The sequence below is a fragment of the Oryzias latipes genome, chromosome 6 (assembly GCF_002234675.1).
Source record: "Oryzias latipes chromosome 6, ASM223467v1".
Lineage (NCBI taxonomy): Eukaryota > Metazoa > Chordata > Actinopteri > Beloniformes > Adrianichthyidae > Oryzias > Oryzias latipes.
Window position 1 is genome coordinate 6,693,685 of NC_019864.2, and position 286,591 is coordinate 6,980,275.

Consider the following 286,591-nt stretch of genomic DNA (forward strand, 5'->3'; position numbering starts at 1 on the left):
ACAGACAGAGTATTTATGCAGCCTCTTAAGAGCTACCTCCCACCATCCCCGTCATCCAGATGAGCCGTCCCCCAACTCCATCTGGATGAAGTCCATCTTAGGGACTATTTAAACATGTAGTTGTAGAGTTAGATAAACTAATTCTTCTCTATGAGTTCTGGTACATCACGTGTCCGTCCTGGGGGAGGATCCCTCCTTCAAGTGGACACCCCTGAGGTTTCTTCTTTTTTTTCAAAGCAGAAGTGACTATCGCTATCCTTCAGGCTTTCATTGAAAAGTGAATGAGCTGTTCGACTAAGAATAGTGTCTGTGCATAACCTGTAAGTCATTCTCAATGTGATTGTCTGATGGACCAGAGGAGAGCTGCCACTGAAGCCTTACTTTAGTTTATCTCAACCTTTAACTCAGGGGTGTCAAACTCATTTTCACTAGGGGCCACATCAGCATAGCGGTTGTCCTCAAAGGCCCAGATATGACTTATACATGTAAATAAATGTAATGAAAAATAAATGTACCTACTCCTTAATGTTAAATAACTCATTATTATAACATTTTAAAGTGACAATTACAGTTGCATAGAAAACATGTTTGCTTCCTACTTTAGCATAAATCATGTTAAATTTTGTCTGCTGATTAAAACCCACATAACTCCATTAATGAAGGATCAAACTGTCCAAGTGAATAAAGACAAATAACATCAAACTGAACTAGAAACAACATGTATTATAGTGTAACATTTAACAAAAAAGGCTGCACACAGGCTTGCATCCAACTAATGGTTTGATGACAACAATTTGTCTGGATACACACATAAGACCTGCAAACATTGAATAATTACAACAAGCAGCTACACATAAATGTAATCAACTAAAAAAACTTTTTATTTTAAGAAATTAAAATGTTGAATGCTCTTGCGGGCCACATAAAATAATATGGCGGGCCACTTTTGGCCCACGGGTCTTGAATTTGACACATGTGCTTTAACTGGATAAATAAACTCAGTCCAAGGTTTGTCCGTTTTTAGCCTCAGACAGATTCATGATGCTAGTTTGTTGTATGTTGCTCCTGTTTGTTCCGTGCTCAGACTTGGGTCAACACCAGAGCTCATTAGATGCCTGTGCTTATCTGTTTTCATGTCAAAGATGGAAATTATACATTTTTTTCTTCATACATGCTTCCTTATCTCCGGAGACAAAGGAGGTTGCTTGTTCTTTGTGGTCATTTTGCAAACCTGAGCGGGTCCGAGGGGTTTTGTGGAGTCAGATGAACCAGCTGCTCTGTCAGCTGATGCCCCAGAGGAGCAGCCCCTGCAGGAGCTCAGACTCCAGCACCCACCTCATTGTCTGCCTGCAGCCTCATCCTAAAAGGAAACAAGGAGCCACATTTCAGCTGAACTGCTTTGGAGCATAGTTTAACCCTTGTGCTATTCTAGATGACCCCACCCTTACATTGACGTGTTCTCCCTACCATGACAAAGGTGGATAAAGGTGGAAAGATTTCATGTAATCAATGGACACCAGTGAATATCACAAATCATTGAAGAAAAAAGGTTCAGAGCACTGTCTAGTGGGTCTACATCAGTGTTTTGCAACCTTTTTTAAGCCACGGCACACTTTAACCTTGACAAAAATCCCGCGGCACACCAGCATCCCCAAAAAAAAAAAAAAAAAAAAAAAAGCAGAAACTCATAGTCTGTTTTGAACTACACCCCCCCCCCCCCCCCCCCCCCGGCAATCTGACGTGCATTTTTGTGATAATTGTGGCAGAAAAAGCAGGAAGTTGCAATAAAAGTTAAGTTACATACAAACTGTATGTTCGTTGTGGTTTCAAGACGTGTAAGGACGACTTATTGTACGCTGAGGCGCTGTCCCTTTAAGCCAATGCATCATGGGAGATGTATGTTTTCAGAAAACAGTTATAGCTGCAGCTAAATCGCGTTACCGTCATTCCTATAAAAATGTCTTTAATAGAATCAAATAAACACAAAGAAAAAAGTATTTTATGATCTTTCATATTCCTAACTACTCAGTGTTTTATCAGGACCTGTTTGGATGAACAAAGAGCTGATTTCCTGGAGATGGTACATGTTTTTACATCAGTGAATGAGGGCAATTTTCCACGGCACACTTGACCATCTCCCACGGCACACTAGTGTGCCGCGGCACACTGGTTGAAAAAAAATCTGGTCTAGATGACCCAACTCCCAATGTAAAAGTGCCTAAGATAGCACAAGGGTTACAGACATTGTAACTCATACATATGGTACTGTGAAGCAGTCAGTCTGCTAAATCAGGCAGTACCCCCAAAAATTCACACTGATACCTTCAGAAGTCCTAATCTCTATGATTCATGTTTATGATAAGCAAACAGAACGAATGAAGACAATTATAGAAAAGAAATAAAAGCAGCAGATGGCAATATTTGATGCAGGATGTTTGCTTAAAGGCTGCATGGAGAGCTGCAGCTTCTGGCTGCTGAAATCATTCACCGGACTGAGCTTTGACGCTTACAGAGGAACAGACCTGAGCTGTTAAGCATCCCCACAGTGGAGGAGCAGGGTGACCTACAGGTAAGCCTTCCTTCAGACCCACAACACAACCAAAAGAAAAGCTTTGAATGAATAATAAACCAAGTGTTTGGGATTAAACTCATTTCTTATAAGAGAAAACAGTTTGGATTTCATGTTAAAGACACAGAGCAGAGCTGCAGAAAAGCGACGTGAGTAAGATGAATTCAGCCTCAGCGTGTTAAGACACCTCAAAAGAAGAGGAAAACACGTGTGCACAAAATGTGTGATGAGAGACTGCTGATGGAAACAGAGTAAATCAGTCAGATAACACATATATTCACATCCATAGAGCAACCAGCTCAAACACGTGTGTAGCATGTTTATCATCGGAGCTTTTGTCAAGCATGCAGCACAAACCTTGAACACATCTTTGTATATTTCAGGGGTGGATTTTGGAGTTTGGCTGTAGTCCAGGTGTGCACAGGTTTGTCGGTCATGTCCACTGCGGAGGTCAGCCCTCTCACCACACAAGTTCTGAATTCCAGTGATGGGGTCCCAGGGGCCAGGATGGCCCTGAGCCTGCACCGCCTAGACTCTGAGCTGGTGATCTGGACCATGCTGAGTGTCGGGTAGAGTTTCCTGTCTGTCTCATTCCATTTGTAATGGATTATTGAACTAAAACAAAGGGAACTACATGCTATAGTTGTAATGCAATCTCTTGCTCAGAACCACAGATGAAGCTGGCCGCTGCCCTGGACTGATCAGACGAGAAGCTTTCACCCCCGGCATGTACAAGCTGCGCTTTGAGACAGCTTCCTACTGGGAGAGCCGCACTCAGACATCCTTCTACCCCTATGTGGAGGTGGCGCAGTCATCGTCTTTTTTCTTCTGCATAATCCCAAAATGTCTTGAAAGATTTTTGTTCTGCTGCAACATTCCCTAATCATGTTTTGGCATTTTTGACAGTTTCCTTCATTAACAGATGCGTGTTCAGACTAAAGATTGAAGGTGAAATATTTTAAAGTAACTCAGGAAGGAGAGGAACATCTGCATCAAATACAGATTACAGGAAAGTCCAGCTGCTTGAAGTAAAATGAGAGGAAACCTGCCCCCTATCAAGAAAATAATGTGCTTTTAAAAAGGAGCTGCGTTTCCAGAAGAAAATACAGGGTGGAATGTTATATTGCTGAATGAAACTTAAAGGGTAATAATTGGCCAAAAAAAAAAAAATAAAGCAAAAAAAGGACAAAGTAAAATGAATTTAAAACAGCACAATAACAAAAAAGATATGTTTGTTGAAAAATGCCAGCACCGGGTATCGAACCAGCAAGCTTCTGCACCAAGGATTCCCCATGTGTTTCAATGGAGGCAAAAATCCTGGAACGTCTTGAAAAGTTCAAGGATTTGAAGGACCAAATGTCAAAGCTGGAATAAGCTGAAAGAGCTGAACATTTGAATAGTTGAATGGTTAAAATAGCTGAAAATGTAGGAGGAGTTAAGCAGCAAAGAAATGACTGAAAATACCATAATAACGAAAGAGAAACAGGAAAACATTGGATTGAAGGCTCTACAGCGTTCAATGCTATATACAATATTGAATGCTTCTGGCATTCAACTGACAGTTCATATAAAAATTACACTACACCCATCAACATTGTTTTTTGCGGGTAGTTTGAAAGACTTTTCTGTGAATTTTTCCCTTCAGAAAATGTTTTCACACGGATCTGATAACCTTGAAAAAAGCAAACAGGCTCAGTGATGGACTGACTGATGAATAATCATGCATGCTCCTGTTTGCAGGTAGTGTTCAGCATCAGCGAGCCGGAGCAGAGCTGGCACCTGGCCCTGCTGGTCACTCCCTTTTCCTACAGCACCCACAGGAGCAACTAAGCGCTCTGACACCACCTGCTGTGCCTCACCTCATCCAGCACCTCCTGCTGCCCTTGTTGGCTTGGAGAAAGGAGTCACAGTCCATCTGCATTTCCATCATGCATGTGGGCCTGCTTTACTCACACTCCTGCTTGGGCGCGGGAACATCTCATAGTCCTGGTCTTTCCTGGCAGCATAGCTTCATACTTGTTCTGGGATCTTTGACTTTTCTCCTTGATTTCTGCATGAAACATTAGATCCTATTTTTAGGTTTATGCAACCCTGATGCAGTCAGCTCTGAGCTTCTTCTAACAGGACTACCAACCTGCGAGCTGAAGCCGAAATGCATCAGCGGGTCTCATTTTTATTAAAGAAGGAAGCATTTCAAACCGCATGTCATCTTTCTGAGCTGATGTCCTGAGGCTGCTTGCCCACATGACTGAACACAAGGTTTCTGTTGATGATTATTGATGTCAACAGTATTATTATGTTAGTTGTGTTGACACAATTGCTTTTTCTTCTGCTGTATTTTTATTTGTATTCCCCAAAGTTAATGGTCAATGCACATCTGAGAAAATCACAGAAGCCTAACAATATGATCCATCCCTTTGCTGACTCTCAGTCTTTTTGCGCCTCTGCTCTTTTCTGGTTTTGAAAGCTTGAAACAACTATTTGTTTCATTTCTTCATTTTTATTAGTTAAAATGTCTTAGTCAAACACATTTATACATTATTACATGTATATGTAGCCTTTACATTCCTATATAAAATTTTAGAAAACTTTTCTGACATGAATGAAAGAACGTCTCCCAGAAAGTGTAATGTTTGTTTTTAGAACTTGCCTATTTACTTCATTTTTTTAAAACTATATTGTACTTTATTTGCAATTTCTTGTGTTTCTGTCGAAAAGAGCCGTAGTTTCTTTTTCTTTTATGGAAACACCTGGAACTATATGGAGCCTCAAATTGTTCATAATTAAAAAAATAAATATGACCTTGTGCAATCACACAATAAACCAATAAATCTCTCGTCAATATATAACTAGATCATAAAATTGTGAAAAACCTGGACACAGATTATAAATGAGCCATTATATTATTAAATATGTTTCATTTTGCTTTAAAAACCTGTTCATTGTTTTAAAACAGGATTTTAAAATATTCCTTTTAATCATGTTGAATTTTATTATAATTCTATGGCTTCTTTCAGGAACTTGGATTTCAAAATCAATATTTTCCAAAGTAGCTTTGTTTTTATTTCACATTGCTGTTTTTCAGAATGACTTATTTATTCCATGATGAGCTTTTCCAGCAGAATGAGTCTGTCTGTCAATCAGTACATTGGCTGATCCTTAGAAATCGAGTCGCACCAGGTTTTAAGGCGCTGGCGCGTTTAAGCATACCGGTAAAACAAACACGCTAGTGAGTTTTAAAAGGGCAGCAGGAGCAAAACTGAGTTGGTAGTGATTTATTTTTTATTTTTTCAGTCATCAATCAGCATCCAAAAATCCATCAAAGTCCTCATCTTCTGTATCTGAAATCAACAGCTGGGCTAAATTTCTATCAAACACGCCATGTTCTCTTTCATCATCGTCAGAGTCCGACTCGTTTTTGTGCGGCTCCTCATGAATGATGCCGTTCGCAATCTTACTTTGGTTGCCCTGTTCACAATCTTTTCACTGCAGTAGGAACAGCTTTTCATTGTAATCAGCTGGAAGTCACTGCGTCCCCGTAGTCATTCCCTGGATGAAAAAGGACGGCGTTTCATTAAACCAAAGCACCAAGACGGACCTCCTTGAAAATGTTCCATTTTCATTTCCCCTGCAAGCCTTCCTGCCTTCAGTGGAAAGGTGACTGTAGAGACACTTTTCCCAGCTGTTCTCCCATCGTGAATCCATCGCTCCAGTCGGTCTCGGGCCACCTCGCCTTGTTTCCACGGAAACTCAGCTGTGTCTTCTTGACTTGTCTGAGTTCGTTTTCCAGCTTCCTCTGCTTTCAGTTTAACTGTTCTTCATAATCGTGTCTTTTTGCAGCATTTTCAGGGTTGCCAAAATGATGTTGTTCTGCAAAATTCACTTACCTGGACATTTGTAGTATTCGGGGGAGGGGGGTGTCTTCTTTCACATCCTCACTTCCCTCCTTACCATTCTAATGCTGTCCTCTCTTATGTCCTCTTTACAGAAGTCATTCAACATATATGATTTTGGAGAAAATGTAAGACTTTTCCGTGCGCCTTATGGTCGTGAAAATACGGTATATATAAAATAACGGGAACAAGAGAATCAAAAATACACAACTGTTTTTTTCCTCTACTGGACGAATTATACACCCAGGTCTGTTCATTTTTCAAAAATAAAATATTAGTTCAAACTCAGAATCTCTGAATAATCTCATGAACTCAAACATGGAGACATGATTAGAACCATTTAAAATAAATAAACCTGATCTCTGTGGATAATGGGTCAAAAACTTAGAATATATAATCATTCTAGTTTTATTTTTCCAAAATACAATTTCTTTTTAAACTTCACACTTGGCAAAGATCAGATTATTAGTCTATATTGATGTTTTCTGCTCATATTTAGTCAATGAATTTGATTGTTTTCCTAAAATAGACGTTATTCGCACAGCAGTGCTTCCTTTACTCTCAAGACCATAATGTGAATCCCTGTTCTCAAAACAGGACTTGTGTTTTTTTTACCAAAAAATCTTTGTTGAAAATATACAGAATCATAATACAAAAATAAGTCAACTTTAAAATACACCGATAGAAAAATGAGTAACAAAATGTGCCAGAGGAACATAAAGAACAAAAGAAAAAAACAAAACATTTTTTGTATAAACAAGAGCATTAAAAGCATTAAGTTGCTATTCTGTACATTTAAAAAAAATTCCAAGGTTTCAAAAGTTCTTATATCTTTGGGGTTAGAAGAAAATTTTATTGTGTTGGTATATTGGTTTAACTCAATCATAAAAAGTTTGAATAATGTGATGATGAAAAATGTGCACTTATGAATATGAAATTTGGCTAGTATTATTAAAAGATTAATTCAGTAGTATTCCCTTATTAGTGAATTTTTAACATTATAAAAACCAAATAATATATATTTGTATACCAGATCAATTTTTTTTTTCGATTTTACATTGTACAAAGGAGTTGAAGTCTTTCCAAAAAGCTGCTGTTTGGGGGCATTTCCAGAACAGAAGTATAATTGTTTCAGTGTCTAATTTACAAAAGGAGCCGTTTCTATCATTACTTTGTGTTGAGAGGATTTGGCTGGGTGGCGTCAAACAGGACTTGTGTTGGAAAGAAGTTTTTTTTTATTTAAGCTTTATTGAACATAGCGTTAATAAACAAAATCCAACATCAGGGAATCAGACAGTAACAATCAGCAGCAGCAGTCAATCCCATCATTCCAAACCTATCAAATCACCAGGAATAATCGTATCGGAAATATATCAAAAATAGAACTTGCTGATAAGAAAATAAAGTATCTTAAAATATGTTAAAAAAAAATGTTTACAATCAAAGTTTTCTTAGAGGAGAGGATTACCTATCAACCAAAAAAGTTGTCAAGAAGTTGTTGTTTTTTTAAGTTGTAAAGAAGTTTTTCTTTTTTCATACTTTATTGACAAACAACACAATAAAATAACAATGTGAATGTCTCAGGCGAAATTGCAATGTGTACATATTACAGAAAATACAAGAAATAAAACAAAAAGTATATAAGTATATATACATACATATACAACATAAGACAAAAAGAATCATTACTTCAAAAATCTTTGGGGCTTAATAAATTTTAAATTTATCAAAAATTAAATTAGTTAGAATTGCTTTTTGGTTTTGCAGATGTTTGACAATAGTACAGTATTGATTGATTTCACTCAAAAACTGCTGGAATTTAGGTTTGGAGGTTGACCATTTGGCTTTATGGATATGAAATTTTGCCAATAATAAAAACAATTGTGTAAGTTATAAAGAAGTTTTTTTTTTTTTTACTTTATCATTCAACACAAATAGAAAAAATATGTATGACATGAACAGTAGTCATAAAAACCTCATTGTCAGGGGATGGTACATGTATTACAAAAAGATTACAGATGCTGTGCATTGAAAATATTCAGAGACAGACAGTTTTCATAAATATGTATGGCCTTTTTGTTTAAACTATTAGAAATAGTATGTAAATAAGATTCTAATTCTTTAATTATTAAAGGGAAAAAAGTTGTGATGAAGAAAACTCACTGATTTGTGAATATGAAATTTACCAAATATTATAATTAGATCAATTGCCAATTTTACGTTTGATCTTATATTTTTTTCCTGTAGGCCAAATATGATATGTTCAAATTTCATCTGATATTGTGAATCTAATTTATAATTTATAAAACGTGCACAATCTTTCCAAAGTTTTTTAGTAGTATTACAGTTCCAAAATAGGTGACTGATTGTTTCTGGGTGTTCTTTACAAAAGGCACAGTTGGGGTCAATAGTCTTCTTATATCTGACCATGTATTGATTAGTGGGATAGATTCTATGTAGGAGACGTCTCTCATCTTGTTATTAATTAATAATTTCTGATGCAGGGTCCAAACATTTTTCCAGGGCAAGTCAGGAATAAATTTTCTCCAATAAAAACAGCAGAAGGAACAGAGATAACATTTTGCTGAAACAGGGCACGTATGATCTTGTTATGTTTTCGAGCACAGTTGAAACAAGATTTTCCAATAGTGGTGTCACTTAGAGATATGAAGGGAATATTTGCATCAAGTACAGTATTTTTAAAGAGTTCACAGATTTCATTAGTGACAGCATCAAAGACAATGGCATACTCTTTAGGAGGAACAGCAAGGTTGTATTTAAGGTTAAATTCTTCATATCTAAGTAATTGACCATTGTGGTTAAAGAGCTGACCCACCAGTAGGGTATTATTGTCAAACCAATTATTGTATAATAAAGATTTGTTCTTGTAAAGGATATATCTGTTATTCCAAATAAAAAACTTATGAGGGGAAAAATTGTGTTTATAGATAAGTGCCCATGAAAGAAGAGTTTGTCTGTGAAAAGCAGAAAGTTTCACTGGGATTTTGTCGATATTATAATGACAAAGCAGAAGAAAATGGAGACCACCTACTTTAGCAAAGATGTGATGAGGGAAAATATTCCAAATGGAGAGTGGATTTTTTTAAATATGACTCAATCCAGTTTATTTTAAAAGTATTATTTAAAGTAGTAAAATCAAGAAAATTTCATAGGAGTTCATTAATGCAGATTTTTTTTAAATAATGAATACGGTTTTTCCAGATGAAGTTTAGCAGCATTTGATCAATGGATTTAAGAGTCTGGTTCTCCAGGTGCAGAGACAGAGCGGAATAAATTAGTCTAGAAATCCCCTCTGCTTTGGAGAGTAAAATCCTTCCTCTCAGACTCAGGTCTCTCTGAAGCCATTGGTTAAAACGTTTCTTGGCTTTATCAATGAGGGGAGTGAAATTTAATGAGCATCTTCCTAAAAGTTGTAAAGAAGTAAAGATGCCGAGTCACATCGAAAACCGTCACGTTCCAAGTACAGCTTTGTCAGCCAATCAGAACGAAGGTTGACTGTGAAGCCCTATTTGCTGGTCTTTATGATGCCTGAACAAATTCAAAATATTTTAACCAGATTTGGTGGTTTTAAATGGGACCAAAGCAAGACTATACTCCCAACTTGTTTATAATAAATAAAATCATCATAAAACTGTTTTATAATACAACTGATGGAAAACTCGAAATCATTTCTCAACAGGCGTTTAAAGAAAACTTATTTGGGTCTTTACATCATCCTCGTGTTGACATTTTAGTTGGTTATCCAACATACAGGACGGAGCTGGTTCTGTTCTGACCCAGCCTTTGCGGGTTCCAAACTGGTAACAGACATCTGTTGTGGGACCGAGAGGGGGGCGCCGGGAGGATGTCTCAGCTGATGAGGCTTCTCTCTTCGGCCTGCTTGCCCAGAGGAGCCCGAACTATCCTCACAGCCACTGCCAGGAGGGCAGGACAGTTGCTCACAGTCGGCAGCAAAAGCTCCACTGGCCCGGTAAGAGAGCCGAGCCGTCCGTGGTTGAGAAAATTAAAAGAGCAGTTTGAAAACTCCAGTCAATTGTAAATTCACTCGACACTCAGCCGAGCGTAACCAGCCGAAGCTCCAACGACCGTTTATTTAAAAGCTTCCCTGGACAATAAATAAACAGGCGGGTCAGTTTTACTTAATCAAACAAACTTTCTTTGATTCACTTTAGAGCAAGAATTCAAAAAGAAGATGTATTTTCGTTCGGTTCTTAGAGTGGCGGTGGAAAAAGTGAAAGCCTCGTCGGGTCATTGATTCTTATGATCAGGTTTGGTTCCAGAGGCAAACGCTGTTATCACCACAGTGAAACACGTCAGACAACAGAACACACACAGCAGCGCGGGTCATCTTTATTTTTCAACAAAACTCGTTTACGTGGATTTACAGTGGATTATGTGATATTTTTTTTAATAACTTTATTGCACATTATGCCATTTTACAAGAAAGTACTTTTAGGTATGCAATAAAAAAAAAAACACAACAGCATATATCAAATACACATCTGTAATATACAGAGGAACAAGAATAGAAATAGAAATAAGCCAGGGGGTTAAACTCTATGAAAAGATACTGAATCTATCACATACAGACAATGTTCTGACTGCTTTTTGCTTCTCTGAATTTCGAATACTGTTGATATATTGACCTAAATCAGAAAGGAATACAGTGAAACAGGGTTTTCTACCATGGATTATGTGATATTATGTGCTCCTCAGATTTAGAGGTGACGTTCGCTGCTGGTGAGGTACTGACGTCATCAGTCAGATTTACATAAATGAACCCCACAGAGCAGCTTCTTCACCATTTGATTGGCAGCAGTTGAAGAAGTGTGTTGTTTAAAATGTCATTTCAACAATTTTCTTCCGTTTGTTATAAGAATCTAAAATGCAAGAATACTGTCCGCTTTCATTGAAGATAATGATAATAAATTTTATTTGTATGGCGCCTTTCTAGACACCCAAGGTCGCCTTACAGATACAAAACAATAAAATAAGGAGTTATATGAAAACCGCTAGTGTTGTTTCATCTTGTATCATTTGTATTTGATTTGTGTGGGATTGTTTTTAACTGTTCATCTTATTTTTGTGTTGACTTATTTTAAAATTGGATTTTTAAAAAATCTTTATTTCTTTCTGTTCTGGGTGTAATTATGTAATTATTATTACGGTTCTGGGTGTAATTATGTAGTGTAATAATTATGAAGTTGTAATTTAAACAAAAGCTGCAGCTCAATTGGTGTGTGTGTGTGCGGGCGGCACAGTCTGGGTGCAGGAGAGGCACAGGCTGCCGCTGCCTCTCCTGCCGCCTTCTCAAGTATTTAAACAGGAAATTTGTAAATTTCAATACTTTTTTTTCTTTTTTTTCTTTACCCAAAGAAACATTGAAAAACCCTCACAGAAAAAAAGTAATCAGATTTGTAATAAAAAAAGGTATATTCACGTTATTTATTTCTGTATTTTTTGAGCTAAACTTGCCTCCCCTGACTGCACGTCACTTACCAAGAAAGAGTTATTGTCTAATTAATATTCTAGCATTTCTTATGTTTGTGCTGGTTATTTAAAACAGTGGCACCAGTGGCCTTTACAACCAATTCTGTTGGTTTCACAAACTTTTCTCCGCTCCATCTATAATTCTGTAACTTCTGTAATTTCATGTTTTAATGACCCCTCAATGATGTCAAAAGTTAGGCCTAGCACGAAATTTGGGGAAATGAAATGTCTGAATTACAAAACATTTGACATTTTTGTCTTTATTTGTGTGCTTTTACTAATTCCAGCATATTTAAAGATAACAATAGGAATAAAAAGACAGGAAAGTCTTTTCAGTCTTCCATAATGTCCTACCATACTCAATACGGTACATTTTATTCTCTATGAAGCCAACAATTGCAGAGATTTTGCCCTTTTTATAGAAGCATTTCCTTCTTTCGTGTAGGTCGTTTTTGTGAAAGAAATCAATGAAAAAGATGAATGGCTGGTGAACTGCTGGAGTCTAACTGAGCCTCACCAGAGGGAAGTGGTTTTGTGAAGCCGGCGTTAAATTCCTAAATATCTCTGTAAATTCAAAGTGACAAATGTGGGACAGAAAGATAGATTTACAAAGTGAATTTAAAGAAAAGTTGCTTTCTAGATTTTAGACTGCCATCAGTTCAGCTTGAGTACGGTAAGCATCTTTGTTGTCTTTTCCAGAAACGCGGACTGTTTGGTCAGGGGCCGACAGACGTCCTGTCCTGCTTCAGACTGCGGTCCGGTCAGCGGAGACTTTTCTCCAGCGAACCCAAAGGTGAGAACCTCCAGATCTTCTCATGTCTTCAAATGATCATGTGCTCACCTGAAGGATCCTCAACTGCTGCAGACTTCAACAGTAAAAATTAAATTCAAGTCAGGTCACTAGTCATAAAAACAAAATCCAGGTAAGTCCAGGTCCTTCCACTAAGGCCAGACTGTCTTAACTGGACAATAATGGCCTAAATGAGAGCCTCTGATGATTCCGTGTAATCCTCATCCAGAGCGAGCAAAAGGCAACAAAGGAGAAGAAAAATCCATTTAAACAGAGGGTCAGGAAGAATCCCTTAGCGGAGGAAGACTGAGTCAGGGCGTCCGTCTGCTGTATGCGACTGGGGGGGTTTAGCTCCTGGCTCTTGTTTACCCCCTCTCCGGACGTCCTCTCAGCAGTGGCCCAGGGTTTCATTTCAGACAAAGAAGAAAACAGAGGCCGAAAACATTAATTCAACTCCCATGGAAGTCAGACTCCAAAGAACTCATGATGCCGGCTCAGCGGCTGTGGATCAGTGGCAAAGTCTTTGATCAGACAGAAGAGTTTAACTGAGTTGAGCTCTCCAAGATACCGACAAAAGTCTCCAACAACGGGGTTTTTCTTCCCAGAAAGTAAGGTTAAACTACCCTGACTTTAACCCTGAACTCTCGCTTAAGTCATCCTAAACTTGCTTACTCTCAACTCAACTCAACTTTATTTATAAAGCACTTTAAACAGAACAAGGTTCACCAAAGTGCTGAACAAAACAAAAATTAATAAAAGCACATGACAATATAAAGCATACTCTGGGTATGTCGGTTCCAAAACAGCGGTTATGAGTTTGGATGATTAACCTCCTCTTGGTAACCCTGGGTTACCAAGAGGAATTTTCAATGGATCGCCGATTTCCGGAGTCACCGTGGAAACACGTGGAGAAAAAACGAGAGCGCTATACTTCAGTGAGACTGAGTCAGAAGTTTTTTTATTTTATCTTTATTTTATTTTTATTTTTAAACTTGTCCCGTGCAACAGCTGAGCAAACAGATGAGAGCTGAAGGCTTCTGGTGTCGGACATATTTTACTGTTACAGCAGGGGTTATGAATCTTCTGACACAGCAGAGGTCTGTCTGAATAAACCCCTTTTGTAATTTAGGCTAAACTTTATTCATCTTAATCATATTTGTAACATTTTTTGGTTGGACCGGACGGAAAAGAAAAGGAGGGATGAAGAGAGAGGGATGTTAGAGAGGGGGGGCAGGAGGGTGATTATAGAAGAGGGGGAGGACAAACCCTTCCAAAAACATACCTCCGTTTTTGGAACAGAGAGCTGCGGTTATCCACTTCCTTGCCCTCAAACTTATCGAGGTAGTTCACATATTCTGCTTTCTGGAACAGGGTACAGATGGATGAGTGTTGTTTCAGATCAAAAGCCGTAATATACATGTGATCATCTGATCTGCAGATGGAAAAGGAGGACCGGCAGGAGGAGGAAGACCGGGTGGAGGGAAGAGAGGAGGAGAAAAAGACTGGTGGAGTCGGATACAGAAGGTTCTTGTTCCTAAACACATCCAGCAAAACAATTCAGAAATCCAAACTCTGGGTTACAGTAGAACTTAGACATGCACAGACACCTGGGATTTGAACCCCTGACCAACTGATTGGCAGATGGCTGCTGAACCCACTGATGCACAGTCACCCTCATGAGGTTTTAGAGAAAGAGAGACTTCCTCTGGGAAAAGGCAGCAGCTGCAGCGAGTTTGGAGTCTCTCGGCGTCTTTCATTCTTCCCGCTCACACTGACATGGTCTCAGTCCCGACAGGGAAGCTGCTTCATGCTTGACAGCACCTGCTTGAAGAGGCTGATTCAAGGTGACGCTGCTCCTGCTGAAGCTGAGCAGGACCATGGGTGGAGTGGCTGACACCACCTTTGTTTTAATGCTTCTGCATCCCTGTTGGTCTTCAGGGAGACTTTCCCTGGGATGAAAAGGATTTCCGGTACCTGATGGTCACTGCAGCCGGTGTCGGCTCAGCCTTGCTCTATTTCTACTTCAGAGACGGCGGCCAGGAGATTACCTGGAAGGACTTTGTCCACCGCTACCTGGGCAGAGGCACGGTGAGACGCTGGTCACCGCCGCCAAACCTTTACACGGATCTCTGTTAAAGGGAGCTAGCTGCTGTGTGCTTGGAAATCAGCTGTTTCTGTCTTCCAGGTGGATCGGCTGGAGGTGGTCAACAAGCAGTTTGTGCGGGTCATCCTGGTGCCGGGAGCTGAAGCTGAAGCGGTGAGGAAAATCCTGAAGTCAAACCGCTTCCTCTTCTCCACATGCAGTCATGTGAAAGAGTTTGTCTCAATCCTAACTTATTTGTTTCCGAGATTATCTCTAAAATGGTTCAGATGATCAAAAGAATTTAAATATTAGATATAAGTAAGACAAATGAAAACAAAAAGCACCTTTGAAGTCAACAGAGCGACATGGAAGCTGCAGTGGAGTTCACAACTTTAGCACGAGAAAAATGCTAGTTCTGCAGGGCAGAGTCCAAGACCAAACCACAACAGAGCAGCTTTAAGGACAATCCTATGTGGACCGATGAGACAAAGCCGGAGGTTTTCGTGAGGTTGTGTGGAAAATAGTTCAGAAAAAGAACATCATACCAACAGCCAAACAGGGTGGTGGTAGTATGATGGTCTGAGGCTGTTTTCCTGACTGGAACCAGGAACCAAGTCCTCTGCTTGTTAGTGAAGCTGTCTTGGGTTCTGCTCCAGGACATTGATCTAAACCTTCATGTCAAGCTGCTTCTGTCTTTGCTCGTGTTCTGGTTTTCTGCTGATTTGTTTGGCCGTTGGAAACATTTTAAGTGGACGATGCACAGACAAGTTGGTGAAACAGTTCAGGGACAAACACCGTTTGCCGCTCCGTTAAGAAACAACGCCTTACAAGTTCTGTCACTGCCTCGTCCAGTGCCGTGAGTTGTTGTGTTCCCTGTGAAGTGCAGAGTTACGTCTGGTTCAACATCGGCAGCGTCGACACGTTTGAGAGGAACCTGGAGGCCGCACACGTGGAGCTGGGTCTGGAGCCGTCCCACAGAGCCGCTGTGGTCTACAACTCCGAGAGCGACGGGTGTGTTTCCTCCCTACCTTCAGGGCTTTTCCTGCACTTCACTACAAAGCTTTAGGACCAATGAGGCTCACACTGCAGAAGCCGTGGTCCTTCTCTAAGGAGTTTGCTTAGCCGTCTTCGTTTTCACCACAGCAGATTTTATAAAAAGCTTTTAGAAAAGAGCTCAGTCATTTGAATAAAAAAAACTCTTACGATGTTTTTCTCTGATCTGTCCAGCTCTTTTCTGATGAGCATGATCCCCACCCTGCTGCTCATCGGCTTCCTGCTTTTCACGCTGAGACGAGGGCCGATGGGCGGAGGTGCTGGGGGTGGAAGGAGCCCCTTCAGCATGAGCGAGTCCACAGCCAAAATGATGAAGGACAACATAGACGTGAAGTTCAAGGACGTGGCGGGCTGTGAGGAAGCCAAACTGGAAATCATGGAGTTTGTTAACTTCCTGAAGAACCCACAGCAGTACCTGGACCTCGGAGCAAAGATACCCAAGGTGTGAGGGTCCCCTTCAGCCTCCGTGGTGTGGGGGGGGTGATGATTTTCACTCCATGCTGTGTGTCCCGCGCAGGGAGCGGTGCTGTCCGGACCTCCCGGGACAGGGAAGACTCTGCTGGCCAAAGCCACAGCCGGAGAGGCCAACGTCCCCTTCATCACGGTCAACGGCTCAGAGTTCCTGGAAATGTTTGTGGGCGTGGGCCCAGCCCGGGTGAGCAAGGAAGAACCCCTCCCCTAAATGGGGTGCCGCTGCTTAACATTGAGTGATGGACTGAACTTTGTTCCTGTGAAGGTGAGGGACATGTTTGCTTTGGCGAGGAAGAACGCCCCCTGCATCCTCTTCATCGATGAGATTGATGCTGTGGGAAGGAAGAGGGGTGGAGGGAACTTTGGGGGTCAGAGTGAGCAGGAGAACACCCTGAACCAGCTGCTGGTGGAGATGGACGGTGGGCCGCACGCCAGCACACCCAACCTGTCAGGAATGTGGGGGTTCCCGTGTGGACTGATGCTTTTCTGCCATCTTCAGGTTTCAACACAGCCACTAACGTGGTGGTCCTGGCCGGAACCAACAGGCCCGACATCCTGGACCCTGCTCTGATGAGACCAGGCCGCTTTGACAGGCAGATTTACATCGGTAACCTCTCTATCATGTTCACTGTGACCTTTAAAATCCATCCATCCATCTTTAGAACCTTTTGGGGTCATGGAGTTGCTGGAGCCATTCCAGCTACTGTTGGGCAAAGCTGGGGTACAGGGGGCCGGGCACAAACACTCTCACATGTGCAGCCAATTAAGAATCACTAAGGATCATATGAAGCATGTTTTTGGTCGGTGGGAGGAAGCTGTAGTCCCCGGAGAAAACCCACGCATGAGAACATGGGAGAGACGGGGAGAACATGAAAACCACACAGAAAGGTCCCCATCGGTTTTCTGATGGGGCTAACCACTGCGCCACTGTGCAGCCTTTAAAACTGCAATTCTAAAAGCACATTCTTTATTCTTGGATTTCTTTTTCTCATTTTGTCTGTAATACTTCAGGTTTACCTTTGATGAAAATTACAGACCTCTCTCCTCTTTTCAAGTGGGAGAACTTCCACAAATGGTGGCTGAATAAATATTTTTTTTGCTCAACTGTACAGATCAGAACAAGGTCAAAAATGCAGGAGAGCACTCAACCTTTTCCCCCAAATCTTCTCAACAAGTGGTTTTAAGTCTTGGAAAGTTAAGTTTGATTTATGGAAAGTTTTGATCTCCTTCAGACCTGCTGCCAAACATCTCAGCTCCTTCTGGACCATGTCTGATCCTCAGGTCTTTGAAGGAGATTCAAGTGTGACCTTTAGGATGACACTCAGAAGAAACAAAATTATTTTTCCTTTTTATCTCAACTCCTAAAGGAGCTTCATGACTAGAAATCAGTTATCATTATGTTTAATTATACCATTGTCTGGGTGAAAACTCGATTCTGACTGGCTGCTGGTTGTGAACTAAAAAGTGATAATGAACAGTGATAATGTAAACCTAAAAAAGAAGTTCCAGTCACATAGCTTAAATGTTCTATATCACTGCGCTGGCTTCCGTTATTAAAGAAACTTTAGCTTCAGCAAAAACGAGCGGTGAGAGGTGAACTTTCTCTCTGAACTGATGCTTTATTTAACACATCGTGATCATCAGCATATATATATATCGCTTTCCTTTACTGCTGCAGTCGAGGTCGGCTAAGCAGGGCGTTTTTATGTTACCATGACAACACGCTGCACCATGTAACAAATAATCCGCTTTTTGGGGGAAAAAGCTATATAAACACAAAAAAATCAGAATTTACTAAAAACCGATTGAATATTTATTTTGTAGGTGGCCGTGGTATAAGCGGGAAAATGGGCTCTGAAGTGTGCATTTTCAGAATGAACGCATTAAGCAACCGCTGGACAGTTCCGGCTTCCACGGCATGCGTTCATTTCTTTTGGAAAGTAACTTTTGGATTATCCAAAATACTTTTTTCAAATGTGACTGTTGTAAAAGAATGAACCTCAAACATCTGGTTCATGTAAACAGGTTACACTTTTTAAAGATTTTATACTTTCCTGTGCATTCTTGAAACTTGTTTTGGGTCTTCTTTCCTTCAGGACCTCCAGACATCAAAGGCAGAGCGTCCATCTTCAAAGTCCACCTGCGGCCAATCAAAGTGGAGCCCAGCCTGGACAAAGACGCTCTCGCCAGGAGGATGGCAGCTGCTACTCCAGGATTCACCGGTTTGTACCCGTGTCATTGATTGAAGAGCTTTGAACAGGACTTCTGCTTAGTCCTGACTGCAGCCGGACTCTGACCAAAGCTGCACCTAAAAACTTTCATGTAAAGCAGCTCCATTGCCCAAAGTCCAGCAGAAATCACAGTCAGGATTCCAGCTTTGACTGAGCTTTTCCGGCAGTGCTCATAGATTTGGGTTGACGGTGTGATTTCTCCTGTGTTTATCAGGCGCTGACATCGCCAATGTCTGCAACGAGGCGGCTCTGATCGCCTCCAGATACCTGGAGCCATCTGTCAACGGGAAGCACTTTGAGCAGGCCATCGACCGGGTCATCGGAGGTCACTTCTGCTTCCTCACCAACATGTCCTCCTCTGAATGTTTTTGACAGTCACAGAGCCACAAACCGGCTCCTGACAGCATCAGAACAGTGACTGCTCCCATGACCGCTGTGCTCTGGTGTCCAGGTCTGGAGAAGAAGACTCAGGTCCTGCAGCCCTCAGAGAAGAAGACCGTGGCGTACCACGAGGCCGGACACGCCGTCACGGGCTGGTTTCTTCAGCACGCCGACCCCCTGCTCAAGGTACACACCAGCGGCGCAGAATCCCTCATGACGAAACGTTAGAAAGCTCAGGCTGATTTTCAAGAGTAGGAATTAATTCATGCAAGCAAAGCAACGTGTCAGGAGAGCAACTGGAGCTGAAAGTGAACCAGCTTAAGGGAAAAGATTCATTTATGATCCAAATACTAAGAAAAAGGTTCCCGCTGATGTGCAGCAGACTGCACTGAAGGACAACAGTTGTCTTGTGATAAAGATCAGAGACTCGGCATACAGCCACACCTGCAAACATGTTTTTAATCACGCATCACTGTTTCCAGCTGTCAGATAAATGCATCTAGACATTAAAGAAAAACACTTATAAATAACAGCCCTCAACATGAATCAAGTTTCTCATGCACAAGGGAGAAGAAGCATGTGTGGCAGAAGACGTCCACCACGCTTCTCTCCTCAAAGGATCTGCTTCTCCCAGTGCTGCTTTTATTAAGAACACAAGTAGGAGGTGACAATTTCAAGAGAAAAGTTCATTAGGGGGTGTCGTATAATGACCCATTTTGGTGGATTCTAACTTCAAACAGTATTCTTTATCAGCTCAGGACAGTGTGTCGTTAAATCCCCTCTTCCTAGCTGGGATGAGAAGCAGATGAACAAACACACGACTGTTTTCAGAAAATGTAAAAAGGTCAATCTGAGTTAACATTTAAACAAATTCATTTAAACAATGATGATAATAAAATAATTTCCTTCACACCAGCCGGCCCTTATTACCTAAACTGATTACGATCCTCCCACTGTTCTCATTAGTCCATAAACGGGTGCAGGAGTTCTACTCAGTCAGGAAGCGAGTCCTGACTCGAAGCTCTGAGAGCCTAAGGGAGGTGCAGCGACTGATCACGCTTTGCTTGTGGAGCAGGTGTCCATCATCCCGCGGGGTAAGGGTCTGGGGTACGCTCAGTACCTGCCCCGAGAGCAGTACCTGTACAGCAAGGAGCAGCTGTTCGACCGCATGTGCATGATGCTGGGGGGCCGTGTGGCGGAGCAGGTCTTCTTTGGCCGCATCACCACGGGAGCGCAGGACGACCTGAAGAAAGTCACGCAGTCTGCCTATGCTCAGGTACGTTTGGGTGCTGCAAGTCCCACTGCTGTCTGAGAAGAGGGCTACCGTGACACCCCGCCTTGCTTCCTGATGCTTAGGTGGTGCAGTTTGGGATGAGTGACAAGGTGGGCCAGGTGTCCTTCGATCTTCCTCGGCAGGGCGAGACGGTTCTGGAGAAGCCGTACAGCGAGGCTACAGCCGAGCTCATCGACCAGGAGGTGCGGGGGCTGGTGGACCGCGCGTACGAGCACACCCTGCAGCTCATCCAGCACAAGAGGGACCTGGTGGAGATGGTGAGGCTCTGGCCCGGTTCAGTTCTGTTTATCCTGAAGTCCCAATGTGTTCCTGTAAAAGTGCTACTCTAGTTTAAAATCTGCTGGACCATCTGAAGGGGTTTTTGTAGCCTGGATGAAGGTCAAGCTGACCTGTCTCCTGACTGCAGTCCAGAGGAGTTTCTGCAGCCGTGACCGCCACTTCAGCTGCAGGGGGGCTTTTATAAAAAAACAGGTTTCCTGGTAACGCCTCACGTCTGATCCTCAGGTGGGAAAGCGGTTGCTGGAGAAGGAGGTGCTGGTAAAGGCAGACATGCTGGAGCTGCTTGGCCCACGGCCGTTTGAGGAGAAGTCAACGTACGAGGAGTTTGTGGAGGGAACGGGGAGCTTCGAGGAGGACACCAGCCTGCCAAAGGGCCTCGAAGGCTGGAACCAGGAGAAGGGAGAAGAAGCTGAGGAGCCCAAAGCGAGCCTGGACAAACAGCAGGCCGTGTAGGCCGATCCGTGCTGATGTTCGTCCACATGAGAGGCTGCCTCCATGCTCCACCTGGATCCCATCACCCTTTTAGGTTGAAGCTCTGAACTTTGGTTTGATTCATCCACACTTGTTACATTTCTAGTCGTTCAAACCACATGACCAAAACGTTCCATCAAGAACAGGGACCTGCAGTTTTTAACCACTCCCAGCGCGAATGACCCCTGACCCCTGTCTGTTAGAGCCACAGCAGCTGTAAACATGAAATCCCCTCCAGAGCAGAGGAGTGGAAGCTTTTCTGATTGCAGCTTTGATTATCAGCTGCTGATCCAGAGAAGCGTCAGTGATGCTGCAGCCTTTGTTCAAGAGCGCCTTAAGGAAACCACACACTCTAGCGTGAGTGTGAAACATGGCACTTCTGTTCACTCAGGACTATTTTGTATTTATTTGAATGGAGATCTTTGCTGCTGTCCTCCTGGAAAAAAGGTTCCGAGTTTGAACTGAGATTTTATTGATTTAAATGCAATAAAAGATGAACATATAAATTCTGTTTGATGACTGGATAAGGGTGGCTGTGTCCCCGCACAATAACCAGAACACCAAAGCTGGAAACTGGCTGTTGCTCTGGAAGCAGGTTGTTGGTTAAAACGCCTCAAAGGTCTTCTCACTGGTGTTTCCTGACGAGGATCCACGTGCAGACAGCAGACTCAGATCTAAACCTCATGCTCTGGAGGAACAAACGGCCGTTCCTCTGCATCTGAAATGCCATTTTTCATATTTATTAACCCTTGTGCTATCTTAGATGACCCCACCCCTACTTTGACGTGTTCTTCCTACCATGACAAAGGTGGATAAAGGTGGAAAGATTTCATGTAATCCATGGACACCAGTGAAGATCACAAATCATTGAAGAAAAACGGTTCAGAGCACTGTCTAGTGCAGAGGTGGGCACTGAGGGCCGCATTCCTGCATGTTTTCCAGCATACCATGCTCTGGCATGTTCTAATTGGCTGGACACACCTGAACCAGGTAATCAGCCATGAGTAGGGAAAGGCTCTTGAAATCATGCAGACACACCGGCCCTCGAGGCCTGGAATTGCCCACCCCTGGTCTAGTGGGTCTAGATGACCCAACTCCCAACATTAACCCTTGTGCTATCCCAGGCACTATAATATTGGGAGTTGGGTCATCTAGACCCACTAGACAGTGCTCTGAACCTTTTTTCTTCAATGATTTGTGATCTTCACTGGTGTCCATTGATTACATATATCCTCTTCACCTTTATCCACCTTTGTCATTGTAGGGAGAACACGTCAATGGAAGGGTGGGGTCATCTAAGATAGCACAAGGGTTAAGCGACAAACCCTAAGTTTATGTGAGCAGAGCAAAGTGACATGGGAACAGAAGCCCCTGCACGGCGCATTCAGATGACCCCACTCCCAAGGTTAATGTTGGGCGTGGGGTCATCTGGACCCCACAACATAGCACAAAGGATACATTACCTCCCTACCCTAAAAACCCGTGAGATGAAACAAACTTTGTTTATGACATCCATGGAGTTTTCCACTGTATTCCTGACTAATTGTGAGTGGTGGTTAAGTTACACATGTCAGAGGAAATGATCATTTCAAATGAATTTATTGAACAACAACATAAAGTCTTGATTTTTGTATCTATTCTCTGTAAATGAGCAGCAGTTCTGCTGGTTTGGAATGGAGCAGAACAACAGAACCCAACGACATGATGCGGTCAGCTGTGCTTCAGCAGGTGATTGAGGACGCTGCTCTGTTTTAGTGCTCTGAGGTCAGAAATGTCTTCTGCAATCACTGGGACGTCTTCACCGCAGTCTGTCTGCTCCCCCCTCTCATCTTCGTCACTTTCAGACAGTGTGCACAGCAGAGCATCGTTCTCATAGGTGGGGAAGTAGTACCTGCAGACATGAGGATGTGAGACGTTAACTTTAAGGCTCAGCTGGCTCCACTCACCAAACAAAAACACTCTGAGATGTAATTCATTCAGAATGGCTGATTTAAAACATTTACAGTCCCACAGTTTTCATAAATGGAAATGATGGCAATAACCTTTTACAGCCGAATGCACATAGGTTTACTTTAGGAGGCAAGTTGGAATTTTTGAACATAGGGGTCTATCTGACACCAGCCTCCAATCGTGTTTGGTAAAGTGCTTTGTGTGCAAACCTCACATTCATGCAGGTGGGCCTCCTACTTACTGTGGCTGGTCCCAGGCGGACGTGTCGGGCAGCTTCATGACGTGGGCCTCCCTGTCAAGGTGCTGCATCAGATCTGCTTTGGAGTCAAAATTCTGCTGGCAGCTGTAGCAGCGGCTTTGGTGGATCTGCCGCCGGATGAAGTTCACCAGCTTGACCTGCTGATAGAACCTGAGGTCTAAGAGAGGACACAGCAGCACCGATGAAGAGCGCTCAAATGACGTGCGTGGACTTCAAATCCCACTGACCTACATTCCTTCACTCACCCAGTTCTGTCTTGAGTTGATGGAGGTCAAAGGTGTGTGCGTCCTGAAAAACAGGGATCACACGACACAGTCCTGAATGTGGATTTGAGCCCCGCTGCTCAGAACCGGACATTTACCCCATCTACGGCCAGAACTGGCCAAACTCGGCTCACTTCAATACAACGGTCTTTGTGACAGAAGGGCGCTAAAAACCCAGTTACCATCCCCATACAGACTATAAGCTCCTCCCACATCCCTGCCAGCAACCTCCTTTTTTAAGAGATTGCCTGTTTTAAAGGTTTGCCGTGAACTAAAGTGGGTTGGCTAAGGTGGCAGGTCTTCTTGCTGTTCCAGCAAACATCCTGTAAATTTTGCTTTTCTTCCCAGAATCCCTTCTGCTTCTGCTGCAGGTGAAACACTCTGCTGCAGCTCTTTGCGGCTGACAGGATCGGACACGCAGAAACCACGGCAAACTCTGCTCACCTTCATATGCGAGTAGAGCTCATCCATGGTCTCCGACTGATGATCACAGAACAGACAGACAGCAGAGACTGGGTTCGCCTGCCAGTCCGACCAGTCACTGCGAACACACAACAGCAGGGGGGTGTGAGGAAACTCTGAACTCGTTTTCTTCTTTCTTGTCCCTGGAACATGTTTGGGTTTGTAAGGCCTTCTTCAGAGCACCGGTCCGCATCCTCCTGTCAGGAGATCCGGCAGAACCATCGCTGTGTGGAGCACACCTTCCTCCTGACACGTCCGCTTTGACAGACTGGCCTTCAAAGAACGCCATGTCCATAATCAAGGAGGAACTCCCTCTCTCTCTCTGGAGTACCGTATGGATCCATTTCAGGCCCATATTGTTTCTCGCTCTACAGCAGCATGTCAAACTGTGACAGGAATACATCATCCTATCTGGTCAAGGCCGGCTGCTTGATTGTAGGAAGGTCCAACGGGTTCAGGATGCTGCTGGTTCCCAGGCCTGATGGACATAAACCCATCGCTCCTTGGCTGAGTTCTCTCCAAAGGGTTCTATTTAAACTTCTTTAACATTTTTGGGACGTCTCAATGGTAAAGCTTAGCACTTTCACAAACATTATTTACTATATGCTAGCGCAGAGCAGGCAACCCTGGTCCTCAAGAGCCACAATCCGGCCCGTTTCCAGCTCTCCTTGGCCATATTTCTGCTGATTGGCTGACTCCAGTGATTCCACATCCTGGTTGACTGAACACACCTGGTTCAGGTTCTCAGCATCAAGCAGTCCAGGGAGGGCTGGAAAGCAGGCAGGGTTAAGGCTCCTGAAGCTCCTGAGGACCAGGGATGGCCTTCCTCCTACAGATGGAAGAGGTACATATAGATGTGCTTACTATATGCTCGCTTTTTGTAAATACTGTAGAAAGACTTAGTGCTGTTATTTCTAGGGGAGCAAGTGAATCCTGTATATCTGGTATGTAAAATTGTCAGTTTTTTTCAGATGTTTAATTCTTTCCTTACCCTTTTCTGCTACTAATCTGTGTCTGTGTGTGATTGTTTGCTCTCAAACTAACCCTCGTCTTCGTTTATGGCATTTCTTCCTATTCCTACCATCTTAATTTATGGATTAGGTCTGCATGCCGTTCATTTGAATATTCAAAGCTTACACCCCAAAACTGACCTAGAGCTTGGCTTGCGTATACAAATATAATCACCTTTTCTGAAATTATTACTGACTCCTCTATTCATGTTCCATCTAATATGACGTCAAAATCAATTCCTCCTAAAGTGAAGCTATTTGAAGGCATCTTTATTGGAGTTAGTAAAAAAGGATTCATTGGTAACATTTATCAACCTCTTTCTGCAACATCATCTCATCAATTTTAAAGACTCCTTCCTCAATTTAGGACGAGTTAGTCCAACACATTTCAATACTCCCATAGGTGGCGCTACAATCTTTTCCAATTTGTTCCCCATTATATCTCCAAAAGGGACTGACTTGCATGAACAAAACTTGACCTGCAGGTCTTTCATAGCAAAAGCTTTAAAATGGTTCAAATCTAGAGTTAGGTATCAGCAATAGCTTCCGGAATTGATTGATTCACGATTCTTAAGACTTTTCACGGTTTACACACGCAGACACATTTGTATAGAATATGTGTTTTGAAGATATTCCTACTGCTGTTATGCTGATCTCTACTTTATGGATCAATGATCTATTTATTAAGCTTGGATTGATTCAGATCGATGAATCGATTTTATCAACGCAGTCCTAATTAAAAACAGCATTGCTTTCAGCAGTCAGATGAAGGAGCTGCACATCCAGTCATTATTATCATTAATTTCCCCCCAAAATGATAACTTATTTTGCTTTATTTAATTTTTGCTTTAAGCTTTGAATGGTATTTATTCAGTGCAGTGCATTGAAGGCAGAGGTGAATTTGGACTGGTGTGTTTGTGAGTCTGTGCATTCTGCAAACTAGATTGGACAGTTTATTTTCTCATTTTCCCCTTTTTTCTTTTGTTTCTACTTTTGTAAACGCCTGATACAGAGGACCCTCTTGCAAAAGAGTTTTTAACATCTGAAAGGGCTTATACTCGTGTTTAAATGTTTCAATAAATAAATACAAATAAAGGAATCTCAAAGTGGGGCAAATGTTGTGAATCTGGCTCCAGGTTTTTTCTCTCAGCTCCATTCCGATGTATGAAAGAATTCCGCCCAGAAACAAACTGCAACTATTCATTTCTCCTTCATGATCACTTTGGCACCTCTATGAATTAAACAGGACGTTACCCAAACGTCACCGCCCAATCAGAGGCCCTGATTGGTCAAAGCACAACTGGTTGAACTTTCAGAAACTTGCATAGCAACGCGTGAACGTGAGAGTTTTGACCCTGGAAACCTGATAGGCACATTTTTATAGACTTTTCATCGGAAGTGGCCGCTTGAACGCGCCTGGCCGAGGGTGGTGTGAATGTAGCATTACTGTAGCACCACCAGAGCTTGGCGCTCTATTGCCCAACATCTGCTGAACATGCTCCTCATCTGGGTAGATGCTTCTAAATAATGTAAATAAATGTAAATGGTGTTTTTTAACATTGTGTTCTGGTGTTTGTTATGTTTTACATGTTTAGGTCAGGCTAAAGTGCTCGGTTGACTTGACTGACTTCATTTGCGACCACTACAAAATATTGACATTTGAAATGATCTGCAGATAGCCTTTTGGATCGAAACCCTCAGAGGTCTCTCAGAAAACCTTGACAGCAGCTGATCATTCTGGTTCTGTGTGCATCAAAGACACGTACTCCTCCTCATCATCTTCCACCAGCTCCCGGTCATCCTCACTCTGAACCTCCTCCCAGGTTTTTCCCAGTTCCTGAAAGAAGAGCAGACAAATTCAGGACACTTTATTCTGTCTCTACCATACTTTTATAACAGAAACATATGATAATTATCCCAAAACATTTACACTAAAACCATTCCGGATCAAATTCAAGCGGTAACAGGAAGGAGGAAGCTTCAGCAAAACCAGACTCTGCTGTGAAAGACAGACGACTGAAAACACTAACATGACATGAAGATGAGCACAAAGTTACCAAATGTCTGTCGTTGGTGAAAGTTCTCCTTCATCCAGGTGATGTCTTACAGTTGAGTCATAGCAACTGGACTTGAAATCTTCTCTCCTGAAACATTTTGCGAGGAAGAAAGTTTTACAGCGGAGCAAAAAGTATTCAGTCAGTCACCAATTGTTCAAGTTTTACCCCTTAAAAGATGAGAGAGGCCTGTAATTTTCATCATAGAAAACTTCAACTATGAGAGACAAGATGAGGAAAAAAATCCAGAAAGTCACCTTCTCAGATTTTTAAAGAATTTCTTTATAAATTATGGTGGAAAATAAGTATTTGGTCAATGACAAAAATTCACCTCAATCCTTTGTTTTATACTCTTTGTTCACAATGACAGCAGTCAAACATTTTCTGTAAATCTTCACAAGGTTTTCACAAACTGTCGCTGCTATTTTGCCCCATTCCTCCATGCAGATCTCCTCTAGAGCAGTGATGTTTTGGGGCTGTTTCTGGGCAACACAGACTTTCAACTCCCTCTAAAGATTTTCTATGTGATTGAGATCTGGAGACTGACTAGGCCACTCCAGGACCTTGAAATGCTTCTTATGAAGCCACTCCTTCGTTACCCGGGCAACGTGTTTGGGATGGTTGTCATGTTGAAAGACCCAGCCATGTTTCATCTTCAGTGCTGACAGAAGGAGGTTTTCACTCAAAATCTGACCATACATGGCCCCATTCATTCTTTCCTTTACACAGATCATTCATCCTGGTACCGTTGCTGTAAAACAGCCCCAAAGCATGATGTTTACACTCCCTTGCTTTACAGTAGGTCTCGTGTTCTTTGGATGCAGCTCAGCATTCTTTCTCCTCCAAACACGACGAGTAGAGTTCTTACTAAAAGTTCTATTTTGGTTTCATCTGACCATAGGACATTCTCCCAATCCTCTTCTGAATCCTCCAAATGCTCTCTAGCAGACTTTAGACGGTTCTGCACATGTACTGGCTTTAGCAGGGGGACACGTCCAGCCCTGCAGGGTTTGAGTCCCTGGTGGTGTAGTGTGTTACTGATGGTACCTTTGTTACTTTGGTCCCAGCTCTCTGCAGGTCATTCACTAGGTCCTCCGTGGGGTTCTGGGATTTTTGCTCACTGTTCTTGTGATCATTCTGACCCCACGGGGTGAGATCTTGGGGGGAGCCCCCGATGGAGGGAGATTCTCAGTGGTCTTGTGTGTCTTCCATTTCCTAATAATTGCCCCCACAGTTGATTTCTTCACACCAAGCTGCTTACCTGTTGCAGATTCAGTCTTCCAGCCTGCTGCAGGTCAACAATTTGGTTTCTGGTGTCCTTAGACAGCTCTTTGGTCTCCATAGTGGAGTTTGGAGTGTGACTGTTTGAGGTTGTGGACAGGTGTCTTTCTATAGATAACCAGTTCAAACAGGAGCCGTTAATACAGGAAACCTTAAGTTACAGGTCTGGGAGAGACAGATACAAATACAAATACTTATTTCACTAATAAATTCATTCAAAATCAGACAATGTGATTTCCCTGGATTTCTTTTCCTCATTTTGTCTCTCATAGTTGAGGTTTACCCTTGATGAAAATTACAGGCCTCCCTCATCTTTTTTAGCGGGAGAACTGTCATTGATGGCTGGCTTAATTCTTTTTTGCCCCTCTGTAAATCCAGTTGCTATGACTCAACTTCAAGACATCTTTTGTAGAAAGGAAATACAAATACAAGAAAGCAGGAAAGAGGTAGATGGACAAAAAAACGGAAGTATTCACAAGAAAAGTGAAACGTAAACGTCTGTAACTTAAAAAACTAAGTTCAGATGATCCTTTCTAAAACTTTTTCTACTGTAGCTTTGATGAAAAGGGAAGCAGCAGTTTTTAAACACAGAAATCCTTGACCGTAAATCCTATAAAGGTCTGTTTCTGTTCACATGAGCACAGCAATGCTGCAAACTGTTTCATTAAAAACAAACTCTTAGACAGATGGTTCAAATGTGTTGTGCAACCATCAGGTGAGAGAAAACAGGAAACCGCATCCTTCAGTTAAGAGCCCTGCGCGGGACTATTTTCTTCATCCTGCTCCCGGTGGGACCCAATCCCAATGCAGCCCTCTACTTCAGTTCATTCCCATGTACTGTCTCCTCATGTTTGGTGTGCATTGTGTGGGGGGGTCATGGGGTATATGTTTCAATAGGGGAATTATAGGGCATGTAGGTTTATATTTTAATTTTTTCTGGTCTGTTTTTAAACTGTGAAGCCCATTAACTTCTTTGCATAAAAAGCGTTTTTATAAATAAAGCTTGAGTGATTGAAGCTTTGTTTTATGTTAGTATGAATAACTAGTTTGTCAGATTTTCATTCTTAAACTCAATTGATTTGATTATAAAATACTTTGTAATGGAACCCTGTTCTACTAGAAATTGCTCTTTCCTTACCAGGTAGTTGATGACATAGAAGCGGTCGTACTGGTGGTTGTTGGCGTTGATGCGGCGATGGGCTTTTTTCCTCATGTGATCCTTCAGCGTAGTTTTATCCCGAAATTCTTTCTCACAGTATAAACACTGCAGACTGACGGTAGGAAGAAACAAAACAGCCGGCTGTGATCGGCCTCAACATTTTCTCAAAAACATTTCAGCTTTTTTTTGGTCTTTGTTCATTTTGAAATTGGTTTTACGTCTTGGTTTTACATTTTCAACAGCTTTCACAATGTTTTGTTGTTGAGTTTCAGTTTCCCATTCTCTGAATCCCCTTGACTTTAATGTTTAGAACAGTTCCTACTTGTCCAGCTTGTTCTGCAGCGTGTCCAGGAACTCGCTGCAGAACACGATGTTGTCCGGAAGTCCGATACTGAAGGAATGTTCTCGAGCCATGTGGTTCAGCAGAGAAGACCTGACAAAAACACGGAAACAGACAACTGCAGAGCTGCTCTTCATCTTTTCTTCTCGTTTGTGTTCTTTGCTCTAACATGTTGCTGCTGCTGAAGTAAGTAAGGGATAACGCCCGATCAAGCGTGAATTATCAGAAAGAAATTCAAGCAGAAACTCCCAGAAAACTCCAAAAAGTTCAATGGATGCAAGGAAGCTGCTCCAAAATATGGGCTCCTATGTTCAAATGGAACTTGACCTATTGAGATGTTTCTGATTGGAATAGCTTTAGATTTCTGTCAATATGACTTCCTAATGCAGCAAATTCAACAAAGACTATTTTCAGTTCTTTAGAATCTGTCAAATGTTGTGGAACTCTGTTGTAATAATGTGGAACAGTGACTTTGAAGGTTTTTATTTAAATAAAAATACTGTTATCTTTAGGAGGTTTGTTCAATAGTATTTTATATTTACTCTAATGGTTAGTAACTTGAAAATGATGCTGACATGCTTGCAAAGTAAATGCATGAGAGCAACAAGAGTTCACAGAAGGTCTGGGATGAATGAAGTCTACCTGTTTCCAGAGAACTCCTCACTGCAGAACATGCAGACACGATGGAAGCTGCAGTCATTTCTCTCCTTCTGCTGCTGTTCCAGCACCTCCTCCTGCACAAGAAACACAAAAGTCACCATTCAAAAGAGCTCAGCCTTCACTGCAGCCTCAAATACAAAAGGGGTTTATTCAAATATACATCTTATGTGTCAAAAGATTCTTAACCCGCATTTGTAGTCTGTGTATGTCTCTGGTCCCTAACCCCTTTGAATGTGTGTGGGGGGGGTAACTGTACCGGCTGGCCATGAAGCCAGAGTCCCATAGACGTCTACAGAGAAATGAACAGCTGTTACTCAGTCTATTGGTCAGAACAACCATTCTTGACATGTTACTTTATATCAGTCCTTCTCAAATAGTGAGGCGCTTGATGCGATGCCAGGGGGTGCGTTCCAGTAGTAGCGGTTTTAGGCACAGGTAATACGGGCAAATGTCCAGGATGCAAATTTAACGGTCGGTGGTGACAGCGGCTCAGCTGTGTCCATCTCTATATACAGTCACTGTTTGGAACATGTATGTGTGTGTGTGGGGGGGGGGGGGGTAAATGGTCTGTCCCACACTCACAGCAGCTGTCCTCAGCCTAAAGCATGTGAAGCAGATGGATGGAGGTTTGTTTGCGTGGTACATGCGGGCCACGGTGGAGCTACGTGGCACAACTTAGCTTTTTACACCAAACCCTCTGCTGCTTCGCCCTTCAGCTGCCAAACGGCAGAGCCCATTTAGAAGCATGTTAGGAAAAACACTGGGTGTTTTACTCCTCCAGAAGCAGCAGGAAAAAAATAGATCTATACATGTTTCTTAAATTTGTCTTTGATGGATAGTTTAAAGATTAACTGGGATTTTTCTCAGATTGTATTTAACTTTGTTTTATTTACTTGATAAAACTTCAGGTGGCTATTTCCCTCTTTATATACATTTCTTTTGACCCTATAAGACACGCTACAGTTCAATGGAACATCCTGCAGTTATTTTGTTTTAAACTTATTTAATTTATGTTGAAGTGTCACTTTATTTACTCCGAAAACTTTCAAGGAACTGTTTATGTAACTTTAAAAAAAACAAACAATAAAAGATGCTGCTGAGCCTGATTCCTCCAGGAGCCACGTTGTTTGGAAATAAAGTTCATTGTTGGACGTTAGTTTCATTCTAAACGATGATGCCGATATTTTCACTTTCACTGCAAATGAATATCAGCTCCAAATATCAGTCATCAGCCTTCTGGACCACCAATCATCTCTATAGGCCTGTTGGTCTATCTCTAATCCTGATTGGACCAGCATCATCCTCATGCTGAACATTGATCGTTGAGCAGCTGGAGGACTTTCAGATCCTCACCAGACGCTTCTGCTGCAGCTTCTCTCTGAGGGTTCGGTCCTCCGGAAGCACGTCGCACAGCAGGAAGTACTCTTCCTGTTTGTCTGTGGGGTCAAAATCGTCTCATTAGAAGATGTGAGGTTGCTTCACAGCGAGCTCATCCCGGGACCGACTCACCAGCCGGCCCTGCCGAGTTGGTTTTGATGACGCTGCAGAAATCTGCAACGGGCTGCTCCAGAAATCGCCCCTTCCAGTACAGCATGTACCTGACAGGGGGCGTGAAGCGAATCAGAACAGCAGCAAGGCACCATGGGCCACAAACTGATGCTCTTAACACATGCATACATTTTATAAATGTATAAATCTATTAGATTTGAGAAATCGCTGACGTCATCTCTGCTGTTTAAATAAATAAATAACTAAATAGTGAGCGTTGTGTCCGAATTGCCTCTAAATAGGGGTTGGGGTGGGAATTGGGACACAGCCAGGATCTGTAGAATGATCTGGATCCTTTGGTCTCATGTGAAGCACACAGGGGGACACCATACTTTGGGAGGTTTGCGATGAGGCGGACGTCAGCGATGACCAGCTTGTGCTCCAGCAGCAGATGTTTGAGGAGCGAGTCTTTCTGCGGCAGGGGGGCCGACTCTGAGCAGAACAGACACACCAGCAGCTCCGGACCGGGACTCTGCACACCGAGACCCCCGTCAGCCTGCTGCTCCGGAAAAGACAGCGCCTCCAGGATGGTGCCGTCGCCTGCAGGAAGAGACGGCGGATTTCAAAATGATGGAGCAGGATTTTATCTCCAAGCTTCTTGGTAAAACACAACAGTCATCCTCGTCTGGCGTCAGAAACCTCGAAGTTAGGGCATCGACGTAAACAGAGACAGATCTGGGATCTTCAACTGAGGGCAGTGCGACACATTCCTCAGCAGGGATCAGGTCTGTGTGGAGGCGTTGCTCGCCTCCATCACTCGTGGTGGCGTCACCAGTATTCTGTACTTCTGATGTTCATCGTCAGGCAGACTGACTAAAAGGCCGTCAGAATCAATCAATCTTCACTCCCGGAAGGATGAACCCTACCTTTTGTTTTAATCAACTCTCACAGCTGCACAGCAGCATTCTGTCCTCTTATCCAGAGTGCTCTTTAATGGCGTTAGTGCAGAATCGTTAGCAATGATCAGATTTTAGCAATCAGACATCCTCACCGCCGTTCGCTTAATGCAAACCAAACGTCTGGCGTTGCAAGTAAACCTCATCCAGTTTTTTGGAGATGTTATAAATGTATTTAGGTATTTTTGAATATGTGGTAGTTCACATGTTATAGATTAAAAGCAGCTAATTTGGCACACTGGTTGTAATGAAATAGGTTCAGAGAACACCCAGACTTTGATGATCCAGTTGTGACATTGTTATCCTCTGACAAGTCAAGCTGCTGCTTCATAGATGTCAGTTTTCATTTGGGATCCCGTTCCAGCAGAGAGAGACATGGAAAGCTGGGCTAAAAAGAAACTAAGAGTTTCTGCCGCCGTGAGCTGCATCCTAGTTTCTGCAGAGCGGCTGTTGTCGCCAAGCAACCTCGTCCCCACTTCCCATCATCCCACCAGCTAACATTAACTGTGCAACAAAAGTGGTGAGCAATATCAGAGCTATCCAACTGTATGGTTTGAAACCAGATGTCAATTCACTGCCGTCAAGCCAGCCGTCATTCAGATCTGCGGTGTCAAATGAGCCGCTCCTGAAATTCTCAGCTTTACGGGAACTGAGCGAACACGGCTAAAATCCATTTCCGGTTTTTAAATTAAATTCAAAACACTGAAAAGTCAAATGAATGCTTGAAGGAAAACAATTAGTATTCTTATATTAATCAAATGAAAAATTATTATGAAAAAGGCTGAGATAAGATTGGGTGTATATACACATACTGCCAACCATATAGCCCCTTCATTTATGTTACTGTCATTTCCATTTCAAACATGAATACAGGGATCCCTCGTTATATCATGTTTCGTCTTTCATGGCTTCACTGATTTTTTTTACAGCGCAGTTTCTCACTAAAAAACTACTGGCACGGATACACCAGTGCATCGCGTCTCCAAAATATTCAGAGGGCCATTCGGGAGATGAAGATTGAAACTTTGAATGCCTGCTGGAAAAAACGATGGCAGTGCAAAACGCAACCAGAGTCTCTCCTGACGAGCTCCATCACGCTGCAGTGGATACGGCTGTCAATCTAGCCAAACGGCTTGGAGGTGACGGCTTTCATGACACGACTGCTGATGAAATTAATGCCCTGATCGATGCACACACACATCAACTGACAGACGAAGACCTGGCAGAGATGACAAAGCCACCAAGCCAGGACGAGGGAGAAGAGGAAGAAGAAGACACACGGGTTGATAAAGAGGAGGAGGACGGACTAACACTTGGTCGCTTAGCAACCATGGTGAGAATGGCCACTGAACTTCAGCGCACGGCACAAGAATGGGACCCTTTGATGAGTCGTTCCTTGCAGTTCTCAAATATAAATCGAAGGTGGTATATCAGTTTATAAAAATCTTCTTGCTCAGAAAAAGAAAGAGCGCCAACAACTACCCATAACAATGTTCTTCTTTCGGAGAAAGACTCCTGCGCCTTCAGTAGAAACAGACGCTACAGCGGAGCGGAGTCAGGACGAAGAGGCACAGCTGGGACTGTGAAATACGTGAGTGACAATGTTTCCAACCTTGTATTACTATATCAAAATTATTGTTTTAAACAAATTTTGGGCTTTAAAACGGGTTTTGATTTTTGGTTTCATTCTATAGTTTGGTATTGCATTGTAAAATAATAAAATAAATAAAGCTGACTACTTCACGGATTTCACTTTTCGCGTGTTATTTTTGGAACGCAACTCCCGTGATAAACCAGGGATCACTGTAACTCAAATGTGAAACACAGTGATACACACAGTGAAAGTGTCTGGAAATGACAGTCTGAGTAGCCAACATAGTCCTGAAGGGAATTGAAGAAGCTGCTGACCTAGATTATGGCAAAAACTTAAACTACAGTGTCTCAGACATTGCATCTCTCAGATGTTGTGACAAATACCAAACAGTATTGGACATTAGATCAAATCTACACAACTATATTTCATCATGAAGTGTTTGTAGTAATTCTCAAAAATCATACTTCATAACATGTCCACATGTGAAACATTAAATTACATTTACAATTAACCTCGTGAGAGAAAACAAAGACGTGACTGACAGAAGCATCAGAATGGAGCGGCGCAGAGAGTGTGTACGTCACAAATACCATCTTTTTCCATTTTTGTTTGCTGTCTATTCACAAAGAGAAACGCAGTTTCAATGTGGATTCTCCTTACATTTCCTCCATCACAAAATGCAACATGACTAACATGTTAAACACTTTTCATCGGGGTGGGATTTGAGTTGAGTGTATGTGGGACCTGTGTTTGTGTCGTGCGTGGGAGATGCGCGTGTTGACTGTATGTGAGTCAATGGTTGACAGCGTGGCTGACAGGTAGTAATCGGGGTACAGGTGGGGTCGTGTGGTGGATGGATGGATCCCCACCAGAGCCGCGGCTCCCGTTTCTGGACCTAAAACCCAGTATGACGGGGCTGTAACCAAACGGACAGTCCTGCCGCTGCTGCTCGTTCCTCCGGAGGCGGAGGTCTCTGCGTCCGGTGCAGGAGAACAGCCTGCATGGGTTAATGTTCTGAAGGGTCTACACTCACCCCCGGGTTCCTGTCCGCCACTGCCGGCCATGCTGCCGGTGAGCACCTTCGTCGGCGGTGGAGGCCGCTTTTCCTTTGTGTGCGAACTACTGTGTGATGCAGCAGCGCCGCCTGCTGGTCTGGAGGTCTGAGAAGATCAAAACGAACCCTAATCAACAGAACCCTGATCAAACTAAAGGAGTCTACCTTTGTTTTTATTTTTAAAATTTAAACAGCTTTTCTTTAATAAACATACTAACTTATATCAGTAAATGTAACAACTGGATGCCCTATTAATTACACCCTCTCCATGTTTTCTTATGCTGTATGTAGCCCTACTGCTATCTGAAGAAAACAGTTGATTCATACGGAAAAGTACACTCTGCTACAATTCAAATACTGGACATTTTGAAAAGCTACATTTTATAAATGAATGGCTTAATTTCCACAAAAACCTAACTATAGAGCTTTAGTATAAAGTAGAGTATTAAAGTGGGACTTTGTGGCTCTCACTGGGTTTTAGTCAGTTAGTAACTGGAACTAATGGCTGTTTTAGTTTTAATGGCTGCAAACCCCTGAGTTAGAACTGATGAACTGGTGAGTAAGGATTGATAAAAAATAAAATAAAAACAGTCTTAAATACCATCAGGCGAGGTGCAGATGGGTGTCAAGAGTCCCCACCAGCAATCCAGCACACCTGTGGAGACAAAACAGAGAAAACAGCAAAAAATAGAAATTACCAGAAGAGGACAGACCACCAGCCTAAAGGGTCTATGTCATGCATAACCACTTTTTGACATTTTAAGTTTCTTATAATGTTCATTCTTGACAAAAACAGCACTTAAATCCATTCACACACTAAGAATTCCTCTAAAAACCTGCTCTCTGAGCCCCTCCCCTCTACAAAAACCAGTGGGCACTCACATTGTGATGTCACAAAGTGGGGAACAGCCCCTTCCAGGAAGGGTCTGCGCTGCTAGCCCCCCCCCCCCCCAGACTAACAGACACACCCACTTTCTCAGTGGGGCTGAATGTTTTCGTGGCCGACACAGACACACTGATGAGGCCGACTCTAGGATGAGGTCATGAAATGGGTGGAACCCACATGGAGAGAAAGGCGGAGCCTCAAGACGCTGATGTTGGATTCCTATTCATAGCTTCTGAACATTCCTCTGCATTATTCACAATAAGACCACCCAGGACAAGGTCCTGTTCAAAAACCACAGGACCCGGACTGATCAAACCAGGATTAGATTATGCATTAGATAGTAAAGAATACATTAAACACAGTTTCTGATTTGTGAAACCTTTATTTGATGTCTCAAAATGAGGAAGGGGGAGATACGAACAACTGGAGAGAAGGAAAGATACAGATGACAGAGGGTGAAACTGAAAAAGGAAGACAGAAACATCAAAATGTCAGGGTCCAGAAAGAGAAAGGTAGTCAAGTTTACTTGATATGTTTATGTTTTGGTGAACCCTTACAATGGTGCATAAAAATGATGTTATTTCACATTTTCACTAATCAGAAGATGTTTTTAATGTACTCTTTACTATCTAAATCCTAATTTATTCCAGGTTTGATCAGACCGGGTCTTGTGGTTTTTGAACAGGACCCGGTCCTAGGTGGTCTAAGAGTGAAAAATGTAGAGGAATTTTCCTTTAGTGCCCTCGCCAACCGCAAGCTGTGAATAGAATGCCAACTTTTTAATTTTTTTTGTGTTATTTTAGGACACAGGTGACATACAGCAAAAAAACAAAACAAAGAACAATAAACTGTACATCAATTGTTCAAAGTAAACGCCAGGGGGGATACAAATACAAAATAAACTTATATTAAATTATGAAGCTGAGCAAAATGACACATTTTAATTGCATTTTTGTTTACTGGGGGAAATGAACTGTAAGTAAAATCTAATTTGGGCTTGCAAATAAACAAAATTGGTAGCTTAGTTGCAAAAATTATTTTTGTTAATGTAATACTTGGTTAATAAAATCAGGGGATTTATTAAATAAAATTGAGATGAAAATGTATTATCATAATTAACGAAACCAAATAAGATATTTTTCCATGTTAAAGTAAAATGTGCATACATTTTAGTCTTTATCAGGTTTGTTAATAAAAAGTCAACTTCTTATGGGGCTAACATTCACTCTGACCTGAGGGCCTCAGGCTTTGTGTTTACTTTATCAGATGCAATTCTGTAATCTAACTTGAAAATTAAAACGCCACAACTGCGAGTTAATCTAAAAGGACGATATAGGCCATGTCTATGGTGTGAGTGGATAAGTTTCATTCCAGGAGCTCAGCCAAAAAGTTAAATGTTGTTGTCTACAAGAAACTCATTCTAATATTTAGTGTTATAAGACAATCCCTAGTCTTGTAAACTACAATTTTAATGTTTTTTTTAATTTATTTTTATTTTGTATTTATTCGTTTTATTTGCATTTTATTCTTTTTTATTTCTTTTTGTTGTAGCTATGTGTATATGTTTGTTTGAAGTTCAATAAAAAAATTTTTTTCAGGAGCTCAGTCAAGCGCCAGCACGTTTGATAACTATGGGAACTCAGCAGGGTCAAACGTAGACAACAGGAAGTCGGCGCTCACGCGGGTAAGTGCGATAGCTCAATGTCAGCGACTACAGACGTGTTTACAGCCCGTTTTTGCGGCTTTACGTGACGGATGAGTGAGGACAGGAAGCGCTAATTGAGAGCTTCACCGAGAACGACAGTAGCTTTCTGTCGGAGCTCTAGGGTCCGGGCAGCTTCGAGAGCATGATGGGTAATCAGTCCCCGACTAGGACTCCGCCCCATGTCGCCCTCGTTGCCCCATCGGGCCCAAACCTCAGTGCTTTGACTGCATTCAGTCTTTCTTTATCCTAGTCAGCGGCTCAGTGCAAAGAATATGCCGCCCAGAAATGGAAGTTGTTTTTATAGCGAGTAAACTTTGGTATTCTGTTGATGTCACTCCTCCATAACCCATACAAACACGTTTATTGACTCTGTTGAAATCAGTCAAAGACACACAACTTTAATCATAATGCTATTATAGTTTAATGATGGGGCAGCAGGTACGCTATAGTGGAAAGATCTAAAGTGAGGGAAAAGCTGCTTAGTTACACCACTTTTAGGAACTTTAGGGGAAAAAGTTCTTCTCAGAGTAGTTTTACCATAGCATGCGTTTTACTATAGTAAAATAGTGGTAGACTGGTGCTCTGACATGTGGACAGTTTCTGTATTTATTCATCAGCTTCCAACTCGTTTTCAATGGCTTCAGATGAGATTCCCGTCCACACGAGTTACTGAGTTGATGTTGTGACCCGCTCTCCCCTTGGGGATTATTTGTGTTTACTTGAATGGGATTCCACGACTGCGATCTTTGCTGATGACCTCTTGCTGTTGCTTTCTCCTGCCAGCGTATGCTCGGCTCTGCAGATGAAGGCGGGCCGTCGATACCTGCGAGCCTTCGTCAGTGGATTCCTTGTTGCAGTTCCAGTCACCGTGACTGCACTCGATCGACTGGCTTATGTGGCTCGAGTGGAAGGGGCGTCCATGCAGGTGAAGTAGGTCCATGAAGGTCATGTGACCTTTGACAAACTCAAATTTGATATATAAATATGGTCATTTGCAGCATGGTGGCAGATCATGAGAATTGGTCAAAATCAAGAAACCTCAAAATCCAAAATAGAAACATTTTTAGTCTTCGCTAAACAATCCCCATAAGAGTTACCAAATCATATTTGGAGATTTTTAAAATGAGAAATAGCATCTTTGGGCCTCTTCTCAGCTGCACGGTGGCACAGTGGTTAGCGCTCTTGCCTCAGTGCCGGCTTGGGACCTGAACCAGAACACCAATGGGGGACCTTTCTGTGGAGGGTTTGCATGTTCTCCCAGTGCGTGTGGGGGGTTTTTCTCAGTCTTCTTCCCACTGTCCAAAAGAAGGCTTCATAGGTTAATTGGTTACTCTAAATTGTCCCTAGGTGTGAATGTGAGTGTGATTGTGGCCCTGTGTCTGATGTCCCCTGCCTTCACCAACAAGTGGCCGGGATAGGCTCCAGCAGCCCTGTGACCCCAAAAGGGACAAAATAGGATTAGAAGATGAATGAATGAATGAATGAATGGATGGATGGATGGATGGATGAATGAATGAATGAATGGATGGATGGATGGCATCTTCTCCATCAGTGCCTCAAGCTGCTGTTGGGTGAACTTGTTCCCCTGCTGAAGCAAAACATCCAGCAGGTCAGTTTTGTCAGATGTGGGGCATCTATCTTCTTCATTAAAGGTTCGAGCCCGGGACGGCCCTTGTCTAGTGACCCTTCATTTAAACCGTGTCTGACTAAACTGGTGGTACGGAGCACCAAAATTGCCAGAATTGGAGACGGAACCAAACATGACCCAGTGCCAGCCATGCTTACATCTCACCCATCCCACATTGTCACAGTGGCTCCGACTCATTTCACTGTGGGTGTAAGGCACTGTTACCTTCAGACTTCTCCTGTGGGATCAGGGATCGGTCAGGCTACCAAGGACTCGTGAGAGCAGATGATAAATATTGTGATCTTTTGTGCTGAAACATCTCACACTTTCATTTGGTTTATTCTATTTTTTACACAGGATCAACCCTAAGGTTGAATCAGAGCAAACCAGCTGGTAAAATCAGGCATTTTAACAGCAAAATTTGTTTTTTTCAGCTTGAATTGTTTGGTGCATTGGAAACAGGGTCACACACGAACAGGCTACAGCAATATTTCACTCAGAGAAAAGACATCAAGTTTAGGTTTTCTTCTCCATTCCAGATGCCTACATGTCACATACTGTTGATCATTTACAGACTGTATTTATTTTGCTGCTTCTCTTCAGCCGTTCTTCAACCCAGAAGGAGGATCTGAGTGTGATGTGGTGCTGCTGGACCGATGGAGTGTGAGAAACTACCAAGTTCAACGAGGTGACATCGTCTCAGTTGTGTGCGTCAACGCCACAAACATTCGGTTTGCATTTTTAAGCTTTGGCACAGATCACTGTGGAGTAGAACCGCAGAGCCTTTGGCTTTGAACGCCTCCACATTGCTCGTTGTTCTGACACCCGTCTCCTAGTCATTGTTGGGACTAAATGCAGCTGATCCACGTCATCAGCAGTAGGTAGAGCACATATTACATCACAAACGTCAAGTCTGAGGTCCTCAGTCAGCACAGTAAGTTACTGAACAAAGAGCTGGAGTTCCTGTTTTTGGACCATAATAGATTGACCCATATTCATTTGTTGGGGCCCAACCCCATCAGCGCTGTTACCAGCTCAAATATGAAATAACAGATGGCTGTTCTGCAGCTGCATTCCGTTGTGCACGCTGAACATATAGGAGACATAACTGCATCTTACACACATGGATGTGCCCCCTGTAAAATGCTGCCAGTCGATTTTCCACACATTCATATCAGAGATTTCCCATTACTTTGTGTTCTGCATTTAAATATCCAGAAAAGGTTCATGTTATTTCTGCTTGCACTTCAAAATATTTGAATTTAGTTTCCTGTTTAAAACTTTGACATCAAGAAGAGTAAAACGGAAGAAAAATGCTTCAGATTTAACACTAAAAGCTGTTTTTTTATTACTTACATTAAATGCTTTTTGTTTAGGATGTTTTGCGTTTTCTTATAGTTATGAGAAATATGTGGGTTTTTTTCCAGATCTCCCAAAAATCCCAAACAGAAGATCATCAAGCGTGTTATTGGCCTGGAGGGAGACTTCATCAGGTGAGAAATCAGCGAACACAAACCTCAAAACATGCTTATCGGTTGTGTTGTAAGTCGGGCTGTAACGATTCATTTTAACAACAATTCAATATTTGAGGTTGTTTATTCAATTCACTTTCGATTTTGCTTCATTCTGAATGATCCGGTTCTCTGGCCTTAAGTGGATCCAGATCATCTTTCTCCAAAACTTCCAGCAGTGAGAATCAGACAGAAATTCCTGCTCCTGAACAGTGAAGTTTTCCAGATTCTTGGATTTCTTCCAGATCATCAAATGTTATTGAAATATGTGTCCAAACAAACAAGTAAACTAGAATGAATGTCAAATCCATTCACATGTTAGTTTCCTAAAGTTCAGTCCACGTTTTTCCACCTCCAAAGAATTCAAAGTGAACATTATCAGAACATTCTAGACACTGGATGGTCACATGACTTTATTCAAAGTCTGTCCACACATTAGACTGGAATGATGGACTGATCTGTTCTTGATGATGTCATCATGAGTGTTGGCCGCTGTGATGCATTTAGTCGTTTTTACCTTATAGTCAAATAAACTCACCGTGACTGAATCAGAATGGTATTTTTCAAAATCCATTATAATTGAATGATTTCACTTTGAAACCGTTTTTTAATAGTATGGGTCGATTGGATTTGATTGTGTCTCAGCCACATGGATCTGGTTGGATGGTAGGAATAGAAATCGCTTCATGGATCACTCGTTACAGCCTGTTTTCCCCTTCATGAAATATGTGTCAGTATTTGGATCCTGCTAGATACAAACCCGTCTAAAAACAGGCAGTTGAGTGGTTTGTGCTACATTTTGATGCTTTTATATGCCAAAAGGTGAACAATAACCATAACTTTACATTTTTAGAGCATATTTTTGAAATGTAGAACTCTTTTCTGAACTTGTTGGAGAAAGTCCCAAAAACTAACCAGTGATCTTTCCAAAATAAAATGTTCTATTCTACCATTGAAAAATGAAACCTGAACTTTCATTTATAACAGCTTTTGTGAGAATTGTCTTAAATTTGTTCAAGAGATTCCCTAAGAAAAGCCGGAGTAGGCCCAAGTTCTTCCACAGCAGAAGAGTTGGAGGCGTTGATGGTGGGATTCCTAAAGTCAGACTCGACTTCTTTGAAACTTAATAATAATAATCCATTTTATTTAAAGCGCCTTTCATGAAACCCAAGGACACTTTACAAAACAAAGGTTAAAATAGACATTAAAAGCACAATAAATATAAAAGACAAAAATCAAAAGTGAATCAGGATGGGAAAACAGAAATAAACAGATGAGTTTTGAGTTTAGATCTGAAAGTTGGAAGAGAGTCTATGTTACGGAGATCAGGAGGAAGGGAATTCCAGAGTTTGGGAGCCGAGCAGCTGAAGGCTCGGGTTCCCATGGTGACAAGTCGGGCCAGAGGGACAGAGAGCTGAACAGAGGATTTGATATGAAGGAGGTCGGAGAGATAAGGAGGGGCCAGGTTATGGAGGGCCTTAAAGGTGAAAGGGAAGGGGTTTGAATCTGGAGGTTATGGGAAGCCAGTGCAGCTGGTGGAGAACCGGGGTGATATGACTGAAGGAGGGGGTTCTGGGGATGATGCCGGCAGCTGAGTTCTGGACCAGTTGAAGCTTATTGAGGGTTTTTTGGGGGGAGACCAAAGAGGAGGGAATGACAGTAGTCTAGACAGGAAGTGACCAGACTGTGGACCAGGATAGAAGCAGAGGGGACAGTGAGGTAGGGGCATAGACGATTAATGTTACGTAGATGGAAATGTGCTACAGAGTTATATTATTGATGTGGGACTGAAAAGACAAGGAGCTATCTAGGATAACACCCAGACTCTTCACCTGAGGGGAGGGGGAGACAGAAGATGAATCGATGGAAAGAGTATGACTTGTGGCTTTGGAGAGGGTGGAATTGGAACCGACGAGAAGTAGCTTGGTTTTATCACTCTTGAGTTTGAGAAGGTTTAAGGTGAAGCAGTTTTTGATTTCAGATAGACAGGAGGGTGGAAGAGAGGAGTCACATTTGCTTGATACATAGAGCTGGGTGTCATCCGCAAAACAATGAAAGTTAACACGGAAGATATTGCCAAGGGGTAGAAGATAAGTAATGAAAAGAAGAGGACCAAGGACAGAACCTTGGGGGACACCAGAAGAGACGGAGGAGGGCTGAGATTTAAATGATTTAAGCTGAATGAATTGGGTGCGGTCAGAGGTAGGATTGAAACCAATGGAGGGGGGTGGAGGTGATGCCAAGGGAGGAGAGCCTTTAGAGGAGGATGGAGTGAGAAATGGTATCAAAGGCTGCACTCAGGCACTCAGGTCAAGGAGGATGAGGATGGTGAGGAGGCCAGAGTCAGCTGCAATGAGGAGGTCAATAGTGATCTTGAGCAGAGCAGTTTCAGTGCTGTGTGAGGGACGGAAACCGGACTGAAAAGGTTCCAGGAGATTATTGTTTTAGGTAATCATAAAGTTTGGAGGCGATCAGGTTTTTCCAAACTGTCATCAGATAAGCTTTAGAACAAATCCATTGACTGCCATATATGGGCGTGTGTCTGCCCCTCAAGCTGATGGGGGATCAGATGTTGAGCAGGATTTATCCTCCACGAACCTGCAAAGCCAGCAGGAGCAGCAGGGGGTACCGGTTTCAAACCCAGTCTCTTTGTTTTAAGAGAAACGAAGGGGGCCGCTCTGATCCTCAGAGGCACTGAGAGTGTCCCCCTCTCCAAAAAGTCACATAGTGAGTTCTTTCTCTTCAGGACTCTCAGCTACAAGAACAGATACGTTCGAGTCCCTGACGGTCACTTCTGGCTGGAGGGGGATCACCATGGACACAGTCTGGACAGCAACAGTTTTGGACCGGTATGCACTGCAGCGTCCGGACTGACCGGGCTCTGCGTAGGAAGCGTTTGTGAGACTGGTTTTTAAATCTAGAAAAAGGCTATGTTTTTTTATTATTACAAATTCCATTTTTCATTTAGATTTTTATTTAAATTAAATGACAAATCCTAAACAGAGATTTAAACCAGTTTTATCTGTATTCCAGTAAAAAGGATCCAGCTTTGGCGAGTAACCCTGTCCCCACAAAACCCCTATGAGCCGTCCTACCCTCCAGAACAAGCACATGCAGAGGCCGCTTTGCATTGTTATTACTATGACTTTGAGTCAAAGTTTTACTCGTAAAGTTGGGACAGGGCCTTTTTCATTACTGTGAGAAACACATTTTCTGTGTGGGCGTCTCAACAGCAACGTGCTGTCAACGTTTAGAGGAAGTGTTTAAAATGCAAATAATCTTAATTCTGTTCCTTTAACCATGATACTTTTTGAATAAAAGGTTTGAAAAAAAACTTTGGAGAAGCTGAAATGTAATGGTTTTCCTTAGATGATTAAACGATTAAAAATAGCTGGTTCCTTGATTTTCAGCCAAAAAAGTCCTTTGTATTTGCATAACTGTCCCTGGCTCCATTCTTCTGTTAATGTTGGGATCAGCAGACTGCTGGAAGATCTTTGTGGTTCCTTTTTAGTGAGTTGAGTTTGTCTGTGTTGACCTTTACACCCATAAAGCATGAGGTGGTAGTGATGCATTTTAACAGCCGCGCTCTGAGGCTTTGCTTCTGTTCCTGCCACCCCAGGTGTCCGTGGGGCTCCTTCACGGTCGGGCCTCTCACATCATCTGGCCGCCAAACCGCTGGCAGCGGATCTCGCCGTCCCTCCCTCCTCATCGAGGCCCACTGGAAACCGAAGAGGAGGAAGACGGATGAAGAGACGTGTCAAATGAGTTTAGATCGTGTCCTAGTGCCAGGTCGCTTTACAGAAACTCTGGACGGTGCAGGTTTGTTCACGCTGCAGCCAGGAGGAAGGCAGACGTTCAGTTCCCGGATGATTTCACATGGAAAAATATACATTTGTTTCACAGGGTGAATCTGACTGTATCTTTTTAATATGAATTACATTAAAACAGTGGAAAACCATTACTCACTTGTTTTATTTCATGACAAAATATTTAATAGTCCGATTTACAGAAGTAGGCATGGTAGGTGGGCAGGTATTAGGGGAGTTTGCTTATCAACAACGGTTTGGGAAGTAACAGACCATTTGAGGCTTTAGGTCACGTTGCTGTGAAGCCAGATCCACAGATGTGTTGAGAAGATCTCCAAAGACTGTTTTTACGGCTGTAGCCGTTCTGAGCTGTAAAATGCTGTCCTTATTAGTGAACTCACAGTTCTTCCTTAATTTCTCATAGTTTAAACCCTTGTGCTATTCTACGGGGTCAAGGTGACCATTGACGTGTTCTCCCTACCATGACAAAGGTGGATAAAGTTGGAAAGATTTCATGTAATCCATGGATACCAATGAAGATCACAAATCATTGAAGAAAAAAGGTTCAGAGCACTGTCTAGTGGGTCCAGATGACCCAACTTCCAGTGGTTAAATGTGGTTAGGCCCTCAGAGGACTCACAGATAGGGGAGTGTCAGAGACTTTACTAAATGATTCACAAACAGTTGATTCCTTCCTGATGTCTGCAGATGCAAATTAAAGGTTTAGCATATTAAATTGTATCCTTTAAACTTTTTTTCCTTTTGCCAACAGTTCCAGCCTTTTGTGTGCTGGTGCCATTGTAGCCAGGAAATTCTGAGGCCAAAAAGCATCTGCAGACATGTAAACATCATAAACTAATTCAGATGAAGTATTCTAACTTCCTGTTACTCATTTTAGTCTCCATCTTTTTCTACAGTCATTAAAAGAGAGAAATCTTATATGACCTAATTATGGTTGACCTCTTCTGAGATGCAGGTTTTTACGGTTACTGGTGTTGAGGAAGCTTATTAAATTGTCAATAAGATTTTCTTTACTTTCAATCGTTCACATTTGTGAAAAAATGTCAACTATAAACCTTTGTAAAAGAATTTAAACGTATCTAAGGCTCGTGGTCTATAACGTTTGTGTTTGTATCTAGTTTTTACAGTCGATGGTTTATCCTCGGAACTATTTGTGTGAGGACCGAGTGATGAGTCGAACGTTTGTTGACAACGGACCTCACCGCTGAATTCTACTTCCGGTCATAGAGTGCGCGGGTGTTATGGCCTCGCTTGTTGAGCCGGTTCCGCTACTCGGTCTGTGTGACGGAGAACTTGACCCGAAACGGTACCGCTCCTCATTCCGGACCAACAAGGTCGGAGGTCTGCCGGACTGGCTGCCGCTTATCGCGAGGCCGCGGCCGCGCTGCGGACTCTGCGGCACGCCGTCCGCGCTCGTCGCGCAGGTCTACTGCCCCCTGCAGGCGGCTACGTACCACCGGAACCTCCACCTGTTCGCGTGCAGCCGCGGAACGTGCAGCGGTCGCCCGGAGAGCTGGACGGCGCTCCGCTCTCAAAGCCTGGAGGCGGAGATGGCCGCAGCTCGTGGCCCGCGCCCGGTGCGGGGAGCTCCTCCTGCGGCCACGGACTGGTGCGAGCAGGCGGACGACTGGGGGGTGGAGGAGGCTCAGGAGGAGACAGAGTCCCGTCAGACTCAGAGCGAAGGTAGAAGCAGCGACAGGCGCTGGTGGATGAGGATGTCTGTGACCGTCCAGACAGCCGTTTCTCCAAATAGTTGCGGCCTTTCAAAGAGCTGATGGACGCATTAATTTTACACAACAATAACCAACATGAAGGTCATGTTAAGCAGACATTTTATCAGAAAGAAAAAAGTTGTCACGCTGAGATTTGAATCGTTTTTCTTGTATAAATTAAAAATGTTGCTTAAATTGTTTTATTTTCAAATCCACTAATTTCCGATGAGCTGTTGACTGATGCTCCACTGAAGCTGTTGTTTGACGGACATGAGGCAGAGTTTCTTCTGCATGAAAGCTGAAAGCTTCCAGATTTTTCAGTGTCTGGAGTGAAACCGTGTCCAGATGTTGATCCTGCATCTGGGCAGCGTGAGGAGCTCCCGCTCTGTTGAAGCTGCTGCTGCCGCATGAACTGAGGACGTCTCTTCTTCCATCAGATGGCGAGATGCTCTTCAGCAGCCACATGCAGACCCTCAGTCTGGAGGAAGAGACCGACGCCCACGTCTTCCGGCCTATGTTCATCAGCGTGGTGGAGGAGTCTGAACTTTATGAGGATGAGGAGGACCTGGAGCACGCCAAGGAGCTGCTGAGAGAGTACGAGAGGAAGCAGGGGGCGGTGACGGAGGAGGGGAGCGACGGCGGCGGGGCAGAGAATTACGAAAAGACCAGAGCCAAGCATGGGGACGCCGTCTTCTCCAGATTCATGAAAAGCATCTCCTGGTGCCCACAGCAGGTCCTGCGCTACTGCCGCGGGGGGAGGCCTCTGTTCATCTCCTCCGCCCCCTCCAGCATGGCTCAGGCGCTCCCCCGCTGCGGCTCCTGTGGGGGGAGCAGGACGTTCGAGCTGCAGCTGATGCCCGCTCTGGTCAGCCTCCTGCAGAGGACAGAGCGCGCCGCGGGGGCGGAGCTGGAGTTCGGGACGGTGCTGGTTTACACGTGCACTAGCAGCTGCTGGACGCCCGGATCGGAGCTGGCTGTGGAGGAGTTCTGCTTCGTCCAAGCGGACCCAGACCAGCAGCTCTTCCAGTGATTCCTGGGTCAAAAATAAAAGTCCTGTGGTTAAAGCTGCTGGTCAGGAGTCGCCGTCTCTTCTGGGATCCTCTGTTTTTCTGTAGATTGAGCTTTGAGAGATTCCAGACCCTACAGATGTAGCCCTGATGGAGCAGGTCAGCGCCACAGGAGTGGGGGTTAAAAGAACCGCCAGAATCAAAGCTTCAAATGTTTTATTTGAACTTAGAACTGAAATCTTTTAGCTTCACGTCACAGCAGATCTGCCTCAGCAGCAAACATGAAAAGATGAGCCTGAACAGCTTTACTTTCACAGGACCAGAACCAGTGTATCAAAAATAGTTTTTTAAAATCACATGACCAAAAAATAAAGGTCTTTTCTCATTTTTATGCAACTTTGGTGCCTGGTAGAAGGCTGCGTTTGCGTCCAATCCCAGTCCAACTTCACGGCGGGACGACTCTTTGGTTGAAGTTCCTGAGACGGGCGAGGGAAGAGGGGCGGGGCGTGGCGTCACCAGCGCTGGGGGCGGGGACAGCAGGCACTTGTAGATCCGCTCCGTGCCAACAAACCATCTGAGGAAGCTACGGCCTTCAGCGGGATCGGGAGGTGGTGCGACTCCGCCCCTTCTGGTCACAGGTGGGGCTCCACACAGCCGCTCAGGGCGCCAAAGTCTCTGTCGATGATCTCGTTCACTACAGGAAGCAGCACAGACCACGTTTGTTATGGACTCACCGCGCTCTGCCACCCACGTTCAAGCAGCCACCTTCAATGTGAACACCCACAATGCACCTGCTGCTGGCAGGCCTCTTCTATGCTAGAAAACGCTTCCACCTCCAAACGTGAACCCTTTAACGCCACAGAATTATGGAATCATTGCAACTCTTTGATCATTTACGCAAATAACATCATTCCAGTGCTGAAAAACAACCACTTTAACCAGATCGGTGGCCTTGTGGTAGAGCGTCCACCCTGAGACTGGAAAGTCGGGAGTTCACAACGGAGTCATACCAAAGACTCCAAAGAAGGGACCCAATGCCTCCCTGTTGGACACTCGACACTAAGGCTACGTTCACACTGCAGGCTGAAACGACCCAATTCCGATTTCTTTGCCCCTATGCGACCTGTATCTGATCTTTTCATGACAGTCTGAACGACACAGATCCCATCTTTTCAAATGTGACCCAGACCACTTGGGTATGTGGTCCTGAATCCGATACGTAAAGAGTCAATAACATTTATTCTGGGGGAAACCTTCTTTTATTACCGTTCTCCTTCCTCCCTAACACAAACATGAATACGCCCCCCACTGCCCCCCTCATTCTCTACCTCCCTGCCTGCGCTCTTCTCTTCTTTGTGAAAATAAATGTAATAATGCAAAAAAGGCTCAGCTGTTGTTGTTGACATCCATTGCTAACGTTAGCTACTTCCACAAACAACAGTGACGTCGTTCCCCGTTGAGTACTATTCTGCGCCATGCGGGTCACTTCTGGGTCATTTCACGTCACACAGGAGATCACAAAAGTTCACATTTAATTGGAAATGTGACCAGCCTTGCAAAAAAATCAGGAATTGAGCATTAAGCCCTGCAGTGGGAACGTAGCCTAAGATGATGGATTGGAGGTGAACCCACCGAAAGGTTCCTGCTGTGTCTGCAGCCCCCCCCCAGAGGAGGGGGTCAACAAACGGCTAACGGGACTTTGGCTTGACTTTAAAGCTGGGAATTGGCTGGAATTACATTATTTGCCCACCCCTGGCCTAAAGGGTGAAAGAGTTACATCAGTTCAGAGTGTTAAGGCCCGTACACACCGGGACTAATATTCGCCAGGCGTTATTCGCCAGCGTTTTTCGCCACGTTTTTTGTGTTCACACCCAGGCGATTTTCGCTGACGATGAGTGGAGTGAACATGCAATTTCATTCCCTGACATTAGATGGCGCTTAATGTAAACAGAAATACTCCTGTACACAAGGTGGCGCTGCGCAACTTTAGGCTTCTTAAAGTCGCTTTTCATTCAGAAGAAGAGAGCAAGTATTTAGGCGCTTGTCAGAATCAAACAAAGAAAACATGAATATTTCAAGCACCAGTAGCTCCAACTGGTGCTTGGTTCGGGGATATTTTAGAATGTCCGTCATTATTTCTTCGCGGCAGTGTAGACGCTACTTGGCGTCTATCTTCTTCGCTGGTATATGTGGTCAGAAAGGCAGTTTTGTGTTTGAGCGCCCCCAAGTTGTGTTTTACTGTAACTTCAGAAGCTCCAGACACGTGTGCAAAAGCGCCATTCTCATTGGTCGAATAGATTTCGACGCGACGCGTCGAAAAAAGAAATCGAACCTGAGGCGTTGTTTTTTTTTGACGCGTGGCGTTTTTTCGCGTCGGTGTGCACACTCACATTGGTGCCCTTTGTTTAGTCACGAGGCGTTAAACGTCGGCGAAATTCGTCCCGGTGTGAACGGGCCTTAAAGCTGTGTTCTCCCTGAAGCTCTGCTGACTCTGTTGACACAACAACAGATGGAGCGGAGTCTATTCATAGGTCAGTAGTGAAACGTGAAGCTCAGACGACAGCGCCACTGAACTCTCTGCTTTCTTCATGCCTGCGTCACACTACACCACGGAGACAGTCCTCTTCCCTGACAGGAAAGCTGAACACGTCTGCATCTGATGGAAGTAAAAGCCGCTTCAGACTCACCATCATCCAGCGTGATTTCCTGCAGACCCAGGGGTTTGGGGTTCGCCCGCTCCTCAGGCTCCTTCTTGATGCACGGCACATCTGCAGAGGCGGGAAGCGGGGGGGTCTTCTGGCAGCCAGCGGGAGGTTTGAAGGTGCCTCCTACACTGGTAAATGTAGGGTGGTAAGACTCCCCAGGGGAGGGGGGGGGGGGACAGGTTGCAGGGGGCCAGAGGAGGCCTCGGCGGAAAGCGAGGTGATCGGAGGAGGGATAGGGAGGAGCGGAGGAGGCATGGCTGAGGTCTGAAAAGGAGCAGACGTCTGAGGAGGGGCTGACGGAGGAAACAGAAAAGACTCCAGCGGATGGGAAGTGGGAGGAAGATGATGGAGACGAGGGGAGGAAGACAGGCGACACTGCATCAGGAGGTCGTGAGGAGCAAAACATCCCAGATCCGGCAGAAGATCTGGATTCTGGCTGGACGTCTGAATGCAGGCGGCGTGCAGAGCAGCCGGATCGTAGGGGGACTCCTCTTTGACCCCAGCATGCTGACGTCTGACTGCAGCCACGTATGTGAAGCTCTGCATGAGGCTCCTCCTCCGTTTCCCATTGGAGACATAAAACTGAACATGGAAGGGACAGGCCGCCCTCTTGCTGTAGGGAGGGATCTCCACCGCAATGCCGGACTGAAACACAAACACCGAAAACGGAGTCTTATTCGTTGTCTTCCACCAAAAGGAATCTTAAAGTTTTCTTTTTCTTCCAATAGGAATTCTTGGGAAGACCAATTTTCTTTCCCCAGTGGCAGAACTCCCAGAGAATCTACCGATGGGGTTCAAACCTTTGACTTCTTTCTAAGAGGCTTTTCTACAGCAATGGAAAAACAAAGACATTTCCGATAGAACAGCTTTTAGTGACGACCGGAAAACTCACAGGTCAGCATCAAACCAGCATCCACTGTCACAGATGCTCAAACGCAAATGAGTAGCTCAGGAGGATCCCTTGATCCTCTGTGCTCCCTAAAGACAGGGGGGTGGGCATGTACAGGGATGGGGCAGACATACTGGGGGTGAGCCTGTGGGTACAGCAGGCTCTGGTTTCACTTACTTCACTGCACTTTTCAGGCAGGAGTCGAGCCTCCACCTCCCACAGGGATCTTCCATCTGACGGAGAACAGACAGAAACGTCAGGGAGAGCCCACAGACTGCAGAGGAGTTCCTGAACAGGAGCGGGTCTCACCAGGCCCCCTTTCGGTGAAAAACACTCTGGACTGAGCGGAGAAGTTGGCTCCAGCGATGAGCAGCTCCTCTCCACCGTCCACAGAGCCGCTGGCAGGACTGAAGCTGTCCACCTGAGGAAGCTCCTGGCCTGACCGCTGGGCTGCAAAGCCACGGTTTTTTCAATCACACGGTGTTCTCACACGTTTACTCACAAGTTCAGAGGTTTGGGTTAAACTGCAGGAGAGGGGATATCCAGAATGTTCCTGCCTCAGCAGAAAGGGACAGAGCTGAACTCACAGCACTCCACGGGGTTGGACGCCGTCTGCAGCCACAGCGTCCGGTCGTCCTGCTGCGGCAGGGCGGCCCTGAACACCACACGCACCCGCGTGTTCTTCCGCCCGACGTCCGTCTCTCCTTTCTTCAACTCGATGTCAGCGTTACGCAGCTTGAGGATCCCAGCGCAGTCGATGCTTTGAAAAAGAAGCGGACGCCGCCAAAATGTTGAATTCTTCACCACCACCTGACACCCTTTAGAGTTGTCCTCAAATGTTAACACACAAGTGTTGAGACACAATGACCACAACATGCAACTCATTCACCAACCTACTACATGAACAGTTCCTGCTTTACACTCAAATTACCGTTCTAAAACACACCTTTTTTAAATCCATTCCCGGCTTTTGACACAATTTTCATGCAGAAAGTATCTTATTTTACAAGGAACACACTGCCATTCAAATATGACTCATCAAACAGCTGTCACAGTTTCAGGATTGGCACTCAGAGCGTTAGCATGAAAGGGCAACAGGTGTGCGGTTCCGTTTTGGACCAATGGAAGCCAACATTGGGAACGGAGGCAGAGCCAGACGAGTGAGAGGAGGAGGAGGAGGAGCAGGACGAGGAAGGCCAAGGACCCTGATCTCTGATGAGATCTGACACACTTTGGTTGATCATGTGGTCAACCGTGGTCTAACAATGAGGGGGGCTGGGCAAAGAGTACAGCCACATTAGAGCAGGGACACTGTAGCATCCATCATCCGGACTATCCGGAATGAGAAAAAGTAAGAAATCTACTCTCACTATAGAAAATTGGAGTACAGCCTATTACTACAGTACCCCGTATTTTGAATACAAGGATGTAGATGGAGATTGATGATCCACTGCTGTTATTATTATTATTAAAAGATTTGTTTTTTTGTGATGATCAGAGTTTTTATTTCTTTTTAAAATCGGACCAAAATGAAGCATCCCTGGCATCCCCCACCCCTTCCCACCGGGCCGCGGTAAAATCCCCAGGGGTTGACCGTCCCGCAGCCACATTAAGGTTGGGGAACACTGCTGTATATCACTACAGTACCTCGTATTTTGAATATACAGGCATACGCGCGACACTACATTAAATGATACATATTTCAATATGGAAATCAATGACTGTGCTTCACAATAGTGACCACTCTGTGTCTATTTCTGAAACTGTTTCAGAAAGGTGGCTGCAGAGGAGCACCGGTTCATCCTCATTGATGAGGTTGGGTTCAGCGTCACAAAAAGACGAAAGAGGGGAAGGAATGTCATCGGCCCGTGTTCAGCTGGTTCTTCTAAATGTCTGTTCATATAACTTAAACAACTAAACTTTTTCTTTTATATATAAATGATATTTGTGATATTTCTAAGTTGTTACAGTTTGTTTTATTTGCTGATGATACTAACTTTTTAATATTCTGGGGATAATCTGAAAACCTTAACTAAAAGTATTGAAATGGAAATGATAAAACTCAAAATGTGGTTTGACTACAATAAACTGTCTTTGAATCTAACAAAAACAAAGTTTATGGTATTTGGTAATAAAAACAAAACAGAAGTCACTTTGTCCATTGACAACGTAAACATAGAACAGGTGTCTGAATTTAAATTTTTAGGGGTTATGTTGGACGACAAATTAACATGGAAATCTCATATATTTTATGTAAAAAATAAAGTAGCCAAGAGCCTTTTTGTTCTGAACAAATCTAAATATGTTTTACCATGTCATATTATGCACATGTTATATTGCTCTTTGGTTTTACCTTATTTTACATATTGTATTGAATTGTGGGGAAATACATATGAAACTAATATAATGCCCTTAATTCTACTACAGAAGAGAGCTATTCGAATTATTCACAAAGCTAATTTTAGAGATCAAACAAATGAACTTTTTATTAAGTCAGGCTTATTAAAACTTAAAAATTTAATTGAATTGCAGACCTTATTAGTTATGTTTAAAGCCAGAAACAGAGATTTGCCAGAAGACCTACAAAAGCTTTTTATTTTTACCACAGGAGAAGAAAATCATAGGAGAAAATTTGATTTCAAACAACAGATTGCTCGAACAACATTAAAGCAAAAGTGTTTGTCTATAGCAGGGGTAAAAATGTGGAATTCCCAGGAGAATCAGTTAAAAAGTTGTCAAAATATGATTTAATTTAAACGGATGTATAAAGCCAAACAAATTAGTTTGTACAAACTTGACTGTTGAATGGAATGTTTGGAATGTATGTATTAAATGAATGGAATGTATTTACTGTGTATTTGAACTGTATATGGTGAAATCTGAGCACAGCTGATGGTGTGAGAAATGTAAATAGGATGCAATGTTTAAAAGGGAGCAGACAATTATAAGAATTGTGTTCTTCAATTCTGCTCCCTTCTAATCATGAAAATGTTCAATATGTAAGAGAAACATGTAAACATTTGAACATCAATTTTCATGAAAGGAACAAATAAATAAATGAAATGAAAATGAAAAATATGATGGTGTGTGTCATTTGAAAACCCAATCCCACTGGGACAGGAAATAACGTTGGTTTGAATGTAAAGTTTCATTTTGCAGGAGAATTGAGGGGTTTTGCCCATTGGATTTGTGTGTAGGAGGCATGCTTTCAGAAAATGTGTGTAAAGAATTGAGAAAAGCTGTAAATGAACCCAGACAGGATTTGGTTGGATGACAGGAGGTTCCAGGAGTGACATGAGTTTTCTTTAATCATTTATGTACTTAAGGTGGAAATGTTTAGAGTTGAGTAGATGTGAAATATAAAACTCTCTGCTGCTTCGTCAAAAGCTGTCCTGATCTTTCTAATGGAAGTTTGGTACGTTTTTAGCTGTAAAGGTTTTCCTGACTGTGCAGCACAGAGCTGGACTTGTGCTCGAGCGGCTGCGGTTCTGCTCTCAGAACCAAAGCCGAGGCTGTTCCCGGTGTCATCCTACCTGGCAGACATGCTTTTCTCAGGAAGCAGAGGGATCTCCAGGACCTTGGTTCCACCCAGGACTTTCTCCTGACAGACGGTGGAGACGGTTTTCCCCGTGACTCGGTGGACCTGGTAGAAGGAATGGGGACGAAGGTGGCGGTCGTCCGCGGTGCCGATGAACAGCAGCAGGCTGACGGGATGCTCCTGGTATCCACTTAACTGCACACACACACACAAACACACACATCTGAACAACAGGGACCTGTCCTCACACTGTCCAACAAGGCTGGAAACCCTGCAGCTTCTGTCTGATGAAACAGAGACCATTTGACAGCAGAGAGCAAAGCAGCACATTCAATTCTGGACTTCAGAAAAGACTGAACGTTTCAGCTCTTTGTCCATCAATCAGAGTTGTCACATGTCTGAGCTCATTGCATTTCTGTGATCTGATGATTGCTGGACTTTTTTGAAACCAGTCGAGGCGGGTAGGATGTAATTTAGCATCTCTGATGGCTTAGCATCTCTGTAGTCTCATTCATCCTCAGTCTTACTTCCCCTTTACGGTTTTCTGGACCCGTTGTGCATGTTTGATGTTTGTCACATAAATGATTCACATCATTTTACAAACTTCAGCTTAACGCACAAACTGAACAAAACACAGTGCAGTGACTCCCCCTGAACCACAGAACCTCAAAGAGTTTTTTTCTCTTGCTTGCTTTTTGAATCTACATCTGGGGTTTCCTGTTTCAGACACTTTGTGGGCGGAGTCTGTTCCCTGACTTCTGGCTTGCTTGTGGGTTTCAAAGTCTCCAGACGGAGGAGCGGTGAAGCGGTCGGGCCTGAACGTCCTGAACGTGTGTCCGAACAGGGATACCTTCCTGCTTTAATGACCGTCCTTCAAAAAAAATTTGTATTCTGTTAGACCCTTTCAGTTACGGTTCTTGTCAAATGAACCCACTGGATCCAGAACCAGGGCTTCAGGCGAATGCTCACATTCACAAACCAAATCTGTCCCAACTCCAAAACCTGGATTTTGGCATTTCAAAAAACCAACTGTATATGTTTTTGAGACTTGAACGCTGAGAGCCGGGACTTACGGTGACGACAGGGTGCCCCCCCGTAGCTGCTTTAATGGATCCTCTGCTGCCCTCCGTCTCATAATGCGCTCGGTGGTAAGACCTGGGCTGGACCTCCAACTTCAGCTCCATCTGCTCATAGTGACTGGGCAGTGGGAAGTCCAGAGGAGGGGGGGACCTGGTCCTGAGAAGACACAGAAGAGCCGTCAGCCTCTGATGGAGACAAACTGGACAGACACCAGAGTCCTTCCTGGGGGGCTCTGTCAATGCAATGCAATGCGCAGGTCTTCACTGCAAACCCCAAAACACACACTTTCATTTCAGCTCAAACGTATCGTACATGACATTAGACGCAATGACATTTGAAGCAGAAAAACGTCTTTGACGGTTTAGAAAAGTATATGTAGATTATAGTAAACCTTTACCTGCAATAACAAGAGAAAGATTGACTTGATTTAGGATTGACGTTCATTCTGCTTCTGTCCAATGTCACCAGTTAACATGTGTTGTCTTAAGCTACATTTGATCAAAAAAAAAGAAAGACAAGATTCCGTTTTTGCCACGTTTGCATCACCATCATCATCATCAGATGTTGAGCTTTATCGTCTCATCTCTCAGAGGAAGTGGTGGTCTCTGACTGTTTGGGATCATCGTTCTCACACCGCCTGCCTGCATGGTTTTGACTGAAGCCTGCTGCTGAGTCCTGCCCTTCCAAAGAGCTCGGGACCTGAAGACTCGGCCAGGTAAAGTGCCCCCCCCCCACGGACAGAGATGGAAATGGCAGAGCGAAGACTCATTTAGAGGACTTGATGAGCTGAAGTCGTGGACTCCATCCCCTGAAGGAGTTTAGGGCTGAACGCTGCATCCATCCATGACCGATAAACAGGAAGCTGATTATCTCGTGCGTTTCCTCTGGTTTCCCACAGTCAAAATGATCAGAGGTTGGAATTTTGGCCATATTCATGTGTATCATGGCTGCTGTGGGGGTAAATGTCGGGCCGCTGGGCCCCCACCTCACTACCACCAAATAAGAAAACTGGCACGCAACAGAGAGGAACATGACCGTCATGTGAGGACAGCAGCTTCACGCGTGTCACTCAATAACTGTCCTCATGTTGCCACAGCAACCACGTTCCTTTTCCCACACCAACGCCGTTCTCTGGCCTTTTCAGAGCCGGGATGTCACAGGGTTCCTCATGGCTCAACCAGCAAAATCCTCTTCTAGTCCGTAGAAGAGTAAAACTGGGGGGGGGGTTCAGCTGCATGGTTTCACAGCAGATGATCTTCCTGGCGGGTTTACAGTTGATGCTCGCACAGAGGTGTGTGGTCATGGGGCAGCAGTCCCTCCTCAGATGCTCCTCTGGAAGGATTTGACCCGTCGAGCCTGTCAGGCATCACAACCTGCTGCTGCCTCTGCTTTGGCTCCCAGTTTTCTGTTTAAACCAATTATCTAAACATTTAACCCTTGTGCTTTCTTGTGGGGTCCAGATGACCCCACTGCCAACATTAGTATGCCTTGGGAGTGGGGTCATCTGGACCCCACAAGAAAGCACAAGGGCTAAAGCCGGGGTGTCAGAATCCAGGTGTCGAGGGCCAGCGTCCTACATGTTTTAAAACCAACGTGCCATAGAAGCTCCTTATTGGCCAAACACACCTGATTCAGGTAACCAGCAGCAGAGATAGCAGGATTTCTGGAAAACCAGCAGGAGGCCTGGAGTCTGACACCCCAGCTGTAGATCCTTCAGGATCCATGGAAAAAACTTCCAAAAACCTCCGGCTAGGAAGAACATTCAGTAGACCTGCAGCCTTTTCACCTGTACAGTATCCCCCTCGTGTTCGCAGGGCTTACGGAGCCAGAGAGACCCGCGGATACAGAGACCCGGCCCCCACCCCCCGCGGCTGAAGATTGTCAGCGATCCTTCCTCATCAAAAAGCCTTCAGAAAGATTTCTGATGCTTTGTTAACATTGATTACAGCACATTGGAATATTGCTTTGCTTCATGATCATTATTCTCCATGGTTTTCTTCTGCAGAGTATCAGGAGATTTTCCGTCTGTTTCCGGGTCAACTGATGTCATTTCTTCATGCAGGGACACAAACTTCGGTTATAGCGATTCAGGAACCAGCTGTGAAATATTCTTTAGCAAAGACGACGAGCCGGCGTGCTGTTCACCCCCCCCCCCCCCCCCCCCCATCACCTCCTTTAGACGCATAAGTTTCATTCAAGCGTCTTGAGTTGAATCTAGGGAAATCTACGGAATAAGCGGGGAACACTGTACTCACTTTCCTGTGGCTTGCAGTCATTTGTACTTTAGGGCAGTGATTAGAAATCATAAGCTTTGGTTCCTTCTCTAGTTCCTTGTTGTTTTGTCTTTTAGGTTTAAATCATCTTTTGTGTCCGGCTCGTCTTTAATCCTTGGATATCATTTTCCACTCTGGAGTTTCCTCTAGCAGCTTTCGGGCTCTGGTCATCTGGTTGCTTTGGTTGACCCTCAGCCTGTTCAGCGGCTTTCCCGTGTTTCTTGGCCCGATCTTCTCATCCTGACGCTTCTGTTCATCTTTCAGGGTTTTCTGTTGTTGTGTCCATGTTTCTGTGGAGCAGTGTCCTCTTTCCTGACCCTCCTGACCTGGCAGGAATCAAATTGCAATTGAACTTCTGCCGATCCCTGTAAAGTGCATTGAGTGACATTCCATCAGTTTCAAGCCTTCCTGAGACCCAAACACCAGGCAACACTGAAGCCTGGACAGTAGGCACCAGCACACGTCTGCATACAAAGAGGTCCAGTCAAGCATGAGGGACAATGCTTTTGCTGAGCAGCAGCTGCACAGAACAACACCCATAGAGCTGTGAGGGAGGGTCGTCACACAAAAGACTCCTGCAGGATCTTTACAGGAGACTTTCCGGACTTCTGCCTGTCATTTTCATTAAACAAAATTCATAACAGACTTCAATGCAGACCTGAACAGTGGAGGGTTTCCAGGTTTGGGTTTGTTCCAGCTGAAGTGGGACGGCACCTTCAGAAAGAGCTCAGCGAGGCCCTGCTGCTCCCGGACGTCCTCTCCAGGAGAGTCTTGGTACGACTCAGCAGCTGCGTCTTCTGGACTGTTCAGGAGGACAAACTGGCTTCCTGTTTTCCTCCTGGTCTTTGAAGGCACATCAAGCTCCTGATAGCCGTACGTCAATGGGGGCCCAAGGGCAGGGGGCCTTCCCAACCAGATGTCATCTGTCACACTGCCCCGTGGAGAGGTGCCTGGGGTGGGGCTGGCTGAGTGATGAGGGGAGGGGGAGCGAGTGTGGGGGTCTGCGCTGGAGTGGCGTCTCTTCCCGCACGGGGAGGAGGGTCTGGATGACGGCCTGAATGAGAAAGGAGAAGCGTTAGAGTTCAGTGGGTGAAGTTCTTCTGACTGTCTCACATTTTCTTCTTGTCACTTGCAGCTGTTTATCCCTAAGCAAACATCTAACCCGGGGATTTTTTTGGAGTCAAAAACCCAGCTAAGCACAGCTGTTAATAAAGCCCATTTTAAAAGTGCAGATTTCAGAGGAAAACTGCAGATGACCCGTTCGTTGGCATACATGTCATCTCCTGTAAAAGAGGCACGCTTGGTTGTGAGCGGCTCCTCAGAGGAACGGAAGGATTTAGCTTGAATGCTGCCGCCGTCTCTCTACAGCAGCAGCACGTTTTAACAGTTTCTCTATTGATCCTCAAGAACTTTGACACTTCTCCTCCTCACCTTGGTTCACACACAAGCCGACATGAGGACAACCGAACTACCCTCAAGCTACAGCCGCCAAAGAATCCATCCATCCACAACAACGCCCCATCTAAGGTTATTGAGGTTTCTGGGGCCAAGCTCAGCTCTCACAGGATGGAGGCAGGGTACACCGACCGGGTCAGTGTATCACAAGGCCACACACACCAAGACTAATGCTTCTCCTCATTCAGTGTTAGTGTCCTCAGTCAGACACCAACTCGGATTACAGATCTCTTCCACAGAGGGTGGAGTGTGTGAAAAAAAGGAAAGCTTACCTGGAGCCGGGCCTGCAGTTCAGCCAGCTGTCCTCTGTGATGCTGGCGCGAGGCGAGTGGCTCGGCGACTGCTGGGGCGACAGTGATGGGCTGAAGGCTGAAGGATACTGGTACTGCTGCTGCCACAGCTCCACCCCGAACGCCCCTCCCCCACAGCCCGGCGACCCCAGAGGTGACCCGGCTGGAGAGCCAATAGCCAGAAGAGCAGCATCCCTCAGGTCCCCCTCCCCGTCGTCGGAAATGTGCGAGAAGGACTCACAGGAGGACAAGTCTGACATCCAGCTCTTGGAGGAGAGGCTGCTGCAGGGACTTGGGCAGAGCGTTGTGTCGCGATAGCAGGGGTCCAGAGGCAGGTACAGCTGACCTCTTGACCAGGATGGCTCAGTGTACCCCCCATCTGCTCCTCCCATTGTAAAAAGCTCTTGGCTAGGGGCAGATTCCACAGGATTGCTATGAGTAATGGAGGTGATCTGTATGCTGGGGCAGTCGAAGGCTCTGGGGGTCCCCTGAAGGCCATGACATGGGTCCTGGGCTTGATAGCCAGCATAATGGTAGCCTGCTCCTGCAGGTAAACATGGGGGGTAGCCCTGCAGCTGCTCAGCCAGACCCTGTGTAGACGCTGGAGGAGTTTTCCCGCTCAGATCTGGAGCTGTGAGGAGAAGCAGATCGCTGTATGTACTGTTAACAGAACTTTACCTTTCAATGATTTTACAGTCCTTGTTTTTTCTTTTTTATTTAACTTGTCCTGTCCAACAGCTGAGCAAACAGATGAGAGCTGAAGACCTCTAGTGTTGGACATATCCTACTGTTACAGCAGGGGTTATGAATCTCCTGACACAGCAGAAGCATGTCTGAATAAACCCCTTTTGTAATCTAGGCCAAACTTTATGTAAGAGTTAATGGGCGACGCGGTGTGCATTATCACTTTTTAACGCACGCCGTGGAAGCCTGAACAGACGGTTGCTTCCGCGAAGTGCATTAAAAAGTGATAATACACACTTCGAAGGCCATCAACCTGCTTATACCATGGTCACTTACAAAAGAAATAAATAGTAACCAGTTTTTATTGCGTAATTCTTGTTTTTTTTTCCAATTACGTGGTGCGGCAAATGTTACGTGGTGCGGCAAATGTTACATGGTGCGGCAAATAAAGCATGTTGTCACGGTAATGTGACAAGGCTCTGCACCACCGCTGCAGTCAAGATTCGGCCATATAAAGCAATAAATCTATGCTGATGATCACGATGTGTTACATAAAGCATCAGTTCAGAGAAAGTTCTCCTCTTACCGCTTGTTTTTGTCCAGATGATGAAGATAAAGGTTGTTTTAAAGAAGCCGGCGCATTGATACAGAAGATTTCAGATAGGTGACCGGAACTTCTTTTTGGGGCGTGCGGTTATCACTTTTTAACGCACACCCAGTAGCCAATCAGATTCGAGTATTCACCCGGACCATGGTATAATCATCTTTAACATATTTGTAACCGTTTTTTTGTTGTTGGACCGGACAGAAAAGAAAAGGAGGGAAGAACAGAGAGGGATGTTAGAGAGGGGGGGTGGGGGGTGATTATAGAAGGGGGGTAAAACCATGAAGCAGCATAAAGCAGCAAGTTGCAGGATGGTTATAATCATTACGATTAGGTTCAGATGTAATACAAATCTAGAAGGGGTGGGGCCTGTCCACACACACACTGATTTGATCTTGAGCTTGAGTCATGGCATCTGGACTTAAAATCCAATTTCTTGAGACGATTCACCACTCATCCCAGTGGCTTTAGTGTACTGATAGATGTGAACCTCCACTAACAGGAATCATGGTGTCAGTGCATTGAAATGTATTGTAACAAACGTCACATGATCTTATAAGAAGACATCATCTGACCAGCAACACTGACCTACAGGAACTCTACAATGCATGTGCTGAAAAAGCCCTTCTCTTCTGATAACGCGATTTGCAGCTGATTCTTGTCACAGAGAGCGTAGGGAAATGCCTGCATTATACTGGAGTCTCTGGGCTTCTATCAGAGCAGCAAAGATTCTTCGTCAAAATGGATAATACCAACTATTTGAATGTGCTTTTATGATGGGTGAGTCTTTATTAAAGAAACTTGTTTAGCAAACGGCAGATAACCATCAGAGCAAACTAAAAGCTAAAGTTAGGCATGGCTTCCTCTCAGCCTGTTCTCTGTCTGATAACATGAAGCTGTCTACTCAAGAAAAGAGACCTACAGTAACTTTTACTGATGATGCTTTGAGGCTGTTTATGGTAAAACAGCTGCTGGCATGAGCGTGACATTGTTAATACTAAAACTGAAAAACACAATCATTGTATAAGAAGTGAAGAAGCTTCATTTATAATGTGAGGACAAATCGAATGGATGTGGTTGAACCTGAGGAGAAACGGATGCTTTCTCCACCATTGCTTTTTGATAAAACTATGTTCTCACCACCCAGTCGTGTTGAACAGAACACTTCACCATTTTCACACCTCTGCTTTCCTGTAGTTTTGGTTCTGTCCCTTTGGGCAAAGGGGGGTAAGGATGAGGAGACTCTGTAACTATAGCAACTGGACCATTTCACAAAGAATGTTTACTTAGAGATTGAAAAACTAGCATTGATGCTGAAGATGAACGGCTGATCTACGGCTCCAGGCTGATCCAGTTTGACCACGTGAGAGGACTTTCATGTAAAGTGTCGATATGCCCTTTATCCATTTCATGTCTTCTAACTAAACAGAATGTCACTGCACTCCTGCCAGCTGTTATCCTTGGGAGCCCTGCAGCTGTAACTGCAACAGCGACGGACGGTGTGAAGCGTTTTTAAAGGATATAGCATAATGGAACAATGAATGGCAAAGGTGGAAAAGAATGGCTGACTAGTACTGAAGGAAAGTCAGACTTCAGCCATGAATTGTGACACATGCAGCATAACATGAGATCAATGCACAGTCATGCATGCCTGCAGAAAGCTGCACAGCTGCTGGAATTTATCACAGGCTGGGCCTAAAACTGGGCAGCTCTGACCCAGAAGTAAAGCGACCTCTGATCGCAGGTTCCAGACCATGCGTGCTGAAGTTCCAATGAGCAAGACACGGAACCCCACATTACCCCAGGTAGCCAATACTGTTGTTGTGAATGTGTGTGTTCATGGATGACACATGCAAAGTGCATGCAGGAAGGTGAAAACCCAACCCAAGCACACACCGAAAAGCTTTCTTTCCGTCCTCAGACTGCTGTGAACCCTTCATAACCCCCCGGGGGTATGTTCACACTGTGGACCTCAAATGCATTCACTGCAGCGGGTTCTCCCACACTTAGGAGGTCAAGCATCTCTGCTGTGTGAGTAACAGCAGCAGCTGCACACTCCAAAGCTCCAGAGTAAATTTGGAGGCAGATCACCTCCAGCCGTTCAGTCCTTCACACAGGTGCAGGCAGTACTTGCCGCCACTTTTAATGCCGTTCCGTCTGTCTCACACGTGCGGCTTGTATGCAAACATGTCCGAGCGCCAACTGCGATGTGCTTCAGCGCTCACAGCTTTCTTCATAAATAACACTAAGTGCAGCAGAGGGGTGAGGTGTTGCATAACTGTCACCCTTCAATGGGGGAGGGGGGGGGAGCAGCGACACCCTGCAACAGCTGGGTGTCACACAGCAGCACGAGAAAGCAGGAAGTCAAACCAGCCAACAGATAAGCAGGGTGTCATGTCTGTCAGGCCGGAGCACAAACAGCAGCAGCAGCGGCCTGGTCTGCTGTACCTGTTTGTTCGTGCACCGCCCACCCCCGGATCAAACGCTGCATTTCCTTCCTCAAAACACACATTCATGGCCAAACGTTTGGAGCAGAGAGATCCTTACCAGTCTCAGAAACTTAAGGACGCACAAAGGACGTGATGGCCGATGTTTTAAAATAGTACCCGACATTTAAACCTTTATTGTCAGTAAATAAATAACAATAGACGTACCAAAGCCAAATCAGCACTAATTAGAACAATAAGGCGCTTCCAAAACATACATCTACTCCACTTAAAGCTCAGTCAACAGAACGAAAAGGCAAATAAAACACATGAGAGCGAGCAGCCAATACAGCCCCCAATTTTGGGGGCTGTATTCGCTGAGAACTGTAGCGCAATAATCTTTCAGTCTCTATATTCCCTAAGAATTTTTTTAAAGTTCTTAGAACACCACCTTTAGTCCACATTTGAGTTTGTTTCCTTGAATAGTTAGTTGTTTTAGCAGGCGTGAAAAAAATGCAAATGTGAGTTTTTGTCCTCTACAGCAGGACAAAAACGTGTTTGTCAGTCATCTGAGAGAGGTCTACAGTGTTCACCATAAATACACTTCAACTATGAGAGACAGGGGTGGGGCTGGCTGAGTGATGTAAAAAAGAGGAAACCACATACTACAACTTTTAAAGAACTCGTTTATATAATGGAGCAGAAAATAACAACTTAGTCAATAACTAAGTTCAACTCTATACTTTGTAATGAAACCCTGGTATCAATGACAGATGAAGGTTTCCTGCAGGTCTTCACCAGGTTTGCACACATTGCAGCTGCTATGTTAATCCATTCTTCCATGCTGATCTATAAAGCTGGGATGTTTTAGGGCTGTTGCTGGAAAACACAGACTTTCAACTCCCTCCACAGATTCTCCATTGTATGGCGGTCTAGAGACTGGCTAGAACTCTGCTGAACCTTGAAACGCTTTTTCCGTGGGCACTCCTTTGTTTACCTGATGATGTGTTTGGCTTCATCGTCATGCTGTAAAATCCAGACATGTTTCATCTGTCATCAGGCATGACCCATTCATCCTTTCCTTAATATGGATCAGTCATCCTGGGCCCTTTGTAGCCCCAAACCATGATATTTCCACCTCCATGCTTCACAGTGGGTTTGACGAGTGGCGTTCATACCAAAGAGTTTCATTTTGGTCTCGTCCGATCACATGACCTTCTCCCAATTCTTCTTGATCATCCAGATGGTCTCTGGAGAACTTTAGATGGCTCTTAACCTGTTCTGGTTCAAGCAGGGGAACCTCTGGACAATGTTGTGTGTTACTATAGTAAACTTTGTGACTATAGTAACACAATTCCTTCCTAAATTTTTCCATAGTAGTTCAGAAACACAATGACTCTTTTTCTGAATCACGCCCCTACAGGTGCTGCTGTTGTTGCCCACAAGGGGCATTGAAGCCCCCCAAGAAGATAATGGAGTCCCCCATTGGGGCACTTTCTAGTACCCCTTCGAGAGACACCAAGAAGGCTGGGTACTTCAAACTGATGTTCGGCCCAAAAGCCGACACCACCTGTCCCCCACTCGTAGGCAAAAGGACATGACCCTATCGTCCTCTGGGGTGAACTCCAACACCTTTTAAGCCTTGGGGCTCACAAGTAAGCCCACACCAGCCCACCGCCTCTCACCATGAGCAACTCCAGAATAGTAGTGCAACCCCTCTCAAGGGACTGAATTTTCAGAGCCCTGGCTGTGCGTAGAGGTGAGCCCAACTACAGTATATCTAGCTGGTATCTCTCAACCTCTTGCACAAGCTCAGGCTCCTACCCTGACAGAGAGGTGACATTCCATGTCCCAAAAGCCAAGTTCCATAAACAAGATTTGGGCAGTCAAGGCACCCCCGGCGACTGCCACCCAAACCGCATACTTACAGGCTGTAAGAGAGGAGCCCCAGGCACTCGCCTGTAAGCCCTAACCCCGGGCCTGGTTCCAGGGTGGGGACCTGGTAACACCAATCCCGGCAACGTTACAAAATATTTGGTTTTATTCTCATCAAGGGGTTCTGAACCCCTCTTTGTCTGGCTCCTCACCACATCATTTTGGCAGGTGTAGAAAAAAAATGCAAACTGCGGCTCTCTTCAGGTCATTGAGCAGTTACCCTGTGAAATTCTGGACTGTTTTTTCATGGTTCTCCTGATCATTTGTTCTCCACCAGGTAAGATCTTTCATGGAGCCTCAGGTGGAGGGGGATTGTCAGTGATCTTGTATTTCTTCCATTTCCTAAAAGTTGCTCCAACAGTTGATCTTTTCTCTCCAAACTGCTTGTTTATGATAGATTAGTTTATCCCAGTCTTGTTCAGGTATATATATTTCTCCCAGCTGTCCTTTGACAGCTCTTTAGTCTTGGTCACTGTGGAGAGGTTCCAGTTGTTTAAATTTGTAAATGATACATACTTATAAAGCACTTTACTACATTCATGGGCAGGCAGAGCAGGAACCGAACCTGTGATCTTCCAATTCAGGGTCAACAGCCCAACTTCTGCACAGCGGCCTCACTAAGGGTGTGGACAGGTGTCTTTTATACCCAGTTCAAACTGGTTACATTAATAAAGATAATAAGCGGAGGATAAAAGAGCTTCTTACAGAAGTAGCAACAGGTCTAAAATGGACAGAATTCTTCTTTTATTGTAGGAGCTAAATGATTATTTTCTAAACAAATATACAAATAAATTATTTATAAAAATCATCTAATGTGATTTCCTGGACTTTTTCTTCACGTTCTGTCTCACAGAGTGTCTCTGTTATGACCGTAACAGACCTCCCATCTTTTAGTGGAACAAGTTACACAATCTGTGACTAATCAACTTTTAGCTTGACTGTACATACAGTTGAGAAAAAAAAAAACATTTGATCCTTTGCTGATTTAGTAGGTTTGTCCACTTAAAAAGAAAATGACAATCATCCTAATGGTAGATTCATTTCAACAATGAGAGAAAGAAAATCACAAGGACAATCAAGAAACCGAATTTACAGATTTCATATAATTTTTTTGCCTTTCAATGAGGGAAATAAGTATTTGATTTAGTACTTTGTCGCAAAACTATTGTTAATAAGTTCAAGTTCAAGTGAATTAATTAATGACGCCTTAAAAAGATCGCAGTCAAACAAGGCGCCAATGTGTGGAAAGACTTGAATTTCGCAAAGTCATGTGACCATCCAGTGTCTAGAATGTTCTAAGAATGTTCCCTTTGGATTCTTTGGATGTGGAAAAAACAACAGTGGTGAACTTTAGGAAACTAACATGTGAATGGATTTGACATTCATTCTAGTTTACTTGTTTGTTTGGACACAGATTTCATTTACACTTCATGATCTGGAAGAAATCCGAGAATCTGGAAAACTTCACCGTTCTGTCCCAGGTATTTCTGTGCGAGTCTCACTGGTGGAAGTTTGGATAAAGATGATCTGGATCCATTTTAGGTTGAATGAATGAATCGAAACGTTCTGAATGAGCCAATATCGATGATGAGTTGTATCTTCAACCACAAATCATGATATGAATCGAATTGTTAAAACAAATTGTCACACCCCTACTATTAAATCCTTCAGATCTGGTGGCTGTTGCTTAGCAACTCTGAGCTTCAGCTCTCTCCATAGGTTTCCTATAGGGTTGAGGTCCGGAGACTCAATGACCTGGATATGCTTCTTCTTCAGCCATTCCTTGGTTGCCTTGGTGGCATGTTTTTGGTAGTGATGGGAAGATTGATTTCGTGTTCCGGAGCGTTTCCAAACTCTAGTGGAACTTCTGTCTTGTTCCGAGCTCTGACCAAACTGTTGAGGTCATGTGACCATTTCATTTCGCGTTCCATCGTGTCAAAAGCTGTTCCTAATCATCTTGGTTGGTAATTCAAACTCCACAGAAATAAAATTCAATGAAAGAATGTGGCAATCTTGTTGATTTAAAAATGTCATGCACAATTTTACAAATAAAAATATCGCAGTGGTTTTCTTCTTTCCTCTCTGTTTTTTAAGACGAACTTTTGTCTCTTTTCTAATTGGTGGTCAATGATCACCGTATATTGGCAAAGCATTTTAAGAGCTTCTCCAAACGATGTTTACAATGGTCTTTTACGCAGTTTACCTTTTGCTGTTTCATGGAAAATCTTGTGCAATTTTGAAAACAATTTTTCTTTTTTTACTTTTTTCTGCGAAGGTTTGAAATTGAACAAGTGTATTATAGCTCTCTTAAAAGAGCTATAATAATTGTAAAATATAACGCTTATAAAAGTTCCTGGATTTCACCAATTGCGGGTCATTTTTAAGAATGTAACTCCGGCAAGAAACGAGTGACCACCGTCTTTGTGACATCTTGCCTCTTGTAATTGTTAAATATCAAGCATTTGAAGAAAGATATGGAAGCAAGTAGAAAGAGTCCCAGATCAGCTGTTGGGGGTCACCGAGCTTCTGACTCAGCACTTCTTCATCTCCATTTGAACACAGTTTGGTTAGAATAAAATGTATTTTCATAAAAAGAAAAACAAGAAAAATAACTTTTGATAGCTACAACAATCTTTGAAGTTTAAAAAAGAAGAAACACATGAAATATTCTATTTTATTTTGTTCCAGATTTTTTTAAATATTTTTTTGCCACTGTGGTGAGGTGTTTAGAATGTTCTACAAGACTGAATCATTTGGAACATTTGTTCTCCCAATCGTTCTATTTCTGCCATCACTAATTTTGGGCCATTATACTGTTGGAATCCACGACCAGTTTGAAGCCTCCTGGCTTAAGGACGGAATGAGGTTCTGACGGTACACGGCTCCACCCATCCCTCCATCCACACGGTGAAGAAGACCTGTGCAGAAAACACCCCAAAGCATGATGTCTCCACCTCCATGCTTGACAGTGGGGATGGCGTTCTTGGGGTTATTGGCAGCATTTCTCTTCCTCCAAAAACGACGTTTTGAGTTGATGAGCAAAGAGCTTCCTGTTGGTCTTATCTGACCTCAGCATCTTCTCCCAGTCACTCTTGCGTTGTAAAGTCGTACCAATTGCTTTTTTTGGTGACTGAAGTTCCAGCTGTTGTGAGATCATCAACTAACTCCTGCCGTGTTGTTTTAGGCCTGTTATTACTCTGTTCTCATGGAAACTACACCAGGTCAGATCTTGTTTGGAGCCTCAGACCAAAAGGTGGATTGATGGTCACGTTGCAGCAACAGTTGTCATCTTAACCCTTAGCTTTGTTGTCCTTTCTGGTCTGGTGCAGGTGTAAAATCTTCCACCTTAAATCCACTGAACATCTTTGTTGGAGAGTTTGGAGTCTGACTGATGGACTGATGCTGTGGACAGGTGTCTTTCTACAGGTGATTAGTTAAACAGGCGTCTTCAGTTCAGGTGACAGGTTGATCAGGAGAGTCTAACTGGTTTGTGTGAACCAGAACTCTTAATGGTCACTAGGGGATCCAATACGGATTTCCCTCAATGAAATGCAAATATAATTTATATAAATTCTTTAAAAGAAATGTCTTGATTTTCTGTCATTGTTCTAATCAATTCAAGATTAAGATGGCAGACTGTCAATTTCTTTTTAAGGGGGGGGAACTCACAAAATCAGCATCAAATACTCATTGCCTCCACTGTACTGTTATCAGAATATCACTTTATTACAGGACTTTTTTGTGCTCATGTGAAATTGCCCTGAATTGGTTCATATTCAAACCTAAATCAATCCCAGTTCCTCCTGAAATCAGATATATGAGTTTTATTCTCGGCTCTTTAAAATCTATTCTGAACCTCGTAACTATAATATTAAATGTTGTATGCCTGTTTTGGAGTTGATTTTTGTTTTTCTTTCTTTCCTTTTCTTGGTAGTGAGCCGGGACAGACCGTCAGAGGGAAAACTTATTTCTAAACCGTGACCTAAACATAGACATCTTTTGAATAAAATAGGAGGAAACGTCATTAACAAACGGCTCCACCTGTCTTAGTTCAGTGGTGTTCTGCGATATGACAACAATGGGACCTTGTTATGTTGTCATCTAGATTCTCTCACGAGTGAGAGAAACTAAAGTTTTTTGGTTTTTCTCCTCCAAAAGTCATTTAAGAGCAGCAGCGACTGTAAAACAGGCCAGTGGGTGTGTTTGCGCGGAGTCTGACGTGCTTTTATTTTTGCATCTGCGTGACCTTTATTCTGAAGATTAGTCATGACAACTGTCCGTGATGGGCTGCTTGCTAGCTCCGTTTAGCTCCGTCTCCTTGTTTGTACCCGCGGCTGAAAGCGACACGTACCTGCTGCCTGCCTGCCGTCTTCCTCAAACATCAGCCTGAAGTCCAGCTCCTCGCAGCAGTTTAGGGCCGACATTGGCGTGAAGAAGGAACCGCCAAAACGAGCGGTCCTAATAATAAAACTAAGCTTTCTTACACACTTCCAATTCCATTCGAATAAGCAGAACTCTGACGGAGCCGAGACCGCTCTACGGCATATTTATGACAAAAGTGGCTGACTACCAACTACACGTCTCCTCAACACATTTGCGCGCATCGCAGTAGTTCACAGAAGAGCAAACAAACTTGTTGATTGCGGTGTTTCTTTTCGGTTGCTGCGAGTTTTACTCTTCTCAAGCTTGATCCTTGTGTTGCTTTCAAGTCCCCTCGTAAACTTGAACACTCCGATGTGATGAAAAGTTATTTAAAATAGGTTATTGCTGTACTCGTCTTTAATCTATTTTTTTTTTACATTGAGCCTTTGTGTTAAATTTGTTGAAGGCTGTGTATTGAATTACGCGTTTCCTTCGCAGTTTGAATAAAATAACGCAAAGTAGCAGCACAGCTTCCTGAAAACTAGCGGAATAACAATCCCATCGTCCTTGAAGCTGTCATTGGCCCGCCCCACGGTGACGTCACTTGGCATTTTGTGTATGAGAGGCCATGTCTGAAGTTCGATGACAGACTCAGAGACTTCAGTTTCAGAAGTTTGGATTTCTTCTTCTTGTGATAAGACTAATAAGAGAAGACTATTTAAATGCTCCCTGAAACCGCATAGGCTGCAGCAGCTGATTTTAGAAGATGGAGGAAACTAGAACAACACAAAGTGACAGGACTGTCCAGAATTTCCATCTAAATATTAACAACCTACTTCATGTCCTTATTATTGGACAATGCTAAAAATGCTCTGAAACTCTTCAAAATTCTGCAGCCAGAGTCCTGAGGATCATGTGCTGCCTTTGTGAAGTAGAATTTAAAATGTTTTTACAAACATTTACACTTTTAAATAGTGAGGCAACAAGCTTTCAGATGTTTCCCACAGCTCTAGCATTCTGCAGAATTACTCACTCCAAGAATCTCTCAAACTAGGATGAGGGAAAGTCTTCAGGGATCAGGCTCTTCTAGTGGTCTTTGGACTTTACAGTATTTCTTGAAAAAAAACAACAAATATTTGCCACAGTAGCCAGACTCAAAGAGAAGATGAACAAGGAAATAAACAATAAGGAGGAAAGTATGAGCAATCAGTCAAAACATGTAAAAATAAAAAAACTAACAGTCCAGAGCTTCATTATACTTGTGTGAGGAAATATTATTAAAGATATCCAACTTAGAAGAGCAGGCAGCTTGGGTACAAACGAACAAATAAAACTCAAACTCGTAAAATGAAAGAAAAAACAGAAGCTCATGTGGAGATCTCTGATGGTAGTTTTACTGAAACTATATCAACATAAAATCCTCATCTACTAGCTCCAGTTCCTCCATGAAGCTTCTTGCCTCCCATTCAGACAGCCCAGTGTCTGCATGACGTGATGGGACAGAAAGAGTCTGAATCATGCAGAGGTTTCAGTCTGCACTCCTTTCTGATGTCTCACTTCCAGTCTTCATCACCACCCTTTGCTCTGAAGTTTCCAGCTCCTGCAGGACATCATCTGCCACATGCAGCTTCTTCCTCCTCTCTTCTTCTGCTCTACCATTTTTCCTGCTTTCCCTCTTCCTCTTGCAGACAAGATCAGAGTCTTTGTCACCAACGCGACCCTCTGGGACCCCCAAAACCCGCATGCAGACGATGGCAGCTGCTTGCTCTGCAAACTTCTTTGACTTTTCCCTGAAAGAAAAAAGAAAAAACACATTTCACACTGGAATGCAGTGGAAATGGGGTGCAGAGAGACAAATGAGGAAAGTCACGACAAAAGAAGAGATTAGCAGCTGAAAGGTGTGCCGATTATGATCTGATCTTCTGACGAGAGCGTAGCTTCCCACACGGTGAAGCCCAGTTGGACCGTGCTCCTGCAGCGGGACCTTCATGGGGTTTACACCTCTGTCATGGAGACATCAAGTCCACTCAATAACTTGATAAGGGAAATGTCACTCCCTAGTTTCCTGTTTTGCATCCGTCTCTGCAGCAAACACCTGGTTCCAGTGAAGCGAGTGAACAACACGCGTGCTCTGTGCGTCATTTCCATGTAGAAGACAGCATGAAGCCATTGTTAGGGTCCCTACAACGCAGGATATGCATGATGTCACGGTAATGTTCTTAATCAACATGAGCCACATCTTTAAGTTTTAATCATTTATACGGCGGTCAAAAAAAAAAAACTATATAAAAATAGTGACATAAAAACCTAAAAACAGCAGATCAAAGCAAGTCAAAACAAAATAACAGCTAAAGACACCAGCAGAGCAGAATCTCATGCCGCGTCAGAAAGATACGACGGAGCACAACAGTTTAAGGATTAAAAAAAAAAGTAGAAGAATCTTAACATGAACTCTAAAATTCACAGGGGGTGGGGGGTGAGGCGGTCCGACTGGATGGACTTGTCCATCCCACTGAACTTAGCACAGGAATGGTTGGCTGTAACACTGCTTGTTGGTGCACCGAGCATCCAGTGATGCTGAAGGTAGAAGCTTGAAATCCAGAAGTTCTCTAGTTCTAAAAACCGTGTGTTTGAGCAGGTTGGATGCAGAGCAGATGTACAACGATCAGAAGCTGTCAGCACAGCAGGAAGTGTCCTCTGCTGATGTCTGCCTCGCTAGAGCCAGAGGGCGGCCTTTGAAGAGCAGAAAAGCTCTTCAACAACACTTCATTTGATCCTGACTGCTGGAACACGCAACACTGACGAAGCCTGAGCTTTTCCAAGCGTTCCATCTTCTTTTGGAAAGCTACCGATTCTCTTTATTAGGACTGCATTTAAAACAGAATCAACATTTTAATCAGAATGTAGAATCTGTTCATCAGAGTCCCAATCTGATGCTGCCTTAAAGCAAAAATGCTTTCAAAAAGGAGAAAATATTGTTTTATGTCAAATGCTGTCAATCCTGAACATGACTGATAGCAATTCTTCTGTTTCTGCTTTTGTTGTTCTGGTGGATGATCAGCCGTTTTCAACTGAATTTTCTTCTCATCTAAAAGGTTTAATCAGTACTGCAACACCACAATCTCACAGCAAGAATGCTCTGGTTCCAATCCCGGCTGGATCTTTTCTGTGGTGTTTGCATGTTCTCCTCATGCATGTGTGGGTTTTCTTCCTCCCCCACTCCAAAAACATAGGTCAACTGGTAGTTCTAAGTTGTCCCTTAGGAGTGAGGGTGTGTGTGTAATAATAATAGATCCTTTATTTATCCCACAATGGGGAAATTCTTCTCCACATTTTGCTCCATCCCCTGGGGGGAGCTGCAGACTAGCCGCGCTCGGGGGGGACGGGGGGGGGGCAGCTGGCTGGGGAGAGCGGGGATCGATCCGCCATCCCTTCGGTTGTTGGACGACCTGCTCTACCGCCTGAGCTACACTGCCACCCAGGACAGGGTCCAGCGCCTCAGTGGGCCTCCACAGGGATAAACAGCGATCTGTACTGTGTGTAAATTACAACCCAAGTATTTCAAAATGACAGACGGAATAAAGCAGACTTCAGTGAAACTGAATTTCTCTGTGATGGAGCAGGGCTTCTGGGTGTGCACTGACCAGAGGGAAGATCTGTATTTCTTCTCATCCAGAGTCACAGTGGACTGGAAGGCTCGGTCCTGAGGGCGCTGCACCTGACAACACACACACACACACACACACACACACACACGCGTTGATTGCAACACAAATCTGCTGCGTTTCCTGCTCACATGCTTGGTTGTTGCTTTGGTTATCGCTGGGTACTGCGCTTATCACACACTTGAAGAACAGGTCTGACTGCTCACAGGCACCGACCTGCCACACTCACCTGGAACAGACGGGCTGAGCTGATCTTCCCAGCAGAACCTCTGAGGCACCACCATGAGGCTGGTCAACATTGTGCAACTATCTGTCTTTCTGCACGTCAGTGTTTGCTGCAGCCGCCCGGCCCTCAGGGCTCACCTGTTTGACCTCTGAAGGTGGTTGGGTGAGATGATCAGCTCCGTCAGTGCCAATACCATGACTCTTCTTCTGGAGACAAACCTCTCTAAACCCTGAGCTCCAGGCCTCACCCCATCGATCTCGGGACAGACGGATCATTTCATATTTTTGCTGACGTCCAACATCGTTTAAAGCTGTTGGACTCCATCCAAAACAGAGGACAGAGTCTTTCCTACTTTAGAGGCAACAATGAATGTTGCTGCTGCAGCACGTTTGTAGGCTTTCCCTGAGATTTTAAACACAACCCCACTTGGCCAACGCGTTGAGACATGACACGCTTATCAGCAGAAGGTTTTTCATGCACTAATGCCTTTCTGATGCAGTTTCCTGCTGATCATGTCTCGTGCAGCCGATGCCGTCATCTTTCACGTAAACACTCGTTCTTGCATTTCTGCACACATGGTCACCATATGTTCTTTCTTTCTTTTATATTCTGCAGCAGTCCTGGACTGCAAAGACCAGATTGTTTGCTCAATTATTTCAAAATGTGCCTTTGGGCAAAAATGCCAGCCCCATCATCAAAAACTAACCAATGTTTGCTCACACCTAGCACCCAGTGAAAAGGAATTTTACATTTCTACAACCCCAGTCTTGTTGACCTTTGACCTTGGGAAAGAAGCTGCCATCATGAAATGATAAAAATAATAATCCCTTTAGTACCAGCTACCAATTTAGAATCATTTAAATTTGAGCGGCCATACAACGCTACTTGCAGCTCTATTTATACTCTAAGATCGACTACAGGTCCGTTTACATGATTCAAATTGATGACAACATCTTCTGAATGAATGCAGACTTCATTGAAAGAAAAACCTGTTACTTGGCAAAGTTTGTATTTTTTCTCCTCAGTGATAGAATCCTTGTTTCTATGAGGCTGTACACAGGATTGCTTCGTTTGTGTTCCTTTACCTGACAGAAACTTTCTGTCATTCTGCACATCCTTCCTTGAAATCTTTTGGCGGGGTTCCCTTACCGTCTCGTACAGCGGCTGCTCCATCCTCTGCTTCCGGCTCCACTCCAGCAGAACCATCTTTGGTGTGATCTGAGGCGGATACTCTCTTCTGGATCCACAAACACACACAGACACACAACGCATGAGATGAGCCCTCTATAGAGAACCAGAGCGCTGAAGGCAAGCAGCCATTTCTGAGGCTGGAACAGGTTCTGCTGACTGATATGAAACACTAAATCATTTTCCACTATGGTGCCGTTGGCCGACTTTTCTGAAACTGTGTTCACACTGAATGGGATTTGGGGGGGAGCGGCGCATTTCAGGCATCGAGTTTCAGGCATCACGGCGCAGAACGGCACGGGTGTTGCTGTGTGTCCAGAGTTCAATCATCTAAACTTTGGTGAAAAATGTGCGTCACGTCAACCAATCAGGAACTCAGCTTTGGACCTTGACATCCAAAACCAACATGGAGGAAAATCTGATCATTCTCCTCCTGAACTTTATGATATTTTCCTTTTTTGCATCGAGACAATAATAAAAAAATCCTGAAATTTCATTCCTGCTTTCATTTTTCCCATCCTCGACATAATGCTTTTTTCACACTGGAGTCGATTCACGCGTCAAATTCGCATCTCGGCAGGTTGGTCCCAGCATAAAATGTTTTTCTGGACTTCATCTGTTGCCACATGATGGAAAACATGGATGATGTTGAGCGTGTAAGTTGGGTTTCTATGTCTGGGTTCACCAGATCATTCAGAGACGCTCGCAGTACTGCAGGAGTGCCAATCTGGGCCAAACTTGGCCAAATTTGGCCATCTGTCAGGGGCCAAGTTCGAAGAATTTCTGTCCTGCATTAACTCAAGAGGAGAAAATAAAAATAAAACTGAAAGATCTTTTTTTATTATTGTTTCGATAAAAAACATAAGCTACACATCATAAGCCCATGGAGCGAGCGCGCCCGCCTTAATGGCGCCTGCAGCGGCTCTCCGTCTGCCCAGACCGGGAGCGCCTGCTCACTAGCGCTGCCGGACCCTGGACAGCGGAGCTCGCCATGTTGTCCACTGGGTGGCTGGCCAGAGTACTGGGCGTGATCGCTCCAGCTCCATGGACGCTGTGACAGGCTGGCGACCTGTCAAAGCGTCGACAGCCTGTCACAGAGGCTTTTTTTCTACCCTTTGATCTAGTCACTGAAAACGTCATGTGCCCAAAGCAGAGTCCCTTGCCTCGCAGCTTCGGACTCCCAAAACGCACCGCGGGACCTCAGATCGTGTCTGTACGTTGACTTAGCATTGAAAATTGACTCCCCTGACGCACGAATCCCGTGCGGTGTGAATGCAGCATAATGTGGTCATCACACCGTTTCACAGAGATGGACGTAGCACCGAAGGCGTCTGCAGCAGACGGTGAAGCTCACCGTACTGGAGGAGTGTCTGTGTCATGAACCCAGACATGGAGGCGTGAGTACCAATGACTTTGTAGAACTCTTTAAAATGAATAAAACAGAACTCCCAATTCATTGAAAATGAGACAAACATGCAGTGATCAGGCTGAAAACTTTTGAGAGTAGCTCCTCCCACACATGGTAGAACCGTCTAGTTTAGGGTCTAAAGATTTTGAAAACGGGTTTTAAAAAAAAGTGGGGAGATGTGATTGCATTTAAATCTCGCACTGCAGCCCCATTCATTGTCATTTGCTACAAACTGACCGCTCAAACTTGACGGCCATGGTGATGACGCCTCCGTCCACGACAGGACTGCTGGGCAGGCTGCTGCTCTGAAGGGCGTCCCTCCTCGTCTGCAGCTGCTCCTCAGTCTGCCGATAAAACTCCTGCAGCCCCAACGCCTCACTGTCAAAAAAGTGCAACATGACCCAACACCTTCCAGGAGCTCCCACTGCCATGACCGTCACTTAAACCTGTCCACACCTGATCTCCGCGTTGGTCTGCGCCGCCTGAACCTGCTTCCCTAGAGGAGACTCCACCTTGTCTCGCAGCATCTGACACAGGCAGTACTTTGTGTTGAAGGCATGATTGTCGTACTGGATTGCCTGGGAAAGAACGGACAGCTCTGCCTCAAGCCCTTCAGGGTTCGTTTTTGGACGAGTGACGGACAGTCGACTTACATATTTTAAGTATTCCTGCATGACTCTCTCCAGAGGAAGAAGACCCTGGCTTCTGAACACGGATGCATTCCACATGGCGGCGCGGGCCAGCATAACCGAGGCGGCGCCCGTTGCACATCTAAACTCCTCAATGTCCTCGTAGCTTTTCACCAGATCCAGAGAACCTCCACTGCAGAACACAAATGACTGAGTCAGGAGCTTCTGTGATGGACTCTATCAGAGAACAGAGGCAGACCTCTGAATGTACTGCAGTTAAGACCCATCAGGATTTGAGTTTTTTTTGATTAACATTTTCTACCACCTCTGTGAATCAGTGAAAGCTGATTTGCTGTGGCTAAACCCTGATGGGATGTGCCGAAGGGTCAACAAACAAGATTTTTAAACGTCAAAAATTAAGTTTGATTGTGGTTCAGTCTGACTATGCAGGTTTTTCCCAGCAACCCCCTGAAAGGACCTGGTTTCTTTTTGTCATTGTTCTCCTGGAAGAAGTCCTGAACAATTCATGTCAGCAGTCATTCAGTGAATCTCATATATCTAGTGGGCTGGCTGGAGATGGTAACCAGAGCTAAACTCCCCAAATGTGGGACTCTGTTTGTGAGGGACAAAGAGGGGCTTCATAAGATTAAGAAGCAAAACTTTATTTTGCCCCTCCATCTTTGCTGTGGTGATGGACAGACTGACAGATGAGGTCAGACCAGAATCTCTGGGGACTGTGATGTTTGCAGATGACACTGTGATCTGTAGTGAGAGCAGAGAGCAGGTGGAGGAACATCTAGAAAGGTGGAGGTTTCTCTTGAAAGTAGAGGAATGAAGGTCAGTAAGACAGAGAATCTGTGTGTAAATGAGAGGAACGGTGAGTAACGGTGAGGGAGCAGAGGTGGAGCAGGTGGAGGACTAAGTTCTTAGTCAACAGTCCAAAACAACAGAACATGTAGGAAATAGATGAAGAAACATCTGCAAACAGGAGAGAATAGGTTGAGGAAGGTTGGAGGTGTGAAGAGGAACAAAAGAGTATCATCAAGAATGAAAGGAAAGGTGTAGAAGACGGTGGTGAGAACAGCACTGTTGTTGTTTCAAAGACTCTGATGCAGAGATGAAGATGTTGAGGTTCTCTGTGGGACCAGAATGGATCAGGAATGAATCCATCAGAGGAACAGATCACGGTAGATGTTCTGGAGATCAATGCAGGAAAGCAGATGGAGATGGTTTGGACACAAGGAACAGTGATGATGCTGGAAAAAGTATGCTGAGGTTGAAGGAAAGATGACTAGAGGAAGACCAAAGAGGAGGTTCATGGAAGTAGAGAAGGAGGAGCACGGAGGTACAGAAGGAGCATAGAGGTAGAGAAGGAGCAAGGAGGTAGAGAAGGATCATGGAGGTAGAGAAGGAGGACATGAGAGTGGATGGTGTGAAGGAGGAGGATGCAGAGGAGAGGGTTAGATGGAGGTGGATGATTTGCTGTAGCGCCCTCTAAAGGGCAAAGAAGAAGTTTTTCTATTAACAACATTTTAAGTTTAACACTTGAAAACCTTTTTTCTAAGTTTGGGTTTGACTGCTGTGAAGACTCAGATGAAGTGCAGTCAGTGAAGTGAAGGGAGGTGATGATGTAGTGCAGTCTTTCTTAACAGAACATCAAAGCAGGCATCAAGCTCTGGGAAATGTCCTGATTGGTCAGAGAGGCTGAGACGTCAGCACAGCGGCACATGAGCCCCGGCTGAACGTCCCTCACAAAGCTGTTGGCGCTTACTTTGCAATGACGGGGACAGAAACGGCCCGAGCGACTGCCTGGATGTAGTCACAGTGGACAGGATGTCGGGGCCGCTCATCCTTGAACCTGAAGCAGAACGAGAACAGCAGTTTACCACAGCACAGAAGCTTTGTCTCCAAGGCAACGGGTCAGGCAGGACTGTCAGGTCTTCAGAGGGGTTTCTTTATTTTGAAAAACTGTTCGAACTACATAGATATATATATTTTAATTCAAATTAGGAACATCTTTTGATAGTTTCCACTAAAATCTTCATTACAAGAGCTCAGACTTGTGTCATGTGGTCACGTCAATCCGACAGATGTGGGACGGGAACGTGTTATGAAACAGGGGCTCACCTTCCGTGCACAGCAATGGCAGCAACGCCCACCTTCTCGATCCTTTGTGCGAGAGCGACGGTCTCCTCCAGCTGAAAGGCAGCAGAGATGCTGGTCAGACGGCTGACACGTCCATCCCTCTGCTTCACTTTTCAAACCTGACTATACTATTTGTGATCGAATTTGGATTGAATTCCCCCCGTCTCCCACACTGCTAACCCTTAGTGAGTATAAAAAAGATACAAAGGACACGAATAAGAACTGATGCATGCAGAAACTCACTCCTGAAACTCCCCGTGTTTGAGGGTGGGGTTCAAACCACCAAGCTGTTCCTGCAGCTCAACAAACCCTCTGGGAGGGGCTATCACCTAAATTTGAACTTTCTGCACAAAGCTGCCTTAAATATTTGAATCTCCAATGGAACCACGTTCCAGAAATAAAAACGCTTGTGTGAAAAATTAAAACAATTTTCTAATTTGAGCCAACATCAGTTCCTTTGCCTGGCTGTTTTATTGTTCTGTTTAATTTTTAGGTCTACTTACTGGTTTGTATCAGTTTACTTCATGCAGGCAAAACCTCTGTTGGAGCAACATTTCCTGGATTCTGAGTGAGCCTGGATGCCTGTGAAGGTCAGGTTGTTTGGCTCTCTCTGCTTACCGTAGGAAGAATTCTGATTTTACAGGTCACAGGAACAGACACTCCGGACACCAGCTTCCTCAGGATCTGTCACATCACAGGAGCTCTTCACAATAAACTTTGTGCTTCGAGGAGGAAGTATTCCTGCGCGTCAAACTTACAGCTTCGATCTTGTCCGGATCGGACAGTAGAGCAGCGCCCATGCCCCCCTGCAGGACGGCATGAATCAGTCAGACTGAAGCGAGCAGACGGACGCTGAACGGTCTGACCTCACCTTGGTGGAGTATTCCTTTGGACAGCCCATGTTCACGTCGATGGCGGCGACGTCCATCTCTCTGTGTAACAGATGATGCAGAGAGCCAGCGATCAGACTTCGCTGCATCCTTTCACTCTTTTGTAGCCATGAAACAGAATCAGTGTATGACTCAGTGGATTCTGCAGCATATAGAACCCACAGCAGAACCAGCTCTGCTCCCAAGACCAACACCTCCTCCTCTTCTGCTCCACCGTGCCTCTGAGGAGCTACGACTTCCTGTCCGACGGGAACCAGCAGGTGAGGAGGGACAGACAGACGTACAGGCGAGTCGTGTCTCCTCTGAACAACTGACCAAACTTAAACTTCAGCATTTCATCACTGAGACTCTGTCTGTTTGCAAAGAGATATGGAAGCTGAAGGAACACAAAGCAGCTGGTAGAACCGAGCCAGAACCGAACCGGGTGAAGCTGCATTCAGCTGCTCTGCAGCTGCCTGATCATCTCAGAGGATCTCCAATTGTCTCATCTTTAAAAAGTCCAAACTTTGCTTCATCCTAAGTTGCTCCACTCCAGTGTTCTCAATCTTCTCCCTTCCCTTAACCTGTTGGCGGCTAAAGCTCCTGCGTCGTTGGAAAGCCCCTCCCCCTCCTGCATTGCTGCTGCTGCATAAATAAAGCCGCCCTGCCTTGTTGGAACTAAATTAACCAAACGTTTAGTCAAAGCAGAGGAAAGCAGCCACACACACACACACAGGAGCAGATCATCGTCACACTCATGTTTGAGATGTTCTCATAGGACGGCAGGGAACTGGAGCTGAAGAGGAGCTTCTACCGCCCACCCTGCAAACACAAAGCACTGCACCGGGAAAGTAGGAGAGTAACAACGGAGACATGAACTCACACCAGTCGGGCCACGGCCAGCGCTCTGTCTGGATCTGCTGTTCCCTAAAGAAACAAAAGCAGCGTCAGTGAGACTAAGCATCTGCAGACTCGCCTCCGTCTGGTTAAACACGCGGCATCCCACCATCTGGAAGACAACTCGTTCCTTCTCCTTCCCGCAGGTCCTGAACATCACTCGATCATCTGGAGCCACGAAATCCACCGTATCCAACACATCTGACAGACAAAAACACACCAGACATCAGGGAGATCCCTGTATGGTTACCAGATGTTTAGGACTAGCCCGTTTCTTCAGAGGGTTTAATCTTAGTCACAACTGCCTGTGCGGGTTGATATGGGCAAACCTGTACGCCCATAGAGCTGGCCAGACATTTTAAGTTCCTAGACGATCCCGCGAGCCAAAAATGTTCATGATGCAGAATTTCCTCTGGGCTTGCTGTGAGACACAGCTTGCAGCGATCGCCTCAAACACACTCGGGGGAAGTAGGCGAGATGCAGGCGTGTTCTGACAGATTTTTCATTTTTCTCTACCCCCAGAACCTAATAGTACACTAGTACTGTTCACATGAAATGTGCACACTCCTTTGTGCACAGCCTGGCTGTGAGAAATAAAGAAATGAAACAGATTGTAGTTTGTGCGGACATCCTACGGACGTCCTTACATACAACACATGCCGTACGAGGAGCATTGCGTGCGCTCAGTAAGGAGCCAGTTGTGCTCCTTCATGACAAGAGTTCTGCGTAAAGACACTATCAGCCGTACGTCATCATTGCGTATAACTTCCATTAGCCTTACAAGTACTTCACGATGCGCTTATCACACGCATGACAATGGTACGTTCCATTTTCATTGCGCTCCTTGAGGTGGCTGTATGAGCCTGAAGGGAACTGAAGACACAGCTGAGCTCCCATCAGGATGCAGCCGCTTCTCTCCACAACCCTCTATGGGCCGAACAAGCTAAAAGCCTGCAGCAGTCGTAGGGTTGACCTGCTCGGGCGCGTGTGACGAAGGCTTTACCACAACAATCCATTACTTCAATCAGTGAAGCACAGGGAGATGTAACTGTGGATGGATGACGCTGCTGTGTTCTGACTGATCCAAACAGTCTGCAGGACGACCTGCTGATGGCTGAACAGCAGCAACAGGCAAAGACAGACGACGAGCATTCTTACCGTTGACTACCCTTCGACACTGAGCCATTTTTATGTCAATCAGCTCCTGAGGTGAAAAACAAAGAATTTGTGAGCCGGCTGTGACGCTCAAGCGCCTTGAAAGAAGTCCAATCCCGCCAAAGGCTCCCACCTCGCAGTACACAACGTCAGCTCCGTAGTCCAGAGCCAGCAGCCTCATGGGCAGAGTTCCCACCCGGACCATGGGGGCCAGGGCGTTGATGTTCCTGAAGGTCAGCCTGCCTGCGGCCATGATGTCAGCCACGCCGCATTCAACAGCAGAACGCAGCGCTGTGTGCAAACCAACACAAGATGACACACAGCTCTCTCAGAGCATGTTTCTTTACGTTGGACCTGAGGAAACACAAAACCAAGCACACTGGGAAAACGTGCATGAGGCCGACAATACATTGCAGATGTATCCTTATCGCGATATCAAGCTGTGCAATACGCATATATCGCAAAAGTCAGAGACAATTGAAATAAATGGTTACCTTCAATGTGCTAAAACAATCTTATGGCAGTTTGAAGTGTTTAACAAAATCAAATAAATCCCTTTATAAATGTGACCAATCAGATGTTAGATGTTTGCCTCCGATGCAGACGAGGGTCATTTGGAATATAATTTTTAGGTAAATTATGTTGACTCTTATTTTAATTAAACTGTTGCAGTGAAATGGAAATGATGCTTTTGGTTGTTTTGCTATTTGTTCATGTATCGCAAGTTATATCGTCATCGTAATATAGATCACTGATGTCACAAATCCCAAGTTTTCCTCACATCGTGCCGCCCTAATCTGTAATCTATTGAACCAGACTAAAACTCAGTGAAAAAAGAAAAAACACTGCAGCAAATAAGACAGAATTACTGGATCTTTACCAACAAAAATAATATGATTCTGGATCAATTGTTAGCTAAAATTTACAGTCAAAATTACTGCAACACTTATTTTGTAAGATTACTTTAAGAAAAACACACAAATGTAAAGCAAAAAGTTTAAGAGTTTCAGATGTTTAAACCTTTCGACCTTTCTCTGACCTTGCAATGACCCAGCTGTGTTGACATGCAATGTCACTGAAAGTAATGCACACCAGTAACGGATGGTTTAGAAGATAAGCAGTAATGAAAGGCATTTTAACGGTGTTAGTAGTGCTTTACTGTGAACATGCGCGTTCTTTAAGAACCATGAAAGGTTTGCTGTGTGCGTCTGGTCCTCCGGTATCTCAGTCACGACCAGATCCACAGGAGGGAGGCCGCTCCTGTAAACGGGTTCTCCAGTTTGGTTCTGTGATGCCACATGTGCTACAGGTCCAAATGTTTCTAAGCTCCCGCTTTGGGGACAAGCACTTCCAGTTCCACGCCACAGCACCAGGAAGGTCCATGAAGACATGGATGAGAGAGGATGGCGGGAAATCCCATTCCTGACCTCAACCTGACAGAACTCTTTGGATCAGAGCAAAGACTGGGATCCAGGCCGTCACAAATGTGCTCCTTGAAGTGTGCTCCTTGAAGAACGCTCAAACATTCCCATAAACAGCCAAACAAGGAAAGCTTCCCAGAAAAGCTGAAGCTGTTGAGGACGAGCAGACGTCACACGGAACCAAACGGGAGGTTTCTTCAGTTCATTTGTGTCAACGCAGACAAGCAAACACACATCTCACCATAAGTCAGGGATGTAGTGAAAACGCATAAATGGACTAAAAACTCATAAATGTAGTAAACAGTGTTTGTTTTCACTTCCCAGGTTTTTAGGATGTGTTGATAGACACACCTCATTGTGTGTTTTCCACATAATCGTCTCACTGTTTACAGTGTTTTACTTATTGGGGATAAAATTGTAACAGAAAAACCCCTTTAGTGTGGCATCAACGTCAACATGCTGTGGGGATAAAATGCTGATTTAGCCAGTCAGTCATTCCAAGTTCATCATTCCAACAGCCAGGAACACACAACGACCAGCTCCTCCTGACCGCGGCGCCTTCAGGTTGGTAGCAGGCAGTCAGGTGTTGCAGGGGAACCTGGGGAGTCTCAGAGTGTCATCAGCAGACTGGAATCATACTCAGAACTGCTGGCAGAGTTTGGGACAGACCAGGACCAGAACCTAAGGACGTCTGACCTCAGACATGGTTCTGCAGACGCCACACAGCTGCAGATGTTAACCGACTCCACCGCTTTCACCTGAATGCAGGTGACTCCAAGACACCACCATGAACGTTTGCAGGGGACACAAGACCATGTGACCTGGACAATGCAGCAGCGGTCGACCGTCCTGTTCACTGATGAGTGTCAGGTCACCGTGCACACAACTGATGGTTGTCGGTGTGAGCAAAAGGTGGGAATAGTCGCTACTGACATGGCCAATGTTTGTTATTATCTTTATTATTGCCTTTATTTATGGGATAATAAATATTAAATTAAATGAAAACTGTGTTTTTTTCTCATTTATTATTAGTAATATCAAAGGGAACTTTATGCATTTCATTCAAATTCAGACAAATTAGGAGAAGCACTCGTGTAAATAACAATCTCCCTGACTTATGGTGAGTAGTGTAAATAATAGTGTTATCCAGATAAATTGTTATGGGTTTGAACTGGCTGTGATTCTGATACCTTCACTTAACCAAACATCAGTCACAGTTTTAATATTTATATTGTCCTGGAGTTTATACAAATATAAATAAAATAAATGTTCAATTATGCCTCAAATCAATACGGCTTGTTGTTCCTACAGAGCCTCGTGTCTGTCAGGAGCTGCAGTAGATCAGAGATCATTGTGGTCTGCATGGATCCCGGGACCCGCTGCGCTACACACGGTTAACGTAAGCTTCTGTCGTTACTTACTGAGCGGATGTAACGCGTTACATCAGGGAGACGGTGATGCTGGAGTGGTTACCACATCATGATGACACGGTGCAGCGTGTGGCGGGGCTGAGCAGGCAGCTTCACTGTCCACGCCGGAGAACTTTCCTCCGCTCCACCTCCAGCCGTCACGTGATGAAGATGACGAAGAGCTAACCAGCTAACTAACTCCACGCGGGCTCTGTTCACATCCAACCCTGCAGAAGCCGCACACTTTAAATAAATAATCTCACCTGAACTGTCTTAACCCGTGATGACGATAGCGAGTACGAGGGCTCCGTGCCGCTGAACTTCCGGCTACCGGCTTGCGTTCTTCTTCTGCTGCGGTCGCTTCAACGTCGGACTTCTTCAACTTCTTCCACTGCTGAACGCCGCACTGGCGCCACCTGCTGGCATCCAAGCGGACTGCCGTCTCAAGTCAACAAACAAAATACTGTCGTTTACATATAACAACGACAATGTATAGAATATCCAATGCTCAGAATACAGCAAACAGGCATCTTTACAAAGTGAGTTAAAAACGTTTTTCTCTGTTAAATACTGAGGATAAGTGGCTTAGGCTCACACAAAAACCCCAATAAAAACATGTTTTTTTTTGCCAGAAAGTTACAGATAAATAACAAAGTTATGTGACAGAAATTTAACCATAACGAGAATAAGATGATCGATCACTGAAGCGTCTCCAGTTAGTTCAGAACACACTGGAACATCTGCATCACTCCAGTACCCAGTTCACTTCACCGTTCAAACTTTTACCAAGTGTTTTTAAAGCTTGTCATGGTCTTGTCCCAGTTTACTTAACTGAGCTTTTAACAGTCCACAGCTTTTCTAGAGTTTTAAGGATTACCTTATACTAATAAAAGTTGCTTAATCAATTATTGTAGATGCCTAAAATGACAGATCTCTAATTATATCACTTCACTGATATCTCACCTTAACAGATTTAAATCTCAATTAAAAATTTTTAGAATGGCGTTTAATGCTCAGTAGTTGGTGGCATTTTATTGTCTTTTATTTGTTTTAATGCATTCTTATTTATTTGTATGTATTTTATTGCAGACTGCTTTTTGTAATTTTATATGCTGTTTTTAATTTTGTTCTTAATTTGTCTAACTTTAAACTTTCTTCGGTCTTCCTTTTATTGTGAAGCATTTGGTGCACTATAGAAATAATTCAGTCATTCATTACTGATTGGGCTGGGATTCCTCTATTCTATCCTTTTCCTCTTGACTAATGATGCTCTGCCTCGTTTTTATTCATGATTATAAAATGTGCATAAAGAACATATGTATCAAGTGCTTGATCATATTTTTCCAACTTTTGTTTAGAGTGGCTAGGATAGGCTCCAGCAACCCCACCATCCCAAAAGGGATAAAATATCACAGCTATACCCTAAAGGGCAAATTTCTTGGGCAGAATGAAAATATATTAAATAATATAAATTAAGTAGGGTTTGTAGAAGAGATGGAGAGCCACACGCTAACATGCACACTTAGGTAGAATTTTACACCCATGAACCCATGAAGCGTGTTTTTGGACTGTGGGAGGAACCTGGAATTCCTGGAGAAATCCACACATGCGTGACGAGAACTCCCCACAGAACCCGGGCGGGATTCAAACCAGGCCCTTCTCACTGGGAGGCGAGAGTGTTGCATGTCACCGTGCAGCCCAAACCAAAAACCCCAGAGGAACCTCTGAGGCAGTGTTTTGACTCTCCTACCAGCAGGTGGCGCATTGACCCCATAACACGAAGACGCTGTAAAAGCCCATGAGAACTTTCAAAGAACCTTCCTCCTTCTTGCTCCTACGTCTCTGCATGTGTTGCTTTACAGGTCTTTACAGGCCCCTGACCTGAGGAGCCTGAAGGAGCCCGGAGGAGAGCGTCCCTGTGAAGAGTCAGTTTGGAAACTGCTGCACCTGTGAGAGTGCAGGGAGGAAAGATTCTTCCAATCTAAAACACTTGTCTGATTGTTCAGGAAATACTTCAGTTAACAAACAAAATATTGTTGTTCTTAGTTTCAAATATAATTTTTTTTTTTTAGTTTTGGTAAAAAATGAGTGACTTTTTCCATTTTCTGCTTATTGTAATGTTGTAATGATTTAAATGGTGCCAAGCATCAGCATTTTATTTGGGAAAACCCAAAAGAAAAATTCACATGTTTTTATGAAATAGCTTACATGTTATTTTAATAAGGAAATTCAAGGAAAAACTTAATAACAGCAGGAAAATGTGTGTTTTGTCATAAATAAGTTGGGTAAAGAACAGTACGGTCTTAATTACTAAAAGAAAGACAATGAAGACGTTTGCTTTCCCTTTGTTAGATTATTCTGTTGGCATCTCTGGAGCTGACCTTGAAAGGTTGAAGTTTTCTCTTGATCAAAGGAAGTATTCTGTTGATTTGGGCGACTGTGTCTCATGGCATTGACCTCTGGGGTTCCCCAGGGGTCTATACATGGCCAGGCACCAATACGTTAACACAAGACAATGAAATAATCAATCATTACACTTTAATTCATTCAGAATTATTTTAGGCAACGATTAATATTTAAATAATAGCTGCGATGGAGGCTCACTTTTATGTCTGATTTAATCCTTTCATCATTTTTTAAAGTGATGAGATGAGATGATAAGATAAATTTGTACACGTTGCTTTGAAGTTTTTACAGAAAAGCTAAATTATATTTAGAAAAACATTGATTCTGTAGACTCTGCAAAGATCGCATTTCATTTGAAATACAAAAGTTTTTACTCGGGACATTTCCACTGTAATTAGTGGGACTAAACAGTGAATGGGGGGGACGTGGGTGGGGTGGGGGGGGGGGGGGGGACACAGAGATGTGTGGTCTTGCAGCCTTTCCAGTGGCTGACCAGCCAACAGAAGCAGTAAATTTCCCTAATGACTTTTCAATGGTCTTTAATTCTCCATTTAGAGGGAGAGAAAATGTCAGGGCCGATGGAAAGGTTAATGTAACTTTCATCCACTAATAAACATGGCTTGATCAATGAACAATTCAATTAAAAGCTTTCTTTACTAGCTGGACACACACGTGCAGGCATGTGGGAACACACGCACGCACACATCTGAAATCATCAATGGTATTTGCTGCTTTAATTTTCACCAAAAATGCACGATTTAATGAAACGTTTAAAGAAAAATGAGCAAAAGAACAACACTGATCCATTTAATAAGGGCATCCAATCACATATATCTTATTATAAACAGGTCAGAAAATGAAGGGATCAAAACAATGTAATGGCAAAATAAAACCACATTTGATGAAAGACTGAAGAACAGAGCAGAGTTTTGTGAAGATGCTCACTCATAAACTCACAGGACGATGAGGATGTGCAGAACTCTCCATCTGTCAGGGGCTGGACTCACCTAGACTGCAACTGTTTCATTTTGACACGTATGTTTCGATAAAAAGGGTTGGGATACAAAATATTATTCTATATCTTTGTGCACATTTCAGGATTTGGGAAGAAAAAGGACTGACGTGTTTGTGTCAATGACAAATGAGCACACAGAGGCACAGATGGTCTTCCTCCCACCCGTTTCACTCTCCTTCATTTGATAAAACAATGAAGTGACACCTTATCATTATGAGTTACAAAATAAAATGTTGTAGTACTGATGGATGCACTTTGACCCCTGAAAGATCTAAATAAATAACCTTAAAAACACTGACCATCTATCAGTAGAATTCATTCATTCCTCCTCTAATCCGTTTTATCCCTTTCTGGGTCACAGGGTTGCTGGAGCCTATCCTAGTCATTCGTGGGTGAAGGCAGGGGACACCCATGACAGGTCGCCAGTCTGTGTCAGGGCCACAATCACACACCCATGCACACTTACATTCACACCTATGGACAATTTAAAGAAACCAATGAACCTATCAAGCATGTTTTTGGTTGGAGGAAGCCGGAATCAGGACTTGAACTGGGGCCTTCTTAACATACATATATATATATATATATATATATATATATATATATATATATATATATATATATATATATATATATATATATATATATATATGTTTAAAAAAAACAAAGAAAACAAAACGCCCCTCTCACCCTCCGTGGGTGGTTTCTCCTCCAAGCTCGGGTCCTCTACCAGAGGCCTGGGAGCTTGAGGGTCCTGCGCAGTATCTTAGCTGTTCCTAGTACTGCGCTTTTCTGGACTGAGAGGTCTGAGGTCTTTCCAGGTATCTGTTGTAGCCACTCCTCCAGCTTGGGGGTTACTGCCCCGAGTGCTCCAATTACCACAGGCACCACTGTCACCTTCACTTTCCATGCTTTCTCCAGTTTCTCATGTTCCTTCTTCCTGATGTTCTGCCAAGTGACGGGATCCATGTATGCTTTCCCTGCCAGCATCTTACACCCTGCAGTTATGTGCACCCTACCATGACAAAGGTGGATAAAGGTGGAAAGATTTCATGTCATCCATGGACACCAGTGAAGATCACAAATCATTGAAGAAAAAAGGTTCAGAGCACTGTCTAGTGGGTCTAGATGCGCCAACTCCCAATGTTAAAGTGCCTAGGATAGCACAAGGGTTATATTCAATTCAATGACTTTTTAAATGGAAATAACATCTTTGAATGTATCGGTCTGGTTTTAGAAGGAAGTAACCTGGACTGTCAGAAACTCTCAGGCCTGGTACTACTGGATCTGAGTGCAGCATTTGACACAGTAGATCACAGCATTTTTCTCAGCAGGCTGAGTGTTTTGAGCATCTCTGGTACCATACTAAAGTGGTTTTACTATTGCCAGCACAGAGGTGCTAATGCACGCTTTTATTTCCAGCAGCTTAGATCATTGGAATGCCCTGCTCTCTGGTCTTCCCAGAAGAAGGATGTCGAACCTTTAACTCCTGCAAAACGCAGCCGCACGCGTGCTGACGAGGACCACGGGGAGACATTTTAAAACCGCTGCATTGGCTCCCTGTGAAATTCAGAATTGGTTTTAACGTTCTTTTATTGGTTTGTCAATGTTTTTATGGTCTTGGGCTTCAATATTTATCTGATATGGTTTTAAAGTATGAGCCATCGCGGACCCTGAGGTCCTCTGATACCGGCCGTTATTTCAAAAGTCAGAACTAAAACAAACGACAAGGAGTCACTCAGTTTTTCTGGACCTCTCCTGTGGAACAGCCTCCCAGCATGCCTCAGGGCCGCAGAGACTGTTCGTGTTTTTAAAGGAGGGCTCAAGACCTTTTTAATCTAGCTTTTAGTTGAAATTTAGGAACTTATTTGAAGTTTTGGCTCTTATTGTTAGATCTGGGGGGGTCCTTTAGTAGAACTTGAGTGGGGGGGTCCCTGGGGGGGGGCACTGATGTGGACATGTCCTCAAAATGTAATTTCCTTTCTTCAGTACCAAGCCAGATTCATGCATTGCATCATTTTATCACTCTTTTTATCATGGCGAGTGTGTTTATGTGTTTGTGTGTGTGTGTGTGGGGGGGGGGGGTGTTGCCGGCATTGTGTGAGTTTTAAACAAAATATTTGTTTGTCTGGTCCTTTAGTTTTTAAATTTGATTATGTTTTTATGTAAAGCACTTTGAGTAGCTCGCGTTGTAAAAGTGCTTTAGAAATAAAGTTTAATATACTACTACTTTTAATATATATTAATATACAGGGGAGCCGTGGTGCAGCAGTAGAGCGGTCAACCACTGATCAGAAGACTGTAGATTCGACTCCCACCTTGTGTTGAAGTGTCCTTGGGCAAGACGCTGAACCCCACCTTGCCTATGGTGGAAGGATGGCGCCAGTGTTCAGCAGAGAAGCCGCGATCAGTGTGTGAACGAGACTGTGACTGTTTGGCGCTTCGGGCATTCAAGGAAGGTAATATATTATTAGTGTATATGGATATTGTCAACTATAAAAGGCTTAAGAATAGCACGATATAGGCTCTTTAACTGTATGACACTGTGTCTTTTTGAGATTGAAAAAAATAGAACACACAGACACAGACATGGAAAGGTTTTCTTCTATTGTGATATCTTAGATGACCCCACCCTTACTTTGACGTGTTCTTCCTACCATGACAAAGGTGGATAAAGGTGGAAAGATTTCATGTAATCCATGGACACCAGTGAAGATCAAAAATCATTCAAGAAAAAAGGTTCAGAGCACCGTCTAGTGGGGTCTAGATGACCCAACTCCCAATGATAAGGTGCCTAGGATAGCACAAGGGTTAAAATGACTTGACAGTCCTGGTTTGGGTTTTGCTGTTTGTATAAACTTTATAATTTTCCAGAGATTGATTACATTTATATCTGTTGAAGGAAAGTGATGCAGTTCATGTTTTAAATGTCTGGCACAACTTTCCTTACATGTGTCTACATTTTATTCAGCTGTTTTCTATGCAAACATCATTAATGCAGTTGAGGAACATATGCTGCCAGAAACATCCATTTCCATCTTAGATGCCTGGTGTTGTGCTCCTGACACTGAGAGCCATCATTCATCCTCGGAGCTGTGACGTGTCTTGTCTCCTTGTGATGGGTGATCTCTCTCCTCACACTAATGACTATTATCTTTAATTCACAGAGTCTCAATTAAGAGCTTATTACAGGTCAGTGATTAACAATTAGCTGATAAGGACCCTGACACACTAACGCTGAGCGAGGACAGCTGAAAGGAGCCGTCCAGAAAATGGTAATTTCCCCCAAAGTAGAATGTATGCAGTGTGGAAATCAAAGCTAACTGTAGCTGAAGCAAACTTAGATTCATACATGTGTGTTATTTAATGAGTTAAAGCCGTTCTAACATAAAAACATAATTTTTTACAATTGTACAAACTAAAATAAATAACTTTTGAATATGTTGTCATTGAAGCCCAAGCAGCTAGACTGACAGCCCAAAGTCCCCAAAAAATCTTTCAAAAAGTAAAAGAATTCAGCACAAACATGTTTTTTTTAAAGTGTGTGTTTATGGACCTATTTGTTTTCAGTGAAGTATTATTCCAAAGTTTTCCATGCAGACATAGTCTAAATTTTGAAATGTCTTTACACTTTTATTTTTCATGTTCATTTCCTTCCTGCCACTAAAGAAACTATTCAATAGTTTATACAGTTTTGGAGAAATGTCTGTACTTTCTGCCTCAAAAGCAAATGTTTGCGATTTTTCCATTCAATCATAAACCATTTTCAAATAGCATTCAGTCAGACAACTCATGCAGTAAAGAAGATTTATTCCATAGTGATATCTTAGATGACCCCACCCTTATATTGACGTGTTCTCCCTACCATGACAAAGGTGGATAAAGGTGGAAAGATTTCATGTAATCCATGGACACCAGTGAAGATCACAAATCATTCAAGAAAAAAGGTTCAGAGCACTGTCTAGTGGGTCTAGATGACCCTATTCCCAATGTTAAAGTGCCTAGGATAGCACAAGGGTTACACATGTACTTCCTCTCTCTTTTTGAAAACTTTGGTTTACAGTTCTAAAATAAATCAGACTGGTGCTGCCATAGACAGACGGTGCTGCAGAAATGTGGCTCTACTCGACATGATCTCTGAAAGTTCAACAGTTTTTTCACATCAGGTCTCCTTGTTAAAATGATCCATGTCTCTTTTTTAAAGTTCTTAGAGTCTAAAGGTCTGAAAACAGGCTAAAGACTTTTGCAGTCCTTTAATATTCCATAAATATAGCAGAGGCTTTCATCCACACTTGGTTTTGTGTTTCCCCCTCACACTGAAGCTGCTATTCATCTTGATCCTGTTTATTGGGTACATAAAAGAATGTAGAGCTAAAAGAACAAACTACATGAGATAATTATGAATGCATGCAGGAAAAAGATAGGACAATTCCAAATTATCCTGATTCCATAATGTTCACTGGAATGATCGGATAACTTCAGATAATGTAAAGATTTCAATGTACATTAAACAAACTCTGATCTGCCTGGGCAAAGTTCTGTCCAAGTAAAGGAGAAAAAAAACCCAAAACAAATTGGATCAAATTCAGCGTTAACATCCCTACATGCGTGGGGTTTCTGGGGGTAGTCCTGCTCCCTCCCACAGCCCAAAATCATGCTTCATTGGTTTGTTGGTTCCTCTCAAACGTCTCTGGGTGTGAATGTGTGAGTGTGTGGTCCTCCGACAGACTGGCGACCTGTCCAGGGTGTCCCCCGCCTTAACCCAACAGTAGCGGGGACAGACTCCGGTGACCCCACGACCTTGAATGGGTTATAGCAGGTTTAGATGATGGATGGCATCCCAGTGCTTCAAAAAGGTAAACAAAAACCTAAAATTGATCAAAAAGTCACCAATTTTTAAACTCTCTGATATTCTAGACTGTAGAAGAACTGAGCATTTCGAAACCTGACCATGAGGATGGCTGACTCTGGTTTCTACAGTGGTGATATGCCACTAAGAGCTTTTCCTTTTTATACTTCATCTTCTCTCTGCAAAAGCTTAAATTAACAACCTAAAGCAGCTCCCTGGCTGACCTCAGTGCTCTTGTTGGGGTTTCAACAAGAAATGTAAATAAATAGGAATAAATACTCAATAAAAATAATTAAATAAACACTCAATAAAAGTTTAAAAACCCAGTGTGTCTGTTTTATCCGCCCGCCCATTCGTCCGTCTGTTCGACCGTCCGGCCGTTCGTCCGTCCGTCCGTCCATCCATCCATCCATCCATCCATCCATCCATCCCTCCATCCATCCATCCATCCATCCATCCATCCATCCATCCATCCATCCATCCATCCATCCATCCATCCATCCATCCATCCATCCATTCACCATCCATCCCTCTATTCACAAACACACATACACACCTGCATAGTGTGAGAGTAAGTTTCCCCATTTGTTTTAGAAAACGTCTACAATGGAACATTTCTCTCTGCTTTAAAGTCATTTAGCTTCGTTGGGCCATGACCTCCAAAAAGCTGCTTCAGCTGAAACTGACGTCATGTTGTAGATTCTGTTCACCAAACAGCAAAATGTTGAATGCTGCATTGGCTGGTCAGCACAGTGTTAGTAGTGATGTACTTTTTTACTGAGTCTGTTGTGGAGATGTGAGGGCAAAATAATAAAGGAAGGCCTCAATTCACCTTTTAATTTTCTGTAACATACCCTGAGGGTTGAGGTAGGACATGTAAAATCTTCTTTTGAAGTAAAATAACCTGAATAATATAAATACTGCATTTCTGTTGCGAATTCATAAAACAATTATTCATAATTCACTTGTTTAAAAGTGGTTAAAGTCTTGCCCTGACATTAAGTCACTTTTTTGACTGAAGGATCTACAGAAATGATTGTGCAGTGCGCTCCTCAACAACTCTGCAAGGAGGATGAAGAAGTGCCTGCAGAATGCAGTCAGTTTGAAAATACGCTGCTTTTTCCATATGACCATGAAATGTTTGCATAAGACGGAATGTTCCTGAAAGCCTCAGACAGAAATCTGATGATGGGCTCAGTACTACCAGTACAAGTCAAAGCATAAGCGCTAACTCACAATATTGCAAAGATGAACACCATCACCCCCCCCCCCCCTTCAAGTAATTACTGTCCATTTAGATGATTACCTATAATTATTTGTAAGCTGACAGCATCAGACAGAAACTCAGAGGAATGAAGAGGAGGATGGGGAGGAAGGTAGAATTGAAAGAGGATAAAGGTGATAGGTGTGGAGGTGACGGAAAGAGGAGGACAAAGGAGCCCGTGCTTAAAAAAGAGACGAAGAGGGGGAGGAGCAAAGGAAGCAGGGGAGGGGGAGCTGAGGACAGAGAGCAAAGTGTTGACAAGTGTATCTGTCAGCCAGGGTCAAGCGGCTGTCGACCGCGGCTTTCAGCAGCGATGGAACACCCCCTCCTCATTTGCAGAGAAGATGCAGACCCCTGACAGCAGCAGTAATTGCAGGGCCACTGATCTGCTCTCTGCTGACAGTGATGCTACTTGCTTTGTACCTCATGTGACAATCACAGGCTAATATTTTGAAGTGCACCAACAGGTGTGTCTGAGGTTGGCGTCTGCCGGGGTCTAAATGACTGATCACCAACATCCCTCAAAGTTCCTGTGGAAGGTTAAGCAGAGAAAGAGTTCTGGTCTCCTTTGAGGTGTTGGTCAGCGGTTCTGTACGTCCATTTATGTCTTCAAACATTACAGTTATTACATTTTCTGTTTCTTGAACCTAAAGACAGATGAACTGAGTTATCCTTTAGAAAAAAGAGAGCAGACAGCTCTAGAACCCACCTGGGTGGAACCCGGCTTCTTCCGTTACACTCAAGTGGAGGAAGTCTAAAACTATATAAAGTTCATTACAAAACACTGAAACAGATTTAGGTCAAATACAGTAAAACTTTCGTCCGTGCGAGTTCAGAAATGACCACTACAGAGCAGTTCTTGAATCTTCTCAAAGAATCCCAACATCGGACAGAAACCTGGAAGTGGCGTGCAGCTCTGCACCTGTGCAGGCAGGTGTTTGTCAGACTCCCCAGTATCCTGTAGTGTAGCCACAGGTGAGCCTCAGGGTGTTACCGTCTAAAAAGGCTTTCAGACAATCCCTCATCTGATTAATTTCACTTACATGGAATGGTTAAACTGACAAAATCAAGTAAAAACTGAGTTTATTTACTAAGACATGATCCAGTGCGTTCACAAACAAGTCAAAGTTATTTTAACAGTAACAACAGCACAGGTCCGACAATGCCATGGAGGAAGAGGAGCTTTCGCCGTTATTTCTTCTTCAGCATTTCTGTAGTTTCTGATCTTCTGAATTACCAGTGTTTTTTACCTTTTCTTTTAAAAATGTGTGGATTATCAAAACAAAATAAATGGAAAGGATTTTCTGAACACAGAATCTGCTGATGTAGTTTAACAATTCAAACAGTGAAGCTTCTGTTTTCTGACAAATGATGATGCTGTTGATGGAAAATGGAAATTCGAATCCTAAAGGAATGAAAAGTAAGTCAATCCATCAGTTTGCGTATTTAACTTGAACACAAATCAATTTATAATGAGGTCATGTCAACCCCTTCAAGCCCTGTTCACACTCAAACCTGGATTATCTGGGACTCCCAGAAGACTGGACCTGGAGAAGGCTCAGGCAGAAGCAGCACTGTACTTATGTGACTACGGCTGCTTTATCATCATGAACCAATTCAGTTTAGGCATTTCAGATCATTTCATTCTAGGTCAGTTCAGAACATTCCAACAAGGCCAAATTCTGCCAGTGATTGGTCTGGTTTAGAGACCCCTAATGCTCTTGGAGTGCAGATGCAAATTCCTCCCTTAAAACAAATTAGGCAAACTAACTTTTTAACCCAGCTGGCTACATTTCTGCAGAAAAAAAAACAGGTTTCTATAGTTTTCCTGCTTTCCTGTCTGCAGTTTGCTGGGAATCAGTCGTGTCCAGATCAAGTCTTATATAGGTAAAAATGAAAACAAGGGACTTTCAATATTCCTTCTTTTTGGAATACTTTGACAGGATTTAGATGTTTACTCTCTTGTTGGCTTGGAGAGCTGGAGAAGTAAGACAGTGAGTCTGCATCCCAGGTGCTGATGTGGAGAACGATCAACGCATGCGGATGCTTGCAGGCAGAGAATAATGGAGGGGGGAGGGAAGGGAGAGGGGGACGAAGGGGTATCACTTCTATGCAGACATGATACTAAAGACATGATTAAGACTAATTAGAGAGCAGGACACGCCATCAGTGTTGCAGTGAGGAGCTCATGGCTTCCTCTGTCACTGACATGGTGTCAGTTTGTTTTAAGATTTTTTAGAAAACTTTGTTTTTAAACCTTCAGAGTACATTTGTGCTCCTTTTTGCATTTTCAACCACAAAAAAACTAAATATATATATGTAATATACATGATCCTCTTCAGTTATCTTCAGTTTGCTCCTGAGCTGAAACGGTGAAGGATGCAGCCGCCTTCTCCTCAAGCATTCACATCCAAGATGGAGGACCACACTCATCTGCTGGCACCCCCCTGAACTGATCAGACCCCCACCCGCAGAACTGTGAAAATTACAATAAACATGTTCAGTCTGAGATGCTCTTGACTGGCTCCAAGTCCAGTCAGATCTAGCTCCTCCCCCAATTTGTAACTCTATTATAAAAATGTTCCTGCAATATTTGTTTTATGCTATTTTTGGGTGATTTTTTGCTTAAATAATTGTATTTTCTAAAACTTGGACCCATTTTCCAGAGGCTGACTGTGCTGTGAGGGGATCCATGCACATTTAAACATCTGAGCCTGAGTTCAGCCTACACAGCTTGAGTTTGGACTCAGAGCCGCGCGCGGACCAACCGGAGCAGAAAGACCTTCAGAAAAAAACCCAGGGGGAGAGGGGGACACGCGCACACCCGCGCTCATCCTGACGCACCTCTCTTTTAGATAATCTGGGCTCCGGTGACTGCGCGCCCTTCCCTCCCATCCCGGCTCCCTGCGCTGCCTCTCCGCCCTCCCACTGCCCCCCCCCCATCCCTCCCCCCTCAGAGGAGCAGCTCCGTCTCTCTGCACTTGTCTCCTCAGTCAAGGAGAAATTAATTGGAGGGAAGAATACGCCAAAGAAGCAGTTGGAGAACTGAAGAAACGCAAAGTTTGTGCTTCACCACCATGCCCCAGAAAGGTAAGCCTCTCCTCATCCTCCTCTCTCCCTCCATCATGAGATGAAGCGCGCGAGACCAAAGTTTCCGTTTGTTCCACATCTGAGACAGAACGAAAGAATGAAAGATAGAAAGAAACAAGGAATACGATGAGTTGTAAATATTTGCTAATTCAGAAAATGTTTGTTCTCCGGTTTTTTATTTTCATTTATTGATTTTGTGGCCTGTAAAAAACTTTCTTCTTCGCCATTTATTTCTCCCTCGCGGACCTTTACTCGGTTCTTTATTTCGGGATCCTGATTTACCTCAATAATGGATGTTTTCTTATCTAAAATAACATTTACGATGGGTTTAAGGTCGACTGAAACTCTTTGATCTTCCGTGCCCGAAACGGCGGGGTTCGGTTCGGCCGGTTCGGCCTGCGTGACTCACTGTCGTGCAGAGGAGAGAAAAAAGCATTAGATTCGTTTGGGAACCTCGAACCTGCGCGCCGGTGAGGTCTGCAAATGACAAGTCATTTAAATTTAAGGCGCTGCTAAATTAGAATCCGGTTTTCATGAAGGATTATTTCAGATTATTTCACGGGATTTGAAGAAACCGCAGCGCCAGAAAAACCCGCAGGTGAAGGGAACCCGAGTTTAGGAGGAAAACCAACGAAATGACACAATAATTCCTTCGCTGCGGCGTGACGCACTTTTTACCTGCATTTCCGAAAAATTTAGGCTTTAAGATTTGATATATTTCATCTAAATAACTATGCATTTAGTTAGAAAAACAGCAAAAAGCAAATAACTTTTTCTGTTTTATGAAAAGAAATAGTGCCGAAATAAGAATCCATAACAGAATAAAAACTGCTGGTGTGCGGCTTCAGCAGGACATTTCCGTGGAGATGAAGTGATGAGGACAGACGTAATCCGCGCCGTTTAGCTGCTGGGTCCGCAGGCCCCGCGCGCGCGCTCAACCTCATTCTGCTTAAATTTGCGGGGAAAAATGCGTCAACTTTGAGCCGCATTGAGAAACATGCACGGGTGCACATATTTCTCTTTGTGGCTGTAAAAGTTCCAGAGAAAGTTCCGCTTTCTTGAGAGGCCTTCAATGACCCTGGGACATTTCTGCGGTTTCCCACAATCAGTGTAAGGCCCGCCGCTCCCGTCACCCATCACACCGGAGCGCCGGGAGGTCAGGGGACAGTTCCGTCTTCATCCCAATTCTTTAACGTCCTGAAATAGTTCAGCGGGAGAACTTGCTTGGGATACTCTGGCGTGTAACTTGTTTTGCTGGACGCGATAGCGCGCGCGTTTGCGCCGCTGCTCCGGGGGCTCCAGCCGCTTCCTGGGCGCTCTGTTCTCCTCTCAGAGCCTCGCCTCTCCAACTTTTCTGTCCGTCGGTCCATCTCGGCCCTTTCTGGCGCTAGCTCGGGATAAATCGGGCTCCCCGCGGCGGTTTTGTGTCGCGGGCTTTTTAACGAGCCGCAACTAACAAGGCGACGGCGCACAAAGCCCGCAGGGCACTAAAGTAGGCCGGGTCGGTCCGGGCCGGGCCTTTGTGCTCCCTGAAGCCGAGCTCCGCACCAGCACCCACGCACTCTAACTCATGCAGACACGTTTCCCCACAGTTTTCACGCGGGTAAAAAAAACAGGTGAGAGATGAAACCCACGAGGCTGAACACCTGAATTTATCCAGATGAGAATTTTCCTCTCCTCTGACAGAAGACTCATCTGAGCTTCAGCCGACGGCCGTCAAGTTCACCAAGTAACTGCAGGATTCAGTTCCACCCGTATAAAACACATTATTCTTTAAAAATATATATATATTTGAGGCCTTTTTCTAAGCGTCACATCCACATCGATTTTAATCAGTTTTTAAATAAATGTGTAGAAGTCAGACTTTCACCCAAATGTCTCAAACAGTCCTTTTCCACACTGATGTGTTCAGGCCCACAGAACACGAGCTTCAGGGAAACCCTCTCTCTGTAAGAATGTTCCCCCTTTATTCTCTTGGCGTTTTCTGCTTTCACCCCGTCAGCGTCAGAACCCCCAATGCAGGTGATCTTCTACAAAGATTGAGTTATGACTGTCTGTGCAGTCTGCGTGGATCCCGAGACGCACAACGCATTCAGAGAAAGTCCCATAATGTGGTTCAGGCCGCAGCGGTTCATCACGCAACGCTCCTGCAGGGAGGCTGCCCCAGATGCCTGCCCTGTGCTCTCAATCATTTATATTACAGGAGAAAAAGATCAATTATTACAAAACGGTGCCACCATAAAGGAGAGCTTTTATCAAAACATCCAGATATGGCTTGAAGTCAGGAGAATTTTCCAAATCTATCAGCGAGGAGGAGAAAGAGCAAGACTGGCGGAAGCAGTGAAATGAACACATCACACTTTGTACACACACACACACACACACACACACGCACACGCGCACACACACACACACACACACACACACACACACACACACACACTATAGCTATAAGAAGACTTTTACACAGAGAAAAACATGTGTGAAGAAGAGGCGTTTGGACCCATGTGCAACGGTGATTCTTGACTATCACAGGAGGAGGAGGAAGTGAATAAGAACACATACTGGGCAAGGGGGTGAGGGTGGGGGTGGGGGTGAGGCAGAGCGACGCCACAAGTAGAGGTCAAAATACACGGAGGGGAAACACAAAGCTGCGCCACTCCGACTGTCCGCAAATTCACAACCAGACTTTACATCGAGCAAAGGCCGGTGCCTGATTAAATATACAAGTGGTTGTCACTGAATGCAGAACAGCTGCTGGAAGGAGCGGGAACAGTGAGCGGTGGTTGATGGGAGATGGAGTGACAAACTAAGTCAATACTCAAGAGATGGCTCCCTCTGGTGGTCGGAAGGGGAGACAGAAGCGTGTGTCCCAACACTGGGACTGTTAGAGGAGGAACGTGGTTTTATTGCACATATTTAATGAATGAAATCTGTCAGTCAGTACCCTGAAACCTGTAACCCTTGTGCTATCCTAGGCACTTTAACATTGGGAGTTGGGTCATCTAGACCCACTAGACAGTGCTCTGAACCTTTTTTCTTCAATGATTTGTGATCTTCACTGGTGTCCATGGATTACATGAAATCTTTCCACCTCTGTCCACCTTTGTCATGGTAGAAAGAACACATCAATGTAAGGGTGGGGTCATCTAAGATAGCACAAGGGTAAAGCAAGCTTACATCATCTGAGCCACAAGTGTGTCCGTGAGTGTGTGTGCAGGACTCTAACCGACTGTTTCTGTGTCTGCAGACTACAGAAGTCCGGCCAGCTGGGAGACCGGAGTGGCCTCCATGATGCAGAACAGTGAGTAACTTCTCCAAGCTGTTTCTGATTTGTGATATGAGGCTTCATTTGTTGTTTATGAATTTGAAAAATGTATAAACAACAATGTCAACAAAATCAGCACAACTGGACCAGCTGACATCTCAGCTCCCTGCTCATCTGACTCCATCTGAAGGAACAGCTCAGTCAGAGGGAGGAGCTTTTAGCTCGTTAAGACTTCGTTAACAGGTTTCCGATCGCTACAGAGACAATGCTAATGTGAAGATTTAGGATCCAAAAACAGGTCTGTACAAACATCAGGATCTCCTATTAATTGTTAGTTAAGTTGACTAAAAGGCAAATGTGTCTCAAATGCCTGAAAAGCTACTGAAGAACAGAAGTAGTAGTTCAAATTTGAAAAATGACTTCATCATTGTGAGCTGAGGTCTTCCTCATCTTCCCTGTTTCCTCACCATAACTGAGTCTGGAAACTTTAGCCTCAATGGCTGCTGAGGAAGAGTCCAACTGGACGAATGGCTGGGACGGCTTCCCTCCTTTTGGAGTCAAATAGAACCAAACGTGAGCTGTTTTTACTCTGCTCCAGAACTTAAAGGGAAGGTTGCAGTGCATTGTGGGAGCTGCCTGGTACATGGCCGCACACACATCCATCTCCACCTGCGCGGCTGTGGGTTACACCTCCCGTCAAATTCAGATTAAATTTGTTTCTAATCACCCATTTCCATTTAATCAACTGTAATTCTGCAGGGAAACAGGGCTGTGGACGAGCCTCCAAAGGTTAACAGCAATATTCATCACTGAAGTCATTACTGAATGAATTAATACAAGGGGGGGGGGGGGGGGGGGGGCAAATATGAAACAACACAAATGACCAAAGACAAATATCACATAAACTTGATGGACATGAATGCTTAGTGAAGGGTTCACATCCCAGGGCTGCAGACTGAGAAACAACCCCAAAAGTTTTGACTGCAGGTGATGTGAGTCCAAGAGGGCAGAAAACGACCCCGATGGGCTCAGGCAGCAGTGGGTCTGTACCCCCCCCCCCAAAATGTGGTTTTAGTTTGAACTAGTTGTGCTAAACATTTAAACCGTCTCTGGACTTCTGACTAGTTTGGTGCCAAGGGCATAACACGGGTCAGTGCCCCCCCCCCCCTAACCTCCCATGCCCCGCCCCCAAAAACTCAAAGCCTGCATACATACAATTAAGGACAAAACATATTCTCTTTGTTCCTTTAAATTTAGTTATGTAATGAAGTTATAGTAGGTTAGCTCACACTTGACACGCAGCAGTTTGGGTTTTCTTTGTGAAGGCTGGCTGGCTTCTGTTAATCATCACCACGTTACCAAACCTTTTTATGTTGAGTTGGACGCAACACTGACATGAATTTTGAAATAATTTATTCCGGTCATTTCCTTTGGCTTTCTGCTCCTGATTCACAAAAATTTATATAAAGAAATCCTCAGAAATGTTATTTGAATCTGAATTTTCTTTATATCTGCTCTCCATCATGAGAAAAATGCTCCAAAAACATGCCCCCCCCCCCCCCCAAATTCTTTAACTTTGGGCGGTTTTAGTCCAGGAAAACCCCCTCCAGCTGGCGCCCCCCGCGAGAATGCGCCTCTGATCGGCTCCCTCTTTTGTTGACTAAGACATCAGCTCATCTGATCTGACCCGGTTCTGTCTGTGGTGTCGCGGACCCGGACTGTGTGTCTCAAACACAAAGTGGCCTCTCGGTTCTTGGATTCAGGCGTGCGCAGCGGTTCTGAACGCGCGTCTGGTTTTCCGCCAGAACCAGTCCTCCGTCCCAGCCCACTGACGGCTCCGTCCGTCTCGCTCCGAGGAGTTCACGACAACAACAGGACGCAGTTGGAGTCGGAGTTAATTGAAGTCAGGTGCGGTGAGAATGAGCTGATTTCCAGGGAAAGCTGCTGAGCTGTTCCCAAAGGCCCACCTGCGCGCGAGCGCGCACTTCACAGGGAGCGAGCCAAATCAACTCCATATGTCTGCGTATTAATTGTGTGTCAGCAGAGGAGAGCCCGGCGCGCTCCTCTGGGAAATGACACTGTGATTAACATTTCTGCGGTGACGGCGCCGTGCGCACCGCGCGCACTGCGCGCTCACAACGAGAGGCAGGAGGAAACCACTGTCACGCTTCGTGCACGGGCCACACCTGTCCCATAATTTAATTAAACTGCAGACCCAGGGCGGGGGGAGCAATGCGGGGGGTGACCCTCCTCTGATCCAGGGCATTGTCTGCTTCTCCAGATGTGAGGATAGGTAGGGGAGGGGGGCATGGAGGGGGGTAGTCCAACCTGTGGTTGTTCACGTGCACCTTCCTCACAGAGACGGAACATGCTGAGATGAAGGACTCAGAAATGCTGTTCAGCTTGATTCCTGGTTGGCAGGAAATTCCAAATCCGAGAAATTCTTTCAGAAAGAAAACGAAGAGTCATTTGTAAAATTAAAAACGGAACGCTTTTCTAAAGTCTAATTTGCAGAAAAAGATTGAACTGAATCCGAGTTTTGTTTTTGCTTGTTTTTACAAAACATCTTAATGCTGCTGACATTTACTTCAGTAGTTCAAATTCAAGTTGATTCATTTATACGATGCCGTAAAATGACAGCTGTCAAATAAGGCCCCCCCCCCCCCAAACAGTAAAAACAACAAAACAGTTAAAGGTAAATAAATGTCATAAAAACAGCAGATAAATGCAAAACTGTCAAACACACCAGGAGAGCACGTCTCATGCTGTCAAAGGTTTGGCTATTAAAATAGGTTTTGAGAGGTTTTTTAAAAATGCAGAGGGAGGATGTTTGCTCAAAGCTCCGCAGCCTCGGTTAAGTTAAGAACATTTTATGGTTAAAAATGCTTCCGGTCTCAAACGAGTCCTCCTCTCTGTCCTCCTGTCAGTCTTTTCATCACAGAAAAAAACTTGATGAAGACTCTTGAGTTCAACCACGTGCAGTTATTGCTGCTCTGTAGAGCCGTCTGGTATGTGTCTACATTCACATTGAGCAGTAAAGAATGGGCTTTACATTTGAAGGCTCTTTTAACTTAAAACAAAACAAAAAGCATCCGTTTTGAGTCTTTCTGCGTGCATCCGTTCCCAGTCTCCCCTTTTTTGAAGGGCTCAGAGGGAAAACGGAGACGTTTCTAGGCTGATTAAAAGCTGATTTGAGTTTCGGCAGCAGCTGCTGTCAAACTGTGTTTTTATATTTCTGCCATCCGTGCTCCGAGCCTGTGAAGTGAGGAAAAAGCCGACTCGGCAGGATAATATGTGCAGCAGTCGCGGCTGAGAAGATGACCTAATGGAGCATGAAGTGGACACTGTCCCATTTCATTATGTAAGGTCTGTGCAGGCGTGTTGACTCGCTGCATGATTTATTAATGTCCCGTTGAGAGGTTTATAAATCTGCACACCCCCCCTCCTCAGCCATTAGCAGACAATGGACAATTGAAGGAGAGAAAATCTGTGCTTAAGCGGCACCGTGTTGTCAGCAGCGGCACAGCACGGCCGTCCAGGCTTCAGATCCTCCCCGGAGGCTGCAGCTCCTGTCTTCAGTGCTCCTGTAACAACCAGAGCACTGAGAAGATCTTCCTCTGATTCCTCTACATGTTTTCAGCTCCTTCTCACACTCTGCTGTCATAATTTAGGTTGGCTTTTTGAGTTTTAGTTCAGCTAATTAAAGAAAGAAATACTTTGAAAAAGTCCCTTCCCGAAAGCAAAGTTCTTCAGAAAGCTGGAAAAGTCATTCAGGAGACGCATGTACCAGAACTTCTAGAAATGGTGAAGGATTTCTCCATCCTTCACTCAACCTCTTTTGGGGTCATGGGGGCTTTGAGGACTTCTGCAAACAAACTAATTCTCCAGCGAGAAGGTGATTCTTTCTGTCATGGACAGCTGAGTTCAGGGGCATTGAGCTGCTCTTGTGGTTTGCATGATTTTTTTTTTTTTGGGGTAAAAGTTGGTCCTGCAGAGCATCTTCAACACCGGACAGAAAAGAATCCATCATCCCGGTAAATGCCACATCCTGAGCATAACAGGGGAGGAAAAGCAGCAGGACATGAAGTTGATTAAATACGAGTGTCGTGGATTTTAAGCTTTTATGTCTGGTTACATTAACGCCACGGGCGGATTCAAACTGAAGCCGCTGATCCGTGTTCATCACCTGCGTCATTTAGTCATGTGATCAAACAGCAGAATCAGAATCTATTTAAAATATAAGGAGACATTGGTTTACTAAGCTATGTATTTGCTATAAAGATGTATTCATTAAGCATGAGAAGAATTTGATGATTAAATTGTTGACTCTTAGTTTTAGATCTTCTGCTTTGTTTCAGTTTTATTCATTTTCTGTCTTTCGTTTTGTAGAACTCTTCATGTAAAAACAGATGTTTTTCTGTCGCACATCATCACATCATTTTATTTTCAATTTTTTCTTGTACAAGAATGGTCTTTTAAATGTTAGTCAAATCAAATCAAACCAAATCAAATCAAATAGACTAAGATGAGGTTATATTTACAGATTTTGCAACATTACTTCCGGTAATTTGACATAACGGCATAATTGTATCAATGAAGAAAGACTTGACGGCCGTTGCAGTGGTGCAGCTCACCTCCACCTGTGCTGCTGATTGGTGGAGGGCTTCATGGTCAAAGAGCCTCCGTTCTGGTGTGTCCTGAAGGAGCCAGAAGCTGTTTTACATGAAACCTCTGTTGTTCACTGATAAACACTAAACCCTCACATGGCATCACGGAGCGTCACTGGAATCAGAATAAACACCATTTTTACAGCTTGTTTTCCAAAATGTTTGGGCATGAACTCTGCGTTTCTGACCCTTTGGTTTGTGTGCATGCAGGTCACAGCGGGGTCAACCAGCTCGGGGGGGTATTTGTGAATGGGAGACCTCTGCCCGACTCCACCAGGCAGAAGATCGTGGAGCTGGCCCACAGCGGTGCTCGGCCATGTGACATTTCCAGAATCCTTCAGGTACCTTTTTTTTTTGGGGGGGGGGGGGGGGGGGGGGAGGGGGGGTGTCACGTGGCCTAAAGAGGTCTGCCAGAACAGCTGCTCTCTCACAAATGCCCACCTGTAGGTCTGCTTCCATCAGGTGAGGGAGGCCGCTGCATTCGAGGGGGAGGGGGTTCAGAGGCCTCATGATGAAGAATTCAGAAGAAAACTGTAACAAACTGTTTAGGCTTTAGAAGAAGAAGGATGCAGGAAGGGCACAGAGAGCGGACATGAGGGTGTTCTCACATGAAGAAAGGCAGAAAAATCAAGAAAGACACGCAACACTTTTGAGAGAATCCACAAATAACTGTTTCATTTACTTCAGTTGAAGACGTCAGGTCTGAGTTTTACAAACTTTTAAACAAAAAAAGCAGATTTAAGATGACCCAAATGCTGGCTCATAAAATTCCAGAGTTCTCTTTGTGACTGCAAGAACCCTCAGTATTTCTGCAAATAGTAAAACAGAGCCTGATCCTCTCCTGAACATTGATACAGCTACAAGAGAGCATCATGTGAGGACTTCAAATCTGTTTTTCAGGCTCTAACCAAAGCTTCTTCAGTGGCTGGGACCCCCCCCACCCCCACCCAGTTGGGGTGAGGTATTGCCCTTTAGGAGAAGAGATAGAAACTACAAAGAAAGTGCAGAGAGAAAGTGAGCTGAAAGTCATTCAAAAGGGAGATATTAGAAGAATAAAGCAAGACGTCTTTGAACGTTACATGAATGGGACAGTGTTTTTCCACCTTTTTTGAGCCAACCACACACTTTAACCTTGACAAAAATCCCACGGCACACCAGCATCCAAAAAATAAAATAAAAGGAGAAGCTCATAGTCTGTATAGATCTACAGTCCCTCCGGAATCTCACATGCATTTTTGTGATAATTGTGGCAGAAAAAGCTGGAAGTTGCAGCTGTGTTTTCTAAAAGATGTAATAAAAGTTAAATTAGAAGATTCAAAAACTGTTTGATGTGTGTTCGTTGTTGCTTCAAGACGTTAAGAGAAGAGACTTATTGTGCGCTGAGACGCTGTCACTATAACCTAATGCATCATGGGAGATGTAGTGCAAACAGCCGCTGAACGCAAACAGACTAGCGTCTCTGAGCTTCATTGTTTTGTTCACTTGTTCCACGGTCTGACACCGGATTCTGTGGAGAGCTACACCGCTAAAGACAAGCTTTAGCTGGTATTTTTGTTGGAACTGAGAGACTTTATGAACAAGGAAGTGAAGACTTTAACCACTTCTGATTGGTCAGACTGATGACATGTGATTAAGACTCCAAGAATGATTGGGTGATATCCTGGCGATGGGAAATGTTGTTAGATCAGTTAATGAGGTCAGTTTCCCACGGCACATCTGACTATTTCCCACTGATTGAAAAACACTGGAATAGATGTTGGAATCTGGATGAGCTCTGATCAGGTGCAGAGCCTCAGGTGATGAAAGTTCAGAGTCTGAACACCGGTATTGATGGGGGAATTGATGATGCATCCTGAGGGCAGAAGAAGGGGGGAGAATGGGGTTGGTAAGTGAAGACGTGGATTTAAATTGGTAATGATCTAATCTTCAGACGTAGTGAGGTGGACAATGAATGACAGCTTTGGAATTCAGGACAGCGTGAGTCTCCAGTCTCCACTAAAGTTTGTCTCTTTTTCTTCTAAATATGGTGGAGTTCACCTCTGTTATCATGGCTGCCGTGCTCCACACTGTTAAACCCTGAGCAGACGTTTTAGTTTGAAATGCTTTAGGAGGCAATGCTTCTGCACATGAGTATGTTTGGAGGTATTCAGAAACCTCTGCCTTTCTCTCTGACACACTTTTCAGCCAGAGACTGGTAACTGTTGAAAGGAGGACATTAGAAAACCCTGCAGAGACCTCTTTACTCCAACGAAATTAGTGTTTTTGTGTTTTTTAACATGTTTTGTAGTATTTTTCTCATGGTGGAGGACATAAAGAAAATGAAAACTGTGTTTTGGAGCTTTTCCTCAAATTGTGGTGAATCAGGAGCAGACTGCTGTTTGAAAAGCTTCACCATCTCCCAGCTCTGCTCCATTCTGATCATCCACTGTCAGACCAATAGATCCAAGTACGTCTTTGTTTTCCTGGTCTGAGCTGGAATTTAAAACTGTACGGCTGGATAGCTCTGACATTGTTCACTGTTTGTTGTAGCACCAAAGTTAGGTTGGGGTATGGGGGGCTGTAAGCTAGCAGGAGAGAGTATAAATAAAGGGATGATGGGAATTGAGTGCAATCTTACTCCGCGCCAACAGTCCCGCTCACAACTCAGATCTGAATTTCACATTAACTCCTACCGCTCTGCAGAAACGATGCCCTAGAAACTATGACACAGGTTTTTCATTGTGGCGAAAAACTGCATAATCATAAGACCACTGGGAAGGCTTTGAAAATAGATGATTGGGGTCCCTCATTCAGGAAATGTTCTCCTTCTGATCCCTGTGTGGAGGAGTGCACTGATGGAGCAGCGTTCTCTTCAAACCAGGGTTGGTCCCGTTCCAAAGGTTCCAGTTTTTATCTAAACCACTTTTTTTTAGCTGAGGTAACATTCCAGCAGGCCTGTTGCCCAAGACCTGTTGGAAAACCTGAAGCAGAACACTGCTAAAGCTGAACACAGGTGTGCCACACAACATGTTAAAAACAAGTCCAAAGCAATGTCTGATTACCAGTAAGCTTGCATTTGTTCGGAGTTTCCATAGGTCATGTTGGGGCTTTCTTTTGTCCTCGGGTGTTTGCTGCAGTTCCCGGCTCTCATGATTTCTCCTTACACTTCCTCAGTGAGCTTGGACTGAGAAATACATGTGGAATTCTCCATCTACAATATTCCCACCATACTCACCTGGGTTGGGGACCAGAAACCGCAGATATGGAGAACCCCCCCCCGCGGCTGAAAAATGTCCTCACTCATCAAAAACCTTCAGAAAATATTGCTCAACATAAAGAGTTTTTGTATTCAGATCAATAGACTGTACTGTAGTTTACTGTATAACACATTAGTGTCTCTCTCTGTGCCTTAAATCCAGGAGTCCGTTCCTCCTTCCTCATCATTTTTTATCCATCCATCATTCACCCGGATGATCATTATTCTCCGTGACTTTCTTCTTCAGAGTATCAAGAGATTTTCCAGATGTTTCCGAGTCAGCTGATGTCATTTCTCCATGGAGCGACACAAACTTTGGTTATAGTGAATCAAGTAGCAGGTGGAACCAGCTGTGACAGATTCCTAAGTCCAGGAAGACGACGGGCCGGCGAGCTCTTCATCCCGGCTCCCCTCCTCTGTCCTTCAGACGTAAAAGTCTCATACGAGCGTCTTGAGCAGAGTTTTTGTGATGAATTGGAGGATTCACGTGACTGAAAAAAATAATATAGAAACACGAATAAGCGGGGGAACACATGATTGAAAAAAGACTATAAATGTTACTCCATGCATCCTAATATGAGCCTTCGCCTGGTGTCATGCTTCTCGCTCACAGACAAATATGGTTTCTAACTGGTGCTTCATGACCTCATGTGCTTGCAGGTGTCCAATGGCTGTGTGAGTAAGATCCTGGGCCGATACTATGAGACTGGATCCATCCGTCCCCGGGCCATTGGAGGGAGTAAACCCAGGGTGGCCACCCCAGAGGTGGTTGCTAAGATTGCCCAGTACAAGAGAGAGTGTCCGTCCATCTTTGCCTGGGAGATCAGAGACCGGCTGCTGGCGGAGGGCGTCTGCTCCAATGACAACATCCCCAGTGTAAGAGCCTTCTGCTTTCAGGAGGACGGCAGCTCATTTGACAGGAACCACCATCTTGTTTAAACAAAATCTTTTGAAAAATATATTTTCTGGATAAAAACCACATGTAATCAGATAAAAAAAAAAGTGAGTGAGCCTATCTGCTCATTTTTCATACGTGCTTTCACATTGCCTGGAATTATTTTAAGGACAGCTTTTGCTTAAGGGAGATTCTCAAAATTCAAGATGTTCTGAACATTACCCAGCAGTGGCTTTAAATAATAATGTATTATCAAATATATTTCCCAATTATAAGTTAAATTACTTGGATATAAGAGATTGTACATTAACAGGTGACGTCTAACTGAGAATGAATGATTCATTTTAAAATAACAACTATTTTAATGGAATATTTTCCCTATTAAGCAAAAACATATTTTTACATTAAGATCCAGAGAATCTGAATTGACTCTTCAGATTTAAGTGGCTTTCTCAGAGCCGCACAATTCCAACTTTTTCTTGTTCATGAATTAAGTCTTCATCCTGGAAGGCCAGAATGAAGACCTCAACGAAATAAGATGCTAATCCTTGTACAGGACTGGTGGAGATGTTCTGCTCTGTTGGAGGTGTAGAATGAGAGAACGATGGTTTTTATTTCATCAGGAAGAGCAGTCAGAATGTCTGACTTCTGTTGATCTGTCTAGATGATGTGCTGGACCCACATTCTCCTGGTTTTTTGAGACTGAGGAGAGCTCAGGATCCTGGGGTGATTGCATGCTGCTCCTCTGAGTTTGGTGACATCGGTCCAACCTTCTTCTCCTCTTCCCCTGCAGGTCTCTTCAATAAACAGAGTCCTCAGGAATTTGGCCAGTGACAAGCAGCAAATGGGCTCATTGGGAACAGAAGGGATGTTTGACAAACTCAAGATGCTCAACGTGCATACCAGCTGGGGGGGGCGCTCCAGCTGGTATGCTGGGACCACACTCTCCTCCACAGGTGAGATTTCTTCCTCTGACTGCCCTTTCTTCCATTGGCAGTCCGCTCCCCTTGGTGTGTTTCAGTTTCTGTCAGTGTTCAGGTCCTTCTGGAGGACTGAGTGAGTGCAGATGTTGCAGATGTTGCCTCTTGGGGTGGCACTGGCTCCAGCTAAACGTGAAGCTCGTAAAAACAAAGTCAGAAAAGATGCGGAGGACATTTTCTGTGGGCACACCAAAGCCATTGGCTGCGTTTACACGGACAAAAGTAATCGGAATGAACGCCTGGTCAGAGTAAAAATGCGTCGTGTAAACACGCCGTTCAGAATATTCTGTTCCGATCAGACTCGTTCGGATCAAAATTTCTTTCAGATGGAGATAGGTGGGTTATGCCGATTGTTGATCCGATCGTGGTGAATGTAAACGGTTTATTCCGATCGTGGGTCTGTACTGCTCTGGTGTTACGTCATGCATAGACGATGTGGCGCTCCAGAGGAGACTTTGGAGCACGAACAGAACCGGCCAACCGCTCCACCCATGTGAAGCGTGTCTCTGAGCAGAGCAGCCGGACTCCTAGCTTCGTGTTTGCGGGGAGGGGAGGGTGCTTTGTTACGGTGTCAGCTCCAGTCTGTCCGGCCACCCAGCCTGAGCGAACGCCGGACTCAGGTGGACCGTGTCTCCGAGCAGAGGAGCGGCTTTGGAATGCAGAAATGCCGCTCAGTCCTTAGAAACCCTTCAAACAATCACGTGAATTTGTGTTTCCAGTCGTGTCCAGACAAAATACAGGCTGATGTTATTCCCACATATTTATGCAGATTGCAGCATCTCCCACGTGGATTTTGTGTTCATCAAAGGATAATGTTGTTAGCACGTGTTAGCCTTCTCCTAACCCTTCTTCTGGCTCTGTTCCGCCACAAAAAAAGCACTGACCACACAGATTACAACAATATTATGAGTAAACAGGCGCTCCATGATAACCATAGCGCGTTTGGAAGATCATCTCGCTCTATGCTGCAGGTTTGTTTACAACGGAACTCATTTCTTCTTCTACAGCAGTTTCCGGTATTTTAGGGAGTTCTGCGCATTTCCAAATGATTTATTCCGTCCAAAAGTGTGGCCCATGTAAACGTTTGTTATAATCGGAAAAAGCTTTTCTGGGCCCATGTACACGGTTGGATTCTAATCCGATCTTTGATCTGATCAAGATATTTTGCAGATGAAACCGTGATCTCATCTGCTGCTGATCTCACTAAGCCTGTTTGGCTATTTGTTGTTTTCAGGGACACTTAACAGGGATGAAGTATAAAACGGTTGGTGGTTAGCCTGCTGAGCTGCTGAAGAACTTTTGATCACGGATCTGGAGGTCTCAGTTACAGGACTTTAGGTTGTCCGTGGTTTAAATGGGCTGTGAGCTTTCATGGTGGTTCCTGAACTGGATGGTGGCTTTGATGCTGTTTGTGTCAGTCCTTGAAGGATTTTCCTCCAGACTCTGGAATCTTGACTTTAAGATAACAAGTTAAATTTATCGATACCTGAAAAGAGGATGCTGGAGCAGCCAGCAGTGGTCCTGACCTTCTCAGCAGCTACACTCATCCAGATGTTGGCTTTGCTTCAGAATGGAATCATTAGCAGAAAGGTATTTGTTTTACTGGACATTTCCGGTGCTCGAGCACCTTTCCCAACCTCCCCTCAGCATGGATGCTTCCAGCTCTCTCTCCAGAAAGGTCTTGGCTGGCCTCCCTCTCTCCAGGGAACAGTTGCCCTTAGGAGCTTGTGAAAAAGCACAAAATGTAGTTTTAATTTGTTTAGCAGGCCTACTTTAACTTATTTTGTGAGTCAGCTGGAAAGAAGTCAGAGGTTTTGCTGGAAATAGCTCCAAAAACCTGCAAACCTCTCGCTCTGCTTCATGTTTCTTGGCAGTCGCCTTGCACAGGTGGAGGTGTGTCTCATCAGCTGCTCTTTGACTGGTGGAGGGGTTGATGTGTGTTCTTGTGTACAGTTGGATTATTAAAAGAAATATTTAAACAAGTATAAAAGGGGAAATGTGACAGCTGACAGGGTGCCTGGTGTTCAGTCCTCCTGTCAGCAGGTGTGTGATCTGATTGGCCAGTCTAAGTGTGGAGGGCGTGGCCATAGGCTGCTTCCTGCTGCAGCTCACAGCTGTAGGAAGCAGATGTAATAGTAGAGAACTGAATAAAAGCTGTCGGTTGGAGCTACATATTGGAGGGTAAAAGCAACAGAAGTGTTGCTCATGGGCACTTCCAAATACGCATGAAGGTCTGGATCTTGAACTGAAAGCTGAAGAACTGAAGCACAGCTCTGTTTAGGATTGTGGAGTTTGTCATTAGAGATGAGAAATGGCAGTTTCCGGAGGCTGAGGGCCACATTTGCTGTGTACAGAAGGCTCATATGCTGCTCCTCCTCCATCGCTCTGGGATTACAACAGTGAAACAAAGCCGCGCTGCAGCATGGCGGCGCCGGCTGCGACGTGTGTGTGTGTCTGTGTCAGCAGGGAGGGGGCGTCCGCTCTCATTCGCCTCTCTTTCTGCCTGACTGACTGTGACACTGAGCAATGGCTTCATTCTGTTTTGCAGCCTCTGTCTGTTGGGGATAATGAATAATTAGGCTAGCACCACAAAAAACATGAGTACCGCTGGGAGCTGGAGTCAAGCTCCGTCTGCTCACAGAGCACAAGCTGGAGATCTCCACTCCGAAGTCACTTTGAAGACAAACCTACACACCCATAGTCATGCTGTACAAAAGAACAACATTGCTGAGTTTTACTTCATTCTATTTTACATATATGTGTTTTTTTTCCGAGGTTCTCCTATTCTCTGGTGATATATTAGAGGGAAGATCCTGATCCCTATAAATCAGATTTTCCATTTGAATTGATCTGTTCAGTCCCCAAATGAAGGATGAATGAAAGTAGCTCACAGGAGCTTTTGATGTCCGTCCACGAAATCTCTGAACATCTGCAACCTTTGTCCCGTGACCCTGAAGTGCAAATGCCACCAACAAATCAATCAACAGAAAAACATTTTAGAGATCACAAGAATTAAAAAAGCAAAAAAAACAAAAAACCCAAAACATTACATTTTATAAATCAAAACAAAATTCCAAAAAAACAGAAACACAATTCTAAAGAAATTAAGTGAAATAAGAATTAAACGTGTCACAAGTATTAAAAATAATGGCTGACAAGGTGTTCATTATCAGAAAATAACAGATGATATGGAAGCCTAGCGGTTGAACGATTGGTTTTTTGAGGTGCATTATTTAAAAAAAAAGCACTCTTTGAAGGCCATTATCCCGCTAATACCATGGTCACTTACAAAAGAAATAAATATTCAAAACATTTTTAGTACTTAGGTTTAAACCACTTTTTCACAAAAAGCGGACTATTTGATATGTGGTGCAGCAAATCATCATGGTGATGACCTCCAGTGCAATGGCAAAGGAAAGCGATATCTATGCTGATGATCTCGATGTGTTAAATAAAGCATCAGTTCAGAGAGAAAGTTCACCTCTTACCGCTTGTTTCTGTCCAGATGATGAAGATAAAGTTTGTTTAAAAGAAGCCGGCGCAGTGATACAAAACATTTAAGATACAGTATGTGACCGGAACTACTTTTTAGATCTACATTATTTATCACTGTTCGTTATAAGGTTTTAGTTCTCACCCAGCAGCCTATCAGAATTGAGTATTCACCCAGACCATGGAATAAAACAAAAGTAATTTCCAGAAATTGAAATTAAATGTTAAAAAAGGAAACAAACAACTTGACACCAGAAACAGCGGCAACTTTGAGAGATTATTGACTGGATGAAGACGTTTGAGTTTTGTCAAATGTGTCTTCAATGTTCGCATACTAACAGAATTTTTACCATTAGAATGCCGCATATCCAGTACCGCTTTATACCAAATAACATTCAGTTAAAATGATGAACAAACATTGTTGTCCACTCAGAGACATCCCATAGTACCTACCATTTACAGTTTCTGTAAAAAGGAAACAAACATTTCAGAAAACGAAATGAAACGAAATGTTAAAAAAGGAAACACGACATGAAACTAGAAAAGGTCCTATGGGGCATCACTGACTGGATGATGATGTTTGTCCATCATTTCAACTGAAAGTTATTTGGTAACTTTTTTTTTTTAGAACTTTCTTACCATTCCCAACTATTTCCACGTGTTGGGATTATCGTTTAAAATAAACTAAAACCTTGGACAAAGTAGCAAAATAAGCCTCTTTAGCATCTTCTGTTGTGACAGAAACATTCTTGAAGGTTTCATTATTATTGTTTTTACATTTTTTATGTAAACCTTTATCTGCTGTGAAGTTCTTTTATGCAGCAATGATTAAAAACAGTGTCTTCAATGTCCACATACTAATAGATTTGTTATCATTAGTACGGTACATATCCAGTACCGCTGTCAGTGTGCCTTTGAACGCATTCATTGTGATGCATGTTTACTATGTTGGTTTTTTATAAACTAATTTTATTAACAAATGATTTCCTGTATTAATCCTGCAGCCTGTGGACAAAAAAATCATATTTTTCTGTTGGCAGAAATGATTAGTTTGCCATTTTTTCAGCTCAGCCAAAATTCTCAGTGTCATCTGTAATCCAGGGTGGACAGTATAGATAATATTTGGACCAAATCCCAAAAATAAAATGACTGATGATAAAATGACAAAATCCTAATTGCGATGAACTCGAGTGACTAGAATGTTTGGAAAGGGTTGCATGAAAGCTCCTTAATGTGGGCTTTTTTAGTTGTCTTCTGCGTTTCTTTTCATGAAACCCAGAACACTTTTTGACTTTAGGTGAATCCACTTCAGGGCGGCTCACCTCTGATCGTCTTGATTTGTCAGGTGGGAAAACTTAACCTGACGTCTGGTCCTCTTCAGATGAGGGTCTCTGTTCCCTTGCAGATGAACTCTGGTGCGGTTCACTTCAGTGTGGACCAAAGAGAACCAACAGGAGAAATGACATCATTTAGAAGACATCCCACATGTACATTTAAGAGCAGGTGAATCAGCATGTGAGAGGCAGGAGCAGCTCCTTTGTTTGTGTTTTTCCCTCCTGCTTGAAGCCTCAGACATGCTGGACCTAAGGCAGCAGATGATTTTCACTGCTGTTTTGGGGGATTTCTTTTGGTTCAGTCCACCCATTGTGAAAGCAGACCAAAACGATGAAGGCGTGAGTGTTTTCAGCGTGAACTTTCCTCAAAGGAGCCTGAGGATCTTTGTGATTTTGGAGCAAACAAGAGAAGGGTGATAGATTACAGATAGCCATCACTGAATTGGTTTTTGTGTGTTTTGCCTTCCTCTCACGCGGCAGAGTGTCCGCAGGCAGAAGGAAGAGAGAACGGCATCTCGGTGAACTCCAGCACCGAAGACTCAGAGGAGACACAGATGAGGCTTCAGCTGAAGAGGAAGCTGCAGAGAAACAGAACTTCTTTCACTCAGGACCAAATTGAAGCACTAGAGAAAGGTGAGACATGCGGTGTGTGAGACACGCTGCATGTGGGTTTGAACACACCGCTGTCTGGTTCTGCCTGTAACTCGACTGAGCTGAACTGAAGTTCTCAGGTGTTCTCCGTCTTCCTAATTTCCTCTTCCAGAGTTTGAAAGGACTCACTATCCAGACGTGTTTGCTCGTGAGCGTCTTGCTAACAAAATAGACCTTCCTGAAGCCAGGATACAGGTAAGCTGCGCATCCCATAATGTCATTGATTTAGTGTCACAGGAGAAGCACACAGGGAGGATATTTTTTGGCCAGGGAAAAAATATAAGAAGCAATAATGGATGACGTAGTGTTAGCCTCATGCTCCTAGATGTTAAGGCTGACTCACACGCAGCAAACATTGATGAAATTCCCTCCAAGTGTCATTCATGACCTCAACTTAAATGCGTTCGCGTCCGCCTGCAGGTTTGGTTTTCCAACAGACGAGCAAAGTGGAGAAGAGAGGAGAAGTTGCGAAATCAGCGTCGACAGATATCCAGCTCCAGCAGCCACATTCCCATCAGCAGCAGCTTCAGCTCCTCCGCCTACCAGCTTCTGCCCCAGCCGGCCGCACCAGGTACCAGCTAAAGCCACGCCCTCTTCCTCACCGCCACAAACTGCAGAGCTCCTCTGCCAGGCAGCAAAGATGCTGGGTCACTCTATGGAGAACATCAGAAAGGAAAAACATGTTCTTTCTTTAACCACTAAACTTTGAAGCTTTTCAAAGATAAAACGGGAAAGAGCAAACGAAAAAATGGTGATGATACCATTCTAACAGCATCTTCTGCAGCCAGTTTAGCTCCACAAAGCTAAAAAATTGTCAAAAACACACTCATGTCTCAGAACTGCAAAAAACCTGTGAAGGGTTTGTAGGAGAGCAGACAAACAGCAAAGGTAAAACTTTGAAATTATACTGTGCTTTGAAAGAGAAAGGGGCCTTTCAGGGTCACTTCCCGGCTTCGTACCAGCAGCTTCCTTGTAGCCTGTTGTTCTCCGGTCCATTCATCCTTTATTTCTGCCACAGCAGGGGGGTGAAAAGACCCGACGGAGCCTTCTGGACCCACAAGAAAAGTGCTGTTCGACAGCATGCTTCAGAATGACGATGTGCAATCACACCTGCTTTTCTGCCACAGGAAGACAAAGGCGTCGTCTCCCTAAACGCTAAACCTTCATCCACTAGAAACAGGGACGGAGCCCCAGCCGTCCACACAGCACATGACACAGACGGAGAACGCAGAAACCATTATAGAGCACAAAAAACACACATTCATTTATTCATTGGACATTATGGGTTTTCTTAAATACTTTTTTTATCAACTTTAATGTACATTTGATGTATTTTTTCATGATTTTTACTGCATTTGATTGGATTGATTTTGTCCTTTTTTGTGTTAGGCTATTTCACATGTGTGGATCACTGCTGAGAGTCATAAATGTCCTCAAATCAGTTTTGCTCTGTTGCTGTGGAGCTGGATGTAATGAGTTCCTGAAAACCCTCAGCACCACCCTACAAAGACGTTTGCCTTCTCCTCCTTCTGCAGTGTCGTTTTCTTCCGGCTCCATGTTGGGAAGGTCAGATCCCGCCCTGTCCAACAGCTACAGCCTCCCAGCCATGCCCAGCTTTAGCATGGCGGCCAGCCTGCCCATGCAGGTAAGACGCAGCAACAACCATGCGTTAGACGTCAGCACAAAAACAAGCACAGACATCAGAAAACCAGTGTTAGCATGTAATGTAAAGGATTATTGAATAATTTGATAGTTTGGCCCAAAATATTCAATTTTTCTTTTAAAAATTCTTACTGCTTACCAATTATGTTTGTTGATTTCCTATAAAATTAGCTTATTCTACTTGGAAACATTTCACTGAAATAAAACCTTTTTTTTTTAATGAAAAACACATCTTTATAGCAGCAAATTTAAACGATCCCTGAATTAGCAGAAATGTTCCTTGTGAATTAGCAAGTTGTCTGCTAATCAAAAGGGAAAGTTCCTTTTGTTTGGGATACAATTGATAGGACGTTTTTATTTAATTTGTCCTGTCCAGCAGCTTAGCAAACAGATCAGAGCTGAAGGACTCTTGTGTTGGGCAGATTTTACTAGGGGTATGTATTGGCAAGAGTCCGGCCACACTATATGTATCCTGATATGCATCCCACGACACAGTTCAGCAGTGTTTTTCAACCTTTTCTGAGCCAAGGCACACTTTCTCCTTGACAAAATTCCGCGGCACACCAACATCCAAAAATTTAAAAAGGAGAAACTCTATAGTCTGTATTGATGTACAGTCCCTCCATGATCTCAGGTGCATTTTTGTGATAATTGTGTCAGAAAAAGCTGGAAGTTGCAGCTGTTTTTTCTAAAAGATGTAATAAAAGTTAAGTTAGTTTTCAGTTTTATACGCTGTCACTCAAACCCAATGCATCATGGGAGATGTAGTGCAATCAGCCACCGAACGCAGATAGACTCTCGTCTCTGAGCTTCATTTTTTTGTTCGCTTGTTCCACGGTCTGATACCGGATTCTGTGGAAAGCTACACCGCTAAAGACGAGCTTTAGCTGGTATTTTTGTTGGAACTGAGAGACTTTGTGAGCAGAATCAAAACAAGGAAGTGAGGACTTCAACCATTTCTGATTGGTCAGACTGATGAGGTGTGATTAAGCCTCCAAGAATGATTGATGGAGACAGTTAAAGGGGCGGGACTTTTCAGAAAACAGCTGACTCTACAGCTAAATCGCGCTACGGTCACTCTTATCAAAATGTCTTTAATCAAATAAACACAAAGAAAAAGTATTTTACGATCTATCATATTCCTGACTACTCAGTGTTTAATCAGGGCCTGTTTGAATTAACACAGAGCTGATATCCTGGAGATGGGAAATGTTTTTAGATCAGTGAATGGGTAATTTCCCACGGCACACCTGACCATCTGTGTGCCGCGGCACACTGGTTGAAAAATACTGCAATGCACATCGTGATATTGTACCATAACACATTTTCTTTTTTATGATTTAGAAAAAAACCTCTATATTGTAATACGTTTTATTGTAATAAAATGGTAAAATTCAGTTTATTTAATGATCTCAATGTTAAGCACTGCAACTGTATCTCATGAATAAGATGCTTTTACCCAAGAAAATTCATAGTGTTTTTATTTTGGTAACCTAAAATATAGAAAGGGAACAGTCAGTATTATCTGATTTCCACAACAAAATCTATTTCAGTACAAGAAAAAAAAAAAAAAATAGAAGGAATGTGCCTTAACCAATAATGTTCTAAAAGTATGCTGTTTATTTCCAACATGGCTTAATGTAGCTTCTCCACTACTTTTAAATGGTTCAGGAGCCTGAGCGGTGCTTCAAAAATAAATGAAAAAACAAAAAAATAAAAGGGGGTTAAAGGGCCTATACCATGCAAAATCCATTTTTTGAGCTTTTAGGGGCTTTCACTACGAAGACTTACATAAAAAATGTAAAGAAACGTTCATTCCTCACATGCAAACACACACATGTCAAGCATATCATTGTCTGTCACCCATACTTTCTGTCCAAAGGTGAGCTGAGTGTTTGTGTTCCACTGTGGTAAATGATGGAATGTAGAGAAAGTGGGAGTTAAAATTGGCCAACTAGCCCCCCCCCAGATCAGAGTTTCCAAAAATCCACAATATTAACAAAGGTCAGAAACTCCATGGCAAACTGCAGGTTTACAGTGGATTTAAAGTCTTGTCATCAAGACTCCTGTATTTTTTGGACAAAAGTTTCCTGTTTTAATGGGTCAAATAAATGTTTGTTTCCAGGCGTCCAGTCAGGCGTCTTATTCCTGCATGCTGCCCACCAGCCCCACTGTGAATGCTCGAAGCTACGAAACATACACTCCCCCACATATGCAGCCTCACCTCAGCAGCCAGTCTATGACTTCCTCTGCTACGTCGTCAACAGGTGGGTGGTCATCCCATGGTGGGTCTTTGTGGTGTGCAGACAGCTCCCTGATCTAAATGATCATTTTGAAAAAGGAACGATGTTCGGAGATGGAAAAAAGGGGAATCAGTTAAAACCAACAGGATAAGCTGAAGAAGAGTGGGGGTAAAAGCTCAGCGATGGACAAACAGCTGCTGCTGTCTGCAGACCACACGTCTACCATCACATGAAAGCAATCAACTGCTCTCCTTCTACAAAAATGTTTAAGTTTGAAGGACATTGCAAAGAGGAGGTCTGACAGTCCAAATGTATTACTCAAGCAAGAGTAGCTCTATTTATTATTATTATTGTTATTATTATCTTCTTCTTTGGGCTTTTCCCTTCAGGAGTCGCCAGAGTGAACAAGTTTCCTCCACCTAACCCTGTCTTCTGTATCCTCTCCTCTAACACCACCTACCTTCATGTTGCATCCATAAACCTCCTCTCTGGTCTTCCACGAGATCTCATGGCAGCTATAGACCCAGCATCCTTCATCCAATAGATTCACTGTCTCTCCTCTGGACATGTCTGAACCATCTCAGTCTGACTTTATCTCCAAAATGTTGACCCTCTGATGTTTTCATCTCTGATCCATCCTGGTCCCTCCCAAAGAGAATCTCAGCATCTTCATCTCTGCTACCTCCAGCTCTGCTTCCTGTCTTTTCCTCAGTGTTTCTAGACTAAACAACATGGCTGCTCTCACCACAGTTTTCTACATCTTTTCTTTCGTCTGAGCTGAAACTCTATCACTTTTCTCCACCCGTTCCAACCTGCCTGCACTCACTTCTTCACTTCTTTTCCACCATCCCTATTACTGATGTAATCCCACCTCCACCATGAACTCCTCTGTCACCCCTACAGCACACCTCACCACTGTCTTACAGCCTTCATACATGTCCTGCACTGCTCTGACATACTTTTCTGTCCTTCCAGACTTCCTCAAACATTACCACAGTTCCCCTCTGAGCACCCTGTCATATGTTTTCTCCAGATCTACAAAGACAGTGTAGCTCTCTTCTGACCTTCTCTGTACTTCTCTATCAATATCCTCAAAGCAAAGATTGCATCTGTTACTATTTATAATAAATTAAAGTAAAGAGAAAAGAGGGGCTGCTGAAAAGTATTTCCAATGAAAAAGTGTTCGTTGACATGTTTTCAAAATGGATCCATTGAGTCAAAAAGACAAATTCTGAAATAAGGGTAAAACCTATAATGAAATCAATGGGTCTATATTCTTTCTGGTAACAATAGAGTTGTCCCTTAAACAAAAACAACTTAAAGTGCAAAATGATTGGAGCAGAGACTGTTAAGTGAAGCTCCAGCCACCTGATGGTTAATTCAGCCAGTGTGAAGATCATTGATAATGAACAGTCATGATCTGAACAACAACTAATAAGAAGGCTCCAAGAAAGCTTCCAGAGGGCTTGAAATGGCTGATATTTGAACCACTAACTCATGTCAGCTCAGTGAACTGACCGCAGCTCAGTCGAGGTTGGGGTGTTCTTTTGGAAGACTGCATGTTTACAACCAGGAGCAGCTTCTGGGTTTTGATGACAGACATGCTGTTACCGTTTCACCAGGTCTGATCTCTCCTGGCGTCTCTGTGCCGGTCCAAGTTCCAGGAAGTGAAGCAGACATGTCCCAGTACTGGCCCCGCCTGCAGTGAAGCTGCTCCTGCAGCAGGGATCACTAAGAGGGGCGGTGTGAAGATCTGTTCATCTTCATCAGTGCTGTGAATGACCAACTCCTCGGCAGATGCGCTCAGACTGAGGAGTTGTGCTGCTGAAGCGTCCTGGGGGAGCCTGAAGCTGCTGGAGGGATCGGTTGTTGATCAGGTTCATCTGGGGCTGCGTCAAAGGTCTCTGCACCGCGAGGGAGGGCCTTCAGAGTCTGCCTGGTGAGGACAGAGGATGTGAGTGAGGAGCTGCCAAACATGGAAACATTTCCGCAAGGAAAAGCTTCAGACAAAAAAAAAAAAAACAATTTACAGATGTGTGGCACACCCCCCTCCCCCCAAAAAGGGGGTATTGCACTTGTGTACTTGCAACAAAAGGAAATGTAGACAGAAGTGTAGAAGGAAGGACTGACTGACATCTGCTGTGGCTTACCTTCCCATCAGCAGATGCCTTGGTATTGTGAACCATCACATGACTGCAACCTTCCAACCAGAAAGCTGGAAGCAGCTGGAAACAGCTGGAATGAGCTGTGAATGACCAGGGAGCAGCTGGAAACAGCTGGAATGAGCTGTGAATGACCAGGGAGCAGCTGGAAATACCTAAGAGCAGCTGGAAACATCTGGAAGCAGCTGGAATAATCTGGAAGCAGCTGGAAACATCTGGAAGCAGCTGGAAACATCTGGAAGCAGCTAGAAACACCTGGAAGCTGTTTGAAACATTTGAAAACATCTGGAAGCAGCTGGATTAAGTTAACACAATGACTGAAAGAAAATGTATTGATGCAAATTCAGGAAGCAGCAGTTTTTCTACTTGATACAGATGCATTTTGAATGTATGTGGACTTGTTACTGACTTTAGAATGTTGATGGTTTCCACGACAACAACTGTTTCTATGTCATTCAGATGGCGTGAGCAGCAGAGAAGCTGGACTTAAGCTGGTGTTGGGTTGAGGGATGAAAGCCTGAATGCAGAAAAAACAGCTAATCCAAAAGAACTTGCCATAAAGACTCTAAATCTGGCCAAGTATTTGTCTACTTTTTAGTCTTATCACACTTTGGAACAGACACAATAATCGACAAGCAACATTTTAATAAGACAAAATGACCTACCCATAGAGAAATCCTCTTGAATGGGCAAAATTTCATTTGAAATGAGCCAAGCATAAACTCTTTAACAGGACATGTAAGCATTTTCTATATTTATTTTGTGTATTTTTGAAAGAAAAGTCATCTTATTCCAGGTGTAATACATTTATTTAATTAAAAAACAGACAAACATAGTTGGTATTATTGAGCTTTGCAGTGTGAGAATCTCTTCTCTACTTTACTCGTTTTTAGAAGGCTACATTTTTAAGGAAACTTCTTTAAATGGCTTGTGAAATTCAACAGCAAAGTGTGAGAACTTCTGTATTTGTTTCACTTTATTTTGTGGTTTCAAGAATTCTTATGAAGTGTGTGAATAAGTGTGTGTGTCTATATATGAGTGTCTGTGTGTATGCATGTGTCTATACATATATGAAAGAATGTATATATGATGTGTATAGGTGTGTGTGATATGTGTACGTGTATTAAGGTTAGGCCTTAATTTTTGAGGGGGAGGAGCTTACCTGAAAGTGCAGAATCTGTGTCAAAAATCGTTATGGGAACAGACCAGTGAAAAACTCTGTTTTTTTCTCATTTCCTGTATTTTGTTTGTGATTGCCGGTCAACTTCTGTAAACTTTGACTACTTAAAGAAACAAGAACAGCTCTCACAAAATAAATGCTTCTTAAAAAAACAGAAAATTGGGAAATGATCGATTCCTTCAGATGCCCCTTCCAGTTTAGGACCTTCCACCAGCAGATGCACAAACACCCTCAGGTGCAGGAGAAGCTCTCCCTTCATTAAAACAAGTATTTTTCTCAGTGGGAGTGTATTTCTGGTTGCTCTGAGCCTTTCCTGGAACGCTCAGATGTTCTACATCTGCTCCACAGGTTTAACCCTTGTGCTATCCTATGACCCCACCCTTACATTGACGTGTTCTCCCTGCCATGACAAAGGTGTGTGAATGTGTGGGTGAATGGGTCCGTGACTGTAAAGCGCTTTGTCCTTGTAGGAAGAAAGGCGCTATATAAGTATACACCATTTACCATTTAAAGGTGGAAAGATTTCATGTAATCCATGGACACCAGTGAAGATCACAAATCATTGAAGAAAAAAGGTTCAGCGCACTGTCTAGTGGGTCTAGATGACCCAACTCCCAAGTGCCTAGGATAGAACAAGGGTTAAGCCAAGGATTTGAAGTGCAAAGGTGAATAGAACTGCAGGTTACTGTGAAGAAAAGCAGTCTGAGGTTAATGTTTGGATCACAGCTGACATCAGAATCATCGTTCTTGAAGCTGTAAGAATGCAGCTCTGTACAAAGTCATAAGGAGAAGCTGTCCTCAGAACGAATCCTGAAGACCTGATGGCAGCACAGACTGAACAGCAAAAAGCTGTAAACCAACATGGTGGGGGGGCTCTGCTCTTCTTGGCAGTGACGTAAAACAGAAATCCAAAACAGTTGCAGCTGTGAAATGAGAAAGGTTTCATCTGAGAAAAGAGCAACAATCAGCATGAGTCAGGATCTGTGATGCGTTTCTGAAAGTGGACTTAGGACTTCAAACGGTTGGGCACAAACAGAGTTTAGACAAGCAGATGACACCTGCGTTATTTGGTGTAGGAAAGGACAGTGAGGATGGGATTGATGGCCTATGAGTTGGATGATTGTCGGCAGATGAATGAAGGAGCAGCCATTCATCCCCTGACAAACAACAGCTCGCTGTCAGCCGCTGAATTCTTCACACAAACACTCATCATTTACATTCTAATTAAAATCATCATGATGTTGATCATTTACATTCTAATGGAAAACATTTGCATGGTAATCAGAACCACGGAGATGTGACAGGGAAGCGGTTCCACAAACACGTGAAGACGTGGACGGTAGATGAAGGGAAAGCAGATGGGATTCTGATTCTCTCTGACATCTTTATTTCAAGCAGGGTGAGGCTGATTTCCAGCAGAGAGATCTGCACAAAGAGGCCCAAACAACCACAGCCTCACTGTGATGGACCCCCCACTGCAACTGACTGATGGAGCCAGAGGTTGTGGCCACAATGGACGCCTGTCAGCTGTCAGTAGATGATTATCTCGTCAGAGAACAAATCATCTCAAATCTATTCATGAATGAAGTTCTGCTCCTTCTGAAGTAGCTCCACACAGATAAATGTAGGATAAATAAACGCCGGGAAGGCCGTGTTTGCGGCCAAAACCGCCAGAACCAACAGAGAAGCTGAGGGGAGTCCAGAAAACAGACGCTTTTTCAACCACAGGAACGTTTTAGAGTGAAAAAATAAACTGCTCCTGCAGTAACCAAAAAAAAACCTTCATTTTGAATAGAAATGTCTTTTTCAAAAGTACAATGGTGAAAGGAAGCTGTTTGTGTCAGAAAAACATGGTCAAAGGACTCTCATCCTACACATCACCCAAAAACCCAAAACACAAGATGAAAACATACAAACATAACACAAAATCCAAAATACTACACGCAACTCAGAAAACCCAGGTTTGACATGAACGTTTGAAAACACAAAGTAGAAATCTGAGTTTCAACATGTGAGCTGAGAGCACACATCGCCTTTCCAGATGCTGGAAACATGACTGGAGGCAGGACCTGACCTGCAGAACTCAAACCCTGGTCTCGGATGCACAGAATGACATCTTTTGGAGGATTTGGTCTTAAAATGCTTATTAAAAACACAGAGTCCTGCAATAAGTAATGCTTTTAATCACTCAGAACCTCTTCGTAAATATGGGTTTGTGGGCAGTAAAAGTAGTCCACATGGATTTCTCCTCATGGACGAGGCTCTGTGGTTTTTTTCTGACCCCAGAGTCACGTCAGACCACAAAATGCAGACATGAACAGGACACAGTCCAGTGTGAACGTCAGGGCAGCAGGAAGCACCTGAAGTCCCGATGTGCAGCGCAGAATAAAGGAGGCTCTTCTTTGTGTGACTGTGGAGAAACTGTATCTCATTGTGATAAAAAAAGACCCTAAAGTCCTGCATTTGAGTCAGATGTGGTTCACAACATCTGAATGCTCTTCTGATAGATGGCAAACTGTTGAGCTTGTGTGTGGATCTTCTGAGTGGAGCCTTGTAAAGGCCTTTGCTGTCAGCATTAGAAGCTTTTCTGGGGGACAAAGGGAGGTCAGGCTGCTCTGCACATCAAATGCAGAGGTCAAACTGATCCACGTCTCCAATAGAGCGGCAGATCTGGGCCACACACTGAACACAGCTAATCTGAGGCTGGCTCGCTCAGACAGACAACACAGCAGACTTACACCACCTCTGGCAGCTCGAGTGCTCCTACTCTTCATGGCTTTTCTCCTCTTCTTACCCTCCACTGTGGCCAATCTTCTTACACCACAATAGCATGGAGGTTCCCTTTGGACTGCAGCACGGCAGCGCAGCGGCGTGGACAATCCCGTCTGCGTACAAAGCACAACATTCTCTGCTGCTCAGCTTCAATTAGCTGTGCTCTGATACATCTCAATACAGCTCCAATACGGCTCCAGTACAATTTAAATATGGCTCAAAACATCTCAATTCAACCTCACTGCTTCTCAATGCAGCTTCAATTTTGCATCCCCACATCTTAACACGGATCAGTTCATCCAAATGCAGCAGCAGCAGATCTGAATTCAGGCTCTGAAGGCCTTTCAGCGGCTCCCTCCATACCTGTGTCAGGCTTCGGCGTGTTGTCCTTGTGCATGAATGAATGATAGAATGGAGGGAATTCCAGTTGAGACGCTTAGTCAAGAATTCAGCTTGACTCGTGATGATGGGAGCTTAACGCTGACTTAGCAAACTGAATGGCTGTCAGAGCGGCTGAGTGGATTGGCTGCTGGCTCTGCGCATCTTCATGGAGCGCCGTGGATCAACATCTACGACAAACAACGTGTGCCTCTGTTTACTGTCCTCTCTTCCTCTGAATGGAAGAACAAGCACTCTGACTAAGCTCGTAATTACAACAAGGAACGTATTCACAACAGCCAGCCGTGCTTTTTTTCCCCTCCATTTAATGGTTCGGCGTCATTGAACACAATTGATATTCAGTGTTTTGTTACGAGATTACTGTCAGCACAAACAGCTCTAAAATTCTGACCTAAATGAATGGAGCTCCTGTTTAACAGCTGTACAGCTGAAGAAAACACAGAAACGTCAAAGAGACCCGTCATCTCTAGGTTGGACTTTCCTCATGGCTGGTGCTTCGTTCTGAAATCAGCAAAAGTCCTTTTCACGTTCCATTTCTTTGTCACTCTTGACCATGTTTCAGTGGGTTGTGAAAAGTTCTGAAATAGAATTTATTGAATCCTGTTTGAAAATGTAGAGTTGGAAACAGCAGATGCTCATTCAGCTGTTTTACTGTGACTTAAAAGCAACAGACATGGATATTCAAGCCTGATGACATATGTGTGCATTAAGCATGTCAGGGGGCCCTTCAAACCCCAGAAAACCAATCATAAAGAGTCACATGAATACCTTAAAAACACAAACAAGGAATAGAAATGGGAAATCTGGCTTGATCCTGATTCAAGTAAATTACATTTTGAGGAGCTGTCCACACCAGCGACCCCCCCACTCATCACCTGAGAGGACGTCACCACAGGATTCCCCCAAAACAAAGCGAGCACCCACTCAGATCCAGGGGGCCCCACTGCAGCGCTCGGTTCCACAGGAAGGGTTGGTCACTGCGTGGAGGATCCTCCTGAGGAAAATACTGAAGTAAAAACAGAAAACAGAGTGTAATACAGAAAATTAAAAGCAGACCATGACCTGACCATGACTAAAACAATAAACAAAAGGTAAATAGATACAATTAGCGTATTAAAATACCAAACAAAACAATATTTCTAAATGTCAACTAAAAGCCAGTATGAAAAGGTGGATCTTGAGTTTCCTGAGTCTGTTCCAAAGGTGAGTTCCAGAATAAGTGAACTGCAGATTTTAGTTCTGACTTTTGGAATTACCAAAACGCCGCTATCAGAAGACATCAAGGCGCCACGAGGGCTCACACTGTAAAATTTGTCAGATAAATTTGATAAACCAACACCAGAAAAACAATTACTGACAAGTAAAAGAAACCATAAAATCAATTCAGAATCACACAAGCAGACAAGGCAGCGATTCTGACAAAAGGTGTAACGTGTTCCCGCACCCTGCCTTAACCAGCAAACCTGTGGTTGAATCCTGCAGTAGCTGAAGGTTTGAAATCCTTGTTCTGGGAAGACCAGAGAGCAGGGCATTCCAATAATCGAAACTGCTGGAAACAAAAGCATGCATTAGCACCTCTGTGCTGGCAAGAGAGAGCAATGAGTCTGGCAATATTTTTAAGATGGTAAAATCCGGTTTTAGTAATATTTTGAATATGTGGGATGAAATAACATCCAGGCTTCTCACACACTGAGAAGCTTTATAATGTTTTGTTTTAGATAAAATAATGTCTCTCTTGTCTTCTGAAGCGATCACTATCGATCACGATCACGATCGACTTGGCAGCACCAAAGACAACAGAGGTGGAAAACATGGTCCACTCGGACTCAATGTCTGCAGCCTCCCTTGAAGCTCTCCCAGATGTGGGAGTTAAAGACTTCCCTGACGAAGGGGTCAGCCAGACGTTCCCAGCAGACCCTCAGTACGTATAGGTCTGCCAAATCTTTTTGGCAGACCTATACGTACGACCACCAGGTAGTGGTCGGTTGACAGCTCTGCCCCTCTCTTTACCCGCAGACGCAAGGCCGAAGGTCCCCTGAAACAACTACAAAGTCGATCATCGATCTCCTGCCTTAGGTGTCCTGATGCCACGTGTGCTGATGGATACCCTTGTGCTCCAACATGGTGTTCGTCATGAACATGCCGTGACGACCGGGGAGGGAGGCCAGGGAGGCCATTTCGACCCTTGTTTGTGTTTTTGCCTTTTTTAACCCTTGTGCTATCTTAGATGACCCCCCCCTTACATTGACGTGTTCTTCCTACCATGACAAAGGTGGATAAAGGTGGAAAGATTTCATGTAATCCATGGACACCAGTGAAGATCACAAATCATTGAAGAAAAAAGGTTCAGAGCACTGTCTAGTGGGTCTAGATGACCCAACTCCCAATGTTAAAGTGCCTAGGATAGCACAAGGGTTACATTTAAAGTTAAACTTTGAAGATGTTTTTTTATTCTTGTCACCTGTTTTAGTATTGACTGTCTTAAGTTTTTCTTTTATTAACTTGCAGTTGCTTGTAAGGAAGACAGTTCATTTGGACGCCACCTTGAGTTCACCCAAGGAATTCAAAGTTCTCTTCAAGAATGCAACAGCTTTCACAATATATTTATATAAAACAACGCAGTAAAATGATTGACAGAACATTATCAAGAAGTGAAAGAGCAGAGATTTAAACAGAGGCATCAGAATTAAACGCTAGTTTTGCATTTGGACTGAAACAATTAGAGAACATCTGAGATCATTAAGAAGTGTTTCCATCAGCATAGCAGCTGAAAGCAGCTTCACCCTATTTGGTTCTGACTCGGTTCTGAATATTTCTGCAGATCTCAGGACTCTGCTGGGTTAGTGAATCATGGGTTCCACACCATTTTAAACAAATTGTATGACCCAATTTGTGTTTGTTTTTTTCAACCTTGTCAAGAAGTTGGCTTTTTAATGTGGACCCTTGTTTGTTTGAGGTATGTTGAAACTTCATACTTTAAAAGTCCAGGGTCAGTATTATCTCGCCTTAGGCCCCTGAAAAGCTAAGAACGGTCCTGGTCTCTTGACTGTGCCGATGTTGAACAATGAACCGCCTGAGAGCAGGACAGTCTGGTGGAGCTGTTGATTGGGCTGCAAGTTACTTTGAAAGACTGCAGAGAGAAAGAGGTCCTGTAAGAGGCTTTCCCTGAAGATCCACTCACAAAAGACAGGGAGGTGATGAAGACGTCCAGCCCACCCTGCAAACTTAAAAGCCTGACCTCCAACAAAAGGCTGTGACAGCACATCTGATCATCAAGTGTCTCAATAAACCCTCTGCACACCGGATCAACATCACCCGCTGGGACCTTTTGTCCCACACACCGCCATCCCAAAAACCTTAAACATGGGCCGTGCAGTCAAAAGCTTTTCAAAAGTTAATCCTGTGAGGTAGAAAACCTCAGACTTTTCTCAAAGTTGCATTATACTTTTATTTTGAAGGTAAATTCAATGTAAATTTAAAAATATCTGTTATATAGAAACACTAGATGTTTCTGAAGCTTCATGTCTTGAGCTGATGACTCCTGAGAACTGATCCCAAAAGCCAACATTGTTCCATAAATCAAAAATAATCTGAAAGTCGGCTAATGGTGTATTCAAATGAATGTGGTATCTGGATGCTTCAGCTAGGAATAGGCCAAAAAAAAAAGGTTTAGAGCAGCTTTGCTCCTGAAGCTCACAGACAGATGAACTGCTCAGCCTTAACAACTTTCTGATCATTAAAATGTCCAAAAAGCCATTGTCATGGCAACAGAAGTGACTGAAAAGCTCACAAACACTCCGCGAACGGTGGGCTCTGTGATGCTCAGTGGTCTTGTGGAAGAGTGTCCGCCACGTGACTGGAAGGTCATGAGTTCAAATCCAAGCTGAGTCATACCAGAGACTCTAAAAATAAGGGCCCCAGTGCCTTCCTGCCTGACACTCAGCATTAAGGGGGTGGATTGGGGGGTTAAACCGCCAAATGGTTCCTGAACACCGCTCACCTCTCTCCCAGGGGATGGGTTGAATGCAGAGAACAAATTTCACACACCTAGGTGTGACCCCTAATGGGTCTTTACCTTTTATCCAAGTTCAGTCTAACAGTTAGACGACAGCTTCTTCTGCTGTAACCTGCATTTATTTCAGTCCACTAAATGCACCTCTTCATCTTTCATCCAAAGCTGCTGCTCTGTGGGGGAAAAGTGTGTCCATTTAAAATCACATTTGGAGATTGACTCATAGTTTCAAAGAGTGCCATTACTGGATCAAAAATAACAGCTTCTTAGGATCCCAGCATGAATGAAGTGCTAAAAAAAACAGCCAAAAGGAGCTCACGAGTCTTTAACTCCTCCTGGATTTCTTAATTCTACATTTGTATCAGAAGTCTTAAATATTATAGAATATAACTGTTTTTACATTTAAAAACGGCACACCTTAGTTTGACTTCAAAGGACATGACCGTGGCAGGTGAGGTCTGCAGGTGTTGTCACGTGTCTAACGTCAGGTCAGTAGAACTATTTAATGGAGTCTACGCATCTTTGAACTATTATGTATTTCATCCTAAATCCAGCTGAGGCCCCATTTATCTTCTAAACCCGTTTAATATTACATGGAAATGTGGGGTTGCTGGAGCCTATGCCAGCCAACTTTTGGGCAAAGGTAGGATACATCGTGGGCAGTTTGTTGCAGGGTCCCACAACTATACACTCTCACATTAACACCTAGACAATTGAAAGTGATCAATCTACCTATGAAGCATGTTTTTGGACTGTTGGAGGAAGCTGGAGTGCCCAGAAATAACCCACACATGCAACCGTGGACCCAGATGGGCTTACTTGCTATGAGGCAGGAGTGCTGACCACCACACCAATGTGCAGCCTATCTTTAGCATGTGATTAGTGGAATTCTGGTGCATTGTCCATTAGGCACCTTAAAGTAATAATCAGAACTGCTAACGTCACCTCACAAAGAGACATTGGGTATATGGAAAACTCCAGGATTGAAAAGAAAAGTTAAAGATTTCTTCATTCAACTAACAGATGTCAGTCAGCCTCCAAGATTAGCGCAAAAAGGAGTAAGCTCAGGGTCTCCCAGCTAACAGATCGAAGGCTGGTCCTCTAGGAAATGTTGATTTTTATCTAATCCATAGTGACCCTGTTAAAAAACCTGCGACCACGAGCTACAATCGAATCAAACCTTCTTTTCAAAATCCAGCGAATGACAGCTGGACTAAATGGTAACCCTTGTGCTATCCTAGGCATTTTAACATTGGGAGTTGGGTCATCTAGACCCACTAGACAGTGCTCTGAAGCTTTTTTCTTCAATGATTTGTGATCTTCACTGGTGTCCATGGATTACATGAAATCTTTCCACCTTTATCCACCTTTGTCATGGTAGAGAGAACACATCAATGCAAGGGTGGGGTCAACTAAGACAGCTGCTTCTGGTCAGGCCAAAGCACAGAGGTTTGTGGTAAACCCTGGGCTCAGACTACCAGCAACTCATGGAGGTAAATTTTAAAGTGTGAACCTGTGTTCTCTTTCACTCACATTGTACAGTCAAGGTCTTAGATTTTGAGTCACACACTTGTAGGTTGAAAGCCTTATGCGTTCAAATTGTACACAGCAAACAGCTAGAAAACTTGCAAAAACGTATTGAAATGTGACAAAACATCTGCAAATGCTGCATATTCTGCTCCAACAAACAGACATGACCTGACTAACAGTCTGCACAATATCTGTCTCACAGACAGTGTGTTGTCATCACTTAGCTGTTGAGTACAGTTGTTTTCCTTCAGGCCTTGAGGGAACAAAGTGACACACAGACAGAACCCAAGAGGCACGGCCTTGTCTCAGCCTGCCACACACACTGTGGGAGGAAGCTGGTAAACCCACACAAAAAGAATCCAGCTGGAATTCTAACCAGGGCCTTCTTACGGTGAGGCGAGAGCGCTAGGCTGTTTTTGTCAGACAGCCATCTGCCTCTGAAACTCATCAACAGGGTGAACAAAAATCAAGGTGGGAAAAGAGTGGAGGACCGACTGCTAATGCTAAAGAAGCACAGCAGCTCTCAGTGCATTTCAATGGGTAAAAAACTGAGTTAGAAGCATTTTAATGCAAAGGTTGAGCTGAGCCCTTCTGGCTCTGCTGTAGTGCTGCATCATCACCACATCCAGAGTGACCACACTCACTAACTAAGACAGGTCCATTTGTCCAGTTTGTCTGGAAATGAAGAAACAGACAGACAAGGCAGTCATCTTGACCTGACAGTTTTACTAGAACTATAGTCAGGAAAACTCCTTCAAACAACTTTACCTAAAAAATCAGAGAAATCCCAGGAATATTATGGAGTAATATTTATGCCACCACGTTTCAAATGAAAATATTAAATATTTGCCTAAAAACGTTTTTCTTTTGCTTTCAAAATTTTTATTTTGCAAATGCAAAACGTATTGCATGTGTTGTGTCTTATTTCGCTTTTTTCATATATCTTTGATTTTGCTCACACAAGTTTCAGTTTAGCGTGACAAAGCTGCCATCAAACAGCTGCTGATTGGTCCAGATTCTAACCAATCAGGTGTCTCTGTCTTGTATTGACGGTGCTTGGAGGCAGACATGGACTTTGTAGGTTCTGTTCTAATGGGATTCTGCCGTTTCCAACTATTCTGGCCCATTTCTCTCAGAGTAAAACCCAGAAGGAGCAGCTAAACTAAAACAGGTTTTGTATTCCTTCATGTCAGTGTAGCAACCAACGTCTGCAGCAGAAAAAAAACGTCTGAGCTTCGACTCTGTCCAGCCTTAGGTTAAAATTTATTATGATTAAGATTAGTATCTGAACTATTGTTTTATTTTTAACTATTCCAGAACACTTGTGCAGCATAAAATAACATATGCTTTTAATCTCTCTCTCTTTTTTCTTCTTCAAACAGATCTTAAAGAAAATCAAACTTTTTACCAATATTTTGCTCCAGAGGATTCACAGATCACACACAGGCCTGTAAATGTCAGCAGATGAACTTTACAGTTTAGGGACATTCTCAGCCATAAATTCACAAATCTCACCAAATAAAAATTAATCAACGCTAAAAAATCAAAAAAGAAAGTTTAAATTATTGTTAAAATGAAAAATTTTCTTCAGCCAAAGAGACAAAATCGAGGGTTAAAAGGGCTGGTTCAGCTTCTGAGGCTCGGTAACAGACACTATGTAAGATAAATATGGCGATTTTATTGGTTAGAATCTAGATTAGCTTTGCTTCTTAATTTAAAATAATGCAAAAACATTACTTTTGCAAACACAAAAATATTTTGAAGCAAAAAAAAAAAACATTTTTGAAAAAAATGTTTTTGAAAGCAAAAAGGAAACAAACTTGAAAGCAAAAAAAAAAAAGAAAGAAAACCGTAAGTGCCGTTGTATGGCGCGCAGGGGCTACCCGCTCTCAATGTTCCAAGAAGTTTCAAGAAGATCGATAAAAATCCCTGGGACGAGTTTTCGTTTGTATCTGGAACTAGAGGTGTTTTATTTTGGAAATTCAAGATGGCGGCCTCTTCCCAAGGTCAAAGATCAACAAAACATCTATGGTGTTTGTAGACGCGAGCTGGCGGAATGGTTGTGAAAATCGCACAAACAAAACAGTTTTTTCCCATATTGTCAAAATGCACCACAAAATGCCCATAGGTCGCGTGGCCATCCCATAATGATTTCAAAACTTCCTTGGGTGTTTTGGTTTTGTTAGGGATTTTTGACGTTTTTTTTTTTGATTCCATACACCTTTTCCGGCTCATTCATTTTTTTTTTTTATGAAATCGCTCGCTGTAATGTCATCGTCTTGGGGGAGTTGTTCACTTTGCCATTCATTTTCACCGGGTCCTAGGTGTGAGCAGATTTTAGTGACTTTTTGCGTATGCGGTGGGGATCAGAGACGCAGAATTCTTTCCAACTGTGAAAACAACATAGTCCTTGCAATCTGTGATGCTGCTGCGGGCCATGAAAATTCAAAGCAAATGTTTAATATTTTCATTTGCAGCCTAGAACGTTTGCAACGTGGTGGCAATAATATCCTTCCTTAGAAAAAGTCCCCCCATGCCGTGAGCAGCTCTTGCACTCTGCTCTGTAGTAGTCTGCTCCCAGGTCACTTTGGTCGTCTGACGTTTACAGTTGGAGGAAAACGGTTTGTAGATAAGGTGTCCATCATGACGTTTGGTGTCCTCATGCATCATGCAGCAGGACCGCAGGCAGGTTCTTTAGCCCCTTGAGCGTTTAATGCTGTCTTTGTCTGAAAACATGGATCTGCTCCCGTCTTTATTTGTTCCAATGAAGATGCTCATAGCTGCCGTGACCCTTGCAGATTTAGCGGTGCATGTTTTCAACGTTTTAAAAATAACAATTATAATGTGCGCTTATCAAAATCTATGACTTCTACAACTATTAACAGAACTCCTGACAAAGTGAGCGACCCTGGGAGTATTTCAGGCAGGCAACTCTAGCAGTGCGTTTACCTGGTTACTCCTCCCTGTGGGCGGTTCAGTCTAATCAACTCACCTGTTCAGCGTCCTACTTAAGTCCAGGTGCGGTCCAATCCTCTTCTTCCATTTCTGCGAGCTCTGCGTTCATCACCCCACCCTCCTCCCCGGCTTCCACCCGTGAGCTCCGTTAGGGGTAGTTTATTACCCAAAGTTTTCTTCGGGGATCTTTGTTTTATGTATCTGAACGGAGCCTTCTGCCAAACTAAAAGAAATATGGAAATAAATCTTCTTTACTGCATTAGTTGTCTGACTGAAATGAAACCCTTTTGTCATTCGCAACTTATGCTGGAAAATCAGACTCATTTTTTGCAAATTAGACTGACTTATTCTATCTAACATTGAAATCGTTTCTTTAAATATGTTTGCTTTAAATGTCAATATTTTTGAGAGTTTCACAATATTCATGCCGTGTGTGCAATATTCATTCTATATGTGGAATACCCACTCACATGTGCAATATTCACCCCACTCTACTGTACAGTATTTATGTCTTATATTGCTCCTTATCCTTATTTTATTTTATTCTACCTTTTTTATATTGTTGGAAGAGAGTTGCTGGAAAAATTTTCATTGTGCACTGCAGAATGATAATAAAAGATTCTGATTCTGATTCTGATCCGTCCTGGGGGAGGATCCCTCCTTCATGTGGACACCCCTGAGGCACTTCTTTTTTTTTAAGGAATCTGTTTTTTTAGGAGTATTCCTTACAGAGAAGGAGGGTCTAAGGGCAGGGATGATCAGTTTAGTTTAGTCTGTAGTTTAGTTTAGCCATTACCTTATTGAATTCTGTGACTTCAGGTTCTGCATGATTTCATGTTTGTTATACAATTACCAGTATGAAGCCCATTGAGACAACTATTGCTGTAATATCAGGCTATGTAAATAAAATTGAATTGACATAATGACAATCCACATCTTCTTTTATGGACTCACTTTTTTCTAGAGCAAAAAAATGACAGCGAGCTGAAGAGGCAGCATGAAAAATGAAGATGTAAAGACGGGAGAATAAAGCCTTTGGAACCTGCTGGAAAACATAATAAGACATCCGTCCTCATAATGTGTTCTGCTAAACTGTTGTGTGCTCCGTCAAAGGCAGAGGTGCAGTGGCTGACAGGCCTGCTGTCCTCTGGGCTTCCTTTTATTCTGACTGCGCATGCAGGAGACGAGCACTTAATGACAGAACATTTTCTCCCTGTCATCAGGTCACATCTCGAAAGCTGCAGCTGTCAAAGCTTTGACGCCGCCTGAATGTCAGAGAACGGCTGCAGTTCTCATTGAGGTGAGGCTTCCGGCTGCACACAATGCTGCTCATCACGTAGCCGTGGACTCGTCTCCTTCTCCTTTTATTTTAGTGCCCTTAAAGGGGAGAAAAACTCCACGTATGCAGGACTTGACAGCTGCGTGTAACCTGTGCTGCTTTTCTGTCTTTGTTTTTTTTTCAAGATGGAAAATTGATGTGACTTCAACAAAAAAGCCACACAAGTCACCCTCAAAGAATTGTCTAGAAAGAATGGCTTCTAAAGGATTTATCATTACATATTTCAAACATGGAACTTTGCTTAAAGTACAGTAAGCAAAGAGAACCATCTCCTGTGGAGAAGTCTGGTTTCATCTGGACCAAAACCCGAGAACTGCGGATTGGTGTAAATGAAGGCAATTGATTCAGATACTGAAAATACCACAGGTCAGGGGAGAAAAGATGTGCCACATCTGAGCAAAAATGTCTCATGTTTAAATCCCAGTGAGGGTTTTAATAATTGTTTTTTTACCCTGGAATCTCAATCTTCTCCCCTTGAACAGAAGCCGTTCCCGCTGAGGTAAATGCTGCTCCTGAACTTTGACCTGAGGTGGGTCCAGCCTTGTACCTTACAGACAAAGAGTGTTGCTAATTAGTCAGTGTAATTCTGTTTATTTTTTATGTAAATAAGTTTTGACTTTGATAATATTTCACTTGATCATACCTGCTGCTTGTTTTCATGTCTCCTTCAGTGTAGAGCCTGTATTTTGTTCTGACCTCAGACAAATCCATCTTTTATTTTGTCATCTTCAGTCGGCAGGAATGTTTCAAAGGGGTGATCTCTTATTCAAGAGGTTTTCTAAATTGTCTCCAACCTAAAGAGCCAAGTCCAGATGAGCCTTTTCACAGCATTTTCTGTTGTGAGGCTTAGGCATAATTTTAATAAAGAAAATCTGTCTCACTTTCAGACACACTGGGTTGTTATGTCACTACAACCCATTATCAAATAGACTTTCACTGTAAAGCTAAGGTTAAATGGGCCGCCAATCTTCTCATCATAATCATGTCTTTGCCTTTAAATTCATGAATTTATTTATTTATTTGAATTAGGACAGTGCATATTAATCAATGTTTCAGCCTGAGTTAGAACAGGAGCTAAATTTCCTCTGTTGTCCTAAGGCAGGATAAAAGGTTCAACAATTACATTGACAACACAATACAATAGCACAATATTAGTGATAAAGATGTTTTCAAAGGTTATTTCCAATAAAACACCAAAGAAAAACAATAATATCATCAATGTTGGCAGGACCGCTTTGTTTTCTGCCATTGTTTAAGAGCTGTTTGGAAGGTTTTCCCAGTTTCTAATGTGCGGTTGTCCTTCTCTGCATTCTAGACAGTTCCCCATTCTTTCATTCCGTCTTTCAACCAGTGGTGCTTTGGAATGGTCTGGTCTCTAACCACCAACAGTAGCCTTGTTCTGAGTTTCATTCATCTGGGGTCCAAGTTCATCCCAAGACTATGAGACGTCATCAGCCTAGACCAGTGTTTTTCCACCTTTTCTGAGCCAAGGCACACTTTATCCTTGAGCATCCAAAAATTAAAAAAGCAGAAACTCCATATTCTGTATTGATGTACAGTCCCTCTGCAATCTCTTGTGCATTTTTGCGATAATTGTGGCAGAAAAAGCTCGAAGCTGCAGCTGTTTTTTTCTCTAAAAGTTGTAATAAAAGTTAAGTTAGTTTTTAGTAATAATTTTCAACTAAATTATTTGACATTTTATCCTGGTAGTTGTTTTTCCTTTCAGTTTATTAACATGCAATTTTATGTAACCTCAAAAAATATATATATATTCTTTCTAAATAGGGATTTATTTTTTATATTTATTTCAATGTTGGTGCAAAGGCAACTGTAATTTTTGAACAAGTATATGATCACAATATGTTTGATAAAATTTACACAAAAAGACTAACATTATATTTATGTTTTCTGTAGCTACACAAAAAGTGAACACGTCCTATATTAAAGATCTCATAGTCCCTTACCACCCAAACAGGACACTTTGCTCTTCGACTGCTTGTGGTTCCTCGAATTAGTAAAAGTACGGTTGGAGGTAGAGCGTTTAGTCACCAAGCCCCTGCCTTATGGAATAAACTCCCAGCTCATGTAAGAGAGGCCGACTCAGTTTCTACATTCAAAGTTGGACTGAAAACATTCCTCTTTGGACAGGCTTATTATCAGACTAGCTAGTATTCAGAGATTATTTACTTAATGTTAATGTGTTGAAATATAAATCAATAACAATTAGTTGTTAGTAGGCTGCTAGAAGTTGAAGCTGGGGTAACTATGGTGCACTGGGTTTCTGTCCTCTTTTCTCATCTACTTCTACCCTTCCTCTCTTCTCTATTTTTGATCATTATTCATCATTTAATTCTCCATGCCTCTGTTTGGTGCAGTGCGATTCATGTATTGTCCCTCTTTCCCTCTCCCCTCCTGGGGAGTGGGAGTGCTTCCAGACTCCAGTTGGCTCATCCGTGCTCCTGTTCCTGGCCGTGTACCTCTTCTCTGCTCCTGCTCCTACACCTGGCTGTGGTTCCTGTCTCCGGCTCGACTCGTGCCCCTGACTTTCCCTCCAACCACGGCTGGATGAAGCTCGTCTGCTGGACTTTAAATGTGTAGTTGTCGTGTTAGATAAGTTAATTCATGTTATGGAGTTCTGGTAACTCGCCTGTCCGTCCTGGGGGAGGATCCCTCCTTCATGTGGACACCACTGAGGTTTCTTGGTTTTTCCGTTTTTTTAGGAGTTTTTCCTTACCGCGAAGGGGGGTCTAAGGGCAGGGATGCCAGTATAGCTTAGTCAGTTTGTTAGTTCATTTTAGTATTTTCCTATTGAACTCTTTTTATTTATGATACTTTTGAGGTCATGTTTTACTTCGAAGCCCATCGAGACGACTGTTGTTGTGATTCTGGGCTATGCAAATAAAATTGAATTGAATTGAATTGAAGTTTTATTAGTTTTTCTTTTGTCTTAATCAAAGATAAAGTTTTTGAAAACTTTAACAAAAATGTTTTATTTCTTTTTAGATGATTAAATTGTTTCAATTTAGTTTAATTGTGTCTGTTGACCACTTCACCTCAATCCTGTTTCTTAAATGTTGTTATTACTTCTTTTTATGTTTAACATATAAAATAATCCAGACATTTTTAGAAAAGTGTTTCAGTTAGAAAGATGACTTGGACCAATCTCTGGGATGTTTGGCTGTTAATAAACACAAACCGTGAAGGAGAAACTAAACTGTTGACCTCTAAATTTCATCAAGAAAATTGAAAAACTGGTTGATGTGTGTTTGTTGTGGTTTCAAGACATGTAACAGGGAAGACTCATTGTGCTGAGACGCTGTCACTTTAACCCAATGCATCATGGAAGATGGAGTGCAAGACAAGCTTTAGCTGTTATTTGTTGGAACTGAGAGACTTTATGAGCTAAATCGGAACAAGGAAGTGAAAATTTTAACCACTTGTGATTGGTCAGACTGATGACGTATAATTAAGCCTCCAAGAATGATTGGTGGAGACATTTAAAGGGGCGGGACTTTTCAGAAAACAGTTATAGCTGCGGCTAAATCGCGGTAACGTCATTCTTCTCAAAATGTCTTTAATAGAAACAAATAAACACAAAGAAAAAATAATTTTATGATCTTTCATATTCCTAACTACTCAGTGTTTTATCAGGGCCTGTTTGGATGAACAAAGAGCTGATTTCCTGGACATGGGAAATGTTTTTACATCAGTGAATGGGTCATTTCCCACGGCACCCCAGTGGCGTGCACACTGGTTGAAAAACACTGGCCTAGAGCCTAACTGCCAAAGGTTGCTGACTTATTTCATGCACATTTTGCTGTATCCCAAATTAATCTTTACTCACATTCCTAATATCTCTACTTCTTAAAATGGAACTATCCAGGATGAACGAGAGTCTTCACAGATACGTCTCTTCAGTCAGATTTCAGTTTTAGCTATTTAGGTTTTGTTCTGTACAAAGTTTTGTTTTAGGTCACTAAAAAGTGAAGTTTCTGCATCCCCTCTACAACATTCACTTACTTTGTTTGATAAGAGTGAAAACAGACTTTTCACAGAACAGAGAGAGAAAGAAAACCCAGGGAAGGTCCAAAAGGTCCACACGTCTGAAGCAGTTGATTCATTAAAAAGTTGGACAGGGTCATGTGGTTAAATGGAAAGCAGTGCCAAACTGCAGGTGGTGAATGATATACAGTATATCATGGTCAGACAAATAGAACTAACAGGTTTTCTACTTAGTGCCTCCTTTTCCATCTTGGTCAAAGCTTGTTAACTTGTTTTGGACAAATGCCTCCAAATGAACAGATGTTCGTTCTGCTGATGTGGTCTACTTCCGTCTTTGGTTTTCCGGTGTGTGTGAAAGCAAACCAAACACTTTATCAGCATTCTTATTCCATCTTAAGACAAGTCCATTGGACTTTTTGAACTAGGAAAGGAAACGTCGAGTCTTTATGTCAGTTTTTTATTGAAGTTGGAATGAAACCTAAGCCTAAATCAGCAACTTAGAGAGTGCTCTGCTTGGTTGAAGATCTTCACTTTTTTTTTGTTTCTTGCTTCAAATATTCTTAAAAAACAAACGGAAGCTTAAATGCAGCTAACATCTTTATTGGTTTATTCCTTTTACTGTCTTAGTAAAATGTGGCCTTTTCCCCCAGCTGTGTAATCAGAACAAAGTTTGACATCTTCAGTTGGAGCAGTTTCACTGAAAAAAAAATCTACAACTAGAAAATAAGTGATAGTTTTAAGTACTACATTGATCGTGTTTTGCTCCTCCACATTAACAAACACACAATCTCCACTACTCTAGGAGTCGGAACATGAATCAACATTTAGACTAAAAAGACTTTCCCAGCATGTCTCATGGGGCAAAGCCATAAAGATTCAGAGACGTTGGTTTGTGTTTTAAAGTTGTATTATACGTGAAGATTATGGTGCCAAATGAGGCCCAAAGTTTTTGAAAGTTGATACACAACAACTAGAAACTGAAATCTGAAACACTGCTGCTGAAATTTAAAATAAATAAAAACAAAGACATACTTTGAAAAAATGAATGATGATTTCAGAGGCTTGGATCAGTTGTTACTAAACTCATCTGAGATGCATCCAACTGTATCCCCACTAGAATTTCTATTCCTATGCATAAAAGAAGACAGACTCCAGGCTTGTTTAAATATTTTTGACAATTTTATTGTCTTTTGGCAACTACTTCCATAACAACATCAGTTTCCTAGATCATGTTTCCAGTCCTAAATTAGCCAAACAGAGCTCCGTTTTGGGCTATGACTGCTGTTGTCTAAGGTTGAAGATGTAAAATAACTGCAAACCCTCAGCAGCCCCTTGATAAAACGCATCATCTTTTTTGTGCTTTTGGACACAAAATATCAGTGCTACAACAGGGGGATACAAATTCTAGCAGGGATAACCTTGGCACACACCGGGAGACAGAAAGTGCAGTAAAACTTTAATTGTGTGTGACTTTTGATTCTTTGCATTTTTAGTTGTCTCTGTATAAAAATAAACTCCTGGGCCACAAAGGGTTCTAAAATTTGTCAAAAGGGCCAGACCAGGAGCAAAGAAATGCATGGAGTGATTTGGAAATCCACCTTATAAGTAAAGAAACATGGAATCTGGGACAAAACAAACAAAATATTTGAGTAAAAATTAATAAAAATCTTTTGGAACATAACATTTTGGATAATTCCTTTTCAATATTGTGGCTTTTGTTCTTGGGTTGACGTCCCTCAGGGAAAAACGGACGTTTAGAGAAATGCTGCGTTCATGTGGTGTCAGAATAATTGGAAAAATGACAATCTGACTCAGTAACACACATGAACGTCAGAAAAACAACAAATCTTCCAACACCACATGAGCGCAGAATAACTTTTAGCACCTAAATGGTCCATTTATTTGTTGTGCACCAGCATTACAGTGGAAAAAATAGAATAAATAACAGAAGAAATATCAATATAATTTATCGCAGTTTGGCGGGCCACATTAGTTTAACGGACCGCATGTGGCTCCCAGGACACAGTTTGCCCAACCCTGGTCCAGTTCCCACTGCAAACGCTCACTGCAGTGTTTTGGTGCCAGTGTAGTCACCTGTAACAGTTGTCTGGCATTCAAGTCCAAGCGGTGGAGACGGTTGGGAATGGTTTGTCTGGAAACCCTACAAACTTTCACATCTGGTAAATTTACTAAACCATGTCTGAGTGCATAGGTCATCAGGTATTGGTCATGGTTGCGGTGTGTCACTACACTCCTGGACACAAATAAAGTTCACCTGCAACCTCCGACTGTCTACTACCAACCTGAAAGCGCATTACGGCCAGGTGTTGCTGCTCGTCTGTTAAGCAGCGTTGAGTTCACGGCTGTTTGAATGATGAACTTGGATAGACTGACTGACAAAGTCAGCTTTTAATCCCAACAGAACGTTGACATTGATGCCACATTGAAAAGGTTTTTCTTTTACAATTCTTTAGTTTTCGCGCCAATAAGTCAGACCCACTGAACACAAGTGAGACCATTAAATGAAAACAATTAATGAAAATGAAGTGCGTCTATCCTGAAAATCTGTGAAGTGAAACAAACGCTGTGTTTATCACATCCTTGGAGTTTTTCACATTATCCCTACATTACTGTGAAGCGGTTTCTGTTTTTTGAACAAGCTGAGGGGGTCAAAATAACAAGAAGTTAGCGCTAACATCGGTTTCTCCCTCTTCATTCTCACTCAATGTTCAAAACTATAACTCTGACTGGACTGAGGCCCCTCTCTTTGGATGGGGGGTGTTAGTTCACTCCCAGTCTCACTGATAATCCGAACAATGGGGTGGTGGGAGGTTAGCCGAGAGGCCCGAGAAGGGCAAGGGGCACTCAGAGAGGAGCAGATTAGGCAGAAAAGACAGGGGTGGGTGTGGGGGACCATGGCCCCCTTGGGGGCCTGTGAGCCAACACAGATTACTCACGCTTAACCTGGGCTGAAGCAGCTTTCCTGTGGCTGGGGTACAATGCCCTTCTTTCTATTTTTGCTCCATCCAGAGGGCAGCTCCCCATCACGGCATCCTCATTTTCATGCACAGCAGGTGGAGTGAGAAATTGTGAAATGCAAAATATGAGACAAACAAAACATTACCAAAAGAAAAATGCAACATGGCAGCTGTACTCCAAACGCACACCAGTTATCAACCATCAGATCAAAAAAAGCAGCAACTGGGGATCGTGATAATAAAACATATACACTATACACACACACACACACACACACACTGGCCATTTTATTACCCACACCAACTGCTAGTTAATGCAAATTTCTAAACGGCCAATCAGATGGCAGAACTCAATGCATTTAGGCATGTAGACATGGCGCATACTTGTATAGGGCAAAGTGTTTTACTGTCACAAACCCACTCGACCATTCACACACTGATTGCGGCTCCTCTGCCGAACACTGGCACCAACCTTCCACCAGAGGCAAGGTGGGGTTTAGCGTCTTGCTCAAGGACACTTTGACACATGGGGAAAGGCAGAATTGAACCTGCAATATTCTCCCTACCACTGCACCACAGCCACCACGGCATGACATGGCCAAGATGATTTGCTGCAGTTCAAACCAGCATCAGAATGGGGAAGACAGGTGACTGAAGCAACTTTGAATGCGGCATGGTTGTTGGTCCCAGACGGGCTGGTATAAGTATTTCAAAAACTGCTGATCTACTGGTATTTTCACCCAAAACCATCTCTAAGGTTTACAGAGAATGGTTCTAAAAAGAGTAAATCTCAGTGAGCACCACTTCTGTGGGCAGAAATGTCTTGTTGATGCCAGAGGTCAGACTGGTTCCAAATTATAGATAGACAACAGGAACTCACAGGGCTACTGGTTCCAACCGAGGTCTGCAGAAGATCATCTCTGAAACACAACACGTCCAACCTGGAGGCAGATGGACTACAGCAGCAGAAGACCACACCGGGTACCACTGCTGTCAGCACAGGAAACTGATGCAACAATTCACACAGACTCACCAAAACTGTACCATAGAAGACGGAGAAACATTGTCTGGTCTGATAAGTCTGTTTCTGCTGCCACATTCAGATGGTAGGGTCAGAATTTGACATCAACAACATGAAACATGGATCCATCCAACCTTGTACCAAAGGTTCAGGCTGGTGGTGGTGGTGAAATGGTGTGGGGGACATTTTCTTGGAACACTTTGGGCCCCTTAGTACCAACCGAGCATGGTTCAAACCCCACAGCCTACCTGAGGATTGTTGTTGACCATGTCCATCCCTTTCTGACCACAGTGGACCATCGTCTGATGGCTACTTCCAGCAGGACAAGGCACCATGTCATAACCTTTGGGATGTGGTGGAAAGGGAGAGTGACATCATGGATGTGCAGGCGACAAATCTGCAGGAACTGTGTGATGCTGTCACGTCAACATGGACCAAACTCTGTGAGGAGTGTTTCCAGAACCTCGTTGAATCTCTGCCACCAAGGATTAAAGCCGTTCTGAAAGAAAAAGAGGGTCCAACCCAGTACTAGCAATGTGGATCTAATACAGTGGTCGTTGAGTGTAAATGTGTCCATTAACATCCTTGTCCCATCTTGTGGTTTACAAACCATAAGTTGCTGCAGAACCATCTTTCCATCTTTGAGGAACTATAAGCAGCCCTTACGAAAAAACTGATCTCAGTCTTTTTTGTTTCTTTATTAACTTTTACTAGCTGATTAACAACACACTGACTCAAGCAGAAACCCTGCTGCCACCAGAGAGGTGATGTGATCTTCAGGTCATAAACTCTTTGTTTTCAGGGAAGAATCCTTCTCTGCACTGTTTTTACTGTCAGCACAACAAACAAGCTCTGACTCAATTTATCAGAGGGTAGATGATCAAAAAAGGATAACAAGGTGCTAATGCCTTGACAAGAGCAGCGGATCTCTGAGGAGCTGCCTGCCTCAGCCAATTAGTCAGCTCCCAGTGGGACGTCCCACTGCTTCTTGTTACAGAGACAGCTGCTGCTGTGTCTCACACACACACACATTACTCAGACACACGTAAACTCATGAACATGTACATGTGTATACACTCACATAAACGCACACGCAAACACACACATACACAAAACCCCATCCCTTGAGCCGTACTGCAGCAACACTCTGCAGGTTCACATCCTTATTTGAGCTGCAAATGGAAAAATCCTTTATGAAACAGCTTTCCTTGCTTGGGCTTTGTGTCTGTGTTTTAAGGACTTCAGTGATTTCTTGTTTCTGTAATTTAGGGATTAACTTATAAAAAAAAGCTTGAATGTTTTTTAAAATGACTTAATTTGCTAACAAACACAGATATGAGCTGTACCGAAAGGATTAGCAAGATCCAACACTAAAAGGTGAACTCTTATCGCAGCCTCAGTTGTTACTTTGAAAATCACAAAAGGACATTTAAAGAATTTTTCCTTTTTTGGTAAATAAATCCACAGATAGTCAGAAATTAACCTTCAAGGCATAGGCTGTTTTTGTTGCTCAAAAATGGGAAACAAATACACTTTACGGTCTATGTCATGGTACTTGGTCATTTTGAAAGCCCCAACTGTACAGAAATATTTGACAACATCAAAGAGAAACTCATGGTGTTGCACTCGATGTACAATAGAATGACAGAAGAAACTTTAGACGTCCGATGAACATGCAGGTCATATGTATTTGTGTCCGGCAATCACAGACCATTTCTGGACTTCTACATCACGTGCAAATTACGGTAGTTCGCTGTTTTAATGTGACATTTGAATGTCAGACAAGGGGGTTTTATTGAGAGTCATGGAAGTCCAGGAAACTGAAATAAAAAAACATTTTTAAGACAAATGTTAAAAGTGTTGACAACATGGTTAATGAGAAAACTGTCCTTCTGATGACTTATTTTGTATATTACAATGTTATGGTTCTTCCTATTTCAGTTTATGTAATGAATTCATTTCTTCGGCTGTGAAGAACCTGAAGTTACGATTTTAAACAGTATCACTCAAATCTATCATGAGGTGTTAAAGTTCAGTGGTCACGGACATTTTTCACATTACTGCCTGGTTTTATTCTAAAATATATGTTTAGGGTTTGATATAGAAACCAAGAATTGGGTTCCTCACAGACCCTTCAGAAGTTCTTCTATCCTCCACTCATTATCTTCATTGAACCAACTGCAACCTCTCCACCATGACCAAGACCAAAGAGCTGTCTAAGGACACCAGGGATAAGATTGTAGACCTGAATCAGACTGAGATGAACCAATCTGCAATAAACAGTTAGAGAAGAGACCTGCTGTTGGAGCAGTTATTAGAAAATGGAAGAAATGCAAGATCACTGACAATCTCCCTCCACCTGGAGCTCCATGAAAGATCCAGTCCTATGACCTTCAGGTGTGATGTCTATTTGGGTGGATTTGACTAGAACTGTACTCACTCTTTACACATTTGGTGAGGGCAGGGGGGCTGCTTCTGTAGGGAGGGGCAGTTGTGAAGTGCATGGAAGTGTGAGTGTGCTGTATGAAGGTGTTTTCTGTTGGAATGCTACTGAACATGGATCAGTGATTTTAAGGTAAAGAGCCACCAGTGACACAGACCCAGTAATTCACTTTGAAGAGCAAAAAAAAACCTGTAGACAGGGAAGCGGTGTGAGCAGAGCTGGGGGGGAGGGGCTACTCTGGAGGTGGGGTTGTGATAGAGGGGTGAAAGTGATCTAAAGTGCTGCTGGGAGTGATTTTGTGCACAGCATGTGTCCATCACATTAATATTCCTTCTCGCCTTCAATTAACAGCTGGCTGTCACAAAAGCCCCTCCCCACCAGACACACCCCGCCTCTGCCCCCCACACCCTCTGGGTGTCAATACAGACTTTACTTACCACTGATACCAAAGGTATGAAAGACCTAGATCCAGAGGTACTGATGCTTTGATTTCTGTCCATCAACATTTTCACAAACAATCTGAAGCAAGAAGCCATCATTAATGCATCTTTTTCTTATAAATGTTTGGGGTTTTTATGACAATGAAAGATTTTAAAACAAAGTTAAACCTTTTTTTCAATAATCAATTCAATGTAGACTTTTCAAGGTTTGTAACTTTTCTTTTTTTGTTTAAAAAAAAAGGAGCTTTTTATGCCGCTGAAAATGGTTCAAAGTGAAACTAAAACTTTAAAACAGAGCTGCAGAACAACAAAAACATTTTTACTGTAGAAAAATCTGGATTTAAAAATGTAATAATCCATCTGAAAGACTGCAGGCAGAACCGTTGGAGTGAAACATTAAAGGAGAAGGTTGGTCAGATTTGTATTTATTTATTTTGTACTCAAAAATATATATATATTTTTTATAATGAACAATAAATGACTTATGCGATGTGTCATAAAATTTTTTTTAAAGTACATTAAGATTCATTGCTCAGCTCTAACAACCGTTCAGGACTAGCTGTGAGACTGTCACATGACACATCCACTGCAGGTGAAAGGTCACCGTGTATCCAGACCGTGACAGCCGTCCTCATGAACCTCCACAGTCACGTTCCATGGAGCTGAGCTTTCCAGTTGGATGTCCAGGTGACGCACACACTAAGCGAGCACGTGTCGCAGCAGACCAGCACGCTTCTGCGCGTTCCCTCCTTCCCGTCCTCCTGCTGCGTCTCCTCCACTTCCTGTTCCGAGATGCTGAACCCTCCTCCGCAGCGACAGTCGCACACAAACATGCGGTCGTCTGAAACAACAGCGGCTCAGTCAGCTTCCTCTTTTCTGTTTTGTAAATGTTAGTCTATAAAGCACAGCAGAACTGGCTTCAGCCTCCAGCGATCCTTCTGGCCCCTTTTTAACGTTTGGCCCTCTGGTTCATTTTTGTCCCCTGGTATTTTTCATTAAAACGTAACACAATCAGGTAGGATTCAGCAAAAGACCTTTAAAAAATGTGTTTAAAAACTATATTTCACAGTGTAAATAATGTAAAATGTTATTAAACCAGAAAACATCTTACAATAATGTTTAGAAAATACTCAACTGATGCGCCGGATCACTTTTTGAGAAAAGCAATCCAAATCGAAAAAAAAAAAAACAAGAATTAAGGACTAAAAACTGGTTAATATGTATTGCTTTTAAAAGTGACCATAGTATAAGCGGGTTCATGGCCTTCGAAGTGTGTGTTATTACTTTTTAATGCACTTCGCGGAAGCAACCGTCCTCCACTTCGCGTCAGACGGTTCAGGCTTCCACGGCGTTCGTTAAAAAGCAGTACAGTGATCCCTTGCTATAACACGGTTTACTTTTCACGGTTTCGCTACTTCACAGATTTGCATTGTGCATTGTGTTCTGCATTCTGATTGGCTAAAAAGTCACTCCGCTTCTTCTCTACCATCAATAACATTGCAGTTTAATATGTACAGGTACGTAAATCAGCTTGCCAAATTTACATTACGTACGTGCAAATCATCTTGCAATTTCAAGTTTCTCTAAAACCCATAGAAAAAGAGCGACAACAACTGGCCATCACTCACTATGTTCTTCTCCCGAACAAACACAGCTGCACCACGGGCTTCAAAAGAAGAAAACACTGCAGAGCGGAGTCAGGATGCAGCGGCTCAGTCTGAAGAGCTGTGAAATACACCTGAGTCACTATTTGTACGACTGTACTTTGTATTTTTTTCATGATTATTTTAAATTTTTTCCCGCTTAATCCAATTACTCGGGTCGCGGTGGGCGGGGCTAATCTCCGCAATTTGAAGCCTTCTGTTCACATCAATGATTAAAATTATTATTTGACAGTTACACTACAGAAGTTATTTGTTGAAAAAAACGTTTCTAAAGTACTTTTATGTGTGAAACAAATGCTTGAGCCTTTAAAATTGTCTGTTCTTTCTTTTCAATGTATAAAAGAGTATTTAATTGTATAATAATTGTAAAAAATATATAATTGAAAATAAAATAAAGGTTTCTACTTCACGGATTTTGCCTATCACGGGTTCTTTTTGGAACGTAACCCAACACACTTCGTCGGCCATTAACCCTCACTTCATAAATTCAGTGCTTTTAAGACCTTCCCGCGGCAATGCATAGCATTTTTCCTCTGCTCTGATTTACGACAATTTGAGTAAAGAAATACTCAGAAATGTTGTTTCAACCCTAATTATATTTATATATGACCTCCATGATGATAAAACTGTGCGAAGAACATGTTAAAAACAGCAAAAACACCATTTTCATGGGAGTGGGTCTTTAACACTGGAGCAGTCTCTGAAGACAGGAAATAATGCTCTGTAAACTACTATAACTCTACGACAGAAAGCTGAGAAAAGCTGCTTCTCGCTGCTTCAGAATTGACTGTAATGACGTTAATTACGTAGAACTGTTGCGTAAAAAAAACAGCTGAAGAGTTACGGTAGTTCAAAGAATTTCCTTTTTCGTGCTATTCTTTTCCTGTCTGTTTGTTGGCGGTGAAAGCTGAAGGAGCTGAACAGGTTTGTGTGATTTGGCCTTCTTTCAAAACTCAGCGTTGACCCTTGTGCTATCCTATGCGGTCAAGGTGACCATTGACGTGTTCTCCCTACCATGACAAAGGGGGATAAAGGTGAAGAGGATTTCATGTAATCCATGGACACCAGTGAAGATCACAAATCATTGAAGAAAAAAGGTTCAGAGCACTGTCTAGTGGGGTCTAGATGACCCAACTCCCAATGTCAAAGTGACTAGGATAACCAACTTAAGGAAGTTGTAAAAAATTTTAGTATTGCCCAGTCGACATGAGTCACCTGGAATGAAAGTTTCCTTTGATTTTATTTATTCGTTTATTTAACAGGGACAGTGCACATTAAAAGCATGGCTGCAATATGCCAGAATTAGCCCAAAGGCTATTTTTCATCTGTAGTCCCCGGACAGGTGTTCAAATAGTCAACCTAAAATTTAGATTTGAGATTTAGTTTAAAGTCTGATGTGTCGAGGTCATGTGGCAGCAGTTCTTACCTGGGTCAAAGCTCATGTCCTCCAGGTGGACTGTATAGTCTACTGGCCAGTCCTGTTTCAGTGCCTCAGCTGCAAAAGTACAAATCAGGATTACTGGGAGCAAAAAGTAGCAATAGTGGTCCCATTATCGGTCATAGAGATAGACAGCAGAAGTTGTCAGTGGTTTCTACAATGAGAGACTAAATCCTCTTAATTTGCTACTTGGTTTTTGGGGGGTAGAATGGTCCCTTAGATCAGTGGTCTTTAAACTTTTTCAGGCTACGGACCAGTTTAATGTTGACAATATTTTCAAAGCCCGGCCTGTGTCAGGTTAAAGTGGGCATCGGATTTTGTTTGGTTTTAGCTTCCTCTTTCCCTTAACTTTTGAGGGTAGAGGTATCTTCATCCTCTGTAAAACATCTGCAGCTGCTTTAAACTTTATTTGTAAACTAGATTTCATTTAGGAACCATTAAATGTGATATAGTGGAAGTACAAGCCTAGAAATTGGACCCCAACTTCCATCTCTAAGTTTTAAGGTGCGACGGATGTCCCATATATATGTAAAAAAAACTAAAACCTGTATTTTCTAAATATATTATAAAATGTGAATCCATTTGAACAACTTTATTAGCAGCGTCCTAGTAACAATAGAAAGCTGGTTTCTTAATATTATGCATACTTACTATAGTGTGGTAACAACTGTCGCACCGTGCATTCCAAGTTATTAAGCAAAGTGTCAAAAAGATCAAATTCTTTGTTTTTCAATCAAACTGATGGATGATATTGTGTATTTGGGCTCTTTGGATCACTGACATCCATCTCAGACACCTGTGGTCATTAGTTTTCCAGGTGAGTTCAATTAAAGGAAAAACTACTAAAGAAGGACATTTTTCATAGTCATGAAAATAAAGAAAACTCTTTGAATGAGAAGGTGTGTCCAAAGTTTTGGTCTGTACTGTGTATAAAATCAAGTATTGTTGTGGTCTGCAAAGCGCTGCTATAATGTGATCATGAGCATAAATCAGAGCATGTAAAACATTTACTTTCAATCCAAAATCCTATTGGTGTGTTGGTGTCTGATGAAGAGGAGTTCAGTTGCATTGTGGGGTAAATGGTCAGCCTTCCACTGGAGCTTGAGAGCTGTCTCAAGATTTTTGAACCAAACAGAAAGATGAGGCATGAAGGCCAGACTGAGATTCTCGCTTTCTTTACAGGTCTTTCCTGAACTGTAACAGTCATTATCGACTCGTGTGGCTGTGCATCCATAATGACGCTGAATAATTAGTGCTAACCTATGCGTCACTTTTAATTAGCGATACACTGAGAGAGCAATAAAAGCTGCTAAACTCCTGATAATTTAAGGAGGTTCAAACCATGATAGAAAAGGACAAACAGGAGCGTGGAGAAACACATACTGATGCAAAAACAGGAAGTGAACTTTTTTTCCTCTGTGGGTCTGCACCTGCATCACCTGAACGCAGCAGGCTGGCACAAGCGTGCGGTCAGAGCAGACGTCCAAGTCGAAAACTCATGCGCAATGTGCCGTGTGCCAGCACAGACGGGAGCAGGCGTAATGAATCCTGCTCCTCACTGGTTTGGGTCAAACATGATTCAATGACTGCCTTTTACAGGAAATGTCAGCTTCCATCAACCTAAACCACTAAACCAACTCTCCAGGATCACACTGCGACTGGACTATTCCAAAAGCAAAAGAAGCAGTCACTTTTTTATACTGACGTCCAGAACCAAAGATTTTTATGGTTTGTTTTGGTTCCAAAAGAACAAAGACTAAGATCTGTATAAAGAAAAGACCTGCATCCTTTTAGAAAAGTCCTGGAGAAGGCAAATATCATACAGTTTTCTGAGCATCAAGGATCAGAGAGTTACATCTGAAGCCCGTCCCATCAGAAGATGTTCCAAGTAAAACTTTTGACCGCAGACACCAGAAAACAATCAGGTAAGCTGCAAATGTTTGCAGTCACACTAGTTTGTAGGGTTGCTTTAACCTGGACAACATCTGCAGCATGCTTGGCTCTTCATACCTCATCAAGCCTCCAGTTAGCCTCTCCCACATGTGAGGTGATTTTCAGAAATAGCTAAAGTGTTGCTGCTACGTGTGAGAAAAGCAGCTGCTGTGGGTAAATAGATCCACGTGAGGCAGACAGACAGACGGAGGGGAAGCCCACCTCTCCTCTGGGAGTCATACTCCCTCCTCGTGTTCTGGTCACTGAGGATCTTCCAGGCGGCATCTACCTCCAAAAACCTGCTCAGAGCAGACTCTGCGGTTGAGGATCGCTGTCCCCCCACACGGTCCGGGTGGAACTGAAGACACACGGTTCAGCATCAGCGACATTAGAAGACACAAATGAAGGGCACACTGACACCAAACAATCTGTACCTATTGACTGTATAAGAGAACTGGACTGAGCGAGTGTGACGTCGTCCATTGAAAATGCCTTCCTTCAGGCTCCACTGAAATGAAGCCTTTTCAGTCAGATGCAACCATTTGGAGCCAGACGAGGTTAGTAAGCAGTAGGGGGTATTGGAAATGATACAACGTCATCGGTTTCACAAAGTTCAAATCTAATTGATGTGAGCGTTATGCGGCGATCGTTTATGAGTCTTCTGGGAAATTTCCAGGGCACTGGATTTTGGAATTGTAGATTCGGACAGCACTACAAACGCTGAACACGCTACATAGAGAGTAGGGAAGGAATTTGGACACAACAATGAACTACTTAGTTTTTACGTGGGACGGGAACTGAACCAAAACTGTGACATGTTGCTGTCAGTATCATATAAAAACGTGGATTGCGGTGCTTCGTAGCAGCTCAGATAAGAACGAGTGAAGCCCTGCAGCTGCACAGCAGCTAATGACCTTAGCATCAGTCAAAATGCTGATGGCAAAGCGGGCCAAAGTTCTGCAGAACCTCACAGCAATAGATTCTAGTTCAGCAACCTGATGGACCACAGTGATGTGTCCAACTTACTTCCACACAGTGCACTATGTAGTACAGTCCTGTGAATCTACAATCCCAGAACCCAGTGCCCTAGAAATTTCCCAGTGTGCATCGATGCTCACTAGATAAGCAAATATAGACCACAATTGCGCATAGCGTCGGAGCAATTTTTGGCAAAAAAATGTATTTACATTTCTTTTTTTTTAAAATAAACCATCAACGTTTTTATCTTCAGGAGACAGGGGATTCATAAATAATCATTGCAAAACGCTTAGATCAATTAGATTTTCACTTTGTGAAATCACAGACGCCATATACACCATTAAAATAAAATAAAAGTAGTGAGCGTGGTGTCTGAATTGCTTTTAAACTTCAGGGCTCTACGTAGTGCTGCACTGGATAATGTTTTAGTAGTTAGGGGTCAGGGTGGGAATTCTGACACAGTCCATGAGATTTTGGCTTCTGTGAGCCCGTCAGCATTTCCTGTTTGTCCAGTTCTTTTGTATAGTCTATGTCTGTATCACACACTTCGGCTGCACAATATGAGGAAAACCTGCGGTGTGGGATATTAGTGATCAATATTGCGATGATAATGTGCCTTGCAATACATGAACAAATAACACAAACAAAAGAGAACTAATCCATCCTTTCCATTTCACTGCAACAGTTTTATTTGAAATTTTTTTTAGCATAACTTGGATTATGCTAAACATGACCATCGTCTACAAGAGGCAGGCATCTTAAATAACAGGGCTCCATTCAATTGATTAAATGGGTAAAGGGGATTTATGGCACTAGAATATTTTAGCATGTGTACATGTTTAAAGTAACCATTTTCAATCACAGTTTATGACGTCTTTTGCAATTTGTGCGTTGCACAGGCTGGAATTACAACGACCATCCGATTATTGTGCCGCCTACTGTATGGGGTGAGAAATCTGTCAATAGAAAAAGTATTCAGAAAGACTAATTTTTGCACAACTTTGCAGAAAAATCTGAAAACATTCAGTTTTACGTTTAGCATGTCTGTTGCGAACACAATTTGTCTTTGTTTTGACTTTTCTTTGTTTATAATATGACAGTTGTCCTGTTGACTCTGTCAAAAATATGTCAGGGGGGTCACAGGCATAGACATCAAATTCCCAAACAAACATTGTTCAAATTTGTGAATGCATATTGAGTTTTTTTTAAATTAAACTAAAGTAAATTGAATTTGTTATAAATTAGAAATGCTATGGATCCATAACAGGAAAATATTCTTGATAGACATATCTCTGTTGAAAATGGAATAATGCAGATCAAAATACAGGGTTGTGGTTGCCAGGCAACAGCAGCCGAACATGTAAACCAGCCATGTCCAAAGTCCAGCCAAATTTTCACCTGCCCTCACCTGAGCTCATGTCATAACAGCAATAATCTGCAACCCACAGCCGTCTAAGAAGTGTGTGTACCAATGCTTGATTGTGATTGGCTGAAAAAGAGGCAGCCACTTCTAGGACAAGTGGAAGTTGGCCCATGTTTTTATTGAAACACAAAACAACTATGTCTGCCTAACACGGCAAGAGACCGTGACTGTTTTTAAGGAGTTTAACATCAAGAGGCATGACCAGACGAGACATGCTAACTTTGACAAAGTGGGACGGAGCGGAGCGAAAACATGAAGCAACTGGAATGTGTTTTACTGCACAGCAACGTTTCTCACGTGAGACAAATGAAACCCCACAAAAGCTAGCTAAGAGGTACAAACATGGATTCCAAAGCAGAGAATTTGATACAGACTGCGTGATGAAAGTGGTGGAGAACATTTGTCCTGAGAAGTAGCAGGACTTTGCTGATGTGGGCCTGGAACACTGCGGTCCGGAGAATTGAAGACATTTCATCCGATATTAAGAGACAGTTGGAGACAAAAGGAGTGGAGTTTTTTTCCCATTAGCCTGCGATGAAAGCACAGACTCGTCCAACACCGACCTCCCAATATCTCTGTGCGCCGAGTCCTGATGACGCTCCAGACGGAGGTCATTGAGCTGCAGCGTGACGTTGAGTCACAATAGACACCAACAGCTTCCTCTGGTCAGCTTTTACCGCCAGCTGGATGAAGGCAGCTTTACATAAAAGCACACATTCGCTAAGAGAATGCTGAGCTTGTTTGGTTGTGCGAGAAGACATCCTGTGTTATGATGACCTTGTTGATGCAATCCACATCTCAGTATCACCGTCACATTAGTGCACATCTGTTCAGTCTTCTGTGGTGAATCCATTCTAAAGTTGCAGTTTTTTGTGTGTGTGGTTAAAACTAGTGTTTTATTACTGAAAAACCTCCATGAATACATTATTGACAGTTATCTTACCCCACACTACCACACATCAGTATGTTCACACCGTGTGGCTGCCATGATTCTGATTCCATTCTGTATTCAATAAATAAAGCGGCTGTGGATCTGCTGGTGTGAACAGACCCTCGTAGACGAGGCAGTGGACACCAGGAAGGGAGGTTCTACTTCTTTTAAAATTGGTTCATTTTGTCTTGATTTTCGCTCAGTCAATCCTGAAAGTTCCTATAAATGTATTGTTGTGAACGTTCCTAACAAACGTTTGCTGAAGAGGATTTTCTTCAGAACAGGATCTTTCCTGGCATTTCCACTCCACTCACAGAGATCTGAGTTTATTAGAGACTGCAGCTTTAATTTAAAGCCTGCAGTCCCCATCAGAGAAACACAAGGGTTTCAAGCTGCAGGGATCCCTCCACCTCCACCTCTGCCCTGCAGTCATGCAGCACAAGCATGAGGTTTCATCTGGTCTGTTCTGATTTATGAAACTTAATACAAAATAATTAAAAACAAAGAGTGGGAGGGTCACTCCTGAAGCTTAAGTTTTTACCTGCAAGGCGAGTTGCTGATATCGGCGTCTGAGCTGCTGGACTGAGTCTGAGGGGTGGGCTCCCAGGACGGCATACAGGTCAGTCTGCTCCGCGGCACACATGCCTGCAGCCGCAGTAAACAACCGCTTCAGCACACGCTCAGCATTTCCAGATCCTTCAGAGGAAAAAGGCAAACATTGAAATAAAGACAGATGAATACAAGCAGAAAAGAGAAAGTCTAACTACAGACAAGGCAAAGAAGAGACCTCCATTCCACTAAAAATGGACTCTAAACTCGTGGGAGGCGCTCCAGACCCCCACAGGGATGTACATCACTGTGCAGAAGGAAAATGACCACATCTGACCCAGACAGGCTCTCACTGAGGACAGTAAAGCTGCCATGAAGGCCGCTTCCCTCAACGCCTCTCATGTTTTCACTTCTTTGACCACTAAACCCTAACCCTTTCTTTGCTGCTGAAGACAAGAAAATGTCCCCTTTGTGGGATAAATAAAGTTTATCTATTCTATTTTATTCAGCTCATCAGCAGCTGGGATCACAAAATCCAAGGAGGTCCATGGAAAACTCAACACCCATGGTAGAAGGAAACAGCAACCATAGAAACTCTGTCTCTGTTCAGAGTTCATACTAAAACCGCAAATCACTATCATGTCTATTGTTCAAACAATTTAATAAATGTTATTTTAAGTCCAAAAGGTGAACGGGGGTGGGGGGGGGGCAGATTCACTCAGACTGCGATGCTCCAAATGAAGAAACTTTCATAAGAATGACGGTACGACGGTACCGCGATTTAGCTGCAGCTTTCATTAAGACAAAAGAAAAACTAATCAAACTTCAACATGTTCACTTTTTTTGTAGCTACAGAAAACATAAATATAATTTTAGTCTTTTTATGTAAATTTTATCAAACATATCATATAATTATTCAAACATTACAGGCCTTTGCACCAACATTGAAATAAATATTAAAAAATAAATCACTATTTTGAAAGAATATATTAGTTTTTATTTGAGGTTACATAAAATTGCATGTTATAAACTGAAGGGAAAAATAACTACCAGGGTAAAATGTCAAATAATTTAGTTGAAAATTATTACTAAAAACTAACTTAACTTTCATTACATCTTTTAGAACAAACAGCTGCAACTTCCAGCTTTTTCTGCCACAATTATCACAAAAATGCATGTGAGATCATGGAGGGACTGTACATCAATACAGACTATAGAGTTTCTCCTTTTTTCATTTTGGATCCAGGTGAGCTGCGGGATTTTTGTCAAGGAGAAAGTCAGTGTGCCTTGGCTCAGAAAAGCGGTAGAAAAACACTGGTCGGAGACCAGCCCGTAACTGAAGCTACAGAGAAGAAGTGAGGTGAGAAGGTTCTGGAACTAAGACACTTACTCACCGTCTAGACAGAAGGTTCTGACGGACTTTTCTCAGTTCTTCAGAATTAGTCCAGTAGTTCTCCTGTCTGCCGTTTTGGTTCAAAATGTTTACACGAAGAAGAACAGAACCAAACCAAACCAAACCGGAACGCTCCAGTCCTACCCCGTTAAAGGTCCCCGGAAATCTAAAGACCGGTGACAACAGTTCCGCTGTCATACACTTTTTTGAACAACAAAAATAGTGATAACAATATAAAAAACAATTATGACACAATTATGCAGTAAAGCTATGTTATAAAAATGTATTAATACTAAGTCACAAAGTAGAATGGAGTAAATCATTTTGCTCAGGTAAGTTGGAGTCAAAATGATCACAAGAACGGTGAACAAAAATCCCAGAACCCCACGGGGGACCTAGTGAATGACCTGCAGAGATCTGGGACCAAAGTAACAAAGACTACCATCAATAACACACTACACCACCAGGGACTCAAACCCTGCAGGGCCAGACATGTCCTCCTGCTAAAGCCAGTAATAATAATAATAATACATTTTATTTGTTATGCGCCTTTCTAGGAACCCAAGGTTGCCGTACATAAAAGTGAAAATAAAAATGAAAGCAATAAAAGCAAAAAAATAAATATTTCAAATAGGCCAGGAATAACAAGTTACGGAGGAAAGTATGCAAGTTGGAAGAGGTGAGTTTTTAGTTTCTTGGTGAATTGTGAGAGAGAGCCAATGTTTCTGAGGTCAGGAGGTAGTGAGTTCCAGAGCCAAAGTGACAAAGGTACGGGTGGGGGTGGCGACATGAACAAGATCTGATAGATATGGGGGGGGGGGGGGGGGGGGGGGGGCAAGGTTGTGGATGGATTTAAAAGTCAGGAGAAGTATTTTGTATGTAATTCGGTGTGTGATTGGTAGCCAATGGAACTGCTGCAGAACAGCAAAAAAGAAGGGAGTTGCAGTAATCCAGGCGGGACGTGACAAGACTGTGCACCAGGACAGCTGTGGAATGAGGACTGAGGGAAGGGCGAAGACGATGGATGCTGCGAAGGTGGAAATAGGCAGACCGGGTGATGCTATTGATGTGTGAAGTGAAGGAGAGGGTGCTGTGGAAGATGACACCCAGACTCTTGACCTGATGGGAGGGGGAAATGGAAGAGTTTTCAAAGGGAATGGAGAAGTTCTGGATACTGTTTGATTTAGTGCCGATCAGGAGAAGTTCGGTTTTATCATTGTTTAGTTTTAGGAAATTTAGGAAATTACCAGGATTTTATTGCAAGTAGGGAGTCGATGAGGGAAGTGGGAGGAAGGGAGGAATTTGTCTCAGTGGAGATGTAGAGCTGAGTGTCGTCTGCATAGCAATGGAAGTGAATCTTGTATTTACGGAAGATCTGACCAAGAGGGAGAAGGTAAATGATAAATAGCATGGGTGTGTGTGGGAAGTTAATGTTTTTAATGGAATAAATTGGGTGTGACCAGAGAGGTTAGAGTAGAACCAGTTGAGAGGTATGTTTATGACACCTATGGCGGACAGTCTGTCTAGGACAAGGGTCGGCAACCCGTGGCTCAGGAGCCACATGCGGCTCTTTAGCGCTGCCCTAGTGGCTCCCTGGAGCATTTTCAAAAGTGTTTGAAAATGTAAAAAGATGGGGGAGATAAATATATTTTTTGTTTTAATATGGTTTCTGTAGGAGGAAAAACAAGACACAAACATTCTTAACGTTTTCCAATGCTGTAAGAATGTGTAGAAAATATATTGTAACGCCCAGCAAATACTTCCTGGGAACCAATCTGTCAAACATGCTGAGCTGTCAATCAACTGGCTGTGCTAGAGAACTGTCCGTGTCCCACATTCCGCACGACACCAAACAGTCTTAGTGAGGAGGAGGCAATAAGTGAAGCAAAGGGTGCAGTCTCTTTCTGGGCTATCAAGCCCATTTATTTTGAACACACACGACATGAGCCTTGCACTGTGATCATCAACCTCTCCCCCTCCCACACTCATGGTGCAACATAAAGAACCAACATAACAGGAAGAATAAACTAAGGTGGAACAACAAAACTGCCATATGCAAAGAAACGTGGGCAAACAGAAACGCTCCTGCTGAGCCCTAATAAGATCATCATCCCACATCCCACAATCCCCTGCTGCTAACAGACCTAAAATGCACAAGACCGCCACTACAATTTCAACATTTCTGTCAACGAAGATTTGCGTCATAGCCTGCGACACACGTTTCTACCAGCAGGACTTTTTTTATTTTTATTTTGTTTTACTTTTAGCGGACCGCTAGGCAGGTGGCTGATGTAAATCGAATCACCGTCAGTTCCGTGCATTGCTTGATGAAGTTGAAAGGAAATATTTTGATCTCCTGCTACACAACAGGGGTGACGTTTTGCGTCACTTTGTCGTCTGTTTTAAACACGTGAAAACATTCCTGAAAAGCAAAGACCTGAACTACCTGCAACTGGAAGATACTGTCAGATGGTCAGATGAAACCAAAATAGAACTTTTTGGTAAGAACTCCACTCATCGTGTTTGGGGGAGAAAAGATGCTGAGTTGCATCCAAAGAACACCATAACTACTGTAAAGCATGGGGGTGGAAGGATCATGCTTTGGGGCTGTTTTTCAGCAAAGGGACTAGGACGACTGATACGTGTAAAGCACATGTGTCAAACTCAAGGCCTGCGGGCCTAATGTGGCCCGTCATGTCATTTTATATGGCCCCGCGAGGGCATAAAAGTTTTTAATTTTTTTAGTTCATTACATATTATTAATGTGTAACTGTTGCTGTAATTATTCAATGTTTGCAGGTCTTATGTGTGTATGCAGACAAATTGTTGTCATCAAACCATCAGTTGGATGCAAGCCTGTGTGCAGCCTTTTTTGTAAAATTTAACGCGTGTAATACATGTTCTTTGCATCCCAGTTTTATGTTATTTTTCTTTATTCAATTGGACAGTTTGATCCGTCATTGATGGAGTTATGTGGGTTTTATTAAGCGGACACAATTTAAAAGGACTTATGCTAGAGCAACAAGCAACTCTATGCAACTGTAATTGTCATTTTAAAAAGTTATAATAAATAAATAATGAGGTATTTAACATTACACCCCTGGTGTGAAGGAAAGAATGAATGGGGCCATGTATGGTCAGATTTTGAGTGAAAACCTCCTTCCATCAGCACTGAAGATGAAACATGGCTGGGTCTTTCAGCATGACAACCATCCCAAACACTTTGCCTGGGTAACGAATGAGTGGCTTCATAAGAAGCATTTCAAGGTCCTGGAGTGGCCTAGCTAAATCTTTTGAGGGAGTTTAAAGTTCATGTTGCCCAGAAACAGCTCTAAAACATCACTGCTCTAGAGGAGATCTGCATGGAGGAATGTTCCAAAATATCAGCAACAGTTTGTGAAAACCTTGTGAAGATTTACATAAAATATTTGACTGCTGTCATTGTCAACAAAGGATGTATAACAAAGTTTTGAATTGAACTTTTTTCATTGACCAAATACTTATCTTCCTCCATAATTTACAAAGAAATTCTTTGAAAATGAGACAATGTGATTTTCTGGATTATTTTTGACGTTTTGTCTCTCACAGTTGAGGCGTCTCTCAACTTTTTAAGTGGGAGAACTAGCACAGTTGATGACTGACTGAGTACTTTTTTGCTCCACTGTAAACTTGCTTGAAACAATTCAATTTACTAAACATTTCATTATCTGTATTACACTGTGCTGATCTTTTTTAAAATCACGTTTTTTACCGTTTGATCGCTTTTTAACATCTAAGATATTAATGTCAGGGCTTGTAACCTAAAATTGAATCCTCTCAGCAACTTTTCTCAAATGACTAAGTGTGTATTCATACTGGAAAAATACGTTGGTCCGGACCCAGTCCGCTTAATTTGGTCCAGATTGAGTCCTGAAGCTTGCGTTTGGTCTGTTATCAGACTGCTGTCAAGCGGCCTTTCCTGATTCAAACCAAAGCTAGTAAACAAAACCACATGAATAAAATCTCTTCTCTCATTGGTCAGGTATTATGAGGGCGGGGCAAAGCAACTGGAGACAGAAATTGTGGAAGTCCTGCGCTTTGCAGTCCTTCTCGGGGTAGTTCATTCAAACTTTATATTTGACTGATTAATTTGAAACGCATATATATACGTCAGGCTCAACACTCTTACTCGCTATTTTGGTCCGGTGGAGTCATGCTGCAGGGCGGTTACTGTCAAGCAGACAGCTAAGAATGTACACTGATAAGAGTTCATGACATATAGATTGTGGGGAAAACAGTGAGAAGCAATTTGGATAACATTAAACGTAGTTTTAATGAGCCTGCATTCATCCGACCACATTTCAATGAGTGACTGGGTCTTTTTGTTGTGGTGTTATGGCATTATATTTAAAAGATTTCTGTTAGGGAACTACGAAGTAGATTTTAGGGTGACATCACAGTAGCGCGTGCCGCGTTACGAGACACAGAAAAACATGTAAAACGTTTTCAGCAGAGTGCTAAAATAAACGTTGTTCCAAGTAAGCAGTTGGACCCTTTTTGGTCTTTGATAAGACGACAATCGTAGCTTTACATTTGTCCGCAGCTCATCAGTTGCTACATTCTGACTTTGTTTAGATCACGTGACCACCGGCTACGGTGGCCGTTTTGGTCCAGTTGTTCCGCTCCGAGGACGGATTGTGTTCAGACTGCGAAGTTTCAGAGCGAACTGAAGCTGAGTCCGATTGGATAAGAACAGAGACTACTTCCAAAGAACGGTTCCTGGTTCCGGACCAGGGTTCGCTTGGGTGTATTCTGATTGAAAATTTGGTCCGTATTATTGGGGGAAATGAATTCTGGTTCACTTTAACCAAACCAAGTGTGTTCAGTCTAAATACACCCTAAACAACATTTTCAATTCCTGTCATGATAAGACACAGTCAGTGACAGAGTTGAACACTACAGCTACATCAGTTCCACAAAGCTTAAGTGGCAGCTATTTTAGCAGTATTGGACACAGACAGTTCACATGTGGAATTCCACATAAGTATTTATCTCATGGCACAAATATAACGGGAAATGTGAGTTTTGTAACTGTTGTTTTGCTTTGGTGGTGAACTCCACTGTTTCTGTCCTGACAGTCAGATGCACTGTCTTAATGACTGTTTTAAACATTTAAATTTTAAATTGCAATAGTGCGTTTTTTCTCTTCAAGTAGGCAGCAGGAAAGAGCATTATGTGACCACATGCTGGGATATGTGTCCGAGCAGAAATGATCTGTTAATTGAAATGGGATCAGAGGGGGAAGAGGTGCTACAGTGACACCTACAAACCATCTTCCTGTCTATCACTTCGTGATTCCTAACAAGACCTTGAAGGGAAAAAGGAAAGCAGAAAGACACGGGTGACTGACGTTTTTATGCACTCAATTATTTCTCCCTTTTGGCTGAATTAAGACCAATTAGTAAAATGAAAAGTAGCAACTGACAGAATGGAGGGTCTAACTGATCACTTCCTTAAAACAAATGGAAACTTCCATGGTCAGGCAAGCAGGTGAGAGCCCAGATGCAGGAAGAACCACAAGCTGCAGCAAAATCGCAAGGTTTTATTCCCAAAGACATAGACTTAGCCCATAAACACAAAAAACTGATATCACCCAAAACCAGCCAACACTGAGAGGGGCTCAGAAGAAGTTCCTTAAATGCCGTGAAAGCCAATCAGTAAAGTTCAAGCGTGACAGCTCCAGAGGATCCACAGGACAGGAGGCGGAGTCACAGCTAGCCAGCACAGAAACCAGAGAAAAGGAAAAGTGAGCAACAAAAGAAAACCAAACAACTAAATCATAACAGCAAGAATATTCAATCTGTGATCATGCTGTCAATCCATATTGTTGCTGCTCATTCACATCTTCTTTTCCCTTCGGCTTTGCCACAGGAAATCAACTTAACCATAGGTGTGATTCGCATATTTAGTTTGGCAAAGATTTTATGTCAAATCCCCTTCCTGACACAATCCTCTGTATTTATCCGGGCTTGGGACCGGCACAATGAGACTAACTTGGTTTTCCCCTTGTGGTTACATTTTGCTGCTCATTCATATACAATGTAGTTTTCATTTGAATCACAGTGGTTTGTTGGAGCCTGAAGGACCGTACAGCCTTAATTAAGCCTTGGTCACATAGATCCACAAAGGGGATTGAATCATATGAGTGCTGTGGGTTTTTGGGTTTTCTGGGTCCGTGGAGGGTTGTAGAGAGGAGCTACTACATCTGAAGTTGAGTGCAGGTGTGTCTTGCAGTTGCTATGAGTCTCGTATGGCCAACTCAAGAGACATCATGAAAATGGAATGTGCCTTTGTTGTCTGAGTGGTAAATGTATTAAGAAGTGTCTGTAGGAATTATTTAAGTTACACGCACTTCTGACATTCAGTGAAGCTATCATTATGTCACACTCTAGTCCAGGGGTGGTGAACAAGTTTGACACAAAGAGCCGACACTTTTAACTGTGATAGTCAAAGAGCCACACCAAGACCTGCCAAGACAAACACACAAACACGCAATTAAAGCCATATTACAACATACAACAGCAAGTGTTGTTCTGGTGTTAATTTAAAGGAAAGTGTCCACCCTCAATAAACACATCAAATGCAGCTTAGCCAGAGTTAACACAGTGCCTACCCTGGAGGTCAGATACCCCCTCCAAACACATAGGAATTAATTGTGTTATCATTATTTATTTATTGTTTTTAATACCCTCTGATGGATTTGAGTGTAGTTTAACAGGTGAAAAAGAATTACATATGAAATGAGGCAACAGTACTGTATTTTCTCGACCATAGGGTTATAGGGCGCAATCTCAGTTATGGGAGGTTTTTCTGTATCTAACACCTACAAAAGGCGCACTGGGTTTTAAGGCGTTAGCACAAACCGGTAAAACATGCATGCTAGTGTGTGTTTTAAAAAGGCAGCGGGAGCAAAACTGAGTTTATTGTGTTTTATTTTTAGTTTTTTTACTCATTAATCATCCAAGAATCAATCAAAGTCCTCATCTTCGGTATCTGAAATGAACAGCTGGGCTAAACTTCTATCAAACACGCCAGGTTCCCTTTCGTCATCGTCAGAGTCCGTCTCGTTGCTGCGCGGCTCCTCATGAATGATGCCGAGAACAGTGCAAGCAGACACGTTAGCCCAAGCTTCTACAATCCATTCACAGATCGTGGCGTAACTCGCCCGGCGCTGCCTCCCAGTCTTAGTAAAAGACTAAGACTTAGAAAAAGGAGTGGAAGATGAGCAGCTTTTCATTGTATCAGCTGGAAGTTGCTGCGTCACCGTAGTTGTTGCCCGGATGGAAAGATGACGGAGTTTTATAAAACCAAAGTCGGGCCAATTCGCCTTGTTTCCACAGAAACTCAGCTGCGTCTTTTGACTGTCTGAGTTTGTTTTCCAGCTTCCTCCACTTGTAAACCAGGGATTCATTCCTCTGGAATTCTCTGCAGCTGCTCGATTCCCATGTTCCTCCACGGAGCTGATAGCTTGCAGTTTAAACTGTGCTTCATAAGCGTGTGTCTTTGCAGCATTTTGAGGGTTGCCAAAATGATCTTTACTGCATAGTGCACATACCGAGTACTATTCGGGGGGGGGGGGGGGGTCATCTGTAACATCTTCACTTCGCTTCTTACCATTCCCATGCTGTCCTCTCCTATGTCCTCTTTACCAAAGTCACACAACAACACATTAGGCGCACCGCACCATAGGGCGCTCTGTACATTTTGGAGAAGATCTACGACTTTTAAATGCGCCTTATGGTCGTGAAAAAACGGTATATAGAAAATATTATGAGGCAAGGAGCCGCATGCTTATTGGCCGAGAGCCGTGTGTTTGCCACCCCTGCTCTAGTCATTCAGTCATAGTCAGGGAGGTGCACGCATTGGCTCCACTGACAGCGTGCAATTGTTTAACACGCAGGATGTTTAACCCACAGATGCCTGTGGGAAGTCCAAACAAACTACAGTTTGTCTATCATTGCCTAATTTCTTCATTTCTAACAGTCAGGCAGCATGCAATGAGCGTCCAAAGTTGAACGGCACCGTTTACAATGAGCAAGATTCAGGGGGGATAGAAAAAATAAAAAATTGATACAGTACGCCTGCGTCTCACCTACTTCACCCTTACTTACCCTCACGTGTTGCTGAAGCTTTCACCACAACCTGTCGCCCGCAGCGTGTCCGTAGAAAAAACGTGCATGAACATTTTCCCTTATGGGTTAACATCTATGACTTTGATATTTCCTGCTGGGCATCGGCGTGCCTCGTACTCATTTGCCCACTGCACATGCTTCTTAGTTTGATCCTAACTTGATGCAATATATTCCTGCTCTCATGGGCATAGCAGATCAATACCTAACTCACTGTGGAAAGTAAACCTTTTCAGCTACATTTTTTATTGTACATTTTTGTACTTTTGTAAATTGTACATTTTTTTGTGAAATTATTTGTCTTATGCATGTCTGCACTGAACAGTGATCGGCTCTCATCTCACTGTATGTGCATGTTATGCGAATCTTACATGTGTATAGTGACAATAAAGGCATTCTATTCTATTCTATGTAGTTTTTCCTTTTTTTAAGTGACCTAGTTAATATTTAGAGAACCTAAATGCAGAAAGCAGCAACCAGCAGTTAGATGTAAACTGAATGTGAATTTGAATCGCTGGAATAATGGACAAGTTTTTACCAAAAATGATTTATTCTAATAGCAATAATGCCTGACCTGTAGAGGCAGCTATAACATGAATGTTTAGAGCAGAAGAAGAGGGGAGGACGATGAAGAGGACAGGTGGATGAAGCCTCAGATGGACATAAAAACCGGAAAACTTCCTTCGGGAAGCAGAAGGAAACAGGTAGGGAAGGCAAGCTTTGGTGAATTGTTGGAATATAATTTGAAACATAGAAGATAATCGCATGATTTTTGTACAAGAGTCAAATAACCTGTGTGTGTTTGTCGCGCTAACACTCACATGTAGAGCAGCTGGTCATTAGAAATGTGTGAGCCAAAGAAACCACATAGACAACAATAACAACTGCAGCACTCTCATTAAAGTCAGAAAAGAACAACCAGGCAGAGTACACACACACGCACACTCACACACATACACCTGCCTACCTATGTGTGATCACAAACCTGTTGTTAATTACAAAAGACAAATAGACATGATAAACAAGCTGAATGATACAAACACTTTTAATATGGTGGTTAGAATCACTGACCCTCACTCTGTCCCTGCAGTCGATCCGAGCCGGCGACGGACTGACGGACAAAGTCTTCAAGAAAAGAGAGAACAGATGTTCATTAGAAAGGTGTCATCTAAAATAACAGTAATCAACTATTTCAAAAACAGCAACACACAAAGAGCCCTCTCATTAACTGAATCTCCTGCTGCTGTTATTGTTTCTAAGAAGCAAACTCACAGATGGCAAAAATGTTATTTCTTCGATTTACCCACTGAGGTGTGATGCTGCTCATGGGCCCACCGGCTCACGTCTCGGGCCTGAAAGGACTTTTGAGATGAAGACTTAATTCTCAATCATCAGTCCCACTGAACACCAAAGTGGAGAGGATGAGGAAAGAAGCTTTAAATGGAAACCATAGTTATCGGCCAGACTGGTCCAAATGTCACAATACAGTCCCAGACTCTTTCAACAGGCAACACTCCAGGTGCACCAAAGGCCAAGTGACTTGCTCCAGGTCTGATTCCAAGAGTGGCAGCTGTGGATCTTCTCTTTTCCTACAATTCAGTGTGAATTCACAAAAATCCAGAAGAGCAAATTCAACGTCATTAAACACTTTGATGCCCCAAAGAATATATTAAATCAGACCGTCTATTTCAAATGTGGTTTTATTCAAATGAAATAAGTGTTTACACAAAGACTAATTAGATTAAGAGATTAAAAAAAACGATTACATTTGTAAGCTTTTCTTCAGTCTCATAACTAAATGTAAGGAAAGCTGTGCTGAGTGAAGCTCTGCTTTACAGGCACCTTCATTTTTGTTGGTATGCCTCATGGAGTATCAACATTTTTCATAACTCACAAACATTAATGCAAGCAGACAGACAGAAATGAGCATTTGTCACAAGATTTTACTCACAAAATCAGTTTCAATGGGCATTTTTGGAGTACAAGAAAAGATGAACATATTAGATTGTCTGTCATTCATCAGGTCAAACACAATTGTGGAATTGACCTAATTCAAGTACACTACGTACATCTTTTGTGATTTTGTAAGAGCCGCTAAACGTGATGATGTATGCCATGTAAAAAGAAAACCAAAACAGAATAAACCATCACAATCAATCCTTTTGTGTTATGTGTTTTGCCCTTTGTGACCATTTATTCAGTGAATATTAGCCTTGCAATTATCCCAGTTTTTTTTTGTAAAAAACTAGGCTCCATTTAGTTATGTGGGTTTATTTAAACATTTTTATGGTCGTCTGTTTTCCTTTACTGTTACAATGACTAACTTTGATTTATTTGTTCAACAGATGTTTCTGGGAATGTCGAGTTTGTCCGTCTGGTGTTTTCAGGTACCAGCATATCTCTTTTGTTTTATAACAGATGTTTTGGGATTTTGTGCTCATCTGCTTCCTGATCTCTTTCTGTCACAATGACTAAACTAATTTCTCTAAGATACTTTAGGGAACATAAACCCTTTTAACTTTTGTGGTGGCGTGATTGGTGCATACAATATAATAAATTGATTTTATAAATTCATTTATAATGCTTGTAAATGTGTTAACAAAGCTTGTTAAGGAATCTTAAGATAAAGTGTTACCATTGATTTTTGGTAACTCACTGTGTTCAACATTCAGGATCAATTCAATTCAAATCCATTCAATTTTATTTGTATAGCCCAAAATCACTACAACAGTCGTCTCGATGGGCTTCGAAGTAAAACATGAACTTAAAAGGATCATAAATACAAAGAGTTCAATAGGAAAATACTAAAATGGATCAGCGACAGTGTCATAAAAATAATTATACAGATTACACTGTTACTGAAAACAATGAAATTGTTACCTGACGTTTATACAATCTGGCTCTTTTGGAATGGTCTGGACTGAGTTGGATTGCAATTATCCAGATGGCTGTCTAAGAAATTCAATTCAATTTTATTTATATAGCCCAATATCACAACACAGTTTTCTCAACGGGCTCCACACCGGTAATTGTACAAAAACATAAAATCAGTCGCAAATTTAATGGCTGATGGCTGAACTAAACTAAACAGACTAATCTAAACTGGACATCCCTGACCTTGGAAAGACGAAGAAAAAGAAAAAGAAGAAGAAGAAGAAGGCCTTGGGGTGAAGTGTGACTTTTGGAAAGCTTTTGGGCCTTGAACAATATGACCACACTGCCTCATTAAATACCCACACCAATGAAAAACAGGGTTGTTTTTTTTAACATGTTCTTATTGCATTGTTCTGATGATGGAGGACACATACTTAGAAAATAAAGGTTAAAGTTGGATTTCTGAGTTTTTTCTTTATTCAGATTTTTGTGAATCAGGAGCAGACAGAAAAATGTTGTTTGAAAAACGCGCCGGGCTGGGCCACAAGCTCCCTGCTTAACTTTGCTCAGCCACAGTGAGGGGAAGTGGGGTGGGGTTGCTCAATCCCGCCCACAAATCAGAGATAAATTTCCAATGAACACCTACTGCTCTGAAGAAAGTATGTCCTAGAACACAACACAGATTTTTTGATTTTGTCTAAAACGGCATCATCATCATCGTTAAAAAACCTACTGGGCACGCTTTGAAAATAGATGATTGGAGTGGGACTTTAAAATGGGTTCCATTTAAAATGAAACTTATTTCAAGAGGCTTTGCTTGATTAGCTTGAGGGTTCAATGGGTTCCTGACAGTGTACAGTATTTGCACAGTTATTACCATCTCTGTCTTGGTATCGAGCGTGCTCCAGCCGTCAGTTCTTTCTGAAGAACAATACAGAAAGGTTTTGACTTGAAAGCTGTAGATATCCTGGACTGTTGGAGCTGTTTTCACACTTGTGTGATGAGGCGAAGTACAGGTTTTCCCTCAAATCTATCACAGATGTGCTTCAAACTACCATGAAAATGTGATGCAATGGGTAAAGATCAGGTGTTGAGTAGAATAAAACAGTCAGTGCATTCATCTCATCCAGGAAGTCTTCCTCCCCGGAGAGGTTTTGCGATCCAAAATGAAGAACCTTGGAGATGGAGGGAGGTGAATCAGGTGCATCTCGGCATCACATCCTTGCTGAGGGCCGCAGAGAGACACGAGCAAGCAGAGCCAGGAGGCGTGTTGGTGAAATGAGAGACCTTTGGCTGCCACCTGCTTCCCTCACATGGCCTGATCAAATGTGTGTGTGATTGCTGGCAGTGGGTTGTGCTCTGAAAGTCATCTAGCTTAAGTCAGTTGGCCAACAGTTCTGCAGTTTGAACTGCACAAAGTACCCAGTAGATACATTAACGCCGAGGTAAAATAACTCCTTGGAGCTTTCATGAGTGAACACTTCATATTTAAGGGATTATGTTTCAGTTTTGTCCAGTATGTCATGTAAAAAAAAATAATTTATCCTTTCTGGATTAGGATTTCCATGTTATTGTCTTCTTTAACTGTAATTAACAATCTCCCTCTCTCAGTGTTGTTCTTCTTGGATGGAGTCCCAGCCTGTCCTCTAACAGATTTATTCATTCAAAACTGTGTCAGTATTTTTAAAACAAGGGTGATCTCAGCCTTGGTGAGCTGCAGGGCATAGGACAGCAGTAGCTGTTCCACTGAGACTGCCCTTACGTTTCACATTGAAGCTCTGAGTTCCTGTTATTTGGCTTTAATCTTTAAATCCGAGGTGATTGGAGCTGGTTTTGCTAAAACAAGAATAAATGCTCAGGAGCCCCCTCTAAATCACTGAGAGGGGAAAGAACGTAACAATGAAAAATGGTCGATCATGTCATCAGCAACATTTCTGAGTTGGATTTAGCCCAAACTGAGCCTGTTGTTTACCACAAGTTCAAACATTTGAGGGAAACAGTTCCGTAAAATTCAGCAGCAGAAACAACCATTTAGCACTTCACTCCCCCTGTCTCTAAGAGGGAAACCTGATTGTACTTCACTGGATTGTTTCACTGCGTTTGTGTCACTGCTTACCGAAGTGCACACACACTGTTAACCTCCCAGTGTGTGTTGGCATGAGTGTTGGGTGTCATGAACATATTAGTTGCAGTGCTAAAGCATAAGTACGGGGCACGTGCAGGAACTCGTGCATGCAGTCAACCAATTCTACGTGTATGTGTACTGAGGCGTACACTTGTTTAATTGGAAGTGTGTGTGAATTCAAGAAGAGCGGAAGTTTATTAAAAAGTCTGATAGGTGATAACTTAATCTTTTGTTTCAGTTTCTACCAGGAGAACAAACTTTCCCTAAGTCTTGAAGCGAGATGAAGACCTCGGTTTCTGCATAGTTTTCTGACAAAAATTCACACAGAACTAAAAAATGGGCAGACACTCACAGTATGTCACCCATGGCAACGTCTCAAAACTGCTAGAAATACTAGCTTGTCAACCATGTGACACTCCTGTTTTTGTAGTTTAATGCACCTGTGGCAGAAAGCAGGTTTTGGCAGCATAGTAATCTCATTTGGTGTTAAAATGGTGCAATGAAGCACTCAACCCTTGTGTTGTGTCACAATAAGTATGGAGAAAAAAAAGAAATGCAAAAGAAAGGCCTGGGGATTCAGAATCTCAGGACTACAAGTGTATTTCTAGATATCAGAATGTTCCTGCTTCCACTCTGACCAATTCCATGGAGAGGTTTACAGCCCACTGCTCTGTAGAAAAGCTTCCTGGATGTGAAGAGAAAAGGAAAATGAATAAAAAACCTAGCTGCCCTGTGGTGTATTGGTTTTCTCTCTCCCCCTACACATTTGCCCTGGCTCAAATCCCATCAGGGTTATTTCTATGTGGAGTTTGCATATTTTCCTCTGGCATGTGTTTTATTCTGTTTCCTCCCACAGACCAAAGACAAGCTTCAAAGGTGTCCCTTGGGGTGAATATTGGTGGTTGTCTATCTGAATTGTGCCCTATGATGGACTGGAGAACTGTTCAGACGCTGGGTAGCAGCTGGGTAGGCTAACTGGACTTAGCAGGTTCAGGAATGGGATGGATTGTTTGTATGGGGGATCCAAACAAATCTGGATTTACCCAAATTCAGATTGATCTGCAGACACAGGGTACAGCAGTTTCAGCTCACACTGTCTGTCTACATCTGAATGAAAAGGGACACCATGGTTGGAGATCCAGGAGGGAACCAAAAAGTGTGTAACAAAACCACAATCCTTGCATGAGAACATGCTGTGAACAACAGAAGACATTTTTTAGGTAAAAACATTATGACACTTTCTATAGAAAAACAAATGAGGCCTTCAAAGGTAAGAACAGAGTCCCTACCGTCAAATATGGTAGAGGTCTAACTATGGTTTGGGAGCTTTGCTACTTCTGGTACTGGATGTCTCGGATGTGTAAGCATTATGAAATGTGATAACCACTCAAGAATCCACGTCTGTTAAAATGATGAACTTGGAATGACTGACAGGGAAAATCCGCTTTTTATACCTACAGAAAGTTGAGACTCATGCCACTTTGAAAAGGGAAGCCCCATCTTAACCCCTGCAGGAGGTGCGGTCCTACAGCAACACCAAACCTGCAGAACCTTTTCCTGACATACAATCACTTCACCACAAACACTATTGTTCAATCTGTGTGTTTGCATGTTTTAAAACAAATCAGCTAAAAAGGGTCAAAACATTTCCCAGAGAAAACAAAACCACACACACCCAGACACACACACTCACACACACCATGATGCTGATACTACACTATCAGTTTTGAAGGTGAAAATGAGAGCATCAGGTGTAGTTCACTCACACACAAACCCATCAACCAGACACACTCTGACACACCCACACATACACGCACACACACACACACACGCACACACACACATACATGCAAACACAAGCACTCACATATATACATACACTCACATACATGCACACACACATACATGTACACCCACACACACACACACACATGCACACACACACCCACACACATACATGCACACACCCACACCCACACACACATACACATACAGTACATGCACACACAGATGATCTCTGCTGAACAGCAGGTGATGGTGAACATCATTGTTCTCTCAGACCTTCACATCATCTTTTACTCCTTTCAGCTCTGTGGTTTGAAGCTCTCTACAGTCTTGATGCTTCTTCTGTTCTTCCTCTGACAGTGATTCCTCTTCTCTGCACAGCGTCTCCTTTGTGAGAACTGTCAGGGCGAATATTCAGCGTGGCCACTGAAGCGGACAAATGACACCTTTTAAACCTGTGAGGTGTACGTGAGCTTCAGAAGACGTTTCATTAAGAGCAAATTCCATTTGTGGAGAGGCCTGTAGAGACAACCATTTACGCTTCATTAGCTGCGTGTGTGTTCCAATAAGGACGAGATTGTGCAGTTCACCATGTGGGTTTGGATAAGAAAGTTGGAGAATTTGACGAAAACTGCCATAAATGTAATAAACCCAGACGTTTTCCTGTTTCTTATCGTCAAAATTCAAAACCATCATCAAACTTAAATGATTAAAACATCATTAATTTGTTATTAATACTTTAGCTAACATTCACTGTTAAAAAAAAGTATATTTTACATAAAAAACAGGCTGACTTTAAAAATCAAACTTAAAAAATAACAAATGAGGTGTCACTTTAAACAATTTAATGATCAATTTCTTATGTGCTTTTTTTACAGTTCTTTTTAGGTATTACTGTTTTCTTAAATTTTTCTTTTTTTCTTTTCTTTAACTTGTCCTGTCCAACAGCTGAGCAGACAGATGAGAGCTGAAGGCCTCTTGTGTTGGACATATTTTACTGTTACAATGGGGGTTATTAATCTTCTGACACACAAGGTATATGTTTGAATTAACCCCTTCTGTAATTTATATTAAACTTTCTTCATATTAATTTATTGATTAATTTATTTTAATTTGTTAATTATTAACTAATATTAATTAATTTGTAACATTTTTTGTGTTATAAAGTTTAAGAATTTCCCGAAACCCCCCCAAAATATTACTCAATATAACCCCCTCCAATGAAAACACGAGAAGGTTCGGTGTCTCGCTGCCCACTCAGACCTTCTAATAGGTGGCTATGGGCCTGGCTGCGGTTAATAATTGTTTTGACATGATTTTGTTGTATAAATTGCAGATGTGATGATTATATGCATTACAGTATATGATACATTAATCTTAATAAAATTAATTCATTCATCTTATTCCGTTTTGTCCCTTTCGGGGTCACAGGGCTGCTGGAGCCTATCCCGGCCACTTGCAGGCAAAGGCTGGGGACATCCTGGACAGGTCACCAGTCTGTCACAGGGCCACAATCACACACCCATTCACTCTCACAGTCACACCTCGGCACAATTTAGAGCGGCCTATTAACCTAATTGGCCTCTTACTACTAAATTTAACTACTAAAATGTTAATGGTTAGATGTTTTAATTTCAACAAGAAATTGTTGAGTAATTTATCACTTGGACCATTATTTGTATTATGCTATTTTTCTGTTTTTATGATATAATAGTAGATCATTTACAACTGAAAACCTTAGATTTTACGTGCAGTAAGAACATTTACATGTGTTTGGCAGTACAAAATACTGTGAACAATTTCTAACAAGATAATTATGTATTTTATAAAGAAAAAATATGTAGAAATGACTGATGAATGACAGCAGCTGCTGTTCAGGGTTAGGTGTAGGTGTGGTCAGCACGCGGAAGAACTACAGCTGCAGTCCCCAAACATGAATCTATGACTCCAATAAGGTTTTAAAATCTATGGAAAAGCAATTAAAGTTAAAGTCCCATTAGCTAACATACATAGAAGGAGCCAGCTGAGGTGGCTCGGGCATATAGTCCGGATGCCTCCTGGACGCCTCCCTAGGGGGGGGGTTCCGGGCATGTCCCACTGGGCGGAGGTCCCGGGGAAGACCCAGGACACGCTGGAGAGACTATGTTTCTCGGCTGGCCTGGGAACGCCTCGGGGTACCCCCAGAGGAGCTGAAGGAAGTGGCTGGGGCGGGGGAAGTCTGGGCATCTTTGCTTAGACTGCTGCCCCTGCGACCCGGATAAGCGGAGGAAGATGGATGGATGGATGGATGTTAATGCTACTTATTTTTAACAATTGAACGCACAAAGTGAGTAAACGTCACAGTGACATTCTCTGAGTTCTCCTGTATTTGTGTGACACTGCTGGGTATAAATGTGTTGGACTCAGAGTGACACTAAAACCACAAAATCAGCTCCAAGGTTGACCCAAACTTTTTATAGGAGCTTTCTGTCACAGGCCCTTGTATAATTGCAGAGTGAGATTTCTATGCTTCAGTGAGCACAGTGATGAGACAACGAAGCAGAAAATTACCCACAGCAGAAGCATAATAAAATAATGTGCTTGTTGACAAGTACTTCATTAGATGATTTGTAGGACAACAGTCATTTTTAAGAGCTAGTGCCCCATGATGTGGCTGGGCCTCAAACATAAAAAGAGCTTTGTTATACTGAGATGAATTACAGGTTTTCTACCATTCGTAAAGGGATGGATTGCTGGATTTTATCAATAATAGATTTATTATTGTCATCCTGGGCCACTCCACCTTGGCAGATTATCTCAGCAGTGCAATCAGCTGATTTACTCCACCCGTGTGGCTGTGTTCATGAGGAGCTGCAGCACTTCAGTCTGTGTCAGGTCATCTTCGCCTCTGCTCTGGTGCCCTGAAAGTCTCACGTTTCTCAGCTGCCTTTCTTTTCCTCTTTCCTGTTGCCTCTCTCAGGAGTGTTTGGACTTGTGAATCAGTAGCACGAGTTGTAAAAGTCCTATAGAAATAAAGTTTGATTTGATTTAAAGAGCATCCCTCGCACAAGAAAGTAAGCCCCCCCCCCCCGTCATTTTCCACCGTTGTAGTTGGACGTATTCTAACTTTCTTCTCTTGTGCAGAGACGGCTGCTCTACCTGCTGGTGTCCTACCTAAGTCCCAGAACAAACCTTTTTGTGCTGTTTGTTTTCTTGGGGTCTAGGTCCAAAACCCTGACAATATCAGCAGAGGGTTATTTCCTACAACTCAGATGAATTTAACTCAGCTCATGCTGCTCTGCAGAAACTATGTGTCACGGTTTCAGTTTCTTTGCCTTTGAATTCTGGTTCTTTTTTGTTTCTGTCATGTTTTGAGTTCAGGGGCCTGTTTCAGAAAGGAGGTTCAACCAACTCTGTGGTTAAACTTGAACTCTGAGTTGGTCAATCGAGAGATTAACAACTCTGAGTTTTCTGTTTCAGAGAAGCTGATCGGAGTTAGGTTAATCAACTCTGAGTGGACTGATTCGGAGGTGAGCGTGCGCACCGCGTCTATAAGAAGCCATTATCAATGGAGCGCAGATATTACGAGTCACCATGGCAACCGTAGAAAAAAGAGGTCTGCGTATTTTTCACCAGCTGAACTTGACGTGCTGCTGCAGAGTTACAGTGAATATGAGCACATATTCCAGAAAAAAAGCAACACCGCTGCAAAACAGAGACAGTTAGCGTGGAAAAACATAGCTACTCACGTTAATGCCTAAGTTTGCATTTAAATCATTGTTATAAAATATTGGCTGTAATAACTTTTTAAATAGCGTAAGGTGTGAAATAAAAAATGGCGATATTTAGGTGTACTTTTGAAGTGTTATTCCTGGTGTAATTGCATGAAATGCTGCATAGTGTACAGAACCAATCTGGGGGAAAAATGTAATTGTAATCCAAAAAGTAATTGTTACATTAATCTAATTCAATGTCCCTGATTTTATTTTCATGTAGATGCAATCCTGCAGGAATTAAAAGAACATGGCAGCAGCTAAAAATGAAGTATAAAAACATAATTCAATCAGGTCAATTTGAGCATGTCATGGATGTAGGCTTTGTTGACAATATTTGACATATGAAACATCTACATAGCAATACATATCTAATGTTGTTTTCATTGTATATATGTAATTGATTGCAACGAAAAACGGTAACGCTCAAACAAAAACGTATGGGGAAATGACAAAAAATCGAGTCTAGGTCTCAAAATCCTTGCACGACGTAAATGTAATTCTCTACGAATTAATGCAGCCTCCTCGTCTATTGGGTCCTCCAAAAAAGGACAAGCCATTCTTGTCACTTGGTTCTGTGTGACGGAAATGTGGGCAATAAAGGTTAAAGCGACAAATACCGCTTCGTCTTTAAAAAGGGGAGGGGTCCGGCAGAAACCTTGAGTTTAGAGAATAAAACCTGCTCCCGACCAGGTTAGGTTCACAGCGTAAGTAATCATGGACACTGACTCCGAGTATAAGTTACCTCTCTTTCAGAAACGGGTTTGACTTACTCTGTTTTTTTTTTTGTTTTTTTTTTTTTTGTTTTTTTCTTAACTTGTCCTGTCCAACAGCTAGGCAAACAGATGAGAGCTGAGGGCCTCTTGTGTTGGACATATTTTATTTTAACAAGAGGGGTTATTCATCTTCAGACAAACCAAAGGTATGTCTGAATAAACCCCTTTTGTAATTGAGGCCAAAATTTATTAATTTCAATCATGTTTGAAAATCTTTGGTGTTGGACCGGACGGAAAAGGAAAGAGGGGAAGAAGACAGAGGGACGTTAGAGAGAGGGGGGGGTAAGAGGGTGATAATAGGAGGGGAAGGGGGGTAAGACCATGAAGCAGCATAGAGCAGACAGGTTTACTGGTTGTTTATCGTTACGGTACGGTTCAAATGTAGTACAAAAAGGGCGGGGCCTGTTCACACACACTCAAATATTATCAACACACCTGCTAGCCGCAAAAATGTCCACATGTCAACATGCACACAAAACAGATAGTGTTCACGAACGCATACCTATGCCTTTAAACCAACTAGTGTGAAATCTTTCATTCATTCAATCATGCAAACTATTAGTGCAAAGGTGAGCTAACACCTGTGCTCAGGTGAGTGTTTATGTTCTTCTAAAATGGATGGTGGAATGTGAAAAGAAGGAGGAGGAGCGCCCAGCCACCCCCACACCCATACCCCCGCCGCAGCAGCAGCGGCAGCCGGAATTCCCCCAACGCCACACGGGAACAGGCAGGGAACAACCGCCCCCCGGGCGACCAAGACCGCCACCCAGGCCAGGGCCAGCAGGACCGCCGCGAGGCCCCCAGAGCCAGAGAGCAGGGAGGCGCAGAGGGAAAGAGAGCGCCGCCCCAGCCCAGCCAGGAAAGCAGCCCCCCGCCGCGCCGGAAGAGCCCAACGCAGGGCCCCACCGGAGAGGGACGCCCACAGCCCCAGACGAGCACCCCACCACCACCCAGGAGTTCCGGGCATCCCCCCGCCCCGACCCCAGGTACGAGCCAGGACCCCCCAAGGGAGACCCGCTCCGCACTCCAGGCAGCCACCCACCCGGCCCACGGTTGGTCCAGGTAGGAGCAAGGCAGGGGCCCGCCGCCCCCGCCCAGGATGGGGGAACCCCGGGGAAAAAAGGGCGGCCCACAAGGGATGTTATAAATATGACCCGACCAGGCTCGGCCATGTTGGAAGTTTGGCGGGGCCCAGCGCCCAGGGGCAAGGACCAGGACCCACCCCCCAGGGACACAAACACCCCCGGCTCAGGTGTAATATGAACTCCCCCACCGTGCGGAGAGAGCACCGCCGGGCCCAGGGAGCCGGCACCCAAGGGACACGGCCGCCATCGCCAAGGGGCCCGCACCCCCCACCAGGGAAGGGGTAGGGGACAGATGGACCCAGGTCCCACCTTCCTTGTAAAATGTGTGTGCGTGTATGGGTGTTTGAGAGGGTGTTTGTGTGCATGTGTGTGTGTTTATGTTTGAATGTATATATTGAAGGGGGAGGGGTGTGTGTACTAAGGGGGGTGCAGTTAAAATTGGCGAGTAGGGCACTAAGGGGACATCTCCTGATTACTCACAGTGATGTCCCCTCACCCTCCACACTAAGGGGCCCTAAATGTCTAAGGTGCGGTTAAGATTGGCGGGTAGGGTGCCAGGAGGACATCTGCTGCTTGCTTGCAGTGATGTCCAAGCACCCCCCCTACCAAGGACCCTACATGTCTAAGGTGCAAATAAAACCGAAAGAGGGGGGCCCACTCCATACGGCAACCATAGGAGGGGGGCCACTCCCAAGTAGCCCCCCCCCAAGGCGCATCGCAGGCTAGACCCCCCACCCCCTCACCCTAATATGAGGTTATATAAGGAAGGGGGTAAGTTGGGGACAGCTGGTAGACTGTCCCCTGGTGGTCAAACAGCCGTCCCCCAGCCCACCCCCAGCAAAGGGGCCAGGGCCACCCAGCCCAGGGGCCCACCCCCGGAGGCGCCGACACCCCAGGCCCGGCACCACCCACCCCACACAGAGAGAGAGGAGCCAGAAAGCGTCGCCCCCCCCCGGAGCAAGCCCAGGCCCCCACCCCCAGACGCCGGCCCTAGAAGAGCTCTGGTCAGGCCTCGACGGGACCGAGGAGGCCAACCGGCCGAGGCAACCACCGATTGCCTCAGCGGAGACCCCGACCCGCTAGCCCCCCCGACCCGTACTAATAATGGGCCCCCCCTCCCCCCCAGAACGCCCCCCCACAGGACAGGGCCGACAAGCCCCCCACCCCACCCCACCCCAGACCCCGCAGCCGAAGCGGGTGACACCCAGAGCGACCGGGGGCCCCGAGAGGGTTGTCCCGTCCCGCCCCAGAGCCAGGGAAGGGCCGATCCCAGCCCCAGGTGCAGATGGGCAGCCCATCCGGCGCCGCTGGGCCCCCCCCACCCGAGCAGGGCCCCCCGCCAACTCCCCCCAGCACAGGCAAAGGGACCACCCCGTTTCCAGATGGGTGTCATTTTGCACGGTTGAATTGATGATTTTGATATTTTGAGAAATTCCCACCAGGCTGTTAAGGTGGCATTTATATTAATGCTTTTGAAACAATCCTGTTTTTTAACTGTTTGGCTAATAAATGGTAGCTGTGACAGGTTGATCTTTCCACATAACGCCTGTTCCAAGTCTAACCATGAGTTGGTTTCTGGATTATTTTTTAACCATTTTAAGATGTATTGTAATCTATTTGCAAGAAAGTATTTGTGGAAGTTAGGTAATTCTAATCCTCCACAGTTTTTTGCAGATTTTAAAGTTTTTAGACTAATTCTTGCAGGTTTGTTGTTCCATAGAAAGCATGATATGGACGAGTCTAATGTTTTGAACCATTTTAATGGCGGTTGTGTGGGAATCATTGAGAAGAGATAATTAACCTTGGGTAAGATTTTCATTTTAACCGTGGCTACCTTGCCCATAAGGGACAAAGGCAGGTTGGTCCAGCGTGTTAGATCGTCCTGTATGCTTTTCAGTAATGGGGTGTGGTTTAGCTGCACCAGTTCTGATAGTTTGGGGGAAAAGTAGATACCCAGATATTTGATATTTCCTGTTTTAACTGGAATTGTGAGTCTTTGTTCCATATTCCTGTTGAGTGGTAATAAAACAGACTTATTCCAATTAATGGAATAGTCTGATATGGAGGAGAATTCATTTATGATCATTGCTGTTTCATTTACAGAATGTAAATTCCTTAAAAACAGTAATATGTCATCTGCATAAAGACTAATTTTATGATGGCTGTGTTTGGTTTTTATTCCTATAATGCTCTCATTCTGTCTTATTGCTGCAGCTAAAGGCTCAATGAATATAGCAAAAAGAGAAGGAGAGAGTGGGCAGCCCTGTCTGGTTCCTCTTCCAAGAAAAAACCTGTTTGAAGTCTGTTTATTAGTTCTAACTGATGCATTGGGGTTGTGATATAATATTTTGATCCAATTGATGAATGCTTCTCCAAAACCAAACTTCTGGAGGGCAGCAATAAGGAACTTCCAATTAACTCTGTCAAAGGCTTTTTCAGCATCCAGCGATAGTACCGTCATTTCCTGGTTTTTAATGGTGGCAAAGTCTATTATATTAACTAGTCTACGGACATTATCATCCGAGTGTCTGCCTTTGATGAATCCAGTCTGGTCGAAGTGAATTATGTGAGGAGTGATTTTTTCTATTCTCTGTGCTAGTGCTTTGCAGATAATTTTTACATCTGCATTGATTAGAGAAATAGGGCGATAGCTTGAAGGACTAGTGGGATCTTTGTCTGGTTTTAGAAGAAGAATTATGTTGGCTGAGTTCATGTTAGGTGGCATTGATTGGCTCTCATTAATAGATGTGACAGTTTTATAAAATGTTGGTGCCAGTTGTTCCCAGAATTCTTTATAAAACTCAGCAGGAAAGCCGTCAGGCCCTGGTGCTTTACCATTGGGCATAAGTAACAGAGCTTCATGAAGTTCAGACGGCGAGAGCGGAGAATCTAAGTTTGTGATTTGATCCTCATTTAGCCTGGGTAGGTTTACATTATTAAGAAATTAGTCAATACTTTGCTCTGACGGATTGATCTGCGGTGTGTACAGGTTTTTATAAAAGTTTTCAAATGCGTTATTAATTTTGACCGGGTCATGGGTGACATTTCCTGTTTGGTCCATAATAGAGGTGATTGATGATTTTTCTCTGTTAATTTTAAGCTGATTAGCCAGAAATTTGCCAGATTTATTAGAGTTTTCAAATTTTTCAAGTCGTAGCCTTTGTATTTGAAATTGTGTTTGTTTATTAATGATGTCATTTAACTGCAGCTTTAAATTTTTCAGATCTCTCAGAATGTGTTCCTGTGCAGAAGCAGCATAAGCAGTCTCCAGGGTTTTGATTTTATTTTCTAATTCTAATAAATCTGCTTTCTCTTTGCGTTTTTTGTGCGTTGAATAAGAAATGATTTTCCCTCTCATGACTGCCTTTGCTGCTTCCCAAAGAACGCACGGTGGGATGTCTGGAGTATTGTTGAAGTCTAAGAAGGTTGCCCACTCTTTTTTAAAGAATTCAAGAAATTCCTGGTCCTTTAACAGAGACGTATTAAACCTCCAGGTTGTACCAGAGGGTGTGGATTTTTCCCTAGAAATGTTTACAGAGACTGGTGCATGATCACTGATAATAATTGGATGGATATTGGAGCTTTGAATATTTTTTAAAAGAGAGTTACTGATTAATAAATAGTCTAAACGGGAGTGTGAATAGTGAACTGGAGAAAAAAAGGTGAACCCTTTAGTGTTTGGGTGACATGAGCGCCACGCGTCGCAGAGACCCAGATCATTCATGTACTGCTTTAGAATACTTGCAGATCGCCATGTACGCTGGTTTGCTGCTGTGCTGAGTCTGTCAAGTTCAGGGTCCAAAACAAGGTTGAAGTCTCCTCCTATAATGATTGTGGAGTCAGAGTGAACTGAGAGTGAGGTGAAGAATCTGTGAAAGAAGGAAGAGTCGTCAACATTAGGACCATAAACACTCACTATACAATAGTCCTTATTCTGAATGGATATATTAATGATTACAAATCTGCCTTCTGGGTCAGTAACTGTATCCTTATGAGTAAAATTAAGATTTTTATTAATTAAAACAGCAACTCCTCGTTGTTTGGTGTTGTAACTGGCAGAGTATATAACTGGAAATTGTAAGCAGCACATAAGGTGATCCAAAGAATTTGATAAATGGGTCTCCTGCAGTAGAGCTATATCTGCTTTTAGACCATCCAGGTGATTTAACACTTTCAGTCTCTTTGGCTCAGAGCCAAGTCCACGCACATTCCAGCTAACGATGTTAAGACTGTTCATAACTGCTCTGACTGAAAAGGTGTAGAGTTAAGTAGTGCTTGTGTACCAGTCCGTGTGCGCGTGCCCGTATTGAGAAGCGCTGTGCGCGTGAACGTTTTCTGGCTATGTGAGCTGCGTGTCGCGTGCGTCCTATGAGAGCCTGTGTGAGGTGATTGCAGTATGTCGGCGTGTGTGTGCGGGATCGCATGTGCACGCCCCTGTGTGCGCTTGTGTGTGCGCGCGCCCGTTCCGTGCATAAATAAATACTTACCGAGGATGAGTTGCTTCCAGGTGATTTACATATAATGAGGGGGGAGAGGGGGGGGGGAGAGTAAAGGAAAGAAAAAAAGAGATAGAATGGAAAACGAAAACAACAACAAAACAACAATAGAAACATCAGTGGGACTGAGGTGACGAAAAAAAAAAAAAGACTGTTTTCCTGAGATCGAGGTGTGGATTATTGATGATCCTGTTTTCCATTCATTGAGGTAAATTTAGCGGGTTTCTTCTGGGCAGCGCAGATGTTCTCAGCGCGGATCTGAAAGCCTTCAGCACAGCCAGGGGGTGATCTCCGGACAGACTTACTCTGTTTACTCTAGTTTAACAAACCTCCCATTCTGAAACGGAAAACCCAGGGTTTCCCTGATTTCAGGGTTAACGCACTCAGAGTTTACACTTAACCTCCTTTCTGAAACAGGCCCCTGGTTTCCTGTTAAGTTGTTGTTTCGAGTTTTACTTTTGGTCCCCATCTGCCCTCATTGTTTCCACCTGTGTCTCGTCAGTCCTGTATGTATTTGAGTCCTGTCTTTCCCTGTCTTGCTCCATAGTCTTAGGTCTCCCCTTTTCCTGTGTATTTGAAATGTATTTTGAGTTTGCCTGCCTGCTGCAGTGGTATTTTGTTAGTTTAGTTTTGTTTACTAAAGCTCCTTTTTCCCCTGGAACCTTCTGCCTCCTCCTCCTCTCTGCGCCTGGGTACTTCCCCATTCTCCGCTGTGACACTATGTTCAAGAAAACGGCAGGTTGTTTTAATTTAGCCTAAAACCCCCCTAATTAAAAGACCACTGGAGTGGGAACAGGTTTTTGATTCGTACAGAGCATTTCCAGAATCACTTCATGTCCTGAATTACATTTTTTTTGACAACTAACGTACATTTGGGTCAGCAGTGTTGTTAATGTATTTAGTTTAAGGCGCTTCATGTCAAAAATGTATGCAAAATGATGAGCAAATATCATCATCCAATCAGTAAGGTCCCATAATATCTTTTCCAGTTTCTTTGTCATTTTTAACATTTCATTTTGATTCCAGGAAATTACTTTTGATTTCTGAAATGTTTCATATTTTCAGAATTGTTTTGGTTTGTGGAATTTTGCCATGTTTTTTAGTTATCTTTCTGTTTTGCGTTTAATAATTCTTGAATGTGATTTGAATTTCAGGGCCACTGTAGTTACTCCTTTAACACAAATAATATCACAGCTACAGGTTTTGTTTGACATACCAGAAATCTTTAACCGTTCACATGATCCCCATGAATCAGCTGATTCTGACGTGGAGAAAAGCGGCTTTTCTTTCTGGCTTTGCACCAACATGCAACACATTGCTAACGTAGCTGTGGCTCAAAAATCTCCATGGATCACATTAATGGTTGAAAAGTTACAGTAGTTGAAAGAATATAAACAGTAAAACTAAAGCTTCGGACTTTAACAGACAGCCGGAAATGTTTGCACCAGGCGCATGTGTGCTTTTAAGAATAATTGATACTTTATTTATCCCACAATGGGAAATTCTTCTTGATCCATCCCCTGGGGGAGTGGTGAGCTGTAGCCCATAACGCAGTAGCGTTATGGACCCTCACTGGGTGATGTTAACTGCTAACATCAGTACCATTGTTCATTCCCCTCCAGGAATTGAACCCTGGATTCCTGCATGGTAGCCTCTCACCTTACCAACTGAGCTACCCAGCCACTTTTGTTGTTACAATTTCTTTTATTGTATTTTTTTAATTTATATTTGACTTCTTGTTCAGTACTTTGGTTCCTCCTGATTTAATAAGTGCTATATTAATAAACTGATGGATTTTGTGTAACGTTGTGAAAATCTGCTGACTGTTCTGGCCAGATTCGCCAAAAGTTCTCATAGACATTCACTGTTTCATCCTGGGAACCCAGATTCATTCTGCTGTTGCTCCTCAGAAAATGGGTCATGTGACCTCTGTCTTTGGAGGAAACGTACTTCTAGAACTGAGTGGAATAATCTGGAATACCTTTTTGGCAAAAATACGGGAACTTTGTGAAACTTTAAAACAGCAACAAGACTGGATCTGTCTGTCTGAAGACAATCAATGGACTCAAATAACATCTAAAGTTAAATGACTTGGAAATACAATAGTTTTCCTCAACTAACAACCCTGCCTGAACACATAGGCTACATGTGCTTGTGTGTGCATTTTTGCATGTGTGCCTCTGTTTGCTTGTGTACGTGTGTGTGCATGTGTGGGAGTGTTTGTGCAGGTGTGTGTAAAAGTCTGTGCTGGTGTGTTGTGTGTGTGTTTGTGCAAAATGGAAGTCGGTGTATGTGTGAAACCTGTCCAGTGTGCCTGACTGGGTGCATGTAGAATTGATAAGTCTCTTTGTCCTTTTGAATGAAAGCCAGTGGTCACTGACACAGACATGAAGCAGACACACACGCATGCACACGCATGCACACACATGCTCCAGCAGGAGGCCCTGCAGCTCTTTTATACCTCAATTATCCCTCTGCTTCCAACACTAAAGCCAGAGAGAGATCGTTTTGCTCTTATGTTATATGCGTTACAACGGGCGGCCGTGGTGCAGCGGTAGGGCGGTCGAGCCATGATCGTAATATTGCAGGTTTGATTCCCGCCCATGAGTCGAAGTGTCCTTGGGCAAGACACTGAACCCCACCTTGCCTCTGGTGGTAGGCAGGCGCCTGTGTTTGGCAGCAGAGCGGCCACCAGTGTGTGAATGTGTGACTGAATGGGTCTGTGACTGTAAAGCGCTTTGTCCTTGCAGGTAGAAAAGCTCTATGTAAGTATACACCATTTACAACAGATACAGACTTTGTGGAGACACATCATAGAGGTACCTGTGGTGCTGAGAAAGAGTGGAAACATGCAGGTTTGGTTCCTGTTTTGCTTGTCCAAGTGTCCTTGGGCAAAACACTGAACCCACATTGCTCCTGGAGGTTACAGGTTACTGCCGTTTGGGGCAGCTCTGCCACCATCAGAGTGGGAATATGTGTATAAATGAGTAAAAGGGACGGTGAATGGAAAGAGCTTTGGGCATTAATGAAAGTAGAAAAGCACTGGGCAGCCAGACAGCAGAGGATGGTGGTGTGAAGATGACTGCTGGTGGTGAGGAAGACGAAGAGGACAAGGGCAGAGGAGAGGACCAAGTTGTAAAGTTTTAAAAAGGGAAGAATGATGTGTTGTTACGGTCTGGCAAGCACGTCTTGATGTGACATTCTGCATTGAGGCTTGGAGGCGTGTGTCGAGTAGTGGAGGAGGAGTTTCTGCGAAACGCATATGGAGGCTTGCTTCAGTTAGGGGGAGGAGCTGACAATGATGACGTACGAAGGTTCTCTCCTGGTGTTCTAACAATCTGTCCAATCTCTCCTACAAAATGATGTAGCCATCTAAACGTCTTACCAATGTGGACATGGATCTGCGTTATGGTGTGATGTGTTGTATTATTTTAGTTTCATAAAGCATATATTTAAATGTAACCTAAATTTACAAAAAAGACAAAATACAGTACAGTAACCACAAGACCAAAGAGGCAGCACAGATTTGCAAAATTTGACGTAATTTCCGAGTTCGCAGTAAGTGGCGGTGTATCACAGATCTCTCTGCTACTTGCTGATTAGCTGACTCACATGTCTCCTTATTCTGATTAAATGAACACACTGGATCCAAGATGATCAGCAGCAAGAAGTGCAGAGAGAACTGAAAACTAGGCAGGATGGCAGATCTCAGAAACCAGGGTTGGGCAGCCCTGGAGTAGATGGAAGTGGAGGATTTGCTGGGGTGATCCCTAAAGGGAGCAGCCAATGGGCGACGAAGAAGAATGAGGTTTTTGAGATGCACCTTCATGTGATTCCAATCATAACTGGAGCAATGTTGTTATGAACTGAGTGAGAGCAGGAATCCACGCAGCGGCACCTGCTAATGTCTGAAAGGTCCTCTTGGAAACATTTTGTCTGCAAAGATTCAAAGGAAAGCTCAAAGACTCAAAAGCAGAGTGCTGAGCAAAAGACGCAAACTTCTGGAGGAGTAATGGGATTCAAAGCTGAAATGATGACAGAAAGTGAATCTAGAGAAAGAGTGAAAAAGGGGCAGAAACAGTGAATGAGCAGAAGGAGTTGATAATTGTGTTTCTGACAGGAGGCAGGGCGGGGGCCGAGTTGCTAATATTGTATGTGATGTTGGTATTGATCAGTCACACAGTCAGAGAGGCAGGACGCGACATCATGACCCGACACTGTGGCTAATCGAAAACTAATTCCCTGTCTCCATCATCATCATCATCACCACCTCCATCATTGTTGGCCTCGGCATCATCTCTCTATCCCAAGGCACACACACACACACACACACTCCGAGCCGTGATCGACCAGGCCAGCAGCTATTATCTGCACAGGTTTGTCCTGGAAAAAGATGTCTGACTCCAGAAGACAGCTTTATGGGCGCCGCTGTCAGGATCTGACAAGACGTTCAGCAACATTCATCCATAATCATCACCATCAAGATGTTGTTCAGGTCTATATTTTCTAACAGACTGTGTCTTTGAGCTGTGAAAACAAGCTCATCTCAGCTTGTTCATACCGGTCCACTCAGTCATTCAAGCTTACCAGGAATCAGCCTTTACTGGGTGTTTGTTCATTATTAGTATTTCTCCAACTTGTTAGACATAAGTTATTCAACAAAGTAGAAATCAAAAACTGTTGCCAGATAATGCATCAGTCAGAACTGCCCTTATGGGTGGAAACAGGCTGTCTTTGGGTGAAAATAGGCAAAATCGTTACAGGGCACATGGGTGGCCCACACGCAACTCAGCGCGGTGAGCTTATGAGGCAAAAATGTTGATGAATTGTTTACGCTGTGGGACTCAAATTGTACCGAACACTTAAGCAACATGTAAAGATGAGTAAGAGTGAAGTAGGCGAGAGCGCAGGCACGTCATGTGGATTTTTCCTTTTTTTTCCAACCTCCTCCTGCGACCTGTTTGTGCAGTCCAAGTGAAAGGTGCACGCCCCTTAGGTGTGCCTTGCATGCAGCCTGGTTGTTAGTAAATTAGACAACCAGAGTGGAGTTTGTGTGGACGCCCAAGTGGCATCTTATGGTCATTTACGTATCACGTATCATCAATACTTCACGATACAGACCACATGCACGAAAAAGGTATGTTCGATCTTTGTGAAGTCTCTTAAGGTGTTCACAAGAGCCTCAAGGGAACTGCAAGACACAACTGTGCTCCCCTTAAGATGCAGCCGCTCCTCTCTACGACCCTCTATGAGCCGAACAACCTAGAAAACCTGCAGCACCCGTAGGGTCAACCCCCATGATGTGTGGATGTGTCTAAGGTATTTAATGTTGACTAATAACGACACTCCAATCTTGTTGTGGTAAATATTTAGTCAGTTTCAATCAATGAGTTATAGTATCCCTGTGCGTTTCAGAATTGATTTTTAAAATTCTTTTAATGGTTTGTAAATGTTTTGATGGTCTTGGGCCTTCTTATTTAAGCGATCTGCTCTTAGGCATGAACCCTTGCGGACCCTGAGGTTCTCCGCTGCTGGCCTTTTAGTTGTTCCTAAGGTGAGGACCAAAACTTATGGTGAGGCTTTATTTGTTTCCTTAGCAGGGAGCTGCTGACTCCAGTCAATGTGGCTGGGTCAGCTGTCTCCCCGACTTATTTTATATTTGGCCAAGGTTTCAAACCCTTCAGTTTGTCTTTTGTTTGAACCAGCACTGTTATAATTTCATTTTTGTTCTTGCTTTACAGGACACAGCTGTTTTTTTCTCTAAACTGTGTTCCTTGTGGTGTGCATTTTTCATATGTTACACCCCTTTGTGACCATCTGCCCTAGACTGTGGCAGGTTGCAGGTTTACCTGTTGGGGCCATAACAGAAGGGGGGTTGAGGTTTTATCTTAATTATTGTTTGTTTATAATTGTAAAGCGCTTTGAGCTGCCCAAAGGTATTGTCACAAGAACAGGCAGACGGCTGGTTCCAAATGCAGCAGGTTTATGAGCTCAGCTAAAAGCTAAATCAGAGTCAGAAAGGCAGGGGTCAATAACAGGCATGAGATCATCAGAGGAGAGACTGGGCAATGAGGATAGGCGAGAGTCGGGGCAGGCAATCAAAGTCAGGAGACAGATGATCAGGTCCATGTATAATGCCCAGTGATGAAGCCAGTCTGACACAAACAATACTTCCCACTAAGTGAGGCTTGGTGCAGAGCTTAGGTAGACTGTGACTGAGGGAATTAGAGCCAGGTGTGTGGCATCCAGGAAGTGCACTTTGCGGATGCTGGGAGATGAAGTGCTTTCAGTTCTCTGGAGACTGCTCTCGCCGGTGACCAGAGGGGGAGACAGAGTTCTGCCTTCTGACGAGTATGAAAAGCCCTTTTTATGAATAAAGTTTGATTTGATTTATGAGGTGCAATGTAAAGGTCTCAGTTAACTTATGGCAACAGTTTTTAGTCAATCCAGGTAGTTATGGTCACTTAGGTCATCAGGAAGCAGATGTCGGTAACCATTACAGGAGACATGTCGAACTGAAGCAGAGAGCCACAAATGACAACATTTGAACAAGTTGAAGTTGGACTGATTCAATGTTTGAAAACTTTGAAATGACCTTTTGTTGAGAAGTCATTCTAAAATGACCAAAGCTAGCAAAACACAAGACGACTTGAGTCAAACAAAAACCAGAGCTTTCCTTGTTAGGAGTAAACACCCCTTCCGCCAATAGCGGCTCAGTAGAATCTGTCAATCAAACATTCGTGGAGGGGACATGCAATAAAAAAATGTCATGATTAAAAAAAAGAGTTGTATCTGTTTTTTTCTCTATAGAAGTCTATGGGATTTTGGCTTCTTGAAACCAGCAGGTACTTCCTATTAGGAACGCCAGGGGGAATGGGGGGGGGGGTCACTCAGAGTCCAGTTCCTATTTACAGTCAATGAGTCAAACCCATACAACTGATGCTAGTAGGTCAGCTCCAATAGTGATTAGATTTTATCACACAGACAAAGAGTATTCCATTGTTATTCATGTATTTTGCAACAATGACATTATGATCTATTTAAGTTTATATACTTATTAATGATCACAATAGAAAAACCTTTGTTGTTTTCAAGAACGCTAAACTGGGCATCCCTGCCCGTAGACCCTTCTTCTTGGTGAGGAAAAACTCAAAGAAACAGATTCCGGTGGAAAAAGTAGAAACCTCAGGGATGTCCACATGAAGGAGGGACGGACAGGCAATGTACCAGGACTGTTAAAGAAGAATTACCTTATCTAACTCTACAACTACATGATGGAATAGTGTAGCCAATGGGCTTCATCCAGATGGATTTCGGGGACAGCTGGAAGCACGAGACGAGCCAGAAGTGAGGTCCACGGCCAAGGACATGAGCACAGAAGAGCCAACTGGAATCTGGAAAACTCTCCTGCTCCTCCGGAGGGGAGTGGGAAAAGGGGACAACACATGAATCGCACCCTTTGAATGGCATCCTCTATTCTTTGGAACAAGATGCTGTGGTCGGTAGTTTCAAACACAGGGGTTCCCATGCTTTTTTGGCATGGACGCTACTGTAGAGACAAAAGCCCCAATGCTATGTTTATGTACTAATAATTGAAAAGCTGCACAGTAAAAGTACACAAATCTTTGTGAGGTGACAGTGTAGGACGTGTAGAACCAAGATTTACTAGTGATGGCCTGGAATCATGCACCAAAATCTCTTTATTCAACTTCAAAGTTGACAACTTCAGTCAGAAATACTATGTTTATAGTTTTTCTCTAAAACATTAGTTGACAAAAAGTCAGAAAAACTCAGTAAAAAATTCTGAACATGGGTCGGGGTTGGGGGGGGGGGCGATTAATAATATGAATAACACAGCTTTTTGAGTCTACCTGTAAGGGTGATTTATAGACAATATGATGTACTCAAAGGAATTATAAACATGTTTGACTTTAGGGCTGAGAAATAAGCTAGACTGTGATATTACTGCCAAACCACTTCCTTTCCCTGAAATCCTGGATTTCTGATAGTTGTTTTAAGTGTGTGCGTGTGTGTGTGAGGGGGGTGTATCATTCTGCCTAATATAGTCATCCTGTTGGAGCCAAGTTTCTGTTAACACTACTAAACTGTTTTCATCAGAGGGACTTAGAGGAAATGGATCTAATGTTTAATAAACTACATTAAATTAGATCATACGTCTGCCTCTTGTTATTGAGAGTACTGGTATCTGTTACTTTAAGGTTACTGTTTGTGAATCCTTTCACTTGCCTTTCAGCACATAACCTAAAGCTAGGAACTGCTGGATTTTCCCTGCATGGGCTTTGCACCAGCACTAAGGGAGGCCCAGAGGAGAGTTTTACACTGCTGCTCTGCACCCGGGTCTCGTCTCTGGGTTGTCAGGTTGACCGACTAAGGCTAGCAGAAATGTTTCTAGAAAGAAGAGCGGCACCGTCCAGAGTAGGATGGACGCCATCTCTCTGCATGAGACCGGGCTTCCCCAAAACGCGTTCCAATTATCAACAAAACCAACGCCGTTTTCTGAGCACCATCTAGAAAGCCAGCGGTTAAGTGATGAAAAGTGGCTGTATATTTCTTCACTGACTAAGTTTGGCAAGGGACCAGAGAAAATTACAGTGTCAGACAACATAAGTTTTGCGTTTAGCACTAGGCTTCCTCCCTACAGGTACAAACCCAACCTGTGTGTTTCCCGGCTGCTGGGAAGGCGCTGGAGTGTTAACTGGAGTAGCCCTAGTCGCGCGACGAGTGACAACCTGGCTAGTCGGCTTAGCTTCCGCTGTGCGGAGCCGTGCTTCTAACCGCTCTAGCCTGGCCTCCAAGTCTAACACAAGACTACACTTAACCCTTGTGCTATCCTATGACCCCACCCTTACATTGACGTGTTCTCCCTACCATGACAAAGGTGAATAAAGGTGAAGAGGATTTCATGTAATCCATGGACACCAGTGAAGATCACAAATCATTGAAGAAAAAAGGTTCAGTGCACTGTCTAGTGGGTCTAGGTGACCCAACTCCCAGTTTTTAAAGTGCCTAGGATAGCTAAAGGATTAACACACCTACCAGTGTCCTCACTAAAGGAGGCAGGATCCTCATTGAACTTATGGCACATGGGGCAGGAAAGGGGGGTGAAAGCAGAAGAGGTGGAAGCCATGCTAAGTGCTAAGCTGAGGCTAGCTGTGTTTGGCTAAGGAAAAGCAGTTAAGTTGCAATGCTTCTTAAAAGTTTTGAATACTAAACCAGATAACACTGGATATAAACAAATCAGGCAATCAAGTTACAAGCACTGGTTTACGCTCAACCGAAAATGACGTCACCTGGAAAAATGAATCCAAGTCATTTAGAACAACCATTATCTATATCTTTACACACTCTTTCTTTTAGCTTACAGCCCTTCACAACTACATTAGCAGAGCAACACAAATGGCAGCAATATCGGAGCTATCCGCTGTACACTTCTGATCCAGATTCCAGTTCAGACTATGAAAACCAAGACGTTCATGGATCTATCTGTCTGATCCATCAGAATGGAGCAGAGAGCTGATTGTAGTTTGTACGTAAAAAATGCAAACTTCTTCAAACAGCATTTTTTCGTCAGCTCCTGATTCACCGTGATTTGAATAAAGTATAAATGTACCAGTAGATTTTTTTTTATAATTTATAGAGTGAAGAATAAACATAAAACTGTGAGGTGTTTTCATGTAGACCTGGACAAAAAATAAATGTGAGCGCACTGGAGTTCAGATGCTCACCTGGAGCCTGTAGAACAACTTCACCAGTTCTGCTCCACTTCAAGTCTTCATTTCCTCATCTTACTCAGACATAGCTTTTCCTTGTCTCCTCTGTCTGTCTCCTCTCTTTGCTGTCCATTAGTGAAGGTGTCTCCTCAGGTCGATATTTAGCGGAGGAGGTGACGCCCACTTTTCTGTAAACATCCAATCATGGACCTTATGACATTCAGCTGATCTGTGACCTTGTGTATGTGAGTGTGTGAGAGTGTGTGGGTGTGAGAAATAGACGCAGAGTTATTACTCTGTCGATAAATGTGTTTATTTGCTGGGGATAGAGGGTAGCTTCTCCAGGAGTTGAAAAGATGTTTTGAAGCACTTTGTTGCGAGGACAAAAACACTGTAATCAGATCACTGTCTCCAAAGAATGTGAGAGCCAAATTATGAGCAAAAATCACACAATCAATGGGGCTGATGACAGACAGGCTGGGAGACAGAGGGAAGAAGGTTTTCAGTGGCAGACTCCTCCTCTCTGAGGCCTATTTCGGCCTCCACAACCCATCAGGAAAATCAAAAAACCTTATTGGGATTCATGATCTGTGTCTGCTTTTTCCTCTACTTTGCTGACTCTTCACTGTTGTGCTGCTCTCCTGGAAAACTGTCACAAAAACAAGTCTGTTTTTTAAAATGCTATGTTTGAGTGAAAACGCTATTTTTTGACTGAACATGGATCTGAACATGATCCTACTGAGAACGAGTCCATTAATTTATGGCCTCAGTAGACTCCAATTGATCTCCCTTAAAAACAAACCTCCCGTAACTTATCGCACCAAAACACACGAGATGTCACTGGAAAGACCAGGACGTCCTTATTAAGCACACCAGGTAGAAGGACTCAATTCAAAAACCAATGTCCCCTACAGAAGGCATAAATGAATGAGCTGGTTCTCAGGAGAGTATGAGCTTCTTGTGTTACTTGAGTTACTTGATTACTACTTGAGTAATACTTGAGTTTTTTGTCAGAAACAAATTCTCATTGCAGCAGTCATTACATACATCCTCTCTTCTTTTTAAAATCACATGCTGATTTGAAGAGGTAAAACTGTCTTCCTGGATTTTCTATCTGACTTTAGACAGTGGGACTTAAAGAAGACACTATAGAAATAAACTTTCACCTTTTTTACAGGTTTACAGCCACTGTTTAGATTTTTTTTAATTGGATCAAGTAATCTGTCTCCAGGCTTCCTGGCTTTGTTTTAGCCTTCATAGTCTCTTACAATCATTTTAGATATGTTTCACTCAGATGTAAGAATCCCTGGTGACAGATAAAAATAAATGAAGCGGATTTTCACTGTATTTTTTAGATGTGGAAAAAATATAGAGAGAGAGGAAAAAAAACAAACAAAGCATGGTTTAACAACTGTCAACATGTAAATGTTTTATTGCTTCCGCAAAATAAAAAAACCTTTCCTCCTCAGACTGCAGTCCTCCTCATGTTGATGTTTGGCTGCCATCTACAGGTAAGTCTGCATAAGCAGCCTGATTCTAGGGGTGTCTCTTCCTCAAAACATACCTGGGGGTAACTAGCATAATCTGCTTTCTGGAATACCCCCCAGGTTTGTTTTGCGGAAGAGATACCTGGGGGGTATTCCAGAAAGCAGGTTATGCTAGTTACCACGGTAAGTTTGAGGCTAAGGAAGCAGATAACCTCAGCTTTCGATTCCAAAAATGTATATGTTTCAGGGAATGTCAAGTTGCCATAGCAACTCATGCTCTGAACATAAACTGGTCTGGAGCAGGTTTAGTTGAAGGTTGGTTTCAGAGAGGTGAAGCAGCATGACGTGTCCATTTGAAGATGATTTAGTGGATGAAGAAGCTCAGATTATTTTTTCCACCGTGAGAGGGTTATAATACCACATATGGATGTTGTAAAGATAAACTTTTTTTTAATGTGATCTAAAGTAATTATTTGATTCGTTAAGACAATTCTTTTTTTGAGTTATGTCATCTTAAAAATAACACTTAGTTATCAGAAATTTGTTTTACTTTCATTCAAATTAATTAAATTAAGTAGGTGTAACTTTGGTGCTGCTGTTAGATCGACACTGCAAGGGATTGTGGGATACCATTCCCTTTGCCTGTCTGGACGGATTTGGGTTTTAGGGAGTTATTTGTCCTGTTATCTTTAATTCTTTCTGCACCATGAGTAAGAGGGAGAGATAGGATGATGAGTTAATTGAGCACCACTACTGGTATGTAGGGTAATGTCAAAGTCGGAGAAATGGTATATGACTTCATACCGCAATTCCATATTGTATCAATAATTTTATTGTTAGAAAAATGAGAATATCTGCAGGCTCAAACTTAGACATATGAGAGTTCAAGAAGTACAATAAATGAAGATGGAACAACATATAATTCAGTTGGATTAATATGACATTTAGTTAGATTAATATGTAAATTTGAGTTGTAATAAATATTTAGATGTTTCAGCCGGACTGTCACTTCAGCAGGATAGCAAAAGCTAACTGCCCATGAAGAGGTTTCAAGGGAGAGCTGTCCGTGCCCCACACACCACACGACCCCGTTAGTCTCAAGGATTACTAAACAGGAAGTGAGGCAAAGTCACCTTTTGAGCATCAAGCCTGTTTATTCCAACTCAGACAGCCCAAACAGCATGGACGTCACTTCAGTGCACAACCCTCAGACTCAAGGTTTCACCCTAAAGCTCCCCACTTCCCATGAACCTTAGGGGCTGAAGGCGGGGCTAACCCCCAGATCGCTACAATATATTGAGTTGGGTAGACGTAATGAATTAGGCTGAAAAAATTTAACACTATTACTTGTTACCAATTAAAGTAATTCATTTAAGTTGGATAAGTTATATTTATATTAGAGGTAAGATCAGGCCTAAAAAATCCAGCCCGACCCGACACAGGCCCGCGGGCTTTAAACCGAACCCAGTCCGAACCGGCCAGCTGCTGGACCACAGTGTGTCAATCAAAGGTGGGCTGGTGACTGGTGGGAGGGGCGGGATCTACCTGTGTGTGTTTGTGTGCATTCGGTGAACGTTCTCCCTCTGACTAAGAAGAAGCTGGCTGTGCCTTTCGGTTCGTGTGGTAACTGTTCTGACATACAGGATTAATAAAGAGCTGATTGACAACCGCCCCCTAACTTCAAAAAAATGTTTGGTGTTGTGTTCTACTGCCTTCCATTTTTGTTTCAGAATTTTAGGTGGAACAGATGAATTTTAAGAAATTTTATCCATCACAAAATCTCTGCTGAATCCGTCTGGACTCCAAACAAATATTTTTTATCATAACTTATTTTTAAACTATCAACACTATCAAAACTTCACAGACATATAGCTGTACGTGTCCAAATGGTCCCTGAATATTTTCACAATTTAAAAGGAACTGGTCAATTTCAAAAAAGAAATTCCTCTTACATGCAACAACCTCTCAAAGCCAGGCCTGCTGCACGGGTCAAATATCACCATTCCTCCCCCTGCAGGGTTCCTGCTCATGTGTTAATTAGCCAGGAGTGACAAACAAGGATGAGAGGAGTTTGGCCAAAAAAAGCCAGTTCAACACTGAAAGACTGCCTTTTCATTTATTTTGTATGTCTCGACTGTATACATCTTTAGTACTAATCATTGCTTTTTTCATTCCTCCAAAGTACAATTAACCAATTAACTCAATATTTTATCTTTTTTTTTTTTTTTTAGAAAATCATATGAATATGCTCCAAAACAAAACCAAACCTCAGTACACTCCTACAGATGTAACATCAGACAATAAATATCTCTTCTATCCTTTTTTATCAATACTGCAACCAACGACATCCGCCTGAACACTGATGATGGCAAAGTCTCTGTCTTAATCCTGCTAGACCTGAGCGCTGCCTTTGATACTGTTGATCATGGGATCCTTTTACACAGACTCCAAGACTGGGTTGGCATTTCTGGATCTGACCCAAGTTGGCTCAAGTCTTATCTGGAAGACAGGAAATACTTTGTTTGTTTGGGAGTTGTGTCTCAGACTACATGGCCTTGACTTGTGGTGTGCCCCAGGGATTGATCCTGGGACCCCTTCTGTTCAACCTCTACATGCTGCCACTAGGGCAGTTAATACGCAGTAATAACATATCTTATCACAACTATGCAGATGATACTCAGATCTATGTGTCACTGACAACAGGTGAATATGGGCCGGTGGATTCACTCAGCCACTGCCTCCAACAGATCAGTGCGTGGATGCAGAACAACTTTCTCCAGCTAAACTCAAACAGGACCGAAGTTATTATTTTTGGCCCACAGAAACAAAGAGAAATTGTCAGCAGCTACCTTCATTCTCTGTCTCTTAAACCCTCAAATCAAGTCAGAAATCTAGGGGTAATCATGGACTCTGACCTGAACTTTAACAGCCATATCAAGTCAGTAACATCAGCGGCATTTTACCATCTGAAAAACATTGCCAAAATTAAAAACATAATGTCAAAGCCAGACCTGGAGATACTTGTTCATGCATCTGTCTCCAGTAGGTTAGACTACTGTAACGGCCTGCTCACCGGCCTGTCCAAACGAGCTGTAAAACAGCTTCAGTACATCCAGGATGCTGCTGCTCGAGTCCTGACCAAAACCAGAAAGTATGATCACATTAGTCCTGTGCTCAGGTCTCTGCACTGGCTCCCTGTACCTCAAAGAATAGACTTCAAAGCAGCTATGCTTGTGTACAAGTCTCTCCATGGCCACGCACCAAAGTACATCTCTGACATGTTAGTGCCATATGAACCATCTCGTACTCTGAGGACCTGAGGGACCGGCCTCCTGTTGATTCCCAGACTCAGAACTACACAAGGGGAATCAGCGTTTCAATATTCTGCAGCTAAAATCTGGAACAGCCTCCCTGAAGTCGTAAGACAGGTCTCTTCTGTGTTCATATTCAAATCTAGACTTAAAACATTTCTGTTTACTTTGTGTACGAATTGTGCTATACAACTAAACTTGCCTTGCCTTCTTTTACTTTCTATACATCCAATGAAATTAAACTACAACACCAAGAAACACAACTGAAAACAAAAAATGTCTCTAAAAAATGATGTGTATATATTTAGTTCTTTTAAACACCAAACAAATAACAAATGCTTCCCAATAAAAGCACAAAAATGGAACACAAAATGTAAAATCTAAATTAGAAATTGCAATTTGAAAAAGGCATGTTTCTAGCAGCTTTTTAAAAGAAATCACCAATTCAACTCTTCTGAGGGTGAAACAAAGAACTCCAGAACAATGAAGCCACTTCTACAAAGTCTCTGTCACCTACAGTTTTAAACAAGTTCTCTGAACATCCACAATACATTGGTCATATGTACTCATAGACCTGCTAAAAGTGCACAATTGTAAAAAGGTCTTTTATATAGACAACTGCTTGGTTGCTTAGAGCTCTAAATATAAAAACAACAGTTTTATATCACGTAGACAGAGATGGAGAACCATATCAACTGGATTAGTAACGGGGTGGCATGTTTAGGTTTAATTAGGTTAAAAACTTACATCCCTATAACATGAAGCTGTTCATCACATTTTTGACCTAAACATGTAAACATACAGTTGCAATAATCAAAATAACATGAAATAAAGCATAGATAAGCATCTTCATCTCAAAACCACGAGCACATTAAAATCATTCTGACTATATTTTTTAAAATGATATAAACAAGAACAAACAAGTGGCTGATCAGCACAGACTTTCAGTCAGGACGGAGACACTCCATCACGTCCTGGAACATTCCTGATTTTCTGCTTCTGAAACTGTTTACCAACATTTCGTTCACAGATCTTTGGGGCAGGTGTGTGTGTGTGTGAGTGTGGGGGGGCGGGGTTTGCAGATGGCATGTGTGATGGAAATGGTGGCTAAGGAAAAAGACGAAGTGGATTCATTGATCATGCCTACAGCACCCCCTTTTGGTGAAAATAGGAGTTCAGCCAAACTGAACTGAACTCACTGACTGGGAGGTGTTTGCAGATAGCTCAGACCTGGAGGCCTACACAACATCTGTCCTGAGCTATGTGCAGTTTTTCAGTGATGTTGTTCTGCCCACAATGTCCATCAAAGTGTATCCTAACCAGAAACCATGGTTTGATGGCACAGTGCGGCCTCTGCTCAAAGCTTGGGATGCAGCCTACAGGACAGGTGACAGGCTGTCCTACAGCAGGGCCTGGGCAGAGCTAAGGAAGGGAATCAACCAGGCTAAACGCAGGTACAGACAACGTGTAGAGCATTTTGCTAATTACATCCCGCGGGAGATGTTGAAAGGCATCAGAACCATCACAGACCACAGGAGCAACATGCAGCAGATCACCCATGACCCCACCTTGCCTGACACCTTAAACACCTTCTTTGCAGACTTTGACACTCCTGGCAGCAGAGCCACTGGTCATCTCTTACAGCGGTGATCATGAAGTGCTTCGAGAGGATCATCCTGAGCCACATCAAGGACATCATCCCTGCTTCTCTGGACAGTCATCAGTTCGCCTACAGGGAGAACCGATCGACAGAGGACGCAGTCTCGTTAGCCCTGCACGCCGCCCTGTCCCACCTGGAGCCCAGCTGGGCGCCAGTACTGCCAGGTAAGCCATGCTCCAACAATGGTTACAACAAAAACAACAATACATTTCACACATTTCTGACAACCTTGGTTTGCTATCTCGACTAAATGTTTTTCTCCGTCTAAATGGGTCGGTGGCTTTACAGGAGGCTTCACTGACTTTCGGGTCTACCCAGACTCCAAACATCTGAGTCCACCCAATTATCAGACGTTGGCTCACCTTCCACCTTGGAGTTTCCAGTCGAGATTATCATTTTACAGTGTGTCAGGTGAATCCAGGTGGAACTTTCAGTGATTTTGACTGCAGTAGGAGTGGTCAGCAGTGCCTGGTATGGCCCCTCCCACTTGGGTGAATACCAGTGTTTTTTCTTTGATGCTTCTTATCAGCACCCAATCACCTGGTTCCACAAGCTGGTTTTCCTGCTGAGAGGCAAGAGGTTCTTCATTAGTCAAGTTTTCTCTTTGTTTTTCTAAAATGGCCCTCATATAGTCAGCCAGGTTTGCTTCTTCATTAGTCTCCCATGGGTTTTTAAACTGTGGTAACCTGTAAGGTCTTCCAAAAAGGGTCTTATAAGGTGTTAGGCCTGTTGTACTGGTAATGTTTATGTACAGTTTTAGTAAATCTAGGCACTTTGGCCTTCCAATTTCATCAATACATTTCTTTAGCCTATTTTTAATTGTACCATTCATTCTTTCTATCAACCCAGCACTCTGCGGGTGGTAGGCACAGTGATTCTTTAAGTCAATGTGAAACATAGTTCCTATTCTTTTTACAATTTGATTAACAAAATGAGACCCATTGTCACTATAGATTTTTTTTCAGGCATACCATAGCGAGGTATTATATCTTTTTATGCTTTAGCTACTGTTAATGCAAATGGATGTTTTGTTGGGAACAATCAAATCCATTTAGAGAATGCATCTATCATGACCAGACAGAATTTTTTTCCCTTCACTTTTGTTTAATTCTATAAAGTCCATGTGTATAACTTGAAATGGATATTGGGGAGTTGGAAGCTTCCCTCATTTTGGTCCAACATTTCCTTGAGCATTGTGCTTGGCACAGGTGAGACATGCTCTACAAAAATGCTTTGGATAAGAATTAGATCCATGGGTTGTGTGATGCTTGTTTACCTGCCCCATCATTCCTCCCCTGGAGGGTGAGGAATGGGTTACCCCATGGGTCAGGACCATAAATATTTGGACAGAGACACATTCTTACAAATTTTGTTTCTGTACATTACCACAGTGAATTTGAAATAAAACAACTCAGATGCCATTGAAGTGCAGACTTTCAGCTTTTATTCCATGGGTTGAACAAAAACATTGCATAAAAATGTGAAAAACTAAAGCATTATTTAAACAAAATCCCTTCATTTCATGGGCTCGTAAGTAATTGGACTATAGACTTCCACGCTATTGCATGGGCAGGTGTGGGCAATTCCCTTATGTCATTATGAGTGAAGCAGATAAAAGGCCTGGAGTTGATTAGAGGACTCATGCTTGCATTTTGAAGATTTTGCTGTGAACAGACAACATGCGGTCAAAGGAGCTCTCCATGCAGGTGAAAGGAGCCATCATTAAGCTGAGAAAACAGAAAAAAACATGCGAGAAATTGCTACGGGATTAGGAGTGGCTAAATCAACAGTGTGGTACATCCTGAGAAAGAAAGAAAGCACTGGTGAACTCAGCAACGCAAAAAGACCTGGACGTTCACGGAGGACAACAGTGGTGGATGATCACTGAATCATTTCCATGGTGAAGAGGAACCCGTTCCCAACAGCCAACCAAGTGAACAACACTCTCCAGGAGGTAGGCGTATCAATATCCAAGTCTACCATAAAAAGAAGACTGCATGAAAGTAGATACAGAGGGTACACTGCAAGATGCAAGCCACTCATAAACCTCAAGAATAGGAAGGCTAGATTGGACTTAGCTAAAAAGCATCTAAAAAGGCCATCACAGTTCTGGAAAAACATTCTTTGGACAGATGAAACCAAAATCAACCTCTACCAGAATGATGGCAAGAGAAAAGTATGGAGAAGGCGTGAAGAAGCTCATGATCCAAAGCACACTACATCATCAGTAAAACACTGTGGAGGCAGTCTGATGGTCTGGGCTGCATGGCTGCTAGTGGCACTGGGACACTAGTGTTTATTGATGACGCGACACAGGACAGAAGCAGCCCAATGAATTCTGAGGTGTTCAGAGACAGACTGTCTGCACAGAACCAGGTGAATGCAGCCAAACTGATTGGGCGGCGTTTCATAATACAGATGGACAACGACCGAAAACATACAGCCAAAGCAACTCAGGAGTTTATTAAAGCAAAGAAGTGGATTATTCTTGAATGGCCAAGTCAGTCACCTGATCTTAACCCCTTTGAGCATTTCACTTGTTGAAGACTAAACTTCAGACAGAAAGGCCCACAAACAAACAGCAACTGAAAGCCGCTGCAGTAAAGGCCTGGCAGAGCATTCAGAAGGAGAAAACCCAGCATCTGGTGATGTCCATGAGTTCAAGACTTCAGGCTGTCATTGCCAACAAAGGGTTTTCAACCAAACATTAGTAATGACCATTTTGTTTTCAGTTCTTTGTCCAATTACTTACAAACCCGTGAAATGAAGGGATTGTGTTTAAAAAATGCTTCAGTTTTTCACATTTTTATGCAATCTTTTTGTTCAACCCATGGAATAAAAGCTGAAAGTCTGCACTTCAATGGCATCTGAGTTGTTTTATTTCAAATTCACTGTGGTAATGTAAAGAAACTAAATTAGAAAGAATGTGTCTCTGTCCAAATATTTATGATCCTGACTGTAGCTGCCCATTTGTAAAGATTTTTTGTTAAAATAGGTGTGTATAAAATATGTTTTTTCAATAGTTCTTTTTCAGGTTCAAAACTCTTGTTGCATTTCCTTAAGTATTTCATTGTACATTTTTTCTTCATGGTGTTGGACTAAAACTGAGGTCATAAAATGACCTGTGCAATCTTCCATTTGTACAAAAGATTCACATACTGTTCTAATGTTCCCGTAGATAAATCAATGTAAAGTTTTTGTACCCAGCTTCTAATTGCATATGTTGATCCACTACAGAGCATTTTTAGGTTGCTGCTGATAGGGCCCATCTGCTCATCCATCATCCTCTAAACCAGAGTGAAATTTAAAAGTAGACATCATGCGGATGGAATCATTAAAGCTTTCTTCATCCTTTTGTTTTATTCTACCAATCTCTGTGTAGTTTGCTCTTCGTCTAAAACGCTCCACTACTCTGTCTCTCAAACCTTGAACTCGTTGCTCCAGTAGGCCTGAACCTTGAATCACAGGGGCGTTGCCATCCATTCCAATCTCCCTGCACATAATGCCAATCCGCCCCCAAAGCGGCCATCCACACCTGCTGCACTTCCTGACCATTCAGATGGTATGATCATCTCAAACTTCCCATGTCCTGCACAAACTGATTTACATCTGCTTTGTAAGAAATGACACCTCCTATAGCTTTCTTAACATCTTCCATTGTCCATGTCCTATACACTAAAATAGTTGGGGGTTGATGATCTCCTGCCTGGGGGTTTGCAACATGGATCATTGGAATTGATTCTGTCATTGCTGATGTTTCTTCAGGTGCAGAAGAGAGGAGAAAGTACCTCTCCCATTGTTTTTGATCAATGTAATTTCTGCCCTGTCTGTGATCTAGTCATCATTCCTGTTTGAGAAGATTCCCCATCATAAGATGGGAGATCCTATACTAACTCAGGGTAAAGAGAGGTATTTACATCTGCTCTGTGTGGAGCAGTTGCACCTCCTTCCTGCACTGCAGCGTCTGGCATGTCATATATATATATATTTATTACAATAATAAACAATAATTATGATTCATAATTCTTTTGTTATTGATATTGGTGCCAACATTTCTATTAAATGAATTTATAAGTTTTATAATACTTATTTTAGTAACATATTTTTTAATGATAATTTCTTTTTTATTTATCATTTTATTTACAAATTCACTATAACTATTATTACATAAATATAAATGAAGAAGTAACAAAAAAATCTAAAACACCTAAACTAAGTAAAAAAATATGTAAAAAAAACTAAATTAAAATATGAAACACAAACGAAAACTTGCCCTAGGGATTTTTATTGATCGTCTCGTAACTTCTCGGGCATAAACGGCAAACTACTATGGAAAAAATGTTGCAATAAGAAGTTGTAGATTTTTAACAGCGTGTGCATGGCAAATTCACAACTGTTGCAATTGTAGCTGTCGTGCACATTTGTTTTCGTAATGTCGTAAAAAATGATTTCCTGGCCACAAAAAAATGATGTAACATGCCAAAAGATTGTTATGGGAATGTGGGTAAACAAAAAACATCTGCAAAAAAATGTGCTAAATCAGCTAAAATGAAAAAAAATCTGATTTTTTTTTTCTCAAATCGATTAATGAAACTAATACATCCATGTTGGGGGGATTATATAAAGGAAATATTTTGTCAAATTTTTGTGTTTTTTTTAATTCTGTTTTTCACTTCATGTTGATCACATGAGGTTTGCATTTCCAAAACACCACTCATCCATCGAGTTACTCTCAGAATAGTCAAGTTAAATAAATTAAATGTCATTATTTTTGCTCTGATATTTAGTTGCCTTCAATTTATGATTTTTTTGGTTTTAGGAACTATTTCTCTACTGATATCTGAAATCTGGAAATCCTGTAGACACACCGACCCTCGAGGGCTGGAGATGTTATTTGCAATCAAATATTGGATTCATATTTGATTGAGACAGATGCTGATTTAGGATTTTCCATAGAGCAGAATAGGATCAGAAGGCATTGGTGTTTGTGGAGTAGAATAAATTTAAGGACAGGATGAAGATGGAGAACATCATCTGAGATAATTGGTGGCCTTACTGCAGTCAAATATAAGAGGAAAAAAAGTTAGCAAAGAAAATAACTTAAACAATCCAGCATTACCAAGAAACAATTGTGGTGTCAGCAGTGTTTATTCTGCAGTCGGAAAGAAAAATGCATACGAAGCAAAAGTAATGTGGTTTTTTTTTTCCAGTTTGGTGCAGTGTTGTCAAGACTGAAATCCACTGAGATATTATGTCAGAACAAATGAATCCTAACACCGTTTTTTTATATGCATTTCCATATACCTTGTTTTTAAAATTTAGTTTTTGTCACAGATCTGATCATATGTGATATTTAAATGTAATTAAATTAGAAAAAAAAAGTTTTAACTTTGTTTTAATCTGTCACACATGTAATTTTGTGTTGACGGCCTGATTGACAAACGGGATCCCGTCAGAGTCAGACAATAGTCAGATCACTTGCAGGTCAGGTTTGACACAGCAGCTGAAGAAGGCGTGTTCCTCATTCTCTGTCTTTCAACCAAACATCATATGATCCTTGACAGAGGCTTCCTGTTTGCCGACCAGGACACTGTTCGCGGCACCGACGCTCAATGCCGTAGGTGGATAAAAACAGCTCAGAGGTTTTCTCAGACGGATTTTTCTAAAGGTAAGGGCTGGTGCTTCTAGACACAACTCATCTTAGGCGGCCACGCGCACGGTTGTTGTGAGATACAAATGTACTCGTATAACTTGTCATGTTTTGGTACCAGAAAAAAAACTTTCACCAGCGCGACTCTGAGTGAGCGCCCCCCCCCCCCGCAGAGTCGCGCCGGTGACGTCAGCAAAACATGGCGGCCGCCCGATTAAAAACAAACAGACACGTCTCGAGCCGTTGATAAACGGAGCCGGTTACGTTCATTTCTCGCATGTTCCGCTTCGGAAATAGACCCTTCGCCTTCAGCTGCTTACTTAGCAGTGAAAGTCTTGGGGTTCTGGTTTCTTTGAGCGCAGCTCTGTGTTGTTTTTGCCTCCTTAACGTCTTCGGTTCTCCGTCTAATTAAGCGTCTTTTGGTGAACTCGCTCCTCAGTTCGTAATGTTTCGCCAAACCCCTCCGAGTCCAAGCTGCGGACTTAGGAGCAAACACTGCCTCAGCTGCTTCCTGTGTCCCGCAGGGGGGGTGAACACTTCCTGAAGCCCACGCCATGGGCGACCTGATGGGCAAAAAGAGGCAGAGAGCGGCGGACGGTGGTGAGCGGAGTCTCATCGGGAACGCGGAGGACCGGGACGCCCCCACGACAGGCTTCGTCTACGTGCTAGCGTTCTTCTCCGCCTTGGGGGGGTTCCTCTTCGGATATGACACCGGGGTTGTGTCGGGGGCGATGCTGCTGCTGAAGAAAAGGATGAACCTGAGCGCCCTGTGGCAGGAGCTGCTGGTGTCCAGCACGGTGGGAGCTGCGGCTGTCTCCGCCCTCGCTGGAGGCTTCCTGAACGGCTGGCTGGGGCGCAGGATCTGCATCCTTTTGGCCAGCCTCATCTTCAGTGTGGGGGGAGTCATGCTGGCCCTCGCCCCAGACAAGGTGGTCCTGCTGGTCGGCAGAATCATAGTGGGCTTAGGCATAGGTGAGTTAGTCTCTCAGAGTTCAGGTGTGGTATGAGAAAGTGTGGGCGCCCTGATCATTTTCAAGATGTTTCTTCATAAATCATTGGTTGTTTGGATCATCAATTTCAGTTAAATATGTCCTACAGCAGATGAACACAGTGATGTTTGAGAAGTGAAATGAAGTCTATTGGATTTAAAGAAACTGTGCAATAATTACTTAAACAAAACTATGCAGGTGCGTAAATGTGGGCACCCCAACAGAAACATGCCATCAATATTTAGTAGATCCTCCTTTTGCAGAAATGACAGCCTCCAGTCACTGCTATAGCTTCCAATAAGGGCCTGGATTCTGGTTGAAGGTATTTTGGACCCTTCCTCTTTGCAAAACATCTCCAGTTCAGTTGGTTTTGATGGCTTCAGAGCATGGACAGCCCACTTTAAATCAGACAGATTTTCAATAATATTCAGGTCTGGGGACTGAGATGGCCGTTCCAGAACATCGTACTTGTTCCTCTGCATGAATGCCTTTGTAGAATTAGAGCAGTGTTTAGGGTCATTGTCTTGTTGAAGTATCCAGCCCTGACGCAACTTCAACTTTGTCACTGATTCTTGACATTGTTTGTAAGAATCTGCTGATGCTGACTGTGAAATCGCACAAGAGAGAACTGGACTGAGCGAGTGTGACGGCAACCATAGAAAATATCTCATTTCTGGCTCCAGCTCAATGAAGCCGATTCTGTCGCCATTTTTCCGCGTTTCGGTCGTCGCCATGTTGGAGCCAGACGACAGGAATTGGTCTGAGTCTTGGTCCAAAGTCTCAGTCATTTTTATGGCAACTATTGTCGCCAATCAGGAGTGAGCTTGTTGAAAGTGCACACCCCTTCCTTCAAACAGGGATCAGATGATGCCGAACATTTAAGTAACATCTGTTTTTTTTCTCAGTAGATGTCTTTGGGATTTTGGTTTCATGGAATTAGAGGCTCCTTCCTGTTAGGGTGAGGGATCGCTCTGTCTAGTTTTCCTATACAGTCAATGACTCTGACAGTCACTGTTGTCTGGCTCTAACCGGGTAATGTTCGTATTGCTGGAAAAATAGCAACCGAATCAGCTTAATTTTTTCTGTGGCCGAATTTAAGAAATGTTTTCATGAGTGACATTACAATCGCTTGGTCCAGTCCTTTGTGATGTTTTTTTGTGGGCATGCGTTCATATTTTGCAGGTAAAATATAGTATTTTGTACGCACAAATTAGCATTTTTTTCGCTCGAATTAGTATTTTGTGCCCACAAAATATGTGCTTAGAAAGAAATGCTAATTTCTGTGCATGAAATACTAATTTGTGACCTTAAAATTCTCATTTGTGCATACAAAACACAAATTTGTGCCCAGAAATGCTAATTTGTGCCCTCATCCTAGGTGTGTGCACATTTTGGTGACTTTTGGATTATGTGGCGGGGGTCAAATTTTCCCTTAAAGGTGCAGAAATCTGTCCAACTGCAAAAACAATATGGTCCCTACAGTCAATGACAGCTGCTGCGGGCCATGAAAAAATCTCACGAAGCAAAAACAATATAGAAGTTTTTGCGGTTAAGATGTCCTATGTATTTCAATGCAGCTTTTCTTTTACTATATACTGGTCATGTCTTTTTGGGCTTATACCTTTCCTTTAAGGACTTTTTGAGGCTTTTGGGGTTTTTTCCATCATTATTGCGATAACAACTTGTACGTTTATGCGGTAATGTTGTGTGTGTCTCTGTGTATTTTGTGTTGTGCCACACAGTTGTCATGTCGTTTTGGGATTTTGACGACTTTTGATGTGTTTTTTTGGCGTTTTGACGCGTTTTTTGTGACGTTTTGAACCTTTTTGAGTGTTTGACCCTTATTGCAAAAACAATATTGTCCTTTCATTCAGTGCCTGCTGCTGCGGGCCATAAAAATACGAACTCTTCATCCCTAAGTTTTTGTGTGTTGCTTTAAGGCATAGTTTTTGAATCTTTCTCTCTCACCTGAATCGAATCAATACCATTGACTGTGTATGAGAACTGGACCTGTTGTGTCGCCAACCATAGAAAATGGCTTACTTCTGGTTCCAACAAAATGTCTCAATTTTTTATGATTGCTCAGAGCCGGTCTGAATCAACATTTTTATGGCAACCACTCTCACCAATCAGGAGTGAGCTTGTTGGAAGGCCACACCCTTATCACTTGAAAGTGGGTAACACGAAATCTGTCAAACGTTAGATGTGAGACCACCTACTCTTAGTGATGCATATCTTGGATAACTTGCACTACAGAAATATTTCATGAAAAAAAGAGGATTGTACGGAAAAAAGTGGCAAGCCAAGAATGGTTATTCTGACCACTAGAACGACTGAGTAACCGCTGTTTATTTCTCTTTAGAAGTCTATGGGATTCTGGCTTCTTGGAGCCAGCAGGAACTTCTTCTTTGGAACGCCAAGCGGTTCTCATTTACAGTCAATGTTCAATATTCATCTCGCTACACAGTCCACAAATCAGTACATAAAAGATTCAACTAACTTTGTGGCAATACGATGCAGTCCAATTCTATAACCTACATGAAAACAATCTAGATATTAATTATTCATTTGGCCTTTCAACAGAGAAACTCTTTTTTTCTTTTGGATTATTTATTATAAGCAACAAAACCAAATGTCTTTGACCCAACAGCTTCAAACATTAAAAGCTGATAATTTGGATCTTTTTAGTTATGTTTCATTATTAATCAAATTCCTTCATTAATCTTTTAATCAGGTTTATCCCTTTCGGAGTGACGGGGCTGCCGGAGCCTATCCCAGCCACTAAAAAAGAAATTAAGTCATATTAATTTATTCAGGCACTATTTGAAGTTCTGTGAAAAAAGTTTGATAGTGCACACAACACAACCCTCAGGGAGGTTCACCTTAAGCTATTTGTAGCTGACCCAACTTGGTAAAAGTAAGGTTGTGATTGGACATCTTTTAGCTTGCATGGCATGTACTGTACATTAAAAAGCAACTGCAGTAGAGACCAAAACAGGAAAAGAAACTAAAATTTTAATAACTCAGTTTACTTCCGGATCGTTCTATGGATCTATGGTTTTGGACACATCCTACTGTGACTCTCGGTACTGTATTGATTTTTCTATTTATTTCTATTATTCTTTACATCCTACTTTCAGGTAACTGAGGTGAAATTACTTGACAGATTTGTTGACATTAAGGTGGAATATGTCTTTGCTTGGGTGACAATGTCTACAATAATTACAGTGTACTAAATGATTGTTAGTCTTGTAAATGTTTTGTTAAGTCCATTTTGACTACAAGGTGTGTGTATTTTATTCCTTGATCACATCCTTATTTTTTTGGTTTAATCCTGTTTTCGAGCACTAAGTTAAGTTGTTAACCAGCAGGTACAAAGTTCCTCTCTTTAAAACTGCTGCTGTCCAACAGCTTTCTCCAGCTGTAGTTAATACTTTATAACTTTATAAGGTTTCTTTTTTTCCCATCAGGCATTGCTTCTATGACTGTTCCCGTGTACATAGCAGAGGTTTCTCCTCCTCATCTGAGAGGTCAGCTGGTCACCGTCAATGCACTCTTCATCACTGGCGGTCAGTTCATCGCCAGCATGGTTGATGGGGCTTTCAGCTATCTAAGTGAAGACGGCTGGAGGTACAACACACCCCTTTCTCACTCCTCTGTTGTTTCTAAATCTTCAGTATTGACTGTATACAGGATGGATTAAGTTGACTGTATATAGGAGATGGACTGAGTGACTCCACCCCTGGTTTCGTGTTACCCACTTTTGAGTGATAGGGGTATGGCCTTTCAAAAAGCTCACTCCTGATTGGTGAGAATGGTTACCATAGAAACGGTGACTTAAGCTGACTCGGACCATCACTCTTTACTGATGACATCTAGCTCCAACATGGCAGCGTCCTTATCAGAGAAACTGCAGAATGAATTGACTTAATTTGTTTTCAGATGGAAGTAAACCATCTTCCACTCACTCTGTCCAGTTCTCCAAAGTTGGTTCACGCCACCCTTGGGATAAGCGACCACTTCTAATGAAAAGTCTATCTTTGTAGACGCATGTAAACGTGCGATTTGGGCTTTTGCGTTCACGAATCGCTGCACAGGATTTTAGGATAAGTTTAAGTTTTGGTTTGGTTCTACTTACAAAACCTGCTGCCATTGAACTTTGACCAATCAGGGACTCGTATTTGGTAGTGACTTATGGGTAGCACCTTTTTCAATTAACAGATGTGCCAACGATTTGAAAATTGATCATGTTTTACGCCTGGCCAGAATTCTATAACGCCAAGTATTTCATACAGTGCGGTAAAAAAGTATTTAGTCAGCCACCAATTGTGCAAGTTCTCCCTCTTAAAATATGAAAGAGGTCTGTCATTGTCATCATAGATAAACCTCAACTATGAGAGACAAGATGAGTTATGTCTTGCCTTTCCTAATAATTCCCCTCACAGCTGATTTCTTGACACCAAGCTGCTTACCTGTTGCAGATTCAGTCTTGCAGCCTGGTGCAGGTCAACAATTTGGTTTCTGGTGTCCTTAGACAGCTCTTTGGTCTCCATAGTGGAGTTTGGAGTGTGACTGTTTGAGGTTGTGGACAGGTGTCTTTCTATAGATAACCAGTTCAAAGAGGTGTCATTAATACAGGTAATAAGTGGAGGACAGAGAATCCTCTACAGAAGAAGTTACAGGTCTGGGAGAGCCAAAAATCTTGATTGTTTGTAGATGACCAAATACTTATTTCCCACCAGAATTTACAAATAAATTATTTAAAAATCATATGTCTTTTTCTTGATTTTATTTTTCATTTTGCTCTCATAGTTGACAATGACAGACCTCTCTCATCTTTTTAAGTGGGAGAACTTGCGCAATTGGTGCCTTAAATACATTTTTGCCCAACTGAAAAAAAAAAAGCCTGGAGCAAGATCCACAAGATTTACACCACCTTGACATTACACACCAAGCCTCTTCAAACTGATCAGATAGCGACAGTTCAGTGAGAACCCCTTATGCTAAACGCTTGTTCAAGAACCTACGATCAGCACATTCTTTAATGCACTTCACATGCGGGGTTTGTGCGCAGCATTATGCAGTCAATGATCTTCCCTGGCTCCTGGTCGTTAGTTTGAGAAAACTTTAAGATCGGGGCAGAGGAAGTTGACTCTACCGATGTTTCCATGCTGCAGATACATGTTGGGTCTGTCTGTTCTGCCTGCCGTGCTCCAGTTCCTGGGCTTCATCTTCTTGCCTGAGAGTCCTCGCTGGCTCCTCCAAAAAGGCCAGAACCAAGAGGCCCTGCAGGTTCTCCGCTGGATCCGAGGAGACCAAAACGTGGAGGAGGAGTATGACTCCATCAAAGCCAACATTGAGGAAGAAGAGAAAGAAGTAGGGGCAGGTAAAGACAAAGCAGGGAATTGCAAATTAGAGGTTTTGTTTATTGCAGGATTTGTCTTATTTCTTAAACGTTTTTGTTTTGATGGACAGGTGGCGTTGTTCTTCTTCGCATGCTCAGCCACGGTCCAACTCGCAGAGCTCTGATTGTTGGTTGTGGCCTGCAGATGTTTCAGCAGCTGTCTGGGATCAACACAGTCATGTAGGTCTTCTGTCAGTGATGACCTCCTGAATCCAGGCATTTTTTATAATTAAAGAAACCCTTTTATCCAGGTACTACAGTGCGACTATTCTGCAGATGGCAGGAGTGCGTGACGATAAAGAGGCCATCTGGTTGGCTGCTGCCACTTCAGCCACCAACTTTGTGTTCACCCTGGTTGGCGTGTGGCTCGTAGAAAGAGTGGGCCGCAGAAAACTGACGCTGGGCAGTCTTTTAGGTCAGTACCTGTAAGGTCACGTGATCCATTTTTGAAATACATTCAAGACTAGAATGACTGCATAAGCATTGTGTTCGTGTGCTCACATCATTCAAGTTGATCCACAGTTATGGTAAACCAAAGCAAGGCTCTTCTGACTCAGTTTTTTATGAACACTAAAACAAAACAGATCTACAGAAATTCTGCTTGAAAATCCCCCCCAAAGAATTCATTTTAATTGATCAGAAATGCAGAGCTGGTTCAGGTGATCCTCGGCAAACAGGACAGGGGGGTTGGAGGACGAGCAGAGGGGCAGAGAGTTTTCCATCTGCCCATTTTCTTCTGTTTATCCTGGGCCAGGCTCCAAGGGCAGCAGTCTTGAGCGGAGTTTACACTGAATTAAATTTATGCGGCAGAAGCATCCATTTTCAATGGTGGATGGATGGATAGACTTTAATGATCCCGAAGGAAATTTTAAGTGGCCAGCTGCCCACACATAAAAACACAATCATTCCTAAAACAAGTAAAAACACAATAAATAGATAAAAAATGTAAAAGGATAAGAAAGATAAAAGCAAGAATGAACAATTCCTAAAAACAGGTCAAGTTTCCCAGAAATTCAGCTTAATCAAAACTAAAATAAAGTAAAAGTAAAAGCTCTCAACAGAGTGTTGTGCAGTCTGATGGCTCGTGGGACAAAAGACTTTCTAAGTCTGTCCGTGGTGCAGCGTTGGGATAAAAGTGTGCTGCTGAAGCTGCTCTTCCTCTCACTGAAGGCCTCATGCAGAGGGTGTGTCACATTGAAGTCTGGACAGTGTTCGTTGTTCAGCCTCCTCCTCCACTGTGGCCAGCTTCAGTCCCACAACAGAGCTAGCCCTCCTGATGATTTTGTTTAATCGGGTCAGGTTTTTCTTGCTTGTGCTGCAAGCAAGACTGTTTGATAAAACATACTGAGCAGCTTGGTGGAGATGTTAAAAAATGCCAGCCTTCGCAGGAAGTACATCCTGGTTTGACATTTTTTGCTGAGCAGGGTGGTGTTCTCGTTCCAGTCCAGTTTCTTGTCCAACACCACTCCCAGGTATTTATAAGACGTGACCGTCTCCACCAGGTCGCCAGGTAGGCTTAGTCAAAACTGCCCTTATGGGTGGATATGGGCTGTCTGTGGGGGGAAAATGGGAAAACCTGTATGGCGGACACAGGTGCCCAGAAGGAAATTCCTGCGTCACTGACTACTTGATAAGCCTGTGGAGTGAAAATCTTCATGCACATTCTCTACAGGCATTCTGTGGGTCCTAGTAGGCGAGACGCAGGCATGCCACACAGATTTTCCATCTTTTCAATCCTCTCAAACCCTGTGAACTGTGCCCGTTAGTGGCTCCCGGCACAGTGAAACCTTAACCTAGGCTTAAGGTTTCACGTGATAAGTGGTTCTGTGTGAATGTGGAAAATAAACGACCAGAGGGTGGTTTGTGTGGAGGTCCTATGGTTGCGTATCGCCTGCACACCCTGTGGATGTCCACAACCCTCTACGGGTCCAGACAACCCAAAAACCTGCAGCACTCGTATGGGTGCATGTGCCCCCTCCTTCCTCACTGAGTCCTTGTAAAATGCAGGTTTTGATTCATAAATGATTTTGTGCAGTGGAGATGCCCTGTAGACTGACCGCAGATGGACCGTTGTAAATGAGGTTTAAGGTTTAAGCAAAGATGCTCAGACTTTTCTCTCCCTAGCCCCTTCCTCCAGCATGTCTTTTCACCTTTTGGGCTGATCTTGAAGCGTTCTGAGGCCAGCTTAGAGACATAGTCTCTCCAACATGTCCGGGGACTTTCCTGGGGTCTCAGCCTGGTGGGACAGTCCCGGAACACCTCCCTACCTTCCATGAAGAAATATTTCACTCTTCATCTATAGAGGATGGCCCAAAACAACTTTCTGTTGTTCACTTTCCAGCAAATCCCTTCAGGGGTCGCCACAGCGAATCAGCTTTTACTGAGACACAGGAGAGTTTTGGCAAAGATTATTACGTTGGACACAACCTTGTATTTTATCCAGGCTGGGGACCGGCACAGGGGAACCCAGACTTGTGGCTACATAGGTTGGGGAAGGGTTTGCCCTAGAATGTAAACTGGATGAGGATCATCGCGTCCCCCTGGGAATTGAACCCTGATTTCTAAAGTACTAGTCCCACATAGAGCTGTGACGGTGTCGGATTTTTCATGATGAACCGCGCGGTGTCGCGGTTGACCGCAGCCCCCCCCCCCCCCCCCCCCCCCAATAAAAAAAAACCCCGAAATTCCCCGGCGGAAATAAATCAATACTATTAAAACGTACTATTCTTTATTAACAAATAACTGTAACAACTAACTAATACCTATCTAACTAATGACTTAACTATGTAGGTGTTGTGGATTGACTGTGACTGTGTCTGCGCGCTGCGTCTTGTGTAGGACTAGGAGGAAGAAGCGCGCACACGTGTGTTGGGGGGGGCGTGTTGATTCTTCTGCCCTCTGGCTGCATGTGAGGCTTCACCTGTGCTCTCTGGTACAGACATCTTCCCAGAATATTAGATATTGCCCAGTAATAAGCAGACTGCAGACACTCTGTCGCCTCTCCAGTAGCCGTGAAGCCTGAAACCCATGAAGAACGCGGGCCAGGAGGCTCCGCCTTTGTTTATTCAGACACGTAACTTTGCTGCTAACAAAATAGTTCCCAACAAGAAAATGTAGTGATATTCATGGAAATCTAACAGCGCGCGTTCATGTTTGGTGTTACGGAGTGACTGAGAACAGTATTACCCCCACCCCCCACCCCCCCCAACACAAAATCCTCCGGCGGGCGGCCGTGTCGCGCACTCAAGAACGCACGCAGCTTGTAATGGAAATGAATACAATGGAAATGAATAATTAGAACGCAGTAAATTTGTCGTATTTCCTCGCAAGACTCAAACTTTTGTAGAACTAGGACGTGTGTGTTTCTGAAACAGCGCTCGTGTGCGTGTTTAAGTAGAGTGCGCACGTGCCGCGTGCTTCTCTGAGACAGTGACAGCCACGGGCGCGCGCAGGCGGGTGCGACAAGGAGAGAAGAAGAGTGATAAAAGGTTTCCCATATAGAAACCCTTTATGTCTGAACACAGGACTTGCAGAGAGAGTAAACTATCAGCAAAGATGAATGTGTTTAATGTGTTTATTGTAGTTTCAATCACGCACCATATGCAAAACTTTCAACAACAAAAAGAAAACTTTCAAAAAAAAGATGCGGTGATGACCTCATCACCGCGGTGATGCGGTTATCGTCACAGCCCTAGTCCCACACACAACCAATGGAGTCATCCAGCCACCCCCCCTTAAAACAACTTATAAAATGTAATATTGAACACTTTAGAAAGAAACTTTTTTGTATAATCAGCATAAAAAATATCAGATGGGTCCCAGGATACCTGGAAAGCAGGTCATGGTGCTCTGATCAGGGCTTCCTTTTAGACCGTTGGTGTTGTTATAAAAACTGTTTCATATTTGTGCTGCATTTAAATGGGTGGGACCTGGTCTGAAATGTGCTTCCATTTGTCCTCCTTTGGCAGGTACTGGTTTAAGTCTGGCCTTGTTGGCTGTTGGATTCCTACTGTCTGCTCAAAGCTCTCCGCCTGTGACCCTTCACCCAGTCGACCCTAATAACTCAACATACAGACTTTATGGGTAAAAAAACATTTCATAAAGCCATTTATTAATACTTTTCCTGTTAAAATCAACAGTATTTACACAATTCTTCCTTTCATCTTTATGTTTTGCCATTTTGCATAGTCTTTCTTTAGAAAAACGGTCTCTACAAATGCGAAAAATAATACCTTTAGTGATTATTCTGAAACTAAAAGCTATCACTGTAACACCATCAGATGAGGCGGTATGGATGTGGTTGCATTATTTTTAGGAAGCTGCAGAAACATGTTTTTGCCACATTATCACTGATGATTAGCTAATTTCTGGATTATTTTACAGGGCAAAAAAGAGTGCATACATTAAAAAAAAGTACAAAACTAAAATGATGTTTGAGAGACAGCAGGGAAAACCTGATGCTAATCCTAGTCCTGCCTAATCTGCAATCAATTAAACAATCAGAAGAATAAAATGGATTCTAGACAGAGTTGTACTGTAGGGTTTTTTTCCACTTCAGATAATAATTTAAATCTCTTTCTCTCCTTTCTCTATAAAAAGTCTTTGTTTGCATCATTGTTTCAAAAGTTATGAAAATACGTCCACAGACAGCAAATGATTGTTCTCACTAACAGACTGGTTTATTTAAGGGTTAATGGCCGACCAGCTGTGCAGTATCAGAAAATAACGCACGCCGTGGAACCCTGAACCGCCTGCGAAGTGCATTCATTCTGATCAGGCACACTTCAAAGGCCATTATCCCGCTTATACCATGGTTACATACAAAATAAATGAATATTCAATCAAGTTTTAGTATTTTATTCTTGTTTTTTTTTTGGTTTAGATCGCTTTTTTCACAAAAAGCAGAATATTTGATACGTGGTGCGGTGAGCTGGCAGCGGCAAAGGAAAGCGATGTATATGCTGATCGTCATGATGGGATAAAGCATCAGTTTAGATAGAAAGTTCACCTCTTACTGCTTGTCTTTGTCCAGATGATGAAGCATAAGTTTGTTTTCAAGAAGCCAGCGCAGTGATACAAAACATTTAAGATATGTGACCGGAACTTCTTTTTTCCCCGTGCGGTTATCCCTGTTGATGATCACTGCAGAAATGCTGTTGAGCAGTCTTTCTTTCATCTTTTGCCACAGGTCCTGTGAACCCTGCATGTTGGATCCAGATTGCGGATTTTGTTTTCGTGAAAATGGCACCAAAGTGTTTGAGTCCTCCTGCGTTCCCGTCCATCAGGCGTCCATTGATCACGCCGCCTGGGGAAGGTCAGAGCTTCTATTTCATTCCTGTTCATTCTGGTTATGACGGTACCTTCAGATCCAACTAATATGTGTAAAAAAGTTTTGTTTTTTTTGTTTTTTGCAGATGTTACAATAAGACAGAAGATATTAAAAGTCCAATATGGGCTTACAACTACTGCCCCACGTCCTACTCCTGGATAGTCCTGATGGGCCTTTTTCTTTACCTGGCATTTTTTGCTCCAGGTTAGAATTTTTGTGTTTTTAATATTTTATATTTCTACTCAAACTCACTCTGTGAATAAAGATGAGACTAGTTCTCACATTTTAGAAAACATCCAACAACAGGAACCTTCTCAAAACCAGCCACTAGCTGCGTTTACCTGGACAAAAATAATTGGAATAAGCGCCTGATTGGAAGGAAAATGCGTCATGTAAACACGCCGTTCGGAATACTCTGCTCCAATCAGACTCATTCGGATCAAAATTTCCGGCCGGCCGCTCTGCTCAGAGACATGCTTCACTCGTATGGAGCTCCCGGCCGGTCCTGTTTGCGCTCCAAAGCCTCCTCTGGAGCGCCACACTGTCTATGAACGTAAAACCAGAGCAGTAGTGACCCACAATCGCAATAAATTGTTTATATGCACCACGATCGGATCAGCAATCGGCATAACCCACCTATGTCGATCAGACTCTTGGCATCTTGTTTGCGAGCAGGGAAGGGAAGGGTGCTGTGGTACGGTATGCGCTCCGGTGGAGGCTTTGGACCGCACTGTCTTCTGGGAGAACTGTGTCTTCAAGCAGAGGAGTGGCTTTGGGATGGTGTGTGAGCTGGCAGAATGCAGAAATGCCGCTCCACGCAGTCCTGAGAAACCATGGAAACAATCATGTGAATTTGTGTTTCCAAAATAAAGGCTGACGTCAATTCAGCGCATTTATGTGGGGCCAAGATGCACATTGCGTTTTTTTAGGTTCATCCAATGTTGTTGGCACATATTAACCTAATCCCAACCCTTCTTTTGTCTCCGTTCCGCCAAAGCTAACGCACTGGCCGCACATATTTAGAAAATTCTGAGCGAACAGTCACCAAATAATAATCATGCCAATAATAAAAGCACGTTTAGAAGATCATCTCGCTCTATGCTGCAGCTTTTTGTTTACAACAGAACCCACTCTTTCTTCTTCTACAGCCTTTTCCGGTATGTTAGACAGTTCTGCGCATGTCCAAATGATTTATTCCAAACAAAAGTGTGGCGTATGTAAACGTTTGTTAGAATCGGATAAGGTTTTTCTGGGCCATGTAAACGGTTTCATTGTAATCCGATCTTTGATCCAATCAAAAACATTTTGCACATATATCTGCAGCTAATGTCTGCTCCCCGTTTGCCAAAAGCACAGTGTGCTCTCCTAATGAGAAAAACAATGCAACCTCATTGCAGGAATGGGTCCCATGCCGTGGACCGTAAACTCAGAGATCTACCCTCTATGGGCTCGCAGCACCGGCAATGCCTGCTCCGCTGGCGTCAACTGGATCTTCAATGTCCTCGTGTCTCTGACTTTTCTGCACGTTGCTGAGTATTTAACGTACTATGGTGAGTCTCAGTGAGAACCGTCCACAAGTGAATGATTCATTTTCAGCTTGTATTTAACCCATGAATTATTTAGAAATGATCTTGCAGAAAATCCTGTCTTGAACAAGCACCTTTGGGTTCATTTTAAGCACTTTTCAAGCAGATTAAATAACATTTTCCTTTTCTATTTTAATCCATCCATCTATCTTCTTAACCCATTGAACCCCTTTCGTGGGACCAATTCATGAATGGAAAAGCAAAATTTCAGATAATTAAATATAGTCTTGGAAGCACATCTATGTTGTTTTTAGTAACTTAAGAATTCTGTGACTTAGTGACAAAATTAGCTATGTAGATACTGTATTTGGAGTTATTTTTCTGGAGTCATTCAAGTCACGTGCATGCCTGTCCTGCAGGTGCCTTCTTTTTGTACACAGGCTTGGTGTTCCTGGGCCTGCTCTTTGTACTTGGCTGTCTCCCAGAGACCAGGGGCCTTCAGCTGGAGGACATGGAGAATTTGTTCATGGGGCAGCTGTGCTCCTGCGGAGCCTCCTCACCCACACACAACCGCCATGTCCACTATATCCGGGTAAAAGGCAGCAACTACTTCCATTCGGAAGATGAAAACTCTGATGTAGATTAGACTGGGACCGTTTCCCTTTCCTGCTTCTGGGTCCTGACTTTTCTCTTTGAAGACTGGTGAGACTTTCCTTTCAATGGGAAATGGTTGCCCTCTAGCGGCCTCTGGAGGAAACTACAAGGGAACTTTTGGTGTTGACAGTTTCATGCTGAACGTTCGCGGTTTTCCCTCCTGTCATTTCCTCATTTTTTCTATGTTTTGTTTTATATGAGGGAATCAAACTGCCAATAGTGATGTTGTCAGACATGACTTTAAGCATTGATTCTGGGACATTAATTATCCCAAAGAAGTGCAACTATTTTGTAACATGATTGCTGAATTTACAGAATGCTGTGTAATCATTGTTTTTTAGAAAACCAGCTAATCAAATCATTCATAAAGGGACATCATTTTAGAAACAGATTCGGGTACGATTGACCTGATTCTTCCCACCTTTTCGGATCAAAAAGGCATTCCACCAAAGACTATGGAAACTCGGTGTGACCGTTCCTCTCTGTGAGGGAGAATGTCTTTATCTGCTGGTTCTTGTGGAGATGAAACACTTTCTCCCTGGGCTGTAGCTTCTGCAGAAATCCTCAGAAAATACACTTCCGTGAGAAAGATTGGGATGGGTGAACATGGGTTAAATCTGCACTTGGGGTCAATCGGAGCTCTTAACTGTGGGTTGTTGCTGTTTGCACTGTGAGGGGTCTATGGTTGAACTATTTTTTTATTTTTTTTCATAAGAATCTTCTTGTTAGACTGGTAGAATGACCTTTTAAATTTTTTTAGCCTAGTCCGGGATGCAGCTCGGCACAGTATGGAGCGTTGGATTCAGACGGTGCTATAGCCTATATAACTGTAAGTACGGCATTGAGGTGCTTTTGATGTACCTAAACCCTTTGTTTAAAGCAGTGGCAGCACTAAATATGCCTTCTTCATGTCTTTGCTCTTGCAGCTGAAATAATCATGACCCCTCAACAACAAAGCTCCTTTGTGCAGACGATGCTTTTTGCACTTTGATACATGCAAGTCTGTTTTTAATACAACTTCTAGCATCTGTAAATTGTACTGAATGTCTTATGGAAAACTGGTCTTTGTTCCAACAGCTGAAATAAAATTTTTCTGTCATTGGAAATGTGTTGATTCAGAAAGTCAATACTGCCATTTGGTACAAGATGCACAATTTGTCTTTAGCTAGAAGTTTCCTTTTACTGCAGTGAGGACAAACACTACATTCAAATCATTTCAAGTCATAGATTGGTTTTGGATTGACAAAGATGAAGTGTGTGAAATGCAGAGCTAGACAAAGATCTTTTCTGTGTACCATATTCTGTTCCTCAACATCATGCACCAGTAAACACAGGAAGAACACAAAGGTATTGGGGCTCCCCCCCCAAGATCTCACCCCGTGGGGTCAAAATGATCACAAGAACGGTGAGCAAAAATCCCAGAACCACACGGGGGACCTAGTGAATGACCTGCAGAGAGCTGGGACCAAAGTAACAAAGACTACCATCAGTAACACACTACACCACCAGGGACTCAAACCCTGAAGGGCCGGACGTGTCCCCCTGCTAAAGCCAGTACATGTGCTGAACCGTCTACAGTCTGCTAGAGAGCATTTGGAGAAAGAATGCTGTGTTGCATCCAAAGATCACCAGACCTACTGTAAAGCATGGAGGTGGAAGCATCATGCTTTGGGGCTGTTTTTCAGCAACGGTACCAGGACGAGTGATCCTTGTAAAGGAAAGAATGAATGGGGCCATATATGGTCAGATTTTGAGTGAAGACCTCCCTCCATCAGCACTGAAGATGAAACATGGCTGGGTCTTTCAGCATGACAATGTTCCCGGGTAACGAGGGAGTGGCTTCATAAAAAGCATTTCAAAGTTCTAGAGTGTCCTAGCGAGTCTCCAGATCTCAACCCCGGAGAAAATCTTTGGAGGGAGTTGAAAGTTAAATGCGACCCACGTTCAAATTGTAGCCCCCTGTCATGAAATACCTTTATTAGAAATGTCATGACAATTCCTGGATTGTAATTAGCTCAATTCTAAGCCGTTGTGAACCTGTGGCAACAACCTGTGTTTACTTGACCTTCTGAGCCTTAAAGGCCAAACGAGACGAACAGATTTATTTCTGTGATAAAAACCACAGAGGTTGTTCTGAATAGGATTTAAGTCATTTTCCTGTTGACATGATTAAAATTTATAGTGAGCAATTGATCATGAGCAACATGTAACATTTCATATGAACACAGACTTAATGTTGGTAAAATATTTTGTTTCCATACAGATGTTTTTATTTTATATCTGGTCTTCATAGACAATTCACTGTAATTTCAGTTTAAAAGAATTCTGGGGGGGGGGGTATTTCTGTTCTGTATGAAGAAATGAAAAGTATCCCATTGTCATGAAACTGTTCATTTGCATTTAATGTTATTATGACTGAAGGTTCAGTCACACGGCAAAAACTCAAGCTCAAGAAAGTAAAAGAAAAAGCTTATTTCATGAAAAATGTTCTAATTTGGGATGAAAGTTTTTCAAAAGCAAAATAATCTTAGTTTGAGAAAACATTTAGTAGTGACTCCATTTTTTTTTCTTCTTAAAATAGGAATTCTTGGCGAGTGTATTTTTCATGAAGAGAGTTTTTAAAACTGGACTTTTTCCCCTCATTTTAGAGACACAAATATGAATGCATATGATTAAACTAAGGGGCAAAGTGAGTGAAGGAAACAGAGTTTGGAGAGTTTAGACCACCAGCCAGGAGGTAGGAGATCCAAATTAATGAAATCAGTTCACTTCTCTAGAATGAAATGAGACTTGATTGTTTACACAGACCCTTTCCAAAAATGTGGAATATCGTGGAAAAGTGTATTCATTTCCATAAGTCCATTAAAAAATTGAACTTTTATAGAAAATAGATTCAGGGCCTTCTGTTGAATTGTTTTCTAGTATTTATTTGTTTAGTTCTCCATCAATTGAGGGTTCCAGCTCATAAAATTCAAAAAAACAGGATTTCAGAGAATTAGAATTCTGTGGGAAAATCACTGATTTACTTCTCAGTTTTTGCAAAAACATAAAGACAGAGATTATGATCACATCAAATCAATCCAAACTAGAAGAAGCTGCATTTCCAGAAGAAAATGCAGGATTGAATGCTATATTGCTGAATGAAAATGAAACTTAAAGGGCAATAATTGGCACTAAAAAAAGAAAGAAAGACATGATCAAAGTTAACAAATAAAGTGAAAACAGCACAATAACATAAAATATATTTTTGGGAAAATTGCGAGCGCCTGCTATTGAACCAGCAAACTTCTGCACCAAGGATTCCCCGTGTGTTTCAATGGAGGCAAAAATCCTGGAATGTTTTGAAAGGTTCAAGGATTTGAAAAGTCAAAGCTGGAAAAAGCTGAAAGAGCTAAACTGCAGAAAGAGTTAAGTGTCAAAAAATGTCAGAAGATACTATAATAAAGAAAGAGAAACAGGAAAACATGCTTTATAGCATTCAACCCATTAAGTACCGTATTTTCACAACAACATGTCCATCTTCAGTACTTCAATAGTCTGGGCAGGGATCAGGTCCAGCTGGAAGATGAAATCTGCATCTCCATGCAGATCCTCAGCAGCAGGAATCCTGAAGTCCTCTGGAACATTCTGGTCGATTGAAGACAGTAGAGTTTACCAACATCAGAGCTGGACATTGCAGCCCAAATCCTGACTGACTGAGGAGATTTCACACTGAACCTCCAGCAGCAGTCCAGTCCTCCTTCTCTTCGGCCCAGTTGAGATGTTTCCTCCGTTGGTCCAGGCTCAGAAGTGGGTTGACCTGAGGAACCCGACAGTTGTAGCCCGTCTCCCTAAAGCAACTGAATGAAACTGGTCCTTCATCTCATTTCACTCTTTCTGGATATCTACCATGCAGCTTCTTGAATCTTGTCTTTTTAAAAATCCACTGAAGCCCATGGTCATCTCTTTTGTTGAGGCATCTTCTCCTGCCACATGGTGCCCTTCCATTAGACCTTCCGTTGATTTGCTTGGACTCGGCGCTCTGTGAACAGCCAGCCTCCTTAGCTAGAACTTTTGTGGCTAAACCAGACAATGGAGGAGATCAGTGATGGTCTTCTGGCTAGTTATGAAGTCTGAAGTCTTGCCCATACTGAACCAAACAGACAATTTAATGACATTTGGGAAACCTGTGCAGGTGCCTTAAGTTTAGTAGGTTATTTGTTTTTAAAACATGCTCTGCAAACTTTGGGCAGATTTCTCTACAGTATTCACATTTTTAAAATTCTGTTTTCATTGGTTTTATGAACTGGAACCCCAAAATATGTGAAAATAAACATCTAAAAAAAAGTAAGCAGCAGGACCTGAATCTATATCCTATGATTTACGTATTTTAATGGAATTATGGAAATGCACACACTTTTTCATGATTCTCTTATTTTTATACTTGAATGCATGTGTGTGGGTCTCTCTCTCTCTATATGTCTATTATAGATGTGTACATAAATTTGTGTGTCTGTGCTTTGAATATACATGTTCTGTTTAGGGGTCTATAAATGGTTCAATATTCATTTTTATTTGTATTTTTTTACTTTATACTTTATCTATAAGCAACATATACATATTTCTGTCAATCATTGACAGAAAAAAAAGAAAAACAGCCAAATGTACAGATCTTTTATATATATACAGCCACAGTCCAGAATCATCACGTGATCAGAGCTGCATAGTCTTAAAAAAGTACGATATATGTGATCCATGCACAGAAATGTAAGTGTGTTTCTTGAATACATTTTGTGTTGGGAGAAGGGCTAAAAATTCACATCTATATTGTATTTATTTTTTCTCTTCAAAGTTTGGTGAGCAGGTTGCGTTGACGCCATGGTGTTGTCGCGGGAGTGGGCGTGGCTTGCTGACGCATTGCGGCTCCCTCCCCGGCGTGAACAGAGCGGAGGGTAAACGCGCACGTGCATGTCTCACCTCGTCGCAGGAGCGGCGATGTCAGTTGGGGCTCTCCTCCCTGGGGCTGAAGCGGTGGCTCCGGAAACTCAGTCCAGCGCTGTTTCCACGCAGCTGTCGCCGCTCGGAGGGGTTTTCAGAATTGGGTTTTGAAATGGTGGGGCCGAGGTCGAGGTGAGCAGCTCCTCCCCCCGGTGGGGGCGCGCGCTCCTTTATTTAAGTATCTCCAGAGACTTTCATTTAAGGAATCATGACGACCGGACAGGATGAGAGCTCGGTCCGTGTTGCTCTGAGGTAGGTTCATTTTTTTCATGATTCCGTTTTGTCCTAAACTGGAAATGCGTAGCTGCTCTCTTAATTGACCGGCGCCACCTGTCAGTCAGCGCCACGGGCTTAGCAAACAGTGGCAGGTCCTCCTCATCTCTATCAGCAGATGCTGAACCTGCCCCACCTTCAAAGTCTCAGACCTTTTTGTTCCCTCCGTCTGCAGCCGTTTAAAGTTTCTACGTGAATCCCAGGAGTATTTTGATGACAATGTTAATAAAGTTAAATCCCGAGGTTTACTAGCAATAATGTAAAGAAGCGCAGTGCGCAGGTGCATGATGGGCCCGTTTCACTCTGGGCGGACCAGGCCCGGTTTCCAAAATCGACACAGGAGGTGGGACAAAGGCAGCCAGCCCGAGTTAGTCTGCCCTGATCCTCCTGCAGAGAGACGGCCAATCGATCAAAGACGGAATTGAGTGACAGCCGGCTGTCTGGAACTAGAGCCAGCCCTCACGGGGGGCACTCAGTCAGTCCGGCTCCTCTTTGTGTGGAGGCGGGCGGATGTTGGGTCCATGATCCGCACCTGCAGCATCGCTGCTTCTCATTTTGTTGGGAGTGTCGAAGCAGATTCCCTCCACCTCCATCTGCTGTGTGAGGGAGCTGCTCACTCACAGCCGTCCTCCATCTTTGTCTCTTTTTTTCCACTCCTTTGTTGTTAAACCTTTTTCCCAAACATAATTGCACCACAAGTGTGTATGACGTGAATGCTATTGCTGCAGCTTCTGGATTTAATTTGGAAAAGGGCAAATCTAAATATAGATGTTGCCTCATAAGGTCCACCTGAAGTTGGGGCTTTATTGTTTGATGCTGGGTTGTCTTGGAGAGCATCCAAGGAAATGTGTCAGTAGAGAAAAGAGCGTTTGTTTGTGCTGCTGATACCAGTCCAATCATGTATGGTTGCAGGAACCGTCACGTGTTTTTGTTTTCTTACTTTATCCAGAGAATTCCAGCCACACCATAGTACAAACTTTTTTGTTTCTAGGATACTTCAGTGCTGTACTAAAGAGGACATTTGCATGGTGTGTTTTTAACCCTTGTTCTATCCTAGGCACTTTAACATTGGGAGTTGGGTCATCTAGACCCACTAGACAGTGCTCTGAACCTTTTTTCTTCCATGATTTGTGATCTTCACTGGTGTCCATGGATTACATGAAATCTTTCCACCTTTATCCACCTTTGTCATGGTAGGGAGAACACGTCAATGTAAGGGTGGGGTCATCTAAGATAGCACAAGGGGTAAACACCCATTCATTTAACTCAATTATTAGTTTTGAAAAAACCTTAAAGTCTCACTATGACCATCTTTTGATCTATTGTAAAAGTGTTCCCAGTGGTTTTTTTGGTTGTAGTCAAAGGTGTTGTTTTATGGGACATAATTACTGAAGAGCGGCAATAGTTCGTTAGATATTTGCTGCTGAGTTTATTGTTGGAGTAAGCCCCTCGTCTTCCTTTTGCTGAGAGGTCTCTGTTTACACTCTCCCCCGCTAGCTCACACCCTCAACCTAACATCATTGCAACAAAAATAGTGAGCGATATTGAAGCTATCTAGTCGTACAGTTCTGATCCAGATTGCAGCTCAGAAGAGGAAAACAAAGCGGACATGAATCTATTTTTCTGTGAGTGGATGAATCTCAATAGACCGGCGCAGGGAGCTAGCGGCCTGCCGTTGTATCTATATCATATCTATATTTTTCTAACTGCATTTTTAGTCTGATCCTGATTCACAACCATTTGAATTCAATTTAAAGCTGAGTTTTCTTGATATTTGTCCTCCATCAGAAAAATGCCACAATAACATGTTAAAAATACCCAAACCACAATTTTCCTTGAAGTGTCTTTTAAAGGACCAAGAATCCAGTATTATTGTCAGTCTATTATCACAACATATTAGACTGAAACAGTGAGTGAGTACAAAAATTTTTCCACACTCAGCCTTGAGATGTTCTGTGATTTTTCAGGTGTGACAGCAGAAGACCCGGCATGTTTGTGTTACGGCAGAAGTTGTGGTAATTTCATGGTGCGGTGAAGGCGGTCGAGCTCAATCCTGGAACGTACGCTACATTGAATAGAAAAGCTGAGAAAGTCACCCAGGCTTGTGTAGGTAATTGGTTTAAGACCCAGGCTTATCAAAACAGAGACTTTCTAGTTCTATTAAAGCCTTACAAAGACGGTGAAGATCAAAACATTTGTTGAAAGCTTGAATTTGTGACAGGAACGCAGATTTTTCTCGTGCATAAATTACTACATTACTACTATTACATTGAGGAAGAGTTGTTCAATGTCTGGGTTACATTGTTGGCCACATATTTTCTCAAGAAGCCGCAATCGTTTTCATTGAATAGAAAGGTGTACATTGAAGGGAGAGGCTCAGTTAAATGGAGTTCTTGCTTAACCTGCCTGCTAGGCGGCAGCTACAATACAAACAGAAGCTGCATGACGTATATTTTCAAGAACTGATGACGGATGAGCCGCCATCATCAAAGCAAAGCCAAGAAACTTCAGCTTTGTTTATTTGCGCTTTAACAACTTTGCATGTTGCAAATGCCTGGGATCCACCCCTAATTTTTCAGTTTGGCAAAGGCTTGTTGCTCTGCGGCGAAGTCCACCAATACTAATAATTACTTTAAAAGGCTCCTAAACCTCTTCAGACTTAAGTTGGAGGTAAGCTTAAATGGAATGAGGTGGAGGCACGCAGTGACTGGCTGGGAGGTGGAGAGAAAGCCTCAGGTTGTTGTCACGGGACAGCATAAGAGGTTGACTGAGGCGGAACGATCCTGTTAAAACGAGCTGCACAATTAGAGCTGTTGGGTTTCTTCATGTGAGTTTGACCTGCAATGTGGAGAGACAGGAGCTAGTGTGGAGGTTTACAATGTAAAAAGAGACTAGAAGCTTCTTATTGGAAAGGATAAGAGGCTCAGATCTGAAGAGTTGTGGCAACAGTCACAGAAGTGAATGATCTGTTCTTGTTAAGTAGCTGCACATGCCTTACTTTCAGACCATAAGTCACTCCAGAAAATAAGTTGCAGATGCCAAAAAAATGCATAATAAAAAAGACAAAATCATCAATTGTTAAAATGCACCGGAGTATAAGTCGCAATTTTAGGAAAACTTTATTTAACAAAATACAGGAACAAGAATGGACATTCCATTTTGAAATGCAAAATAATAACAGGAACAGACTGACTATATGCACACTACCGTATTTAGCTTCATGAAACATAAGTGGAATCGAATAACTGTGTAGTATGTTAGCGCAACATATGAACAACATAAAGAACATGCTAACAAGTTAACTAACTCCAAAAATCCCTTTAAACGACTAGATCTGTTCAAGTCTTTATCCTCTGTGTTGCTGTGGAACAACTGCGCTGTGGCCAACGCTGCTGCTTCTGCTTTGCTGTCAGTAGAAAATACTGAAACACGCATACAGTGCCCTCTAGTGGTTGTTAATGGGAAAATGAAAAGCACATGACCCTATTTTTTAAAAAGAAAATCACATATTAGTTGCACCTGAGTATAAGTTGCACCTCTGGCCAAACTATGCAAAACAACTCCACTTGTACTCCATGAAACTCTGTACTTTCTTTAAGTGTTGAAACAAATATTGATGAAAAGCATAAAAATGTAATATTTTTGATTAAATTTGATTTAAAATGGTTTATTTCAAGCAATCATAGAATAAAGCACAAAACAATACACTAAGCATTCATACATTCCTTCAAAGACGTATTTAACTTAGGATAATTAGATATTAAATCAAAGATTGCTTAAAGGGATTGGAAGAAAGCGAACTTATATAATCCCACCCCTGTTCTTCCGTAACCAATTTATTACATGATTTATTATTATTATCCAGTTCAAAACTTTTCATCTGTTATCAATGCCTTACCAACACAGTTTTAGGTCATTACGTTTGCTTAAGTATCAATAAATCACATGACAATGATGAAATACTTCATACTTATGTAAAGTAGCTATAACTATTTTGTACAATAACATACCACATACAGATCAGTTATCTAAAATCTATTCAGATTCATTTTATTAGAAAAATGAATATTCTGGTTTTGTCCTCTGTGGGAAGTGGTCTTTTGGGGGTTCAAACCCACAGAATATTTCAGTGAAGCTCTCCTTGTTACAGAATGCCAGTAAAGTTCTGGCGGTGGGCCAGGGGACGCTCAGAAACAGGATGCATGTTTGTCACCCATGGCAGCACCAGACGAGCACAAAAGCCCAACGGGTTTAAAGCCTCCCAGACCTCCATGTTTTGTTCGTGATTACTGAGGCAAGCCTGTGTGTCAGGAGCAGGAGCTGTGATGATTCCTTCACTTCACTGGAGCTACTGGAGCACTGACAGTAGAAAATAAAACGAAAAAGTCATACATGAATGCACTTATTGTTTCACCTTTTTTTACCTTTCTGTTAATTTAGGCTGATTACACGTCATGTTCCTGCTGTCTTTTCACTGTGAACTCTGACTTGTGGACATTCGTTATAAAGGTGGGACCTGCAGTGGCCCATCTGCAGGTTTTCCATGGTGACTACAACAGTTTTTTCTGGTTTTTGGTATTGGAATAAAACAAGACATTGAAAAGCAGGCTTAGATCCGGAATTAACCAGATTCTTTTTATGTCCCTTTAAAGTAGAACTATGGAGCAATACTTAGGGGGCAATTCATTTCACGAATTGAAATCGAGGATTCACAGATCAAACCACGACATGATTAACTGGTTGCTTTTTACTGGATGTGTGACAATTAAAACATTTATGTAATCACCATCATATAGACTTTTATTTTAGAAACAAGAGATCTGAATCAACAAAACATAAAAGATAAAAACACAAAGATTTAGAATGGAAAAAAATGACATTTATCACTTTAAACAATGTTACACTCAAAAGTGTTTTGTCATCTTCCTGGTTAACTTCAGAAGTAAACAATGATAAACATCACTTTTGATATGGATCATTTTACAACAAGGCCTAAAAATCTTCTCCACAGGTTTTCCATCCTCCAACTTGTGTTGATTATAGTTCCAGTAGATTGATGAATGACGACACAGAAATACCTAAAAATAATGTATTAACAACAGAAATGTTTTCCCTCATCTTTAGTGGAAAAAAACTCCCACACCAGATGAACATTTTCCAGACACATTCCTGGTACGGATTCTCTGCCATGCCAGCAGACAGTCGTGTGATGTCACGTAAGGAATCACCAGATTTTTCTAATGTTCCTAGTTAAGGATTCATATTTTTAAATTGAAATTGTAGACTATATTTAACCCATAAGAAGAATATATTTTCTTAAAAATAAAATTGTGTATTTTACCACAAACCAAGAGGACCACAGAACCCATTTCTGATCATTTTCTGTTACTGTTGTTGCCATGAGTTCTTATGGATTAAAACAAAATTCTTTTTTTATGCTTTATTTCAGTAAACTGAAATTCAATCTCTTTTTTTCATCTATGAAAAACACTCAATAGTTTTACTTTGAAATGTGAAGCTTCACTGCCACTTTACTTTAAAGATGTATCTACTTCTGATAACGGTAGCGAATTCAGTTTGTTTGGTTTATATACTTAAAATCAACATTATTCAGGAATTTTAGAGTGATAATTGCAATGTCCAAAGTCTTTTTTATTTTACTATGCTCTACTATAGTTTATAAGGATTACAAATCTGCTATCTTGGACGTCCCAAAAATTCATACTTGAATTTTCTAGAACAGATTGCACTCATCTGAGTATTTGAATACTCGTAGCCCTACTTTAAAGCGATTATAATCTATAGATGAAAAAGTTTGAGAAATGACTAATAAAATAAAGAATAATTGTGGTTAAAACTAATGTATTGAAGTCATTCTGTGATGTATTTCTCTGTTTGAAAACAATGCTTTAAACCTGATTTTTTTATATTTGCCTGTCATGATAGATGCGCAGAACAGCAATTCTTTTATTTTTATAACAAGTGAGATCAGTTTGGATTGCTTTTTTCACAATAAGCTGATTATTTGTTGCGTATTGAGCCAGGAACAGACCTCAGCTGCTGTGGCAAAGGAAAGCGATATATACATGGTGATCGTCATAATATATTAAATAAAGCATCAGTTCAGAGAGAAAGTTCACCTGTTTTTGTCCAGATGATAAAGCTAAAGTTTGTTTTAAAGAAGCCAGCGCAGTGATATACAACACTAAAGATATGTGACTAGAACTTATTTTTTAGGTGTGCATTATCACTGTGGATTATCACTTTTTAATGCACACCCAGCAGCCAATTCTCCGGACCATGAAATAAAGATGTGATAACTGATGTGATAATCTGATACTAGTGCCATGTTTGTGTCTATGACTCAGACATGCCAAGAATGCACCAGTGACATTAAACAGTATCATAGGTAAGACATTTTAACTTCACGCATGAACACATGTTCATTTGCATCTGCAAATTTCATACAGTAAAAGTGGTTTGAGTTGTTAAAAATGATGGCACAACACCAAATAAACGCAGTTCATTTGATAATTTAAAAAACACCCCTCATTTTTCAACATGGAGGGGTTTGAGAGGTGTGTCACTCACCCTCCCTCCAGACTGTCGGATCTTGCGCGTTAAGGAACAGACATGGTGTTTTTATAATGAGGTGGAAGCTCCATATGCAAACAAGAGCTATTTGTGACTGCCTGAGACCTATTGGTGATGTTATGTTGACACTTTGATGGTGGAAGTTCAGTTACATCTATGTCCTATTTGTGGCACTGGCCCTCCACTTTTAGAACCGGTCTGCTTCAGCCGAGGCCTTAACGGGACATATCTGCAGGGAGAGAAAAGGCTGAAGAACAGCAATGAAAGACAAAGCTTTAGAGAAGTTGAGGGGAAAAAAAGTGAAAATGTTCACCAAAGCAGGAAAGTGCCAACATTTGAGAGAACAGCATATTTTGTTTGGGTGTGGTTCATTCATAAGTGCTACTCTGTAGTTGCATTCAATTTAATTTGTATGAATGGCACATAGCTGTGGGAGAGCATGAGCAGGGACTTGATCTTTGTCAGACTTGCAGACATGTCCACATGTGGCGCTTCGCAGATGTGTCTTAGAGAAATGTGCTGACTCCTGACGCACTGAAAGGGATAACTGAGGTCCTCCTGCGGTGCTGTGGCCAGTCAGGACTCTATTTTGGGACAAGCAGAGTTTAAGTGCAGCCTATGCTTAGCATCATCTTAGAATGGAAGAGTCTGGTGGAGGGTAACAGTGGCCAAATACTGAAATTGTTTCCAGTGTATCCTTAAATTACCATTTGACAACCTCACTTTCCAAAGATAATGAAAACAAGATTGTTGCTATCGTGATAGTCTGAAGATCTGCTAAACCACATTTTTTAAAGATTTTCCTCTAGCAGCTTACAGTCATTCAAAACATGAAAATCTGTTGATTTACCTGTGATGACCAGTGATTATTGAATAACTGTTTGCTAGGAAAGCGGTTTTGTAATATCAAACAAGAAACCATAAGAATTTCTGAGACATGTGAATCATGCTAGCCCTAGTGCATTTAACAATTGATAATCTTAAGGTCAGCACTGTCAGCGTCCATCATAAAGTGATGCAATTAAAGTCATTTAATGTAAAATTTCCCATGTTGCACTGAGATAAACTGAACTCCACCCCTTTTGGATTGTTCCTAAAGATAAGATATTCATAACCGAGACCTATTGGTGACATTATGTTGACACTTAAATGGTGGAAGTTCAGTTACATCTATGTCCTATTTGTGGCAATGGCCCTCCATTTTTAGAGCCGGTCTGCTTCCGCTGACCCCCCCCCCCCCCCCTCTTTTTGTATTTATATTGTCTGTTTTTCAAATTTTTAATCTGGTATTTCATTCTCTTTAGACTGATCCTGATTTGACTCCATACATTCATGTTTTAGTTTGGATAACTAGGCAAACTGATGCCAAAAAAGCTAACAAGATCAGCATGCACAACACCCGGGAAAACTCATCTAACACAAAAATTGAGATGTGGACATTTGTCATCTTACTTCTGAGTTGGAAAATTAACTGCGGAAATAACACATATTTAATAAAAAAAAGCGTTCTTTAGAGTGCCAAAGATAATATATTATCATATATATGGATATAGTTTACGTAAAAGCTTAAGAAGCTTAAGAAAAAATATTATATAGGCCCTTTAAATGTGTCTCACTGGTGCCTCTGCTGTTAAAAGTGCAATGTAAATTCAGCTAAAGTTTTCATTCAAAGTTTTCATTCAATATACCCATGAAGTTCTCCATTAGAATTAAATGTCTGGCTGACAAAAAACATCGATTGCGGGGCTAATGTGACCCTCACTGGAGGCTGGATGGTGCGTTTACCTAACTTTGCCTTCTGACTGGCTTGAACGCTGCAGACGTGGTGGTACGTGGTTGACTTAGATGATTCCTTTGTCAACAGCTCCCAGGTCAATGACCCTGGTGACTGTAAATAGTTTCATTGTGGACACTAAGTGGAAGATATTTTGGCAAATATTAATCTAGGACAACCAAACATTTTCAAACTTTTCTTGTTTTACTTAACTGCCTAAATAAAACTAAATTAAATCATGCATCTGGGGTGTAAAGTACATTAAAGCCTGTCATTAAGAAGTTTTTGATCCAATTTAGGAGACATTTTCTCTTGATTTCTGTATCATGTTTTCTGTTCTTTGAGTTCTCACCCAAAATACCATTCAATTTTTTTTTTATATTAAGACCATCAGTCATTATTTAAACATCTCTAGCTTTAATAGAACACTCAAGAACCTTAAAAAATATGTAATTTATCAAAAAGATTTTTTGGCGGGGACTGGATGTCAATGAGGAGTTAAAACTGGATCCAGTGGGTTGAAACCCAAACTCCTCTTCCATAGCTAATGATTGATATTGGGTATTTGTGCTAATGAAGTGTTTTCGACCTGTTGAAATCCATGGCTGTAGGTAAGAACTGGACTTGGTAACCCCTTCCCTCATTTGTTCCAACCAGGAAGCACCCGTTGGCTCCAGTAAGTCAAAACCCCATAGACTTCTTTGGAGAAACAAACAGTTGTTTCTCAGTCATTTTATTTGTCAGAATAACCATTCTTGCTCTGATACCTTTTTTAACATCTTGATAATCCTAAAATGATATTTTCTTCTGTGGTTCAAGTTATTCAAGTTATAAACTGACCAATCAGATGTCTCAATAAAAGTATATGGTCTCATGTCAAACATTCAAAATGTTTGATTGACTCATTCTCTTGATGACATTTTCAAGTGGAACAAGCTCACTCCTCATTGGCAAGAGTGGTTGCTATAGAAATGATGACTCAGACTTGGACCAATCACTGCTTACTGACAATTTCTGATTCCAACATGGCAAAAAAAGTGGCAACTGCATTAACTTATTTTGATGGAGGCGAAAGTAAACCATTTTCTTTGGATGACAACCCACTCATTTGATCCAGTTCTCATATGCAGTCAATGGTTTAGATGTGTAGTTCACTTTGTAGAGAAGAGTAGAGGCTTTTTCCTGGCGAGAAACAATCACATTTCTTTGTTAGTAGCTTTCTTATGATCTTACATTGAGCTCTTTTCTTGTTACAAAGTCTTCAGTAAATTGCTAGGGTGCCACTTTTTAGAGAGGGGTCCTTCTTGTGACAGCTGCTTTAAGTTTAAGCCATTTATGGCTGTGAAATACAATTAAACATCCAACACATTCACCTGGAATTTGAGTTAAGCGATCATTAAAAAAAAAAAATAAATAAATAAATAAATAAATAAAAACATGTTTGAATGATTTTTAACAATTAACTTGAACTGTTTCAACAGCAGGTTAGAACTAGTGGGAGAAAATCAACCAATGTCAAATCTTTAAAAGAGGTAAGACCAGACAAGCTTGTGTAAACATTAAGAAGTAATTTGATAGGTTTTCAGTTTAAATCATTTAATCAAAAATCTTCTTTTAAGATTAAGTCTTAGATTTGTTTCCACTTTTAAAACAGGAAACTTCATCATAGCATGTCCACAAATAAAGTAGCACCCAGCCAGAAAAAAGCGGACACTTGCTGTGCTTTCACTTTCATTTATGTCCCAATTTATTTTCTGCTGTCTGTATTGTCCTTCTATCACTTTGTTCACGGCAGAGGCTGTTTAGGCACACAAGAGGAAATAAAACTTTCAAATAAAAGAGGCTGTAAACTGTGCAAACAGCTTGAAAGCCTTGTGGTGTGATTTATTGAAGCCTCTTTAACACCAGATCTTTAGCTCTAGTATTAACATGCTTTTAACTACCGTAACTCTTCAATAACTGCTTAATTGACGTACTTCCAACAACTTCTGAAGTGAAGAAAAGCAGCCTTATGCTGAAATGCAAAACAAAGTGCTTACATAATCAACAAAATATATAGTGTTAAAAAAGCAGCATTGTGTCACTGTGCAGCTCTTTTACATTAACTACCTGTTGCACTTTAGGTTACCTATGTGTTGGACCTTACATTAGCTACGTGTTAGACTTTACGTTAGCTACATATTGCACTTGATGTTAACTACGTGTTGCAGTATACGTTAGCTATGTATTGCACTTTACCTTAGCTATGTGTTACACTTTATGTAAGCTATGCGTTGCACTCTACATTAGCAATGTGTTTCACCACATTTCTTCAGGTCAGAATCAGCCGATTCACGTTGATTGCATAAACAGTCAAATATTTATGGTATGTAAAAGAGCGTGTGTTATTTAGATGTTACTGGTGACATCTCCAATGGTAACCCTTGTGCTATCTTAGGCACTTTAACATTGGGAGTTGGGTCATCTAGACCCACTAGACAGTGCTCTGAACCTTTTTTCTTTAATGATTTGTGATCTTCACTGGTGTCCATAGATTACATGAAATCTTTCCACCTTTATCCACCTTTGTCATGGTAGGAAGAACACATCAATGTAAGGGTGGGGTCAATAGGATAGCACAAGGGTTAAATGGTTAAAAGGCAACAATGACTCCTGTGCTCTCTAGTAAAACCACCACAGTTCTTGATGAAAAGCACTAAATTCACGGACACAAAGCCCTGCTGTTCTCACCCTTTCACCTGAGAAGCTGTGAACTCATGTCAGTTGATGAAGAATTGCTCCGGTGCCCTCAAGCAACCCCTGTATCCTGTTCCACTTTCATTCTTGACTTTTGGGATGATCCCCCTGATGCCTTGTCTGTTGCCCTTTTCTCTATCTCCCGCTCAGAAAAGGCGGCTGTTCTCTGACCCCTGACATTTAGGAAAATGCATCATCATTATCGGCATGCCACTAGGATTTAAAAAAATCCCTCATTAAATATTTTGGAAGCACATATTCTGACAAGGACACAGGTTGAAGGCCTTGTCATTCAGCAGAGTCTGTATGTCTGTGCATATCCAGCTTTATTATCGGAGCCTGGGCTGGTAAGCTAAGGTCAGGGCAGTTTCACGGCCGCCAGGAAACCCAGTCGATGCATTCTGACAGAAAGCTGGCCTTGCATCTTTTTTTTGGAAGCTCTGACATCATAGGAGAAAGCTCAAATCACATTTGCTGCAAACATATTACAAAATGTTGCCATTTTACATTTCCCTGAGTGACTGAAATACTGTTAACTACTGCAATTGATTGTATTTTTTTATTTTCAACTTGTTAGTAAAATTAAATACTTTTTAAAACTGAAAGTGTGGGAAAATTGTACATTTATCATCTTACATGGATTACACTTTCCACTTTTTAGGCTTGGAATTAAAGACACAGATCAGGAGATAGATATGTCTTTGTGTTATTAGACATAGACATGAGCTCATTTCTGTTATTACGGTCTTTCCAACAGCTGTCATTTATCATGCAGAATGGACAGCTTTTAAAAAGATGTATTTTTAAGACTTCAGTGTCACTGTCTGGTGCTTAAACTAAAGAAAAATGAGGAAAATTATCTTATTTCTTTGTCTTCACCCCTGAACAGAAAACACAAAATGTTTTGACTCCATTGGATTAGGAATAAATAAATCCCACATTTAAGTATTTGATGGATGACAGGATGCTAAGTGCACTCATGTTATTCGGCGGCCCCGCCTCATTACATCTCTGTCTGCCAGAGCAGCATTATATCCTGCTGGGATCGGATTAGGACTCGAATCGGCTGCCCCTTCTAGCAGTTGCTATGGCAACCCCCCATCTTTTATGCCTCACGCTTCACAGAGGAGTTTGAATACTGGCAACAGAAGACTTCATAGCTCTGAGTGTTTTCTTTTCTTGTTTTTAAAGTTAGTGTTTGGCTTTGATAGACTTTTTCAGAAGGTGTGTGCTCCTCTGCTCATATGGTGGAGCTGATGCCACCCTGACCTCTGTGTGTTGTGGTGGGTGAGTTAAACATGTCAGACCACACTTTGGACTTTACTGTTCTAAAATGATACTATCTTTTTGAAAAAATCCTACTTTTAAGAAATATTGTTTTGCATGAACTTATATTGACATGCCAGATGGTTTCTCAGTGCTTTCTCTATGGTAGAGTTTTACATAGCAAACAAAACGGCATATATGGAACAATGTGTAGAATCTAACACATATTGAACAGTATTTAGAATTCAATTCCAGTCCAGGTGCCAACATTTTCTGCATACAATACATTTCATTATTTTGTCACTGTAAAAGCAAAAAGCCTACCCCCTTCTTATCATCAATCTGTTTACACTCTCTCCCGCTAGCTTACAACTCCTTTCACCCCAACCTAGCCTTAGCGGTGCAACAAAAATGAAGAGCAACATTGGAGCCATCCACGTGTACAGTTAGATGAGGGGAAAAAAAGACGTATATGAATCTAGTCATCTACAAGTGGATACATCAGACTTGAGCAGAGCAGGGAGTTTCTGGACAGTCCAGTATATTTTTTACGCACAAATACAATCTTTTTTCAAACAGCAATTTCTCATCTGCTCCTGATTCACAAAGATTTAATCAAAAAAATAATCAGACGTGAAATTTTTAGCTTAATTTTCCTAATATATGTTCTCCATTAGGGCTGCACGATATGAGGAAAACTCGCGATATTAGTGATCAATATTGCGATGACGATATAACTTGCGATATATTAACAAATAGCAAAACAACCAAAAACATTTCCATTTCACTGAAACAGTTTAAATAAGAGACAAAATAACTGCAATGATACTTCAAATAACCCTAGTCTACAAAGGAGGCAAGCATCTATTATAAAAAGGGTCCATCCTATTGGTCAAATGCATAAATGGTTTTATTTGATTGGTTAAATACTTCAAGCTGCCTTAAGATTGTTTTAGCACATTTATGGTAACCATTTATTGCAATTTTCACCAACTTTAGGGATATGCGTATTGCACAACCTGATATCACGATAATGATAAATTTGCGATTTATTGTGCAGCCCTATTCTCCGTCATGAGAAAAATGCTACAAGCACATGTTAAAAACACCAATAACATGACTTTCATCTGAGTGGGTGTTTAAAGTAAAAGCTGGAGTTTGGAGGGCTTCTTAAAGTGAAGCCTCATGTCACAAACTGTTAAATTTATTCAGCCTTTGTACAAGCTAGTGGAGCTGTCAGCTCCTGCTGTTTTGCAGATGTAATTCTCTGTATACGTGTGTAACAGGTTTTTTTTTAAATCAATGTTCTATATTTTGTTACAAACTACTTCTGTTATTGTATGCACAGAAAATATTGATATTTAAATTTTTTTTTCAAAGTTCTATCAGATATGTTCCATTATGACATGATCTTTTTTTCCCCTTATGAGGCATTTCATGATAATCATCAATCCAGTATGGCCATATATAATAATGATGATAATGATGGTTATCTGTGCACATATACATGTGTCACTGTTGTTAGTAAATCTATTTTTAGTGTTTGGCAGACTCTTCAGATTTAAGGTTGTCTTTCAGAGCCTTTAACTCTTTAATAGGGTTCATTCAATTGGGTTAAAGAAAAAAGACAAACCCATCTCATCAGCTATTACACTGACAAAAAATATAAACGCAACACTTCTGTTATTTCTCCCATTTTTTATGGTATGAACTCAAAAGATGTGAAACATTTTCCACATACACAAAATAACCAGTTCTCTGAAATATTGTTCACAAATCTGTCTAAATCTGTGATAGTGAGCACTTCCCCTTTGCCAAGACAATCCATCACACCTCGCAGGTGTGCCATATCAAGATGCTGATTAGACAGCATGATTATTGCACAGGTGTGCCTTTGACTGGCCACAAGAAAAGGCCACTCTGAAATCTTCAGTTGTATCACACAGCACAATGCCACAGATGTCGCAAGTTTTGAGGGAGCGTGCAATTGGCATGCTGATAGCAGGAATGTCCACCAGAGCTGTTGCTAGAGAATTGAATGTCCATTTCTCCACCATAAGCCGTCTCCAAAGGCGTTTCCGAGAATTTGGCAGCACATCCAACCGGCCTCCCAACCGCAGACCACGTGTAACCACACCAGCCCAAGACCTCCACATCCAGCATGTCCACCTCTAAGATCGTCTGAGACCAGCCACTGGGACAGCTGCTGAAACAATCGGTTTGCATAACCACAGAATTTCTGCACAAACTGTCAGAAACCGTCTCAGGGAAGCTCATCTGCATACTCGTCATCCTCATCGAGGTCTCGACCTCACTCCAGTTCGTCGTCGTAACCGACTTGAGTGGGCAAATGCTCACATGTGATGGCATCTGGCATGTTTGAGAGGTGTTCTTTTCACGGATGAATCCCAGTTTACACTGTTCAGGGCAGATGGCAGACAGCGTGTGTGGTGTCGTGTGGGTGAGCGGTTTTCTGATGTCAATGTTGTGGATCGAGTAGCCCATGGTGGTGGTGGGGTTATGGTATGGGCAGGCATCTGTTATGGGCGACAAACACAGGTGCCTTTCATTGATGGCATTTTGAATGCACAGAGATACTGTGACGAGATCCTGGGGCCCATTGCTGTGCCGTACATCCAACAACATCACCTCATGTTGCAGCATGATAATGCACGGCCCCATGTTACAAGGATCTGTACCCAATTCTTGGAAGCTGAAAACATCCCAGTTCTTGCATGGCCAGCATACTCACCGGACATGTCACCCATTGAGCATGTTTGGGATGCTCTGGATCAGCGTATACGACAGCGTGTTCCAGTTCCTGCCAATATCTCCGGTTCCGGGTTACACGGCAGGACGCGTGGCGTGCCTCTCTGCGAATACAACTATTTTCAAATTACTTAAAAGGTTGATTTTCAAAAAAGAGAGCTGACCATGCCCCCGAAGAAACCCCAGGAATATGAAGATCTCAAAAAGACTCTTGACATTATTCAAGAAACGCTGAAAAGTTTTATGGAACAAGTGTCGGCTAAGCTAACGCCACTTTGGGATATGATGGAAGAGTTCCGAAGATTTCGGGCTCAAAACGAGCAGCGAGAAAACCAGGTCAAGATTCTGGAGAAAAGACTGGACGATGTGGAACAGCAAGTAAGGATGAATAATGTCATTCTCACTGGAGTACCAATCAAGCCTCGAGCTAGCACTGCTAATGCTAGCGCTAGCGTAGCTAGCAGTGCCAATACGGAGATCGGTGCTGTGTCTCTGGATCACCAAATACATTCATTTCTCACATCTAAAGGGATTTCCCTGGATCTCAATACCATCGAGACCTGCCACCTGCTCCCCAGGAGAAAGGAGACGGATAAACCAGCGATCCTCATCAGGTTTGTGAATCACAAACACAAGCTAGCTTTGATGAATCAAAGGAAACACCTGAAAGGTTCGGCTGCTTATCTGAACGACCATCTGTCCAGAAGGAATGCTGAAATCTCAAAACATGCACGGCTTCTCAGGAAGCGTAAGCAGATTGAGAACACTTGGGTTAAAGGCTGCAGGATTTATGTCAAACCGCTCGGTCCAGAGGACCGGTCCAAGGTTGTGGTTGTGAACACCATGAAAGACTTTGAAAAGTGTTTGATCACGGTCGTCTGAAACAACGTGGAGTAATAAACCAAAGAGCCAAATAATTTTTTTTTTTTTTTTTTTTTTTTTTTTTTAACTTGTCCTGTCCAACAGCTGGGCAGACAGATGAGAGCTGAGGGCCTCTTGTGTTGGACAGATTTTACTTTAACAAGAGGGGTTATTAATCTTCAGACAAACCAAAGGTATGTCTGGATAAACCCCTTTTGTAATTGAGGCCAAACTTTATTAATTTCAATCATGTCTGAAAATCTTTGGTGTTGGACCGGACGGAAAAGGAAAGAGGGGAAGAAGAGAGAGGGACGATAGAGAGAGGGGGGGTAGGGGGTGATAATAGGAGGGGAAGGGGGATAAGACCATGAAGCAGCATAAAGCAACAAGTTTACTGGTTGTTAATCATTATGATAAGGTTCAAATGTAGTACAATAAGGGCGGAGCCTGTCCACACACACACACTCAAATGTTATAAACACACCTGCTAGCTGCAAAAAATGTCCACCTGTCGATATGTATACAAAACAGATAGTGTTCACACGCATACTTATGCCTTAAAACCAACTAGTGTGAAATATTTCAGTCATTCAGTCATTCAAACTGTTAGTGCAAAGGTGAGCTAACACCTGTGCTCAGGTGAGTGTTTATGTTCTTCTAAAATGGATGGTGGAACGTGGAAAGAAGGAGGGAGAGTGCCCAGCCATCCCCGCCCCAAGACCCCCACCGCAGCAGCAGCGGCAGCCGGAATCCCCCCAACACCACACGGGAACCGGCAGGGAACAACCGCCGCCCGGGCGACCAAGCCCGCCACCCAGGCCAGGGCCAGCAGGACCGCCGCAAGGCCCCCAGAGCCAGAGAGCAGGGAGGCACGGAGGGAGAGAGAGCGCCGCCCCAGCCCAACCAGGAGAGCAGCCCCCCCGCCGCGCCGGGAGAACCCAACGCAGGGCCCCACCGGAGAAGGACGCCCATAGCCCCAGACGAGCACCCCACCACCACCCAGGAGTTCCGGGCATCCCCCCGCCCCAACCCCAGGTACGAGCCAGGACCCCCCAAGGGAGACCCGCTCCGCACTCCAGGCAGCCATCCGCCCGGCCCACGGTTGGTCCAGGGAGGAGCGAGGCAGGGGCCCGCCGCCCCCGCCCAAGAGGGGGGAACCCCGGGGAAAAAAGAGGGCCCACATGGGGTGTTGTAAATATGGCCCGACCAGGCTCGGCCACAGTTGGAAATTTGGCGGGGCCCAGCGCTCAGGAGCAAGGACCAGAACCCACCCCCCAGGGACACGAACACTCCCGGGGGCACGAACACTCCCGGCCAAATAATTTCAAGAGATATGACACGTGGATTCATCACTTTAACGTAACCTGAATAACAGCAGAGTTCTGACCTGCAGACAACTTGACCTCAACTTTCACCGCAGCTGATATCAGCTGAAGAAGGATATGGACCTGAATCTAATGTCTGCAGACATAACATCAAAGAGAACTATAAACTCTGTTTTGAACCCAGGAGATCAGCTGTTATCAGTAAAAGAAGAAATACCAACCTTGGACAATCGACAGTTATGGACCCTTTTTACTCTTCCCCTACAGCAGGGGTCGGGAACCTTTTTGGCCAAGAGAGCCATAAACGCCACATATTTTTAAATGTAATTTCGAAAGAGCCATACAATAATGTAGCCATACAATAATGTAGCGTCCCTTTCCCACACTGAGGCACGGAGACTTAACCTCTTTTAAGGTTCTTTATTCTGGTTACTGCAGACCGCAACAAACGCCGTAAAATTAATTCAGCAACTCCTCAATCTCTCCTGTCGACACGAGAGCGCTTCTACCAACTTTATTTTCACCTGCTCCCGCTGCAGCCCTCCCATTTCCCTTATTCGGCCCATAGCTGAACCCCATTGGTCCAAACTACCTAACAACGGGCTGAGCGACAGAACTGAGAGCCAATCAGATCTCTGCTTGATGCGGTCAATGAACTCCAGAACTTTTAACGCGGCCCAACAGCCAAGTTAAACTCAGTCCGTGACAATATGTTTAAAACTAAATATACAAGTGAATGTGTGCATTTGATTTAATTTCAACATTTTTAAAGTACAATAAGTCTGTGGATTCTTTTTTAATAACATTGTTATGCTGTTGCTAATAAATGATGAGTATTTCTCGTGGTAGTTTTGCTGATGGTCTAGTCTGGTTGATCCGTGGTGAGTTTCTGCTTCATGCAGGCGTTGAGACTTTAAACGTCATCGTAGGTCTGAATGTTCTGTAGATGTGAGACAGACTGATCACATGCAGACGGGGAGCCAAACACACACTCACACACTGCAGTGAGTGACGGGAAGCGGGTTTTACGTTTTTACAATCCCTGCGCGATTCACCTGCTGCCTGTCCCCACAACCCCCCCCACCCCCTCTGGTTTCTTCCTCACACATCCCGTCCCCGCAACTCCGCGCTCTTTCTCAGAGACGGGAGCGCGCAGTTTTAGGCACGGCAATTCACAGGTTTCCGGCTGGTACAAACTCTGTGAAATAATAGATAATAGTAACTGATAGCGCTGGCGCAGATTTTTCTCTCCAAGCACCGCTACTACTGTGCGCCTCTGGCATCGCATCGCGCCCGAGAAGGACTGGTCTAATGAAAAAAAAAAAGTATAATTAAAGATTTGTCTGCGAGCCACATGTGACCATCAAAAGAGCCATATATGGCTCGCGAGCCCTAGGTTCCCGACCCCTGCCCTACAGCATTTCTTTATTATAAAAAAAAGTAAAAAAATAAATAAATAAAAAAATGATTAATGATTAATCACTTATTGAAAATTGTTAAATTGATTGACTTTTAATGATATTACTACACTTTCTCCAAAACTTGATAAATTGATTCAAAAATCTTTCCTAATGTAGCATAATTTTGCACATGTTTTTAACTGTTGATACTTGATGCAATTTCTGCTATGAAAATTCCTGAAGCAGTGTTGTCTGCTTTAATAATATAGTATTATGTTTTATTCATATGAATGGCTTTTATAAGTAACATAAGCTGCATATATTTCATATGACTGATCTGCATTTGCCATGTTGATTTCTAAAATAGTTATTTTTGACGTAATACTTAAGTAATTCATCTTTGTCATGTGCTTTATCGATATCTTATGATTTTTAATTCTGTGTGATTAAAAACTGGGAACGGGATATTGATAAATCATGTAATAAAATGGTTACAGTATAATCTGGGTGGGATTATATAAATTCGCTTCCTCCCACTCCCTTTCAAGCAATATTTATTAATATGTCTAATTATCCTAAGTTTGATTAGTTACTGTATGAATGTATAACTGATGTTTATATTGCTGTTGTGTATTATTTCTACTTAATTTGCTTGAAATAAACCATTTCAAATCAAATCAAATATCTAGCAACTTCGCACAGCCATTGAAGAAGAGTGGACCAACATTCCGAAGGACACAATAGACAACCTGATCAACTCTATGCGAAGGAGATGTGACGCACTTCATGAGGCAAATGGTGGTCACACCAGATACTGACTGAGTCCCCTGACCCCTCAATAAAACAAAACTTAAGATTTTAGAGTGGCCTTTTCTTGTGGCCAGTCTAAGGCACACCTGTGCAATAATCATGCTGTCTAATCAGCATCTTGATATGGCACACCTGCGAGGTGTGTTGGATTGTCTTGGCAAAGGAGAACTGCTCACTATCACAGATTTAGACACATTTGTGAACAATATTTCAGAGAACTGGTTATTTTGTGTATGTGGAAAATGTTTCACATCTTTGAGTTCATACCATAAAAAATGGGAGCAATAACAGAAGTGTTGCGTTTATATTTTTGGTCAGTGTATTTATGTAGCAAACAGAATAAAATGGATGATTACTTGCTTGTGAAATAAACCACCTTACCTATATTTAACTGTAAGCACTGGCCTGCCAAATGTGTTTGGTCTTGTCACCTCTTATGTCTCCTGCTCACTCCGGTTTTTCTTGTCCTCCTCTCAGACTTGTCAGTCTAATTTGTAAAAAGAAGCATTGAAATTTACGTTTGGAGCCTGGCAGCAAGTCAATTCCTCCTGAGGAGCATTACTTCTGACACGAGTCAGTAAAGCTGTGGTCTGTCTGCTCATTGTCTGCAGTGACCTCTGAGAATATCACTGCAGTTTCTGTGCACTTCCTTTTATTCTTTAGCTGTGTGTCCTGGTTAACTATTACGAAGAAAAATTTTACAATAGTAATATTTTTAAAAATGTTGTGGGTTTTTAGCATGTTTTCCCTAAAAACTAGACTGTCATTTTTAAATCTGGTTTATGGTATAGGTAAAGGGGTTTATATCTATATAGATAGATATACAGTCAGTACCATAAATATGTGGACAGACACATTCTTTCTAATTTTATTTCTGTGCATTACCACAGTGAATTTTAAATAAAACAACTCAGATGCCATTGAAGTGCAGACTTTCAGCTTTTATGAGATCCACGTCTACCATAAAAAGACTGCATGAAAGTAGATACAGAGGGTACACTGCAAGATGCAAGCCACTCATAAACCTCAAGAATAGGAAGGCTAGATTGGACTTAGCTAAAAAGCATCTAAAAAAGCCAGCACAGTTTTGGAAAAACATTCTTTGGACAGATGAAACCAAAATCAACCTCTACCAGAATGATGGCAAGAGAAAAGTATGGAGAAGGCGTGGAGAAGCTCATGATCCAAAGCACACTACATCATCAGTAAAACACTGTGGAGGCAATGTAATGGTCTGGGCTGCATGGCTGCTAGTGGCACTGGGACACTAGTGTTTATTGATGACGTGACACAGGACAGAAGCAGCCCAATGAATTCTGAGGTGTTCAGAGACATACTGTCTGCGCAGATCCAGGTGAATCCAGCCTAACTGATTGGGCGGTGTTTCATAATACAGATGGGCAACGACCCAAAACATACACCCAAAGCAACTCAGGAGTTTATTAAAGCAAAGAAGTGAAATATTCTTGAATGGCCAAGTCAGTCACCTGATCTTGACCCAATTGAGCATGCATTTCACTTGTTGGAGACTAAACTTCAGATAGAAAGGCCCACAAACAAACAGCAACTGAAAGCTGCTGCAGTAAAGGCCTGGCAGAGCATTCAGAAGGAGAAAACCCAGCATCTGGTGATGTCCATGAGTTCAAGACTTCAGGCTGTCATTGCCAACAAAAGGTTTTCAACCAAATATTAGTAATGACAATTTTGTTTTCAGTTCTTTCATTTATCCAATTACTTACGAGCCCATGAAATGAAGGGATTGTGTTTAAATAATGCTTTAGTTTCTCCCATTTTTATGCAATCTTTTTGTTCAACCCATGGAATAAAAGCTGAAAGTCTGCACTTCAATGGCATCTTAGTTGTTTTATTTCAAATTCACTGTGGTAATGTACAGAAACTAAATTAGAAAGAATGTGTCTCTGTCCAAATATTTAGGGTCCTGACTGTACACTTAGGTTGTGTCCGAATTCCTTCCCTACTCACTACATAGTGCGCTATATAGTGTGTTCGCCATTTTGTATTGCTGTCCAAATCTACAATTCCAAAATCAAGTGCCCAAGAAATTTCCCAGTCACACCACTGTGAGTAATCAGGAGATGTCCCCTCAGTGCCCTACCCGCCAATTCTAACTGCACCCCCTTAGTACACACACCCTTCACCCCTCAAAATATACATTCCAACATAAACACACACACATGCACACACACACCCTCACAAACACACACACACACACACATTTCGCAAGGACCTTGGACCATCTGTCCCCTACCCCATCCCATGTTTACAACAACCCTCGTGGGCCCCCCTTCTCCCCGGGGTGCCCCCCTCCTGGGCGGGGGCGGCTGGCCCCTGCCTTGCTCCTTTCTGGACCAACCGTGGGCCGGGTGGGTGGCTGCCTGGAGCACAGAGCGGGTCTCCTTTGCGGGGTCTTGGCTCGTACCTGGGGTTGGGGCAGGGGGATGTCCAGAACTCCTGGGTGGTGATGAGGTGCTTGTCTGGGGCTGTGGACACCCTTCTCGGGTGGGTCACGGCGTTGGGCCCTCCTAGCGCAGCGGGGGGGCTGCTCTCCTGGTTGGGCGGGGGCAGCACTCTCTTTTCCCCCCATGCCTCCCTGCTCTCTGGCTCTGGGGGCCTCGCGGCGGTCCTGCTGGCCCTGGCGTGGGTGGCGGATGTGATCGCCCGGCTGCTGCGGCGGGGTTCTTTTAATGGGGGTGGCTGGGCACTCTCCCTCCTTCTTTTCACATTCCACCATCCATTTTAGAAGAACATAAACACTCACTTAAGCACAGGTGTTAGCTCACCTTAGCACTAATAGTTTGCGTGATTGATTGAATGAAATATTTCACACTAGTTGGCATAAGTATGTGTGTGTGAACACTATCTGTTTTGTGTACATGTTGACATGTCGACATTTTTGCAACTAGCACGTGTGTTGATAACATTTGAGTGTGTGTGTGGACAGGCCCCACCCTTTGAGATTTGTTTTACATCTGAACCTTACCGTACTGATAAACATCCAGAAACTTGTTGCTTTTTGCTGCTTCATGGTTTTACCCCCCCCCCCCCCCCCATGATCACCCTCCTGACCCCCCCCCCCCAACATCCCTCTCTCCTCTCTTCTTCCTTTCTTTCCTTTTACGTCCGGTCCAACGCAAAAGATTTTCAAATATGATTTAAATGAAGAAAGTTTGGCCTCGATTACAAAAGGGGTTTATTCAGACATACCTCTGGTCAGAAGATTCATAACCCCTGTTGTTAAAGTAAAATATGTCCAACACGAGGCCTTCAGCTCTCATGTCTGCCCAGCTGTTGGACAGGACAAGTTAAAAAAAATAAAATAAAAAGATCTTAACTTCGTGACATCGATAACGTTGTATCCGCTATTCAGAAAAAGAAAAAAAAAGTAGTGAGCATGCTGTGCGAATTGCTTTTCAAATTCAGGTACATAGTGCCGCACTATATAGTTTTTTAGTAGTTAGGGGTTAGAGTGGGAATTCGGACATCACCTTAGACTTGTTGAGGAATTTGATATGTACCAAACAGTAGCTGTAGCCAACCCAGCTACTGTTGGGTGAAGACGGGGTTTCGCCTGAACAGGTCACCAGTCTGTTGCATGGGCATACCAACCACACACACATATACAGGGACAATCTATAGAGTCTCCAATTAACCTATATGAAGCATGTTTTTGGACTGTGGGAGAAAAACAGAGCCACACATACAAGAGGCGAACATGAAAACTCAACACAGACCGGAGTTGAACCAGGGCGTTCTCGCTGTGAGGCAAGAGCAATGACCACTATGCCACTATGCAGCAGCCAATTAATGTAGATCTGTTTTACAGGAAACTTTTCCAAAATGATCCAGTGGTCAAAATTTAGCAGCTTTTTTTTGTTTTGTATTGCATACTGTATACTGTCTGCTTCTTTTGGAGTTTTTCAGTTATGCAAGGACATGTCATAACCTCCACCCAGGACATAACCTCCTCTTGCCTCTCCCTAGCCGTTGAATCCTCCAGCCGTGGCGTTGGTGTCAACACTGGGGTCCAGAACACAATGGTCGCTCTGTAGTCCACTCAGTATTGTTTTCTTCTGAACTCGGGGCTACAATGAGGCCCTTATCCCAACTTGGTAGAAACGTGAAAACTCACTGTCAGGTGCCTTTCTTTCAGACTTGTTTATGAGATGAACCCAAGAAGGATGTGGAAAATGTGTGCGTTACCATAGCAGCTTGTAATCATAAAAAGAAAATGGAATAAAAAATAAAAACAAGTAAATGTACAAACAAACAAATAAGGTGGTATTATAATAATTCAAAAACTAGTTACAACAATGCTGGCAAAAATGTGCAAGAATGTGCAAATGTTATCTGTTCTACTTGTCATTTAAAGTAGAGGAGCCCCTACCCATCTCCAACTTTAATGTAACCTTTGACCAATCAAATCCATGATCTTTATTTTGCTTTTCCAAATTAAAAAAAACAAATCTGTAACACAGTGTCCTGCTGCTAGACACTTCACAGCGGTGCCTCTTCCAGTGAATTCTTCTGCAGATCAGTTGCACTGAATTAAGCATTTCTTTGTTCCTGCACTTTGATGCTGAAGCAAGCTGACAGCTTGTGATTTATCGAAGAAAACAGGCATGATAATTAATCTTAGGCCTGCTTTGTCATGCTAAGAGTTGAGTTTCTTTTAAATGATTCATAAGAAAGCATGTCTCTATGTCCTGGGTGACTGGTTTTTCTGACTGGCATGAATCCTAACGCACAGTCACCAGGTGTCTACCCCTGTGGATGGGTTTCCCAAAATCCTGATTGTAATTGCTTAGATGTTTAGTGATTTTTTTTTACATAGTTTTATAATATTTTCATGGTATCATTATAAGAAAACATTTGCTGCTTATTTGATGGGCTTTTGATTCCTGTCGTTGTCCTCTCTTCTTATCCACATAAGTAACTGATTGTAGTTTTGAAATGACCAACGTTGCATTACTGTCATGCAGTGAGTCAGATTGTCATTATCAAGGACAAACACAACATGTGCAAACTAACCCAGCTGGTAGGTTTTATGGAAGAGCACAATGGACGGCCAAAGCTACATAACAAATGTAGTACATGAAATACCTACTGTACATTGTGATTTTGTTGTGTTACTTTGTCTCCCTGTAGTCAAGGGGGGGACAGTAACATTAGCCTCCTGCACAGAAAAATAGTTTTGCTGGTCAATGCAGATTGTGTAGACAGAGCAATGGTCTCCAACTATTTCAGGCCATGGACCGGTTTAATGTTGGACAATATTTTCACGGACTGGTCTGAGCGGGGGCAAAGTTTCTTTTAATAATTTTAAGCTTCTGGTTTCTGAAAAATATTTTTCACGTTAAAATGCTACTACAAGAAATTTGGTTTAAAAAAAAATCTAAAAACATTGGTAGATTTTTTTTTTTTTTTGCAGGTGTCAAGGATTTGGTGAAGGAAAATTGTTGATTTGTAGAAGTTGTTTTTGATTTGTAAAAATTCAATAAAAGCAACTTTACAGTCGTACCCCCCAATAGATCGCCATTATAACACTCAACCCGGTCTTGGATCATCTTTCAGAACAAGAACATTTTGCATATTTTTTCTTTTACATAAATCCCGACTCATTGTGTGATAATTTTCAAAACAGGAACATTTTCTGTGCTATAAAACCCCCTTAATCTCCCTTTTACATGATTCCTCATCTTCCGCAGGTCGGCAACTTTATTTGATTGAATTTTCATTTTCTGTCAAACATTTGCGCTGGTTTAAACTTAGACTTTGATGTGTGAAGATAAAGATGAAGACTTCAAAGTGGATGCTAGTAACCAGATGCTAATTCCAGCTGCGTCAGACTTTTAAGGTGTGATGGTTAAATAAAGCAAAATAAAATTATGCAACCGTCGTAAAACTGGTATTTTCTAAATATAATATAAACATGAATCCAGCTAACTGCATCTTTATCATCCGTGGATCAGGCAGAGTGGAGCGACCGCCGGTGTGTGTGAACAACTGTCTCAATAAATCTGAATGTCGAGGAAAACTCCTGGTTTTGTCTGTAAAAAGCAGCTTTATTTTTATTTCAGGTCGAAGACCTATATTCGTTTTCCCCACTGGTTCTTTTTTCCCCAAAGAAACTTTCCAAGAACATATTTTTGCTTGTTTTCCATTAGCGTTTTAGCTTTGGGCTACTAACTTAGCGATCTGAGCAGCTGCTGAAAGTAACGTGACGTGTCAAGACAGACAGATGTGGTGAACAATTCAATTCAGTTCAATTTTATTTGTATAGCCCAAATTCACAACAGTTGTCTCGATGGGCTTCGTATAGGTAATTGAAAAAGTAGAACATTAAATCAGAATCCTCTAAATAAACAAAACTTAAATAACTGATGTTAGCGTATGCATTTTCTTTTCTGTCTGCGGCCCGGTACCAAGTGGCCCACGGACAGGTACTGTGTTATCGTAAAGGTGACCAGTTCAGCTACCACCCCTTCCCCCATTACCTTTTAAAGACCTTCTCCAATAATCTTTTAAACTACAGGTATTTTCAAAACCGTCTTTTAAAAACCTGTGAAATTGTCTAGGACACAGTTTCTGCAGAGCAGCAGTAATTCATTAGAAATTCCCTTCTGAGCGCAGAGAAAGCCCAACCACCCTTCCAGTCACCCATAACTGAGCTTTTAGATGCCCTAAGCCCTCAGTGCAATATTGGTGCTATCCAATCATGCAATTCTGATACAGATTCCAGTTCAGACAAGGAAAGCAAAGATGTTCTTGAATCTATTTGTCTGCATCAGAATGGAGCAGAGCAGGGAGCTTGTGGCGCGCCCAATGTGTTTTCTATGTAACAAATATGCTCTGTTTCAAACCGCATTTTTTCTTCTGCTCTTGATTCACAATGATTTCAATAAAGAAATACTTTTTGAACTTAATTTTGCATCCTTTCCTGCAGAATCCGTCCTCAGCTGGCCAGAGAGAAGATTGAGGGATGCCACATATGTACATATGTGATGCCCGGAGAGCCTCAGGTGATCCTGGGGAAAGACAAGGCCTTCACATACGACTTTGTGTTTGACATGGACTCCCAGCAAGACGCCATCTACTCCACCTGCACAGAGAAGCTAATCGAGGGCTGTTTCGAGGGCTACAATGCCACTGTGTTTGCATACGGACAGGCAAGTGTTTGTGTTCACCATCACAGCAGTGTTGTTGACAGTGTTTCATAGCTGGGCGGATCTGAGGGCATTGTCTCCTTCTGCGTGTGTGGTTTTGAGAAAGGGGGGGAAATAGATGTGCCACCTAGCTGTACAAGTACAAGTATAATAGCAAGTATTTGAAAAAAAAAAATAAAAAAGCTTTTTTACTTAAATGTTGGCTCACAAAAACCGCAGGTGTTTTGACCTTGCAGGTTCCTGTGGGGCCTATCGTCTTTATATCCACTGCCTTCCTGCTTAAATATGATGACTTTCTGGTGCATTAATGCTCATCTGTGTTTGGAAGGTTCAGCAACCTTAGTAACAATTTTTACACAAATAAAAAAACAAAACGGAACAATCCAGTGAAAACCTGAGAAAACAACATAAGAGTAAAGATTTTATTAATTAAATTTCCTGCCTGATTACAAAATTGTTCTTTTTAAAAAAAAAATGCTTCTATAATGCTTCTATTCATCATCCTTTGATCTATTTTTGAAGTGTTCCCAGTGGTCTTGTAATTATGATCATGCAGTTTTTAGACAAAATCAAAAAACCTGTGTTATTTTCTAGGACATAGTTTCTGCAGAGCGGCAGTAGTTCATTAGAAATTCACCTCGGCATCATGAGGTTACTATGTGAGCGCATAGTAAGCCTTCCCATGATCCTTTTGTTTACACTCTCTCCTGCTAGTGTACAGCCACTCGCAACTGCATGAGATCTGTCAATCATTTTCATACAAAGAAATGTCTTCTCTTAAGTATTTTTCTAACCTATAAGAATGAATTTTGTTTTTGTTCTCTCTTAAGTCCAGACCCTCCATTGCTGCATTCCAGTGCTTTCCTTTAACATTAAGCCCCGTTGCCTTGGTGAAGCACTAAGTCCTTGCACTCTTTTTCGACAGTTATTCATCTTTAATGTCTATATTGGCCTGAATTTCTCTTTGCTGTCAGTGCTGACCTACTTGTGAAAGCTTCCAGAGGACGAAGCAGTGGTTGGTTTGGCCTGGATCAAACTCATTTGCTTTGGTGTCTCTCTTTATTGGGACTAATCTAGATTTAGACCGACCCACTTGGCTGCCGTAAGAGATTGTGGACCTGCTGGATTTCGAACAGAAGCTGACATTAGTACCAGTGTGAGCAGAGATTACCTATCTATAGGTTTTAAAGGATCTCCGTTGTTAAAGGGTCTCTCAGGAAAAAAAAAAGACAATTCTAAAGCTGTTATTTAGTAAAACATCAATGTTAACAATCATAAAAATAAAATGCATGATTTGGTAATTTAAAATAAAAAACAAGTTTCTAGGATCTTCACTACATGTGATCCGATTAAAAAAAATCCAAACAAATAAATACAAATTTGAATATTACATTAAAGGAAATGCATACATTTAGAATAAAATTCAAGGAATTTCATTTGGATATCTTTTCTTAAACTTCATTTTGGTGAAGCCTCTCCTGCATGTTGTGATAAATCGGAGATACTGCTGAGGATCAGCTTAATCTGGATTGAAAGTCTTGATCCAAAAAGAACAGATTTGCTTTTTTCTTTGAAACTCGAGCTGTTTACGAGTAAAACTGACACAAAATCGGACAGTTTTTAAGTGGACAAAAGCCGGATAAGCATGCAGACGAACCTGAGATCTCATTCAAAATAAAGCATCTTATCCTAACATGCTTATTCAAAAACTTTTTACCTGGTCATAGTAAGTATTTGATTAAACATTTACAAGGATAAAAAAAACAAAAACTATAAATTACTATTACTATTATTTGTTACTATCCAAAACTGAAATGTTTGTAATGTGTGACACTTGAAAAAAAATTAGCAAGATGAAAGAGACATGAATTCTGTCATAATGCTTTATAATGCTGCAGTGATCATACCTAAAATTATTAGTAACAAATATCATTTCAAAAAGATTTTAAAACTAAGACACATGGACTACTTACAATAACTAACGATTTGGATGATTTGCTGTTATGAAATGTATTGTTGCTATTTTCTTCTAAGAAGAAAATAGAAGAAAAGAAAATAGCCGCAGGCAGAAAAGAAAATAGCTTCAGTTTTCCTTTGTTTTGTAGATCTCTCTTTGACTGCCACTTCTGTACAGATAGACAGAGATGGAGCGAAAGAGTTAGTTGGACTTTTCAGACCTTTCCATTTTTATTTGGAGCTGGAGAAGATAGCTGAAATTGCAAACAGCTAGTAAATATTAGCAATTTTAGAATTAGAGAAGCCTCACTGAACCCAACCTTCTCATATTTTCTGTCAGCAAAGGATGCAGCAAAACATCACATGCTGTACTTGTGTGAGTGAGAACATTTGAGTAAGTTTGTTGGTTTATTTATTTAGCACATCACATGCATAACATCATGGCATAAAAACAAAAGGAGATAATGGAGAACAAAACTATAGTTTTTACACCATATCCAGCAGTTAAACATTCAGGGAGATGGAAGATTCCAGATAGACTTTTATTGAGAACACCCCAAAATAAACCAAAGACAGCAAATTAAAAGTAAAACCAAATATGTAACCTAACATTAGGAACAAAAGTACGATTTTCTTATGATTTAAATTTTATATACAGTAAATGAAGTTTGATTTGCAAGTAAGTCACAACAAATATTTGATTAAGAGTCCAATTTTTAATTTAGTTTGTAGATGGTCAAACTGTGTTGCACAGCAGGTCAGTATTAATCCATGATTTGGCTCCATTGTATCCTCTAGATGGTTACTCTTTTGTATAAAGGTTGGTATAATTTGGAAGCCTGTCTTTGAGAGTCATGTTATGGTATTCTTTTCTCTCAGACGGGCTCAGGGAAGACGTACACTATGGGGACTGGCTTTGACGTAAACATCGCAGACGAGGAGTTGGGCATCATTCCACGCGCTGTCCACCATCTGTTCAAGGGCATCGAGGAGCGCCGTGAAGCCGCACAGGAGCAGGGACGTCCGGTCCCAGAATTCAAGATCAACGCACAGTTTCTTGAGGTACACATCTGTCAGAATGGCTAATTTTTTTTTCTCTGCTTCTTTAAAGCGTGAACAAAGAAGAAAGATGATTTTGGTTTCATGATCAGGGCAGAAGCCAGGGATGTAAGGCTGACAACCTTCAGGAGCTGTGACAGAAGCTCTCATCACACAAAAATGCCCACTCTGACAATTGAAATGCCGCAGCTGTCACTGGGGGATTCAGAGGGGTCAAGCGGGAAGTGGAGTTATGTTTGTTTGGAGTACTTAACAGGAATGACAAGTTTACTTCAGCTGATGGAGAAGATTCACAGCAGGACAAATCTAGACGAGAAAAGTGGCTAAAAAAAGGAAGTTGCGCTTTACTACCTCACTTTAAAGCCAAAAGTGCTTTACAGTCACGGGCCAACGCACGCACACACACACATGCACACACACACATGCACACACACAGACACACACAAGAAATCTTTAGTAAACAACCATTGGTTTGAATCTGTCTGAGTCACCATTTCTATGGCAAACGCTTTTTGTCACTCAGGAATAAGCCTATTGGAAAGCCACACCCCTACCACTCGAAAACTGGCTCATGAGAATCTGTCAATCAAGTGTTTTGAATGTTTGATGTGAGACCACCTGCTTTTATTGAGGCTTCTGATATGTCTGCTTGTAACTTGAGTAACTTGCACTAAAAAAACACCACAAAAAAATCACTGAATACGTATAAATAAAACAATCTTAATATATACAGTACAGACCAAAAGTGTGGACACACCTTCTCATTCAAAGAGTTTTCTTGATTTTCATGACTATGAAAAGTGTAGATTCAAACTGAAGGCATCAAAACTGTGAAATTATAATTATGTGGAATTTTATACATAACAAGAAAGTGTGAAACAACTGAAAATATGTCATATTGTAGGTTCTACATAGCAGCCTTTAGCTTTGATTACTGCTTTTCACACTCTTGGCATTCTCTTGATGAGCTTCTAGAGGTAGCCATCTGAAATGCTCTTCCAACAGTCTTCAATTCAATTTTATTTGTATAGCCCAAATTCACAACAGTCGTCTCAATGGGCTTTCGTATAGGTAATTGAAAAAGTTAAACATAAAATCAAAGGATCATGAATACATAGAATTTAATAGGAAAATATTAAATTGAACTAACAAACTGACTAAGCCAAACTGGACATCCCTGCCCTTGAACACCCCTTCGCGGTAAGGAAAAACTCCTAGAAAAAAACAGATTCCGGAAAAAACGAAGAAACCTCAGGGGTGTCCACATGAAGGAGGGATCCTCCCCCAGGACGGACAGGCGAGTTACCAGAACTCCATAACAAGAATTAACTTATCTAACTCTACAATTACACATTTAAAGTCCAGTAGACGAGCTTCATCCAGCTGAAGTTGCGGGGACGGCCGGGGGCACGGAGTCGAGCCGTAGACAGGATCCACAGCCAGGTGTAGGAGCAGCAGCAGAGACGAGCCAGAGACGAGTTACACAGTCAGGAACAGGAGCACGGATAAGCCAACTGGAATCTGGAAGCGCTCCCACTCCCCAGGAGGGGAGAGGGAAAGAGGGAGAGTACATGAATCGCACTGCACAAAACAGAGGGAACTAAATGAGGAATAATAATCAAAAATAGAGAAGAGAAGGAGAGTAGAAGTAGATGAGAAAAGAGGACAGAACCCCAGTGCACCATAGTTACCCCAGCTTCAACTGCTAGCAGCTAGTCTGACAATAAGCCTCTTCAAAGAGGAATGTTTTCAGTCTAACTTTAAATGTAGAAACTGAGTCGGCCTCTCTTACATGAGCTGGGAGTTTATTCCATAAAACAGGGGCTTGGTGGCTAAAAGCTCTACGTCCAACCATACTTTTATTAATTCTAGGAACGACAAGCAGTCCTGCATTTTGCGAGCGAAGTGTCCTGTTTGGGTGGTAAGGGACTATGAGGTCCTTAATGTAGTTACGGGGCCATACCATGTAAGGCCTTATAGGTTAACAATAAGGCCTTATAGGTTAACATAGGTTGAAGGAGTTTCCAGAGATGCTTAGCACTTGTTGGCCCTTTTGCCTTCAGTCTGCGGTCCAGCTCACCCCAAACCATCTGGATTGGCTTCAGGTCCGGTGACTGTGTAGGCCAGGTTATCTGGCCATCACTCCTTCTTGGTCAGTTAGCCCTTATAAAGCCTGAAGGTATGTTTGGGGTCATTGTCCTGTTGAAAAATAAATGATGGTCCAACTAAACGCAAACCGGAGGGAATAGCACGCCACTGCAAGATGCCGTGGTAGCCATGCTGGTTCAGTATGCCTTCAATTTTGAATAAATCCCCTACAGTGTCACCAGCAAAGCACCCCCACACCATCACACCTCCTCCTCCATGCTTCACGGTGGTAACCAAGCATCCATCCGTTCACCTTTTCTGCGTCGCACAAAGACACAGTGGTTGGAACCAAAAATCTCACATTTGGACTCATCAGACCAAAGCGCAGATTTCCACTGGTCTGATGTCCATTCATTGTGTTCTTGTTCCCAAACAAGTCTCTTCTGCTTGTTGCCTTTCTTTAGCAGTGGTTTCCTAGCAGATATTCTACCATGAAGGCCTGATTCACACAGTCTCCTTTGAACAGTTGTTGTGAAGATATGTCTGCTGCTAGAACTGTGTGCCATTGACCTGGGGGGTATTCCAGAAAGCATGTTTAAATTCCCTGACTTTAAGCCTGAACTCTGGCTGAAATCCGCCTGAACTTGCTTACTCTGGGTAAGTCGGTTCCAAATGAGTTAGCGTAATTACGCTCCACTTGGTAACCCTGGGTTAATGCACGTGCACGGCAAGTACATAAAGACATTCTCAATGGATCGCCGATTTCAGGAGTCACCATGGAAACGCGTGGTGAAAAAAAGAGAGCGCTATACTTCAGTGAGACGGAGTCAGAGATTTTAATGACGACGTATGAAGATTGTACACCCATCAAAAAAGTAATACTGCTGCATCATCAGCAAAAAGAGTTTCTGCTTGGAGAAAAAAGAACAGACAAAGTAAACGCACAAGTTCCTCTCATTTCTATTTTCATTGTGACAGGTATATATATAAATTATCCAACTTAAATGAATTAATTCAATTGGTAACAACTCAATATTTTTTTCACAACTCAAATTTACATATTTATGCAACTAAATGTCATATTACTCCAATTCAATTAAATGTTTTTCCATCTTCGTTTATTGTACTTCTTGAACTCTCATATGTCTAAGTTTGAGCCTGCAGATATACTCATTTTTATAACAATAAAATGAATGAAACAAAATTGGCATTGTAATGTGAAACATTAAGACACTTTCCACATCTCCGACTTTCACCTTACACAATTAGGCAGTAGGGGTGCTAAATGTCCTCATCCTCCTCTCCCTCCCTCTCACTCATGGTGCAGAAAGAATTAAACATAACAGGACAAATAACTCGGCAAAACACAGTAAAACAGCTAAACAACTAAACACATTTGGTCAAAAACCCACACTGAAACCCAAATCCGTCCTGATGGGCAAATAGAATGGTATCCCAAAATTCCTTGCGGTGCCGATCTAACAGCAGCACCAAAGTTACACCTACTTTATTGAATTCATTTGAATGAAAGCAAAATAACTGTCTGATAACGACGTGTTATTTTTAAGCTGATTTAACTTAAAAAAATGATTTATCTTAACTGAAGCAAATAATTAAGTTAGATCAATGTAAAACCGTTTATATTTAAACATCCATATGTGGTCTTATCACCCTTTTACGGTGGAAAAAGTATTATCTGAGCTTCTTCATCCACTAAATCATCTTCAAATGGACACGCCATGCTGCTTCACCTCTCTGAAAACAAACTAACCTTCAACTAAACCTGCTCCAGACCAGGTTATGTTCAGAGCATGAGTTGCTATGGCAACTTGACCTACCCTGAAACATACCTCCATTTCTGGAACCAAAAGCTGAGGTTATCCACTTCCTTAGCCTCAAACTTACCGTGGTAACTAGCATAACCTGCTTTTTGGAATACCCCCCCCCCCCTGCTCTCTAATCTGAGCTGCTGTTAACCTGCCATTTCTGAGGCTGGTGACTCGAATGAACTTATCCTCCACAGCAGAGGTGACTCTTGGCCTTCCTTTCCTGGGGCGGTCCACATGTGAGCCAGTTTCTTTGTAGCACTTGATGGTTTTTGTGACTGCACTTGGGGACACTTTCAAAGTTTTCACAACTTTTCAGACTGACCTTCATTTCTTAAAGTAATGATGGCCACTCGTTTTTCTGTACTTGGCTGCTTTTTTTTTGCCATAATCCAAATTCTAACAGTCTATTCAGTAGGACTATCAGCTGTGTATCCACCTGACTTTTGCACAACACAACTGATGGTCACATCCTCATTTATAAGGCAAGAAATCACACTTATTAAAGCTGACAGGGCACACCTGGGAAGTGAAAAACATTTCAGGTGAATACCTCTAGAAGCTCATCAAGAGAATGCCAAGAGTGTGCAAAGCAGTAATCAAAGCTAAAGGTGGCTACTATGAAGAACCTACAATGACATATCTTCAGTTGTTTCAAACTTTTTTGTTATGTATAAAATTCCACATAATTATAATTTCACAGTTTTGATGCCTTCAGTGTGAATCTACGATTTTCATAGTCATGAAATTAAAGAAAACTCTTTGAATGAGAAGGTGTGTCCAACCTTTTGGTCTGTACTGTAACATAAGCACCTTTAATACAAAAAAAAAATCAAATGCTGTTTTTACAGAGGGTTACAAACACAGCAGGCTTTCAGAACATTTTCAGTGGACAGTTGGGCAATTATTCTGATGTTTTAACCCACTGTGGCTGTGAAGTACAGTAGCTATACAAAACCAGGAGTTAAAGATGATTAACCCTTGTGCTATCCTAGGCACTTTAACATTGGGAGTTGGGTCATCTAGACCCACTAGACAGTGCTCTGAACCTTTTTTCTTCAATGATTTGTGATCTTCACTGGTGTCCATGGATTACATGAAATCTTTCCACCTTTATCCACCTTTGTCATGGGAACACGTCAATGTAAGGGTGGGGTCATCTAAGATAGCACAAGGGTTAAAGGAGCAGTGGGTTTCAAGTGTTTCACCTTTGGATGGTGAAAGAAAACTTTTAATCTTCCTTCAGCTTTACAACGAAGAAGTTCTGGATCTGTTTGACTCCACTCGAGATATGAAGCAGAAAGCGCACATCAAGATTCACGAAGATGCCAACGGGGGAATCTACACGGTTGGAGTCACCACACGGACCGTGTCCTCTAAAGCTGAGGTAGAATCACACAGCGTGTTTCTTGATGATGCTTAGTAGCAATCAGTTGAAATAACTCAACGAAATGGGTTAAGTTATCCTTTTGATGAAGAAGTCATCCTGTCGGTGCGTTTAACAAGTCTGCTTTCTCAGATGATGCAGTGCCTGAAGTTGGGGGCTCTGTCTCGAACCACAGCCAGCACTCAGATGAATGTCCAGAGCTCTCGATCCCACGCCATCTTCACCATCCACCTGTGCCAAGTCCGTGTCTGTGCCTCTGACAATGTTGGTACTCTTGGATTTTTATTAAGCTTCTGTCAATGTTGTTTTTGGCCATATCACATTTACACCAGTGAAATCCCTGCCCCATTTGCTTCATAGCACTGAGGTTCACAGTTGTTATCACAGCCACAACCTTTCTTTGTGTGATTTGAAAGAAAAACAGCTGGTTCAGGATGTACCCCACCTTCTGCGGTGGATGGGCTTCTCCCAGCACCACTCTACCCTCTCATTCTGAACACACACTTGATGGAAAATAACTGTAGAAAAACAAATGATAAAGAGAGCACATATTCACATACATTAACTGTACAGTCTAACTGTGTTTCCATTGGTCATTGTTTTTTTTTAGCAAGAAGATGAGACTAATAGAGTCTCTAATGGAAACCCTGAAATGGATGAATATGAGACACTGACTGCCAAGTTTCACTTTGTGGATTTGGCTGGTTCTGAGAGGCTAAAGAGAACTGGAGCGACTGGAGACCGAGCCAAAGAGGGCATATCCATTAACTGTGGGCTGGTGAGATGTCTTAACGCTTTAAGAAATTACCTTTTAAAGAAAGCTAATGAATGACATGATAGCATAACCTCCCATCTAGTGTTTGCAATGAAACGTTTCGGTTCCTCTGATTGTTTGTTGTGCTAAATTTTCTGCACAAATCTTTAGTTTGAGTATTTTCCTTTTGAAAGAAACAAGTCAGTTTGAATCAGTTTTCAGTCAGAACAACCACAACCTTCAACACCTGCAGTGAGATTCCTGGGTTCTTGCATTCCTGCAGCTCGCTCTGGGGAATGTAATCAGTGCTTTAGGAGACCGGAGCAAGCGATCTTCACATGTGCCTTACAGAGACTCCAAACTCACCCGACTGCTGCAGGACTCGTTAGGAGGTAACAGGTTGGTGGAAAGCTAGGTTTCACCATTACAAAGGAAAACATATTTATTAACAGAGCTGCATCAAATGTGTTTCTGTTCTTTTTTTGTTTCAGTCAAACAGTGATGATTGCCTGCATCAGTCCATCCGACCAGGACTTCATGGAGACCTTGAACACGTTAAAGTATGCAAACAGGGCCCGAAACATCAAGAACAAGGTGATGGTGAACCAGGACAAGGCCAGCCAGCAAATCAGTGCTCTGAGGACGGAGATTGCACGGCTGCAGATAGAGCTGATGGAGTACAAGACTGTGAGTGTGGAGGTGGAGGGGAGGTTGGGGGGAAAGTTGACATGCAAAAACAATAGAATCTGGCTAAAAGTAGAATGACTGCAAATTAAGATAGTTTGACAATCTCCTAACCTGTCAGATAACATGAATTTAGAAGAGATGAGCTGCGTTGCTCAGGAAGAACTATGCATGCTACAGGGCAAGCGCATGATCGGAGAGGATGGTGTGGAAAGCTTCAGCGACATGTACCATGAGAACTCCATGCTGCAGACGGAGAACAGCAACCTGAGAGTGAGGGTCAAAGCTATGCAGGAGACCATTGATGCCCAGCGAGCACGACTCACACAGCTGCTCAGCGATCAGGCCAACCAGGCTTTGGCCAGGGCAGGTAGGGGTTTTGTTGGATGAGGTTCTTTTTTTTTACATATATACACCACTCACAATAAGTTATGGATAATTTTATTTACATGAGCTCTAAAAATAGCTCCAAATGACCATGTCAATGGAATTGTGTAGGGGATCTGTTATTTGTGACACATTGTGGAAAAATAAGCTAAACAAACTACCGTAAACTAAACTAATAGCGGGTGTTTCCACCATTTTCTGCAATGACAGCTTGACAGTGACGTCTCCTGCTCCTCACTAGCTTCATGATGTGGTTCTGAGGCGTTCCACCCTCTACAAGTGCTACAAGCAGTTCTGCCAGGTCACTTGGGGGTCTGATCATCCAGTCTCTACTTCAGCTGGTTGCAGCTGAAGTAGAGGTTCTATGAGGTTCAGGTCAGAGGTCATTTTTGGCCAAACCATATTTGGCAGTCCCACTTCCTGAAGTCCAGCTGTGACAATTCTGGCCCCATGCGGTGGAGCATTGTCATCCGTGAATAGAAAGTTGGGGGTGTGCTGGTGGAATGATGATGGGATCAACGATTTCTCTGAGATCAGAACGTTCAGTAACTGGGCCATCAACGAGAACCCAATCAGTTTCGCTCACCTCGCCTTCTCCATCAACACTGACAATCATCGTTTCTGCACAAGGACACTCATCAGTGAACAGGACGGTCGACCACTGCTGCTTTGTCCAGGTCACATGGTCTTGTGTCCACTGCAAACATTCATGGCCGTGTCTACGTGTCAGTAAAATCACCTACAACGGTCGTCTTTCATTCAAGAGTTGGTTACATTACCGACCCGAGGGCGCTACGTCCAGGTGGTGCTGCTCGTCAGATGAACAAAGTCATGTGTTCATGGCTGTTTGAATGATGAACTTTGAATGACTTACTGACAAAATCAGCTTTTTATCCCCACACAATGTTAAAATGGATGCCAATGTTAAAATGGATTTTTTGGTTTTGGCTCCAATAAGTCAGACACACTGAACACAGTGAGACCATTATGTGGACAAAATGAGGCTGCCACCCCCCCCACCCCCCCACCCCCACCCCCAATACTACTGCCTCCACATCCCCAAAATCTGTGAAGTGAAACAAACACTGCATTTATGACATCCACACACTTTTTCAGTATATCCCTTGTTGTGAGTAGTGTGTATATCTTCTGGCCCTTTTGTCAACAGTGCTGATACTTATTGTACTACTGTAAATCAGTCTGTTTCAAACATGTTCAATTCCAGGTGAAGGAGGAACAGAGGAGATCGGAAACATGATAAAGAGTTACATCCAAGAGATTGAAGACCTTCGGTAAATATTATTATTTTTTTAAAGCTTTTGCATGTAGTGTGCTGTCAAAAGCTGTGAATACTCAGTTGTTGTTTTTTCCATATTTGACAGTTACACTTTATTTATGAAATGCATGCTGGATTTTTATTTAGTTTCAGTTAGATCTGCCTCGACTCTGTTCTACAGAACTAAAGCTGCCTTGTTCTCTCAGGGCTAAACTCCTTGAGAGCGAGGCTGTCAATGAAAACTTGAGGAAGAGTCTGTCCCGAGCCTCAAACCGTCAGTCGTTCTACGGAGGGCCCGGTTCCTTCTCCGCCAATCTGCTGGCGCCAGAGAAAGAGACCTCTGACATCATTGAACTTGCCAAAAAAGACTTGGCGAAGCTGAAGAAGCGAGAGAAGAAGAAGAAGAAAAGGTAACAGGACAAAAAGTGACAGGAAACTGGGCCAGATTATATGTCTTACCTCTGTCAAAATATGATGAACTTCAACTCAACTTTTATTTTTTAGAAACAAAAATTGTGACCAAATGTTATAAATCAAATCATTAATGTGGTTCTGGAAAACTTGAAAGTAGGAGTGGGGTGTCTTAGGTTAGCATGGAACTCATTTGACACAATTCCAATTAGTAGTTCTTCTAAATTTTCATAAACTGCCGAAAAATATTTTCCTAATTTTTTAAAATTTTTATCCAGATTTTAAAGGTGACCCTTTGACACTGGACATGTGGCCGAGATCTCCAGTTTTTCTATCAGCTCTGCACTGATATGCTACACATTACTAATGTGAAGTGTTGCATGACGCAAAGTACTGCATATCACCTCACAGTGATAATGTGAAGTGTACCATAACGAAAGGCGCAAAGCCGCTTTTTTTTTCCACAGAATCAGCTGATTTACGCTGACTATGTTCTTTAGAGCACTTCACTACTGGAGTGTTGCTTTTACCCGCTTCAGAATCTGCTTGAATTACGTTAATTTCGTAAACAGTTGAAGAGTGACGGTAAGTAATGTGATGCTAAAAATGCAGAAAAATCCTTTTCTTGGTTTACTTATAAACCAGTAACAATGAAGAAAAACATTTCAGTTGGCTTATACTAAATCTGCTGTAATATAATAATATGAAATATATTACATGTAGCACAACACGTGTTTGACACTTTCAAGTTAAACGTATTTATTATTATTGGATGTACATTTTTTTTCTGTCCTTTTCAAAAATCACAGCTGTGGTAAAGGATTAGGACAACTTGACTGAATCGACTTTTCAGCCGCACCACAGTATAACTGAAAATGTGAACGTTTTGGATATCAGCAAACATCTAACGGTGGTGCAAGCCTTAAATCTGAGAATGATTTAGCAGATTTTGGATTAGGGACAACTGCAGCAGTGGCCCCTAAGCACCCCCTTTAAATAACCGTCTGAATAACCACCCCACAGCGAGATAAAACTCTTCGAGAATCTAAAGCGATTCAAATGTATTTTTCTTATAGTCCTAAGAAGGTTTTTATTGCAGAAATGAGTTCAGAACACACAGGTCCAACTGCAGGGAGAAAAGGGTCCCAGTTGTGCTGTGGGGCTCTGGGAAATAAAGAGGCGGGGCTCTCAGAGCTTCCTCTGATTGTTCTTCCTTCGTCTTTTGCTCCTGTCTCTGGTTTGACCTTTCACCCCTCCCTGAAGACTTCAGCAGCTGTTGGAGCAGAGAGAGAGGGAGGAGGGGGAGGAGGTGGTGGAAGAGGTTGAGGATGCCAGGTTTGTTGGAGCCCCCACCCTCCTGTTGTCATCCCGCACCCACCTTCTGTGCTTTCACCATTTCATCTGGCCAAGAGTCATTTTGGGGCAAGAATCACCTCCACCTGGAGTAAAACGCTCTGCTTTTTGAGCACTGCTCTTCCATCGGTCGCTTTTTCATAAACCTTATCAATGATGCAAATCTCCGCAGATCTTAGTTTTTTTCTAATTTTCTGCATCTTTATATATATTTATATATTTACATTTTATGTACAGTTTGAGATGGTTACAAAGATTTTCAACATGGCCTCTAATAAATGTGAAGCTACGTTCACACCGCCCTACCACAGTCTATGTAAATGCACTTTCCGCCCACCAAGCCTCTTCCAGGTGATTGACGTGCGGAGGTAAACAGTAGAAAAACAGAAGACTCCCCTTCCTGCTACCACAGCGTGAAAACGGTGTGAACGTAGCTTTAGCACATCACAATCTTTGGCTTTCCTTGACATCTGAGCGGTTCTGTCACACATTTCATAAACCACACTAACACGGGGGTTTGGATAACCTCTTTATCCAACTGAGCCTCTGCATTTACTCTCCTCACCTTTTTCGTTTTGCTTCTTTTGCTGGTTTTGTTGAGACAGAGACGCTCGTCTCCCTGTTGAAAGTGAAAACTGTCTTTTCCACAAAAAGCTCATGGAAGTGGAGATGTGCCACCGTGGTTTCTGTGTTTTTAGTGTTGGAAATTCCCTGTATCTTCCTTAAATCTTAAAGTACTCTAATCTGGACTGCTCCATGTGGGGATCGCTAGCTTTACAGCTTATTTGTCAGAAAGACAGTATAATCCCTGAAGACTGTTTCGTTCACAATGTGCCAACTCAAATAATGAAACTGTTTTCAAGCACAAATGTTTGCTAAAAATATATGCTTTTGTTTGCTTCACATGTATGTTGCATCAGCAATTGAAGTGTTTACGCAGGACAGACAGTCTTCTGTGTGTGATTGCCCAGCGTTGGACGAGCTCAAAGCTAACAGCTTCTATTATCCCTGAATCTTTCAGTGCCAACAAAGAGGAAGTTCCAGACAATGAGCAGGAGAAGGGCACTGAGAAGGAAATGATGGAGCGCGTCAGCGAGGACACAGAAACGGTACTTTGGCTGTCAGCCATGAACGTCTTCTGCAAGCTGCTTCAAGTTACTGATTTGTTAGATGAACACTCTAGGACGTCCAAGAAGGCAGTGACCACGAAGAAGTGGAGGAGGAGGAGGAAGATGAGGAGGAGGAGATGGACGTGGAGGACAGCTCGGAGGAATCCGACTCTGAATCAGATGAGAAAGGTATGAGAAACGTTGTCTTCCTTGTTAATAGTAGCAACATCTCCACGCGATGGAGCTGCCACGTAATGTTTAGAGCTGTTGTACAGATTCACTTTGAGCTACAATCATTTATATTGATAAGTCTTCCAGGGTTCATTCAGCAGATCTGACATTCTATCATTTTTAAGGAACAAAAATGCTTAGATAAATGCTTAAACTGATTTTTTTTCCCCGCAATTCAGTAATATCTGACTGAAGTTGAGTTAGTAAAAAACTGTGTATGATGACTTTTGTTACCAAAAAAATAAAAAAACTGCTGGATGTTTTTTTTTTCTACAAAAGTTTCGATTTTTAACCAATTTACTGCACTTATTTGAATCTACTTCAACATTTGTTTCATGTATTTAAATATCTATATCATTATCCACAGCTTTACTTAAGGATAAAAAGATTCTGAATGCTGTTATTTGGTGCAGTACATTTGTAAAGGTATAGATAAATCTAAATAAAAGCTTGGATTTGACACGTAATGTTTCAATATAAAACTTAAAAAACGATAAAAGTTTTACCTGAGTACTTTTCTGCGAATTGCAAAAGAGAAACATGATTAATTCTTCTGAGAGTATTAAAAGATAACCTTCACATTATTCTTGTCTACTTTAAGATATTGTATTTGCTTTACAGAAAATACATGGCAAAGCTACTGTGTAACCCTTGTGCTATCCTAGGCACTTTACCATTGGGAGTTGGGTCATCTAGACCCACTAGACAGTGCTCTGAACCTTTTTTCTTCAAGGGATTTGTGATCTTCACTGGTGTCCATGGATTACATGAAATCTTTCCACCTTTATCCACCTTTGTCATAGTAGGGAGAACACGTTAATGTAAGGATCGGGTCATCTGGACCCCTTAGGATAGCACAAGGGTTAAAAAGTCCCTGTGGATGTGGAAATTCTAATCTGATCATGTATCTGACAGAGAACTTCCAGGCGGATCTGGCCAACATCACCTGTGAGATCGCCATCAAGCAGAAACTTATTGACGAGCTGGAGAACAGCCAGCGGCGCCTGCACACGCTCAAGCAGCAGTATGAGCAGAAGCTGATGATGCTGCAGTGCAAGATCAGGGACACGCAGCTGGAGAGGGATCGGGTCCTCCAGAACATGAGTAAGATCGAGCACAAGTGATGCAGGATGATGAGGAGAGAGTCCCGGCCTTTAAAGTCCCAGTCCGATCATCTTTTGATCCATTTTCAAAGCGTTCCCAGTGATCATTTAATTCAGGGGTCGGGAACCTTTTTGGCCAAGAGAGCCATAAATGCCACATATTTTTAAATGTAATTTCGAAAGAGCCATACAATAATGTAGCCATACAATAATGTAGTGTCCCTTTCACACACTGAGGCACGGAGACTTAACCTCTTTTAAAGTTCTTTATTCCGATTACTGCAGACCGTAACAAACGCCGTTCAATTAATTCAGCAACTCCTGAATCTCTCCCGCCGACACGAGAGCGCTTCTCCCAACTTTATATTCCCCTGCTCCCGCTGCAGCCCTCCCATTTCCCTTATTCGGCCCATAGCTGAACCCCATTGGTCCAAACTACCTAACAACAGGCTGAGCGACAGAACTGAGGGCCAATCAGATCTCTGCTTGACGCGTTCAATGAACTCCAGAACTTTTAACGCGGCCCGACAGCCATCCAACTCAGTCCGCGACAATTTGTTTAAAACTAAATATACAAATGAATGTGTGCATTTGATTTAATTTCAACATTTTTAAAGTACAATAAGTCTGTGGATTCTTTTTAATAACATCGTTATGCTGTTGCTAATAAATGATGAGTATTTCTCGTGGTAGTTCTGCTGATGGTCTAGTCTGGTTGATACGTGGTGAGTTTCTGCTTCATGCAGGCGTTGAGACTTTAAACGTGATCGTAGGTCTGAATGTTCTGTAGATGTGACAAAGACTGCTCACATGCAGACGGGGAGCCAAACACACACTCACACGCTGCAGTGAGTGACGGGAAGCGGGTTTTACGTTTTTACAATCCCTGCGCGATTCACCTGCTGACTGTCCCCACAACACCTCAGCCCCACCCTCTGATTTCTCCCTCACACATCCCGTCTCCGCATCTGTGCGCTCTTTCTCAGAGACGGGAGCGCGCAGTTTTAGGCACGTCAATTCACAGGTTTCCAGCTGGCACAAACTCTGTGAAATAATAGATAATAGTAACTGATAGCGCTGGCGCAGATTTCGCTCTCTAAGCACTGCTACTACTGCGCGCCTCTGGCATCGCATTGCGCCCGAGAAGGACTGGTCTAATGAAAAAAAAAAACTATAATTAAAGATTTGTCTGCGAGCCACATGTGACCATCAAAAGAGCCATATATGGCTCGCGAGCCATAGGTTCCCGACCCCTGATTTAATTGATTATGATGGTTTTAGCCAAAATCTAAAAACCTGTGTGGTTTTTTAGGACAATGGCTACGTTCACACTGCAGGCTGAAACGACCCAATTCCGAATTTTTTGCCCCTAAGTGGCCCAATTCCGATCTTTTCATGACAGTCTGAATGACACAGATCCGATCTTTTCAATTGCGACCCAGGCCCCGTGGGTTTGCCGTCCTGAATCCGAATTGTAGCCGTTCTTTTCAATTGCGACCGCCGTCTGACCGGCCAGGCGACTTGATTCCGAATCGTACGTCATCGACACGCAACAAACGTCATCATTTTGCGTTAAAGTAGGCGGGAACGAGAACGTAAACATCAACCATGGTGGACGATGCTGCTGAGATCAGTCAGTGGAAGGGAAGCGAGATCCCCGATTGGATTAATATTTGGGCTGATCGCTCTTTTCAGGCCAAACTCCAGGGCTCTTATTGCAACTGGGCGGTTTTTGAAAAATTTTCCAGCTAAATGGCAGAGCGTGGTGTTGAACCTTTACAGCTATAACTTTTTTTTCTTTCTCTCCTTCCGACCGTCACCGTGCTCAGAAGCGCAGGGGACCCGAGGCGATCCCCCTCCTCCTCCCTGTTCTGATCCTTAGATTCTCCAGAACGGGTTGATAAAGATTCCATAGCATTTATTTTGGGGGAAACCTTCTTTTATTACCGTCCTCCGTAACACACAACATGAATGCGCGCCCACACTGCCCCCCCCCCCCCTATTCTCTATCGCGGCACGCGCTTGCACACACGGGGCGCGCGGGCCCAACACATACACATTTCCATTCCACAACAGTGGGTACAGACGATCCCGACTCCATTGCCTTCTTAAAATGAGAAGATTGTAATTGTGCTGCTCCTTCGTGAAAATAAATTTAATATTACAAAAAGAGCTCCGCTTTTGACAACACTGTTGTTGACATCTGCTCCGCAAACAAGTGACGTCGTTCACCATTGAGTATTCTTCTGGCTTCTGCGCATGCGGGTCTCGTTTGGGTCGTGTCACGGTCACACTGGAGATCATAAAAGTTCGGATTTACTTGGAAATGTGAACGGTCTAGCAAACAATTCGGATTTTTTCAAAAAATCCGAATTGAGCATTAAGCCCTGCAGTGTGAACGTAGCCATAGTCTCTGTCAGTTCTAGACATCCACATGTTTACACGCTCTCCCGCTAGCTTACAGCCCCTCACACCCCCACCCTAACATTATTGATACAGTTAAAATGGTGAACAATATTGGAGCCATCCAGCTGTACAGTTTGATGCTAGTTCAGACGAGGAGAATGAAAACTCACTGTTTATCCCTAACTACTATAAAACTATATAGTGCGGGACTATGTAGTGCCCTTGATTTTGGAAAGCAATCCGGACGTCATGCTCATGTTTTTATATTTTACATATTATATTTTTCATATTTTTTAAATGGCCAATATGACATAATCGATTTCACAAAGTAAGAACCTAACACACATGAGTATTTTACAATGACTTTGAATCCACCCTGTTCCTGAATATAAAAACATTGATGGTTTATTAAAAGAGTACATTTAAACACTTTTCCCCACACAAAATTGTTTAAACGCAATGCATTGTGGTCTATAGTCACCAATCTAATGAGCATCGATGGACACTGGTTTTTCGCAGAGACTTCTGGGAAGTTTTCTAGGGCACTCTGTTTTGAAATTATAGATTCGGACAGCACTACAAACTGGGAAACGCACTATATAGTGCACTTAGTGAGTAGTGAAGGAATTCGGACACAACCATGGATCTATTTTTCTGCAAGTGGATACATTAGAATGGAGCAGACCAGTGAGCTTGTGGCCCGCCCAGCGTATTGTCTACATAAACAAAAAGGTCTTTTTTTCGTCTGCAGCTGATTTACAACGATTTGAATAAAGTACTCGTTAAAAATGCAATTATAAACTGAATTTTCTTTTTATCAGTCTTCCATCATCAGAAAAAGGCCACCAGAATATGTTAAAAACACCCAAAACACCATTTTTATCAGAGTGGTTCTTTAATCAATTTCTTCACAAGTTCTTAGAGACAAAAACATCCACTAGATGTCAGTGGTAAGCTAAGTTTGTTGTGTTTTATTTCAGGTAAATTCAATCTTAGAAGTCAATCCCATTAAACATTTAGATTACCTTTATTTAGAACGGCTTGTCTCATGTTTGATCTCAGCTTTCATTTTTTCAATTTTGAAAGAATACATCCTGAAAGATTGGCAGTGGGAGTAAAAGTTGATCAAATCATACTTTGATTTGAGACTAATATGACTGGAACTCCAGTGACATAAAATAAAGAGTCATTGAGCTTCTGCCTGTTTGCACTGCAAAAACAGGCCCCCCTAGAAATAAGTCAAAAATTCTAACCCCATTGGCAGAGTTTCTTTAAATTAGCAAAGAGATATCTGCCAGTGGGGTAAGAAAAATGGTCAAGGACCGAAACATTCTGATAACTTAAAGAGGTTTCCTCAAACTAAGATTATTTGGAAATAAAAAATAATAAAAACTTGATACAAGATTCCTTTTTTTAAACTTGGACATTGAGTTCATGCAATGTCCGTGAGCTGTGTCTTTGCTGTGTATCTGAAGGTTCAGTGGAGAGCGGCACAGAGGACAAGGCTCGCAAAATCAAGGTTGAATACGAGAAAAAGCTGAGTGTGATGAATAAGGAGCTTCAGAAGCTCCAGTCTGCGCAGAAGGAGCATGCCCGCCTGCTCAGGAACCAATCACAGTATGAGAAGCAGCTGAAGAAGCTTCAGATGGATGTGGCAGAAATGAAGAAGACTAAGGTGGGGCAGATGATCAGTTAATGTCATTGTTGATCCTGCCGATAGACAGTCTTCACTGGGTTGATGACCTCTGTCAACAATTTGGCTGGTGTTGAATTTATTTCATTTTTTGTTTATTCTGGTTGATCAGGTCCGCCTGATGAAGCAGATGAAGGAGCAGCAGGAAAAAAACAGGATGAACGAATCCCGGAGGAACCGGGAGATTGCCTCTTTGAAGAAAGACCAGAGAAAGCAAGAGGTCAGTGATGAGATGCTCCTCAGTCTGATGCAGCTTCATCACAGTTGAGTGTTTTCATCGTTCACTTCTGTCTCAGCACCAGCTGAAGTTACTGGAAGCTCAAAAGAGGCAGCAGGAGCTGATTTTAAAGAGAAAGACTGAAGAGGTGAGATGAACAGTGTTCAGTATTGAGTAAATCAGTCAGAAAGCATGGACTTATGTGTAAAAGACATGACTACCCATAATGCACTTGTACTTTTGATATGTTTTTCTGCTAGTCGATTGTGGCTGTATGTATTTCTACCTGTTTGTGCGCCTCAGGTGACGGCTCTGAGGAGGCAGGTCAGGCCCACCTCAGGTAGGGTGAGCAGGAGGATCAACCATCCAGAGTCAGTTCAGGACTCTACCCACCGACCCCCATCCGGCCGCATGTACTCCCCCAACAACGCCCCTCCCAACAGCACAAGGTGGGTCGGTGTTATGGAGCCAAATGAATGGTTTGGCCTCTCAGCTGCTTCACCAATGGCTGATGCTGTGTGAACAGGTCTTCCTACAGGCGCACAGCAGGAATCTATTCCACTAGAATCGCTCGAAACAAATGGCAGACTCTGGAGCGAAGGATTTCTGATATCATCATGCAGAGGATGACCATCTCTAACATGGAGGCTGACATGAACCGCCTCCTGAAGGTGACGTTCTTCATATTAGTCATGAAACCTTTGCTTCAGGTTTAAAATGAGCCCAAACTTTGGTTCATGTATGGCAGAAAAGTGAAATTTAAGAAAGCAGAAATGTATTCAGAAAAATTGTGCTGCCCTGCTTCCGTGGTAGAGCGGTCAACCACTGATCGGAAGATTGCAGGTTTGGTTCCTTCCCTGTCTGTCCGTGTGTTGAAGGGTCCTTGAGCAAGCAGTAAGTTTCACGCCTCTCCTGGTGTTTATAGGTTGGCGCCAGTGTACATCAGTGTGTGAATGGGTCTGTAACTGTAAAGCGCTTTGTGCCTCCTAAGAAGGTAGTACAGCGCTATATAAGTACACGCCATTTACCATTTATGCCATTTATTTTGGACACGCAGCAACGAGAAGAGCTGACCAAACGGAAGGAGAAAGTCATCAGGAAGAGAGAACGGCTGCTCAGAGCGGGGCCAGAAGAGGAGAAGGCAGTGCTCCCCCTCAGCGAGGAAGTCGATGCTCTGACCGCCAACATTGATTACATTAATGACAGCATTGCAGATTGTCAAGCCAACATCATGCAGATGGAGGAAACCAAGGTGGGGCCACCTGTTGACTTCAGGCTGTGTTTATAAAGCTACACATTCATTTAAAAGACTTTTGAAGCACACACCACAGTAGTAGGTCTAAAGGCTGTCATCTGGAATTGGTTTTTAAAGTTGAAGACGTTTCACCTCTTATCCAAAAGGCTTTGTCAATTCTGAAGCACACACGTTTTAACTCCATTCTTCTTTCTTAAAGACAAAACCAACTGATTACATCGTAAGAGCGAAACTTATTTTTTGAATGATTTTTAAAAGCCTTGTGCCTGGACTGTGATGTGCAGGAAGAGGCCGACACAGTGGATGTCTCTGCTGTCATCACTTCCTGTACTCTGGCTGAAGCTCGCTTCCTGCTGGATCACTTCATGTCAATGGCGATTAACAAGGTACCCCCTTATCTGAGGAAAGGAGACATTACTCCTGTCTGTTATGATGACATGACAACTCATGAAAAAAACAACACAGAACACACATTTTTGCTGTTTGGTCTCAAAATGTTGGACTGAACTATTTCAATATGCATCTTTCAGCAGTAATGAATTCAGTGCCCCCAATACTGCTGGACACATCTCTTACTTAAACCAAACCAAAAAGGTTTTTATGTCCCACAGCAATCCTGGGCTGTAAGGACTATATTTTTAAACAAACTTTTTTTTGTACTGTTTTTTGTTTTTTTTTTACCTTTTTTTCAGGGAAAATTTTGCTTCTTTCACATAGTCTAAAACTCAAACCCACACCTGGTACCCAGTGATAGTACATTTTTGACATAGTAAATGACACGCCTAAAAAAGGAGGATTTACAGCGAGAGAAACCGCCAAGAAAAAAAGACTGGGGCCAAAGTCTCTTACGAGGCTCAAGAAAATGTTCAAAATCTACAAATGAAATCAAAACCCCACATGATGTACAGCTTGGTGTCCATTGTGCAAAATTTGGCAATTTTGTGTTTCCTCCATGACCGAGTTTGAAGGCTGGCTGTCCCACATTAACCAGGGAGGGTAAAAAATGAAAACAAGAATAAAATCAGGGGACTTTTTTGGTTATGGCCTCGATGAAAATAAGAAAATTATCCTTAAGTTCTGGAGGCCCGAGCAGCCTGGCTCCCCATCCAGCAGCAGGTCTGTGTCTGGCCAGCAGCTCGCCTCCAGAGAGCTGGCATAGGGATCGCGATCGCCGCAGCTCCATGGGTCCTGCGACAGTCTGTACACGGTGTACCCGCCTTCACCCAGCAGTAGCCGAGATGGGCTCCGGTAACCCTGCTGCCCCAAAAGTTAGGAAAATGGATAGAAGTTCAGGCAATCCACCATATTGGATGTGTTTTCTACCCGCTGTCACTGAAAATGCCACATGCCCAAAGTTAAGTTCTTGATTGATTGATTGATTGATTGATTGATTGATTGATTGATTGATTGATTGATTGATACGATGAAGCGACCTCGCCATAGTTCAGATTCTTTATTTGTGGCCTGGCAGACCAAACTGCCCAAATCGCACCACAGGACCTTAGAAGGCGCCTGTACCATTGACTTAACAGTGAAACTGGCTGCCTCTGCCATGCAAATTGCGTTCAGCCCCTTGTGTCAAGCTTTTTATTCATGGATCAAGGGCGGAGCTACTCAGCTCAGCACCAATAGCCACGTCCACGTAGAGGAGATTTTGGAAACGGAGGCTTCAGATAAACAAGAAATATCGTTTTTGTTTTAAGACATTTAGATTGTGGGATTTTGGTTAAAAGCATCCTAATCATAATCAAAGCAACACTAGGAACGTTTTTATAAAAAAGAAATAGTCATAGTTAATGTCTTTGCCTATACTTGCTGGACGCTTGTGTTTCCTGCATCTTTAGGGCCTACAGGCAGCTCAGCGAGAGTCTCAGGTGAAGGTGATGGAGGGCAGGCTGAAGCAGACGGAAATAACCAGCGCCACTCAGAACCAGCTGCTGTTCCACATGCTGAAGGAAAAGGCCGAGTTTAACCCGGAGCTAGACGCGCTGCTTGGGAACGCTCTGCAGGGTAAGCAGCCAATTGGGTCCCGCTGTCACAGCAGAAGCAGTGGCGTTGATGTAGACTTCTCATTCACAGGTTAGTTTGGATGAAGAGATTTTTTTTTAATAAGCATTTGCCCTTCAGGAAGGCGGCTGGGTGTTGGCCAGCTGCATGACTGGGCCTTTTGCCTGTGCTTTCTGCTGAAAAAAAGCTTGATTCCTCATTAGATTTGATATACTTCTGAAAAGTAACTATTATGAAATATATATTTGAACTGTTGGCGTCTGTCATTTTTACAATTATCACAGTGTCTTTTCTTAGAATTTGGAGGGATTGTCTTCATATTTTGTCCCGTTTCGCCCTCCCCCATTTTTCTTTTCTTTTCCCATCGTTTTTCAGAGCTAGGTAACATTCCTGCTGGTGAGTAAAACATGTCGGAGTCCAACTCTTCTGTGACTGCATGGTTCCTGTCCCCTGCAAACTAACAGCAGCAGCTGCAGGTGCATGAGGTTGTGGCAGTCAGCCTTCCCTCCGTCTGTCGGCACACCTTCCCCCCTCCTCTAGGCTCATGCGCTCCAGCATCAAAGCTTAAACACCAGCTAACCCCAGATCCTTTCGCAGGAACTAAACATCGTGGACGTTTCAGCTCTGTCGGCGCCTCAGCTGACTTCCATCCGCAGCAACGGACTAATAATTACCCTCAGACATTCACCTCGTGGACTTAGTGCCGGTCTTTTACCTTCACCTCCCCAAACTCTTCTCTGAAAAAACCCACTCTGATCTTCAACCTCTCATCTTTTTCTGTCAGTTTGGTCCCATCAAGCCTCAAAAGGAGCCATATGACAGTTGAATAGCATGGCTCTGTGCTGACATCATTCTCATCTGCTTCTTTTGTTCATTGACTGTATTTGTTCTTAAAGAATATCTAGAAGGTTGTAAAAATAAGAAGATAAATTATTACATGTCAGGAAGCCATAATGGTTTTTTTTTAATGTAGGTTTGAATCAGGATTCTAAACTTTGCTGCCTGATCTCATTTTTTTTAGAAAATGCAGACAACAGCAGCAGTGATGAGTCGGCTCAAAGCCCATCAGCTGAGGGGACGTGAGTACACGTTAAAGAATACTATAAACATGTATTATATCATTTTCCTGCATCTACATGCTGCATTAGGGGAAAATCCCCTCTGAGATGTCAGAAACAACTGGACAAGCCAAAGGCATGAACCGTCATCTACAAAGTCCATTGTTGTATTTTTTTGGACTAGAAGTTACACTTTTGGGAGAAATGTGTGCAATAAAATATGGGATAAAGACGTATTGAAAAAGCAAATCATTAAATGGGGATAAGTAAAAATAGACTGAAAATTCATACTTTACTACTGTAACACATTGGTGCTTATTTAGCTTTATGAAACATAGGAGGAATCTGGTATATTAGCACAACATATGAACAATCATTCAGATAACCAAAAAGAACTTGGTAACAAGTCAACTGAGCTCTTTATATCAATTTAAATCTCTAAATCCGTTGAATTATTTGTCCTTTATGTCAATTATTGTCCTTCATGTCCCTTTGGAACAATTTTACCAAGCCTGGCACGAGACTCAGCGGTCAGTAACAAATACTGAGACACGCACATACAGACCCCTGTAGTGGTTGCTACAATTTATTTTTTTTTAAAAATCACACCTTAGTATCAATCGCACGCCCGGCCAAATTATGCACAAAAAAAAGTGGCTTAAACTCTTAAAAATAGGATACGTTTTGATAGTGGACACCTTCCTTGAAGGGCATTTTCCTGGTATATACCATGGTCAGTTACGAAAGGAATAAATATTGGGATAATGTGAATTCATTTCCATGATCTGTTAAAGTTTATGTTGAATAGTGGGAGACAAACGGTGTATTTTTTTGTGCTTGCTGTCATAAATATATTTGTGTTTTTTTATCTTCAGCACTTTGGCATCAGACTTGGCAAAACTTTGTGGCGAGACCAAAACAAGAAATAAGGTACTATACCTGTAGATTTGATATACAGTACAGACCAAAAGTTTGGACACATCTTCTCATTCAAAGAGTTTTTATTTATTTTCATGACTAAGAAAATTGGAGATTCACACTGAAGGCATCAAAACTGTGAATTAACACATGTGGAATTATATACATAACAAAAAAGTGTGAAACCACTGAAAATATGTCATATTCTAGGTTCTTCATAGTAGCCACCTTTTGCTTTGATTACTGCTTTCCACACTCTTGGCATTCTCTTGATGAGCTTCTAGAGGTATTCACCTGAAATGTTCTTCCAACAGTCTTGAAGGAGTTCACAGAGATGCTTAGCACTTGTTGGCCCTTTTGCCTTCACTCTGCGGTCCAGCTCACCCCAAACCATCTGGATTGGCTTCAGGTCCGGTGACTGTGGAGGCCAGGTCATCTGGTGCAGCACCCCATCACTCTCCTTCTTGGTCAAATAGCCCTTACACAGCCTGAAGGTGTGTTTGGGGTCATTGTCCAGTTGAAAAATAAATGATGGTCCAACTAAACGCAAACTGGATGGAATAGCATGCCGCTGCAAGATGCCGTGGTAGCCATGCTGGTTCAGTATGCCTTCAATTTTGAATAAATCCCCTACAGTGTCACCAGCAAAGCACCCCCACACCATCACACCTCCTCCTCCATGCTTCACGGTGGGAACCAGGCATGTAGAGTCCATCCGTTCACCTTTTCTGCATCGCACAAAGACACAGTGGTCGGAACCAAAATTCTCCAATTTGGACTCATCAGACCAAAGCACAGATTTCCACTGGTCTGATGTCCATTCATTGTGTTCTTGTTCCCAAACAAGTCTCTTCTGATGGTTGCCTTTCTTTAGCAGTGGTTTCCTAGCAGATATTCTACCATGAAGGCCTGATTCACACAGTCTCTCCTTTGAACAGTTGTTGTAGAGATGTGTCTGCTGCTAGAACTCTGTGCCATTGACCTGCTCTCTAATGTGAGCTGCTGTTAACCTGCCATTTCTGAGGCTGGTGAACTTATCCTCCAACTTATCCTGACTCTTGGTCTTCCTTTCCTGGGGCGGTCCACATGTGAGCCAGTTTCTTTGTAGCGCTTGATGGTTTTTGTGATTGCACTTGGAAACCCTTTCAAAGTTTTCCAAATATTTGACTGACTGACCTTCATCTCGTAAAGTAATTTGGCCACTCGTTTCTCTGTACTTAGCTGTTTTGTTTTTTTGCCATAATCCAAATTCTAACAGTCTATTCAGTAGGACTATCAGCTGTGTATCCACCTGACTTTTGCACAACACAACTGATGGTCCCAACCCCATTTATAAGGCAAGAAATCACACTTAATAAACCTGACAGGGCACACCTGTAAAGTGAAAAAACATTTCAGGTGAATACCTCTTGAAGCTCATCAAGAGAATGCCAAGAGTGTGGAAAGCAGTAATCAAAGCTAAAGGTGGCTACTATGAAGAACCTACAATATGACATATTTTCAGTTGTTTCACACTTTCTTGTTATGTATAAAATTCCACATGTGTTAATTCACAGTTGTGATGCCTTCAGTGTGAATCTATGATTTTCTTAGTCATGAACTTAAAGAAAACTCTTTGAATGAGAAGGTGTGTCCAACCTTTTGGTCTGTACTGTATGATCATCTAAAAAGATGAAGACTTCTGATTTCTGCCAACGTTTTCACACAGGCTCGCAGGAGGACCACCACCCAAATGGAGTTGTTGTATGCAAGCAGCGAGTCCGCCCTTGATACCCCCACAGACTTCTCCGGCCCAATGCTGCAACTGGCTGAAACCCCAGATGGGGGTGGAGACATGGACCTATCGAGCTCATCAGTCAGAGACTACACTGCTCTCTCCCCTGGCTTTTCCTCTAAACCTGGCAGCATGTAAGTCCAGACCTGACCCTGTCTCATAAACTCATGAACTTGATTATGTCATTAAGGTTATCCATAGTTTCAAATGCACACTTAAAGTTTTACCCCAAGCTGAGGAGTTTTTCCACAAAAAGGCTAAAGCAAACATTTGTATGGCTTCAATGCTGATCCTCTGATGACTTATTCCAAGATTCTGCCATAAATTCCGGCCATGAAGGCCAAGCCTTATCCTAACTACCTTCAGATAAGAGCTGGAGCTGACAGGTCTCTTTAATAACACAAAGTCTTCTCATTATTACTGAACAAGGAGAAAAACTACCATTAAACACCAAGTAACGCTGTCCTTGTGTACTGCATGCACATCTCCTCACTTCCATTAGCCTGTGTGGGTTTCTTGTGTCTGTGCTGTTTTAAATGTTTTTTATTTTGTTTGCTGTCTGTGCTGTTTTACATGTTTTCTGTTTGCTGTCTGTGTGTTGTTTGTGGATAATTCGGTCAAACTGAACACACAGCTCTGGCTCCAGAGCTGTGCCTGCTGTGGAGAATCGAGCTGCCGAGCCCTCGCCGCTCTCTCGCAGGAAGATGTATGACAAGGCACAAGCTGCGGCTGACAGGGCAAAGGTCAAGGAGATCACACAGTAAGAGCCGGGTGACAGTTGAGTGGCTGCAAAGCTGACAAAAAAAACAAAATAAAGCTAAGAACTAAAGTCTTTGCCTGACTTTACCAACACTCCTGTTGGTTTCCTGCTTTGTGTGGCATGTGGCATCACCTGAACTTCCTGTTTTGATGACCTGACACTAAAACTTGGCGCTCAGCTTGCTGATCAGTTGCTCTGCTTCTGACCTGCTGCACGTTTCTCTCTCATTGTCCTCCTGTGATTCTCCTGAGTGAAGCTGGTGCTGTGGTGTCAGCAGCTGTGAGAAAAAGTCTTTGCATCAGCTGGAAAATAATTCTGGTGACCCTTAGTTTTGCAGGCAGTTTCACAGAGGAGGTGATGCAGACTTTAGGGTTTTACTAGGACTGTCCCCGATCTTATTCCAAATCATTTGATTTTTAGTATTTTGCAGATTCCAAGTCTGTCTCTGATACGTTTGTAACAAAACAAAATGAACACATTTAATAAAGGGTTTCCCAGATTTTTATTTTATGACCATCTTTTGTTATTTAACAGTACCCTTCTTTGACGCATCTTGAACACTCAACAAAAAATAGTGCATCCATCAAATAGAAAAAGTCATTAACTAAGATAGGTAGATGGGTAAAATAATAAATATCTCGTTTCCACAAATTAATATTCCGTTCCCAGGCATTAATTAATTTGTTAAAGTCATTCATAAGTCATACATTTATGGTCAAATAAATGAATGAATAAATGGTGAGATACATGCCAAGTATCTCACCATGCATCGTACATATCCCATAATGCATCTCAACCAATCACCGTGTCCCTGTACCTGGTGCATTCAAATACAACAGGGTAAATGATAGGCTACGTAGCATGTAGCCTTCGGATGTAAAGTGACTTCTAAAGAGTATGTTAATAAAAGACAAGTCCTGAATATTATTATTCCTATTCGACCCTAAACTACAATATCAACTGGCTGTCTGTCTACCGGCCAGCCAGCTGCCTGAATGCCGGCATGAAGAGCAAAAGAGCTCGTGGCGGGCTGGAGCTCGTAGGAGCTATGTCCGGTATGGCGACGCAGCAAGCTCTTATTATATCTTATGATATTTTTCTTATTTTCATCGAGACAATAAGAAATCGATCATTTTTGTTTTTATTTATCCCCTCCTGAACGCATGTGGGTTACAGAGACACAGAGTTAGCGACAGAAAGCCGCTTTTGCAGCAGGATAGAGTGCGTATGTGACTGACCGTCAGGATTTTTGTATTTGTTTTGTGTTCGAATGACCTCTCCTGGTTTAGGCACATCTATATAAGTTGTAATTGCGTTCATTCTTGTGTCCCACAAAGAAAAAAGAAGTTGGTGACGTATCAATAAAGTTGTGTTCATCTATAGCAGGGGTGTCAAACTCATTTTCACCGAGGGCCAGATCAGCATAGTGGCTGTCCTCAAAGGGCCGGATATGACTTATACATTTAACTACATGTAATGAAAAATAAACGTAACTACTTCTTAATACAACTAATTTATTATTTATTTATTATAACTTTTTAAAGTGACAATTACAGTTGCATAGAAAACATATTTTTGCTTGTTACTTTAAATTTGATTCTGTCAGGTTAGGTTATATGGACAGTGTTTTTAAGTCCTAATGTATAGTTGCCCACAAAGATACTTCCAAGTCAAATTCCACCTAGATATGAATAAAACACAACCATTTTTATTTTTTATTTTAAGTAATGAAAAACTGTTATGCTCTCGGGGGGCCACATAAAATGACATGGAGGGCCACATTTGGCCCCCGGGCCTTGAGTTTGACACATGTGATCTATAGTTTAGATAAAGTAGCACATTACCTTCTAATGAGGCTTCCTTATCAGACTTTCTTGTTTGGTATTTGTTAGGGTTATGCATTACAAAAATGGCAACAATATTATTTACTTTTTTTTTATAATACTCTTATTGTTTTTGCAGGATCATGCAGTCTGTGACAGTATTCACAGCATTTATTAGCAAATGTTCTTATTAGGATTCCTAGTTTTTGTTTTTCTATCTAGCATAAAATGTGGGTGGTATCACGTTTTATTTTTGAGATGTTCTTCCTCTAAAAGAAGAATGTTTCCTAAAGACAGAAATGAGCAAAAATGTTTCTTTTAAACCCTTTTGACTGGAAGCATAATTGTTGCATCTAAATAGTTTTTGTTTGGACCAATGAGCCACCAGAGGAGAAGACCGAAGGATCCTGTGGGTCCAGCGTGGCATTTACTCAGCCACTATCCTCAGGCCCACTCTGACATTTTTTACTCCATCTCCATCACTTTTTTTTCTGAACAGTGAAAATAATCCAATCATCTTTTGATCTATTGTAAAGTTTTTCCAGTGGACTTTTAATAATGATGATGTTTTTAGCCAAAATCCACAAAACGTGTAATTTTCTAGGACATAGTTTCTGCAGAGCAGCAGGAGTTCATCAGAAATTCACCTTTGAGTTGTGAGTGGGACTGATCCCTTCCCCCCTCCCCATTGCTGGGAGCTCAGAGCAGGGAGCCTTTGGCTCTCCCAGCATATTTCCTACATCACAAATCAGCTGTTTTTTAAATGCCATTTTGTCGTCTGCACCTGATTCACAGCGATTTGAACACACTTAACTTTCTTTCTATACGTCCTCCATTGGCAGAAAAATGCTGCAAGAACATGTTAAAAACACAACAAATTTCAGCTGCTACATAACCAGTCCTGCTGACATGATACTTTGTTTGTGAATTCCATATAAGAAACTTGGAAACTTCTAAATAAAAACTCAAAAGACCAGGTATAAAAAAGTGCTGTGAAGGCGTGCAGACATTTGCTCCATATGACATGAGTGCAGCATATGCGTCTCCCTTCTGTCCTCGCGCTGTCCTCCCACACTCACGCCGCTCAGTGCAAACAGCTCAGCACACTTTAATTATGCTGCAGCTTAATTGGCATCTCTGGCATCTCTTTCCTTCATAGCTCAGTCATCAGGAACCTGAAGAGCGGCCCAGTGTTTCCTCTGACTCCCACCACAGACCCCAGGGACTGCAGCGCTGTTTATCCCTGTGACAGTCGGAGCCGTGGGACAGTTTTAGACCAGCAGACACGCCGTTTCTGAAAGGTTCAGAAGCAGATCGCTTGATCGTTGATATTGTTCAGCTTACCAAGTGCTAGTTGAGCAATACCTAATCAACAAAACAAGAAATAACTACGTCTGCAGATCAGTCAACCTTTATTTATAAAGTTTGTCATTTTATTTTAGTGCAACTTCATTAAAAATGAATGCTCCTCAATAACAGATGTGTTTAAACCTTTAGGATTATATTACATTGATTTTGCCCGATAATGGCCCTTTAAACCCAACATACCATGTTTATTTATTTTTCTGTCTGTTTCTGACTGACAATGATTTGAATATAGAGATACTCAGTGAGGAAATTTTAAGCTTAATTTTCTATGGGTATGTCTGCCATCAGAAAAGTACATGTGAGAAACACCAAAAACATTGGAGTGGGTCTTTCAGTGTTGATCATGTTCAGAAGTCTAAATGCGTGTCAGGTGTCCTGTCCTCAAACCTGTCGTCTATGTGACTGAAAGTAGAGCTCAGTAGAAAGCATTGTCTGCAGTATCTGGTCTTTCTTGCGTGTTGTGTTGTGGTGGTTTGTGTGGGTGCTGAAAGAGTAATGCTTGAATTTAATCGCTGTGTTTTCAATCTTTTAGAAGTGTGAAAGTGCTTAAAGCATTGACACATCTGGACGAATGATGGATGGAAAAACAAATACTGAAAGAAAATTGTGACCAAATCTTATTTCTATGACTGTGGCAGACATCTTTACATCTAACCTGACTGTTAGAACTTAGGACATTAGACTAGCAGAGTGTAGTTTTGTGTGGACACCCTAAGGGCTTTAGCCTATCACCTGCACACCTCGCTGGTAGGGCTCACAGTAAGGAGGTCAGTGCGCTTACCCCACTAATGACTAGAGTGTGGCGTAAAGGTACCACAGCACCACAGTTTGTCAATACTTCACGATACACATGCCACACCCACAACAATGGTACATTCCATTTTTATGACGTCCCTTGAGGTGATGCACAAGCCTCAAGGAAACTCCCAGACACATCTGTGCTCCCTTTATGATGCAGCCACACCTCTCTATGACCCCTTACGGGCCTGGACAACCCAAAACCCTGCAGCACCCGTACAGGTCAACCCCCCATTTATGTGACTAAGTACACGAGTCCACCTCTGGTTCTCATTGTTGAACTGTCTTCAGCTTCTCATCAGTTTTCTGGGACACTTTTCTACTTGGGCGCCCTACAGGTCATCAGGGCTGACTCTTTTCACAGCACAGCGGTCTTACCTTTGTTCTATGGGGGTGTGGGGGGGTACTCCTCCATCTTTGGCTCGCATCTATGTGTCAGTTTGCAGCAGAATCTCAGTGCTGCATGTTTGTAGCTCTGCTTTGATTCTTTAGCATCTTCATCAGGTTTAACAGAAAGGTTCTTTTTCTTTTCAGGGGGGTCATCAGCCCAGTCCCATCAACCAAGAGCAGCAGGATGGCACCGCTGCAGTGCGTTCATGTGGCAGAGGGACACAATAAAGCAGTTCTGTGCGTCGACTGCACCGATGACCTTCTATTCACCGGATCCAAAGGTGCCTCTACATTCTGATGCATGTCTTAAAACGCCGCTCATGTATTACAGTGATATGCAGTTGTGTAACAGCAAGTTAAACTTGACAGGCTCTCATTAGGATTGTCATTTGTTTTGTGTTTTCTGTTGAACATGGAACAGATTTCTGCATTTTTAAATGCTCATTGAGTGTTTTCATGCATTTATGCTTCTGCAGACCGAACCTGTAAGGTGTGGAATCTGGTGACAGGTCAGGAGATCATGTCCCTGGCAGCTCACCCCAACAACGTGGTGTCAGTGCGTTACAGCTCCAGTTTGGTCTTCACCGTTTCCACCTACTATATCAAAGTCTGGGACATCAGGGACTCGGCCAAGTGCATCCGAACACTAACGTGAGCTGCTCAGCACTCATTATTGCCAGTTTAGCTCGTGCTGGTTTGTGGCGCCCTCCGTCCGTGAAACCCGGGTTCGACTCCAGGCTGCTCCCTGTTCCCTTCTCTACCTCTGCCGGTTCCAAGCCCGGTTAGAGAAGGTTGCGTCAGGAAGGGCATCCGGCGTAAAACATTGCCAAATTTACCATGCGACTTGTTCGCTGTGGCGACCCCTGATGGGAGAAGCCGAAAGTGGAAGAAGAAGTTTAGTACAACAATAAGAGCTGATGAGACTTTTGTTAAGTGACAATTAGGAGCAGGAAACGCCTTCAATTACAATCTGATATGTTCCATCTAGTCGTTCGTTCTCATTCTTCTAAGTTGTCAGTGGCATAAATTCCCAGTTTTGTTCTTAAATTTGCAGATCCATGGGTCAGGTTAACATCGGGGACATCTGCGCACCCAACACAAACCGGACCGTCGCCATCCCTGCAGGAGAAAACCAGATCAACCAGATCGCTCTCAACCCCAACGGCACCGTTTTATACGCTGCTGCTGGAAACTCAGTCAGGGTTTGGGATCTGAGAAGGTGAGTTCAGTCTGTGGTCTGAACTAGAGAAACCAGGCTCAGATTTATTCATTGAAGTTAGGACAATGCACATGAAGCAATGTCTTGGCAGGGCTACAAAATAAATATATCAGATCTAGATAAAAGAGCTGATTAACATCTGTAGTCCCAAGGCAGGAAAAAAAGTTACATCCAAAACGTTACAGACAAGATTAAGACATGAAATGCACAACAGCACAAAGTACACAAATCCACACAAACAGTCCTTTACAGTAAACACAGAAAACAACACAAGTACATGATGGATTTATTTTTAACCAATTCTTTAAAACGGTTTTGAATCTTTCAAAGTTTTCTCCCTTTTCTGATGTGAACTGGCAGTGTTTTCTTAAATGTTGTAGACAGCCATCATCATCATTGATCATTTTCAAAATCCAGTATATTAGAGAATTAGAAAGTCGGGATATTGCAGTTTTTAATCAAGAATTTACTTAAGCGTTCCTTTAAGCACTTTGTGTTATATTTATATATGAAAAGTGCTTTATAAATAAAGTTTGATTTGATTTGATTTATAGCAGAATAACCACAATGAGAGCCTTTAGATGGAATCTGTTCTTGTTTACAGTTTTGCCCAATGATTTTATGTAAGAATTTACCTGCTTATTATTGTACTTAAGCGGTACACGAAGTGGAATTTTTTTAAGCACTCCGACACAGAATCATGTTGGTGTTTTTAAACATGTTCTTGTGACATTTTTCTGATGATTGAGGACATGCATAGAGAAAACTAAACTTAAAATGTAATCCCTAATCCCTAATGGAAATGTTCAGAAACTTTATTGAGGTTATGCATTAATGTACTTTTTGAAAAAAATATTTGATTAATCCTGGTGAAAGTTCACGGGCAATTATTCCCAGGTTTGACATGGCCGATCCTGACACTGTCGTAAAATCGACTGTTTAATCCGTACAAGTCATGAAATGAGCAAGAAACACCGCTAGCATTGAGCTAGCTAGCATGGCTAGCACAGACAAACACTTTTTATAATTATAGGCGATGGTTTTTCATGCAACATCTTACTTTTTCACTAGCAGCTACTGGTGGAGCTCCTCATCTGACTGTGCTGGCGTCCTCCGATTACACAGAGTACACGTTTTATCGTTTAATATTAGAATCTCAATTGCAAAAAATAAAAGCACAACTCAAAAGGACGATTTCAGAATAGCGAGAAAACAAATCGGCACCTGAGAAATAGGATTGTGCTTTGGGTTATATCTTTTGATTGCAAATTATGGGTTTTGGTTCTCAATTTATGCATTTTGATTGGCGGATTTGGGGTTTTGATTCACGGTTTTACGGTTTTGATGCGCAATTCTTTAGACGCTAAATTGACACCATGTAGATCCATCTTCGTTTTCTTCATCTGAGTTGGAATGTGGCTCAAAACTGTACAGCCAGATGTTTAGCCTGCCTTTTTTTGTTGTCCCGGTAGTGTCAGGCTGGGGTTGTGAGGGGGCTGTAATCTAGCGGGAGAGCATATAAACAGAGAACTCTCAGCAATGGGTGAAGGGAAGGGGGTGGGGTTGCTCCACGTCTGCAGTCACGCCCCCAACTCAGGTGAATTTTTGCTGCTCTGCAGAAACTGTCACAGAACTGTGTTTTTCAACCACTAGAGATGGTCAGGTGTACCGCGGGAAATCATTCATTTGCACATATCTAAAAACATTTACCTTATCAGCTCTGTATTCATCAAAAAAGGTTCAGGTTTCATGTTGAGTAGTTTGCCGACAGCTTTGTGGAGTTTTTCAGTATAAATACACCGGATATCTCAACATCTTTGTTCTAACAGTTTGTAAATATTCTTGATAAAAGCAGGAACACCGTTTAGTTTTCCTTCAAGTTTGAACAAAGAATTCATTAACAGTCAGAGATTCCAGGTTTTGGTCCAAGTCATCTTTATAAAAAACAAACAAATGTTTTCTAATAATGTCTGGATTGAAGGACAAATTCAATTTCAAACTTTATTCGCGTTTGAAAAACCTGAAGTTACGTTTAAATAAAGTGCAAAGACAAAGTAAAAGAAACCAGATTAAAGTGAAGTGGCCAACGGACACATCCAAGTCAAATGAAAGAATTTATTCACCAAAAATAAATGCAACATTTTTGTTAAAGTCACATTTCTGATTCAGACAAAAGAAAAACTAATAAAACTGCATGTTCAGGTTTTTGTGTTAAAATTAAACGTATAAACATAATGTTAGTCTTTTTTGTCTAAAATCTATCAACTATTCTGTGATTATGCGCCTATTTGTGTGCTCTTACACAAACATAAAAACTGACCTATTTAAAAACTAAATTACCATTAAGAAAGAATGTCCTTTCATTTGGTTTTTGTGAGGTTATGTAGAACTGCATTTTAATTACCGTAACTGGAGCGGAAAGCAACTTCCTGAGAAGAGTTTCAACTAATTTAATTAAAAATTATTATTAAGAACAAATGCAACTTTTAGGAAAAACAAGCGTAACCTCAAATCTTTTGGGCCTCTATTATTACAAAAGATGCACGGGAGATGGTGGAGAGACTGTAAATCAATACCGACTACAGAGTTTTCTTTATTTACCTTTTTGGTTGCTGGTGTGCCGCAGAATGTTTGTCGAGGAAAAAGTGTACCTCAGCTCAAAAAAGGTTATAAAACACTGAAACGACGCCATTTACAAATTTAGACTAAACACAGCATAATTAAAAGAATAGATCAATAGATGATTGGACTGAGACTTTAAGCTCCATTTGTCCAAAGGTTTTGTAAGTTTGGGCTGTCTGTAAAACTTGCCTCCAAATATTTAAAATATTTGG

The 286,591-nt window shown here is 42.5% G+C and overlaps 11 protein-coding genes and 1 long non-coding RNA gene across 25 annotated transcripts in view; 8 read left to right on the plus strand and 4 right to left on the minus strand.

The window, feature by feature from the left end:
- The first annotated feature begins 2,198 nt into the window (after window positions 1–2,198).
- Window positions 2,199–5,353, plus strand: LOC101172405 (5-hydroxyisourate hydrolase-like). 2 transcript variants are annotated; one of them, XM_004069436.4, is made up of 4 exons: window positions 2,199–2,569; window positions 2,953–3,138; window positions 3,236–3,371; window positions 4,310–5,353. In XM_004069436.4, the coding sequence occupies exons 2-4, from the start codon at window positions 3,005–3,007 to the stop codon at window positions 4,397–4,399; spliced, it is 360 nt and encodes a 119-aa protein (XP_004069484.1). In that variant the 5' UTR covers window positions 2,199–2,569; window positions 2,953–3,004; the 3' UTR covers window positions 4,400–5,353. The 2 variants fall into 2 exon arrangements, with proteins under 2 accessions (XP_004069484.1, XP_020559436.1); XM_020703777.1 differs by lacking the exon at window positions 2,199–2,569 and having other exon boundaries at window positions 2,580–3,138.
- A 4,842-nt stretch (window positions 5,354–10,195) lies between these two features.
- On the plus strand, window positions 10,196–21,537 carry LOC101157690 (AFG3-like protein 1). The gene is made up of 16 exons (XM_004069377.4): window positions 10,196–10,453; window positions 12,673–12,766; window positions 14,202–14,287; window positions 14,702–14,851; window positions 14,949–15,020; window positions 15,733–15,857; window positions 16,074–16,341; window positions 16,417–16,554; window positions 16,636–16,789; window positions 16,870–16,977; window positions 18,467–18,592; window positions 18,816–18,926; window positions 19,053–19,168; window positions 20,058–20,258; window positions 20,339–20,533; window positions 20,781–21,537. The coding sequence occupies exons 1-16, from the start codon at window positions 10,328–10,330 to the stop codon at window positions 21,006–21,008; spliced, it is 2,298 nt and encodes a 765-aa protein (XP_004069425.1). The 5' UTR covers window positions 10,196–10,327; the 3' UTR covers window positions 21,009–21,537.
- Window positions 21,538–22,608: 1,071 nt separating this feature from the next.
- Window positions 22,609–35,637, minus strand: znf277 (zinc finger protein 277). The gene is made up of 12 exons (XM_004069378.4): window positions 35,536–35,637; window positions 32,345–32,552; window positions 31,974–32,062; window positions 31,818–31,900; window positions 30,447–30,538; window positions 29,787–29,897; window positions 29,444–29,576; window positions 26,737–26,807; window positions 23,943–24,039; window positions 23,481–23,523; window positions 23,218–23,392; window positions 22,609–22,917 (listed from the first exon to the last, which is right to left on the minus strand). Exons 1-12 carry the CDS (start codon window positions 35,564–35,566, stop codon window positions 22,737–22,739), a joined length of 1,314 nt encoding a protein of 437 aa, XP_004069426.1. The 5' UTR covers window positions 35,567–35,637; the 3' UTR covers window positions 22,609–22,736.
- A 2,403-nt stretch (window positions 35,638–38,040) lies between these two features.
- Window positions 38,041–45,246, plus strand: immp2l (inner mitochondrial membrane peptidase subunit 2). Its single transcript, XM_004069379.3, has 6 exons — window positions 38,041–38,126; window positions 38,931–39,072; window positions 40,378–40,481; window positions 41,202–41,267; window positions 44,032–44,134; window positions 44,905–45,246. The coding sequence occupies exons 2-6, from the start codon at window positions 38,950–38,952 to the stop codon at window positions 45,031–45,033; spliced, it is 525 nt and encodes a 174-aa protein (XP_004069427.1). The 5' UTR covers window positions 38,041–38,126; window positions 38,931–38,949; the 3' UTR covers window positions 45,034–45,246.
- Window positions 45,247–46,289: 1,043 nt separating this feature from the next.
- pdcd2l (programmed cell death 2 like) lies at window positions 46,290–48,222 on the plus strand. The gene is made up of 2 exons (XM_023955572.1): window positions 46,290–46,795; window positions 47,262–48,222. The coding sequence occupies exons 1-2, from the start codon at window positions 46,354–46,356 to the stop codon at window positions 47,852–47,854; spliced, it is 1,035 nt and encodes a 344-aa protein (XP_023811340.1). The 5' UTR covers window positions 46,290–46,353; the 3' UTR covers window positions 47,855–48,222.
- LOC101172896 (nuclear factor of activated T-cells, cytoplasmic 3-like) lies at window positions 48,031–71,057 on the minus strand. Its single transcript, XM_023955570.1, has 10 exons — window positions 70,062–71,057; window positions 60,044–60,692; window positions 58,975–59,370; window positions 56,037–56,199; window positions 54,959–55,158; window positions 52,013–52,185; window positions 51,735–51,875; window positions 51,603–51,658; window positions 50,519–51,181; window positions 48,031–48,525 (listed from the first exon to the last, which is right to left on the minus strand). Exons 1-9 carry the CDS (start codon window positions 70,132–70,134, stop codon window positions 50,660–50,662), a joined length of 2,373 nt encoding a protein of 790 aa, XP_023811338.1. The 5' UTR covers window positions 70,135–71,057; the 3' UTR covers window positions 48,031–48,525; window positions 50,519–50,659.
- Window positions 52,192–54,268, plus strand: LOC111947517. Its single transcript, XR_002873383.1, has 2 exons — window positions 52,192–53,039; window positions 53,198–54,268. It is a non-coding gene; the product is annotated as an uncharacterized LOC111947517 (long non-coding RNA).
- A 268-nt stretch (window positions 71,058–71,325) lies between the features above and the next one.
- On the minus strand, window positions 71,326–85,471 carry dus2 (dihydrouridine synthase 2). 5 transcript variants are annotated; one of them, XM_011475760.3, is made up of 16 exons: window positions 85,097–85,457; window positions 82,388–82,608; window positions 82,258–82,303; window positions 81,209–81,300; window positions 81,086–81,129; window positions 80,205–80,265; window positions 80,092–80,139; window positions 79,952–80,017; window positions 79,316–79,386; window positions 78,960–79,046; window positions 77,213–77,381; window positions 77,016–77,137; window positions 76,797–76,937; window positions 75,113–75,200; window positions 73,717–73,784; window positions 71,326–71,862 (listed from the first exon to the last, which is right to left on the minus strand). In XM_011475760.3, the coding sequence occupies exons 2-16, from the start codon at window positions 82,505–82,507 to the stop codon at window positions 71,601–71,603; spliced, it is 1,485 nt and encodes a 494-aa protein (XP_011474062.1). In that variant the 5' UTR covers window positions 82,508–82,608; window positions 85,097–85,457; the 3' UTR covers window positions 71,326–71,600. The 5 variants fall into 5 exon arrangements, with proteins under 5 accessions (XP_011474062.1, XP_020559440.1, XP_011474061.1 ...); XM_011475759.3 differs by having other exon boundaries at window positions 71,328–71,862; window positions 73,717–73,790; window positions 85,348–85,471; XM_020703780.2 differs by having other exon boundaries at window positions 71,328–71,862; window positions 73,717–73,790; window positions 82,388–82,545.
- A 12,113-nt stretch (window positions 85,472–97,584) lies between these two features.
- LOC101173141 (paired box protein Pax-6) lies at window positions 97,585–123,636 on the plus strand. Its single transcript, XM_023955573.1, has 11 exons — window positions 97,585–97,708; window positions 100,959–101,012; window positions 105,854–105,984; window positions 109,539–109,754; window positions 110,567–110,729; window positions 116,060–116,212; window positions 116,343–116,425; window positions 116,651–116,801; window positions 117,766–117,875; window positions 120,018–120,159; window positions 121,758–123,636. Exons 1-11 carry the CDS (start codon window positions 97,696–97,698, stop codon window positions 121,841–121,843), a joined length of 1,302 nt encoding a protein of 433 aa, XP_023811341.1. The 5' UTR covers window positions 97,585–97,695; the 3' UTR covers window positions 121,844–123,636.
- A 24,140-nt stretch (window positions 123,637–147,776) lies between these two features.
- dnajc24 (DnaJ heat shock protein family (Hsp40) member C24) lies at window positions 147,777–157,841 on the minus strand. Its single transcript, XM_004069381.4, has 5 exons — window positions 157,678–157,841; window positions 156,276–156,430; window positions 152,625–152,760; window positions 150,459–150,527; window positions 147,777–148,209 (listed from the first exon to the last, which is right to left on the minus strand). Exons 2-5 carry the CDS (start codon window positions 156,375–156,377, stop codon window positions 148,016–148,018), a joined length of 501 nt encoding a protein of 166 aa, XP_004069429.1. The 5' UTR covers window positions 156,378–156,430; window positions 157,678–157,841; the 3' UTR covers window positions 147,777–148,015.
- A 46,278-nt stretch (window positions 157,842–204,119) lies between these two features.
- On the plus strand, window positions 204,120–219,584 carry LOC101158939 (proton myo-inositol cotransporter). 3 transcript variants are annotated; one of them, XM_023955577.1, is made up of 12 exons: window positions 204,120–204,594; window positions 205,101–205,548; window positions 209,036–209,195; window positions 210,743–210,951; window positions 211,041–211,149; window positions 211,221–211,384; window positions 214,938–215,052; window positions 216,158–216,283; window positions 216,384–216,502; window positions 217,696–217,848; window positions 218,244–218,416; window positions 219,239–219,584. In XM_023955577.1, the coding sequence occupies exons 2-12, from the start codon at window positions 205,131–205,133 to the stop codon at window positions 219,332–219,334; spliced, it is 1,842 nt and encodes a 613-aa protein (XP_023811345.1). In that variant the 5' UTR covers window positions 204,120–204,594; window positions 205,101–205,130; the 3' UTR covers window positions 219,335–219,584. The 3 variants fall into 3 exon arrangements, with proteins under 3 accessions (XP_023811345.1, XP_011474066.3, XP_023811344.1); XM_011475764.3 differs by lacking the exon at window positions 204,120–204,594 and having other exon boundaries at window positions 204,735–205,548; window positions 219,239–219,307; window positions 219,405–219,584; XM_023955576.1 differs by lacking the exon at window positions 204,120–204,594 and having other exon boundaries at window positions 204,735–205,548.
- A 3,785-nt stretch (window positions 219,585–223,369) lies between these two features.
- LOC101173385 (kinesin-like protein KIF21A) overlaps window positions 223,370–286,591 on the plus strand; it is a 74,345-nt gene continuing 11,123 nt past the window's right edge. The window contains exons 1-31 of one of the 7 annotated variants that reach the window (XM_020703784.2): window positions 223,370–223,707; window positions 250,228–250,450; window positions 253,283–253,465; window positions 258,623–258,763; window positions 258,896–259,027; window positions 259,374–259,541; window positions 259,801–259,916; window positions 260,009–260,204; window positions 260,382–260,571; window positions 261,814–261,880; window positions 262,071–262,274; window positions 263,539–263,610; window positions 264,650–264,737; window positions 264,812–264,926; window positions 265,884–266,072; window positions 269,953–270,152; window positions 270,283–270,390; window positions 270,467–270,535; window positions 270,691–270,836; window positions 270,914–271,058; window positions 271,445–271,639; window positions 271,927–272,028; window positions 273,487–273,652; window positions 274,025–274,045; window positions 274,671–274,728; window positions 275,583–275,637; window positions 277,334–277,533; window positions 278,034–278,159; window positions 282,683–282,819; window positions 283,015–283,189; window positions 283,593–283,757. In XM_020703784.2, the coding sequence (XP_020559443.1) occupies window positions 223,664–223,707; window positions 250,228–250,450; window positions 253,283–253,465; window positions 258,623–258,763; window positions 258,896–259,027; window positions 259,374–259,541; window positions 259,801–259,916; window positions 260,009–260,204; window positions 260,382–260,571; window positions 261,814–261,880; window positions 262,071–262,274; window positions 263,539–263,610; window positions 264,650–264,737; window positions 264,812–264,926; window positions 265,884–266,072; window positions 269,953–270,152; window positions 270,283–270,390; window positions 270,467–270,535; window positions 270,691–270,836; window positions 270,914–271,058; window positions 271,445–271,639; window positions 271,927–272,028; window positions 273,487–273,652; window positions 274,025–274,045; window positions 274,671–274,728; window positions 275,583–275,637; window positions 277,334–277,533; window positions 278,034–278,159; window positions 282,683–282,819; window positions 283,015–283,189; window positions 283,593–283,757 (4,196 nt within the window). In that variant the 5' untranslated portion in view covers window positions 223,370–223,663. The remainder of the gene's footprint in view (window positions 223,708–250,227; window positions 250,451–253,282; window positions 253,466–258,622; window positions 258,764–258,895; window positions 259,028–259,373; window positions 259,542–259,800; window positions 259,917–260,008; window positions 260,205–260,381; window positions 260,572–261,813; window positions 261,881–262,070; window positions 262,275–263,538; window positions 263,611–264,649; window positions 264,738–264,811; window positions 264,927–265,883; window positions 266,073–269,952; window positions 270,153–270,282; window positions 270,391–270,466; window positions 270,536–270,690; window positions 270,837–270,913; window positions 271,059–271,444; window positions 271,640–271,926; window positions 272,029–273,486; window positions 273,653–274,024; window positions 274,046–274,670; window positions 274,729–275,582; window positions 275,638–277,333; window positions 277,534–278,033; window positions 278,160–282,682; window positions 282,820–283,014; window positions 283,190–283,592; window positions 283,758–286,591) is intronic. The other 6 variants (XM_020703786.2, XM_020703787.2, XM_020703788.2 and 3 more) reach the window with 6 other exon arrangements.

What these genes read in the sequence shown, in the direction of transcription:
- LOC101157690 (XM_004069377.4), top strand. Translation starts at nt 10,328, where the DNA reads ATGTCTCAGCTGATGAGGCTTCTCTCTTCGGCCTGCTTGCCCAGAGGA. An exon ending in GCAAAAGCTCCACTGGCCCG is followed by an intron (nt 10,454 to 12,672) that starts GTAAGAGAGCCG and finishes TGTCTTTTCCAG; the next exon opens with AAACGCGGACTGTTTGGTCA. An exon ending in GGTGGAGTCGGATACAGAAG is followed by an intron (nt 14,288 to 14,701) that starts GTTCTTGTTCCT and finishes GTTGGTCTTCAG; the next exon opens with GGAGACTTTCCCTGGGATGA.
- znf277 (XM_004069378.4), bottom strand. Translation starts at nt 35,566, where the DNA reads ATGGCCGGCAGTGGCGGACAGGAACCCGGGG. An exon ending in AGCTGCAGCAGAAGCGTCTG is followed by an intron (nt 30,539 to 31,817) that starts GTGAGGATCTGA and finishes TTTCTTGTGCAG; the next exon opens with GAGGAGGTGCTGGAACAGCA. An exon ending in GAGGAGTTCTCTGGAAACAG is followed by an intron (nt 29,898 to 30,446) that starts GTAGACTTCATT and finishes TGTTTTTGTCAG; the next exon opens with GTCTTCTCTGCTGAACCACA.
- LOC101173141 (XM_023955573.1), top strand. An exon ending in GGCCTCCATGATGCAGAACA is followed by an intron (nt 101,013 to 105,853) that starts GTGAGTAACTTC and finishes GTGTGCATGCAG; the next exon opens with GTCACAGCGGGGTCAACCAG. An exon ending in CGGCCAGCCTGCCCATGCAG is followed by an intron (nt 117,876 to 120,017) that starts GTAAGACGCAGC and finishes GTTTGTTTCCAG; the next exon opens with GCGTCCAGTCAGGCGTCTTA.
- LOC101172896 (XM_023955570.1), bottom strand. Translation starts at nt 70,134, where the DNA reads ATGTCGGCCCTAAACTGCTGCGAGGAGCTGGACTTCAGGCTGATGTTT. An exon ending in AGACGGCAGGCAGGCAGCAG is followed by an intron (nt 60,693 to 70,061) that starts GTACGTGTCGCT and finishes TTCTCCTCACAG; the next exon opens with CTCCAGATCTGAGCGGGAAA. An exon ending in TGCCTGAAAAGTGCAGTGAA is followed by an intron (nt 51,182 to 51,602) that starts GTAAGTGAAACC and finishes TTTGTGTTTCAG; the next exon opens with TCCGGCATTGCGGTGGAGAT.
- immp2l (XM_004069379.3), top strand. Translation starts at nt 38,950, where the DNA reads ATGAAGGCGGGCCGTCGATACCTGCGAGCCTTCGTCAGTGGATTCCTT. An exon ending in TGGAAGGGGCGTCCATGCAG is followed by an intron (nt 39,073 to 40,377) that starts GTGAAGTAGGTC and finishes GCTTCTCTTCAG; the next exon opens with CCGTTCTTCAACCCAGAAGG. An exon ending in GGTGACATCGTCTCAGTTGT is followed by an intron (nt 40,482 to 41,201) that starts GTGCGTCAACGC and finishes GTTTTTTTCCAG; the next exon opens with ATCTCCCAAAAATCCCAAAC.
- dus2 (XM_011475759.3), bottom strand. Translation starts at nt 82,507, where the DNA reads ATGGCCGCAGGCAGGCTGACCTTCAGGAACATCAACGCCCTGGCCCCC. An exon ending in GTGTCGAAGGGTAGTCAACG is followed by an intron (nt 81,301 to 82,257) that starts GTAAGAATGCTC and finishes TTTGTCTGTCAG; the next exon opens with ATGTGTTGGATACGGTGGAT. An exon ending in TCTGTCCCCGTCATTGCAAA is followed by an intron (nt 77,382 to 78,959) that starts GTAAGCGCCAAC and finishes TGTGTTCTGCAG; the next exon opens with TGGAGGTTCTCTGGATCTGG.
- LOC101158939 (XM_023955577.1), top strand. Translation starts at nt 205,131, where the DNA reads ATGGGCGACCTGATGGGCAAAAAGAGGCAGAGAGCGGCGGACGGTGGT. An exon ending in CTAAGTGAAGACGGCTGGAG is followed by an intron (nt 209,196 to 210,742) that starts GTACAACACACC and finishes TCCATGCTGCAG; the next exon opens with ATACATGTTGGGTCTGTCTG. An exon ending in TGAGTATTTAACGTACTATG is followed by an intron (nt 217,849 to 218,243) that starts GTGAGTCTCAGT and finishes CCTGTCCTGCAG; the next exon opens with GTGCCTTCTTTTTGTACACA.
- dnajc24 (XM_004069381.4), bottom strand. Translation starts at nt 156,377, where the DNA reads ATGTGTGCCGCGGAGCAGACTGACCTGTATGCCGTCCTGGGAGCCCAC. An exon ending in GTATGACTCCCAGAGGAGAG is followed by an intron (nt 150,528 to 152,624) that starts GTGGGCTTCCCC and finishes GTACTTTTGCAG; the next exon opens with CTGAGGCACTGAAACAGGAC. An exon ending in GGACATGAGCTTTGACCCAG is followed by an intron (nt 148,210 to 150,458) that starts GTAAGAACTGCT and finishes CTGTTGTTTCAG; the next exon opens with ACGACCGCATGTTTGTGTGC.
- pdcd2l (XM_023955572.1), top strand. Translation starts at nt 46,354, where the DNA reads ATGGCCTCGCTTGTTGAGCCGGTTCCGCTACTCGGTCTGTGTGACGGA. An exon ending in CCGTCAGACTCAGAGCGAAG is followed by an intron (nt 46,796 to 47,261) that starts GTAGAAGCAGCG and finishes TTCTTCCATCAG; the next exon opens with ATGGCGAGATGCTCTTCAGC.
- LOC101172405 (XM_004069436.4), top strand. Translation starts at nt 3,005, where the DNA reads ATGTCCACTGCGGAGGTCAGCCCTCTCACCACACAAGTTCTGAATTCC. An exon ending in TGGACCATGCTGAGTGTCGG is followed by an intron (nt 3,139 to 3,235) that starts GTAGAGTTTCCT and finishes TCTCTTGCTCAG; the next exon opens with AACCACAGATGAAGCTGGCC. An exon ending in CCTTCTACCCCTATGTGGAG is followed by an intron (nt 3,372 to 4,309) that starts GTGGCGCAGTCA and finishes TCCTGTTTGCAG; the next exon opens with GTAGTGTTCAGCATCAGCGA.